At 39.7% G+C, this 203,756-nt stretch overlaps 1 protein-coding gene across 1 annotated transcript; it reads right to left on the minus strand.

The window, feature by feature from the left end:
• Positions 1-1,434: 1,434 nt before the first annotated feature.
• Positions 1,435-195,541, minus strand: TANGO6 (transport and golgi organization 6 homolog). The gene is made up of 18 exons (XM_003758529.3): positions 195,449-195,541; positions 189,385-190,031; positions 186,446-186,562; positions 184,358-184,499; positions 182,411-182,547; positions 181,545-181,707; positions 175,772-175,857; positions 150,254-150,366; positions 144,914-145,090; positions 139,348-139,474; positions 137,955-138,146; positions 134,621-134,755; positions 118,972-119,502; positions 116,958-117,015; positions 92,302-92,442; positions 44,756-44,907; positions 34,982-35,095; positions 1,435-2,444 (listed from the first exon to the last, which is right to left on the minus strand). The coding sequence occupies exons 1-18, from the start codon at positions 195,525-195,527 to the stop codon at positions 2,268-2,270; spliced, it is 3,288 nt and encodes a 1,095-aa protein (XP_003758577.1). The 5' UTR covers positions 195,528-195,541; the 3' UTR covers positions 1,435-2,267.
• Positions 195,542-203,756: the final 8,215 nt, after the last annotated feature.

Below are 203,756 nucleotides of genomic sequence, written 5' to 3' on the forward strand. Positions count from 1 at the left end.
ATAGCCTTTCCACACATTATTTATTTGATTTTTGAAATAATCTGATGCTTTTGTTCTCTCCGTTTATCAGAAGATGACGGAGTGTCTGGGAGCCTAGTAAGTGTTTAAGCTGAGATTAGACCCAGTTCTTCCTTACTCCAAGGACAGGAAGGTATCTATTGGGCCATCTGGCTAGATGACCAGGTTGGTCAATAAAAGAGGCTGAGAGCGTAGTGAATTCTGTGGCGGTCCTGGCTGGGGAAGAAAGGGGAGAAGAGAAAGTGAAAGGGAGCTAGAACTGGGGCGCCTTCTGCCTCTTTCCTTGTGGCCTTCATGGACTTTCCTACCCCATGGCATGACTGCAGGACTTCGGAAGCAAGGTTGGAAAGAGGAAGATGAGGGAAGTGGAGAAAAGAAAGAAGGAAGGGAAAATAGGGCCTGGAGGAGGCCTGAGTGACATGAGGCAGGCCAAGAAACAGAAATACACATACATTATACATGCATAGCTACACATGGGGTAGATAAAGGTCTTTCTTATTCATTGTTCCATCTCTCTAACTCTGCATTTATCTATACTTCTATATGTCTGTGAATCTGTCTATGCATCCATCCATCATGGATCTAATCCATCAATCCTTCCATAACTCATCTATTTATTTTTCTATCCATCTATCCTTCTATTTTCTGTCTCCTCTATCTTTCTATCTATCCATCCATGCTATCTATCCATTTTTCTTTCTATCTATTCCTCTATCTATCCATCCATCTTTCTATCCATCTATCCTTCTATTTTCTGTCTCCTCTATCTTTCTATCTATCCATCCATCTTTCTATCCATCTATCTTTCTATCCCTCTTTCTTTCTATCCATCCATCCATCCATCCATCTTTTTATCTTTCTATTCATCCATCTTTCTATCTATCCCTGTATCTTTCTTTCTATCTATCCATTCTATCTATCTATCCTTCCTTCCATCCATCCATCCACCTTATCCATCTGTGTATCTTCTCCTTAATACAGTTCACCAGGTAAAGTTAAGCAAGGAGTGAACAAGTGGGCGGAAATGAGGGCAGGAGTTAGTTTGAAGGGAAAACGTGTGTTGAACTTGGGAGTTAAGAAGAGCTGGGTTCAAATCCCACCTCAGACAGACATCCTTGCTGTGTGATCCTGGGAATCCTTGGCTTCTCTCAATTTCCTCATTCTAAAAATGTGGATTTTAATAGCACCAACGCGCAGGGTTATTGTGGGGATGAGAGTGCATAAAGCACCCTGCAAACTATCTAAATGCCAGCGATTCTCATTAACTTAGATATATTTCAAAATAATACCACAGTTTGGGTTAATTAGCCACAGTGAAGGCGACTGGGCTGGAGAGGGAGACCCGGCCAGATGACACTGGGGGATACATCCCCAGAAAGTGTCCAACACGGTTCTTGATAAGCTTACTATCCATTCAGTCCATGACACGGCATCTTTCTTCTAAGATTTTTATTGATTTTTTTTTATGTCACCTTCATTTCTTAACACCCCTTCTCCCATCAGAACCGGAAACCCTCCCCTCACGCAAAGGGCGGGCGCTGCCCTCACCCCATTTGCCATCTACAACACCATAACCCACCAACCGGAGGGGCGGACCAGGCAGAGCCGGCCCCATTCTGGAGCAGGTAGAGCGGGTCCCATTCTGGAGCAGCCAGCCCCGTTCTGGAGCGGGCAGAGCCAGCCCCGTTCTGGAGCAGCCGGCCCCGTTCTGGAGCAGGCAGAGCTGGCCTGCTCTGGAGAGGGCGGCAGGCCCGGTCCCCCGGTCCCCGTGTGGGGCCCCCCTGTTCCTTGGGGTGGCCGGGGGACCAGAGGCCTGGCCGGGCTCTCAGGAGGCACTAACTCACTGCTGACAGTGCGAGGCTTTGGGATGCACTCGAGGGTCCCCGAGGTCCCTTCTGGCTCTTCCCAGCTGTGGAGGACCCCAGGGAGGAGGAGCACCCTCAGCATCAATGGGCAAGTGCTGCTCATGGGATTCAGAGTAATGAGCCTCCCGCTGGGGCAGGATTTCACGGGAGGCTCTGCAGGCCACCCAAAGTCATCAATGCTTAGAAAAACGTGCTTTCTTTTCCTGAGCCCCCTGCCCAGTGGGAGCAGGGCAGGGATGGGGGGGGCATGGGGGTCTCGACCCCTTCCCCCTCATTCCTGCCCGGGGGGGCGGGCTCTCGAGGCGACACGAGCAGGCCCTTGAGCCGGCAGAAGGCAGTGGGAGCTGGGGCATCGGCTGCTTGCCCACCCTTGGGAAGGGCCTCCTAGGGAAGTACCACTATCTTCTTCTCCAGCCTCTGGGGCGGGAACAGGAAGCTCCTCATGATCCCATCAAGTTCTTCCAGGGCGAGCTGGGCGTGCAGCGTGGCCGCCTCGTCGGGCTCCAAACGGACCACGTGCTTCAGCAGGTGGTACAGCTCCTTCAGGACGTCCCTCAGCACCTGCAGGGAGAAGCACACAGGTGAACCCATGGCCAGGAGGGCCCGCTCCCAGCCAGCAAGGGGGGCCCACGGGGCCAGGAGGCTCGAGAAGCGATGGCTGCCAGCACTGAGTGCTTCTGCTCTACAAAAGCGGGGTGGCCGCCCTCGTCCTTAGCAGGAGCTCGGCTATGGGGCCTAGGAGGCCGCGTTCTAAGTCGGCCCCAGCCCAACTCTTTTGTCCCCTGGGCCCCGGTGTCTCCTAGGAGACTTTCCTCAGATTCCTTAGTAGCCCACGATGAGTACTCCGATGTCCCATCTCCGGGAGCGCCCCAAGGGCGTCCCCTCTTCTCTCCCGCTCTCCTCCCAATGCCCCGGCCTCCAGCAGCTCAGGGTCCTGAGGGAGCGTGCGGTTGCCCGGCCCCCACCTGTCACCCAGGGGCGGGAGAAGCAGCCCGTGAGAGCTGGAAATCCCAATGATTCACTCTTGGTTTCTCCGACAATATACTTTCTCCCTGAAATTGGGAAACTAATTGGATAAATGAGGTCTTTTTCACCCGATTACTTGTGGCTTTCACAATTTTTCCAAGGATCCTCATCTGAGTTTGGATATCAAGAGGGTAAGAGCCAGAAAAAAAAAAACATAGGGATAGAAAAGAAAAAGAAAAGGGAGCGACCCAGCAGGAGGGCTCCTGAGATGGCTGTGCAGCATAAACTAGAGCAGGCTTTTATTAATATATGTCGTGTGTTATATATGTAGTGACCTATGGGGTCAGCCAAGGGGGACAGTGATAACCTGCAGTTAGGAAGCCCTGAGTTCAAATGCAGCCTCACACACACACACACACACACACACACACTGTGTAATCCTGGGCCAGCCACTTACTCATTGCTTTGGTTTCCTCATCTGTAAAAGGAAGAGGAGCCCTCACCTGCTGGAAGATCAGATGAAATAATATATGTAAAGTGACTGGCACACAGTAGGGGCCATATAAGTGCCAGACATTATTAGCTATTTTCTCTGTCTCTTTCCCTCCATATCTACCTACCCACCCACCCACCCATCCATCCTTACCTACCTCCCTCCCTACCTCCCCGTATCTGTCTCCCTATCGATTTCCCTGCCGATCCATGTCTATCTATCTAATCTCCAAGTCAAGCAAATCATCAGAGAATTCCGTCCGTCTCAGAAACAGTTCCACACAGGCACAATAAGCATTTTTTACAGGTATTTTCCATTCAGTGCAAGAACGGACTGCTCTTCTTCGGAGACTTTTTCCTTCTTGCTGATCAGAGGTAGGGGCACTGGGGGGGAGGCAGGCCCACATCTTCCCCCGCTTTCCCTCTCCCTCGTCCCTCCCTGCCAGAGGTGAGCCCACGAGAAGAATCCTGCAAGAGCAAGCTTCCTTACTGCCCTCATTCTCCTGGATTCTGGGCTCTGTCTGTGGCAAGGTCACTTTGCCCCAGCCTGAGAGCACCAGTGGCTGTGCTGGGCTCCTCAGATGCACCTGACATGTGGGGGGAAGGGGAATTTAGGAAAGAACCTGGAAGCCCCTCATTTCCCTACAGAGAGCAAGACTGATGGTTCTAGATTGCCCTCGCCGTGCAGCCTGCCTCCCTGTAGGATAAAAATAATGCTAACTTGCAATAATGCTTTATCCTTGAATATGAATTACCTGTGAAAGGGCAAAGGTCACTCACGCCAGCTGCAGGATCTCTCCTTTAGGCACCAAGTGTCAAGCGCAGCTCCTTTTTAATTAAAAACTTAATCCCAATAACTCACTGGTGCTCTTCCTCCCCGAATCCCTGTAACTCTGGGAATCCCACACATCACAGCACTTCCTCTGGACTCCCCATGGATCAAAGCACCACGTCAGGGAGGGATTGTCATCAAATCCCTCAGATCATAGGCTGAGCATGAAGAGAGTTCAAAGGTAAAGTTACACACAGGAGTCTCTGTGGTGGGCAGGATACAGGCAATCCCACCTAGGAAACCTCTCATTAACAGTTCAGCACACCTGCTGCTCACCCCCCTCGCTACCGAGGGTGGGGGCAAACTCAAATAGCGTGGTTCCCAACAGTGGGTGGTGGGAAATGAACCGCTTCGCTGTCTGAGAGGCAGCGGGGTTGGGGATATCCTTAGGAAGTAGTCAGACTCTTTGAGGAATGTCAAGGAGGGATGGCGAGGGCACTTTGCCAAAAAAAAAAAATTTGATATTTTTTTCCTTTTCCCGGCACAGACTTGTTGTAGCATGTACCACGGATGCTGCAGGGATGGGGATGGTCAAGTGGGATGGACTTGGCCTAGAAAGATCATGGATGGTTTGCATACATTTAAAAGGGAAGGGGAGAGCTCCATGGGGTCTGAAGGACCCAGGTGCACTCAAAACAGGAAGGACAGAGATGAGCATTTTTACCCCTCAAAAAGCCTCTGGAATATCCTGATGCTGAATAGGACAGAGAACACCAAAAGAAAAAAGATGGTAAAAATTAAAAGTGATTTTGCAAAGTAAAATTAGATGAATGTCTCCCATTCTTCTGTTATTATCCCAGGATCAGGTTATCATAAATAATTACAATTGAGCACAATCCCTAAGGGGCAAGTAAAATGAGAGCTCTCTCTCTCTTCTCCCTCCCTCCCTCTTTATCTCACCCTTCCTCCCCTCTTTTGTCTCTCTCCCTGTCTTCCCTTCTTTCTCTTTTCTCCCCTACCCAATAAATTTTAAGTGGCAAAGAGTGTGAATAAAATATTTAAGAACTCATACTAACATATGAGATAAAAAATCTTAAGATATGGCTTCCAATGGCTAAATACTATAATTAATGAGTTCCTAGTTCATCTGTTTTACTACTCATTGTTTCTTTCCAGACCCCTGCCCTGGATCCCTTCTACCATCTCTCTGCACCATTTCTGTGTTGCTGAGCAAAGACAGAGGGAGTCACATTACAAATTAACTGGATCCATTACAGATCAATGTTATCCAATCTTATCTGGGCCCTCAATGTTATTGTCAATCCTTTAACTTTTCCCTGATTGGCTTTTTTTTTTTTTTTTTTTTTTAAAGCAATTCTATGTAGTATTTTATTTTTTCCCAGTTACATATAAAAACAATTTTTTAACATTCATGTTAAAACTCTGAGTTCCAAATTCTTTCCCTTTTTCCTTCCCCACTCCCCTCATTGAGAGGGCAAGCAATTTGATATAGGTTATACATGTGTAGTCAAGCAAAACCTTTCCATACTGTGAAAGAAAACATAGACCAAAAATACCACAAAATCTGACAAATAAAGTTTAAAAAAAGCATGCTTCAATCTGCATTCAGCCACCATCAGTTCTTTCTCTGGGGATGTATTTTTCATCATAAGTCCTTCAGAGTTGTCTTGGATCATTGTTTTGTGAAAATAGCTAAGTGGTTCAGAATAACAATATTGCTGTTACTTTATATACAGTATATTTCACTCTGTATCAGCTCATCTAAATATTTTTAAATTAAAACTTTTTATTTTCAAAATATATACATGGATAGTTTTGGACATTCACCCCTACAAAATTCTGTGTTCTAATTTTTCTCTCCCTTACCCTTACTCTTCCTCCAGTTGACAAGTGATCCAACATATGTTAAACATGTGCAATTTCTCTATACAAATTTCCACAAATATCATGCTGCACAAGAAAAATCAGATCAAAAAGAAAAAAATGAGAAAACAAAACGCAAGCAAATAACAACAACAAGAGTGAAAATACTATGTTGTGGACCACATTCAGTTCCCACTGTCCTCTCTGTGGGTGTAGAAGCTCATCTAAATCTTGACCAACTTTTCCTGAGAGGATCCTGCCTGCCATTTGTTAAGGACCATGCCTACGTGAAGGGGCAGGTCAATTCTCCGAGAGCCTCCACAGCTGTGACACTTGACGGAGTTGCAAAGCAGCCTTTAGATGCAGATGTTCCTCATGTACTGGGAATAAAATAAATTGGAGGCAAAGGGAAGAGGAGAGAGGTCAAAGAACAGTGACTGCCTCTCAGAATCCTTGTAGCATCGTCATCCTCTGATATGAAGAGATCCATTCTACAGGTCTGAGTTAGACCTCCAGCAGCCACTGGTGGGTGGCTCCCGTATTACAACAGCCATTTCTTATAGCACAAAAGTTATTCCATCATAATTATATACCACAATTTGCTCAGCTATTCCCCAATTGATGAGCATCCCCTCAATTTCCAATTCTTTGCCTCCAGAAAAGAGTTACTATAAATATTTTTAATTTGCATTTCCCTGATTTGGCTTTCTATCCCATCCCTATAGCAGCTTTTCAAAACCTCTCTTCTAAAGGCACCTAACATTATCACCCTCTCCATCTCCTTTCTGCTAGCAGAAGATCCTGTTTCATCTTTCACCAAACAAAACTGAGACACTTATCCCAAATTCCTTCTTGTTCACCTTCATATACTCTCCTTCTTTGGTCTAGTTTTGAAGAAGAAAATGGCCGGCTCCTTCAATCATTCCTCCTTTCTCCATAATTATATAAACTACTTATCCATTGAGTCTTTCCCTGCTCTTTACAAATATGCCCAGAATTTCCCCATTATTAAAAAAAAAACAACTTCACTTGATGCTTCTCTCATCTTCTCGAGCTAGTCTTCTAAAGCTTCCCTACCACTCACTTCTAAGCCTTTTACAAACTGGCTCCATTCTCTTTATTTGATAGAAACTTCTCTTTAAGATCCACGCTAAGTCCAAAGACCTTTGTTCTACAGCATGTGACTGAGCCAATTACTCCCCTCTGGAGAGTCTTTCCTCCCTGCGTTTTCATGGCACTGTTCCTTTTTGCTCTCCTCCATCCTGAACTGATTATCTTTGATATCCTGGCCCTTATGTGTGAAGGGCTATGTCCTGGATCCAGTCTAATCCTGCCTTCTGCTCTCTTTCATATCTACTTAGTTTCCATGGATCCAACAATCCTCTCTCTGCCATGTCTATATAGCCATCTCTTACCTCCCCAGAGTAACATTTTCATACTTCCACCTCCTGGCTGGGTATCACCTAGGAGTCCCACAGACATCTCAAATACAACCAAATGTCTTTCCCATAAAACATACTCCTTCTGGATATCTCAAATACAACCAATTCTTTTTCCCACAAAACACACTCCTTCTGGATATCTCAAATACAACTGTCTTTCCCATTCCCATAAAACACATGCATTCTAGATATCTCAAATACAACTGTCTTTCCCATAAAACACACCCCAAATCTAACAAACTCTCTTTCCCATAAAACACACTCCTATTTCTGGTGAGGACATCTCTACTCTTCTTGACTTAAGATTCATAATCTAGGCAATATTTATGGTTCTTATTCTACACTAGACTCCAATCCCAATCCAAATGGTTGCCAAGTCTGGTTGCTGATACTATCTCAATACCTCCCTTTTTTCTCTGCATCATCACTGCCCTGGTTCCCTCCCAACTGGACTATTACAACAGTCTCCAAAATAGTCCTCTTGCCATCCAGTCTCTTCCCTTTCCAATCCTTCTTCCACAGACATGCCAAATGTATATTTCTTCCCCATTCAATAGCATTTGATTTTTTCCAGTCTTTACATGTAAAGATAGTTTTCAACCTTCACTTTAATAAGATTTTGAGTTCCAAATTTTTCTCCTTTCCTCCCTTCCCCCCCGCCTCAGACAGTAAACTATCTGATATAGGTTATACATGTACAATCATGTTAAACATATTTCCACATTAGTCATGCTGTAAAAGGAGAATTAGAACAAAAGGGAAAAGCCACAAGAAAGAAAACAAAACAAAATAAGAAAAAGTGAAAATAACATGCTTCAATCTATATTCAGACCCCATAGTTCTTTCTCTAGATGTGATGGCATTTTATTTCAAAAGTATTTTGGAAATGTCTTGGATCACTGCACTGCTGAGAACAAAGTCTATCAAAGCTGATCACAAATTTATATTTCTAAAGTGTAATTCTTACCATGGTTATGAGTCTTTTGTATAACATTACATACATCTCCATTTGGCATTTAAAGTCCTTCACAATCTGGGTTCAGTCTGTTCGTCCTAGACGAACATTAATACATTACATTACATACAACATTAACATTAATACATACATTAATCCCCCTCAGATATTCCATATGTCCTCTCCAGGCTGCATTCTGGAATTCCTCTTCCATGCCTCTGAATGCTCTTCATCCTGGAAGCTCATTGTTCAGGTATTGTTCTGCCTAAGCGTCCATGACCCCATTTGGGGTTTTCTTGGCAAAGATACTGGAGAGATTGGCCGTTTCCTTCTCCAGCTCATTTGCTAGATGAGAAGACTGAGGCAATCAGGGTAAAAAGACTGGGGCTCTGTCTTCTTCACTACTTTGCTTCAGCTCCTGCAGCCCCTCCAACTGGCTAGATACAGAACCCCCATTTAAAGAACGTGCCCAAGGCACTGAGTTCTCACAGTTCTCCAGACTTCCTCTAACATTTCCTCTCTCCAGGACACCTCTCCTTCCCCTTTCCTTCCCTCCTCTGCTCTTCAGCTTCCTTCTATGTACTGTGTTCTCCCATTAGGGTGAGAGCGCCTTGAAGTCAGAGACTATCTTGGGCACCTGGAGCCCAGCAAAGAACCTGGCATGGAGCAAAGGCTTAATAAGTGCTTGGTGACTGGCTGACCATGCTCCAAGCAGTCGGTGTGCTCGTGCTTCACTATTCATGACATCCCATCTCTTGTCACCATACCTTTGTGCATATTGTCCCCCACACTTAGTGGGGAAGGGCTGCACAAATTCTGATGCACAAATGAAATGAGATATTATTTTGCCAAGAGAAACCTAGGAAGACTCATATGAACTGATGCAGAATGAAGTGAGCAGAGCTGGGAGAATGATTTAGTCTACAACACTGTTAAGAAAAACAACTTTGGAAGACTTACTTCTGACTGACGCGATGGCCAAACACTGCTCTAGAATTCTGATGATGAAGTATTTTCCTCCACCGCTTGGCAGAGAAGCACATAGTGCAGAATAAATAAATTAAGAGGCATCTGTTAAGTGTTTCCTACGTGCCAAACACTGTGCTACCTGGGGATACAAATATAAAAGTAAAGGCAGTGCTTTTATACTTACAGTCTTACAGTCTAATAGTGGGAGATGACAAATAGCGAAGTGATGGCAAAGGAAGGATATACTGGTTTGAAAAGTTACAAAGATGGTGGATGGGATCATAGTGGAGTAAGCTGACATACTCTTTGCAGAAGCAATCACAAAATTAATTTGATTATGCTTCTGGAACTACGTAGGAGAGAAGGAAAACAGAGGGTGAGGCAATGGCTGGAAAAGACACAAAGTATGGCTAGAGCCAGGCCAAGAAGTAGGGGAAGACTGAGGACTTTAGTGCTCCAGGATGAGACACATATTTTCAGAGAAGATCAATGTATGTTTGTTTTATTTCAATAAACTTTTTGTTTCGAGATAGATATGCAAATGCAGGAAGGCAGAAATAGTAAATGCATTTTTTTCAGATCATGATGCAATAAAAATCACATGTAATAAAAAACCAGGAGAAAATAGATCAAAAATTAAATGGAAATTAAATAATCTAATCCTAAAGAATGAATGGGAGAAACAACAAATCATAGTCAAAATCAATAACTTCATCCAAGAGAATGACAATAATGAGACAACAAACCAAAATTTATGGGATGCAGCCAAAGCGGTTATTAGGAGAAATTTTATATCTCTAGATGCTTACTTGCTTAAAATAGAGAAAGAGAAGATCAATGAAATGGGCTTACAACTGAAAAAGCTAGAAAAAGAACAAATAAAAAAATCAAGCTAGATATAGCTTTCAAAATTTTTTTAGTTCACAGCGTGGGGGGAATAGAAATATAAAGTCTAGTGATAGAAATAGAAAAAAAGAAAATAGTATTAATTAAGCATTTAAAAACACATAGAAGGGTGTAGAAAGAAGTTCAAAAGGGGTCACATACAAGCAGAACAGTACTGTTATTACCATATTAAATTCAAAATCAACTGAAGGAAAAAAAGAAACAAATGTGCATAATGGAGACTCCTAGTTTCATACACAAAACCTCTTTTCCTGTTCTTTGCATATGGAAATGTGTGTGCTTATGTTTGTTAAGTTCATGATTAAAAAAAGGAAGCTGAAAAAAAAAAAGCAGCAAATATGTTGTGAGATAATTTGGGTCCTCAGCAATCCTGGTAATCAGTAATTCAGATTTCAGGGTAGACAGTAACTGTTTATTAAGTCAAACATCCGATCAATTCAAACACCTGGACCAAGCTGAATGCCATACAGCTAGCAAGAAGAATTCCTCCTGCACAAACTGGAAAGTAGCAAACCACAATTAGGACTAAGTGTTTTACTGTTTTTGTCCGAGAGGTGAATAATCTAAGATCACGGGGAAATGAAAGGCAAAGGAGCAGAAGAGGCAGGTGTTTCTGACCTGTGGGGGAAGCTTCTGGCTTGGAAAAGAATCAATTCTTTATCAATAAAGCCCACACCTCCTCGTTGATGGGCGCAGGGCAAGAAATTGCACCAATTTGAAACAAAAAGACATTTCATCGAAAGCTCTGGGAGGGTCAGAAAAGAAAGACGGGATTACTAATGGAGTCTGGGGAATTCTTACCCTTGCTTGACAGATATAGAATATTGAGTGTGCTCTAAGTTCTGTGCATTGTTAAAAATCGAAGGTTGCTGAGCTTTAAAAAAAAAAATCATTTATTTTTCAAAGCCTTTCCCTCTGTTCGCCCCAGAGATAAATGCAGTTTTTACCCTTTCTGGATTGTGTCTGACTGTTACAAATGGGCAGAGGGCCTCAAGCGCTGATTGGAGGCTCTAGCAGGGAGGGTATTACTAACTCCGTTCATTGAAGAATAAAGAGAGGGGGATTAACTGCTGAAGCACCAAAAGGGCTACTGGGAGGCAGACTGACTGGGCAGCCAAGGAGACAGAGACCAAGATGGCAGCTAGCGATTAGCCGCTCTGAAAGGAGGCAAGGGGAGAGAAGCCGGGTGATACTTGTGTGAGATGCGTCGGTCCGGGCTGCTCCTCGCTATCAAGGGCTTCCCAAGGTCACGCATCCATCCCGAGACGAATGAACACCAACCACTGCTGCAGCAGCCAAGCAGCCCCAGCAGCAGCAGGCGCAATGTCTTTAAATAGCAACCCGGGGCGCAGCAGCTTCCCCACACCCCCACAGCCTAGAAATAGAACAAAGGAGGCTCAAAAAGGGTTGGTGTGCACAGGCAGAGGCTGCCGCTTTCTGGGTCCCGGGCCATTGTCCTAGGAAGGTGATTAAAATCTTGGCATTACAACTGAGCTCAATTTTGATGCCCGATGCAGGAAGAGCTTCATTTCTCTCTGCCCCGGTAACCATAATGCAGATATCCTGAGGAGAAGGGCCAATCCTTGTGCCCGGCTCAGAGCCTGCAGGAGGCTGGTATGGAGAGGAGGGCTCTGGTGAGAGGGGCCCGAGAAGGTCCCTGTCTTCTCAGCCCCCAGTGCTGACCGGCTGCAGCCCCAGCCCTGCTGGGTTATCCCTGGACCGTGGGGCACCAGGGCGGGGAGGCGGATGGGGAGAGTACAGCCTGGTTCTCAGGTCTGGGTACCAAGTAGCCTAAGCCACCCTCCCCAGCCCAGTCCCAATCCCAAAGACTTCCGGTCGGACACTAGGGACGGGCCCAGGGAGACACGGTTCCCCAGGGAACTTCCCCAACAGGATTCAGCCTCGCACAGTGCCGGGTATTTCACAGGATCTAGAGCCTTTGTGGAGGGAATTGGGCTTGTCTAACTGTACTGACTTCAGGAGGCAAGGCCAGAGGCCTGGACCAGAGGCTGAGGGAAAAGCAAAATGCACAGAATATGTGGGAAATATCACCAGAGACCAGAGAAAGCCCAAGGCCGGACCTTGGCCACCACCTCCCTCAACACTGACTTACGTGTTGGGTTTGGGCTTTGGAGGTCTGACCGAACGTGGAACATACAGACCCAGAGGGCCGAGGAGCCTGGAGCCCCGGGCTCACAGGCCTTCAGAACTGTCACTGGGCAGCCAGAACCGGAGGCAGATCCTCCTCTGGCACCCTGACAAGTGGCCCCTGCGGAAGGCCTCCAAGGAGGGGACCCGACGTCCTCACCGCAGCCCTTGCCACTTTGGAACGCCTCACATTGGTGCACGGAACAAGGGGAGTCCTGGGGCGCATGTGCACCGACTAACAGACAGAAGTTACCTTTGTGCATCTCCTGCCCTCGGCCCTCTGGGGACCAAGAGAAAAAGGCTCCAAGCTCTTGAAGACTGCTATGGGGTGTGTTGTTCCTCCCCAGGCTCAATACCCTCAGTTCTTTTAATTGATTCTCATAGATTATGGACTTGAAGTCTTTGGACAAAAATCGATATCTGATCTAAAACTCAATTGGCTGAACAAAACAGAAGACAGAGGGACTCTCACTTCTCTCCCTTTCATTTTTTTTTAACTTTTTCTTTTCTTTTTTTTCTATTCTTTTTTATTATAGTTTTTATTTTCAAAACATATGCATGGATAACTTTTGACCCTTGCAAAACCTTGTGTTTCAATTTTCCCCTCCTTTCTCCTCCTCTCTCCTAGATGACAAGTAATCTATGTTAAATATATTAAAATATATGTTAAATCTAATATATACATACATATTTATACAATTATCTTGCTGCACAAGAAACATTAGATAAAAAAAAGTAAGAAAATGAGTAAGAAAACAAAATGCAAGCAAACAACAAAAAGAATGAGAATGTTATGTTGTGCTCCACACTCAGTTCTCACTGTTCTCTCTTTGGGTGTAGATGGCTCTCTTCATCACAAGATCACTGGAACTTAGCTTTTTATTTTCAAAATCTATGCAAAGACAGTCTTCAGCATTAAGCCTTTTAAACCGTATGTTCCAAATCTTTTCCCCTCCCTTCCTCCACCCCCTCCTCTAGATGGCAAGTAATCCAATATAGGTTAAATGTGCAATTCTTCATATTTCCGCAATTATGATGAACAGGAAAAATCAGATGAAAAAGAAAAAAAAAGAGAAAGAAAACAAAAAGCAAGAAAAGAGCAAAAAAAGGTCTTACTTCTCTTACTGCAGCCCAAGATTGGAATCAGCTTCTCTGGCTGCCATATCACACCGTTGACTCACACTGACCCATTCATCAGGCCACTAAGGCCTGATATTATATTTTTTTTCCAGATAAATTGCTGTCCAACTGTGCTTCTCTCTGCAGCTGATATTCTCTACTCACATCTAGACTCCTGCTTGATTTCTTCTCAGATCCAGCCCAATGTTCTCACCTGTCATTACTGTTTTGGATTCTAACTCTGGGACTCAGTGGGTCAGCGACCCCTCCTAGCTTAGTGTCACTGGCCAATCTGACAAGGATGCCATCTCCATCCTTGTCCAAGTCACTGATAAAAATGTGAAACAGCCCAGAGCCAAGCACAGATCTCTGGGGCACTCCACTAGAGACTCCCTGCCAACGACCCTGGGCCATTCATGCCTACTCTTTGAGGCTAGCCATTCAACCAATTCCAAATTCATCTACTAATTGAACTGGCATCTAGTCCACATATCTCCGACTTTTCAACCATAATAACTCAAAATATTTTATCAAATGCTTTGCTAAAATCTAGAGATAATATATCTATGGCATTTCTTTGCTCTACCAATTTAATAAGTTTATTTAAAAAATGAAGGAAAACTGGTCGGACACGATCAGACTTCTTGATGAAGTCATCCTGATTCCTTGTAATCACAGCTACTTTTTCTACAACAATCAATCTGTGATCATGAAGTGTCAGGCTCTACGCTAGGTCCTTAAATAGTCTTGTCCTCCAGAAACTTAAATTTTATTGGGGGGAATAACTTATTTACAAGTAAATGCGCACAAAATATATGCAAAGTAAAGATAAGATAGCTTGGGGTTGGAATGGGGGGGAACCATGAAAGATTCATTTAGGGGTGGTGGGATCTGGCCTGACCTTTAAAGGAAGCCAGAAATTCTGAGAGGATGAAGAGAGGAAGAGAGTAATTTCAAAGCAGAAGAAGACTTGGGAAGAAAAGATGGGATGTCATAAGGGAGAGAAAAAAAAGGCAAATTTGGTTAAATAGTAAAGTGTGTGAAGGATACCAATGTGTGATGAACTGGGGAAAGTAGGCTTAAGCTGGCTTGAAAAAGACGACAAAGGCACAGACTATCCAGAGGGGAGACAAAGACAAAACCAAACTCAACAGTCTAGGACTTCTGAGAGCTTAAGTTCTAGGTCGGATGACAGATGGGGGAAGAACGCACCTGTACACAGATAAGCAGTGGCAATGAGGAGCCACAGAACATTCTTGAGTAATGTGGTCAGAGCTTTAGGAATAGCCCATTGGCATTGGAGGATGGACAGGAAAAAGCAGAGACCAGAGACAGGGAGACGATCAGGGAACTGTAACAAGCAATCCAAGTGAGAGGTGAGTCTGCAGCCACAGGCCGGTGAACCTGGCTTCCACCAGTTCACGGGTCTATGGCTGCAGACTCCATTTTCTCTTTTCTTTTTGATGAAGCGGGGGGCACTAGCCCTTCTCTGGGTACACTGAACTCCCCTTTTCTGCATTTTTTTTTTTTTTTTTGGCTGAGGCAGTTGGGGTTAAGTGACTTGCCCACGGTCACACAGCCAGGAAGTGTTAAGTGTCTGAGGCCGGATTTGAACTCAGGTCCTTCTGGCTCTATCCACTGCACCATCTAGCTGCCCCCTTTTCTGCATTTTTCAATTACCACTGACAGTATTCAGCAACTGCATCTGCCAGTTCAAAGATAATTTATCTTGCAGATAAAACAGAGGCAGGATAAAAATCAGCCCGCCCCACCTTTTCCCAGTGGCCAGTTACCAAGCGTTCCGTCCCTCCTGGAGGCGGGGACTTCCATTTTGTGTCTCCAGCTTCCATCATTCTGAGCTTTAGCATCCCAGACTCCGTCCTTACGAGACGGAGCTGCACCTCCGTTACCTTTCCCTGCCTCCAGCTGCTGGAGGTGATTGTAAAAACCTGTTTGCAGGGAGTTCGCTGTGTGTCTGCCTTGCTTTTTTTGGGATAATTCTCATTCTTCCTCCTCAGCAGAGCCGCTTCCCTTCCCAAATGCATCCTTGAGAGTTTCTTAAGCCTCCTTGGCTATTTTCTCTGTGGCATTTTGGGCCGTGGCTTACCATTCCCTCTGTGGCTTCAGAAGCCGGCCCCCCGAAACCTTTCCAGCTCCTTTATGTCCGTCACAAGCGCTGGGGGTCACCCGGCCCCGAGATTCCCATCGCTTCCACCAGAATGCCCAGCTGCTCTCTGCTGGGGAGAACCACATCTCTGACAGAACCCCCACTTTCTTTACCTTCTGGAGAATGAAAGGAAGCAGGTGGGGAAGCTGGTGAGCGTGGTTCTCTGAGCAGGCAGCAAGCTCCAGGTGAACCTCGCCCATCCCCACGACATCCTCTGAGCTGCTCTGTCTCTTCAACCCTTTTCTCCTCTTTCTGCCAGATGGCTTCTACTGTCTTCCAGTTAATGAAGGAAAAAACACCTGTGACGAGCCAGGTCAGAGAAAGAACAGAACTGAATTCTGTTCTGGAAAGAACTCAATCCAGCAAATGTCCATTCTTACTTATCACTTCCAGATACAGGGCCACCAAACAGTCCAAAACAGTTCCTGCCCTCAAGCTTGTTTTTGAAGGGAATACAGCACACATACAATTAAGTAGAAAGGGGGGATCAGCAGGGACTTCAGCCACCCCACACCTCCAGCACCCTGTCCCTCCATCATCGGCTCTCTGGGCCCCTAAGGTCTCCCTGTCTGAGATCTACTTCCCTGCTGCCTCCCATGAACCTTCCTCCCTTGACCTTCCTGTCCCTGCTCCTCCTTGGTACATGGCTTGCCTCCCTTTTGTGGCTGCCCCCCAAAAGCTACCTCCACTCCCCATTCTCTCTTCTGAGCCCCCCACTACTGCCTTCTCACTTTATTATTCACCCACAACTACTCTCTCCAAAGTTATCCAGCGGCCTCTTCTCAGTCCTCACCCAGGCCTTTGTGCACTCTCCATTGCCCTCTTCTCTCTGGGTTCTTGGGGTACCGCTCCCCCAGTTCTGCTCTGACCTGGCTGTTCCTTCTCGGTCTCCCTGGCCAGGCCTTCTGGACCGTGCCCCTAGCCATGGATGCCCCATGTAGCCATGGCCTAACCCCCCTGTAGAGCTCCCTGAGGGCTGTACGCTGACAGCTTTAAAATACAGCTTCGTTGCATTTTCATGCGGTTAAACATTTCCCAATGACGTTTTAATCTGGCTTTGGCCACACTTGGGCCCTGCACGTCTGCTACCTCTCAGTTCCCTTGTGATATTATCAGCTCCCAGGTATGCAATTATCATCCCTGTGCCGAGGACTCACAAATTTACTCAGCCATCCCTCTCTCTGCTGATCTCCGACTGCCCTTCAGACATTTCCAACTGGACACAGAGTAGACATCTTAAATTCAGTTAGGTTCAAAAATGAACTTTCTATCCTTCTTCACAAACCCTGGCCGCCCCCTGCCTTCCCATCGTGCCCAATCCCCTAGGCTCTCCCCTCCATCCAAGGCCCGTAGACTCCCCTCTGCAACGTCTCCCAGACATGCCTTTCCCTGCCTTGGTGCTTTCTAGGCTCATTCCTGGATAATTGTCAGCTGCTGATGAGTCTGTGGCCCAAGTCTCTCCTCATTCTAGTGTACCCCGCTCTTGGCTGAGAAAGTAACTTTCCTAAAGTGCACCCCCCCTTCTCCATTTACTCCAGTGATCCCCATTCTCTGCCTTTATCTGCTAGTCCTTCACCCCAACCTCTCCTTCTTTCTAGTCTTCTTAAATACCCCCCCACCCCCACTGTTTTGATTCACCGACAACCTTCCTCACTGCCTAGGAGCCTGCAATGCCCAACTATTATTCTGGGGCTGGCCGCCATGTCTGGAACGCTCTCCAATCTCATCTCTACCCCTCGGCTCCCCCAAGCCCCAGCTTCAATCCCACCTCTTACAGCAGTGGACTCCCACACAAGGCCCAGGGCTCCATGCAAATGAACAAGATTAAAATATGATTGGGGAATATTTGAAAAATCCATAAAAAGACAACATAGATAATATTACACTTTAAGATTTAGTCCCACATGCCTGGTCTGTAGAGATCCTTAGGTAGGAAGTAATGGCTCCATTTCTATGTGAGTTTAATACTGCTGTTTTACAGGAAGCTTTTCTTAATCTCTCAATTCTAGGGTCTTCACTATGTGGATGATTTCCATTTATCCTGTTTATAGATTGTTTGTTCAAATATTCTATCCCCTATTAGATTCATTTTCCCCCTCCAATAGTATTTTATTTTTCCAAATTTCTATAAAACTTTGTATTCCAAATTTTTCTCCTTCCCTTCTTTATCCCCCCCCCCCCCCCACCTCCTGAGACAGCAAGCAATCTGACATAGGTTATATATCTCCCATTAGATTGGGAATGAGAATCTGTCTTTTTATTACAGTACCTGGAATACAGTAGGGGCTTAAGTGTTTATTGACTATTTATGAAGGTAAGCTTGGCAGCTGAATGGATAATAGGAGTTATCCTCTAATATCTTTCACTTTATTTTAAAATTTTATTACTGTCCTTTACTTTTACATCGCACACATTTCTAAATAAACCTTTTCATATCCAGCAAGATTTCCATTATAACAAAAACTTTTACCTTAGCTTTTAAATATTTTACTTTTTCTCAGTTACATTTTTTATAAAGACTTTTTTTTAAACAATCATTTAAAAAAAGTTTTGAGTTCCAAATTTTCTTCCTTTCTCTCCCCCCTCCCTATCCCCAGATGGTACACAGGCTATATATGTGCAATCATGCAAAACATATTTCCATATTAGTCAGTAACAAAGCTATCAGCAAAACCTACCAACACATTGAGAGGATCAGACAACAAATACGACCTTCCACGCCCACAGTCCTTCACTTCTTGGAGGAGAGAAGGAAGGTGCATTTTCTCATTGGTCCTAATGCCTTTTCAAAAATACTGCTTTGTTTTGTGATGTGCCCTGAGATCTTTGGGTGCAAATTTCTAAAGAAGGGCAGAGCCATGTATTGAACAGGGGGATGAAAAGCTATACCAACCCAGCTGCATTCATTGCAAGATCGTCTGTAGTACCGCCGCCCAGATGGGACGAATTAAAGGACGTGCGTGTGTTGAGTTTTTGACAGTACAATACAGAAAGTGGGAAGAAGCCAAGTTTGGAACATGGACTATGTTTGCCTTTCAATCATCCTTCATTCTGTCATTCTGCCTAAGGACTTCTTTCACTCTCAGATAAGACAGAGAACTTGCAAACTAACTTTTACAAAAACTTTAGGAGTTTCCAAGGAAGGGTAATTCAATTACCTGTTAAAGAAAACCTGTCCAGACAAATTCTAAGTTCTGTTCTTAGGAAATCTAAAAACTGGGGGAGTTTTAGGTGTCCCAGAATTTCCAGTTTAAAAGTTGAAAGGCTATTAACAAAGGAATTACAGGAAAATTCTAAAGGGAATTCCCTTAGCCACTTTTCTTTGTGTTCCTGGTTTCAATTTCTTGTTCCTTCCCTTCTTTCCTAAGTGCCTGGAGCTCTATCAGTCAAATCTGGGTGACAATGAACCGGTTGCAAGCCCAAGTAAGGCTGAGTTTAAGAAATCATACTTGATAACACTGAGATATCACCTTATATCATGGAAATTGGCAAAAAAAGTCATCATTGTTAGAGAAATAGGTACATTACTGACCTTGCTCTAAATAGATGCAATTTTTTTGAAAATCAACATAGCAATATAGAATCTGAATCATAAAGGTATTCATGTGATTGTACTATAAGGACTATACTGGAAAAATATTACTGACAGAAAAAAAGGGACCTATTTTTACAAAATTATTTGTAGCAGAGTTTAGAAAGCAGAATGAGAACAATGCATTTGCTGAATACAATTATGTAAAAAGAAACTCAAACAAAAGCAATAACGAAAAAAATCTGGAAAAAAAATGAATAAAAAAGCTCAGAAGGAGACAGAGGCAAATGGGACTTTTTGTTTTCATGTCAAATTAAAGATTTTTGCATCAATATTCATTAAAGAAATTGGTCTGTTTCTCTGTTGTGACTCCACCTGGTTTGGGTATCAGCACCATATCTATATCATAAAAGGAATTTTGTAGGACTCCTTCTTTTCCCATTTTTCCAAAAAGTATTGGAATTAATTGTTCCAAATTAAAATTTAAAAACAAATTGTGGTTTGTAAAAATCTTGTGAAGGAGGATAGGTAATTATGAGCAGTGTCATGTCATAAGCAGTGGAAGTCAGATCCAAAGTCATTTTGCTGTCATTTTAGAGTGAAAATGGAAGGGGAGCAATAAGTAGAAGAAAATGAAAAAATACAGGCAGGTTGGTTTTTTAGGATGAAGAGTATTACCACACTTAGAACCTAACACGACAATTCTGGGCTGCTTATAGAAAAGTTGGAATCCATGTTTAAAAAGATGGGAAAAGCAGCTGGATTAGTCTAAATAGCCACAGAGGAAACACATATTGGAAATGATCAAAGTTGAGGGCCCTGAGGAATTGATTCACAAGGTATTTGAATGAGAAGATACTAAAATTATGGAAAAAAAACTTGAACCTTATTAATACTAAAAAATACTTAAAAAGGGCAAATTTGAGAACACCAGCAACTAATGAACACTCAACTTGCTTTCCTATCCATATAAAATCTATAAGATTCATCTATATATTGAGAGTTTCCCCAAAGAGGGCATTAGTAAGGGGCAGGCAGACTTTTGATCGTCCTTGTCTTTATCATCACATAGTTGACTAAAAGATGTAAAGAATACCAGAGACTACTAAGTTTATTGTTTATTATTAATGAAAAAGCATTTGATTCGGTAGAGCAAACACTGTTTTAAAGACATTCCAAAATGCAATCTCCCAAGCACAGGCCAAAATCATCAAAATTTCTTGAAATACTGAACAACAGAGATAACCTCATTTAATGGCCTTCTGATGATAAACATCACATAAGGCATAAAACAGGGAGGTGCTCACCAGCGTGATGAACTAAGTCCACAGCAGAGTACAAAATGAATGGGTGATGATGATAATGATGATAAAGCATTAAGTGCTTACTATGTGCCAGGTATTAAAGATAGAGAAATCCAAGAAAGTACAAGGGTCCCTACTCTCAAGCACTTTAGTTTAATGTGGGAAGATAAACATATAAGAGGGAGCTGGAAAGTGGGCAGGAGTCCTCGTATGACTACATGGTTTGGAGATGTTGGCTGGCAAGTGAATATGAAGGATTGTCTGCGGACTGATGTTCTCTAGATGTTTCTGTTTGTGGATGATGCCATAATACTAGAGGCATCAAACTATAGGACATAGTCCTGTAGAGTCTCTGGAAAGAGAGCTATATCACTTAAAAGAATTTGGGCTACTTTTTTGGAGAACAGCAGCACATATATATGCCTGAGACAGAAAATAAAAATGAACATCAAGTGAGACCCAGAATTAAACAGGAGAAGGAGTATGGGCTGGATATTTTTTTTGGAAACTGAAAAGCTCTTCCAATAATCCCAAGTTTCTCCAAGAAACAAAGATTTATCTTTTAAGATACCAACATCTTAAGTGTTGCTATAATGAATACCCCAGTTGTGGAATACCCCAGTTTCTAAAGAATTAAAAATGAATCCCACGTAAAGGTAATGGAGAAGCACGCATTTAAGTATAGATGGGATGTACAGCATGTAACCAATGAATAACTTGAAGAACAGGATAAAAAAAATGTCCCTGAGGAAATGTCTGATTGGAAGAAAGCTTAGGCTGGTTAAGAGAGTGAGAAGTGTGGCCGGTATCTCCTCAATGCTCTGAGAAAGCAAGCAAAGTCTCTGGCAATGTTGGGGACAGTCCCAGGGGACTATAAGAATTTTATTTATACATTTACATATACATACATACATACATACATACACACACACATACACACATCTATATGTAAAAAATGGGAAAAATGTCTATGAATGGTCACAAGATGGGTAAGCATGTAAAGTTTGGGATCTGTACTGCTGAAAGAGAACATTCAAATTAACAACATCAGAAACCATTTGAACATATAGTATTTCATGAAGGAGGGGTGTGTGTGTGTGTGTGTGTGTGTGTGTGTGTGTGTGTGTGTCTGGATGCTTGCTTTGGTTGATGTTTACCAAATTATAATACATTTTTTAAAATGAAGCTTTAATTGATAACCTTATTTATAGGGTACATATAGTGTTGTGAATGATGGCTCAGATGGGCAAGGTGGTATTGAGGAAAAGCCCATCTTTCCAATATATCTCTAATAGTTTTCCTCTCTAAAAAGAGAGCTGGGAAAACTGTTGAAAGGATGAATCCTTCTAGTGTTAACAAGTTTTCCCAGAACAGCCAGAGTGCTAACCCTCAGAGGAAGAAGAAATACTTTAGTGGAGGCCGGGGATAATTTGTCCATGAGCTGGACCAGCAAACAGTACAAAATGTTCATCTAGGTTGGCATCTTAAGTCAACACAGAGTGTGGAGAGAAGGCAAGTTTAGTCATATTTTATTCTCCCCATTAAGAAAGGGGCCGAGATAACTACGTTTTGCAAACTGAAGACCCCTTTAAGAATCAGCACTTATGGAAAAAACCAGGAACAAAACCTGCAGAGAATGGGGGAAGAGGAAAGTCCCTGAGCTGTTCCAGAAGGAAGTCCTAACGAATCTGTGAGCCCTCAAGAGACTTCATCTGCTCTGCTCCTGGCTTCTCCAGGGCACGGTCTTTGTGCGTTCCTCTGTTGCAATGGAGTGGGCAGAGGTCAAATTCAGGCCATGCTTTCCCCAAGACATGCTCAAACTGGAGAAAGGGGAAAGATAATAACCTGAGTTCTCAAAGAAATAATCCCTATGGTTTCTTTTTCGTGTTCTAAGGAAAATGCCAGCTTAGCAGATCCTGGGACGTATGTGGGCTCCAGGAGAGTCCCAATCATTCTACTAAAGTGCTGTTCTTTCTGTTTCCCCTAAAGTTAGAGTAGGTGACCTTTAAGAAGGTGGCTTTTCCTTGCTGGAGTCACACAACAAGTCAGTATTTGAGGCTGAATTTAAACTCAAGAATTCCCATCTCCAGGCCCAATGAACTGGGTCAGTGGTTCTCAAACTTTTGTTCTCAGTATGCCTTTATATGATTAAAATTTGTTGAGGATCTGTCCCAAGAGTTTTTGTTTATATGGGTTGCATTTGTGGATATTGTGGATAAAAAATTAATTTTGAATTCGTAGACCCTCTAAATGGGTTTCAGAGACCCCCAGGATTCTCTACACTGCACTTGAGATCCGCTGGCTTAGGTAATACCAGGCAAGCCCTCATATGACCAGAGGATTGCCCCGACACCTTCAGTTTCTTACTTTTTCAAATTCAACATAATAGCTCAGAACTTCCAGATCCCAAGACTGAGAAGAAGGGATTCACTGGATTACTTATCTACACAAGTAGTTTTTGGAAGCATATACTTTCTCAAGCCTATGTTTTCTCTGGTGTGTTTAGCTCACATTAAAGTTCCTACAACTAACATCCCCACCCCACCCCCAGCAATTGGGGTTAAGTGACTTGCCCAGGGTCACACAGGTAGAAAGTGTTAGGTGTCTGAGGTCAAATTTGAACTCAGGTCTTCCTGACTTCAGGGTTGGTACTCTATCCACTGTGCCACTTAGCTGCCCCTACAACTAACTTTTGAAAAGCAAAAAGCACCCCAAAACTCTCCAAAAATAAACTGATCTTTAAAAATTTCTTTTCAGATTTTATCGGATCATCATTTTTATCAGATTTATCAGAGTTTTATCAGATTGAGAAACCGGAAGCATCCTGAGCATTCACAACCATTCGGCCAATCGTGACAAATGGAAACTAGTGCCAAGTCTATCTGAAGCTAATTTTAAAGAAATCATTGTCATTTGGAGATGTTAATCTTCAAAAAAGGTCATGTTCTTGCCTATTTTAGATCAGCATATGAACAATACCGAGACAAAAACAACGAAGGAAGGACAATTCTATAACAAATAAAGAATTGTACATTTGCTAAACAAGAATACCAACCAAGACCTAAGTTATGCAGATCTATGCAAACAGTTATGCCGGAGCGGCAGGAATGGAGCACTTAGAATGTTCGCGTTCCCAAGCTGTCACTTCTGTCAGCTAGGTGCTTGTCAAGAAAAGGTTGAGCCTTTTTGTCTCGCAGTCAGCGCTGTTCCGAGCATCTGGTTCCAGGCTTGATTTCCCAGATCTGCCACTCACCTAGCTCACTTTGGACAAATCCCACAGATTTTCTCTGCCTGGCTTTTTCATCAGCAGAGTGGCGCTGGGAGACGGGAGTGCACGTCCTGGCCAGTGCCCAGCTCAGAGCTGGGGGCGGGGGTCCGATCTGTTCCCTCATCACTTGCGTATTGACTCTTTCCTCTTGCCAAGGCTGTTTCCTTGCTCAGCGTTCTTTCCCCTGGATTAAGGCCATCAGCCCCTTTAATGATCCTCGTCTCTTACTCACTCTTTTTGTTTCTGGCCTCAGTCAGACCTCTCACTGGTTCTCCTCTGGCGGATCCAGCTAAATCCCTCCCCTTCTTTCAGAGGTTTAAGCATGTGCGTCTTATGTGGTATTGCCCTAATCACCCCAAAATACAGCATGTGACTCTCAGGGTGGGGAGGCCCGGCAGGGAGGCAGGTGTTCAGTTTTCTCATTTGTAAAGTGCAGAGCCAGACTTGAAGATCTCGGGATCCCCCTCCACCTCTGAACTTGCCGCTCCTGTGAAATGGTCTCCATGCAATGACAAAATATGAAGATGTTTATGAGCCAATCTTTTATTTTACCATCATCCTCAGGTCCCATTTCATTCCTCCTCCTCCTCCTCCCAATGAACCATCTCTTCTTATAAGGAAGATTCAAGGCTGGGTCCCCTTTACTTCACCGGTGTCTGAGCATTTCTGACTCTTGGTGACCCCACTTGGGGTTTTCTGGGCAGAGATACTGGAGTGTTTGCCATTTCCTTCTCTGGCTTGTTTTACAGATGAGGAAACTGAGGCAGGGTGAAATGACTTGCCCAGGAAGTGACTGAGGCTGGACCCAGATCAGGAAGATGCGTTTTCCTGATGCTGGGCCAAGGCTCTACCCAACGGACCACTAGCTGCCCCTGGTCCCCTTCGGGAAGTTCAGTGAACCCACCAAAGCCAGGCACCAAACCCAGTCTCCATTCCCACAGCCCTCCTCTGCAAAGATTAGCTGGAGGGACTTTCTCACGGAGCTTCTTTGGGACCAAGTTTGAGCACTATCTGTCACTCCAATTTTGCAGCATTCAGTTTGATGGTTTTACTGTAGTTACTGGACAGATTCTTTCCTGACTCTTGAGTTCACTTTACATCAGATCATAAAAGAAGGATGAACAATTTAAAAGTACTTTGGCTTCAGTTGGAAGAACAGAGCTTTGTACATAGTGAGTACTTAATAAACATTTGTTACGTTAATTAGTTAGGAGGTGAGGAGCAAACAATCTGCTAGAGAATTAATTTAACATAACACGGAATAAGACAGGCCTGTAAACACAAACAATGGTTTCCTAACTAGGCAGCACTGCCCCTCAGAATACCTGGTAGCACGACCTACAGCCAACAATGCCCGCAGTCCCATCTGCCTACCAGGGCGAACTGTCAGTGTTCTCACCGTCTCTATTCAGGAGTGCAGTGAGCATCCTATTACTCAAGAGGAAGCAGCAGACAGACCTCTGCGTAAAGCCGTTTCTACTGACCTGAAGGTCACATTGTGAAGATTCTCAACAAGCTGCAAAAAACTCTACTTTAGAAATTAAAACCCGCACTAGCTAGAGATTATAGCATCTAACCTCCACAAAATACCAAAGTCGAGATTCAACTTCCACTGGATCCAAAAATGTTTCCTTCTCAATTCTGAAGCTTTATAATGTTTAGCTTTTTTGTAAAAGACAATAAGGAGATAAAACAAATTGTCCGTGGCCTAACTCACCCTTCACCTTTGATTTAGGAGAGACACAGCACCCTTAATTCTGCTCCCCAGTAGTCACTTTCTACTTGGCCAGTGTCTGGGAACCAGGGCAGGAAATGACACGTGCAGACATGGGAGTTTGATCCCAATAGGCAGGTTCCAGAAATAAGACAAGACCACCCCCCAAAACCCAGGATTCTCCTGAAGGCACTTTGGAATTAAAATGACCATCCTTTCATTTTTCCAGATGAGGAAACTATGGCCCAGGGAAGGGAGGTGACTTGCCCCATTTCCCCAAGGCAACAAGCCATTGTTGGGTGTGCTGGGCCAGCCCCCTCTCTACGACACCAAGGTGCTGAGCCCTCTGGGAGGTGCCTGGCACCTTTAAGCTGGGAGAGGAATGGCCCGAGATGGGCCTGAAGGCTTGGGCAGGAGGCAGCGCAGGGCGGCATGGGAGGCTTCCCGGAGGATCTGCCTGGAGCCGGTGACCCCGGGAGCAGCCTAGCACCGAGGCAGATGCAGCATCTCCAGGAGGCACCCAGGCTCCCGGCGGCCGCCTGGGCACTGCCGCTCTAGCAAGAGAGATTGTTTTTTTTCCCACTAAGGCTCCAGCAGCCTTTCCCCAAGTTTGCAGAGCACTAAATATAACTTGGATCTCAGTTTCCTCTGCATTCACTCTCCACACAGAACCTTCTGTCTCTTGCAGGGAGTTGTGACTGTAGGAATGGGTCTGGGAAGCAAACGGGCTTAGCGTGCATCACATAAAAACACACGCCAAGCAACATCAGGGCGAGACAAACCTGACAAGGCCGCCCATTCGGTCTGTCGCTGAGCCTCCAACTTCATGTTGGGGACATCCTCCTGCAGCCCTTGTGGGGCTCGCCCAGCGCTCCAGGACCAGCCTGCCTCCATCTCTGCGGCTGACGATGGGTCATCTCACCGAACAAAAGCAGCTCTTAGCCTGGGCTCTTTCTCACAAAGGAGCCTGGGGGGGGGGGGCCCTCAGTTAATGTCCTCCCAAGACAAATGTCTGGGAAGTCCCTCCTCAGAGAGCTCTGGTCCAAAGGGAGAGTCAGAAGAATGTGGCTGGTGGGAAGCCTGAGGCTGGCTCAGCACCTGATCTGCTTCTCAATCATTATTAATTAACCATTCTTCCCCGCCACCCGCTGTTGCTGCCGCCACCACCAGCCTTAGGAGCAGCTGCCTGATTCAGTGGATAAAGCAACAGATTTCAAGTCATGAAGACCCGAGTTCAAATCCCATCTCAGACACTAAGTGCATGACCTCTGCTTGCCTCAGTTTCCTCAGCTGTAAAATGGGGATAATAATAGCACCTAACCTCCCAGGGTTGTGAGAATGAAAGGAGATAATAATTGTAAAATGTTCAATGCAGGCCTCTAATATGAAATGAGATAAAGCACTCTGCAAACCTTAGAGCCTGACATAAATACCAGCTATAAATATTCTCTTATGTCACTGCGCTATAGCCCTCCTTCAATGCTTCATCTTAGTGTGTCAGTCACCCAGACATTCTAAGGGGGAGGCAGCAAACTTCAAGCCGGATTCAGGTGAAGGTAAATGAGAAATTGTGGTCTTAGAATAAACCACATTAGGTCTGAGAGGATGCATTTTCCAGCCAAACCAAGCCTTGGAGACCATCCTGTAATAGGAGTAATCAGAATGACAGAATTATGAATCACTGAGATAGCTGATATTACCTGGTCATGAATCACGGCAGTCACTATCTCATTAGCAGGAGAACCCCAGGAGACCTCACAGGGAAAGTTCAGAGGGGGCAGGACTAAAAAGGCAAGGGATATGAGCAGTGATTGGCCTGCTTGCAAAAAGTGGTTCAAAAGGCAATCTGGAGGACACACATGGGGGGAGGTCAGTGATGGAGTAAGAGATAATGGAGAGAGAAGTTGGGGGCTTTGCAATGGTTTCTGTGTAATACAACTTGTCCCCAAAGTCTTAGTGCAATTTTAAGCTTCAAATAACTTAAAAGGTTAGTTATTAAAATTTTTGAAATATTAATATATTTGTAATTAAAATGCAATGACTGTCATGGACTATACATTGCTCTAGTTAATTTTTGAAATTTGTGAAAATTTTCATCATCTGCTATTCAGTGGCAAAGGACTGCATTTGTTATCCTACCCTTAAGTCATCCAAAGAATCAGCTATGATGCATACATAACAGTTCTGATGTGACCCTTCCCTCCCCCCCAAAAAAGATCAGGTAACTGAGGTGATCAACTAATAGGGCTTCCTCTACCAATCCACCAGTCTAAGAAAATGTCACCTAGAAACTGTTGCATAGACAATGCATTATGGGACAAAGTGCCCCTTCTTATTAAAATTAAAATAGAATATTTATTATTCAAGATTCATGCTAAGTGAAAAGCAAATTTAAATAATTAAACTCTCAAGTGATTTTTTTTTGGGGGGGGGGTAAGTTTATAGCACTTGCACTTCTGAAGTTATTAGTTTGAAACTGCCCTTTTGGGACAAAACAGAAAGACTTCTAAAACACTATAGAGATCCTCTGTGGAGAATTTCTAGAAGAACACTGACAAGGATTGCACAAGAGAAGCGCTGGCTTTACTGTTCTGTGATCTGTAGTGATAAAGGAAATGATCTCCTAATGAGATCAGGCAACCATACATTAAAGTGCCTGACATTGGGGCTGTTTCTGGTTGAATGACATTTAGTTATGATGTTATTTCCCTTCATAGGACAGAAGAGATAGCAAAGCTTTTAAAAAATAAAAGTGACAACTTAAATTTCATTTCAAATTTGAGTACAGAATAAAGGCATATACTAGAAATACTCTTCAGTGTTAAAAATGACAGAAAAGGTTGCTACAGTAAAAAAAAATACTGACAGACAGCCCTCACAAATCCATGTGTCAAGGTCTTAAGATCTTCATCATTTCTAAAAGATGTCAACTTTCAATCATGCATCCTAATTCAAGGAGGATGATGGCCAAATGATAGATCCACTAAAATTTACTTATATTGTTCTCAGAGAGCTATCACTGTTCTTCTGTTTGAATATGGAGGCGTTGGGATGTTCATAACATCAAAAAAACATTTTAAGGTTCCATTTTTTTTAAGTACCTGACCCAGTTTTGACAAACTCACAGGTCAGAGTTCACAGGGATGTCAGTAACCATTTACTCCAATTCCACCATTTGATAGATGAGATGACAGTTGAAAAAGAAAAGTGGAATGGCCTGCTTAGTAAGGTCACAGAAGTAGTTGCTGAGGTGAGATTTGGACTTGAGTTGTATTGTCTCTACCACAACTCTCCAACTCTCGCTCCACGCTAAGGAAGATCTTTTCAATTTTGAGGTTACTGCAAATCACTAAACTGAGCAGAACAATCTTTTTTAAGAAAAGAATTTCTATTACTTTTTACATCTACTTCATCCTTCATCCAACGAAATGAGAGGTCTTTCTTTCCACTCCCACTGGGCTGCAGACCAAATGTGGGAATACGGGCTAATAGAAACAAAACTGCTATCACCAAAAAGCTTAAGCAAGCAGAATAGGTATTAGGAGCCATGAGATGCTGGACATAAAAATTTCCTCAAATCTCTACGTGGGAATAACTGAGAGGCGACTGTACATACAGCATGATGGGCACCTCAGTCGGGGATGCTGGCACTGTGTGATGAAGCCCAATAAAGTAGTTGGGAAGGACTTGTATCCTTTCTCTCCCCCCCTGACTCTGGATTTCTGAGGAGTGTCTCCTTCAGATTCCCTGTAATTCCTCCACTGGTCCCTCCATCTCCTTTTCAAGACATCAGAACAACAAAAGTGCTTGGCAGACGTTTGGCAAACAAGAAACCCCATATTATTGCGGGGTCTCCACGGAGGAGAGACCAGCGGTTAGGAAAAAGCTCCCATTATTAAAATGGCATTTTTGTTTCAGCTGCTCCTGAGGGCAAAATATAAGAGTCAAGAGCAAATCCCCGACTGAAAGCTTTGCGGCGATCTCCGCTTCTCATTAACACACCTGATGATAAACACACCTACGATTACCAGATTTAACACACCTGCCCTCAAGGATGCACCAGTAAGAGGGACCATAATTCACCCTTTCTCATTTCCTTTCTTGATTAAGTAAGCACAGCTTACAACCTGAGATGGCATTTCAATAGGGAACATGGGAAGTCAATTGGAAAAGAGGGCAGGGGGCTTTGGCTAAGATGACTTGGGCAAGTGACTAATGTCATACAACTAAAAAACGTCATTAAGGAAGTTGCTAAGTTCACTTTCTCTGGCTCTCTCTCCTTCTGTCCCCTCAGGTCTGGGCACTCATTGTCTTATGGCTCTGATATGTATCTAGATATGAATGGATCCAAATGTCAGCATCTTTCTTGGTTCTCACCTGCCTAGCAAATTCTCAACCAAGAGTTATGTGTCCACCATGACTCATGGGAATTGTTGACAACTTGGTAGTTAACTATTTGAATGATCAAGCTCTGATATACTTCTTTCTGTGACTTGGGTATGTACCTACAAGGTCAAGTGAAAGTTCTCTTCCTTCTGAATATTTTGTTAATAGACCTGACCCACCTGCCTTTGAGAGGGGTGCCAGTCTTCTCTTCCCCTTGTACCCAGAGAAACTCTGAAACCTACATAAGAAGAAAGGGCTACAAGAGGAATCCCACTGAATACGGGGAACCCCTGCCTTGTGGGCCACAGAGGGAGAAAAGGCAGGTGGCAGGGAAAGACCCCTAGTAAGTTCACGAGCCACCACCAAAAGACGGAGGGATCAGGAGCTCGCAGGTAAATCCTGGCTTAATGAAGCCCCCAGGCTGACTGTGTTGCGTGCTAGGCTGGTGAGGTGCATCTCTGCATTCTGTCTCCTGGGTTGGCTCTTCCCCCAGCCCATAAGAGTCTAAGAACTGACTGACATGGAATCAGCTCCCTGGGGCAGCTCGTCCTGTGTGTGACAGCTGATGTGGAGAGTGACCTGTGGGGCAGACCTGCAGGATCTCCACATAAGTTCTGGGATTCATACATGCATTTGTCCCACTTTATTCTTCACCTAACTGTGCTTCCACATGGCAAGGTGACTAAAGAAGTACTGCTGTATGAATGGCACAGTGGGTGGGGGTCCACACACGTTCCCATTCTAGATGAGACCCTGGCTTACTTACTGAACTCCATTCTGTCATTTCCTCCTTTATAAAGTGAGAGGAGGGGACCTGGTGACAGCTAAAGCCTTTTCTGGGATCCCATGAATGGATCAAGGACCACGTGGAAGTCTAATTTGTAAGGAAGAAGGTCCAAGGAGCCGGGCATCTTTCCCCACAAGGAACATGTTGTTGGCGGCTGCAGGCTGCCTGTGTCCCCCTCTTCCCAGTCACCCCTGTCCCTGAGTCTGATTTCCTGTTCCAATCACCTGGAACTTTCCCCCTCCTATGGCTGGGAAACCCACATCTCCTAGGTCCTAGATCCCTGTGGGTCAGAGGAAAAGAACAAAAACAAAACAAATCCTCTCTTTACCTCTCCTCAAATTTCCACCCTGTCTTGCTCAGCCAAGCCCCAAGGACTGCTAGCAACCTCTGCGGTATCTTTTGGCACTCAGAGAATCCTGGCTTGCTCTGGAAGAGACCGAGTGGCTGGCCATGCCCTACAGCTCTGGCTGCTTCTGGAGCACGCTGAGCCAGCAAGGGCACCCGGCCCACCCCATCCCTCCAGACTCATGGAGTATTCCTCTCCACTCAAACCTGGCCCTCATTCTGGGTGAGTCTGGCAGCCATCTCCCTAATTAACAAGCTGCAGGCAGTCACAGCTCAGACTTGGCCCTTCCCAACCGGCCCACCTCCACGGTCCGGGAATTCTTACTGGGCTCTTGTCTCTCCCTTCATAAACCCACCCTCGGTCCTCTGCACCTGTTCCTATGGAGACTCCGTCACATCCCTGCTCCGGCCTCTATTTCTTTCCTTCCCAGTCTCAATCGTCCATTCTGCTCCTAAATCTCTCCAGCCCCTTGTCCAAAGGCCACTCACTATTCTCAAGGAGCTGCAGGTACAAGTCACGATCTGTGACCGCTTGTCCCCAACCATGCAAGCTGTCTAATCTCAAGAAGCAGCCCTCTCCAACCATCCCCCATCTCTCAAAGCAGAGAATCTTATATTCACCTCTGCCATGTCCCTCCTTCACCTGCTCTTCTCTGGCCCCAGAAACCCTGGGGGCCTTTTTCCTTTCCAAGGCTAACTCTTCCTACTTGTGCCCTTGATTCCATGCCCTCCAACCTGCCTTCCAAGGACTAGGTCCATCTATCTTTCTCTTTCACTCATTTTCACTTTTCCCCCAGTCAATGACTACTTCCCTATTGCCTATAAAATGACGCAGTTTCCCCTCTTCTTAAAACAAACTTTCATTTGACCATGGAAGCCCCTGTCATATTTCTCTCTTCCCTTTTACTGCCAAACTCTTAAATAAAGGGGCAGTGGACACTTGCTGCCTCCATCTCTTCCTCTCCCCATCATTTCTCAGTTCCCTGTAATCTGGCTTCTGGCCCTATCATTATGATGAAACAGATCTCAAACATTACTAATAAACTCTGAATCGCTAAATCCTGCTGCTCTTGCTGGTCTTCTCTGCAACCAAGGACATTGTTCATTTTACCACCTCTTCCCTTTGGATTTGACCAGTGTCATGACAAAGAGAGCTGAATCTAATCAGAGGGCCTAGCTGAAGACTGGGCTCAGCCGGGGCAAATCACTTCCTCTGATACCGGGTTCCTTGTTAACAAGATAGCCGACTAAATGGGACATTTAAGATCCCCCCAGTTCTAAACTGATAGTCCCCTGATCCATGACCTTCTGACTCTCCTTAGCCCACAGCATCTTTGCCGCTTTGTCATCTGTAAATAGTGATCCCCTCCCCTTCCCACTATATTTTCCCTTGGGGGTCTCTCTTATTTCTATGATTCAATTATCGTCTCTCGGCAGCCCATTCCCACAGTGACAGAGCCAATCCTAATTGTCTTTGTCCATACTCCGATCACACACCTGGCCACTTCCACCTGGAGGCACTGCCGGCACCTCAGAGTCAACATGTCCATAGGAAAACTCCTCCCAACCACTTCCCAGTTCTGGGGTGGGCATCACCCCCTGAGTCACCAGGTTAGTAACTTCCCAGTCACCTACGACTCATCCTCCTCCTCCAGCTCCCACACGCAGGGAGAGCTGCCAAGTCCTATGGATCTCACTTGCGAGATGTGTCTCCCCAAGGTGACCATTTTCTGTGCAGGCAGCTTCCTCCATAATGTGAGCCTTGCATGGAGCCCCTTAATTGGTCTCCCTTTTCGTCTCTCCCCTTTCCAAACAATCCTCCACATAGCTGTCCAAATGATACTCCTGAGGCACAGATTTAGCCACGTGTATCACCTGGTCAAAAGCCTTCTTTGGGGGTTTTTCTTCCGAATAATACACCAACTTCTTACTGTCACATTGAAAACCTTTCACAATATGGCATCCACTCACTTTTCTTTCCAGTCTTATTTCACATTATTTCCCTTTATATATTCTACATTTCACCAAAGGGATCTATTCTCTTTTCAAAAATTATTTTAAGAAATTAATGGCATTTATTTCCTTTTACTGAGAAAAAAAGGAAAGTCCATGCAAGAAATGTACATTTGCTGCAAAAAAAAAAGCAAAATAAATTCCTATATCAAAAATGTGTGACACATTTTATACTCTGAAACTTACCACCTGTCAGAAAATGGTTAGTATTCTTTTTCATCAGTCCTCTGAAATCTTAATGGGTCTGAAATCCTGATGGGTCATTGTGTTGATCAGAATTCTTAAGTCTCTTAAAATTGTTCATTTTTACAATGTTGCTGTCATTGTATAAATTGTTCTCCTGGTTTTGCTCACTTCACTTTTCATAAGTCCACCAAAGTCTTTCCAGGTTTCTCAGAAACCATCCTTTCTGTCGTTTCTGATAGCACAACAGTATTGTATTACATTTATCTGCCACAATTTTTTAAGCCAGTCCCCAACTGATAGACACTCTTGATTTTCTAGTTTTTTCCCATGACAAAAAGTTGCTATAGACATAGACATATATATAATATATAATATGCACATATATTTTATAATATATATAAATTTCTTTGGGATATAGTGCTAACTAGTACTATTGCTGGGTCAAAGATTATGCACAGTTTAGTTGCTTTTTGGGAATTAGTTTTAAAATTATGTTCTAGACTAGATGGAGAAATCCACAAGGTCACCACGAGTACATGAATATTCTTGTTTTCCTATAGACTCTCCAACACTTGATATTTTCCTTTTTTTTTTTTTTTTTTTGTTCATTTTCTTCATTCTAATGAATATGAGGTTAGAGTTTTGAAGGGAATTAATATCTGTTTCCTAAATTCAACATCTAAGGCCTGCTTCTGTGAAGTAGCACCTACTTTTAGGACAGTTGACGGCACATGGGATTAAGCAATGGGCCTACAGGAAGTCCTAAATTCAAATTCAACCTCAGACACTTCCTAGCCATGTGATTCTGGGCTCAGCAATTTCTCTCTCCATGAAGCTTCTGGTTATCTTTCCAGATGAAAGTGTTCTTTCCCGTCTCAAAACTCCTTGTGGGGACACAGCTCATTCACTAATGGAATAGAAGGTACTCGAGGGCAGTAATTCTCACTTTTGTCACTGTATTCTCAACACCCTAGTAACAGCTTATAACAGTCTGTTGAATTTAATGGAAGTCACCTTGAGGCAGTTAGGCAGAGCAGAGGTCAGAGTGCTAGGCTTGGACCATGGGGGAGCAGAGTTTGAATCCTACCTCAGATGTCAGCTGTGTGATCCTGGATAACTTACTTAGATTTTCTTAGCTTGCATTTCTCATCCGGAAAATGAGGTTAATTGCAATCCCTGGTTCATAGATTTATTGTGAGGAACAAATGAGATAATGTGGGTAAAGTGCTTTGCAAACTTTAAGTAGTATATGAATATTAACTCTGATTCCTATGGGCTATTATTACTTAACATTTTAGGGCTTCAGTTTGAAACCCACAAAATGAGAGCCCTGAACGTGATGACTTCTGAAGTCGTTTCCAGAGGGATAGAACTTTGTAATCTTTTTCCCTACTTTGTCAGGGAAGAATCGCTGGCAGGCAAATGGTTCATTGAAAGCAGCACAATAGACTCCATCTGCCACACCCGGGTCTGAACGGATCAGCAGCATCTTAAAAGGAAATCTTCCCAGTGGGTTTTTCAGTGATTCAGCACCAACCACTGAGTCAAGGTGAGGAGTCACTAGAGTTCACGTTACAGAGGCTGAGGCTTGCTCACTTCAGCTAACTCACTTAGTGGAGGTGGAGAGCCTCCGGCACGGGCACTCCTGGCAGCGGGGAGTCTGTTCCCCACACAGGCCCTGCCACAGGCGTCCCGTACCAACCCCTGGGGCTGCGGCGGCCGATGGGGGAGCGGCCCACTTACTTCAGTCGCCTTCTGGCTGAGCCCTCGCAGCAGGAGCACCACCACGTGGACAGCAGCTCTTCGAACCTGGACCTCGGGATCTGTCTTAGCGATGGCCACCAAGCAAGATGTCACCTGGAAAGCAGGGAAGAGAAGTCAGGGAAGGTTGGTATTTGGCTTTGCAGTCCGCTTGCGCGGAACCCCACCTTCGGCTCAGCAATAGCAGTCAGTGTGACGGAACAGTCACTTGTTCTCAAAACTTAACTTGCACTCTGAATTCTCAATATCACTCTCAACTTCCGTCCCAGCTCCTGGTCTCCTGACTTTGAAGGGAAAAAATGTCGCCAGAGTTTTAGAGACAAGTAGGGAATGGGAAGGAAATAAATGGTTATACATACAGACATAATGACTTGTTAAGGGAAAAAATGAAGCAACATGGAAATATTTCCCCTAGAAATGAGAAGAGTTGTCACTTGTCAAAATAGGGCAAAAATAGAGCAAACAGACTGACAGTCATGGAAACTTGGCTCCTTGGCTTCAAAGTTTGAGGCCCGACACGAACCTGCACATGCTCTGGGACGCAGGAAGGCTCAAATGGCCCGTTAGCAAGTCTGGACGACGAGGCCCTCTCTGACCCAAGGTTAGCCCCAGCCTCGCGGTGTGACTCACTGCAGGTAGGGTCCTTAGGCTCTTCCCTGGGTTTCCCTAGCTGTAAAGGAGGGGGACAGTGCTAATCTGCTGCAATAGATGGTTCAAAAGCACGTTTCCAAATCTAGTACTTTGGACCTATAGTAATCCGGCAGCATCACCACAAGCAGCTTTGCCCCTGACCTCTCGCCCAGCGCTCCCTCACCCTGGAGAGTCCTCAGAGAATTTTAGACCCTGAAAGGACACACTACAAAATTAAAGTTTCTAGGGCCTTTAAGTGAGAAATTGTTTCAAAAGATCCACCACCGCAAAAGAGAGAATTCGGGTGTTAAAACCTGAAAGGATGAACTAATCATGTAACAACTTTCACTCAAAATGATGTTCTGTCACATGTTATTTGCTTGGAAAAAATATGTAAACATATATATGCATATACATATACGTGTGTGTGTGTATAAGATTTAGATCTCAAAGGCAACATCAAGGGTAAATGGGTCCATCCCCTCATTACAAAGATGATTAAAGGTTAAATGTCTCGTTCTAAATAACTTGAGAGATGGAACAGCATTTGAACCCAGGTATTCTAATTCCAGATCTAGCATGCCTTCTGCAGCATCATATCTATTAATACATTTCTTAGTCAACAGAGAAGACATTCTTTCTGCAATAAGGAAACAGGCAGACTGTGTCTTTGTAAATATGTTGCAAATATATACTAAGTTTTCTTAAAGAATGGCTTTTCAAAAAAAGACCCCAGGAATATATGAGAAGAGGAGCTTGTTGGAAATGTAAACTCTGCAGGTTATATTTGTCACAGCTTTCAAACAGTTGAGCATAGTTCAAAGTGCCTAATTAATCAGTGACAGCAGAGAGGATCAGCAGAAGTAGTGTGTTCTTAAAGATAATTGCATCTGGGATGCACTGGCATTTAATCAAATTCTAATTCTAATAGATAAACTTGCAACCCACAACAGAAGAGAAAATTCAAAACAGCTCAAATCCAGGGAATCCTGCTTCTCTGGGAGATCCAGCTGGGCCTTGTCCACGCTCCCCTTCCATGTTGCTGGTCATCCGGCCCACAGGGCCCTGGAGAGCTTTTATGTGGCTGGCATTCACGGGATCCTCAAGCTCATCAGCTCAAGCAAGAAACTGTTGGGTATCCTCCAAACAGGCAGCAATTCTAAGAGCCAACTCTCCTTGGAGGTGGAGGATTTACAAGGTAAGAGCTAAAATCAGAGACAAGTTTGAGCCAAGCTCGAGTCCCTCCTGACATCCAGAAGCTTGATCCAGCCAGGGGGGACCTGGGGTGAAAGTGTTTATGGAATAGAGGGAAAGGCAGAGGCTCCTCAGGCTTTGCCTGCCCCACATTAGATCTGGTTAAGGAGTCTTTCCCTTTGCAGACTTTGGCCAATCTGCTTCCTCATCTAGACATCCCTTGGAGTCTCCCCCTCCCTTTCTTTTCTGGCTTTGATTCATTATGCCTTTATGGCAATTCTCAGTGCTCAGAACCCACTTGTAACTCTGGCAGCGCCTGGAATCAGGGGTAAGAAGAGCAAAACTAGCTGCCTATCAAATGGCTCTCCTGTTAGTCAGGCATCCCTGCAGTGCTCCCTCCTCCCTCTCTCCTTCCTATCTTTATCTGTCTCTTTGTCTCTTTTCCTTTTCCTCTCTTTTTCCCTTTTTCTCTGTCTCTGTTTCTGTCTCTCTCTCTGTCACTCTGTTTCTCTCTGTCTCTGTTTCTCTCTTTGTCTCTCTCCCTTTTTCTCTGTCTCTGTTTCTGTCTCTCTCTCTGTCACTCTGTTTCTCTCTGTCTCTGTTTCTCTCTTTCTTTCTGTTTCTCTCTTTGTCTCTCTCTCTTTTTCTCTGTCTCTGTTTCTGTCTCTCTCTGTCACTCTTTCTGTCTCTATTTCTCTCTGTCTCTGTTTCTCTGTCTCTCTCTCCCTTTTTCTCTGTCTCTTTCTCTCTCTCTCTCTTTTCTCTGTCTCTGTCACTCTGTTTCTCTGTCTCCCTCTCTCCCTTTTTCTCTGTCTCTTTCTCTCTCTCTCTCTCTCCTTTTTCTCTGTCTGTCTCTGTCACTCTGTTTCTCTCTCTCTCTGTTTCTGTCTCTCCCTTTTTCTCTGTCTCTGTTTTTATCTTTCTCTCTGTCTCTCTCTGTCTCTCTCTCTCTCTGTCTCTCTCTCTCTCTCTCTCTCTCCCCCCCCTCCCTCCCTCTCCCTCCCTCCTTCCCTCCCTTTTTCTCTGTCTCTGTTTCTCTCTCTCTCTCTCTCTCTCTCTCTCTCTCTCTCTCTCTCTCTGTCACTCTGTTTCTCTGTCTCTGTCTCCGTTTCTCTGTCTCTCTCTCACACACACAGTTGGAGGCCGCACGCTGCAACAATCCCTACCTCACTGAAAGGAGCTAGAAAGCAGCCCCCTGTTTTCCACCCGGAGAAGTGATTGATATGCAAGAGTGGCCCAAACCTTGGTGCGCTCAGCCATCCAAGACAAATAGGAAGGGAACTGTGAACAGACGCAGCGCTCCCGAGGTTTCCTGGGCAATTCTGGAGGATCAGGCCTCAGTCCTGTGACACACAAGGCCCCTGACAACTTCCATGGACAGCAGAGCTGCTTTTTCCCTTCATCTTGTATACTCTGAGAACTTGCACCTCCGGAACAAAGACATCTTGTAAAACACTGGGAGGAGAGGTGCTCTCTAGACCATGAGGTCATTCTCCCCAGAACATGGGGACTTGCTCAACTCGTCTCTCCTACCTCCACTACACCAATTATCACTTATCCATGCCTTCTGCCCTAACAACCTGGACCTACATATAATGTAAAACCTATTTAGAAATGCACTGATTTAACGTTTCTTTTTTACTAACCTGATTTTCCTCCCAGAAGCTGAACAGACCTACCTGACCCGTGGGCCACTTGTTTTGAGCACTGAAAATGTCTTATTAACCACATGGAAGAGGGCTTCTTCCTTCCTGGCTTAATTATAAATCAGACCTACTCGTGGAGAAGAGAGATAAGGATGAAGGAAGCTCCTAGCTATTGAGGTTCAAAGGACGTCAGATCTAGGAGAAAACTTCAAGAGTGTCTATTTCAGGGGTCCTTAAATTTTTTTTTTCCTATCAAGGATCGTCCCCATGAGCAATCTGGTGAATCTGACGAGTCCCTTATCAGAATTATGTGTGTTGCCAAATTTCGGTGAGAGGTTAGTGAAAATGAAAATGCATTTTTCTCCCCCACTCAAGTTCTCAGATCTCCTGAAATCCACCCATGGGTCAGGGGCTCCAGATTAAGAACTGCTTATATAGTTCAACCATTTCATTTTACAGAAAAATAAAAATAGCAAAGTCAAGAGAAGTGAAGAAACTTATCCAATATCACCCACGTAATCAGGAAAAGTTGGTCTCCTAAACCCAAATCCAATGTTTTCTCCACTGTACTCTACTGTCTTTGTGTTTGCAAGGAAGACAGCTCTTGACAGGAACCAGCAGAAACAGGGAGAAACGAAACACTTCTCAAGCATGTCAAATCTTGACACCACATAGAAGAAAAACCTGAATTCCTTGTATAGGATATAGAACGGCTGAAGTCCTGGGATCCTTCTTTTAGTGAGCACATCAGACCACAGAGTCTCCGTTTGGGCCACCCAAATTGAGATCTTTCTATACACAGTCCATGGAGACGCATATTCATGGAATTAGGGCCCTGGGGATAGTTCTGAATGTTCAGGCCACAAAGCTGTAACCGATTAAATAAAATAGCATGTGTTAAGCAAACACTGTGTTCTGGGAGGGTCCATTTGACAGTCCCAGGCACACTGAAGACACTGATTAAATACTACTTGACTGGCCGACCCAGGCGAGTCATCCTGGACTCTCATTCTCTCTCACCTGGCTCGTGATATCTCGCCAACGCCAGACCACAGCCCACGGGACAGCCCACGTAGCCACCCAGTGTCCAGGAGATCTTTCCCTGCTCACTTCCCCTTGTGCGTGACCTTCCCCTGTTAGAAAGTAAGCTCCTACAGGGCAGGGACTGTCGTGCTTTTGCATCTGTATCACCGGCACTCAGCGCAGTACTTGGCAGGCAGTAGTCAGTGTGGTTCATGTCTAGGTCAGGCCTTCATCACCTTCTATCTGAAGGATTCCAACAGCCTCCTCACTGACCTCCCAGCCTCTGGCCTCTGCCCCTCTCATCTGTCCTCTGTATCGCTTTCAAATTTAACTTCCAACTGCAGATTCCACAATGCCACTTTCCTACTCCAGAGGCTTTGGAGACCTTGAGGACAAAGATCTTGTTTTGTGTTTAAAGCCCTTTAGAATTTACCTCTCTTTTCCAGCTGATTACTCCCTGTCACAGACTTGACTTTCCCACCAAACTGAATTCTTTGCCATTCCTCACAGGTGACATTCCCCGTCTCTTCCCCGTGGCACAGTGTTCTTCCTCCATGACTCCAAGGCCAGCTCTTTCAGGCCTTCCCCATTCCTCCCACCCAAAACAACTACTTTTCATGTCACCTGTAAGTAGTTGTCTGTGAACATACCGTTTTCCTCAGCAAAAAGTAAGCTCCTTGAGGCTAGCAAACATCTTACTTCACCCCATCGCATACTGGGCACAATGTCTGGCACCCAGTGGGTGCTTAATACATGCTTGCTGGAAAGAAAAAGCTGCCAATTAAACAAGTAATTTCTTTTTTTTTAAACAAATAATTTCTTTTTTTTAAACAAATAATTTCTTGTTGACTGCATAGGGCGTCTGTGCAATTGACTGAACTGAACCTGAGCATTATTGAGATTAAAAAACCCAGGCCCATCACAGTGATGTAACAGAGTAAGTGATGACGAGAGCTTGAGCTCTCCTAATATAAAAGAGCCTCGAAGGATCTTAAGGGATTATTAGGGAAACAGAAAATGCTGTCAAAGAATCCCTAAGCATCCAGAGGAAAACCTCACCTTTCTCAAAGAAGTGGGCAAGGGTCTCCCTCGATCTCCCCTTACTAAAGTTCCTCTGACAATGACAGCTGTCCAGACTTGTTGAGACCTGACATCTGGCAAAGGTAAAACATAGCCCTTGGGAGCAGCCTGGCCGTTCTCCACTGACAAGGCGAGCGTGGGATGCTACACAAGAAGGAACATCTAAGAGGAAGAGGCAGCAATTGTGTGGGATGGAAACACCTGGGTTTTCCAATCACAGGGAATATCCTGCCTTCTGATGTTTCATAGCTAAGAACAGTTCCATTAATACTAAGGAACATGACGCTTCTTGCCATTACCCTTTCCCATGCCACAGATTTATTCCCAGGAGCAACCTGGACTCTCTGCCCGGCAGGAGAGGAGACTCCGGTTTTGGAGTCTGCAGAAATTGCACTTGAAAAATCTCTATTTATAACCATATATCCTTAGGCAGAGATTTTCATGGTTTTAGAGTCATAGGAACAGCTTTATACATTAAAAAAAAACAGGTTTTGCCTCTCCAATAATCACATTTAGCCTTTTCTTCTTTCAAAATAATCAAATCAATAAACATTTATTAAGTGCCTACTATGTGCCAGGCACTGTGCTAAGCACTGGGGATATAAAAATAAGCAAAACATAGTCCCTGCCTTCAAGGAGTTCATAATCTTCTGAGGGAAACCACATATATGCATATATAACACACATATATACATATAGGTATACATGTACATGCACATATGAATACGCATGTGTGTTTATACATGCGCGCGCACACATACATATACACACACAGAACACTCGCTACATGCAGGATGAATAGGAAATAATTAACAGAGGGAGGGCCCTGGAATTAAGAGGGGTTGGGCAAGGCTGGAGAAGGTGGGATTTTAGCTGAGGAGGTCACAGCCGGAGCAGAGGCGGGAGCGTTCCAGAGGCTGGAGACAGCCACAGAAAATGCCAGGGCCGAGAGATGGGGCCTCTCGTCTGGGGAACAGCCAGAGGCCGGTGTCCTTGGTTGGGGAGTAAGGTGTACGAAGATGGAGAAGGTAGGAGGGGCTCTGGAGGTGACAAAGAGCCACTGGAGTTTGCTAATGGGAGGGGGGTCAGAGCTGCGCTTTAAGAAAATCCCTTTGGAGCACTGGAGCAGGGGGCAGAGACTGCAGGCTGCCCCCCGAGCAGCTGAGGCGACCGTCCAGTGTGAGGTGATGGGGGTCTGAACTAGAGTCGAGATGGTGCTGGAGGAAAAGGGAAGCCCAGGCTCCTGTGATAGCCTGACCCTGGGTGGGAGACGGGGGCGTGCAGGCTGACTCGGGCTTCCATTTGGACTTGTTGACTTAACAATGACTACTGGGCTCCAGTCTAAGATGTCTGAAAGGCAACAGGAGGTGTGAGATGGGAGGTTGGCAGAGAGTTTGGGGCCGGAAAGGTAAATTTGCAAACCATCAGCAAAGGGAGGGTCATTAAATTCCATGGGAGCTGATGAGATCCCCAAGTGAAGTGGTCTGGAGGGAGAAGTGAAAAAGGGGCCAGGACAGAGCCCTGAGGGTCACCCCCGGTGAGACGGAACGTTCTGGAGGAGGATCCAGCAAAGGAGCCAGAGAAGGAGCCCTCAGAGAGATGGGAGCAGAGCCAAGAGTGATGAGCAGTGTCCAAGTCTGCAGACAGGCCGAGGAGAAAAGGCCACTGGGTCTGGCAGCCAAGAGGTCTCGGACAACTTTGGAAAGAGCAGCTTCCTTGGAACGGTAATGTCAGAAGTCAGATTCCCAGGAGTTAAGAACACTTCCTGGCTGTGTGACCCTGGGCAAGTCACTTAACCCCAATTGCCTCAGCAAAACATAATTAGACAAATAAATGAAAAAGAAGAGAGGGAGAGAAGTGCAGGCCAGTTGTGGATGCCTTCTGGGGAGGTCAGCCCCAAAGGGGATCATGGGGGTGGAGGCAGGAACGTTTGTGGAAAGCAGGGGGTGAATCACGGGAGGGTGGGGGGGAAGAGGGGGACAATGGGAGGAGACAGGATGGAATGAGAGAGCTAAAAAAAAGCCACCATATCGCAGGGAGAGGGAGGAGTGGTCAAAGACAAGAAGCGAGCTCCCAGCAATGGCCTCAGCTGAGAGGAGGAGGGGAACCGAGGCGGTCTGAGGGAGGAGGGAGGTGGGGACAAGTGGGCTGAGTGGGGGGCCGGCCGCAGAGAGGGCCCTGTGTGTGGCCCAAAAGTGCAGCGGTCAGCCGTGTGATTTCCTCCAGGCTCATTCAGCCGCATGTTTGGGGAGGAGTGACCCATGCTGGGCTGGCTATGACCAGCGATGAGATGGGGGGCAGGGCTTCAGGACAGGAGGGCCATTGGATCGGTTCACCCAGGAGTCAAGAGGGGAGGAGAGCAGAGAGTGATCGGGGCGGGGGAGACTGGAGATCATGGGGACCTTAGCATGCAGGGGGCCGATGAGCGAGAAAACAGTGTCTGGGCTCTTGTCCTTCAGACCTCCATTGGCGATTAGGGGCGAGCCGGCATCTATTCCACGGGTTGACATTATGTCAGCATTCATGACAATGTAGATTGAAGCCTCCTACCCATTTCACAGGCCTGTTCCAAAGGCTGATGAGACAATATTTGGTTCTGGTTCCGAGGAGAACAATTGGTGTGACTAGGGACATAAATTTATGCCCGAGGGGAGGGCTGAGAGGAGGACGGTAGTTTTCTAGTTTCATATTTGAAAAATAATCTCTCCAGCCTTTTCTCTTTCCCTTTTGTCCCCACTCATGACAGGGTCGTCCCATTTATGTCTTAAGTTAAAGTTACCATTAAATTGAATTCAATAAAACTTTTATTAATCAGCCACTATATACACGTCAAGACATTAAACAGTGGGGATTCACAGGATGCTACAGTCCAAAGCTTACAACCTAATGGCTTGGAAATAGGGGGAGAGCAAGAATACACTCAAGATATATGAGCTTTTTAACATAGGAAGGTTTGCCGGTGCAGGCAGACCCAGATTACAGGTATGGGAGGCTATGAGCAGAGCAGAAATGGGACGGGCAGGACCAGAATGCAGGAAGGAGTTTGAGGAGAGACTGGGGGGGGAATGTGGAGGCCACACTACAGGGCCCGGAAAGCGGGAGTTACTCAGGTAACAAGGCCTGCGAGAAGTGACAAGATCGGGCCGTGTGAGGAGGAGAGTTGGGGCTAGAGGCGGAGTGGTCCCTGGGAGGTGGCGAGTGGGGAGAGCAGCCTGAGCTGGAACGGCTGCAGCGGAAGGGCAGGAGGGACCCACAGGCCCCGGTCCACATCATCACCACTATCGACACCCCCCTGACAAACACTAGGATTTAACACTCGTCAGGAGCCTTCAATGAGCCAAGTGGACTTTAAAACTGGGACTCAGAAACACCACCCATCTAGGTGCTGCGGGGATGGAAGCAAGGGCACTTAGGGGTCTAAGTACCTGAAAATTATGGCACGAAGAACGATTTCTGAGAGATTAAAGATCAAATTTAAGACCCTGGGTAAGAGAATAGGAGTTGTAGACCTCCAGGAAAAAGCCCCTGGGGAAAAAGGAAGAAGCAGCTACATGCGATAAAAGCCCTAGGTCGGCATTAAGTAACAGCAGAAGCCTTTGTAATTAGAATCCAATAACAGCCAAAGTACCTTATTACCAATAAAGCAAAGGCGTTTAATAGCAGGGAGCCGAGGAATTACAGTGACTAGAAGAAGGTGCCTATTTATCTCTCTGCATGCAGTGTCAAATGCAGATTCAGGAGACAATGATTTCTCATGAAGTAGATTCTTCTGAATACCAGATTCAAGGGATTAAATAGTCAACAGGCACACTGCCTCCCAAATCATGCGGCTCTCTCCATCTTCCCCCAAGCTTTCACTCTTGAGGCTTGCTGGGTCCAAAGTAAGCATGTGTGCAAACCAAAGAACATGTTTAAATGTGAATTTTAAATGCACAGATGCAGACAGACACACATGTGTACGCATTCGTGTAGACAAAAGCAGTGCCGGCCATGTGCTAATCTGTCTTGTCTCCCCACCAGAGACACCGTCTCCAAATACAAGCATTAATTGGGATGGTGAGGAGGGAGACTGGTCCAGAAGGGCAACAGCATGATTCCCATTTATAGCTACATCTTAAAGGTCACTGCGCCCTGAGAGAGAGAAAAGCTCGAAGGAAGCAGCACAGAAAGCATCGCACAATACCTCGTGAACCACGGGGCCCAAAAGAAACTGGAGCCGTTGGCAGAGTTCTCCGAGATTGGACAAACTGCTGGCTCTGTGGCTGCTGTCGGGGTCTCGGGCTCCCCTCAGGAAGGTGTGAATCAGAGGCTCTCGGTACTTCGAGACCATGTCCCCTGGTGGAGAAAGAGAAGAAATCCAAGCTTGTTTTACAAGATATTTTACAGCTTAAAAAAGAGTGTTTCACACTTTAAAGGCATCATTTCATTATGTTGTTGTGACAAGCCTATGAGGGAGTAGATGAGATCCTGATTGGGGATGCCCAGGCTCTGGTCTGTATCCGCCCGTTTCCTCCTGGGAGCCTCGTCAGCTCTGCATCCTGAGCTCTGGGCTCTCTCCTGACTTCCAGACCTAAATCACACTCTACTGGATACTTCAAACTGGACCCTCCATAGCCATTTCCAATACCACAGGTCTTTACATTGACTCAGGCGCTTCCTCCTCCAAACCTGCGCCGCCTAAATTCTCCTAAACAAGCACAGTAACCTCCAGCATTGATAAAGCGCCCGTCACAGGCTGGGCACAGTGCAAGTGCTGCACAAATACTGCCTCATTTACCAGGGCTCTGTTCGCTGTGCCCCTCCTTCTGCCAAAGGCGGCACGGTTCTTCCAGGCTCAGCGGCAGGCCCAGTGCCTCCCCTCCCCTCCCAAGCTGCTGCTAAAGCTTGCTCTCCATGATGTTCTTCCCCCTCCTCACCTACACTCACTGACTCTCGTCCACATGACTCCTCGCTGGGCTCCCGACGCCTGGCCTGCGCAGAGCCAGCACCCCCTTAAGGGCCTGTGTGACCCCAGCACCTGCCATTCAGGGAACCCCAACTCCCATCACCTGTAGGCAATATCAATATATAGTATTTATTTATATTAACTGCTGTGGTTGGTCCACAGAGCCCTTCACAACTGGCTCCAGTTTAACTTCCCAGCCTTTCCACCAGCACTGTCCCCATTCAACCCGCCTGCTTCACTCTTTTACACTCTCCCTCCCTTCCTCCTTCTCTGTCTGTCTGTCTGTCTCTTCCACACTTTCTCTCTCTATCCATCTTTTCATGCCTAGAACAAATGAACATATCACATCATCTTCACTGTAGATCTCTCTCCCTTCGAGCTGTACCTCCAACACCATCTTGTACAAAAGACTTGTACAAAAGACAGATGCTTTCTGTGCTGCTTCCTTGGATTCCCCCTTCCCATCTACTAGTGCTCTCTGTACCTATTTCACATACCAGATGCATGTGTGTTTATATGCACGTATGTATATGTACACATGTGTGTATATAAGCTATAGAAATAGTGTCTGCCTCTGTACACACAGGCTGTCTCATCTCAGAGAACGCTGGCTCCTGGGGAGTAGGGGATCAATGACTCCTCTCAGGGCAGCCAGATGGCTCGGTGAATAGAGCCTGGGCCTGCGTCAGAGCATTGTTCAGGTGCTTTCCGTTTAACTCTTCATGATCCATTTCTTGGCAGAGACACTGGAGGGGTCGGTCATTTCCTTTTCTAGCTCATTTTACAGATGAGGAAACTGGGGCAAACAGGATGACTCGTTCAAGGTCACTCAACCAGAAAGTGTCTAAGGCTGGATTTGACCTCAGAATAGTTCAGGAGGGGAGGACACGAGCAGAAAGGCTCTCTCAAGAAGGCAGAGCATCCCAGGCATTGGGAAGGCACGGAGAGAAGAGCGCCTTGTCTGAGTCCTGCCCTCATCCAGGAGATTCCCAGGCTTCACAAGCACTCTAACTTCCTGGTTCCTCAGTTTAGATAATCCCCACGGCCAATTTCTTCATTCTACCTCAATTACACTCAGGGACAGTCGCCTCTGATCTCGCTACCACCCCAGGGTTACACTTTCATGTCCATGAATTCCAAATTCTCTTTATCAGCTCATATACTTTTTTTCCCCCATTAAATCTCTCCTTTAACCTGACCCTTAATTCTATTCTCCATCCTCATGGAGAATCCTCATCCTTCTGTCCTTTCTTGAGCCATCACCCCTACTCTGGGACACTATTCACCATTCCCACTCTTAATCCCTTGGTGAACTGGTATGATTCTCTACTCTTGAACCCCTGTTTTCTTGTCCAATGGCTGAATCTGCCCTGCTAAATCCCAATTCTGGACTAAATCCACTACCCACTTTCATTCCAAATCACATACTGCTGAATGGAATTGGAGGAATTTGTGATTATGACTATGTGACCGTTATGACTAGATTCACTACCAATTCATATTATCTAAGCTCAGATGGGTCCTCACTATAGCAAGGCAATCCAACTATTCCTCCCTAATCAATTCTCTGTCCTACTCATCACAGAAGCTGTTTCAAACTTTCTCTTTGAACCTTAAGACTGCCATGGCACCCCCTGCCTCCACTCTCTCAAGAAGAAAGCTTGTTTCGTATTTAATGCAAAAAATGGAGCCTGTTCACTGCGAGTACTTTTTCCCTCCTTCTTCTCTTCCTTCTCCAGTCACGTCCTCTGACATCCTCTCCTGCTCTGTCCTCCTTCCCTCCTTCTTCATCTGAAGAGGGGGCCCTTTCCCTGTGAAGGCAGCTTCTCTATGTGAACATTGATCCCATTCCCTCCCACCTCCTCCTACTATTATCCCTCTTCTCACTAACCTTCAATCTTTGTGTCTCTGGTTCTTTCTCTGCTGCCCACAAGCACCTCCCACCCTTACAAAAGTCTACACTGAACTATTCTCTTCAGCTGTTCTTATCTTGTAGATTCCTCTCCTTTCTCAGACACGGAGCATACAGCCACGCTGGGTGCCCCTACTTCTGATCTCCATCTTCTAAGATGCCTCAGAATCTGCCTCTGCCCTCTCTCACAGCTCCTTGGATCCTTTGCTGGGTCTGCCTCCGGGGAGGTGTCCCCTCTGGACCTCTGCTCTGGACCTCCTCTCTGGCTTGGTGATCCCATTGGATCCAGAGGGTCACCTATCTTTAAATGGATGATTCCCAAACCTACCTATCCAGCCCCAGAGTCCCTCCTGAATGCCTGTCCTGTATGACTAAGTCCTGGACTTCTTCATTATTATCAAGGGCACTGCCACTCTTATCAGTCACCCAAGTCTGAAAATTTTTTTTATATGCCATTTTATTTTCAGATCCACATTTTCTCCTTTCACCCCTCCTTGAGAAAACACGTATGGTCAAGCAAAACCAATTCTCACATTGACTATGTCCAAACAAAGGATCTCAACTTGTAGTCTGAGGCTGTCACCTCTCTCTCTGGGGTGGGATAGCATGTTTCATCATGATTCCTCTGGAATTGTGGCTGGTAATTGTGAGTCTTTTAAAGTTTTATGTCTGTATAATGTTTTTATTGTATAAATTGTCTCCTGGTTCTTCTCATCTCACTTTGCATCACTTCATACCTGTCTTTCCAGGTTTCTCCAAAACACTCTCTTCATCATTTCTGACAATACAATAGTATTTCTTCTTAGTGTTTCTGCCCTCCCTTTTATCCTGTCCCTTCCTTTTCTTCTTTCTCCCCCCACTTCTTTATAGGATTAGATAAATTTCTATACCCAACTGAATGATTAAATTATTCCCTCTTACAACCAAAACTAATGAGATCAAGCTTCAGACAATGCTCATCCCCTTCCCTTCTTTCCCTTGATTGTAACAGATCTTTTATACCTCTTCATGTAAGCTAATTTTCCCATTATACCTCCCCTTTCCACTTTTTCCAGTACAGGTCTTTTTCCACCCCTTAATGTCTTTTCCTTTGATGTCATCCCATCAGAGTCCATTCGTAACCACACCTGATATCTATGTGCTACTTCCCCTGTCTGCACCAGTGTCAGATACAGCTCTCAAGAGTTACAGATATTATTTAGGCATGAAACAATCTAATATTTAAATATATATTTTCCCATTTACCTTTCTATAATTCTCTTGAACATTGTGTTTATAGGTTAAATTTGCTGTTTAATTCTGACTTTTTCAACAGAAATGATTGAAAGTCTATTATTTTATTGAAGCTCCATTGTCTCCCCGAAAGATGATGGATATTCTTGCTGGATAGTTAATTCTTGGCCGTAACCCCAAATCTGCTGCCTTCTGGAATATGTCATTCCAAGCCCTCTGATCCTTTACTGCCAGATACTGGGTAAGACTGACTATGGCTCCTTGATATTTGAATTGTTTTTGTCTGGCAGCTTGCAGTATTTTTTCTTTGAGGTTGTAGTCCTGGAGTTTCACAACAATGTTTCTTGAAGTTTTCCTTGTGGGATCTCTTTTTGAAGGTGATTGATGAATTCTTTCAATGAGTATTTCCCGCCTGTTTCTAGAATATGGAGACAATTTTCCTTAATGATCCTTAAGGAGTTGTTTTCTTCAGACAATTTTTTCCTTCCTTTCCAAGCTGCTGAGTCTCTCATACATCTCTCTCTCTCTTTTTTTCTCATTTTTTATTCTACCTCTCTTATTTGCCTTTTAAAGTCTTTCATGAGCACTTCCAAGAAGCCTCTTTGGGCCTGAGACCAATTATTTCACTTTTTTGAGATTTCTCCTGTGGACATTTTGTCCTCATCTGAGTCTGTGTTTTGGTCTACCTTATCAGCATAATAGTTTTCTATAATCAAGTTTCTTTTCTGTTTCTTGCTCATTTTCTTTCCTTTTCTTTTGGTATTTCCTCTTTTTTTTTTTTTTTTTTTTTTTTTTACTTTTAAGGTCAAGCTCTGCTCTTGAGGTAAAGGGGGAGCACTGTTTCAAGCTTCCTGTGCAGCTCTGAGCCTTAGCTTTGAGGTCAGAGCCCCCTGTGTTTGCAGGCGAAGCTTTGCCTGCACTTTTCAGGAAACAACCTGGTGTCCCAGAATTTGTCTTCTGAGTTGGAACCAGAGGTTGCCTCACTGATCTGCTCTTCTACTGAGCCAGGACAGAGAATTTTAGTTACTGATCTGCTCTGATTAAGACCCTCTCACTAGCTTTCCCAGAGTCTATTTGAGCTGGGCTGAACAGCCCTTTCACCCCACTGAGACTGATCTTTCTCCAAGTCCTTTGAGAACTGGAAATCTATCTTGAAATGGAAAGTGTTTCACTCCATCAGACTCTGTTCAGAGGCATGTTTCGTGTGGTTTTCAAGGGAGACTGGGAGAGCTTGAGCAGCTTCCTGGCTCTATCCCCAGAACCCCACAACAGAATTCCATTCACATTCACACAGCATAACCTGTTTAGTCATTCCCCGATTAATGGGCACCCCTTTAGTTTCCAATTCTTTGTCACTGCAAAGAGCTATTTTGCACATAAGGGTCCTTCTCTTTCTTTGATCTCTTTGTGGGTGGAGCCCTGGTTGTAGGTAGTATTACTCCATCACAGGGTATGGACAGTTTGATAACTTTTGAGGCTTAGTTCCAAAATGCTTTCCTGAATGGCTGGTCAGATTTGAAATCTTGATGTCTTCCCTGACTCTTTAATCTCAATCACCCCATTTAATCTAATCAGTTACCAACTCTCATTAAGTCTTTCTCCAAAACAGCTCCTGCCTATAATCCCTTCTCTCTACTCCCAAAGCTACCGCCCTAGGTCCTCCACATAGGTCACCATGTAGATACTAGGGTTTCCTTAAGCATAAATTTTACCATGTCACTCAGTAAACTTCAGTGATTCATTGTCTCTAGGACATTCCAGTGTGGAATAGCTAGGACGTAAGTTTTATTATCCTCTGAACTAAACATAAACTCCTCTGTTGATCATTTAAAACTTTTTACAACCTGGCCCATTTCTATATTTCATACTTATTGTTTTTCTTTACATATCGATGACTCAGTCATACTGGCTGACTTGCTGCTCTTCCTTACACACGATGCTCCAAGTAGCAAGGTGCATATATCGCTGGATTTGGAGACAGAAAGACTTGAGTTCAAATCTTGCTCCTGACATATTTTAGCAGCAGATTCAGGGCAAGTCATTAGCATCACTTAGCCTCAGTTTCCACATCTATAAAATGGGGATAATGATCTCATACCTTTCAGGTTGGCTAATATGACAGGAAAAGATAATGATAAATGTTGGGGGGACGTGGGAAAACTGGGACACTAATATATTGGTGGTGGAATTATGGAATGATCCAACCATTCTGTAAAGCAATTTGGAATTATATCCAAAGGACTATCAAACTCCAGCAATGTCACTACTGGGCTTATATCCCAAAGAGATCATGAAGGAGGGAAAGGACCCACATGTGCCAAAATGTTTGTGGCAGTCCTTTCTGTAGTGGCAAGAAACAGGAAAATGAGTGTTTGCCCATCAGTTGGAGAATGGGTGAATAAGTTGTGGCATATGAAAGTAATGGAATATTATTGTTCTATAAGAAATGATGAACAAGCTTATTTTAGAAAGGCCTAGATTGATTTTTATACAAACTCATACTGAAACAAGCAGAAACGGGAAACCATTGTAAACAGTAACAGCAAGATTGGGTGATGATCAACTATGAAAGACTTAGTTCTTCTTAGCAGTTCCGTGATTCAAGGCAATCCCAATAAACTTGGGATAGAAAATGACATCTTCATCCTGAGAGAGAACCATGGAGACTGAATGTAAATCAACACATACTATGTTTACGTTTTTTTCTTTTTCTTCTGTTTTTGTTTTCTCTTGTGGTTTTTCTCTTTTGGTCTAATTTTTCTCTTCCAATAGAATTCATCAAGAAGTGTGTATTTAAAAAATTAATGTACATTTATAACAAGAAAAAAAGACAATTAAAAAAATAAAATAAAAATAAAATGGGGATAATGATAGCATTTACCTCTGAGGATTCTCATAAGGATCAAATAAACATATATAAAGAGCTTTGAAAACCTTAACGTACTTCATAAAAGATATTTATTAGCTATGATCTTATTTCTCTTCTGCCTTTGTACTGGTAGTCCCCAATGCCTGGAATTCTCTTCCTCCCAAGCTCTGCTTCTTGCACTCTTTAGCACCTTTGAATACTCAGCTCAAACACCATCTTTTGAGAAACCTTTCCCAGTCTCCCAAGATGCCAACTAGAAGAATACCTTCCATCTCCTTTGTATTCACCTTCAATATAATGATCTATTTACATGTTTTCTTCCCAGTTAGGGAATTAGTTGATTACTTCTCACTGCTGTTGTTGTTTGGCCTTCATTCTTGAAGAGGAACAATGACAATGTCCTGATTCCCATGTGACCTGGATTTGAGTGGGACAGAGCTGTGCAAAATCTTGTTTCTCACTCTTTCCCTTTGGGTCCCCGAAGTCCAATGGCAAGAGTTAAGAATGTGGATGAGTTTTGCTTTTCTTGAATCTTCTGAACTTTGTGCATATTAAACACTTACTAAATGCTTGTTGACGGTAAAATGTGGTTGTAAAAGCAAGTCAGAGACCAGTTGTTAGAGACCTCCCTAGCGAGGAGTCCTTATTTTTATCTTAAAAGCAATCCTCTGGAAGTTATACATGAATGCTTTCTTCTAGCTAATGCCTTCTACAAAATTTGGTCTTGTGGAGTCATTTTCCATACCATCTTCCCCTTCTTCCCAGATCTATCATCTCTGCATTTCCCCGTTGGATGGAGTAAGGTGTCAGTGAATAGAGAGCTGGCTCTGAAGCCAGGAAAGAAGGATCTGTTCACATTCTGCCCTGATATATCCTGCCTGTATCTACCTGGGCGAGTCACCTCATTAGTTCCCTTTACCAATGAAATCAGAGATGCAACTCTAATTGCTTGCCTTGAAGGTAACGGGGATTGTTTCTGACTTTTTCCTCATCTTGTCTATTTCACTGATCTACTTTCCTATTTTTTTTTCTAACCAGGATCAAATGGTTTTGTGAAATTTTACTTTTCATATGTGATGACCAACTCAGAACTGGAAGAGAATGTAGAAACCAGAAGGTCCAACCTCTTCATTTCATAAATGAGGAAACTGAGACCCACTGAGATTAAGTGACTTCTGCAAAGCAGGATTTAAACTCAGGTCTTCCTAACTCCAAATCCTATGTCTAGTCCACTATGCAATGCTGGGAGAAGGGAATATTATTTATTCTTTTTCATTCCTATCTTCCCCATAAATTCTATTTCTGTACTACAGATCTGCTCCTCCAACTGAATTCTATTATTGTATCTTGCTCTATAAAGGACACTTTTGATTGATGTAGCACTAAATATCCCTCCAATTATTGATGTTTTCTTTATTTTTTAAGGAATGTTTTCTAATTGTATCTATACAGATACTGACTGTGTTTTGGTGGATTCATTCTCAGATTTTTTAGATGCTTTGTGGTTATTTGGAATGGAATGTCTCTTCCTATTATTGTTTCTTCAGTTTTGCTATGAAGAAATGCTATTGATTCGTATAGGTTTATTTTGTAACCTGTAATCTGACTGGAATGACTAATTATCTTAATTAATTTCTTTGCTTATTCCTGAGTTTTCTAAGGAAACTCATATCATTGGCAAGTGGGTTATCTTTATCTTTGCTTATATTTGTGCTTTTATTTATTTTGCGTTACTGATAAAATCTTAAGGACTAAAGTTCTTCACCTCAGTCAATAATGTTTCTAGCATTTCTAAAACTATAACAAATCACAGATGGCAAAAGGAATGTTCTTGCTTTAATCCTATAGTTTTTTTTCAAAGCTCCTAATATTTCAGTTGACTACAATTTTTCTTTTGATTTTGGATACTTTTTGTCATATTAAAAATATGTCTATACTTTGCAGGGTTTTAAAAAAGAATATGCAAATATCATACCTGGCCAAAGACTGATTCTGTATTTGTTGATATAATCATGTGGTTTAGGTTTTTTTTAAATTATTAATTATTTTCCTTTCTGGGCTAAATTTAACTTGATCAAGTGAATTTTTTTCTCTAAATTGCTGTGATTTTGGGGGGGCAGGATTTTATTTAACATTTTTGAATTAATATTCATTAATGTTATGGACTTAAATATAAGAACTACATTTGTCTGAAAAAAACAAGTTCAGAAGAATGCTTTCTTCTCAATTTTTCAGAATAATTTGTATTATATTAATTGTCCCTTAAATTTTTTTCACTTAATAGTATTTTTTTCCAATTATATGTAAAGATATTTTTAATATTATTTTTGTGAGATTTTGAGTTCCAAAATTTTTCCCCCTTCTCCCCAAGACAGCAAGCAATTCCACATAGGATATACACATGTAATCATGTGAAACATATTTCCATATTAGTCTTGTTGCAAAAGAAGAATCAAACAAAAGGGAAAAGCCACAAGAAAAAGCAAAAAATAAATTTTAAAAAGTGATAATAGTATACATCACTCTGCATTCAGACTCCATAGTTCTTTCTCTATGGTATGGACAGCATTTTCCATCTTTTGGAATTGTCTTGGATCATTGTATTGCTGAGAAGAGTTAAGTCTATCACAGTTAATCATCACACAATGTTGCTGTTATTGTGTAGAATGTTCTCCTGGTTCTACTCACTACACTCAGTGTTAGTTCATGTTGGTCTTTCCAGGCTTTTCTGAAATCTGCCTGCTCACCATTTCTTTTTTTTTTTTAATTGTTTAAATAGTTCCCCCCCCAAAAAAAATACATACAAAGTAGTTTTTAACATTCACCTTTGCAAAACCTTGTGTCACAAATTTTTCTCCACCCTCCTCTCCTAGAGAGCAAGCAAATCAATGTAGATTAAACATGAGCAATTCTTCTAAACATATTTACATATTCGACATGCTGTGAAAGAAAAATCAGATCAAAAGGGGGAAAAAACACTAGGAAGGAAAAAAGCAAACAAACAACAACAAAAAAGGTGGAAATATTTTGCTTCGATCCACATTCAGTCTCTATAGTTCTTTCTCTGGATGTGGATAGCTTTTTCCATCCCAAGTCTACTGGAACTGCCTTGAATCATCCCATTGTTGAAAAGAGCCAAGACCATCACAGTTGATCATCACATAATCTTCTTGTTGCTATGTACAATGTTCTCTTGGTTCTACTTACTTCACTTAGCATTAGTTCATATAAATTTCTCCAGCTTTTCTGAAATCAGTCTGTTTGTCATTTCTTAAAGAACAATAATATTCCATTACGTTCACATACCATAACTTTTTCAGTCCTTCCCTAACTGATGGGAATCCACTAAATTTCCAGTTTCTTGCCACTACAAAAAGGGCTGCTACAAACATTTTTATACATGTGGGTCCTTTTCTCTTTTCTATGATCTCTTGGTAACATAGAGCTAGTAGTGGTAATGCTAGATCAAGGAATATATACAGTTTTATAGTCTTTTGAGGCATAATTTCAAATTGCTCTCCAGAAGGGTTTGAAAATTCACAACTCCACCAACAATGTATGAACTTTCCAGTTTTTCCATATCTCCTCCAACATTTATCATTATCTTTTCCTGTCATCTTAGTCAATCTGATAGGCATGAGCTGGAACCTCAGAGTTGTTCTAATTTGCATTTCCCTAATCAATTTTTTTCATATCACTAAAGACAGCTTTAATTTCTTCATCTGCAATTTGTCTATTCAGATCTTTGGACCATTTATCACCTGGGAAATGATTTGTATTCTTATAAATTTGACTCAGTTCTCAATAAATTTTAGAAATGAGGTCTTTTATCAGAAACACTGGCTGTAAAAACTGTTTCCCAGCTTTCTGCTTTCCTTCTAATCTTGGTTGCATTGGATTTGTTTGTACAAACCCTTTTAAATTTAATGTAATCAAAATTGCCCATTTTATATTTCATAATATTCTCTATATCTTATTTGATCATAAAGTCTTTCCTTATCCAAAGATCTGACAGCAATATCACTATTTAGGTCTAGTCCCCAAAGAAATCATAAAACAGGAAAAGGACCCACATGTAGAAAAATATTTGTAGCAGCTCTTTTTGTGGTGGTAAAATATTGGAAACTGAAGGGATGGCCATCAATCAGGGAATGGCTGAACAAGCAGTAGTATATAAATGTAGTGGAATACTATTGTTCTATAAGAAATGATGAGAAGGCCTAAGAGCCCCCAGACATACATCCCAAGAAATTGACTCCCAGACCCTGTTCACTTCAGAAGCTGTCCATAGCCTTTCCCCACAAAAGGGAAGGGGTAGGGAAGAGGCAGATGACACATTTATTTCACGAAGGTACCACACACATTCAGGTGCCTAAATTCTTGGCACTCCAAAGGCTTTTCTCGGAATCTCCAGCCTGAGCCCCCTGAGCAGCTGCGAGGACTGGGGCTGACAGCCCCTGACATGGAAGCGGGCTCAGGGAAGCCACTCTCAGAATGTGCACCAGGTGCCAGGTGTAGAGCGGAGCTCTCTTTGCACGCCTGGGTGTGGGGAGAGCTGGCCCACAGCCAAAGAGGAGCTGAGCCCCGGGAGAGCTTGGTAATCCAAGGGAAGGTCTCCAAAGAGAGGAGTCATGCTCCGGGAGATGCTTCCATCTCCTCGTGTTGCGGCAGGAACGACCCGAGTCCGACCGACTGTCCTGCTGATGACACTGACGAGGCGCCCCTGTTGCTGATGCAGGCAGCAAATAGAGCCCCTGGCAGTCGGCATCCAGAGAGCGGGAAGAGGCGGGAGGGCAGCAAGGGGGCTTGCAAGCTGCTTTGTGCGATTCCCTCACTTTATGGAGAAGCCCCCAGAGCCCTGAAAGCAGAACTTCTAGCTCCAGAGCCCAAGCTCCTCCAACTGCGCCACCCCAGGAGATCTCCGATTTCCCAAGTTAAAATAAGATGTTCTGTTGTTTAATGTCAGCAAATATGTCATAGGTACCTAATTCCAGGTCTAGCCCATAAATGAGAAAATTAACCAATTTAACTTAACTAAAATGTATGATAGGCCACTGAACTTCAAAGGGTTCTTAAGCTGTAAAAGAAGGCTTAGCCCTGATAACCTTCTGGTCCTTCAGAATTGTATAATTATTTACTAAGCTGCTAAGGATATTTGGCTTCTTGGTAAATAAGTATCCGTGATATCAGCAATATTGGTAAATAAACATTGGCATTACATTTAAAGTTTTAAAACCTCCTATCTCTAGTAAGATATCTCCAATTTTAGGAGAAATATACTTATTCCCATATAAGTATTTATTTTTAAAAAAACTTTATTTTAGCTATATTATGGCAGACAGCCAATTAGAGCAGCAGATAGAGTGCTAAGCCTGGAATTGGGAAGACATGAGCTCCTATCTAGCCTCAGACACTAGATGTGTAGCTATGGGCAAGTCATTTCTTCCTGCCTCAGTTTCCTCAGTAGTAAAATTGGGATATCAACAACATATACCCACCATCGTTGCTGTGAAGACCAAAGGAGATGATACTTATAAAGTCCTTAGCACAGTGCCTGACCCATAGCAGGCACCACATAAATGCTCGTTTCTTCCTTCTACTTTTCCCTAACAGGGAAGTGACTTAATAATTCTAGAAATAAGATGTTTATCTCATATTCAATTAGTCATCAAGGAGAGTTGAGAAGGATGAGTAGGATATTCATCAGACATCGAGTGGGAGGTTATTTTATTCAAAGGGAAAAGACTCTCACTATTAAGGGGGAAGGAAGAAATGGAAAATGAGAAAGGCTGGGAAAAATCCTAATGCAGGGGAAAGATGTCTGAGTAGGGAAGCTAAAGGCAAACATTTCTCTGTTAGTGGTAACACCATTTCCCTTTTTACTCAGCCTCAGAAACTGGGAATCATTTTAGACTACTTCCTGACCCTCCCTCCCATCACATCTCAATAATCTTCAAGTTCTATCAGTTCTTATTTTGGACAATTTCTCATTAATGTCTCTCTTAGCACCCCATAGTTGGGCTCTAGCACCAACCCCTTCCAATTCATTCAACACAACAGCAGATTAATCTCAGAGCACCATTTTTATCATAGATAAATTTCCTGTTCAAAATCCTTCAATGATTCCACATGGTTTACCAATAAGATCCAAACTTCAGCCTAGGATTCAAGATCTTCTAAATGCAGTCCTAATCCATCCCAAACTCTATATTTTAGCCAAATCAAGCACTAATCCAGATCTCATTCTTCCATGTTTGTTCCTACTATTTCTTCTGCTGGGAAGTCTTGTCCTTTCTACCATTTTTCCTTATTATATTGCTTTCAACTAAAGGATCAGATCAAATTCCTCTTTCTCCATGAAATTTTCTCTGATCCTTCCAGCTCAAAGTGCTAGCCTCTCTCTCTAAATTTCTAATGCACTTTTTTGGGGGTCCACTCTTAAATCCAAGCCTTGAATTCATTGTTTCTTTGTGTCTCCTCTTCTATAAATGCTTTGAAGGAAACAAATTATTATTATAATTTCAATTCTACTCATCACATAGAAAGAGACAGGGATAGAGTTTGGATCTATGATTTCACTGGTATGGGGAATTCCAAGATCAGAAAATCCCTTCTGCCAATTTAAGCTTGGAACACTAAGAGATGAGGTGACTTGTCCAGGATCACAGAGTCTGTGTGTGTTAGACAAAGGAAGGACTTCAGCCTAGGCCCCGAGTCAAGGCTGGCTCCGTCCACTATGTCACACTTCTCTCTGCACACTGTTCAAGAAATATTTCCCGCATTGAATTAGATTGAAAAACAGCATCGGGAGGCAGATAAGAGATTTCAGTAGGCTGGTAGTGAAGTTGCTGCTCTTGGGGGCTGGAGGAGCAGACTGACAGAACGAGCAAGCAAGACCAAGGCGTTCATTCTGTGCCGCCTCGGACATCGAAGGGCTCATGACTGGTGTGTTTAAAGGTGCCTGGCTCTGACTGCTGACTCCAGCTCCCTTTGTCCACTTGAGTTTGCTAACCACACAGATGCTTCCAAACTGGGTCACTCAGAATCAGCCTGCCGAGTACCTGATTCATCTCTCTGAACCAAAACCAAATTCAGCATCTGGGCACACTCAGGCATGCTCCATATCCTTGGTCCATGGGGTCAGTTTTATCCTACAACCCTGTGGTTGTGAGTGGTCAGCTGTTTTTTAGTCATGTCCAACTCTGTGACCTCATTTGAGGTTTTCTTGGCAGATAGATTGGAGTGGTTGGCCATTTCCTTCTCTACCTCATTTTATTTCTTAAAAAATTTATTTAATATTTTTCTTCAGTTCAAAACAAAATTTTATCTTACATTTGTTTTTAAAAAATTTTTAAGTTCCAGCTCATTTTACAGAGGAAGAAACTGACACAAACAAGGGTAAATGACTTGCCTCTGTCTGAAGCCAGATTTGAACTCTTGAGTGGAGCTTTATCCACTGAGCCACCTGGCAGCCCAAATCCAGTACCCGGACCAACCACTTATAAGGCTCTGTGTCTGTACTTTGAAATCACAGACTGTATCAGGGGAGTGGAAAGGGACTGAGAATTCAATTCTGTCCCATGATGGACTCACTAAGTGCTCTTTGTAAGCTGTAAGAGCTGTCATGCTGGATTTCAGAAAAGCCTGGAAAGACTCCCATGAACTGATGCTGAATGAAGTGAGCAGAAGCAGGAAAACATTGTACACGGCAACAGCCACGTTGTGCAATGATCAATTATGATAGGCTTGGGTCACCAAGATAATTCCAAAAGACTTGTGATGGAAAATACCATCCTCATCTGGAGAAAGAATATGGAGTCTGAATGTAAATCGAAGCACAGCATTTTCACTCTTTAAAAACTTTTTTTTTTTCTCATGGCTTTCCCCTTTTGTTCTGATTCTTCTTTCACAACATGACTAATGTGGAAATATATTTTTTGAAAAAAGAATCCTTGAAAACCCTCTTTTAAAAGAGAGAGAGGTGCCATAGCAGAGGTGTGTGAGATCACAATATATAGAAAGGAACAAGGAATGTAAACACAGAAAGTCTGAGCTAGAGTCCCCATTCTGCTACTTGGTAGATATATATCCTTGAGCAAATCTTCTTTAACCCTTAGTTTCCTTACACATAAAAGAATGATGATAATACTTAAAACTACTTACTTTGGGGCCTACTGTGAAGATCAAAAGAGACATATATAAATATTATGTAATAATAAAATGTGATCATAAATGTATGTTACTATTAATAAGAATGTAAATTAATATTACTTATAAATCAGTCTCTTGTGTATCTGGTTATTGCAAATTGTTTTCCCAGGCCTAGTCATCCCTTGTACTTACTACCTTAAGCAAGATGTTTTACTTTAATAATTAGTCTCAGTTTTTTCATCTGAAAAATGAGGCAACTAGACCCATAAGATTTGTTCTAGAATGAAATTCTATGATTCTATAGTTGCGATGTGATAAAAATTCTGAGGATCCCATGGGTCCCAAGTGACCCCAGTAAGGTAGTCACCAATGAAGCCTTTCTTTGGGTCAACCTGCTGATGTGTCTTTAAAGATCAAAACCAGAGCTGGTAAATACAAGAAAAGAAGTACAAAAGCTTCAGTGTGTTCTTTGCTAATGACTATCCTGAGGAGCGATCCTGGCCTAAAGCACGATAACAATGCTGGCCCGTTCATTTCCACGTTCCCACCTGGTCCCCAGCTTTGGGAATTCTCTGCACCTCCCCATCCCATCCTGCAAGACCGAATCTGCCCCTCACATCTCATCTGTCCCCCCTGCCCCTGCGACTGGAGCCAAGAACTGAGGGGCCGTGAGCTCCTGGGCCCCTAGGCCCACTAGGCCCCTGCCAGATGCCTCCCTCCTCCCGAAGCCTTCTGGCACCTTTTTGTGCGTTGTGCCATCCAATGGGTGAACCACTGCTCCTAGAGAGCCGAGGCTTCTGCTTTTATTTCTATTTGCATTCTTAGTATTTCACTCAGTGTCTGGCACAGAGTAGGCACTTAAATGTTTATGGACCTACTTACTGACTGATAAGTTCCCCAAAGGTCTAAATTACCTTTCTGTATCCATCAAATTCAGAGGAAATAGGTGAGTAGTGAACCAACTTAGCGTATGTCAGAGTGTGATGCAACTATTGGCAAACGGAGCATCTTTACAAATGTGCATCCAGGGCTATGGAAAGAAGCCTATAGAGACAGGAGAGTTTCTGACTGAACAGGCTCCTACCCGCCACCCCAATGACAGGCTCATGGTTTGGGGCAAGGCCTCTCAGAACACAGAACTGCAGCTCTGTCTGAGACAGCTCACACCTGATTCATTATTTCTTAACATTATCTGGCTTCACTAGACGGCTTGTTTTGGGGCTTCCCCCCCCCATCCTCCTCAGTTCTAGAGAGGAAAGAGAGATATGATCTAGCTCTCATCATTTCCTAAAAGAGGCAAATTAGGGAACTCCCCTTCTGGCTAGAATTGCAAGATTCTGGACAAAAGGAAGCACTCCTCCACAAAAGTCCTTGTCTGAGGCATCATTGTGGCTTGAAGGTGACCCAGGGTTCTTGAACCCCTGGAATACAGGTTCTGGCTGGTCCTGCCTGGAGCACAGCCAGCCTCTGTCACAGATCAAACACGAGAATGTGGATTTTTAGCTAATGGCCCCAGAAAGAGCGCCACACAGTAGTGCCATGCCCTGGGATTGTGGCAGAGCAGAGTGCCAAGGGGAAGGGAACAGAGGGGGCAAAGATCCCACTTTCTACCTGAGTGAGCCTGGTGGTCCTCAGTAGGCAATCTTTACCAGTGACTGATGCATTAGTAAGCTACTGAAGGAAGTATGAATATTGGCTTTCGTGATACATTAGAGTAAAGGGGAGCAGATGCACAGCCTCCATGTTACACTGGTCCTCATGAATTCTTACAAAAATCAGAACAAAGTATCCAGAACAGGCCCTCCCTTGTAGGGCTATTGTGAGGACCAAGTCAGATAATATTTGTTAAGTGCTTAGTTAGCAAACAGTGGATATTCCTTTCCCCATTCTCCTGAATGCTCAACCTGATATTTAATGGTGCATTTCTCACTAACTTCAAAATGCTCAAGTCTCCCCCATCCTTAAAAAACTTTCACTAGAGCACAGACCACCATTTCATACTGTATACCAAGATAAAGTCAAAATGGGTATGAACATGACTTAGACATAAGGGTGATATCATAAGCAAATTAGGGGACATGGAAAATTTTACCTGTCAGATCTATGACAAGGAAAGAGTTTATGACCAAACAAGAGAGAAGATCATAGCAAATAGAATGGATAATTTTGATTACATGAAATTAAAATTTTTTTGCACAAACAAAACCAATGCAGCCAAAATTAGAAGGAAAATAGGAAACTGGTGAGAATATTTATAGCAAGTTTCTCTAATAAAGGTTTTATTTCTCAAATATATAGAGAATAGAGTCAAATTTATAAAAATAAGAATCATTCTCTGACAAATGGTCGAAAAATACAAACAGGCAGTTTTTGGAAGAAATCAAAGTTATCTCTAGTCATAAAAAAATGCTCTAAATCACAATGATGAGAGACATGTAAATTAAAACAACTCTGAGATATCACCTCCGAACTTTATGAGCAGAGACAAAGGGTCAGATAAAAGAGATGTTTGTGGAAATAGACACAGCAAGATTTTGAAACTGCCTGGAAATGTGAGGCAAGTGAGAGAGAGGGAGAAGGATAGCACTTTTTACAAACCTCTTTTACTGGAAGATGGTTCTGCCTTCAATAGAAATAGGGAAATTTGGGAGAGGGGGTGGGTTTGGGGGAAGAGATAAGAACACATCAACTCTGAAGTATCTCTGACAGTTTGAAATGTCAAATGGACAATTAGTGATGGACTGATGATTGGGGAGAGATTGGGGTTGGGCATATTGATGTGGGAATCATTGGCTTAAGGATGACAATTAAATTCATGGTTACTGAAAAGAACACAGGAGAATGAGTATAGAGGGAGTCTTGGAGAACACCCACAGTTAGGGGGTATGGTCTGGATTTTGCTCCAGCACAGGGACTAAGAGGGAGAGGTTAGACAAAAAAGGGAACCAGGAAAATAGTGTCACAAAAGCCATTTCGTCAGGCTCTCATCTCTTCCCACCAGGTTCCTGGAATGACCTCTTCATTCCCCCTTGCCTCACTTCAGATTGTAATCTACACAGTGATCAGAGTGATTTTTCTTGATGTAGATGTGGCCAGGTCACTCTCTCTACTCTACAAAATCTCTACAAAATCCAGGAGTTTTCTGTTACTTCTAGAGTAAAAATAAACTCTTTTGTTTCACTGTTAAGTGCATTATAACCTATCTTTGTAGACTTAATGGACATTATTCTCTCTGTTCCTTACTAGGGTCAAACCATCCTTTGTACATTTCCACTCTGGTCATCTCTCACACTTGGGATGTACCTCCTCCTTATTTCTCTACCTCACCAAAAACTTAAGGGTAGAAAAGGGAGCCACTGAACCTCCATTTCCTGAAGGAGCACTAGACTCCTCCAATGCTCCAAAAAATGGAGCAGAACAAATCCCAATCTGCTTTTCTGACATACTCAGGGAAAGCGGTTCTGACTTATCTTTCCAATTCAGCTCTAAATGGCTGACTTGTACCATGATAATGGTTAACACCTGGATGTTAGAATCTTCGGATTCCTTTCAGGAACCCAGAAATCATCAGTCTTATTGAGAAGAAAACAGCTGTGTGTTTAGCAAACAGGGGGGTTTCAGATTTACTTAAATGTGCTTTAAAAGGATGGCAAAGACTTTAAAGGTGAGAAGTACAGAAATAGTGAAAAGAAGATTTGAAGAATTTTTTAGTCTGTCACTGGATTGCTCCTAAAATATTGAGGAGAGTACCAAGAAAAAGATTCTTTAACAAGTATGAGTTTGAAGGATTTCTTGATATCTCATCTTTTCTTTTCTTTTCTTTTTTTCCCCTGAGGCAATTGGGGTTAAGTGACTTGCCCAGAGTCCCAGTTAGGAAGTGTTAAGTGTCTGAGGCCAAATTTGAACTCAGGTCCTCCTGACTTCAGGGCTGCTGCTCTATCCACTGTGCCACCTAGCTGCCCCTTATCTTTTCTTTCTATGCCATTCATATGACTGATATCTCAACTAACAGAGTTCCTCTAAAGTAGGGGCTCAATATTTTTGAAGCCAGTTGAAGGAGGGAGACTGGGAAAAAAAAAAAGAATACTGGATACTCTACTTTTATCATCTCTGACCAAAATGTCATTATTTATTTCTGGGTTCTCTTTCCTAGATCAGAAGAGGGTGAAGTTTGGAGAGAAAACTATCCCCTATTTTCCAAGTCATCCTCTCCCTTCTCTAGAAGCCAAAAGTGGGTGATAAAAGGAAAATCCTATATATTAAGAAACAGCTGGCAGTCTTATACACAATGTAAGTGAATAATAAAGATTTTATGGAGTGGAGGGCAAGACAATGAAGTCTATGGAAAGTGAATGTATGACCATCAGTTGGAGAACTGAGTAAGTTATGGTATGTGAATATTATGGAATATAACTGCTCTGTAAGAAACGACCAGCAGGATCATTTCAGAGAAGGCTGGAGAGACTCACATGAACTGATGCTGAGTGAAATGAGCAGAACCGGGAGATCGTTGTACGTGGGAACAAGAAGACTATATGAAGATCAATTCTGATGGATGTTACACTTCTCAACAATGAGGTGATTCAGATCAGTTCCAATGATCTTGTGATGAAGAGAATCATCTCCACCCAGAGAGAAGATTGTGGGAACTATGTGTGGATCACCACATAGCATTTGCACTCTTTTTGTTGTTGTTTGCTTGCATTTTGTTTTCTTTCTTATTTTTTTCCTTTTTGATCTGATTTTTCTTGTGCAGCAAGACAACTGTATAAATATGTATACATATGTTGGATTTAACATATTTTTAACACGTTTAACATATATAGGATAACATCATCTAGAGGAGAGGGGAGAGGGGGAATTTGGAACACAAAGTTTTGCAAGGCTCAATGTTGAAAAATTATCCAGGCATATGTTTTGAAAATAAAAAGCTTTAATAAAAATAATAATAAAAAAAGATGATGAAGTCTATATTGGAAAAACTGAGTCTGAGGTGACTACAGGACATTTAGTTGAAAATATTCAAAAGGAAGATACATGATTAGAATTCAGGATAAAGACTTTAGACAGATTTAGAGCTGTTTGCATCAAAATGACCACTACAGTAAATAGAAGGGAAAAAGGCCTAGGTCAGAGTCTTCAAGAAGATTCATAATTAGATTATGAGATGTCAACTACAATCCAGGAGAAGAAATTATTGGACAGATATGATGAGAACCTGGAGAGAGCAGTGTCACAAAAACCTAAACAGGAGAGAGGATCTGGGAAAGGGAGATGGTCAAGAGGTCAAATGTTGTCATATGATTAAGAAGCTGACTGAGGACATCAGATTGAACTTGGAAGATAATGTCTTCCGTGGGATTCTCTCTCAGGAGAAAAAACAAACTGGATGAATGCCCAAGGAGAAAAAGAATAACACTAGACCTTCATCAGGTAGAACTGAAAGAACACTGGCTTTGGAATCAGAAGTTCTGGGTCCAAAATGGCTCAAACACTTAAGACTCACATGCCTTTGACCAAGTCACTTCCCTTGTATTCTCCCTTCTGGTACTATGATTGGGGATTTTCTGGAAGACTCAGGAATAGGAGGAGCCCAACTGATAACCTAGCTCATTACAAAGTTCAGCCTCAAAAGTTCTGATAACCCCCCACTTCTGCCGCATCACACATACAAAACCAGTCCACTTGGAAATGATTTAAAGCAACCAACGTATCCCAACTTGCCTTGGAGTCCCTCAGCCAGCCAGGTGTCAAAGGGGTGGTAGGTGGGGAGGAATGGGGGAGCCATTTTATGATGAAACTGATGAGACTCCCATTTCCTGGGATGAACGTCACTTATTAGAAAAGGAGGGGCAAGATGGGTGGGGAAGGGTGGGAGGGTAGAACTTTGTGTCATTCCCCCATCTCTGCAGCTCATACTACGGGCTCAGGGCTGATCTCCCACACAATCTCTCATTACATCTTTTATCAAAGAATCGACAAATAACACACCTGATTGGGGGCTGCAGGGTTACTGGAAACTTGAGTGTGGGCTTTCACAACCACTGCAGAAGAGCCCGTGGACTTCCTCCCTCCCTCACTGAGTACTTTCTGGTGGATGGTTCTAGTTTATGTTCTAGCAAGGAAGAGAACCAACATAATTTTAGTTTTTAGTACCTCAAAGTTCCATGGATAACTTAAAAAGCCCTTCCAGATTAAGTTTCGGTTTTTAATGCAGTCACAATTCAAAAGCCTCTTCCCTATCACGTGAACAGGTTGGCTAAGTGGCTAGAGTTAAAACAGCACATAAATGCTGGATGTTGTTGATATTTATTGTTCCCACTCCATTTCTTTTTGATCAGGTTTCAGAGGGAATGACGAACAGCAGGCTATCTCCTTTCATATCCCTGAAGTCTGTAATGTCTCCAGGCTAAATGATCTCAATTATGGCACTTCAATCCCAAAGCGTCTACCTTTCAGCCCTTCAGGTGTTTCATCAGACCTGTATCCAGAGCCACTGACAAGTTCAGGCACTCCCTTTTTCCTCCTGTCTGGCACCTTTGGGTCTGGTAGAAGAAGAGATTCAGGGAGTAGAGCTGTCAAAAGTTGTATTTAGCACCCATGGCAATGAGTTGGGATTTCTCTCTTTACCAAATAAGATGACGTCGGCAGCTTCTTCCTCTGAGAACACGACATACTTTTCTCTTGACATGTTTGACAAATGTCCTTCATTTTTTTTTTTTTTTAACATTCTGATTTAAAGTTTTGAGTTCCAAATTCTTTTCCTTCCTCCCCTCTCCCTGAGGTGGTAAGCAATCAGATATAAGTTATACATGTGCAATTATACTGTTCATTTTATACAAGAAGATTAGAATAAAAGAAAAAAATGAAAAAGAAAATGAAAAATAGCAGGTTTCTGTCTATATTCAAACAATATCAGTTCTTTCTCTGGAGACAAATTGTATGCTTCATCGTTAGTCCTTTCAGATTATCTTGGGTCACTGTACTGTTGAAAATGTTTTCCTAGTTCTGTTAATTTCACTCTTCATCAGTTCAGGTAAGTATTTCCAGATTTTTTTTTCTGAAATCATCCTGCTCATCATTTCTTCTACAACAATAATAATCCATTGCGATCACATACACAGCTTGTTTAGTCATTCCCTAATTGACAAAAAATTCTTTGATTTCCAATTCTTAGCCACTACAAAAAGTGTTGCTAAAAATATTTTTGTACCATAGATCTTTTCCCCTTTTGTGGGGATGTCTTTGGGAAACAGACCTAGCAATGGTATTACTGAACAATTTTATAGCCCTTTGGGCATAGTTCCAAATTGCAGTTTGGATCAGTTCACAACTCCACCAACAGTGCTTTAGTGTTGCAGTTTTTCCCAAATCCATTCCAACATGTAACATTTTACTTTTTTGTCATTTTAGCCAATCTAACAGGTGTGAGGTGGTACCTCAGAGTTGTTTTAACTTGCATTTCTCTAATTAATAGAGATTTAGAGTATTTTTTCATATGATTATAGACAGCTTTGATTTCTTGGTCTAAAAACTGCCTTTGACAGTTTATCAGTTGAGGAATGATTTGTATTTTTAGAAATTTGACTCAGTTCTCTATATATTTGAGAAATGAAGTCTTTAAATTATAGATACTTGTTGAAAAAAATTTCCCCGAGCATTTTTGGTTTTCTAATAATTTGGTTATATTGCTTTTGATTGTGCAAAAGTTTTTAATTTTATATAATTAAAACGATCTATTCTACATTTTGTAATGTTCTCTATATCTTCTTTGGTCCTAAATTCTTTCTTTATACATAAATCTGGCAGACTATTCCATGATCTCTTAATTTTTTTTATATCACCCTTCATGTGTAAATCATATACCCATTTTGACCTTATTTTGGCATACAATATAAGATATTAGTCTATATATATACCTAGTTTCTGCTGTATTGCCTTCTAGTTTTCCAAGCAGTTTTTGTCAAATACTGAGTTTCTGTTCCAAAAGCTTGAGTCTTTGGGTTTATCATATATTAGATTACTATGGTCATTTACTATAATGTAGTTTGTACTTAATCTATTCCACTGTTTCACCACTCTTTCTTAGTCAGTAATCAGTTGTTTTGATAATTACTGCTTAATAATATAGCTTGAGATCTGAAAAGGCAAGAACACTTTTTTTTTTCACATTTTAAAAATTGATTCCCTTGAGCTTTAATTCTTTCATATGAATTTTGTTATTATTTTTTCTAGCTCTACAACATAATTTTTAATAGTTTTATTGGTATGGCACTGAATAAGTAGATTTAGATGGAATAATCATTTTTATCATATTGGCTCTGCTTATCTGTGAGCAATTAATATTTTTCCAATTGCTTAGATATGACTTTATTTGTGTGAAATATTTTGTAGTTATGTTCATATAACTAACCTAATCCTAACCTAAACCATTCTGGGTTTTTCTTGGTGGAAAATATTTTATACTGTCTACAATTAATTTAAATGGAATTTCTCTTTTTATCTCTTGCTGCTGGACCATGTTGCTAATTTATGGAAATGCTGAAGATGTATTTGGGTTTATTTTTTATCTTGTAACTATGTTAAAGCTGTTAATAATTTAAAGTAGTTTTTTAGTTGTTTCTCTAGGACTTTCTAAGTATAACATCATATAGTATGCAAACAGTAATAGTTTTATTTCCTCACTGTCTATGAACCTTAACTTTTTGAGAGTGACATCACAGAGCACCACTGTGTCCTCTTACCAATTGCCCTGGACTTAAGTGAGGTCACAACCGTATCTAGAGTACACTAAGCTAAATGGATTGTAAACAGGTATTTTGTTTAATTCTCTTAGGAGTTCTATCTACGACATATTCAAATGTCAAGAGATTTCCACTCCAACTGAGTATGATTAGAGGACATGATGTCATATTCCATTACTCCCTTCATTGGAGACTTACTGTCACACCTAGAACACCTATAACAAAATTGAAGCTCTTATTTCATCAGACATATTTTAGCAACTACCAAGGTCAAAAGAGAAATTGATACAGGACTGGCAGAATTTCCCTTTGTGATTAATTGAGATAAATAATTTATAGTTAAATATACAGATTAAATTTATAATTTTTAAAAATATGTTGATAAGTTTTGTTATTAACACCAAGTATATTCCAGGTTGGGACTCCCTTGACAGATCTGAGTATGCAGAATGGATTCTCTTTCTCTCTCTCTCTCTCTCTTTCTCTCTCTCTCTCTCTTTTTCTCTTTCTCTCTCTCTGTCTCTTTTTCTCTTCTCCATTCTAGAACGTGTACAGGGATCTAGGACTGTTTCCCATCTGCCTACTGTGTGATAAAGAAGGGCCTTTTAACTGACTTTGGAACTGGAATATACATCCAAAATGCTCTAACCAGCTACTTCAACCTCTCTCTTCTTGGCTGTAGTCAAGTGAGCAGGATGAAATGCTGGAAACCTTCAGGCCTTTATCTCCCCCTAGCTGGCTAGGGTCCATGAGCCGAGGGTGCTATGGTTGCCTCTGTCTTTGGGGTGTCTATTCTTTTCAGCTCATGGAGAGGACTACAATCTTGCATGTGAGCTGAAGAGTGAGTGGCCAAAGATTCAGGATCTGGGGTCCAGGGACCTGTGAAGAGTGATTGCTTGAGCCAGGAGAGTGGTAGACAGACTGGAAGCTGAGCTACGCCATGCTTGGAAGTGAATCTAGCAGGATGAAATCTCTGAGGCAAACTCTCTCCAGAGTCTGAAGGTTGGGGTAGGGGGAAGATTATGCCCCAGTTCAGGGAGATGTTCTGTACTTTGGGTCTTGCTATATATTTTCATTAAATATTCCTTTGTAAAAGCTAATTGAGATTAATTAATTAGTGGATATTGGGATTCAAATCATGGGTTGAATCAATGTCATAGTGGAAATACTAATTGTAACTGATGAATGACATTGTTGAGAACTCAATGGAATGAACAATTGAGCAAAAGCCATGAGAACAATATTCGCAATCCCTCAAACATATCCTTAGGATTCTGAGGGTAGCCCACTATCCTCCAAGGACCCAACTACAAATGGGAACTGGAATAAGGGACTATGAAGGACCACATGTATGTGTGCATGTTAGTGAATGTGGAAGAATAGTTATTATCACCATTTCTCTGAATTGTGTTCAGAAACCAGAATTGTCTCATGTTTAAGAATATGAATGTGATTAACTTTTGCTGAAACTCCCTTCCTCTCCCAATCTTCTCCCCATTCTTATAAAGAATAGGGAAGAACTGGCACTTCCTATTTCCTGAGGGGAGGAGGATGACTGACAAATGGTCTTGTTAAAAGCATTAGTACCAAACATTAGTGCACATTTTAGGGCATTACAAAGCTTTCGCACTAATGCCAGCCCTTGATCTTGATGGGGCTTGTCAGTGGAGCAGGTGGAACAGTCACTGGGCAGGAATGTTGGGGTAGTACCTGGACAGATTTCCCCCTGCTGGTTCCCACATGCCAAAGCTCATTTTTTTCCCCATAAGCCAACTGACTTTTGCTTTCAGAATTACATTCCCGCTGTTATCCCTTAAAGGCATCAATCTCCAAACTGTGGCCCTCAGCCATTAATAATCCGGTAGATTTCAACAAGTCCTTCTCCCCTTTCTCAGGGAGAATTCTATAGCTCCTTCATGTTCATTTCTAGTGAAATATAATCAAATTACAATTTTGATTTTTGTCACAGATCATAAAGGAAGAGTCATTCAGATGGCAAGTATATGCAGATATACTTAAAATAATTTTATCCACAAACCTGTGTTTGGCTGTTGAGAAGATACTTGAATCACAACTATGAATTATAAATACATCATTTTAGACTTTCAAGGGGTCTTGGAGATTATCTGATTCAATCCCCTTATTTTGCAAATAATTAAAGAGCTGACATTTATATACAACTTTTCTGTTTACAGAGTGCCGTGGATATGATCTCATCCAGCCCTCACACTAGCCTTGTGAGGTATGTCTAGTAAAATTATTATTATTCCCAACTTTACAAATGAGGGAACTAAGACTCAAAAATAGGATGTAAATTACCTTAGTGATTCAGAAGCAGAGACAAGACTAGAAATCAGGGCTCCCAACTCCCAGGTGTAAACTTCATCCCATTATATCATAGCCTTTCCATTAAGAAATGGGGGGAATCTCTTTTTTAATGTGAGTCAATGTATTAAGTAAAATTTCCCATTGTTACTTTTTCTGAAAGCCTTAGGTGATCTATGGAGTACAGGAAATTCCTCCTTGTTTCCAGATTATTTCCCAGGAGGATCTGCTAGCTCAACTTCTACCACTAGAGATTTATTCCTTTAGCTAACACTAGCCATTTCACTTAATTTTTTATAACAGTAGCCATTTTTTAAAAATGCAAATATCTTCTCTCACCATTTCCTACCAAAAGTTGTAAAATAAGCACTTCCACAAGGAATCCAAAAGAACCAAGAAATGTTCTCATCCAGAAAACACCGGATTTTCTTTTTAGATTTTGATAAAGACATAGCACTCAAGAGCAACACTGTTTTAGCACAGTTATTTGTAAAACATGACAAAGCAGCATGGTGGAAGAACATAAGTACATTGATTTAAAAAAAAAAAAAACCCATAGCATAGCAGTAGAGGAAAATGAGTTTGTGAAAACGCAGCTAAAGCAGATTATCCTAAAACTACTCATAGATGCAACTGGAAGGAGAAAGAACAGCCAAAAACCCTACCCGATCTGCTCCTTGTACTATAGTGATTTTTGTTCTCTGTGACACTGAAATTACCACATTCTCCATAATAAACCTAACTGGCATTTAAGAAGATGAGGAGAGGAAATGCAGCTGAAGCAGAGCAAATATACACCAATTTAGAAAGAAAAGAAAACTCAAATTTTAAGATATATTAAGTGAGAGGATGATATCAAAGAAGTAGAAAAAACTCCCACAAATCCAGAAAAGAATCACCTTGATTTAATTCAAGAATTAAGAATAGGAAAACTAGAATCCATACAAAGCACATACTCCATGCACGATGTTATTAGGTGCTGAAATACAAGAACAAAAATAAAGCATCTCCTGCCCTTAAGGAGTTTACACTCTGCTGCAGAAGAAGACAGGATAACCAGGCAATTTGAGAGGAAGGAGAGAACTAATAACTAAAGGAATCAGGGAAAGATTCTGAAAAGCAGAAATGAGGAGGGACTCCAGCGTTATAAACCTCTCCTGTTATAGGCAGGTTTAAAAGAAGGCAAGTTTAGGTGGAGATTACAGTGATGAGTTAGAGGTCCTGAGTTCAAATCTAGCCACAGACACTTCCTAGCTGTGTGACCCTGAGCAAGTCACATAACCCTGTTTTTCTCATCTAGAAAATGAGCTGAAGAAGGAAATGGCAAACTGCTCCAGTATCTTTGCTGAAACAAGCCCCAAATGGGGTCATGAAGAGTAGGATGTGACTGAAAAATATTAAACAAACACAACACAAAATACTAAAAATAGCAAACCAATACAACTAAACAAAACAACAACAGTGAGTTAAGCTCCTGCTCTATGTTTAGTTTTAGATGTTGAATACATAATGTCAATTTAAGCTGTCTTCTGCCTTGGGATTACTGAGCCAACCTAAGGGAGTAAATGAGCTCAGGAAGAGTATAAAATGAAAAGAGGTGCCAGAAGTGAATGTGGAGGGGGCGCGTACACTTAGGTGGCAGAAGATGGACAATGATATGGGAGAGTAAGGTCAGACAGGGAGAAGGAGAGGGGGAAAGTGCTATGGAGAGGAAGGGCTGAGAGGTGGCTGATTAGTTTTGAGAATTGTTTTCAGTTGGATTGTGGCTGAGATAGGAGTGGACAGTGGGGCACTGGAGGTGGTCAGAGAGGGGTTCTCTCTAAAGTCTGATAGTGAAATAGAGACAAGTTAAAGGACAAAGGTTTGAAGGGGAAAGTAGTACCAACGGAGGATTTTTAAAAAGATGGATGAAACCTGAGCATATTCCCAGGCAGCCGGGAAATAGAGAAAGACTGAAAATGAGAGCAAGAGAAATGACAGATAGGACATGTTTCCCAAAGAGATGAAAGGGAAGGGATTCAGGTTGACCTTGGAAAGAAGGATTCCCTCTTCAAGACTTGATCAAAAAAAGAGACAGGTGAAGATGTAATGGTGCAGAGGAGGTTCGGAGGTTACTGATCTTAGGGGAAATTATCTCACATAATTAGGGTTCAGAAGTAGATACTGACACAGAGGGGTGCTACTCTCTCATCTAAGTTGGTCAAACGAAAGAACTATACACAGTTGGGTACAGAAATATATTCCACTTAACAGTAAAATAGGAAGGAAAGGGAAGACGGGAAATTAAGAGGGAGAATAGAAGGGAGTGATGAATTCTAAACAAAACAAATTATAAGGACGTTCCAAAATATTTATAATTCTGTTGGAGGCAACAAAGAATGTAAACTTGAGGAGATACCCGTAAATTGGAGAATAGATAAATAATTTCTGGCATATAAATATGAAGGAAGACTATTGTGCTGAACTCATCAACATAATGACCTGTATTCTAGAGGACTAATGATAAAAAAAAATGTTACTCATCTCCTGAGAAAAAGGTCAAGGATTCAAAATGCAGAATGAGCACTCTCATTTCCTAGGATACGACTGATGTGGGAATTTGTTTTGACTGACCACTCATGTTTTCAATGAGTTTTGTTTTTCTTGTGTGTTTTGTGTGTGTGTGTGTGTGTGTGTGTGTGTGTGTGTGTGTGTGTTGAAGGAATTGAGAAGATTAGGACAGCAACTGTATGTAGGAACTGAGGGAACCACATTGGCTTTATCTTGTGACTCAATTCTGAAGCTAGCTCAGTTTTTCTATCCAATGAGGAGGCTGGTCCATGTGAGAAAACTTTATTCAATTATGGGAATTGAGAGAAAAACCCTATTATGCTGACCAGAAACTCAGATCCAAGGACTGAGAGGAGTTTCCTCAAAACTATACATTTCAAGTGACCCATATGTCTTATTTGAAAATTGGCTCCATAACAGTCAATGAGTTATCAGTTCCATGTTCCTTTAATTGCTTAAAGACACTTGGGGGAAATGAGATACCTTTTCTGATTTTAGGAAACTGCCCTGATTTGCTCACGTTCTCCCAACTTGGAAAGTTCCTATTCTTTCATTCAATTAGAAATCTGATTACTTAAATGTTGAATTGTTTCCTTTTAATTAACTGACTGGCCTAAGCTGAGAAGATCTGGTCCTGTTTTGCTGAGCAATTGGCATGTGTCATGTGTTGCTTAATAAATCCATAAGCTCAGAAGATTGAACCTTTGTTTCCTCAGCCATTTAATCCTTTACCCACCACAGTGTGTGTGTAAATATAAAGAAAATCTGGGAACTCTGATCAACACAAAGACCAACCAAGGATTCATGATTCAAATATACTTCTGATATTCAAATCACCTTCTGATGAGAAAAGATAAGATAGAGTCAGATTTCTTTTTAGACATAGTCAATGAGAAATTATATTTTGCTTAACTATACATCTTTGTAACAAGAATTCTGTTTTTCTCATTTTTTCAAGGTATTTGTATGAGTATATGGGAAGTAGGAGGAAAAGAAAGTTGATCTTTGCTTGAAAATAAAATAAAATTGGGGCAGCTAGGTTCTGTAGTGGATAGAACAGAAGCCCTGAAGTCAGGAAGACTTGAGCTGACTCAGACACTTATCACTTCCTAGCTATGTGACCCTGGGCAAGTCACTTGACCCCAATTGCTTTAACAAAAAATTTAAAAAAGAAAAGAAAAGAAAATTTAATTAAAAAAAAAAAGTCCAGGAGGAAATCCTTTAGTATACAAGACAGATCTTTGGTACACTGTCTCATCCCCACTCTCTATCTCCCATTAGAAGGTGGAATCATGAACTCTGAAGTCTTCCTTTAAGGAGACTCCACTCACTTTTGGGATTTCTCTGACTTCACTACCATGTCCCCCTCATGAGGGTGTGCAGTCCAGCCCTACTCCTCTTCTATTTTTGCTTTTTGTCTTCCCCCATTTGATTATAAACTTCTGGAGTAAAGGAACTGTCTTTGTTTTTTTGTATTCACAATTCAAATCTAGCCACATACTAGCTGTGTGACTCTGGATAAGTCACTTAAACCCAGTTTGCCTCAGTTTTTTCACCTGTATAAAGAACTAGAGAAGAAATTACCAAACCAAACCACTCCAGTAACTTTGACCCAAACAGGGTTCATGAAAAGGAAGGTATGGCTGAAATGAGCTAATCATAACAAATGTGCATATTTTATGAAATAATTTTCTCTTTAGGACTAGTTACAAGTAAGGCACTAAGAATGGAAATTTTGAGAAGAAAGCAGGAAAGGAAGAAGGCTTGTGTTGAAGGGAACTCTTCTCCCTCAGAATTCCTGAGCAAGTCTATTAGAGAACCCACGCTTAGGGATGAAATAAGCAAGTGAGCAGGGGTTCTTGGTTTCTTTGAGATGTGGATTCCTCTGGCAGTCTGGTGAAATCTAAGGAGCCTGAAGAGTGGGGGGCTTTGATCAGCTGATTCTTCTTTCATCCTATAATTGGCCAATTGACCTGATTAAGTCAATGTCTTTGCTCTCCATTTTCTTTTCTATAAAATGAGGGGGATGGAATAGCTCTAATGACTACCAGCTAATCAATGATCCTATAAACTCAGCATCACCATCTCCTGATACAGAAACTCTTTCCCTATGATAGCTCACAAAATTTTCTTATCTTGATTAATGTGTGCCCTATACCTCTCCATGGTCGATATCCTCCTATTTGAGCTCCTTTAGAGCTCGTTCCTTCCAACTATAAGTTGCTATCCAACTCCCCTTCACCATAAGTGTCTTTATTTTACACTATTCCATCTTCTATAGTAGAAAAATGGCTTCCATAGATAGAACAAAGAATGACTACCAAGTTTATCGATCTAGTCTGTATCGTTTTCCTGATCTCCATTCCTGCATAGCCAATTGCTTGTTGGACACTTCCATTTAAATGTCCAACTAGCATGTCAATTCAATACATTAAAGACTAATTTCAATGAAGTCTTTCTATAACCACAAATGCCCCTTCTTTAAACTTCTCTATCTCTCTTGAGAGTACCACCTCCTTCCATTTACCCAGGTTTGTAACCTGGGAGTCATCCATGACTTTTACCCTTCCCATATCCTATTATTTGCCAACTTTGTGGATTCTTCCTTGACAATATCTCTTACACCTATTCCTTTATTTTTACTCATAAGGGCTTCATTACTTCTTACCGAGGCTGATGTTTTCACCAGTGAGGTCAAGACTCACCAGTCTCTCCCATGTTCAATCCATCCTTTATACAACTATCAAAATGTTATTTCTTTAGAGAACTCTGTTCACATTTAACTATTCATTGGCTCTTCTCATATATATCTGTTAGTTTCCTACATATTGTAAGGATCAGACATCCATCAGAGACATTTGATGGTGACTTCTCAATCAATTGCTTCCCTTTTTATCCTAGTCAGACTGAATTTGGTAGTACAAAGACTTTTCGATTTCATGAAACCAAAATTACCTAAGGAAATGATATTCTTTAACCTCTGCTAATGAAGCTTCAGGGACACAACAACATAAACAGAATGAACAAAAGCCCCAAACAGAATGCTATATAATTATAATGATTAAGTCTGGTCCCTAGAAAAGGGTTGAGAAAATATACTTCTCTCTCTTTTATTTATGGGTATGGGATATTATAAATACAGTCAAATGTAGCTAATGTGTAACTGAATTGCATTTTTTCCCCTGCACTAGTGTCCATCAAGTTATATAGGAAATTCTTCAGTTTCCTCAAATTCCCATGACAATAGATTCATCCCCAAGAGTGCCACTAAAAAGGTTATCAAAGTTAGCAAGAGAAGGGGGGGGATTTTCTAACATGGTAAAGCTAACAGTATGAGGACTAGAAACAATGATCACAAGAGTGGAGATGTTCCAAGTTTATGGCAAAGTTATTTAAAAAGATTAAAGAAAAGAAATGAGATGATTTAAATGAGGGAGCCATTCTTTTCAATTTTGTAATGATTAAAGTGTTAAAGCCATTGCACTCATTTAATTAATTTAATTTGCTACATAAATGTTCCAGCTAGTTAAAGCAGGTCCTAGAGTTTGGCAGACAAAGAAATATAGCCCAGATATTGACAAACACAAGTCGTTAAGTCTATGACTTGAGAGTAAGCTTCAAGTTTAAATATAGAAAAATTCCAAGCTTAAGAACTCCTGTTTTTGCCCACTGAAGAAGTGTAAGTCACACAGTCTTCCAAAACATATAAAGTACTTTGATTATAATTACATAGCTAATATTGTCACATAGTATAGATCATTTGAAAACTTGCAAAAAAGAGAGGGGGGAAGGGAAAGAGGGAAGGAGGGAGGAGAGGAGAGAGGGAGAGAGAGACAGACAGACAGACAGACAAAGAGAGACAGAGACAGAGAAAGACAGAGAGAAAGAGAGAGAGAGAGTAAGAGAGACAGACAGAGAGAAACAGAGAGACAGAGAGAGAGAGAGAGGGAGAGAGAGAGAGAGAGAGAGAGAGAGAGAGAGAGAGAGAGAGAGAGAGAGAGAGAGCAAGAGAGAGAAGCAGAGGGGGGGGGAAGAGGGGGAAGAAGGGGGAGAAAGAGAGAGAGAGAGAGCAAGAGAGAGGGGGAGGGGAGGGGAGGAAAGAAGAGGGAGAGAGGGAGAGAGAGGGAGAGGGAGAGGGAGAGGGAAGAGGGAGAGAGGAGAGAGAGAGGGAGAGAGAGAGAGAGAGAGAGAGAGAGAGAGAGAGAGAGAGAGAGAGAGAGAGAGATTACATGATTTTCATAACCTGCTTACAAATGCTTTAATTTACCTCTGAATTGAAGGAAGGAGGGGGGAGGGGAAGAGGCAATAAGGCAGGGGATGAAGGAGCTGCTTAAAAGAAGACAACAGAATAAAAAACGTTGACACATTAAAGTGTAATTATGTTATTATCTTTAAAGAAAGGGCCCTTTGCCAGTTCCATCTTGCATCTAAGAGCCAATGATTCTTGCAGCTGGTGATTGCTGAAAAAGAGCTAGAATATCTTAGATCTATTTAAGGGGATCCAATTATAAAAGGTAAGATTTCTGCCTTTAAAAGGAAAAAAAAGGCTTTGCTTTAAAAAAAATCAACACATGGATGGTTATGAAACAGGAGAAAGTCATTTCTAAAGTGCTTTCATTGAGAAGCCAGGACTGAGTGCTTACGTAATAGTTACTCTTCAATGCTGATTGTGTCTTCTTAGTATTAAAAAAATAGATTTAAAAATGACAATTCCCACTCACAAAAGCTTAATGACATTCTAGCCGTAAGCTCTGCTTGCTCTGACCAGTATCTTTCAGGAAATCTATCATTTTACTTTTTAAAAGCCTACATTTAATAAAGATATGAAGAAAAAAATGGAATATTAAAAGTCAAATCAGCCTCATACTGCCCCTAGATTCAAATTTTGACTGGGCTATAGGACCCTCCTTGCTTATATACACAGATAGCGGGAGTTTCTATTCTTGAAATTAAAGTCCCAGGCTTGGATCAAAAATAAACAAATTAACTGTATTTTTTCTTAAAATGGGTGGGAGTTAAAATGGAGGGGAGAAAGAATGAAATGGATTGGGGGAGGGATGAGTCAAGGATACCAAGATTTCCAATAGCGGTGAATGGTGGCATCTTAAAAAATAATCTGATAAATAATAATGTGATAAAGATTAGGTGATACTGAAATAGCATTTTCTGGTTACAAGGTGGGAAAAGGAAAGGGGAATAAGCATTTATATAGAGCCTAGTATGTGCTAGGCACATGTGGTACTCTTACTATTCTTTTTTACACCTGAAGAAACTGAGGCACACAGAAAGGAAGTGGCTTATCCAGGGACATAAAGCAAATAAATGTCTCAGGCCAGCTTAGAATTCAGGTCTTATTGACTCCAGGACCAACGCCTAGCTGCCTCACAATGTACCTTATAAAGCATTTTACATATACTATATTTATCTCATTTAATCATCACAACATCCCCACAAGGTAGGCAGATAATGTATCATTTCCATTTTATACATAGATGAGAAGGGAGAGAGGTTGATGGATATTAAAATTACTCCTTCTCCTCCCCAGCCCCCAAAACAAAAAGATTTACAGACACTGGGTTACTCTTTTCCACTCAAGTTCTCTAAGTTTGAACTCACTTTTCCCTGGCCTCTCCACATATTATTCTTTATACCTAATTAATAAATATTCTAGGCTGATTAATTGATCAAAAAAATATCAGTGTGGGCTCATGACTACAGCATTGAAAAGGGCAATTATCCTCATGGTTAACACCAAGACCTAGGGAGATATGGTAGATGAGCTGTGAAGACTGAACCAGGACTTTAGAATAATGGTTTGGACCAACAGCTCTGGCAGGTCAAATCTTGTTCATCACCTCCTTTTGCTGTGCATGGTCTTTATATTTTTAAATAAATATAATAAAATAAATATTTTAAAATGAAAAGCCATTCTTAGCTGCCACCCGCAGGCCATAGATTGCTGATGTGCTACCGAGAGGAGTCAGAAAAAAGAAGAGATAGGGTAGATATGGTAGAGCATTGGCAGTTTAGTGAACCTAAATGTTGAGCATAAGGTGGCTGTGATCCACAGGGGTGAAGCTATGGGGCTATAGTTTGAGTGAATGAATGATTTTAGCTAGAGATAAAACACAATAAACCCAAAAGCCTAACCAAAGAAGGTGTTAGTTCTCAGCTATTTTCTGTCTCATCAAAGCTAGAATAATACAATGTGTTCTAACAAGTTCCCTACTTAATCATATAACTTGACATCTGCACTGCTAAGAGAACTTTTCCAAGGATGCAAAAGGTTCAGCTGATTTTGGAAAGGCCCTAAGCACTTTTCCCATGTGGGCTTAGGCCAATGTTAGCCATGGCTGCCCTGATAAACACCAAACTGGACTTGCTTATATAGAAGATAACAAGTGGGCACACTTTAATAATTTTCTATAAATATACTGGCATTCCTATTTCTCCAAAGACCCAGAAACACTGAGTTTTGTCGTTTCTAATTATTTTGCCATTTTATGGGTATAAGACAATACCTCAGTTGTCTGACCTGCTTCATTTTTATAAAGAAGTTGACCATTGAGTCAAGGGAGTTTTTAAAAACGTGTGTTTCTTTGGTAGTTCTAATGCTGCCTAGGAGTGAGTGGGTGCTCCCTCGGAGGGCAGTCTTGGGATACATATTTGTATAGAAATACACAAATCTTGACTGACAGAGAGTCTGATCCAGAGGGGCCATGGGCTTTGGACAGTAAATGTAAGCTCTCCCTGGAATCATAGGCTTGGGGAGAAAGTGAGCATGTCCCTTAACATCCAGTGCATGCATCCTCAGAGATTTTTAGAGTGGACTTCTTGGGTTAGATCAAGCTCTTCTTGGCTGAGCTGAGATTTCACCTTGAATCTTAGAGCCCCTTTCTTCTAATGTATCTTGTTAGCTAAATTAATCTCTAATTTCTGTTTTACTGCTTGCTTTGATAAGTATGGTTGCCTGATGTCTCTATTTGCGCGTGTAATAAGTATTCGGTGGTAGGAAAGCTAAATGATGAGATCAAGCTAACAGTTAACCTCTCACACTAGGGCAGAGCCACTTTCCACCCACAACAAGGGAAAATAAGTCTGATAAGGAACATATAGACATAATTATAGCCCAATATTCTTCTTGAAGATAAGACAGCAAAGTGATTCCCTAATTAAGGACTCCTAATCTCTGCAAAGGTAGAAACCACAGTGTGCCTTGGAGTGAATCCATGCCGAATGTGTCCAGGTCTTTGAAGCCCAGTTCAATCTTCTGACTATTTTCCATTATATTTTTTGATTGTTCACTCATTTGGACTTAGAACTTACTTTGGAAATCTCTTTCAGCTAATTAGTTTCATTGAAGATACTGCCTGAAACATATGTCGTAAATGTTTTCCCCAATATGTTATTTTTTTTTCTTTAAAAAAATTTTCTTTGGTGTTGTATAGGAATTTTTTATTTTTTATGTAGTCAGGCACATCTATCTAGTCCCCAGAAATTCTATTTGTTGAATAAGAAAAATCACTTTCCCTCTATAACAAGATATTTATATTATTCCATTATTTTAAAAATTCACTAATATCAGCTTCAATAGCTTCTCCCCCAGAAACTAGACACTGACAGCATAAATTGTAATCCTATGAGAAATCTATGAGGAAGAGACAGTTTAAATGTCATTCTGGAGATAGTTAATTTTGACAGCTGAGGAGAGAAGAAAAAAAAAGACTGAGGGAATTTATTTACTGAGAGAACAGAATTTAACCCTTATGTTTTGAAAAAATGTGAGGATAATTCTTAAGAGATTTTGAATGGAATTCTCTGAGAATTCAATGGTGGGACCGTCTTTCTGAAACAGAAAAGTCACATCGGGATGGTTAAAAATGATCTTTCTCACAGCTGATACACTGTAAATAATTACTTCTGTGTTAGTTAACAACAATTAATTAAGCACTAAGTATGCGCCAGGCTGGGCTGTTCAACATCATGCTCCGCCTCCACCTTCTCTCCCTAGCTGCCTAATCCCTGATGGGCCAGTTTCTGCTTTGACTTGCTGGGGCCCAGATCTCCCAACACTTCCAGGCCATCGTACACCATGTTTTCCTGTGGGTACATCCCTCCCACTCCCATCCCCACCCCATTTTCCAGCTCCTCTTCAGGCATTACCTTCCCCTCCTTGGGAAGGAATTCCTTGGGGCAGGAGTGCTTAGCCCAGAGCCCCAGACACAGCAAGGGCTGCTCTGGCCACCTTTCTGGCCACCTGTCTGTCTGGCACATGGCGGGCGCCCCAAGGAGACAGATGAGGCAAGAAGGGAAGCCAGCAGCAGCTAGCAGAGTTGAGAGGAGGAGGCTTCCTACAAGAAACTGAGAGACAGAGGGAAGGGGTCCCAGCCTTGCAGCTGCAGGGGCCGCAGAGATGGAGCACTCCGTCCGAGAAACCACAACCAGGCCTGCTATGGCGTGGGCAATCCTGAGCAAGGGGAAGGCGACTGGAAAGGAGGAAAGGCTCTAAAGGGTCTGAGATGCCCTTTTGGCTCTTTATTGGCTCCTGGAAGTATCGGGAACCACGCGACTCCCTGAGCAGAGAGGAGGGGCTGGTGGAAGATGGAGAGACTGGGAGGAGAGGAGTGACAAGATTTGGCAATTGAGGAGCCATTTCATTGTTTGATACTATTAATCAAGAATATGGCTAGTAGGAGCAGCTAGATGGCACCAGCCCTAGAGCCTCAGACACTTACTAGCTTTGTGACCCTGTGTAAGTCTCCCCCCACCCCCATCCTCTCTCTGTCTCTCTTGCTGTCTGTCTCTGTCTCACCCTCTCTCACTCTGTCTCTCATTGGCTCTTACTATCTTTCTCTCGCTCTCTCTCCCCCCATCTGTCTCTCTTGCTGTCTGTCTGCTCTCTCTGTCTTGCATGCGTGCGCACATACACACACACACACACACACACACACTAAAGCCAGCAACCTTGATGTTTAAGTAAGCCTAGGAGACTTAGGGAGAATGACTGACAAATAAAGACTATTTTCCTATGGAGAAGAAGCTTCCTGCTTCGCTGTTAGTCTCTGCAGCCGTTTCTGGGGCCCACCCCACTGGGAGCCCCAGCTCTGCTGTGGTGAGGTGCCTCCGCAAGCCGCTGGCAGGGTGGGGTGGGCAGGGTAGGGCAGGGAGGTGGGCTCTTTCCAGGGAGGCCCTCTCAGGAGGGCAGCTCTATATCCTGCCCCCCACCAATGGGTGCTGACTAGGATATGTCCTGGTCACCCTGAGCTGGTCACTGTGGTCTTGTCCCTGGCCGTTCTCAGTTCTGTGCCCAGAGCTGGCCCTGGCACTCTGGCCATTGGACATTTGTTATTTCTTGGTCACTGTTTTTAATAGCCCCGGTGGCAGAGCCCACAAAAAGAATTTCAGGTGCCTTTCCTTCTATGTTTAAAATACTCATTTCCAAATCCACAGACATCGATTACACACTTACTAAGTACCCATGCACACCATGCTTTATATTTTTTCTCCTTTAGAAGGACACAGCCATGAACAGGACTTATCTCTCCTGGTTCACATTTTCAAGCTTCTGCTCTAAAGTAACCTGGAGCCTGTCTGAGCTTGTTTAAAATGAAGTTGAATCTATGACTCAAAAAGCAATAAAAATACTCCATTCTTTATATATCAAGATGATGCTACCAGACTATTTTTTAAAATTTTATTTTCAGTTCCAAGTTTGCTTCCTCTTCCTTCTCTTCCCCCATGCGTTAAGAAGGCAAGAAAACTAAAACCTACTACAAATATGTGGGGACAGCCAGGCTGGGCAGCAGTTAGAGCACCAGAGAGGAAGATCTGAGTTCAAATGTGACCTCAGCCACTTTACATGATGAGAATTTCTGAGAAGGCTGGCCAGGTTTTAAGTGTAGCCTCCTTAGTCATTTAATCAGTTTTTCTCTGTGAAACTTACCTAGCCTGGGATCAAATGCCAGCCCAACCTTTTTTAGCACTAACCAATTAAATTAATGGATCTGGAAGACAAAGCTAGACAAGACCTGGATGGAAGCATTTCATTTGAACCACAGAATTTCTTAAATTTACAGGTCTCTGACCCAGAGAGGGAAAAAATCAAATGAGGCTCATGCACAAATGGAAAGAATTTTCATTAGAATGTTCTTTTCCTGCAGTGTAAGAAACATAAAATACTAAATTTATGTTTTAGTATGGGAGGGGAAAGGAGAAAAGAAAAAGAAGAAAAGAGAAAGAGAAAGTAAAGAAAAGAAAGAAGAAAGAACAGGGCAGAGATTGGGGAGAAGAGGGACAGAACGAACCAGAGGAGACAAAAGAGATGGGGCAGAAGGGAGGCAGAAAACCTAAAACTCAATTCTTTCTTTATATTTTCTGTTAGGATGATATAGTCGAAGATGTGTCAGCTGACTTTGGGCAAATTGCTTCCGGGCCTCTGTTTCTCATCTGAATGATGACATTAGACTAGAGGATTCATTTATAAATCTATGATCCTAAACTCTTCGTTCAATTAACACATCAAGTCAAAAGGCATTTATTACTCGCCTACTCCCAAAGAGCTTATCTTCTCATGGAGGAACCAATAAGGACAAATATAAATGTATACAAAAATAAGTACAAAGTAATTAAATTTAAGGTAATTTGGGAGGGAAGGCACTAGTTAGAAGGTGGTGCTTGAGCTCCATTTTGAAGGAAAAAAGTGATTTTATAAGAGGGAAGATAGCCCAAGCACAGGTACATCCAGTGCAAAGGCATGGCTATGAGAGCTGAATTTAAGGCCCTGGGAGGAGCCAATTTTGCTGGATCATAGAGTACAGGAGTCATGTCCAAAAAGGCTGAAAAGATGAGCTGGGCTGAGAGCTATGAAGAGCTTTAAAAGCTAAACTGTTAAGTTTGTGGTCGATTCTAGAGGCTACTGGACTTATGTCAGAAGCAGCATGCTGGGACCCCCTACCACAAACTTCTCTGGCACCCACTGGATCATCTGCACTGGATTCTTTTGAGGCTTTGGTACCCCATAACTCAAAAGAATCTCTGGATGAACACTGGCATTAAAAAATGTGGGATTTTGTAACAATTTGGGATCACTGAAATTGCTGCACATTTCCCAAATACGATCCGGCCTATCATCCCTAGAATCACATATACCTTTGTTTGGCATTTAAAGCTCTTCCCAAGCTGGCTCAGCCTACCCTGCTAGTTAGTCTTATTACTACATGTTATTCCTTCCTAAGCAGTCTAAAGCACAGCCAGCAGGAAGCTTTCCTGGACCCTTCAGGTACTGGTACCTTTGTCCCCAAGGATACTTGGTATCAGTATTATAATAATTACAATACATATGCATGTTGTCTCTCCTCTGCAGAGACTAAGCTGCCTGCCTCAGGTGCTGCCTAACAGAGTCAACAATGGTACTTAATCAATGTTTATTGACTGAATTTTGGCACTACCCTCACACAATAAGTAGGTGCTAAGGGCACAGATGTGCTAATGGGAATAGATTCCTTTAGAAACCCTAAAAAACACATTTAATTTCACTTTTGTGATACTGTTCTCCTCATTTTACCTACAAAGTAGATTACAGAGGTTAGTTACAGAGATCTTGTTAAAATGTCTTTAGGCTGATTTTCTTGAGTTGCTCTCCCCTGTGTTAAGAGGTGGGCTACTTAAGATGTCTTCTATAGCCCCCTTTTTTGTTCTTTTCAAATTAGCCTGTAACTATCTTGTTGTTGGCAAATGTTTTATACTGGCTACACTTCTCTAAGAAATCATAGCTAGATTTATGCCTTTGTTTTTGTTTATTTGGCAAGTGCCAAGTCATTTTTCAGTCACAGCTGACTCTTTGTGTTGGGGTTTTCTTGGCAAAGATACTGTAGTGATTTGGCATTTTCGATTCCAGCTCATTTTATAGATAAGAAAACTGAGGCAAACGAGGGTGAAGAGAGTTGTCCAGAGTCTCACAGGTAGGGAGCGCCTAAGGCCAGATTTGAACTCAGGAAGATGAGTTTTTCTGATTCTAGTCCTGGCACACTGGATACTGCACCACCTAGCTGCATTTTTTCAGTATAAATTTTTACTAGTAGAAGTTTGGTTGGAGTTACTGTCATCACATGCAGGATTTTCTTCCAAAAGAGCCAGAGAAGGTACATTTCTGGAACAGCTGGATCTCTTCAATAATGACATATTATCAATGAAAATAGACGACATAAAGAAGCTGCAATTCACTTGAAAGATGAGTTCTAGGCAGTACTAAAAGGAACAATTAGTAAAATTTGGAAGAGTTGGCATTACGGGGTATCCTAAACTATAAGACACTCTTTTCAAGAAACGGTTGGTCATTTCACCTTGCAGGATCCCGAATGAGCATAAACAAACAACTGTGTTAAGTGTCCTTGAAATCCCAAGATTTATTACATTGAACAGATAATTCCATGAAGAACCTGAGAAGGATCTAAGTCAACTAATATCTTGATTCCTGGTAGCTTCATTGAAAAGGTGGAAATAAGAGAAGGCAGTGAAAATACATTTGGAAAATATGGTTCAGGATCAAGATATATAGAGATCAACAACTCTAGAAGCTGACTACTCATAAGACTCATCTCTATACATTATTAATAGTGTCTTTGAAAAAAAGAGTCAAAGGGGGCAGCAGCTAGGGGGCACAGTGGATAGAGCAACAGCCGTGAAGTCAGGAGGACTTGAGTTCAAATCTTGCCTGAGACACATAATACTTCCTGGCTGTGTGAGCCTGGGCAAGTCACTTAACTCCAACCGGCTCAGGGAGGAAAAAAGTCAAAGTGTAATAATTCTTAATTTTCTCTCTTTGACCCATTTTCCAGATCAGTTGTTTTGATATCATCTAACATACGTTCTCCTATTTTCCAAACTTTTGGTTTTCTAATTATATTTCTTGCTACTTCATGGAGTTACTGATTTCTGTTTTATTTACTTGACTTTTCAAAAAATTTTTTATGTAAGTAAGGGGAAGAAAAAAAACAAAGACCTAGAATCTAAGGGGGTGCCCATTAATTGGGGAATGGTTAAATAAACTGTGTCGCATATGAATGTAACAAAACATTGTTTTGTAAGAATGATAAAAGAGATGACTGCAGAAAATTTTGGTAGTATAAGCTGATGCAGAGTAAAATGAATAGATTGACAAGAACAATTTATATAAGGACAAAAATGGTGAAGAAAAAGCCAACTTTCAAAAATTCAAGAATTTTGATCAATGAAATGAACAATGATTAGGTCTCCATGCAACATGATGCAACATTAACTCCTGAAAGAGAGAAGATGAATTCAAGATGCAGAAAAAGACAAAAGAGACTTTCATTTGGGAATGTGGCCATTATATGGATTTGTCTGTTGGACTTCAAACATGTGTTTTCATCAGTTATGGAAACTTCCTCATGAGGCAAATTCTTCTACCAAGAGAGATTCTGCAACTAATAGTCCTAGAAATTCATTGAGGGCAAAGCTTAAATTGAGGGTTGTGATCCCTTATAAGGGGAATGTAACTGACTGTGGGGGATCATGAAATTATGATTTGTTACCAGAAAATGTGTGATTTGTATATGTATTCAGTAGCCCACCAGGACAGCTCAAATATATAAAAGAGAATTTGTTAATAATGAGCAGGGTTTTGGAGAGGAATACTGGAAAAATGAGACTAAAAGGCTTGGGCATGACATAGAAATTGTGCATCACACAGACAATATACGTCAGAGCTAGACTTGAACCTAGGTCTATGTTATCCTACCTTACCTAATATATTTGACCGGCTAGGTATACAGTTTTCTGTCGTTGGGTCAATATGAACACAACATAAAGATTATATGTTTCAAGAGACAGACATTGCAGAGAACCTAAATTAAGGTTAAAAAAAGACACACAAACAAAACTCCATTCACACAAAATAATTAAAGCAACATTTTAAATTAAAGTTGGCAAAGAACTGGTAACAAATTAAATGCCAATCAACTGGAAGAAAAGTTAAATTGTAGTACATGAATGCAATGGAATATTATTGTGTTGTAAGAAATTATGAATGTGATAAAAACAGAGAAGGCTGGAAATACTCATATAAACTGATACAAAGTGAATTAAGAAGGACCAGGAAAACAATATAAACTATGACTATAATTACATTGAAAATATAAAAACAATAATAACAAACTAAAAACTATTAAGACTTGCATAAACTGATGCAGAATGATGAGCAGCAACAGAAGAAGCATTACTGTAATAACAACAGTGTTGTTCAAATGATAACTCTGAGGGTTAAAAATCCTAATTAACAAAATGACTAATCATGATGGTAGAAATAATGAGGAAGAAGGCTATTCTTGAGAGAAAGGGAATGGACTAAATATTCAGAATAAGATATACTTTTTTGGACATATTGAATGAGGGAATTCATTCTGCTTGACAATGCATATTTGTTATAAAACTTTTGTTTTTCTTTTTTCTTTTTCTTTCCCAGTAAGGAAAGGAGATAGGAAGGAGAAGAATAAGTGCTTGTCAATTTAAAACATTTTAAATAAAAAAGAACACCCTGAAAACTATGAAATTATAACCAAGGTTGTCCCCAAAGAAGAATTCTTGTTTGCAAAGGACTATGGGTGTGGAATATTATATATATATATATATATATATATATATATATATATATATATATATATAATATCTGATTTTATTGACCTGCTGATTAATTTTTCTGAATTGTTTCTTTTCCCTTTTAAAAATTCTTTCTTTCATGAGATGGTTCTCTGGAAGGGAGAAAAGGGTCTGATGTATGATAATATGTAGGTGTTTGGGACAAAAAGACCTACCCAAATTGACTACTCAGAGATCACTCACAGAAAGCAGAATTATTTATTAGAATCTCGAGAAGTGGACCCCATTCTGGTCTGTGAGCCAAATTTCACAGCAGGATAGAGCCACTCCCTTGAAAATGTTCACAGTATTTATACATTTCAGACAAAGAACCCCCAAAATCCCACACTCTATATGGTGTGATTGGTCCCATAAGCTCTATTCCCCTATTTGGTCAGTGGAATGTAGTAGATGTATAGCTTCTTTCTTTGGACAATGGAATATAGTCCAGGCCTTATCTAAAATCACATGCTTCTGGAAAAGCCAAAACCGAGGCCATTAAAGCTTCAATTAATCTAGCTAACAGTCTCTGATCAATATGTGCTTGATCTGTAAGTTCTTCACCTTTTTTTCCCCACACATAGATGACAAAAAACCAAAATATATCAGTCATCATTTTTAAAAGAAAATAAATTTTAAAAATTTCCATTTTGGAAATCTGGGCTTAGTGGTAGGATTTCAATTTTTTTTTTAATTAAAAAACCAACCCCAAACCAAAACCCATGAAATCTTATAACAGCTATTATTGATCAACATCTGCTTCAGACTACATAAGAGGAACATATGGAGAAAAAGAGAAACTGGGATTCAATACTACACTGGGATTGATTTTTTCAGTTAAACATGTCTGTGAGCAAGAATTAAACTATGTACACATAATAATAGCCTCTATATCAAAAAATCATTGACAAATTAAGTTGAAGCATAAATACAATATAACTAGGTTATAAACAGTCTCTTACTATGATGAATTATTAGTTCAAATTATATTTTTGGAAACCTTACTACAAAAATCCTAATACAACAGAATTAGACTATCGAAGGTTAAAACTAATACCTATCAACAGTTATTTTAAATGGGTCCCACTGTTTTGAAGAGAGACCAAAGAATTGCTGACTTGCGAGTTCGTATAGTGATAGTAACCTATGGGTTACAAGATGGATAGTAGCATACTTTGGTTGACTCCAATGAGTTGTTCACCATCTCTTCTTCACTTAGTGTGAAGAAAGAGTAATATGGGGTTCAAGGCAAGGATGGGGCATATGAGTAAGGATGATGCTGAAAAATCGTATTGAGGGATTATAGGGATTTCCCCTGTACCACTGGGCTGGGAATACGTTCTAAGACTGGTTATCACTGCAGGAAAAGGCTTTAATTTCACTTAAAGGATTTAAACAAGCTACCCCATCCATGCACCTGGAGTTGGCAATATGAATTAGAAACTTTGGCATAAGCCAGGCTGTGTTTATAGTTTGATATTTGGAAGAATGAGCCCAGAAAGATTAATACTTTGAGAATTGATGGAATTTGCTTTGAAACACAAGAAGACTATTTTGGAAATGTTGCTAATTACAGTATCTGTTTTAAAGGCATGTCTTAGAAGCACCTCAACAACCTCATGGAGACAAGTCAGCATGCATCTTCTAAACTGGTTAGTTATGAACCATTCCAGCAGCAGGAGGCTAATTAAGGGCACAACAGAAATGGAAAAGATTTTTTTCATTGGAAGGGTACACACCTGCCTCAGCTTGGACAGTGTTGATGATATATACAAGCCAAAGACAGAACTTAGAATCCAACTTGTTATATTCAGAGCCTCCGATTCACACTTACTATTAAATAACCCTCAACATTCAGCACCTTGTGACTACCCAAGTAGTGTGTCTAATACCCAAATTTAGTAGTAAGGAAAACAAAGCCTTTTATTTATTTAACTCTTTTTTCAAAGAGTGGTAAGTTTACTTTTCACTTCCTTCACAGATTCCCTTCAGGCTATTTCTGGACCTTGGAGGCATATAGCTCAACAATCCATCTTTTTTCTTCCTCTGCCTACCAGAGTGCTTGGCACTTAGTGGTAGGTACTTAAATGCTCACAGAATTGAAATGTCTTGTTATATAGCTCTCTGAGTTCAAGAATTGTGGTCTTCAGTCTGAGAGGCTAACTGGAAACACAGAGATCCTAAATTTGATTGAAAAGTTGCTGGAAATGGTGAAGGAAGAGGTACAGTAAAGCAGAGAGATGGGAATGTGGGTGTATAATAGATGCTTTTTGAAGGAGAGGATGAATGAGTGAAATGCGGTTAACCTGGTGGAGAGGTTGAGGAGGAGGAGGATTTGTGCTTTTCCAGAGCTTTCTCCTGGGTAAGCAGTAAAATTCACAAGTTTTACTTAAGCTTCCAGGTCAATTATTAAAATTGGTGTTGAGATCACTGCTTCTAATTTAGTCTTAGGTATTTCTGCCAGTGGATACGTGATGAAACTATAGCAAAGGGCAGATAAAGCCACACCTAAGGAGAAAATGCTGTCTGCTGGCTCTAAAACAACTGAAAGGCCAACAGCTGTACTGCCATAAAAGAGGACCAGTCAATACTTCAGCCCCAGCGTTTACTGCGGAAGCATGTGCCTCCACTGATCTGATACAGAAAAGCACAGTCAGGGGGCAGCCCCACTACATAACAAAATACTCCCAGGACATTTCTCCCATGGGCCATATACCTGAATGCTACAGCAAGCCGCCTACACTGTGGCTATGTATAATGAAGAAACTATGATAGATAAGCCTGGGGCAACTCAGGATGATAACAACTTACAGTAATGAGCGCACCAGTATAATTTCAGTAGGCAGCCGGCCTCTATTAAACCTTTTTTCTACTTGGTTGTGATGGTGATGAGATTCTTGAAGGTTATGCTGATTCAAGTCAAGTCAACAAGCCAAAAAGCAATGATCAAATACCCACCATGAGAAAGAAAAAAAAGTTCTTGTCCTCAAAGAGCCCACCGCATAATGGGGAGGCTACAATAAGAAAACAACTATGTACAAACGAGATATGTACAAAGCCCAGCAGCAAGAGGTAGAAAGAGAAATTCCATTTGAAATAACTAGACAGAATATAAAATATCTGGGAGTCTCCCTGCCAAGACAAACCAGGAACAATATGAACACAGTTACATAATCAAATAAAGTCAGATCTAAACAATTAGAAAAAATATTGATTGCTCCTGGGTAGGCCAAGCTAATATAATAAAAAAGACAATTCTTAATCTACTTAATCAGTGCCAGACCAATCAAACTGCCAAAAAATTATTTTATAGAGCTAGGAAAAAATAACAACAAAATTCATCAGGAAGATGGTGGCAAGAAACTGGAAATTGAGTAGATGTCCATCAGTTGGGGAATGGCTGATTAAGCTATGGAATATGAATGTAATGGAATATTATTATTCTATAAGAAATGACCAGCAGGATGACTTCAGAAAAGCCTGAAAAAACTTACATGAACTGATGCTAAGCAAAGTGAGCAGAACCAAGAGACCATAGTAATAGCAAAATTATATGATGATCAACTATGATAGACGTTAAAGCTATTCTCAGTGATATAGTGATCCAAGACAATTCCAACAGACTTGGGATGGAAAATATCTGCATCCAGAAAGAGAATTATGGAGACTGAATGTGGATTTAAGCTCATCCCTTTAGCTAACATTTTTTTTTTTTGATGATATCTTTAATTCAACTAGGAAAAAAATGGCCATCCATTTTCAAGGTACCAGAATCAAGGCATTGTGCTTTACAGTGTACAAGCCCGGGACTGGGTCCAGGATTTCAGTGCTATATGGTACTCCCATGTCAAGAAATTCCCTTTGCCAATAGAGATCAGGCTCAGAGCTTCCTGGTGTACTGAGAGGTTAAGTGGTCTGGATCCTAGACCAGTGTCCCTCGGAAGTGGGACTTAACCCAGCTGGCTTCCAGGCAGCTCTCTTCCTCCCACCTCATCCTGCCTCCTCTATGGTCTACAATGCCACCTATGCATTACCTCATCTGATCCTTATGGTTACTCCACAAGACCAGTAGTGTAGCCCCATTTTACATAAAAAAACTAATAATCAAAGTGGATAAATGACTTAGTGAGTGACAAACCTAGGACGTGAGATTTTGCTGCTTAACTCCAAACCAAGTTACTTTTCAAGGACTCCAAATACACTGTCACAGCTTCAAAAAAATCAGAGTCTGCCTCCAAAATGTGTTAGGGGAGCGAAGGACTGTTCATATGCTACAGACAAAGAAGGCAAGTGGCCACCGGCGACCAAGATAATTTTTTGCCACACCAAAAAATCCAATGCTCACCTAATGCTCGGACGATCCTCATCAGCGCTTCTCCAACTTTCATTCTGGTCTCTGGTGGATGCTTTCCAGGACTATCCCCATATTGTGCCAGCAGGGATGGGAGGATTTCCTCAGGATATACATCCGCCAGCAGGGCAACACCTGGGGTGGGAAATAAAAGGGCTTTATTTCTGTGGCTGGAAAAGTCATGAAAATGGAGGTGTTAACCACAAATCTATGATGATGTGAACAAAGGGAAATATAGCCTCTGTTAGTGTTCAAACATGGAGCTCTATTAAAAAAAAAGTCATGGACTGTCCCATATTGGCAGCTGAATTCTACATGTCCATGGCCAGGCAGTAGTGCTTAGTGACTGTGAATCTACTGACCTTATCTTTAAAGCTCCCAGGAGTTTGCAGGTCACCAGTCAGGATATCCTGAAATTACACAGATACAACCCCTCCATCCCAAAGCTCCTTTTCTCTTATTCTCTCCTTTCTCCCCCTTTGTCATTTTGCCTTTGGAGGGGCAGAGGAGCCCCCTTAGGATGAGGAGATAGACCATGGTCACCTCTATGGATCACTTACAACCTGACCAAGGCGAGTCAAACACTTGCTATTGAGTAAATGACTGAGTGACAAACCTAGCACGTGAGCTTTTTGCTGCTTAACTCCAAACCAAGTGTCTTTTCAAGGACTCCAAACACACTGTCAGAGCTTCAAAAAAATCAAAGCCTGCCTCCATCATGAGAGCTCTGACAATTCCGAAGTGTGTTAGGGGAGTGAGGGGCTGTCCGTGTGCACAAACAAAGAAGGCAATAATACTGCTATTGAGGTTAAAAATCTGTGTCCCCGTCCTTTTTTCACCAATAGTTTGTTTAAAAAATTGGTTTAACACTATTTTAATTACATTCTTTTTTTCTCATTTTAATTCTTCATTTTAGCTGCACACAAACTTAGATGTTGCTCTGAGAAGTTGGTGGTCTGACTGTATCCAAATGGTTGATTTAGGAATGATTCCTACATCGATAACAATGTATTTCCTGCCTGCTAAACTGGAGTAATTCCTTTCATTTTTGTGACATTATAAGAGTTCGTCCCCTTCAGAACTTCTGTTCCTGCTGTGATAGAGAGAGGATGGCAAGAGGTGGAGAAGAGACCTTTGAGCCTACTGATAGGTGTTAAATGAACTGCTGCTACTCATGGACTGGGCTCTAAGCTGGAGAGGACTGATAGCTAACTCATGTCCAGAGTCTGAAAACCATGGGACTTGTAGCAGTCTCTTCTACTTTCATTGCACATGTGGAGTGGGGCCAGATGACTAAAGGCAATATTGTAGGTTTCTTCTTTCTATGGATTGCCAAGGCTAGAGAATGCATTGTTGAGTGGCCAGCCAACTGGGGATGAGTCTCCTTGTGCTTAATAAAACTGGTCATCATCAAACAGACAAAATATGTTGCCAGGATCATATTGAAAGTTTTTCCAGCATGTCAGAATCTCCCAAGCCTCTCAAGCCACTGGCTTTTTGGTAATATCTTTTATTCTATTAAAAAAAGATGGCAATCCATTTTCAAGGTACCCAATGTCCCCTCTTAGGTCACAATGAAGGAACAAGAAGGACTTTCTGGGAGGAATTTATTAGTAAAGGTTTTAAAAAGTCACTGGAAAAATACTTTTAAACATACATCATGTTTTGGTACTTATTTCCACTAAAATATAGCATCCCCCCTCCAAAAAAACCCAAACAAACCCAATAACAACAAAACTCCAAAATGGCCTCAAAGTGAACAGATGGGTTGAGAGAGAAAAGAATGTATGTGTATAGAAAACTACAATGTTTACTGTTGAAACAAGAAAGGAAGAAAAAAGAAAACATATAGTAATTACTGAATCTCTGGAAATAGCTACCAGTCTACTCATATGAAACAAGTTATGTTACAATTTACCTTGGATGAGAAATAAAAAATGGTGACAGTTCATTTTTTAAAAATGCCTATGAAACAGTGAAAAGGCCAGGGGAAAATATTCTTTAACTTACAAAATTTCTTGAAAAAATAGGCCCTTTGATCCAGAGGTACCACTACTGGGTCTGTATTCCAAGGAAATTATAAATGAGGGGAAAAGACTAGTTTTATTATGCACAAGGAGACTCACCCCAATTGGCTGGCCATTCAACAATGCATTCTCTATCTAGCCTTGGCAATCCATGGAAAGAAGAAACATACAATATGGCCTTTAGTAATTTCTGGCCCCACTCTACATGCGTGATGCTACAAGTCCCATGGCTTTCAGACTCTGGACATGAGTTAGCTGTTGGTTATCTTCAGCTTACAGCCCAGTCCACAAAATGTTTGTAGTATCTCTTTTTGTGGTGGCAAAGAATTGGAAAATGGCTAGATGCCCATCAACTGGTGAATGGTTGAATAGGTTGTAATATATGAAGCTAAGGGAATATTATTGTTCTATTAAAAAATTATGAACAAGCTGATTTTAGAAAGGCCTGGAAAAATTTATATGAACTTATGCTGAGCAAAACAAGCAGAACCAGGAAAACATTATACACAGTAACAGCAAGATTGTTTGATGATCAACTGTGAAAGGCGTGGTTCTTCTCAGCAGTTCAGTGATCCATGGAAATCTGTACAAACTTTGGATGGAAAACAGCATTTGCATCCAGAAAGAGAACTATGGAGACTGAATGTAGCAAATCAACATATACAAGGTTCACTTTTTTTCCCTTTTTCTTCTATTTTTTTTTCCTCTGGTAGTTTTTATCTTTTGTTCTGATTTTTCTCTCTCAACATGACTTATAAGGAAATGTGTTATTAAAAAACAAAAACAAAAACAAAGAATGGGCATGTGTAACCAGAAAAAATTAAAAACGGAAAAAAGAAATTAAGAAAAATATCTAATTTTCCAAACCACAATAGGCGCTTTTCTTTTGACAACTGTACAAAGGTAGAAGAAGAAACACCTGTATGGAGTGCCTAGAGAGCTTCCTATGAGGGTGCTGGGATGGAGACTCCACACTAGACTCCGAATCATCTTCTCAAAACTCTACCTGAGGCTACTTTCAAGCTTATCCAAAAAGAGAGTGCAGAATCGGTAAGCTAGAAGAATATTCTGGTTTGGGGAGCAAAAAATCTCAAAGCTGGAACTGGCTCTCCCTTCAGGAACTCTGGAGAGATGCTAGCACAGATGGTGTAATCTGGTCATTTCCTGATATTGTACATTTTTCTTTCAGTCTAGCAGGTGCCCCAATGATGCCAAAGAACAAGACTGTGACAGGAATGCTAGACTTGGGATGTCTGAGAACAAGCGGTGATTGTGAAATCTGGCACATGCAACTTGCCAGAGCTTACTTAGCACAGTCCCTCATACAAAGAGTAAAGCGCCAGCTGCTCTCCAGATCTTGTCAGTCAGTCAATAAGCATTTATTGGGCATCTACGTACGTGCCAGGCATTCATTAATCACTGGGGCTCCAGAAAGAGGCAAAGCATAGTTCCTGCCCTTAAGGAGCTCACTATCTAATATGGACAAACAAGCTGTATGCAGGAAATAATTCAGAGAGGGCTGGCACTAGGATTAAGAGGAGGTAGGAAAGCCTTCCTATAAAAGATGGGATTTTAGCTGGGACTTGAGGGAAGACAGGAAGTGGGTGACTGCCAGGAAAAAAATGCCCAGAGCTGAGAGATGGAGTGTTTGACTCATGGCGGAGCCAGGAGGCCCAAGTGATGGGATGGACGCATTCATGATGAGTAAAGTGTAAGACTGGAAAGGTGGGAGGGCCCTGGGTTCTGAAGGACCCTGAACGCCAAACAGCGTACTGTGCATCTATCCTGGGGGCCACAGGGAGCCCCGAGAGCTTCCTGAGTAGGGGATGACATGGTTCTACTTGAATTTTAAGAAAATCTCTTTTGTGACTGACCTCAGCGGGGAGAGACCTCGCCAGCATGCTATCACAACAGTCATACTGTCCAGGCACAAGGTACCGCGCACCTGTACCTGATATAGCCAGTGTCAGGGAAGAGGAAAGGGCAATTCCAAGAGATGCTCCAGAGGGGAAACTGCCAGACCTTGGCAACAAGGTGGCTACAGAGGGTGAGACAGAGTGAGATGCCTTGGTTGGGAGGGTGGTGGTGCCCTCCAGAGCAATGGGGAAAATGGGGGGAAGAAGGGAGGGTTTAGGGGGAGAGGTCATGAGTTGTTTCAGGCATAATGTAATTGAGATGTCTGCTTCACATACAATTTGAAATCTTGAAAAGTCCTCCAAAATTGCAAAAGGCAACGGCAATGGAGCTGGGTGGATGGAAATATCACTTGGCATATCTACAGACACCCCAGTGACTGTGCTTTTCAGTTTTCAGTAATCTTTATACAGAAAAATAGGAAAAACAAGAATCAGAAAGGCAAAGCAGCAAATGTCAGAGTGTACAAACAGCAGCTACATCTGGGAACAAAATGGTAGTTTTCACCATCACCGATATATCATGTGTAAACAAACAACAACAAAAGTATTGATCCTTTCAGCCAAATTCACCAAGGCTGCCTAAGGAAGATGATGGGGAGAAGATGGAGTTCTACTCTAAAGCAATCAAAAACAGAAACTTCTCAGTCACAGAGAAGACTTGGGTCCTCAGCATGATATAGCAGAAGAAAAGCAATGAACTTGAATTCCTGGGCTGTGTAGCAAGAGGCAGGTTACTTCTAATTTCACTCCTATAAAATGGGATAATAACCCATTTACTAGCCACAATTGACAGGACTACTGTGAGGAAAACACTTTGTACTATACAAATAAGGGTAAATAATATCCTCTAAGATTTAAAAGTGCTATTGAACTTTTAGTAAGAGTACTATATTAAATTTCTCATTTGCAAAAAGCACTCTTCAGGTTCTCCTCAAATACAATTTCAAATACTAGCTTTGTGATCCTGGAGCAGTCACTTATTTCTCTTTGTCTCAGTTTCTTCAATTGTAAAATGGGAATAATACTAGCACACACTTCACAAGGATCAAATGAGATATTTATAAAAAGTGCTTAGCACAGTGCCCAGCCCCAGGCAAGCCACTGGATTGCTCTAAATTTCCTTATCTGTAAAATGAGATGATTGGCCCAATTGATTCTAAGTATTAAGATACCAGGTCTAAGTGGTAGAATACCAAGACAGAGAAAAATCTTTTGTGGTAAATAAATATATCATTCTCTGAGTTCCTCCCTAGTTTGATTATCTTTAATTACAAGCAAATCTAACATTGAACAAAGACTGTGATTTCTGTCAACTAAATAATATCTAGCAAAAATCCTTTCCAATTATTCCATTTCTATTTCCATTATTTCCAAAACCAAGTCAGAGGCAAGTCAGGGTGAATAGGTTTATAAGATTATCAGTTAACTCACGGTGCATATGTGTTCCTTGTCAGAAATGCAATCTTGTCACATGCTGTTAAAGACCCTTCAAATACTGTGAAAGCCCAAATACTTAGGATTATCTGCCAATTAGCAGCTTTAGGAAAAGGGAAATAATGGATATATTCTTTTCTAACTAAAAGGGAATTTTTCGCAATTAACAAGACAACCATCACCTTAAGGCAGGATAGTTGCCATCATGACCTAGTTTCCAAGCAACCGTTCATTAATAAAAGCTGCACTCAGGTGCTGCATCTTGTCTATCAAACAGGATCTACGCACATCCAGCTTTTCAGCAGTAGAGTCACAGCGGTCACCCAAGGATGACAATTCCTCATCATAAGGGAACCAGCTGGAGCACAGCAAATGGAATTATCAGCCATTCCCATTTGCACCTGTCTCAGTTCTGTCATCATCCAGTTGTTCCATTTCCCTATCAGTCTCTTTCTGAAAAATAAATCACATGTAATTTAGGGATAGAAAAAATGGAAGAGAGTGGAAAATCCAGCCTCCTTCTTTAATAAAGGTCAGAGGCGAGTAACAGATATTCTTAAATTCTCACAGGTAGAGCCAGAATTTGAACTGAGGGCTACTGGCTCCAAACCCCCAGAGCACTATGCTGACATGGAAACTCCCAGGCCAGTAGAGAGGAAAAGTTGTTAAATGTTCTCTGCAGATTTACTTTCTTTTTTTTTTTTTTTTAATTTAATAGCCTTTTATTTACAGGATATATACATGGGTAACTTTACAGCATTAACAATTGCCAAACCTCTTGTTCCAATTTTTCACCTCTTACCCCCCCCCCCTCCCTAAATGGCAGGATGACCAGTAGATGTTAAATATATTAAAATATTACTTAGATACATAATAAGTATACATGACAAAACATTATTTTGCTGTACAAAAGAATCAGACTCTGAATTATTGTACAATTAGCCTGTGAAGGAAATCAAAATGCAGGTGTGCATAAATATAGGACTGGGAATTCAATGTAATGGTTTTAGTCATCTCCCAGAGTTCTTTTCTGGGTATAGCTGGTTCAGTTCATCACTGCTCCATTAGAAATGATTTGGTTGATCTTGTTGCTGAGGATGGCCTGATCCATCAGAACTGGTCATCATCTAAGTATTTGTTGAAGTATATAATGATCTCCTGGTCCTGCTCATTTCACTCAGCATCAGTTCGTGTAAGTCTCTCCAGGCCTTTCTGAAATCATCCTGTTGGTCATTTCTTACAGAACAGTAATATTCCATAATTTTCATATACCACAATTTATTCAGCCATTCTCCAACTGATGGACATCCATTCAGTTTCCAGTTTTTAGCCACTACAAAGAGGGCTGTCACAAACATTCGTGCACATACAGGTCCCTTTCCCTTCTTTATAATCTCTTTGGGATATAATCCCAGTAGTAACACTGCTGGATCAAAGGGTATGCACAGTTTGATAACTTTTTGAGCATAGTTCCAAACTACTCTCCAAAATGGTTGGATTCGTTCACAACTCCACCAACAATGAATCAATGTCCCAGTTTTCCCACATCCCCTCCAACAATCATCATTATTTTTTCCTGTCATCTTAGCCACTCTGACTGGTGTGTAGTGGTATCTTAGAGCAGATTTACTTTCAACAAAACTCCTTCAAATAATACTTTCTCTTTTTGTTTTTAGAGTTTTAGCTATTTTTGTGAAGGTTTCAAAGTTGGAAACTGAGTCCTGAGGAATGAATATTATTTATACATTTAAAACACATAGTATAAATTAATTTGTATTCAATTGCTAACCATTCTATTAAAAATTCAATGGGAAAAATTGTATATATGTATAATTTATATCAAATTGCTTATCTTCTTAAAGGGAGGAGGAAGATTTGAAATTCAAAATTTTTAAAAGTCAATGTTAAAAATTGTTTTTGCATTTAACTGGAAATAAAAGTAAAATTTAAAAAATCCAATAATAGTCAACCTAGCACTTATTAAATGCTAACTGTGTGCCAGGCCCTGTATTAAGCACTAGAGATATAAAGGGAGGCAAAAGACAGTTCCTGACCTCAAAAAGTTAATAGTCCAGTGGGAAGAGCCAACATATAAATAACTGAACAAAAATAATATAGACGGGATTTTCAGAGAGAAAAGGCACTAGAATTAAGTTTTCCATTTTAAGTACATTTTTTTGGTCCTTAGAAGTGTCTCTGAAGATGTGTGTCTGCCTGATGCTTAAGTTTGTGATTTTTTAAAAAGATGACATATCTTGATTATTTCAATAATATTCCTGCTCAGCAAATTTTACACACAATAGAGCAAACTCTAGATTTTTTTTTTTTTTACTACCTCTCTGACTGACCTCCCTTTGTCCACCTGCCTTCTGTTCCCTCCTTAATTGCCCTCGATCTCGGCCTTCATCATTCTCACTCCAAGATTGTTTTCCTCTTTTAAAAAAATAAATAACAATAAAAACAAATACATTTCTTCTTTTTCCCTATTTCTCCATTTTCCCCTTCAGCCCTAATTCAGGAGTCATGCAATAAACTACCCTTCATTTTAATTCCTCTGTACTGAATGAAATGGTTACTCGTTCAGTGAGAAAAGTGGTGGTGCTGTGGGGAAAAAAAAGGGGCCGAATGAGGGAAGGAATAAGCATTTACACAGCGCCTATCATGTGCTAGGCACTGTACTAAGCACTTTACAATTATAATTTCATTTAATCCTCACAATAGTCCTGAGGAGCAGATAGATGCTGGTATTGTCCCCATTTCATAGATGAGGAAACTGAAGCAAACAGCTATTAAGCCCAGGGACACACAGTGAGTCAGTCTCTAAAGCTATATTTGAACTTGGGTCTTCCTTTCATGGATATTTATTTTTTGTTTTTGTTTTTATTTTTATTCCTTTCTCCAGGCTTGCTTTTATTCCCTAAGCAATCCAATTGTTCCCTATGGGTCACTGAACTTCCCTGAATATCATTTTTTTCTCCTATAAAATGGGCCAACTGGCTACATGACTTCTAGCTTTAAATATCTGAAACTATGAGACAGAGAAGAACCAATTAAATTATAGCAGGACGATGGTGGACTTTTCATCCCTAAAAGCAAAGTTAGCTGGAAGGTGATTTTGCTCGTCTGTTCAACTTTTACTTCCTATTACTGGTGTCCTAAGTATTAGATATTTGCTGTTTTGAGTAATACTCCAGCTAAAATGATTGAGTGTTAGTCTTAATTCCAAAAGGGCTGTGGCAGGGTTAACAGAAAATATAATTGGGTCATTCAGGTTGTGAATGCGTTGTAGAAACAAAACCATCATTTCTAGTGAAGCTGAGAATTTTAATTTGCATTTCAATTGTACCATAACTATCTATACCTTAGTTCTTGATTAATAAAGGGGAGTCAAAGCAATTGCTATAGGTATTTTGGAGTAGATACCAAATAAGAGATTAAATAACATTTTTGAAAATTATTTTTATTATTATGAACTTAAAAGATGGGGGCTAGCTTGGTAGCAATGGAGAGCGTACTGGACCTGGAATTGGAAAGGCTTGAGTTAAAAATCTAACTTCAGGCATTTAACAGCCGCATAATGCTAGGGAAATCACTTCATCTGTTTGCCTCAGTTTTCTTATCTGCAAAGTGAAGATGATAACAATAGCGTTGTTATACTTCCTGTTGTGATGATCAAATGAGATAAAGCACTTGTAAAAGTGCTTAGCACAGTGCCTAGCACATAGTGGATACCATATAAATGTCAGCAACCACTGCTATTATAGTTCTTCTACTAATATCTCCTTGCCTTCCCTCTGTCCTCATAAAGTATCGTATCCTTACCAACAAATGCTCAAAAATAAAACTTTTTCTTTTGATTGCTCTCTATTCCACATTTTTCTGCTTTCACTCAAGAGAGATTTTCTTGTTTTAGTTTTTAGGGTTTTTATTTTGGGGGGGTGACCACAAGAAGCATTAGTACTTAACAGTAAAATTAACATAAGTTTTTTTGGGGGGACTACAGATTTCTTTTACAATTTTTTAGGGAAAGTCAAATTTATGTAATGTGAATTTAAGTAAAGTGAGAACTATCTGTGTAAACAGCAAACAGCAATTCACACTTAAGTAAAAAGTCCTGAAGGAGTCATGGAATTTCATTTTTTACCATTTACTCCCAGACGGACACTTTTTCCTCTTCCATGGGGTGTCTGAGTCTTAAAAAAAAAAAAATGCATAAAGATAAATTAAGCAGCCTGTACTGTGCTAAGCATGGGGGGAGTGGGGGGAACAAAAGAAGGCCCCTATGTAGGGAGCTGGCAGGCAGACAAGGTGCAGATAGCGATAGACCAACAAGCTAGTCCCAGACACAAAGCACCAGGCTGTCTTTAAAGTTCCCAGGGAAAGTTTACGAAGCAATCTTGGTGACAAAGTATTGGAGGCTTTCTCCCCAAGCTATGCCCCACAGAGTATGTCCATGGCCCTCTCATCCCCTCTCTCTCCTCCCTTTGGCGGCGAGACTCTAAAGGAATGACAGTCCTTAATCATTCCATGGTTGCTGCTTCCCAGTGGTGCCCTAATGGCCCCCCAGACCGGTCTGCAGCCTCTGACGCTCTTTCTTTTCCTGAATTCCCTCTTCTCTCTAGGCTTCCCCAACACTGCTCCGGCCTCAGCGCAGGTGCCTTCTCGGTCCCTTCTGCTGCCTCTCCATCTGGCTCATCCCTGCCAAAGGAAGGTATCCTCTGCCATGTATTCCTGGGCCCTCTTCTCTTAGTCCTCCATAATATTTCACCTGGTGAAATTTCATCAGGTCCAGTCTGCTGAGCTAGGTTAAAGCCCTAACCTCTCTCCTAACCTCCAGACCAGCATCTCCGAGGGGATGTCCAAAACTGAACTCATTCTCTTGCCCTCTTCCAAACCTCCACATCACCTGGGGATGCCTCCATCACCATGTACCTGTGCTCCATGAGCCCCGTCACCCAGGCTCAATGACGGCTGGAAGTCATTCTCTTGACTTATTCTCTCTCACCACCTTACCCATTATGTTGCCGAGGCCTGTTGATTTTGTTTTGTAACATCTCCTATGTATACCCCCATCTCTCCTCGGACGCTCCTGCGCCACTCCCATAGCCTGGGTGGGGGGCCATGGGCCACTTGGGCCCAGCCTTCCCTCTGCTATCAGAGTGACTGTGTGGGTCCTGTCACCTCAGGACGGCCTCCACCACCTCCAGGATCAAAGACCAGGTGCTGCTTGGTGCTCAAAGGCTTTCATTACCTGCCCCCCCTTCCCAGTTTTATTTTTCACACCTGTCACTCATCAATCCCGTGGCCCCGGCCTGCTGGCTGCTCCTCAGCCAAGACAAGGGGTCACTGGACTCTGCCCCCCAGGCCTCCTCTGGACTTCCCTGGCTTTCCTACACTGACCTTCACTGACCCCAAAACCCAAGGGCCTTCCTCCCACTGATTTTCTCCAATTCAGCTTGTACTTATCTTGTCTGCATAGAGTTGTTCTCATGCTGTCTCCCCATGAGATCGAGAGTTTCTTGAGAGCAAGTGTTTATCTCTTGCCTTCCTTTGCATCCTCAACACTTAGCACTGTGCCTGGCACACAGTAGGTGCTTATAATACTGAATGACTCATTTAACTGGAGAATCTTCCTGTCTCTTTGCCAGGATATAACAAGTGGACAAGAGCCATTTAGTACATTTTGTAGCTTCATCATATTTCCATTCCTTGTTATATTTGATAAGGATACTAATAAAATTAATCTGTGCCATCAAAGAATATGCTGTCCCACTTCTCAGCAAGATCAGAAGAAAACATATTTTCTCTTTAAAAATTATTGAGGATATTTGAGAAGTGAATATGTCTGAAGAGTGAAAAGTCAATCAACACTCAGACAAATCTGTACTAACTGTTAAGTATGTGCCAGGTGAAGGCACAGTCCCTGGCCATAATTCCACTGGGGAGAAAACACACAAATCACTTTGCAAACTAGATCTACACAGGCTAAACTGAAGATAATTGTGGAGGGACAGCACTAGCATTAAGAGCTCCTGGGAAAGGCTTTTTGCTGAAAGTGGGTTTTAGCCAAGAGACACCAGGAGGAGGGATGAGAAGGAAGAGTGTTCCAAGCATGGGGGGCACAAAACTAGCTGATAGGGAGTCTTGTGCAAGGAGCAGCGACATTGTACCACATTGAGGGGAATAGAGCATGAGAAGTATGGAGAGTTAGGAGGGGAACAGCTCATGAAAGGCCTTAAAGCCAAACAGAAGATTTTATGTTTGATCCTGGAAGCCAAACACAGCCGATGAAGTTTACTGAATGGCGTAGAGTGATGTGGACAGACCAACCAAAAAGCTACTGCAATAGCCCAAGGACCAAGTGATGCTGTGAAGGCAGAACTGACAAGGCCTGGTTATAGGGTATATGGGATAAAAGAGGTAAGAGATTGTTAGGAGTAAAGGATAATGCTCTCGGGGCATAAAGCCAGCAGCCTTGGCAAAAACAGGGAAGCTCTGAATAAAGGAGGTGGGGAGAGGTACAGGTCTGTTCCGACTCCATGGCACACTGGTGGTACATCAAGTTCCAAATGTAAAAAAGGCAGCTGGCAATGGAGGACTGGAGCACCAAAGGAGACTACTGTTGGATATCTGGATAGACCTGATGACTGGACCAATGGGAAATGATGAGGGCCCCAAGATGAGACAATGAAGAACTGGAGAAATTGAGTGATTTGCCCATAGTGGTAAGTTTTACCATGAGGATCAGAGATCACAGATACTTTACTGTACTGGACAAGGAAACAAGAGATCTAGGTCACCGAGGAGTTAAGACTTGCAAACTTGCTGTGTCTGAAACTGTTTGCTTTCCCTTTGGACCTAATTTCCCCTCCCTGGGTTCTTGCAGCCCTTCTTGCCACGGGTGGATATAGCCATGCAATCTGTTCAGGCATGTCAGTAGCCTGAAGCAGCTTCAAGCCATAGATACACAGAGCACTAGGTGACTCGCTTGGCATGAATCCCTGTTTTCTAGTTTCAAAAATCAGCACTCAATTTTCAGCTAAAGCTCTGAATGATACAGCTTAGAGGGAGCCAAGAAAGTCATCTCTCTCTGGAAAGATATTCAAGTTATGTTAAATAACACGAATAGTCCCTTCTAGGGCTATTATAGTACAGCCACTATATGACATATTCCTTGACATTCATACCAGGTCTATCTTCTCATTTGCAATTAATCTGTTTTTAAATTCCTATCTGAAAAATGCTTCCTCTCTACGTTTAGGGCACATAACAAGCAGCATGCACATCCTAAGGTGAAGAGCTTCTTTGCGTCTTTCACATTTTGATCAACACAGTTGGGAAGGATTCAACATTGGTTTGTCTACCCAGCCTGCATTCAATAAACCCCAATACTTTTCATCACCATCTGTTTCAGTCATGTTCATCTTATTAGAAGTTAAAACAAAATTTATCAATTTTTAAAAGGTCAAATATTTGAAAAAGAATATAGCAAACAAAAGAATACATTTCCTTTCTCAATATAGAGGCAGTGATTTATGGCCAAAGAATATATATATATATATATATATAGACATATAGATATATGTCTATATATATCATCAGACAGTGGATATTTTTGTTTATTTTCTTTGTCATGAGGAAGGAGAAGTTATTGGAAAGCAAGAGTTGGAAAAAGGGTACAATGAAACATTTTTAGGTGATGGTCAGCCTTACCTAGAAGGTTTCTGTGAGTATTCAAGGTAGTCATGGAATTGTTTTGATAAGCAATGACCCAGCCCCAGAGATGTGCTAGAAAGGACTGGCCCAGATGAACAAATTCTATAATAGAACTGGCCTAAATGAGAAGACTAAATTATTCAATGCAATATGATGAAATTCTCCAAATCTGAGTAACTTCTAAAGAAAGCACATACCTCCTCAGGGGATCCCTGAACATAGTGTAACAGGAATTTTGTGGAATTGCTTAGTCAGCCATGGAGGCAGGCAAAGGACGGCACCTTTTCTCACACGCACACACACTCTCAACAGTAAAAAGGACACACTGGGAACACTTATTAACATAAAAGTTTCTAAAGCATCATTTTATGGTTTTCAGGTCAAGAGTGTAGAGTTCACAGAGACTGCTGCTTGAGGGATAAATTTCTCTTCTCAGTCCATTCCATGATAATGAGTTTTCCACAAAATAGCTAACAATGGAATGGGAAGGGGGTGAAAGAGAAACATGGAGTCCAAGAACAGGCATTTGGGGCGAAGCTTCACTATCTCTTGAAGTAAAAGAGAAGAAAATCCATTGAACATTGCTGTCAGCACATGGAGATTGCATACATCAAGCTGGGTCAACTGAGGCTTCATGGATCTGGGGAAGGCAAGGAGAGGATCCTATCCTTCTCTTTCATTAGGCTTATCCACAGCTCTTCTGGACTCCTTCATCTTTGCCATAATTTCCTTTTTTAAACTCCTCACTAAGGTGGATTTTAATCGCCCTAGCTATCTTTTCCCACTCTCTGTGCTTACCCTATCTCAGCAAACACTTGCAAGTCCTGAGGAGAGAAATACCAGAGCAACAAACATTCCACATCTCTACAGAAAAATGCTTAGAATTTAGCAGGAAGGGGAACAAAGGCAAGAGGAGAGATTGAGCATGTGAGTCAATATATAAACTAATGAACACCAAAGCCAGGAAACACTCATTTGAGAGCAACTATATCTGAAGTACTCATGTGAGGAGAATTCCTGAAGAACTGTGATCTTACACAGGTCATTTTTTCCTCTTTTAAAAGGGGAACAGATGAAAAGATCCGCCAGAAGCCCTTTTTGAAGTGACAAGGAACTGAAAACTGAGTGGATGCTCATCAGTTGGGAAATGGCTGAACAAGTTATGGTATATGAATATTATGCAATATTACTGTTCTGTAAGAAATGACCAGCAGGATGATTTCAGAAAGGTCTGGAGAGACTTACATGAACTGATGCTGAGTGAAATGAGCAGAACCAGGAGATCATTGTACACAGCAACAAGATTATATGATGATCAATTCTGATGAATATGATTCTTTTCACCAATAAGGTGGCCCAGGGCAATTCCAATAGAGAGCAATATGGGAACTGAGTGCAGATCATAACATAGAATTTTCACCATTTTTGTTATTGTTTGCATGCTTTTTTTTCCTTTTTTGATCTGATTTTCCTTGTGTAGCATGATAAATGTAAAAATATGTATAGAAGAACTGCATGTGTTTAACATATATTAGATTATTTGCTGTCTAGGGGAAGGGGTGAGAGGAAGGGAGGAAAAAATTTGGAACACAAAGTTTTGCAAGGATGAATGCTGAAAACTATCGTTACATGTATTTTGAAAATAAAAAGCTATTAAAAATAAATTAAATTTTAAAAAAAGATCCACAAGAATTCTTCCAGTTCCAATTTTTTATGATTCTGTAAACTGAAAATTACCTTTATATGAGGATCAGCCCTCAGGGAAGTTAAAGATCAAATCCATTATTTATTTTTTAGAATCAATAGCCCAAAAGAAATGAGTCAAAATAAAAAAGAATTAAGAGGGGAAAACATTTACAAATCCAACTACTAGAAACAAGGTTTGGGTCACACTGTAACCATGGCTGTCACTTAGCCAACAGTTGGGGAATTTAGGGCTGAATTTTCTTGTCCTTCACCCCAATTTCTTCACTGACTGTACACATTAAAGAACTATAGAAATATGAGCTATTTGTAATCACATTGCAACCAAAAGAAAATACAACTAGCTCTCAACTGTCCATGGTAAAAAGCAATTAGAACAGGGATAATGAAAATTCATAGAAAATATTTTTAAAAACTTCATTTCTTCTATATCACATATATGTTTATATATGTATATATACACACACATATACATGTATGTGTGTGTGTTTGTATCTCACATATAATTCTTATAAATCCACATATATATCGACATATAAGTTCTATCACAATAGGCTTCCCAGGTTCCAAGATGTAATACAGACGCATAATATATACATTAATTCAATAGAGACAATTAGAATTGAGCTATCAATAAAGAAAATAGCTCATTTGTTCTTAGAAAGCTAGATGGAATAGTGGAATTGAAGTTAGGAAGGTCTGAGTTGAGATTCTGCCACAGATACTTCCTACCTGTGTGTGGTCCTATCTACACAATGGTCACTTAACCTCTTTCTACCTCAGTTTCCTCCTCTGTACAATGGAGATAATAACAGCTCCTACTTCCCAGGATTATTATGAATATCAAATGGTATTATTTGTGCAGTACCTTCCAAACCTTAAAGTACTATATAATGCCGGTTATTGTCCCTACGTTCAGTGAGTTGAATTCAACAGCAAAATCATCTTAGCAAATATTAGTCTGGAATCTGCATGCAAGGCACTCAAGAAAGATAGCAACAGTCCTTTAAGGAGCTGACAATGGGGTGAGGAGGTGGCAAGTGGAACAGCACAGACATAAGTAATTGTGAGACATGGCAGAATGTAATGTGGGAAAAAGAGAGACCTTGGCAAAGAGTTTTAGGAAAATTTGAGGAGGGAATGATTAATTTCAACCAGTAGGATCAATACAAGCTTAAGGACTGAGGTGACAACTGAGTGGCCTTAAAGGAAGAAAAGGATTTCAGGAGCCAGGGATAAAACAAAAGTGGGCCTCCAGTCTGGGAAAAAATGCAGTAGAGTTGGGTGCCATCTTGGTTTGCGTTTTTCCAAATGGTAACCAAGAAAAGTGAAACAGATGGGTAGGGTGAAAGTCATGCTGTTTGTTCTCCTGCCATCTGCAATCTGAAAAACTACAACCCAATTTCAAAATATTAAGTCAATTAAAAAAGGGATACAGTCTGTGTTTCACATAGAGCCACTATTTAGGCTACTTTGAGAAGAAAAAAATAAAATAAAACAAAACATTAAACAAAGTGCCATTCCTAAAATAAATGCTCCACAAACCACAACATGGTAAACCTAGTTGTATGGGATCATTTACAAGGGGCTGGTCTTTTCAACTTGTGAGACCAAATTATCAGTTCTGCCTCTGGAAGGCCGTAGGCATTTTTAAGTGGGTGGTAGGGATGGAAGGCCTAACAGTAACAGTGCCAGGTACGAGGTAGCAAACTCTTGCTCTTCCTTTTTATTAAAAATTTACCCAAGGTATTAGTCCCTGTGTGTGTTTTAAGTATATAAAACATCAATTAGCTCAAACTGTCCATCTTGGAGAATGGAAAGCCAAAACTCCAGGCCTTCCATTACCCAAATTAACTAGTAAATTATTGGTACACTAATTAAAATGACTGAAAACAAACATAAAGCCAATAGACACATGCTTTGTATTTCTAAATTTTAAAAACTTAGATCCTCAAGCAATGGACTAATCATCAAAGAAATAAGTGCTGATGGGCAACAAACATAACCTCCTTTTTGTAGTGATCTGCCACTATGTCAGAAGCCTCCAGTCTCAGATATCAATAGGACGCATCTCATTAGCCTTGGAGTTTCTTAGAAAGGAACAAAATGGGTTGTTTTCAAAGGTCAATCAAGTTTAGGCATTTTAGATTTTTATTTCCTCTACGAGGTTGGGTTTCTTATCATCAACCTCCCTGAGAACAGGATCTCTTTTCCAGGTCATCTCTATACTATTGCTCTCCTCCCTCTTCCCTTGGCTCTCTATCCTTACATCTCTTATTACTTATACTGATTATTCATCTTTAATGGTTCCTCCTTCTTCTCCCATACCTAAATTATGGTAACCCCTTAATCGAGTCCTGGGTCTCTGCCCTTTCCCTTTTACTTACTACCAATCACTCAATTTTTCAACTACCATCTTGATGAAAATTATCCTCAAATCACATTAAGACACAATTTCTCAAAGCAATTCTGAACACGAATTTGTACTCAGAGCAAATTTTAGAAAGAACACAGGGCACTGGAGATTGTTCACCCTTTCCTCCTCGCTCTTTAGGTTTTTGGGACACCTCCTATCCCAGTTCTCCTCTGACCTACCTGATGTCTCCTCCATCTCCTTTGCTGGTTCCTCCCCCAGATGACATCTCACAGAGCTCTGTCCTGCCCCCATCTCTCTGCTGACTCCAATCCTGTATCTCCAGCTGCCTTTCAGACACCTCAAACTGGATGTCCAGTGGACAGCTCAATCTCAATATGCCTAAAACTGAACTCATGCATCCTCCCTCACTCACTTTCTCTGTGACTGGGGGACAACTCCATCCTCCCATCCCTCAGACTCACCACCCAAGAGTCATCCTGGATTCCTCCTTGCCCCTTCTCAAATATGATGCCAAGGCCCACTCATCTGTGCCATGCCTCTTGGATTTGTCCCTTTATTCCCTCTGACACTGCCCCCAACTACTGTAGGTCCTCACAGCAGGACTACCACAAGCACAGCTGCTGGCCCTTGCCACCATGTCTCTTCTTACTCCAGTCTATCCACTACTCAGCCTCCAAAGTGATTTTCCTAAAGCCCGGGTCTAACTATGTACCCCCTACTCCATAGTATCCAGAGGCTTCCTATTGCCTCTGGGAACAAACACAAAAGCTTTCACTTGGCACCTAGCCCCTCTGCCACTTCCATCCAGTGACATGGTCTCCTGGTTATTCTCCTCCGTCTCTTGGCCCTAGGCATTCTCTCTGGCTGTTCTGCCATGCTTCAAACTCTCTTCCTACTCTGTTCTGAGTACTGATTTCCCAGACTACCTTTAGTTGGAAAAAAATTCCAACTAAAATCCTACCTTCTACAGGAAGTCTTACAACTCCTCCTAATCCTATTTATTTATTCTATTTCCTATTTATCTAGTATATAATTTGCTTTCTATATATTTGTTTGCATATTGTTTCCCCTCTTTTTGTATCCCCAACCCTTAGCAAAGTGACTGGCACATACTTAATAAATACTGACAGACTGAATCTTCTTAGTGGACTACTACCTAGGCCTAAAGGTATGACATAAGGTCTACCAAATAAAATGTGGTCAAATAATTTGTTACTCTGTGATAAATCTGAAAAGGCAGCACAAATCAATACTATTATCCTGCAACTCCAAAATAGTGAGAGCAAGGAGAAATTAATATAAATCCAAGCTTTCCCCTAAAAATAAGTTTCAACCACCCAACTCATTCTAGCTTCTGATCAGCATTTAATTAGTACATTGTTTATCCTTTGTAAAAGTTAACAAATAATACTAGCAACAAAGAAAGATAAATAACCAGGGTGGTTAAAAAAAAAAAATCCGAGAAACTTAAAATATAGCTGACCTTAAGAATGATGTTTTTTTTTTTTTAAAAAGATCATGATGAATTGTGAATACATCCAGCCATTCTGGAGAACAATCTGGAATTATGCCCAAAAAGTTATCAAACTGTGCATACCCTTTGATCCAGCAGTGTCTCTACTGGGCTTATACCCCAAAGAGATACTAAAAAAGGGAAAGGGGCCAGTATGCGCCAAAATGTTTGTGGCAGCCTTGTTTGTAGTGGCCAGAAGCTGGAAAATGAATAGATGCCCATCAATTGGAGAATGGTTGAGTAAATTGTGGTATATGAATGTTATGGAATATTATTGTTCTGTAAGAAATGACCAGCAGGACGAATTCAGAGAGGATTGGCGAGACTTACATGAACTGATGCTGAGCGAAATGAGCAGAACCAGGAAATCATTATATACCTCAACAGCGATACTGTATGAGGATGTATTCTGATGGAACTGGATTTCTTTAACAAAGACAAGATCTAACTTAGTTTCAATTGATCAAGGATGGACAGAAGCAGCTACACCCAAAGAAAGAACACTAGGAAATGAATGTAAACTGCTTGCATTTTTGTTCTTCTTCCCAGGTTATTTATACCTTCTAAATCCAATTCTCCCTGAGCAACAAGAAAACTGTTCGGTTCTGCACACATATATTGTATCCAAGATCTACTGTAATCTATTTAACATGTATAGGACTGCTTGCTATCTTGGGGAGAGGGTGGAGGGAGGGGAAAAATCGAAACAGAAGTGAGTGCAAGGGATAATGTTGTAAAAAATTACCCTGGTGAAAACTGGGACATTGATGCATTGTTGGTGGAGTTGTGAACGAATCCAACCATTTTGGAGAGTAGTTTGGAACTATGCTCAAAAAGTTATCAAACTGTGCATACCCTTTGATCCAGCAGTGTTACTACTGGGATTATATCCCAAAGAGATGATAAAGAAGGGAAAGGGACCTGTATGTGCACGAATGTTTGTGGCAGCCCTTTTTGTAGTGGCTAAAAACTGGAAACTGAATGGATGTCCATCAGTTGGAGAATGGCTGAATAAATTGTGGTATATGAATGGAATATTACTGTTCTGTAAGAAATGACCAACAGGATGATTTCAGAAAGGCCTGGAGAGACTTACACGAACTGATGCTGAGTGAAATGAGCAGGACCAGGAGATCATTATATACTTCAACAACAATACTAGATGATGACCAGTTCTGATGGATCAGGCCATCCTCAGCAACGAGATCAACCAAATCATTTCTAATGGAGCAGTAATGAACTGAACTAGCTATGCCCAGAAAAATAACTCTGGGAGATGACTAAAAACCATCACATTAAATTCCCAATCCCTATATTTATGCACACATGCATTTTTGATTTCCTTCACAAGCTAATTGTACAATAATTCAGAGTCTGATTCTTTTTGTACAGCAAAATAATGTTTTGGTCATGTATACTTATTGTGTATCTAAGTTATATTTTAATATATTTAACATCTACTGGTCATCCTGCCATCTAGGGAGGGGTGTGGGGTAAGAGGTGAAAAATTGGAACAAGAGGTTTGGCAATTGTTAATGCTGTAAAATTACCCATGCATATAACCTGTAAATAAAAGGCTATTAAATAAAAAAAAAAAAAAAAAAAAAAAAAAAAAGAAATGAGCAGGACCAGGAGATCATTATATACTTCAACAACAATACTATATGATGACCAGTTCTGATGGACCAGGCCATCCTCAGCAACGAGATCAACCAAATCATTTCCAATGGAGCAGTAATGAACTGAACCAGCTATGCCCAGAAAAAGAACTCTGGGAGATGACTAAAAACCATTACATTGAATTCCTCAATCCCTATATTTATGCCCACCTGCATTTTTGATTTCCTTCACAAGCTAATTGTACAATATTTCAGAGTCTGATTCTTTTGTACAGCAAAATAACGTTTTGGTCATGTATACTTATTGTGTATCTAATTTATATTTTAATATATTTAATATCTACTGGTCATCCTGCCATCTAGGGAGGGGTGGGGAGTAAGAGGTGAAAAATTGGAACAAGAGGTTTGGCAATTGTTAATGCTGTAAAGTTACCCATGCATATATCCTGTAAATAAAAGGCTATTAAATAAAAATAAAAAAAAAATTACCCTGGCATAGGTTCTGTCAATAAAAAGTTATTTAATTAAAAAAAAATAAAAAAATAAAAAAGATCATGATACTGGGAGAAAAAAATTCAAAGATATTTTGTAGCACTTTTTAGATGAAACCTTCATTATACTGTATCCTTTCATAAGGCCTCTAATGGAAGATTAAAGTTTACACAGCATAGGAATCCACAGATTAATAGAAAGGTGTAGAATTACAAAGGATTTATAAGTCTAAATGATTAAATAGGCAAAACATCAAACCAATGGAAAAAAAAGATTATAAGATTTGGATGTATTTGGAATAAAAGAAATCTAAAAAATGCATTAATAATACTCAGGTATCTGCAAGGACACTGTATAAAAATATCATATATAGGCAAGCCTCCAAATTATGAACAGTGTGTTCCAATATGGAACTCGTTTTTCCATAGAAATAATGTTATACATAATGATTAGGTTTCCAAGTTGGCCCATTAAAGCTACTTTAATCTATAAGCTACTTGAAATATAATACCATGTATATAGTCCAAAACAATCCCAATAGACTTTGGACAGAAAATGCCATCTGCATGCAGAAAAAGAACTAAGGAGACTGAATGTAAATCAACACATGTTATGTTCACTTCTTTTTTCTGTGTTTTTATCTCTCCCATGTTTTTTCCCTTTTGCTCTGATTTTTCTCCCCTAACATGATTCATGTTAGGGGTATGTATATTAAAAATAAATAAATTTAATAGAAAAAAATATTATGTCCATAGTACTACAGAATTTAACTAACACCACCACAAAATTTCTATGACAAAATAGATCTCAATCCCAGTTTGAGATGTCAGCCAGGCAGTCTTTCCCACTTTCACAGATGGAGGGGGTCTCCTAACTCCAAATCACAGGGTGGGGACTCCCATGAATAGAACCAAGGAAGCTGCTGGAGGCACCAGAATTTGGAGAGTAAATCTTCCTGCCTGTAAAAACCCCTGGAGTGTTCTCCAAGTTAGATTTCTATCGGCTCTTTTCTTTTCTTTTTTTCCCCAAGAGCACCAGGTGTCTGCTTTCCTTTCCCCGGCCACCACCCATTGCTTGCAATCAAGATTTCTCTTTCCTCCCTAGCTGTATGAGGTACAAAACAGATCATAATTTCACAGCTTCTTCTCAACCCTGCTGTCTCTGAGAATGAGTCAATTCTTATAAGGATTGTAAGAATTCTTGTAAGAATATACATGTAAGAAACATGTGTATATGAGTTGGGATTGTGTATTCAGAGGTATAAATTGTTTGATATTGTTACTGAACTATGGTTATGGGCTTAATCCAGTGACTCATTAAAAAATTAAATACAAAAAAAGCTTTACGACTGTAAGACACTGGAATGGATTATGGAAGGAGAAAGTAGAATTTACTCCTTTATAGTCTTTCTGAAATTATTATTGATATAATTTAAGAAGAGTGTCATACTAAAAACCATTTCATTGAATTCCCAATCCCTATATTTATGCCCACCTTCATTTTTGATTTCCTTCACAAGCTAATTGTACAATATTTCAAAGTCTGATTCTTTTTGTACAGCAAAATAACGGTTTGGTCATGTATACTTATTGTGTATCTAATTTATATTTTAATGTATTTAACATCTACTAGTCATCCTGCCATCTAGGGGAGGGGGTGAGGGGGTAAGAGGTGAAAAATTGGAACAAGAGGTTTAGCAATTGTTAATGCTGTAAAGTTACCCATGCATATAACCTGTAAATAAAAGGCTATTAAAAAAAAAAAAAAAAGAAGAGTGTCATATACACTAATATGGTCACTAACTTCACACTATATGTTCTTCTCATGTAGTTAGTAACGGCACCAAAGGGAACAAAAATGGGAAAAACAGCCAGGCTGGACCAAATACACACAAAGTTCATGCTGGAGGAGATTGTAAGACAACTGTGCTAAGAGATCAATATGTAAAATAGACATCTGTTTCAAAAAACTGCTGAAAATCTTTCCTTATTTTTGAGCAGCAAGGTGAAAAAGGACTTCCCCCTGGTTTAGCCAGTAGCACAACTAGATTCACACCTAATTACTTGTATATATTTAGCATGTTATATAAAGCATGTTATGAATTTTGGACTTCATTAATACAAAAAAAAATGGAGACTTGGAAAATATCAACAAAACTGTCATGCAATTCCCTGTATATACAAATCAAGAACCTTCTTGAGAAGGGCATCAGTAGGGAAGGAGTAGGCTTTTGTAATCGATATTCACCAAAGGACCATGACTTTGCCATTTCATATCTGACTGCCTGAAATATAATCTCCCGTTAACTTTGGTGATAGTGAAATTCTATTAGGTAGAGCTAAATATTGCCTTAAAGACTTTTGGGAAACAAGAAGTTTTATACCTTCTATTTATCAAAATAATTCAAGATTCTTTGAAAGAGATAAAACGGAAATAATCTCATCCATTATTCTTTTGATATAAAAATGGTTAGCTTGCAAAGTGTGTTTGATAACCTATGATGGAGAAAATTCAGAACAGAGTACAAGTTGAAAAGGGATTATCTGTGGATGGTGGAGTTCCCTATGTGCTCCTGTTTGTAGATGACATTGTACTATCATATGAAACAATTACCCAGATAATATGTCTCTATCATAAACTCAGAAATCCTTTTTGTAGGAACATTTAATGATTCTATTCTTGGTTAGCTTTCTAAATTGAACCAGGGTATTAAGAATTAGTTCGTAGGTCATACTTAGTGAAGACCAAGTTTTGTATTTTTATTCTTTCACATGTGTGCATGTATATACACAATGTGTTCACATCTGTACACAGTACATGCATGTATACACAACTATACAGCATATAGATAGGCAGATCTTTAAAAATATATACAGATAATTAGTTGAGAATCTAGTTATAAAAGTGGCTAAACTAGAGGAAATTCCTTTCTCACCCAAATGCTCAAAAACAAGAAAATATTTTCAGCAATTTTTGAAACAAATGTCTACTTATATATTATTTTAAAAGAAACAAAATTATGCTGAAAAAAAATTAAATCCTGGAACAATGAAATCTCCACTGAGAATCTGAGTTTGGATTAACTGTCCATCTATACAGGAAAGACCAATTGGATAAAGAATACCCTCTGTCCAGATTTTTACATGAAATTAGAAGGGCATCCTGTAGATTTTTCATCATGATGTATTTGGGACAAAAAGGGCAGAGGGAATGCAAGTTGGGCATGGAACTGAATAGAAGAAGAGAGGGCTGGATTGCTTTTGGGAAATTAAGCATCTCCATCAGTGACCCCAAACTTCACAAGGAAATAGAAGTTCATCTTTTAAATACCAATATTCTACCCATATGACATTTTGCTATATGATTAAAACATGGAACACTATCTCTGAAAGAATTAAAAAATGAATATCACATAGAAAGGAAGGGAGATTCACAGAGTGGGTAGGAGAAGGCTGTAAAATAGAAGCACTGAAGGAGGATAAGGAAAAAAAGTTGTCAGCAAAGAAATGTTTGACCGGAAGGGAGGATGAGCAAGGAACGACAGGTGTATGGCTAAAGTACTCCACTGGTACTCTCTTAATGTCAAGAAAAATGCAGGAAAGCTTCAAGCACATTGGGCAGACTATTGTAATGAACCTCTGATAGGACATGACAGAGGCATTGCTATCTGCATTCCTGGAAAGAACATATCCATTGGAGTAATAGGGAGTGTCAGAGAACTGTGGATAAACTATGACACTATGGACTTATGAGTACAAAATTCTTGGCTAACACAAATTTCTGAAAATCTGAAAAAAACAAAACACTAGAGGAAACATCCTGTTGATAAAGCCTTTTATTAGGACTACTTACCCTGAATAGCAGACAAATACACAAAGGTGTCTTCATGTTCCATGTTCTCTAAGAATACCTGAAATCATAAAACACAGCAGTCTCAATGCACAAGGAATAGCCAATACTTGGGAGACTTATACCAGCCTTTTCAACATAAAAGCTAATTTTCTTTTTTTTTTTTTCTCTTTTCTAGACAATGGGCCCAAAAAGTCTGTAAAAAACTTTGTAGAATAAGCAAAGTGAATTTGGAGACCAACTTTTAAATTTAATAAACAAAAGCTTTCCCATACCCTTTGTTAGGAAGATAACCCATCCCTGGTGCTGGAGCAGGACATACATAATTATCTGGAGGAAGGTAAGCCCCTTGAGGCTAGACTCATGATTATCTCTGCATTCTGCGTGTCTAGCACAGGTGAACATTTAATAATTTGTTGAAATGAATGGAATCACTGGTGATGTTATTACATAATGATAGGAAAGGGAAAGAAAAACAGAGAAGGGAACAAAGTCATCAGTCCTGTAAAAAACGCTCTTCAGTGACAGCTGAGGTGACTACAGGTGATGTTTTGTTTCATGCTTTTCCCAAAGGAGCCAACAAGAATGTTATCCGTGTTGAGTGACAGAATGCTGCCTGCACGTTCTGGGTCAGAATGCTTAAAAAGGTGACCAGTTTCTGACTAGTTAGCACTAATGTGATTCCTATCCCCAAGGGAAAGTAAATGGAAGAGGGTTATCTGTTGTCAGGGAAACACTCAATCGAGAAGACAATGGAGCTGTGTCCCTACACCAACAAATACACAATTAAAAGTCATTTTTTTTTCTCCCCAAGTTGGTGAGGAAGTGGTGACGAGGGAGCTGGGGACAATGCAGGAGCTCTCTCAGTTCTGTCCCATACTTCTCCAAGGGTAGGTATGAAAGGGAGCAGGAGAGCCATAGAAAGGGTGATTTTTTTTCACAGCAATTAGTTTTTATTAAAATTAGAATCATCTATCACAAAAGGGTCTGTCTTTGCCTTTGTTCTTTTGCTCCTCCTGTCTGTCTGATATTCTAAATCCTAACTCCTCCTTACAAGTCCACTTCTAATGCCCAAAGTCAACATCAAGCTCCTGATAGTCAAAAAGATTCTCTCTGTAGTGGACACATTTGGACACTGTGATTGAGTTTAAATGAACTGCCTTATTTTCTAATAAGGCAATGTGGCAAAATAACTAGTGATCTAGTCTGAGTTAGGAAGAGCTGGGTTCCAGTCTAGCCTGTGGCAAGTCAGTTAAACTCTCACTGGCCCAGTTCAGAGTTGAAGAACAACAGCCAATCTGCCTTGGTGAAGAGGGTGTCCTCACCAGGAGTTCCCCACCAATGCAGTTTAAAAAAAAAAAAAAAAAGAATTATTAGTTTGTGTGTATAGTTCTTATTTCTACCACAAAATTATAAGCCTGTCAAAAGCATGTCATCTGTTTCTTTATGTCCCCCATGAGACCCTGGCACAAATAAAGAATTTATTCAACCCAAAAGAGAGGTGGGCTTGTCTTAGAGCAAGAAGAAGTAACAGATGGGACAATCCAACTGAAACACTTGTGTTCCCAAGTATTAAGGGAACCAAAGGAAGATCTCCACTACATGACTGGAAGCTGTGTGGAGGATTTATGGGATAACATAATCAAGACCAATCCAAGATAAAAAGGATTTCCATGAGCACCCTATGAGGAAGTGCTCAGACTGTTGAAATAACAAGCCCACCCAAGTGTCAAGTGTGGCCCCGGGAAGAGCGTCAATCAATCCTTGTTAAAATGAAGCCTTTTCTAATTCCTCCAGTTTCTCATTGCTTTCTCCTTCTTCAAGTTACTGCACTGCCCTTCCCGAGGACTGGTGACTCCCCCATCCTCACCCCTGAATGTAGGGTACGTAAGGGGAAAGGGCTGTTCTTTTTCACTGGCCCACAGAAAGTGCTTAGTAAATGTTTGTGGAATCCACTGAAGTGCTCTTAAAGCCACCCTTCTCCCCTCGGATGGTTTTCAGAGTGTGCTCCCCTCACCTTCAGAAGCTTCTCCTGGGCCTGAAGTGCCTGCGGAGCTCTCTGCTCGATCCAGCAGGACAGAGTCCTCAGAGCAGCAGCCCGTGTGGGAACTTCAGGGTCATAGGCCGACAAGAGGACCTCCTGAAAGCGTTCTGGGCCCAGGCTCCTGGGGCCCTGGTTGGCAGCGGCACTCTCTGCCAAGGGGCGCTGCTGCCTGGGGCTTGTTCCCTGGACTGTGGGGGGTGTGGGGAGAGCAGTGGAGGGGCTCTCTGTGGGGCTGGCCATGTCACCATGGGGCTGCAGACCATCAGAGCTTCTCTGAGCCCTGGTATAAGGCCGACCCTCCAGCTTGCCCCCTCCTGGCTCTTTTTTCTTCACCGTAGCCTCGGCCGCAGCATTGACCGCCTCAGTGGAGAAGGCACCGTGGGTACAGATGGTGATACGGAGATCAGCAGCGAGCTCCTGAATGACAGGCTCTGGGTAGGTAGAGGAGACCTCTTCTAACAGGGGGACCAGCTTCTGCAGGACTTCAAAATCACTGGATTTCAACTGTGAAAAAACCAACAAACCCAGATCAACACAACCAAAATGGATAGATAGCCTGGTAACAATGAGCCATGAATGTCAAAACACTGGCTAATTACAACACAAGAAAAATAGGCTTGGAAGGGGCAGAGAGATCCCTGAAGTTTAGTTTGCTGATTCCAGCTTGGTTCTCCATCCAAACCATCCTGTACAGAGGGATAGTAATTTCATTTATGACTGAAAGTAAGGGTGAGAATTACAAAATAGTTTGCATTTTCTGAAGAAACACTGTTCTGTTAATCTCATATTCTCTGGCAATAAAACTTCGAGTACTAAATGGAAAAGAAAATAATAAATATAAGAGATGTTAGGAGAGCCCAAAACTTAAACCTTTGTAGGTTTGGGACCTTTTAAATCACCTCACACATTAAAACTTGCTGTGCCCTAAGCAAAGGTACCATTTTGAGGACAGAATACCACTGCAGACCCTTCTCAGATTACTTCTGCCAACACCATGAGGTATTAAATCAGTATATTATCTGATAAGAGGAAATGACTTATCCCTCCCCCTCTGCTGCTAAAGAATTCACACTAAAAGCTTTTTTGATTTGGGGGAGGAGCTTCATGTATGAAACAATTGACAAAACTAATGTTATAAAAATCCAGAAAAATAAAAGGAATATAGATGTGTATTGTGAGATGATATAGGTCTTCTGCAAGGATAGAAGGATTTTTCTATAATGTAAAACTGAGGAAAAAATCCTTTATAAATAATTTTGTTAGTTTCGCCATCCCAGATTTTCATTTGTGTCTAAGCATTTGTTCATATTTTGGTTTTTCCTAATCAATTGAAGTGGAAATGTTACACCTATCTAGACCTTACACAGTTTCATGTCACTTCTTTTCCTTTATTTAAAAATTTTAAACACTGCCCCCCCCCAAAAAAAGAGGGGCCATTTTGCGTATATACAGCAGAACACAAAAAACCTGACTGTATGAGAAACTGTGAATTTCCATTTTGTATCACTTAAAAAAAAAAAAGTAAGTTTTTTTTAAGGCTATGATAAATTCGGTGATACTTTCAAAATTGTGTAGCTTGCCTGTACTTCCTTCTCAACTTCCTTCTATTTGCTTTTGTGAATTTCTGAAATATTTCAATGGACCTCTTTTTTTGGTATCACTGTTTCTAACTTACCCTTACTCCCCCTCCAATTAAAAACAGAAAAAGGGGGAGGGGGAGAAGCAAAAAGAATCTACCCAGTGGCCATATCCAAAAATGTATGTCTCTTTCTGCAACTAAGTCCATTCATCACCTCTGACAGAAGATGTGTGATAGACTTTATCTTAGTCACTGAAGACATATCTGGTGACTGAATTATCATAGATCTTAGTCTTCCAAAGCTGTTTTTTCTTTATAAAGTTGTTGTCCTATTATAAAATGAGTTTATGGTTCTGCCCACTTCACTGTGCTTATCAGGATTTTCTGAAAGTAACTCTTGCCATTCCTTACAGCACAAAAATATTCCATGACATTTATAAACCACAATTTGTTCAGTCATTCCCCAAATGATAGGTACTCCCTTAAGTTTCCAGTTTAATTTCTTTTTTCCTTTTAATTCTCCCTTTCAGGATCATCATGTTAATTCTGTTTGAGACTATTCCTTCTAGGGAATGTTTATTTTAGGTTTTCTTTTAGGAAATGATTGCTAGGTTCTTTCTACTTTTACTCTGACCTCTGGTTCTAATTGATCTGGAAAATTTTTCATTTGTGATTTCTTAGAATATAGTGTCCTTGCCTTTTCTTTGTTCACAGATTTCAGGAAGTCCAAAGGATTCTTAAATTATCTCTCCTTGACCTATTTTCCAGGTCATTTTCTTTTTTCCTTAATAGGAAATAACTTCACATTTTCTTCTAGTTTTTTTTTCAATCTTTTGATTTTGTTCTAATATTCCTTGCTGTCTCTTTTCTAGTTTTCAGAGAGTCTGTTACTTGTATAAGGCTTCTCTCTTGATCTTTCTGATGCCTTAGGATAGACTGCTTGGTACCTGTGGGCATCATGGCTTTCCTGGTATAAGCTACCATGCTCAATGGGTCATTTCTGCTACTGTCCCTCTCTCACTGGTTTTTCAACTAGTCTGGTGCTTTCTTGAACAAGCTTTCCTTGACTCCAGAAACAGAATCTTGCAGGCTATATGAATTCCCAGTCCTTCTGAGGTTTCCCCAGTAGGTTGCTGTACTGGTCCTGGTTTTGCTGACAATCTCTCTTTTACTGTCCAAAAGCATCAGCTGCCCATTTGTGCAGTTCTCAGGAGGAAGAAATCACCCACTGCTAGTTATAAATAATTTACCCTTTCAGTATCGTACAACTAGATTTTTCACAATGTGAAATGATCAGGGGCAGTAAATGGAACAAGCCCAGAGCCTTGGGAAAGAATTTACATGCTGATTACTTATCATAAACCATGCTCTAATTTTGGATAAGAATTTGCAATAGAAATAAACCCTAACCAACTAATGAGAATGGTCAGGCATGAAGTAGTGTAAGTAAGAGAGAGAATCAGTGGGGGCTTCATTTCCAGCATCTCTGCTCTCACTGTTTCTCCGGCACAGATCTCACAACCAAATCTTGGAATTTTTCTAACACCCATTGCAGATGGAAGGGGCCTTATGCCAATGGGTGACAGGTCCCCTTTTTATCTGGCTGCTACTGTTCTTGCATTTTTAAGTGGGAGAGAGGAGCACAGCCACTGCAACCAGATCGAATACCCATATGCCCTATCTCCTGTTAGGAAGCCTGGTGAGAAAGTTATGTGTTGAGTTTTTTTTTTAATCTTTTCATTTTTTAATCAATTCAAAAATTTTAAGTTCGAAAAAAAGATCTCTAAAGTTGCTTTCAGCAACAAAACAACTTATGCTTCATTAGTATTTGTCTTTATTTTCTATAGTCTGTTTTTTCTACAACTAATTATTTTTCTTTAAAAACTTAGTTGAAACTTGTTCACCATCTTATTTATATTGGGACAAAGAATTGATTTCAGTGCTTCGCACAATACCAGACCCATAACAAGTACGTAACTTAATGCTAGTTGATTGACTGATTCGATAATGAGACTTGTACTAATTCAAAGGATCAGGAAAAAAAAGAGTAGTATCTTATGATGAGTGACACACAGAAAACAATATAGCAGGAAGACTGACAGATTTTGTTTTTTTTTTTTAAGTAATTATACTTTATTTAAATTTTGAGCTCCTAATTATCTCCCTCTTGCCCCTTCCCCAACCATTGAGAAGGCAAGCAATATGACATCAAGTATACATGTGAAGTTATACAAAATATATTTCCATGTTAGTCATAGTGCACCCTCCCGCCCTAACCCCCCCCCAAAAAAAAAAAAGGACAAAGCAAATAAAAGTTAAAAAGTGTGCTTTGATCTGCACTTGGAATTCATCAGCTCTCTCTCTGGAGAGAGCTGGGTTTTCAGAACTATTTTAGCTCACTGATCAGAATAGCTAAGTCTTTCACAGCTGATTATCGTGACAATGTTGCTGTTAATTGTACAACATTTATCTGGTCCTAGATCATTGTACACAGCAACAACAAGATTATACGATGATCAATTTTGATGGACATGGCTCTCTTCATCAATGAGATGATTCAAACCAGTTCCAATGATCTTGTGATGAAGAGAGCCATCTGCACCCAGAGGGAAGACTGTGGGGACCGAGTGTGGATCACACCATAGCATACTCACTCTTTTTGTTGTTTGCTTGTTCATTTGTTTTTCTTTTTTGATTTGATTTTTCTTGTGCAGCAAGATAATTGTATAAATATGCATGCATATGTTGGAGTTAACATATATTTCTACCATGTTTAACTATACTGAATTACTTGCTATCTAGGGGAGGGGTGGGGGAAAACTGGAAGCATTTATATAGAAATAGAAAAAGCCACGGAGGAAAAGAATGCCTTATAAAGCAAAATTGGCCAAATGGGAAAGGAAGTACAAAAAGTCACTAAGGAAAATAATTCCTCAAAAATTAAAATTGAGCAAATGGAACCTAATGACTTTACAAGAAAAGGGGGGAACTCAGACATCATCTTTCAAGAAATTGTCTTTTTTTCTTTTAATTTATTTTTAATACACATAGCCTTAGGAATCATGTTAGGAAAGAAAAATCAGAGCAAAAGGGAAAAACCATGGGAGATATTAAAAAAAAAACCAGAAAAAAAGAAGTGAACATAGCATGTATTAATTTACATTCAGTCTCCTCAGTTCTTTTTTTGGATGTGGATCTCATTTGCTATCCAAAGTCTACGGGGAAGAGGCAGTTAGGTGGCACAGTGGACAGAGCACCAGAGCTCAAATCTGGTCTTAACACTTCCTATCTGTGTGATCCTGGGCAAGTCACTTAACCTCTATTGCCTCAGGAAAAAAAAAGAAGAGAGAGAGAGAGAGAGAGAATGAGAAGGGAGAGAGGAAGGAAAGAAGGAAGGAAGGAAGGAAGGAGGGAGAGAGGGAAGGAAGGAAGGAGGGGGAAGGAGAGAAGGAAGGAGGGAGGGAAGGAAGGAGGGAAGGGAGGAGGGAGGGAAGGAAGGAAGGAGGGAAGGAGGGAAGGAGGGAAGGAAGGAAGGAGGGAGGGAAGGAAGGAGGGAGAGAAGGAAGGAAGGAAGGAGGGAAGGAAGAAGGAAGGAAGGAGGGAAGGGAAGGAGGGAGGAGAAGGAGGGAAGGAAGGAGGGAGGGAAGGAAGGAGGGAGGGAAGGAAGGAGGGAGGGAAGGAAGGAAGGAAGGAAGGAGGGAAGGGAAGAAGGAGGGAAAGAAGGAAGGAAGGAAGGAGGGAAGGAAAGAAGGAAGGAGGAAGGGAAGGAGGGAAAGAAGGAAGGAAGGAGGGAAGGAAAGAAGGAAGGAAGGAAGGAGGAAGGAAAGAGGGAAGGAAGGAGGGAAGGAAGGAGGGAGAAGGAAGGAAGGAGGGAAGGAGGAAGGGAAGGGAGGAGGGAAGGAGGGAGGGAAGGAAGGAGGGAGGAAGGGAAGGAGGGAGGGAAGGAAGGAGGGAAGGAAGGGAGGGAGGAAGGAAGAAGGGAGGGAAGGAAGGAGGGAAGGAAGGGAGGGAGGAGGAAGAGGGAGGGAAGGAGGGAGGGAAGGAGGGAGGAGGAAGGAAGGAGGGAAAGAAGGAGGGAGGAAGGAAGGAAGGAGGGAAGGAAGGAGGGAGGAAGGAAGGAAGGGAAGGAAGGAGGGAAGGAAGGAAGGAAGGAGGGAGGGAAGGAAGGAAGGAAGGAAGGAGGAAGGAAGGAAGGAAGGAGGAAGGAAGGAAGGAAGGAGGAAGGAAGGAAGGAAGGAGGGAAGGAAGGAAGGAAGGAAGGAAGGAGGGAAGGAAGGAAGGAAGGAGGGAAGGAAGAGGAAGGAGGAAGGAAGGAAGGAGGGAGGAAGGAAGGAAGGAGGAAGGAAGAAGGAGGGAAGGAAGGAAGGAGGGAAGGAAGAAAGGAAGGAAGGAGGAAGGAAGGAAGGAAGGAGGGAAGGAAGGAAGGAGGGAGGGAGGGAAGGAAGGAGGGAGGCAGGGAAGGAAGGAGGAGGGAGGGAAGGAAGGAAGGAGGGAGAGAGGGAAGGAGGGAAACAGTCTATGGAGACTGCTTTGGCTCACTGAACCAGTGAGAAGAATCAAGTCTTTCATAGTTGATCATTGCATATTCCTGCTGCTTTTGTGTACAATGTATTTCTGGTTCTGCTTGTTTTACTCTGCATCAGGTCACATAAATTTTTCCAGGCCTTTCTAAAAATCAGCTTATTCATCATTTTTTATAGACCAATAATATTCCATTACTTTCATATACCACAACTAGTCTGGCCATTCTCCAATTGATGGCAATTTATTCATTTTCCAATTTTCTGCTACCCTTTCAAGAAATTATCAAGGAAAACTGTCCTGATATTCTAGAATGAGGTAGTAAGATAGAAAATTTAAAAATCCATTCATCATCTCCTTGAAGAAGTCCTAAGATGAAAACTGCCAGGAATATTATAGCCAAATTCCAGAACTCCCAGAAAATATTGCAAACATCCCAAAAGAAACAATTCAAGTATAATGGAGTCACAGTCAGGATAACACAAGATTTAGCAGCTTCTACATTAAAGGACCAGAGAGTTAGAATATGATATTCTGGAGAGCAATGGAGCTAAGATTATAACCAAGAATCACTACTCTAGCAAAACTGAGTATAATCCTTCAGGGGAAAAGGTGGACATTCAATGAAATAGAAGAATTACAAACATTTGTGATAAAAAGACCAGAGATGAATAGAAAATCTGATTTTCAAATACAGGACTCGGAAGAAGAATAAGGAAGTAATCAGGAAAGTGATATCATAAGGGATTTGATAAGGTTTAACTGTTTATATTCCTACATGGAAGGATGATATTTATAACTCTAAGAACTTTCTCATTATTATGGTAGTTAGAAAGAGTATATAGACAGAGAGCATAAGCATGAGTTGAATATAAAGGGATAATATCTAAAAAAAAAAATAAAGTAAGAGTAAGAAAGGAATGTATTGAGAGAAAGAAAAAGGGAGAAGTAAAATGGTATGAATTATTTGCCATAAAAGAGGCAAAAAAGAGTGGAGGGGAAGAAAGGGAGGGAGGCAAGTGAGTAAAAGTAAACCTTACTCTTATTGGAAATGGCTTATCGGAAATAACATACACACTCAATATGTATACAGAGATCTATCTCACCCTGAGAGAAAATAAGAGAGGAAGGGAATATGAGAAGGAGGGAGGATTATAGAAGGGAGGGTATATCAGATGAGGGGATGGTCAGAAGCAAAACACTTGAAGAAGGACAGAGTAAAAGGAAAGAGAGAATAGAATAAATGGAGGAGGGGAAATGCAGTTAGCAATAGTAATTGTGAAAAGAATTTTGATAAAAGTTGATGAAGGCCTCTTTTCTCAAATGTAAAGGGACCTAAATCGAATTTATAAAAAAAATAAGAACCATTCCCCAACTGATAAATGATCAAAATATATAAAAAATGCCCAAAGGGCTATAAAATCATACATATCCTTTGACTTAATAATACTACTACTAGGCATGAATCCCAAGAGTAAAAAAAAAAAAAAAAAAAAAAAAAGGAAAAGGAAAAGGAACTATATATACGGAAATATTGATGGGAGATCTTTTCTCAAGGCAAAGAATTGGACACTGAGGGGCTACCTATCAATTGTAGAATTACTAGCTAAATTGTGCTATGTGATTATGATGGAATACCATTGTTCTATAAGAAATGATGTGCAGAATGCTTTCAGAAAAATCTAGAAAATGCTTCATGAGCTCATGAAAAATGAAAAGTACTATGTGCAAACTAATAACAATGTGCAAACAATAACAATAACAGCTATAAATGACTTTACTATTTTCAGCAATACAATGATTCAAGACTACTCTCAAACAATAAACTTATGACGAAAAATCTATCCATACTCAGAGAAAGAACTGATTGTCTGAATACAGATTGAAGCATTTTAAAAACTATTTTTCTTGAGGTTTTTTTGGGGGAAGGGAGGTAATGTTTTCTTTTACATGAGTTTTATGGAAATTTTTTGTATTAGAAAAAAACAAAACCTTGGAAAACTTACTTTAGATCTATGGACCACAGTGAGGTCCTTGCCGCTAAAGGGAAAGGTGAGCAACCTATATGACCTCTAAAGTTCCTTCCAGCTTTGGATATATATGCCTTAAGATACATCACTAATCAACAAGCGTGTAATAAGGTCTTATTATGTGCCAACCACAGTGTTATTAAAGGCTGGGAATATAAGGAAAAGTAAAACCAGTCCCTGTCCTCAAGGAGTTCCCAGTCCAATGGGGGAAAGCATATGCAGGAATCAGGATGTGGGGAAGAAACACAGAGTACACTAAAGGTAGCCTTATCGGGGAGGGTAGAACAAGAAAAGCTTGCTTGGGGGCGGGGGGAGGCAAGGGGTACCATTCCTTAAAGGAAGCTGGGGATTTTAAGAATTGGAGATCAGGAAGAAAATCATTGTAGGCAGAGGTGACATCCCAAACAAAGGCACAGAGTATCACATGTGACACAGCAAGTGAGACCCAGGATAAAAATGCAATTGAGCTCCAGAGAGAGCTGATGAATTCTGAACAACAGGAAAGAGAGTGGATTGGTGAGTTCACTGGTAGAGGGCTCCCAGGTGAGGAAATTCCCTCTACAAGGCCAGTTACCAAGAGCAGTGTGAGATTGAGTTAATTGAGCAGGGTCATTTGGCTTGATTAGGTCAGAGTCAGGAAGTGAGCCCAGATTCTTTTGGCTTCAAGGCCAGTTCTCTGTCCACTAAGCCTTTCTTTCAGTGTAGACAATTAACAGTCTTGATCTATTGGGTTTTTACTGGGTAGAATAGTAGGTTAATCTTTTTTCAGGCTTACAGTTAGTTAATAATTATTTATGGAATAGCTACTATATTCAAAGCTCTATAAAATAAATAAAATCTTATGCCTAAATCTGACTTTAGGAAAGGGAAGAGAATAAGCATTTAATAAGCACTTACTATGTGCCAAGCATGGTAATAAATGCTTTTTTACAAATATTATGCCATTTGATCTTTGGTAGTGACCTAATTTAGCTGCACATTCTTTTTTCTTCTATTTCCCAGTTTTAAATTCTGAACTCCACACTAGAAAAAATTGAAGCTAGATTATTCCTACAGGGCATATTCTCAGGACCAGGAGAGAAAAGAACAGAATAGAAAGAAAATGGGTTTTTATAATGAATGTCATTTTGGGAAATAATCTTTAAACCTGTGCCAAATAAGAAAAGACTTGAGGACTAGTGCCTATTTGGGAGTTGTCTATTCGTCATCCTGGAAGATATTAAAACAATTGTGCCAAGTACTTAAGAGTGATTTGAAACAGATAAAAATCTTCCTCAGTGACCCCTGGAGTCAACATAAGAGTAAACAGAATGTAGCCTTCTCCAAGAGTTTAGAAAGACAATGGACTAGTGTGTGCTTGGTCCAGTAAAGGAGAAGCTCCCCAAAGCCTAAGTGCTCAGACTGCTGCTCCCGGGTCTCCCTGAGAGTCCTCATCAGATCACTGACTGACATGGGTGCCCAGCATTGCTCCCCTTGCCATATAACCCATCATCAGCATCAGGTCTAATACCCAGAGACACCTGGCATCTGCCCATGTAATAGCTGAAATTTTCCAAGGCTGTGGTAGGAAATAACAATGGTCTGCTACACTTGTAAACTTCACCCGGTAGTTGGTACCCTGAGGATATTCCCAACCTGTCCTATGGTGCAATTCTGATCTGGCAGTGAATGGACATGGTACAGACCTCCTGCAGAGAAGAATCAATCAGCTCCCAAGGCTCTGTTGAGCATAACAGCTTCTAGATTAAGTCAACACAAGGGCCCTTGGGAAAAACCAGTAAAGTCCTGATCTCATCTATGAACGCAGGAGCCAGGACAAATGCTTTGCTCCCCTAAATTGACACACTATTTTATTACTCTTACATGAGGGCCAAACAGATGTCCATTTAATAGCTAACATTTATATATCCGTTACCATGTACCCAGGTACTGTGCCAATTACTCCACAAATACTATTTTAGTCTTCACAACTCAGGTCATCCTGGGAGCCAGTGCCCCACACAGACCTGTATAAAACATATATATAACATAAAACATCCGTACATATATTATGCACATACATACAATATAAAAGATATGGGATCCCCACTGTTTGGCACAGTGCCTGACACATAGTAGGCCCTTTATAAATGATGACAGACTTACATGATTGCATATATATAACCTATTTTAAATTATTATATTTTTAAGGAGAAAAGAAGAAAAATTGAAACTTAAAAACTTTTTTTAAATGAATGTTAAAAATTGCTTTTACATGTAATTGGAAAAAATAAAATGCTAATAAAAAAATTAGTGTTGACTGATTGATCTTAGAGGGAAGATACTACTAGCTGCAGGGTGGATAAGATCTCATAAAAGTTGAAATTTGAGCAGAATCCAGAAGGAAGCCAGGGAAGCTGAAAGGGAGAGGTGAGGTGGGAGGCATTCCTGCCAGGCAGGGAGCTCAGCCAATGAAAATGCAGAGTCAGGAGATGGAAGATTCCGTCCCAGGAGCAGCAAAGAAGGTCAGTGTTGCCAGGTTCTTTAGTACATGGAAGAGCATAAAATGTAAAAAGATTAGGACAATAGAAAGGGGCCAGATTGTGAAGAGAAGGGTGCTAAAAATATTGTCCTTTGACCTTACTCCCTATTAACTTGTCAAATTATATGCATATAATTAATCATTCTTTTAAAGTCAAGCATTAATAATCCCTATTACAAATGCAAAGGCTACCGAAACCATTAATCTATTATTCCATTAACATATTAGTTCATCAAATTAGCCTTAGTCATCTGGATCCCAGCTACAAGGAACAGAGCACAGTTTTTTCTATTTATGGGACACAGGGAACTCAATGGATGTTGTCCTATAGGAGAACAAGCCAGGCACCCAAGGCCACAGTAGCTCGGAGCAGCAGGTTATCTTCTGGACTCCTTAGCAGTTGTGGAGACACAGCCTGGAGAAGAGGGTTAAGCAGCACATGGAACCAACCAGGCTCTTGGTATAGCGAGGGAGGAGCACCGAGAAACCATTTATGTGCTGTCTGATGGTGGACACCCGCGGGAAGGATCCCAGTGTGTGTCACAAGGAAGGGCCCACTGCAGTGATGGCTGAGCAGAGGATCTGGTGAGTTGGATGGGAGAGAGAGTACGGTTCAGCCAGGCTGGCAGGGAGCAGGCAAGCCCAGAGCAGGGCAGGAGCGGTAAGCTAGGATGAGCTGCTACTAACAAGCTCTGGGCTTGGACTACTGCTTTGAATCAATGAGTTTCCATATCCCAGGGATAGCAAACAAAGCCAGGTTTGAGTGCAGGTGGGTCTTGACATGGGAGTGGGAAAGCTCTGAAGAATCCTGCTGAGGGACACAGGTGTCCATAAATAGGAGTGGCCGGCAGATCAAGTAGACAAGGGAGATCCTGTGAGATCTTGGGGGCAGAGACAAGGAAGACTTCACTCATGGATTTTTTGCCAAGGGAAGGTTCTCTGCCCTTTAGAAGATTAACTGGGAGTGAAAGAGTTGTCTACTTAGTAATATTTTCTCCAAATTCTGATATTCACCTTAACTGAATACATTTAGGAAGGAAAAGGAAAAGTCTCAAAGTCTGAAAAGAGCAAAAATAGAATATATAATAAATAACTTAAAAATAAATGTTCAAATTGGCCAACACAAAAATCAATCCCTCCTCAACCTAATGGTAAACACATACTCACACACATTCCAAAAATACAAAAACAAGGCAAAATACCCTATAATTTTGTCATTATCTAAATTATGTATGTGTATTCCATGTACGACTGGCAATTCTGAAATGGGAGCCCCTAAAGAGAGAGATTAAAAAGGTCCATCCTCCAAGAAAAACATAAAGTAAAGAATGCTGAATAATTGAGAGGAAGGCCTCGCCTCTGTAATCAGTCAACAAGCATTTATCAGCAGCTTACTCTGTGCACTGACGACATAAAGGCAAAATCACAGTCCCTGCCCTGAAAAAGCTCAGGTTCTAATGGGAGAGAGAACATTCAGTGGTCACACTCTAGAGATAGACATGCATATTTATTTTTCTCTAGATCTCAATGAGAAGTCCCCAACAGCAGGGCTTCTACAGAAGGTAAGATGGGAGCAGAGGCCAAGAGGGAGAGAGGAAGAAAAGGACCTTCCAAGTGTCAATTGGCTGGCGTGGGAGATGAGGAACAGAAAAGGGGCCAATGGAGTGAGGCAAGCTGAGGGGCTGGGGCTGGAAAGGCAGTAGGAGGTCAGGCTGTGAAGGGCTGTCAGTGTCCAACAGAGGAGTTCTTACTTGATCCTACAGGTAACTGGAAGCCACTGGAATTTCTTAATTAGGGAATAAAATGGTCAAATTGGCATTTCAGGAAAATCACTGACAACTGAGTGGAGGATGGACAAGAGAATAATATTGATGCAATCCCTTTCCCAACAGGACAAAATGCAGGGAAATACCTGAACAGGTTCTCACCAATAAAATGGATTGTCTTCCATATTTCCACCTGCTTAGGTGGAAATTCTTGATTCTTGAAGAGAATCTCCCGTCCTCTCCCTGGATCTCATTTTTCTTCTTCCATCTAAAAGCGGTCTTTTCCTACCCAATGTCATCCATCCTTATTTGAGCTTGGCTATATCATTTATCATTATTCCACTTGAATTGCAATTATTTATGTGTATGTTTTATTCTCTTTTCAGCTGCCTTGCTACTATATCCTAAGGACCCCCAGGATTTATCATCTGTCCTGCTAATATGCCCTCCACACACACAGGCTTTGTTATCTGACTGGCTAACACACCTAAAAAATCCTTAGGCATTTCAATCTGCCCCCTAAGAACCACCTAGCCTTTCCACCTGCCTTGAAGCTGATCTTGATGAGTACTTGCTGAACTAAATTGAAACAAAAACTAATATTCCAAGAATCAGAATCTTTAAAAATGAATATTAATTCACTGACAGAAAGCTCCACATTAATTACTCAATTTATTCTAGTATAGACTAAGATAGAGTCAGATTTAAGATCACTTGAATGAAAATGCCTCCTCATGGCACTTGCCTAACCTAATACAACTGATTGCTGATATCCCTAGGCATCTTAAAGGCACTCATTTTTGAAAGTGGCTGGAAACAAAGCATCTACATTATACTGAAATGTGATAATAGTACCAGTTTTTAGCTGAGAATCTTCAAAGTAGCTACAATCCTAAAAAGCCAGAAGACCAGGAGGGTCAGTATCTTTGGTTAAAGCTATCTCTGGACAACAATGAAAGGAAAAAGAATAGATTCTAGATGACCTTCAGAACAATTGCTATTAAGATGCATAACTACCAATACAGAACGAGACTTCTAAGTAGTCTGTGTCTAAGTCTGAAAGGCCAAAGGAACAGCAAAATAACTCCCATCTATAGACCTGTTTAAGTTTACATTGGGCTTTTCTCAAAAATTACATGTCAGATCTATGGGTAAAGAGAGACCTTCATGACCAAACAAGAAATAGAGAGGAATATAGGAGTTAACATAAATAATTCTGATTAGATTAAATTTTAAAACTTTTTACACAAACAAAACTAATACAGCCAAAATTAAAAAGAAAGCAGGAAACTTAGTAGAGGGAGTGAATTTATAGTGATCTTCTTTGATCAAAACCTCATTTCTCAAATATATAGGGAACTGAGCCAAATTTATAAAAATAAGAACTATTTCTCAATTGATAAATGGGTCAAGGGATATAAACAGGCAGAAGTCAGAAGAAGAAATCACTTATCAATGATTATGTAAAAAAATGCTCTAAATCACCAGTAATTAGTGAAATTAAAAAAAATTAATATTTTATTTTTTCCTAATTACATGTATAAACAATTTTAACATTCTTTTTTCCTCTAAATTTTGAGTTTCAAATTTTATCCCTCTTTTTCTTCACCCCCTGTCACTGAGAAGGCAAGCAATTTGACATAGGTTATTCATGTGTACCTATCCTAAAGAGATCAAATCAAAAATGAAAGGCTCTATTTGCACAAAAATATTCATAGTAGCTCTTTTTGTGAGGCCAGTGAATAGGAAATTTCCCATCAACTGGGGAATGACTGAACAAGTATATGATTGCAATGGAATATTATTGTCCTATAAGATGATAATGAGGGGATAGTTTCAAAAAAACCTGGGAAGACTTACCTGAGCTGATGAAAATTGAAGTGAGCAGAATCAGGAGAACACCATATACAATTATACGAATATTATAATAATGATCAGTTGTGAATGACTTAGCTACTTTGATCAAAATAATGATCCAAGACAATTCCAAAGAATTCATGATGAAGAATGCTATCTATCTCCAGAGGAAGAATTGATAAAGTTTAAATGAAATAGAACTACATATTTTTTCATTTATTTTTCTTTCTTTTTTTCTCCTACAACATGACTAATGTGGAAGTATGTTTTGCAAAACTTCAAATGTTTTGCATGAATTCATATGTATAATAGGTATCATATTGCTTTTCTTCTCAAACGGTGGGGGGAGGAAGAAAAAAAATTTGGAACTGAAAATAAACTTAAAAAAAAATCCAAAACAAGAAAACCAAATGCTTTCCTTATCACAATTCCAGGAAACATAGGTATTATTATTCCTATTTCAGGGAAAAGGTAGAACCTGGCTCTAAGATTTCACTGTTGTTATGGGCTGAGGTTTGAGTTGATGCACTGAGGTCCCAAGCACGTGAGGCTAAATAGTAATTGGACTATACTCTATTAATATATATGCTTGGAGAAAGAATGGCCCCTGCCCACTCTCTGTGCAAGTCCTGATGTGTTGTATAGGAAATGACGATTTTGGTGGGTGGAGGCACAGGGGCAGGAAGAGAGGCTGGGAGAGATTGCTGGCTGGATTCGGTTCTGGTGGCTGCTGGTCTTGTGGCTTCTGGTCTGACTAGCTTCTTGACTCAGTTCCCTTTAACCTCTGATCCCCTTCTACCTCTGATTCTTCCTCATCTCTACTGAGAATAAAAGGTTCCCCTAACCTGAATTCCTGACTCGGCTGATTTTAAAACACACGGTCTTCACACACTGTTATCACCAAAATAAGGAAACTATCTCTAATGAGATAGTCAAGTAATGCCAGGATGTGAGATTGGCAGGAACCTAGCCCAAATTTTCCCGATGTAATCTACAATTTCAACTTATCTCTTAACAACTTAGAAAACTGAGGCTGAAAAGTAAAATGATTTTACATAAGTCAAGAATGTCTTACCCCAGATCCAACCCTCCAATCTTTGTACTTCCAGTTGTTTTGTTCCCTTTAGGTAGAAGTTTGAGATCAAATGAAGTATCCAAAAAACAGGAGGAATTTCCTACTCTCTTAATCTGTGGGAAATTCTTCTGAGGCAAGATTGTTTACCCTAGTCATAAAGAATGCCCCTTAAAATGTCCATTCCCATTTCAAATGAGGGTAGGGAAGTAAGTCATATCTTTATTTTCTCACATTTTGCCTCCTAATAAAGCTATCCTAATTTATACAACTTACCTGAATAGCTCCTCCCAAAATGGCAGCCACCAGTCCCATTGACATACTCAAAGTCTGTGCTTCCACAGTACTCTCTAACTCTTGGGTTAAACTGAGACATGCTCTCTTCAATGTTGCTGCTACAAATTCCACCACCTGCCATAGAAAAGAAATTTAAAATCACTGGCAGGTTACGAAAACATTCCTGAAACTCTGGTTTAAAAAAAAAAAAAAGAAGATAGCTGTAAATCTACTAAATACCTTTAAGCAAAAGATATTTTGCAGAAGCAGTTAAGAACAATCAAGACAATGAACCATTGAGCAGAAGGATGTAAGTAGTCAAGTCAACAAGTGTTTATTAAGCAATTATTCCATACCAGGAACTGTGTTACTAGAGTATAGAACAACAGTTATTATAAAATGCCCCTGGGTGCAAAATATCAGAAGACATAACAGCAATATCTTATTTTTATGTAACACTTTATACCAGCAGTATCTTATTTTTATGTAACACTTTGAATTTAATATACAGAACAGTTATCACCTTTGTTGCCTAGTCAATTTTAGCAAGAAATTTCAAGTAAAAGATCAAAAAAGCTCCCTGTCTCCAGGGATGTCAAACATTACAAAATCTTATTAGCAAAACCCCTTTCAAGTTTGTTTGGAGGGTTTCAAGACAAAGAATCAACATGAAATCCCTTTCACAAGTTTGTGTGTACCCTACAGTCTTCAAGGTACAAAAGATTAATAACTTTTTTAAAAATAAGCAATCAAAAATAGTAGACCAGTATTAGATAAACTCAAGAACATAAATCATTGGAGGAAAGACCCAACTGGTTAGTTTTGTTATTTCCTTTACCTCCAAACAGATAAAGGAACTCACAGTTTGTTAATATGGAAGTGGGATGTTGGTGAGAATAGGAATGAGGAAACTAAGTAATTGAAAAGTAGGAATATGGAAGAAGTCCCCTACAAAGAAAGCAGGAATTGGGGAGGAGAAAAATACTGAGCCAGGCACTAAACTCACTGACTAGAGAAGAGAGAATATTCTAGAGGTGGCTGAATAATGGCCATCTGGATATGAACTGGGTAATAAATTTGAATAATAGGAACCTCAAGAAGGAGAGATGATGTTGAGTAGGTGGTAGAGGGAGAACTGGAAGCATCATGGGAGCAAGGAGCATGTTCATTCCCCCATGATGACCACTGACAGGGGACTCATAAGAATATGGATAGTACAGAAAAGAATGTTAAAGGAAGTAGTGTTATCAGGAGGGAGTCAGACTTCTGTGAATAACAGAAGACAGAAGAAGTGAGAAAGGAAGAGGTTTAACATAAAAGAAAACTTAATAATTATGGAGCAGGCAAGAAAGCAGACAGATCTGAAGTGGGCCACTAGGGAATGGGTGAGGAACGAGCCGAATAGAAGGAAGGAAATGTTGGAGGAGGGGAGTAGGATTTGTGCTTCCACATCCTGGGGTTCAGAGATTCTGTGACAAGCAGAGTCTAAAGTCATGGGGATGCTAAACCTTGAGGAGGGAGTCCAACAGAGTATCAGTTGCTGGTCAGAGGACCACTGAGGGTGGGGGAGGTGGGCATGTGATAAGACTGCTTGCAATCTTCCCTTGAAGTCCAACCCAGAGGCAGGTGGTGATAGTTTTATCCTCTGAAGCCCTGGGAGTCCCACCTCGCAACAGGCAGGGGCAGGAGGAGGCATGGGGGTCCCATTAGGAGGAGCCAGGACAGGATGGTGTCTTGCATGTATTACAAGATGCTGGTATGAGGAAAAAGGAAGGTGTCTTGCCCTTCACTGTTATCCTATTGTCACTATTCTTTTATAAAGTATTATGGATGAAGGTATAAGATCAGGTTATAGCAGCACTATATTGTTTCCATTTCCAGAAATACTCTGAGACAAAGATCTTTGGTTTGGGTAATAAAGCCTCTAGAGAGTTCATGTCAGTACAGTAGGGAAAAATCACCTGGAGGGGATGAGTTAAGGATGAGTTAATTCAGAGAACGAGTGTCGGAGAAGAAGCCATCAATATTATTATTTTTAGAGAGGTAGAAGGTATAAGAGTTAATGGGTGAATACAAATTTTCCTATCAGGAAACATAATAGAATGCTGCCTAGTAGATAAAACTGGGATTTATAAAATTTTCAAGTTACATGCAGGGCCATACAGTTCATTCTGGTCCTTAATTTATCCCAGACCCATCAGTTTTAAAGAACCTCCAAGGTCACTGCTGAAGATGATGCTTCCCTGAACAAGAAGGGCCTCTGTAACAAACAGGCCCAGAGGGATCACCCTTCCGCTGCTGGACACCTTAGCCACAACAATGTTCCATGGCTCAGGCCAAAAGATGCCTCTTTGCAACTTCCATTCATCATTCTTGGTTCTCAATCCAGAATGGAAAAGAAAAACCAAGCTCTCTTGAGAGCCCTTCAAATACCTGGCAAGAGAGCTTATGTCCCTTCCCTCCCCAACTCCTTCAACTCCCTCCTATGGCCAGGCTCTGAGGCCTGTCATCATACCACAGGCCTTTAGACTTTCTCTGGATGATCCATGTCCTCCCTCAAATGTGATCCCCAGGATTGGACACAGGACCAAAATTTGTCCCTTCCCTCACCCTGTATACTTTGCCTCTCATGATGTAGCCCAAGACTACGCAAGCTTTCTAGTCTACATTCCTGCATGTTAGCTAGTATTTTGTATTTGTTACATTATTAATTGTGCCTTATTTTTCAGTCTATTATTGTCTTACTGTGATAGTGGTATTACATATTTACATTAGAGATATAATGACAGTTTCTAGACCTTTCAACTATTGGATAAAGTATGGAATAGCATTTTTTTCCCTTACCCACTCAAGATCTCATCTCCTCAAAGAACTAACTAACTATGCTCCCAAAACTTCCTATATGCCTACAAATATAGACTTGAATTGGTAAACTTCTTATATTATTGATTTGCAAATATTTCCTTAGAACACTTTCAAATATCCTAGGAGTAAGTGGAGATAAAAATTAAATGAATACAATGTGAGGAGGAAAAGTTATTTAAAAATCTAAAGAACTATTATTGTCATTAGTGATAAAGAGAAATCAGATTTTCTAGAATATGCTTAGGAGCAATAATTTCACACATTTAAGTGTCGATTGGTGGCTTTACAAAACACTCTCCTAACAGCAAGCCTGTTATGTGGTTAGCTGCCAGTATCATTCACTCCTCTGAGAGAAGAGGAAAGGCCATCAGTGACAAGCATTTCTGCTACTTCCTTGTCCCCCTCCAGGACTCTTTTCCCAACAAGCCAGCCTAGGGGCAGCTGAGGGTCCTCCTCTGGCCTGACTGACCTGGGTGATGCTGGTAAAGACCGTCTCAGACATCCTCTCACACAGAACGGCCACCACTTGCAAGGTCAGCAGCTTCTTCTCCTGCTCTTCGACCAGAGCCTGCTGGTATTCTTCCAAGGCCAAGAGGCTTCTGTGGGAGAAGGGCTCGGAGGGAGGTTTAGCTTCCTTCTCCACCGCTACATGTGTCAGCTCCTGGAAGAGCAGAGCAAGACAAAAGGTGGCCCCAAAAGCCGGCGGAAACAGGAATGTCAGGGACTCAGACCCTGTAATCCGAGTGAGCACGCTCTCATCGTTATGCCCGCGGCTCCATTACTGCTCAGCAGGTCAGCACTGTGGTACTAGCACTTACTGCCCAGGACTCTCTCAAGGATCCTGCTATCACGCTCCCCCCACCCCGAGCCAGCTGCCGGAAGATGCCACAGCTGCCCGGGCACTGAGACAAAACCAACACAGAAGGTCTCGGGGCCTTCACGTCTGGCACTAGGCATTCATTCCTTCGGGTGCTTCCTGAGATGCCCATTAAAATGCAAACACTGATGGAAGGGGCAAAACCTTAACCTCCGGGTCCAAGATTAAAGGGCTCAGAACAAAGTCCCGGGAATGAAATAAAATCGACGGCTGAGAAGATGCAGGAGCTGAGGTGCCTCCCATACTTGTGAGGGGAACGGTGCTGAGGCAATGTCACCTCAGAGGGGCTCCCACCTCCTGTCGCCCCAACCTTCTCCTCCCCACGGATGCTCCAGGAGCACCATGTCCTCCTCCCACAGGACAGGGAAAGGGAGAGCAGGAAGACAGCTATGGAAGCATCCCCCAGCTATGGAAGACCTCAGGGCACAAGAATGCAGGGAAGATGAAGAAAGGGGCAGCAGCCTTGATTCCCTCTGAGGAGCAGGCATGGTAAAGCTTCTAAGTGGACACAAGAGAGCCAGGTTCTAGGGTTCCTCCCTGACAAAACAACAGTCAGACTCAATAATCGCAAAAGCACACAAGGTTTTTCAAGGGTAAAAAAAAATTATCCTTGCATATGTTTGAAAATAAAAAACTTCAATTAAAAAAAAGTTAAAAATGTAAAAATAAAATAACTGTAAAACTCTTACTGCCTTTGGAAAGGTCTTTCTTATGCACCCAGAGTGAATATTAACCCTGTGCCAGACAGGATCGGGTTCAGATATAAAATGAGCACTGAGCCCATTGTGGAAAGAAGCCAAGTTACAGATGACCTCTGTGGGCTGAAGAAGGGTCCTCCTCCTTCCCATCTAACTACAGGGTTGCCACGGGCCTGCTTCCTACTCCAGCCACTCTGGTAGTGGGCAGGGAGCCCGTAAGGAAGGCCCTTGTGGGATGTCTCAGGACTCCACTCAGCGACTGCGCTCCAGGTGCGTCTGACTCTTACCTCCAAGCAGCAGATGAAGAAGTCCCCGGCCAGGCCGCTCTCTTGACACTGTGACAGCAGCTCCACCAGAAACTCCACCTGGTCCTGCTCAGACACCACTTTCTGATACAGAACCTCATCCTCATCACTGCAAGGCAGGACGACATTTACTACATCAGTACTACCTACAGGCAGAACTTTAAAAAAGAATCCCACGTTTGTTTAAAGCAATACTTTACTTCTATACAGAATTAGCATCCAGAATGATTTCAAATTGGGGGAAATTTTCAATAACCTTATGAACTTGCAAAAAAAATCTATGTATAATTTATATCCCAAAGAGATCATAAAAGAGAGAAAAGGATCCACATGTGCAAAAATGCTTATAGCAGCTCTTTTGGGAGTGGCAAGAAATTGGAAACTGAGTACATGCCCACCAATGGGGGAATAACTGAGTAAGCTGTGGTATATGAATGTAATGGGATATTATTGTTCCATAAGAAATGATGAGCAGGCTGATTTCAGAAAAGCCTGGAAAGAGTTATATGAATTGCTGTTGAGTGAAGTGAGCCGAACCAAGAGAACATAGTACAAAGAAACAGCAAGTCTATGTAATGATTGATTGTGAATGACTTGGGTGTTCTCAGCAATACAGTGAGACTGTGATCCATAGACTTGGGATGAAAAATACCACCTGCATTCAGAGAAAGAACTATGGAGATTAAATGTGGATTGAAGTAAATATTTCACTATTTTCTTTCTCATGGTTTTTCCCTTTTGTTCTGAGTTTTCTTTTACAACATGACAAATGAAAATATGTTTAAAATGACTGTAATGTACAACCTATATTACATTGCTTGCCATCTTGGAGAAAGAGAAGAGAAGGAAGGAGGAAAAATTTGGAACACAAACTTACAAAAATGAATGTTGAAAAATATCTTTACATGTGATTGGGGGGAAAAGTACTGTTACATAAGAATAAACAAACAAAAAACCCACCTTTGTTTATTGTCCTGAACACTGTGGGATTATTATTAGAAGTAGAGAGAAGTCAAAATTTACAGTGATATTTTGCCTTGACAGTGGTTGATTGAGATCTTTTTCACCATTAAAATATCATAAATAATTATCAATTATTTCATTGTTAGCCAAGTATATATTTGGTAGCTTTCATATTTACCTAATCCTATTCGAGAGTTATAATAGAGAGATATGAGTAACTAGTTATGTGAAAGATTCTTTCTCCAAGTTTATTAAGTAAATAATAGCAACAGTTAATTTTACATATGGCTTTAAGGTATGAAAAAAGTTTCACAAATATTATCTTATTTGATCCCCACAATAGCCTTATGAAATAAGTGCTATTATTAGCTCCATTTTGCTGATGAAAAAACTGAGTCAGAGAAGGCTGCCAGAGTCACACAATTAAGGCAGGATTTAACTTGGGATTTTCATCTATTTTATCCTGTTACATGTGAGAGAAACTCTGTTTTACAAACTCGATATAGAAGATAAGATTTTAAGCTATTTTTCTTCATTCAGCAATATCATACTCCCCAGTGAGTATCTTTAATCCTCTTAGAAGTGAGTAATCTGGATATCTAGCTTTTTAATTAGTTTATCAACTACAGTTCTTTAGATTACTCACATTTCTTCTAATTTATTAAAAAAAAAAAAAGAAACAAAGAAAAATATTGAAACGTATTTAAAACTTCCAGATGTCTCTCTAGTGGCCTCATTATTTATATCTAAGTATAATATATAATTTTATTGACCCAGTTAACACATCATTGGACATATATTCCAAGGTATTTGTGCAAAAATGTTTGTAGCAGGATGTTTCTAGTAGCAAAAAACTAGAGGCAAAGTGAGTATCTATTTTTTGAAGGAATAGCTGAACAAATTACAGTACATGAATATAATGGGATATTCCTAAATTAAACAGCAATGACTATGAGAAATATAAACAAAATGACAAATAACAAAGTAAGTGAAACCAAGAAAAAGACCTACAAAATGACTGCAAAAATGTAAAAGAAAACAACATTTAAAGACATGGGCATTGTGACATATGCAATGTCCAAGCCTAACATCACAGAATGGGAATGGAATAAGCCTCCTTCTCCAGAGGAAAAAGATTATGACTGGAAATGCAGAACAGGTTTCTATGAAAGAGTGGGCATCATTAGGAAGAGACAGAAATATAAAAAATTAATTTAATAAATATTTATTTAAAATAAAAGGGCATGATAGTAGCCAGTTGAGTAACAATGTTTTATTGTGTTAATATTTGGCTGCTAAATAGTCTATTAATTAGCATATGTGTTGTTCCAAAAATAAAACAGCCAAAAAAAAAAAACCAAACAGTACTGTTCTTTTCTTTGGTTTATTTAAAGTTTTTATTTATAAATTCTTTATTATCAAACTGATACTATAACATTAACTATACCTTACATTTGTCTTTTGCTTTCTTATTAAAATACCTGGTGAAACTACAAAACACTTTCCACACAAATAAAATCAGATCTAAACAACTGGAAAAATATTAAATGCTCTTGGATAAGTCAGGCAAATGTCATAAAGTGACAATACTACTTAAACTAATCCATTTATTTAGTGCTATACCAATCAAACTCCCAAGAAACTATTTTAATGGCCTAAAAACAATAACAACAAAATTCATCTGGAAGAACAAAAGGTCAAGAATTTCAATGAACTAATGAAAAAAAAAATCAAATAAAGTTAGCATAGTTGTACCTGATCTAAAACTATATTATAAAGCAGCGGTCATCAAAACCATTTGAAATTGGCTAAGAAATAGACTAGTTGATCAGTGGAATAGGTTAGGTTCATAGGATAAAATAGTCAATAACTATAGCAATCTAGTATTTGACAAACCCAAAGGCCCCAGCTTTTGGGATAAAAATTCACTATTTGACAAAAACTGCTGGGAAAATTGGAAACTAATATGGTAGAAATTAGGCATTGATTCACACTTAACACCATACATCAAGATAAGGCTAAAATGGGTTCATGATCTAGGCATAAAGAATGAGATTATAAATAAATTAGAAGAACATAGGATAGTTTACCTCTCAAACCTGTGGAGGAGAAGGAATTTGTGACTAAAGAACAAGATCATTATTGATCACAAAATAGATAAATTTGATTATGTTAAATTAAAAAGGGTTTGTACAAATAAAACTAAGGCAAACAAGATTAGAAGGGAAGCAATAAACTGGGAAAACATTTTTACATTCAAAGGTTCTGATAAAGGCCTCATTTCCAACATATATAGAGAACTGACTCAAATTTATAAGAAATTAAGCCATTTTCCAATTGATAAATGGGCCAAGGATATGAACAGACAATTTTCAGATGAAGAAATGGAAACTATTTCTAGTAATATGAAAAAGTGCTCCAAATCACTATTGATCAGAGAAATGCAAATTAAGACAACTCAAATACCACTACACAGCTCTCAGATTAGCTAAGATGACAGGAAAAGACAATGACAAATGTATGTGGGAAAACCAGAACATTGATACATTGTTGGTGGAGTTGTGAACGAATCCAATCAAACTTTTTGAGCATAGTTATCCAACTGTGCATACCCTTTGACCTAGCAGTGTTTGTACTGGGCTTATATCACAAAAAGAGATCTTAAAGGAGAGAAAGGGACTCACATGTGCAGAAATTTTTGTGGCAGGTCTCTTTGTAGTGGCCAGAAACTGGAAACTGAGTGAATGCCCATCATTAGGGGAATGGCTGAATAACTTGTGGTATATGAATATTATGGAATATTACTGTTCTGTAAGAAATGGCCAACAAGATGATTTCAGCGAGGCCTGGAGGGACTTACAGGAATTGATGCTGAGTGAAATGAGCAGGATCAGGAGATGATTATATACTCAGCAACAATACTATATGATGATCAATTCTGATGGACGTGGCCATCTTCAACAATGAGATGAACCAAATCAGTTCCAACTGTCCAGTAATGAAGAGAGCCAACTACATCCAGAGAGAGGTCTGTGGGAACTGAGTGTGGGCCACAACATAGCATTTTCACTCTTTCTGTTATTGTTTATTTGCATTTTTGTTTTCCTTCTCAGGTCTTTTTTTTTTTTTTTTTTTAGATCTGATTTTTCTTGTGCGGCAAGAGAACTGTATAAATATGTACACATATATTAGATTTAACATATACTTTAACATATTTAACATGTTTTGGACTAGCTGACACCTAGGGGAGGGGATGGGGGGAAGAAGGGGAAAATTTGGAACAGAAGGTTTTGCAAGGGTCAATGTTGAAAAAATTACCCATGCATATGTTTTGAAAATAAAAAGATGTAATAATAATAAAATATATATATATTAAAACACCTGCATTATGCCCTAGAGGGCTTATCCTTAGTGTCAGAGATGCAGCATTCTTAAACATAAATGACAGAATAATAACAAAACAAAACAAAACCTCACATATCCCTCTAGTGGTAAAAGAGGAATCTATTTCTTAAATAGCTGCCCATTCAATTCTTTCCCTTTGGCAAGGAAACCTAGTTATTCCAATCAGTACCAATGGAATTCTATCACCATTTGGTGTTTTGGATATCTTTTTCTTAAGGCACAGTATTTAGAGCTCATAAGTTTAAATCAAGTCACTATTTGACAAAAACTGCTGGGAAAATTGAAAACTTTTCAAGTAAATACCCAGTTTAAAATGGTTCAAATAATTGTTGAAACAAATATCTGAAGTAGTTAACTAAATATTTCAATATATGTGCACATTTAAATGACAAAACCTGAAAATGTTCAACAAAAATTAGCCAATTTGAGGATTAGGTCTCAGTTCATTGATTTATTTACTAAAAAAAATCCTTCACACTAAAATGGTATTTTAAAATGTCATTAAATGAATAAGAGCACAAGCATAATGTTTCATTCAACAAATGCCAACATGTTGGTTGTGATGAAGGCCTCTGATAGCAAACACAATACAGTCATTAAACATATTTACATGATTTCTGAACTAGAAATGTCTATTTTACAGGAACATGCATTTAACATGTTACGCAGATGTTATAAGACCCAACACACACACACACACACACACACACACACACACACAGTTGGGTGATCACCACAAACTAGGTCAGGCACAACACCATGGCTCCAAGTTCACTAGGTAAATTCCAGGCAAAAGAGACCTGTAATTTTCTCCTCTAAACTCAAAAATATAACAAATGAATATGAGTCATTTTCAGGGAGAATTATCTGGTTTCCTGCAGTGCTGAGGTCAGCACTGTGATTCATGGGTGTGAAAACTCTATGGAAGAGGTGAGTTTGTCTCTCAGCAGAACTACAAGGTTCTAGTCCCCTGGGCCTCCAATCCCTTGGCTCCTAGAAAAAAGCCCCCTCACCCAGGCTTTCTAAATGCTAACATTTCAGACATCTTTGTGTGGATAACAATAACTTCAGAGAACAGAACATTCAAGCCTTTCTTTCCATGGGCTCCCCTTGGTGGCTAAGCCAAAGAATGGGTTAAATCAAGCTTTCAGAAGAGAGGAAGGGAGAAGAGGGAACTCACCTGCTTGTCTCTTTGATAGTCACCATTGTGCCGCCCTGACTGGCAGCCCTGAATTCACACAGAGGATGGAGAGAGGGCACTGACTTATCCAGACCTGCCAGTCCCTTCAGAGTTGCAAGAGCAGCCTTTCTCTCCAGCTTCTCCAGCATCCACAACAAGCTCTCTTGGCAGAAAGACCTGGTGGGAACAATAGAGATGCATGAGCCTGTTTGCTCACACTGTACTGCAAACAAGCTGATATAGCTGAAGAATATTGGCCACACACTGAGCTGGGCTGCTCTGCTCATCAATCTCAGGTTGTGGGTCCTGTAGCATTCAATGAAGAACTGACTATTCTGGAGGAAAACCAGTCAACCAACATTTATCAAGTATCTACTAAGTGTTAGGTCCTGGGCTCAGAGCTGAGAATGCAAAGAGAGGTGAAAAAATATATATAACCTAATGCAGAACCTCCTCTCCAGCAATATACATCAAATGGGGAAAGTAACATGAAATGGTAAGATATATGAAAGTTATCTGCGAGAAGCAAGCATTATCAGTGTGGAGGCCAGACCACTAGTATTGAAGACCCTAATAGAGCAGTAGCCACTAGTTAAACATATTGGTCATGTGATTTATGATGTGGAATTATCTTTTTTTTATTAAAGCTTTTTATTTTCAAAACATATGCAGGGATAATTTTTCAACATTGATTCTTGCAAAACCTTGTATTCCAAATTTTTCTCCCCTTTCCCCCACCCTCTCTCCTAGATGGCAAGTAATCCAATATATGTTAAAAATATATGTTAAATCCAGACTTACACGAACTGATGCTGAGTGAAATGAGCAGGACCAGGAGATCATTATATACTTCAACAACAATACTAGATGATGACCAGTTCTGATGGATCAGGCCATCCTCAGCAACGAGATCAACCAAATCATTTCTAATGGAGCAGTAATGAACTGAACTAGCTATACCCAGAAAAAGAACTCTGGGAGATGACTAAAAACCATTACATTGAATTCCCAATCCCTATATTTATGCACACCTGCATCTTTGATTTCCTTCACAAGCTAATTGTACAATAATTCAGAGTCTAATTCTTTTTGTACAGCAAAATAATGTTTTGGTCATGTATACTTATTGTGTATCTAAGTTATATTTTAATATATTTAACATCTACTGGTCATCCTGCCATTTAGGGAGGGGGTAAGAGGTGAAAATTGGAACAAGAGGTTTGGCAATTGTTAATGCTGTAAAGTTACCATATATATATCCTGTAAATAAAAGGCTATTAAATAAAAAAAAAAAAATATATATATATATATATATATATATATATATATATATATATATATATGTTAAATCCAATTACCTTGCTGCACAAAAAAAAAAAAAAAAATTAGATCAAAAGGAAAAAATGAGAAAGGAAATAAAATACAAGCAAAAAGAGTGAAAATGCTATATTGTGATATACTCAGGTCCTACAGACTTCTCTCTCGGTGTAGATGTCTCTCACAAGATCACTGGAAATGGCCTCAGTTATCTCACTATTGAAATGAGCCACATCCATCAGAATTGATTATTGTATAATTTGGTTGTTACTGTGCACAATGGTTCTGCTCAATTCACTCAGCATCAGTTCATATAAGTCTCTCCAGGCCTTTCTGAAATCACCCTGCTGATCGTTTCTGTAAGAAACGATTATTGTTCTGTAAGAAAAATAACAACAACATTCATATACCAAAACTTATTCAGCCATTCCCAACTGATGGGCATCCACTCAGTTTCCAGTTCCTTGCCACTACAGAAAGGGCTGCCACAAGCATTTTTGCACATGGGGGTCCCTTTCCCTCCTGTAAGATCTCTTTAAGATACAAGCCCAGTAAAAACACGCTGGATCAAAGGGTATGCACAGTTGGATAAACCTCTGGGCACAGTGGAATCATCTTTCATAAAGTTGCATGCACTCACATGTCCCATAGATGATACATAATCCACCACACACACACACACTCTCTCTCTGAGTTGGGTGATCACCACAAAGTAGGCTGGGCACAGTACCATGACTCCAGACCATTAGGTAAGGCCTCCTACAAGGTGGAGTTTGAGCTGAGTCTTTTAGGAAAGCAAGGATTCTAATGGTGGAGAGAAATAAGAAAAGAGAATACTTCAAGTATATATCACTGCCACTACAAGCAATGCAAGTGATTCTTTTCCACTTGACTGATCTCCCATATTCTAACACAAATCCCACATGTACTACATCTTGGATAATTAGGAAACTCCAAAAGAAAGAAATATTTGTAATAAAGTTACATAACTTCTATGGGATAATTCTTGTAATTAGGAAATATTATGATTATGCTGCAAAATTCCCTACTAGAATATATATGTAATGAAATATTGTGCCATAAGAAATGATGAAATGGTTTCATGGAAGACTGGGAAAACCTTTATAAATTGATGCAGAGAAAAGTCAGCGGAACTAGAACAATTTATATAATTATATAACATTATAGAGAAAAATCAACTCTGAAGACTTTAGAATTCTGATAAGTGCAATGATAAATGATGAGTTCCAAAGTCTGAAGATGAAATCTATCATTCCCCTCCTGCCAGAAAAGTGGTAAACTTAAATTGAGGAAGGAAACAGTCATTTCCCCAATGTGGGAATTTGTTTTGCAGCTTATGCATGTATGAATTGAGGGACTAATTGACTGATTGATTGATTGATTGATTTGCTCAATGCAGGGAAAGGAGGAAGTGGAAGGAGTAGAATAATTTTGTTTTTTAAAAAAGAAATTTAAAAAATTTTTCAGTTAGGGAGAAAAAAATTTAACTGATATTTAAAATAAAAACAGATTAACTGCAACATCAAAAAAATTAATTGAAAAGCAATAAAAAAGGGAAGGAGGAAATAATGGCAGAAACCAAATTCACTCAATCATTCAATAAATATTTTATCAACTACCTATTATGTGCTAGAGTTTGTGCTAGCATTGGAGAAGATTCAAAGTTTATATGTGAACTGGTTCCCTATTCTCATGGATGCTTAAAGTCTAGTATATAATTTAATATTTAAATATAATACTATGAGATTAATAAAGCCCTTTCCTCTCAACAAAGATCAATTATGATTATGTTTGACAGGCCCAAGATCTCATAGCTGGTAAATGTCAAACCCGGGTTCTTGGCTGTAAACAAAGGTTGAGGAATAATGTTCTGAGCACTAACAGTTTATTAGAAGAGTATGAATCTACCACCAAAATGGATCAGTGGCTACCTCAATAACACCAGAGAGCCTAAGTAAGAGATGTTAAGTATTTTATAGCAATAAACAAGAAAACAGAGCAAAATTTTGAGCCACATGAATGTGTCTTTTTTTCTGAATGGACAGAGAGTAAAAACACTCTGATCTTGTTTTGATATTACCAGCCCTTGACTCTCCCCCTTCTAAGAACCCTTGAACCACAAATGAGACATGTGATTCGGATCACCAGGCAAAAGTAAGACCACAACACTTTGGGAGATGGGATGAGTCTACAACAATTTAGGTTAAGCTTGGCTTTTTCCCACAATGTAGGTAGTGGGTGAAGTTGAAAGGGTGGAGATACAAATCCCAAGGGAAGAACTGTGAAACAAGAGACCTGGGGGTTACCTGAATAAAACTTACAGCAAAGAGGAATATTAAATCTAGCTTACCTAGACTTTAAAAGTAGAATTAAAATCAATTTTCAATTTTACACCAGGTCTATTCAGGCCAGTCTGGTTCTCTTTCTTGCAACATCCCTAGCAATCAGTCAAAGTGATAAAGATAGGAAGGTACATACTAGAGCATCTCCTCTCAAAACAAGTTTAAACCAAAGTTACCAGACAAAAATGCTAACTTTCTGCGGCCAATTTGATGTTATTCTTTGATGTTATTCTTGAAAAGCAGGAGCATACCAGGATGTTGGCTAAGATGCTCTAGCATCCCTGACTTCCTATGCTTTTATCTTCTAACTTGCCAGAATTTATAAAGCAAAAGTTCTGAGTGGTGATGGTGAGGAGCCGGGCGAGGAGGGATGAATACTGGACTAGTGACCACTCTATGGTATCCCAAGCCTTGGCCTCTAAGCCCAGCTCTGCCTATGTGACTTTCACCAAGTCAAGTCCCCTATCTGGCACTTCTATATAACCTTGCACACACCATTTAACAACTTTGGTTAGCTTAAAATGATGACAATATCCACCCCATCTCACTACTGTGAGGATAGGCTTTGATAATGTGAGGTGTCTTATACACCCTAAAGCATGAAAGAAGCATAAGCTGTTAATTGTTAATAGACTTGAATATCAGAAAATGGAAGGAGAAGAAAGGAAACCTAAGTACATATTGCTGTACAGTCTAGTTTCTAAAGTGTGTGATAAGACTTTGGCCAGGCTTTACAATCAAGTATTGCTAAATAAGCTGACGGTAAATAAGTTGATGTCATTTCTCTGCAGCAAAAAGGGCATGAGTAAGAAACTCCTTCAATGAACAGCTCTTTAAACTCCATTATAAAAGATTACTTTGTAGACATTTAAGTATTTCCTTCATTACAAATAAGACACTGTCACTTCTATGACCAAATTCTATCATCAGGTTTTTTCTCCCTATCAGCCAACCTCTATTTCCTCCTTCCCAAACCCTTAATTCCTATATTTCTCAATGGTCAAGCAGTGACAAGTTTACCTGAGAAAATGTCAAGTCCCTTTCCTAAAAGGAGTATTATCTCAAAACCTCACTGCTAGCAAGGCAAAGAATAAACAAGTGCAATTTCCAATCACCTGGGAGCCTCCAACACTCCCTCCTTCTTCAAATGGGTAGGAAATCGTGTTATTCAGTCTACCCTCCATGCAGTGGCCAGAATGGCATGTATGGGTATGACTATGTCACCCCCGCTCAGGGACTCATCATGCCCACACCACCAGGCTCAAATACAAATTCCTTTCCAGAATTCTGACTCTTCCACCATTCAGGGACGCCAGCCTCCTGGCCCCACGAGCCCCACTTACTAATTGTCCCCCATCTTCCTCATTTTGGCTTCCTCTGAGGCTTGGACAGCAGGCCGTCCTCCGGCTCACTCGACTGTCCTTCCAAGCTGACCTTCCAGTTACATTGCCTCCATCTTATGCGTACACGGTTGTTGCCCCTCGTTCTTCCCCATCAGGCTGGGGGCTGTTTTGTGCTTGGCCCAGACAAGATGCCTGCTACAGGCTGACTTCTCCAGAACGTACCCCTAATATCAACAGAGACAGTGCCAGCTATAACTAGAGAGGGGAACCACCCAGAGTAAGAGTGAGACGTTTTCCAGGTCGAAAAAGACTCTTACCTTAAGGGAGAGGCATTCTTCCGAGTAAAGCAATAGAGAGCAAAAACAACCCCCAGATCTGGAAGCAAGGACTGCAGCAAGGCCGTGTCGGGCTCATTGCCAACCACAAACACCTATGGAGAGAAGAGAGTGCATGTGAGATGGAACACCGGCTGGGAAAGGAGGAGGCCATCTCTGCAGAGTGGAACAGCACCTTCCCTAACACTGGACTCCAGAGCCCAAGACTTCGGCCCCAGCAGCCTGATGTGGGTCCCTAGCAGAAAGCCTGACTTGTACGTGATGCTGAATATGTAGAAACTGAACAGGGTACTCTCACATACATGCTTTGAAAAAACCTTGAAATGTTGGGAAAATCAGTCATTTTAAATGATAAATTCCCTAACTTTTCTCTACCATAAACTTTTCCTCCAAGGAGACTGATGTGATCTGGCCAAGATGGCTGCCTCGGTAGATCTAGATCACTCTACTCCTTGTATACTTAATCCAGAAAAAAAACTGAAACACAGTAAATTAAATGGATTCACCAAGAAATTCAATTACTAACTACCAAGTAAGAACTACTTCCAGCCCAGAACTACACAAAAAAGTTAATCAGAAGGCCACAGGCAATATGAAAAAGGGCTAGCAGTGCCAGCAAGAGCACAGGCAAACAAGTTAGCATCCTCCCAGGATGATCAGAGAAGGTCCAGAGACATGTACGGCCTGCACGGCTCAAGAGTGGAGACTTACTTCTCCACCCCAAAAAAACCCAAGATTGATCATGGGGACCATGGAAGCACTGGGGAAGTGACCGGGACCAGTAGCAGCCTTGGAAAACAATGGCACCAAAGTATCTGTTCCGAGAATCCATACAGGACTATGATGATCCAGCGTCCTCTCCCTACAAGGTGGAATTAGCACAGGAATCCAGATGATAGAGGGGGAGACAAAGCAGGGCCAACCAACCCAACCAAAAAGTCTATAGGGGACGGAGCTGGCACAAAGACCTTATTTAGGAACTCAGGTGAGAGAGTTGAGCAAACAGAAAAAGATAGCAACTACTAGAAAAAATTATAAAAGATCCAAACATACCTCAAAAACCCAAATTAGGAGATCATATCTCCAAAATAATGATAAGCAGAGATTTAAAGGAAAAAAACCAAAAACAGATTTTCTACAAGCACTACACAAATACCTTAGGGAAAAAATGAAGCAAAAGATAAAAAATGAGATAAAAGTTGAGGAGAAAAGCATTAGAAAGGGAATAAAAAGCTTACAAGATAATAGTAAAGCTAACCCAAGTAATAGTTTTTCTAAAAGTTAAAAAAAAAAAAAAGACCAAATTTAAACAATGATTCATGGAGATAAAAAGGATTATTAAAACAAAATCAAAAGTTTTTTTTAACTTAAAAAAAAAGTAAGGTATCTGATATATCAATAACCTACCTAGAAAACAGTTCAAAGAGAGATACTTAATCACTACACTATCAGAAAACTAAGGTTTCTTTTTATTTTTTTTATTTTAAAAATATATGAAAGGATAATTTTTCAACATTGACCCTTGAAAAACCTTATGTTCCAGTTTCCCCCTCACTTCAACCCTTCCCCTCCCCTAGATGGCATGTGATTCAATATATGTTAAACATGGTAAAAATATGTTAAATTCAATATAGGCATACATGTTTATATAATTATCTCGCTACACAAGAAAAATCAGATCAAAAAGTTTAAAAAAAAAAAAGAAAGAAAATAAAATTCAAGCAAACCACAACAAAAAGAGTGAAAATGCTATGTTGTAATCCACACTCAATTCCTACAGTCTTCTCTATGGGTGTAGATGGCTCTCTTCATCACAAGATCATCATGACTAGTCTGACTCACCTCCTCATTGAAGAGAACCATGTCCATCAGAATTGATCATCATTAATCTTGTTGTTTCCATGTACAATGATCTCCTGGTTCTGCTCATTTCACTCAGCATCAGTTCATGTCAGTCTCTCCAGGCCTTTCTGAAATCTTCCTGCTGGTATTTCTTATCGAACAATAATATTCCATAATATTCATATCCAACATTACCATTCTCAATTGTGGGCACCCTCGTTTCAGTTTCTGGCCACTACAAAGGCCCCCAAACTTCTTACAAAGGTCCCCTTTCCCTTCTTAAGATCCGGGGTATAAGCCCAGCTTAACACTCTGGATCAAAGGACACAGTTTGATAACTTTTTGGGCATAGTTCCAAATTCCCTCAGAATGGCTGGATTATTCCCAAATTTCACCAACAATGTATCAGTGTCACACACCCTGTCAGATTGGCTAAGATGACAGGAAAAAAATAAGTATTGTTGGGGGGATTGGAAAACAGGACACGATTCATTGTTGGTGGGTTGTGACAAATCAACCATTTTGGAGAGTATTTGGAACTATGCTCAAAAAGTTATCAAACTGTGCATACCCTTTGATCCAACAGTGTTACTACGGGATTATATCCCAAAGTTATAAAAGGGAAAGGGACCTGATGTGCCGGAATTTTGGCAGCCCTTTTTATAAAAACTGGAAACTGAATGGATTAAGTTGGAGAATTGAATAAATTTGGTATATGAAAATTTGGAATTTCTGTTTGGAAATGACCAACAGGATGATTTCGAAAGGCCTGGAGGCTCCCGAACTGATGCTAATGAAATGGCAGGACCGGGATCTTATATCTTCAACAACAATACTAGATGATGCCAGTCCATGGTCAGGCCATCCTCAAACGGTCAACAAATCATTTCTAATGGAACGTAATGAACTGAACTAGCTATCCCAGAAAAAAGAACTCTGGGAGATGACTAAAACCATTAATTAATTCCCAGTCCATATTTTATGCACACCCATCTTTGATTTCCCACAACTAATTTCAATAATTCAAGTCATTCTTTTGTACAGCAAAATAATTTTTTCATTATACTTGTGTATCTAATTATATTTTAATATTTTAAATCTACTGGTTCCTGCCATTTTAAGGGGAGGGGTGGGGGGAAGGGTGAAAATGGAACAAGAGGGTTTGGAATTTTAATGTGTAAATTACCCATTTTTCCTTAAATTAAAGAAATAAAAAAAAAAAAAAAAAAATTATCATTCCCTTTTATCCCCTCAACATTGTTCTTGTCTTTTCTTTCATTTGAAATCTAAAATTTGTATACTCTTTTAATAAAATATAAAACATTCTCAAGGCGTGTGGGATGAAACATTCCTCCTTTTGAGAATGACACTCTCAAGATGAAGGGACATAGAATTTTGGAAAGAGCCCCCTATAGATTCATTCTGCTTGCTTGTGCTCACTGGTTAGAAGGGATTTTTTTTCCCCTTTCGGGTTTAAATCGGGAAAATAAAGAGAGAAAGGTATTAAAATACTGAAAAACAACAACAACAAAAAGAGGGGCATTGAAATATTATTTAAATTCTAAACCGGGAATAGTTTCAAAATCCAGGAGGCTAAGCGGCGGTCATTAAACTGGCCTGATCAGGTTTCAGGTGCCTGGGGTTATACCCCACTTCTAACCTGGATGAATGGAACCCATCTTTAAATAATATATAAACAAAACAAAAATGTTTATTATGGAAGAAAAAGGAGTTCAAAAACCAAACAAAATATTTTAAAGTAAAAATAAATTGTTACATATATACATGTATGTACATATATACATATATTTATAAATATATACTTATTTAAAAGCAAGCAGTATGAAAGAGATTCACAGTTTCACATACAATTCTTTGTATGTTTTGTTATATAATCTATAGAAAAATTCTTTTTTGGAGTTTTAAGTTTAATAAAAAATTTTTTGAAAATAATTTTAAAAAACCAAACTGATATGAATACAGGGAAAACAAGTGACAAATTTTAATTTTAAAAATGTATGTAAAGATGATGAAATCAAAGACAGATTATGGAAGATGAATATAAAAACATGGATAAAGGAAAAAAACCAAAAACAGATTTTCTACAAGCACTGCACAAATACCTTAGGGAAAAAATGAAGCAAAAGATAAAAAATGAGATAAAAGTTGTGTTTCACTCTTTTTGTTGTGGTTTGCTTGAATTTTATTTTCTTCTTATTTTCTTTTCTTTTTTTTTTAACTTTTCGATCTGATTTTTCTTGTGTAGCGAGATAATTGTATAAACATGTATGCCTATATTGAATTTAACATATTTTTATCATGTTTAACATATATTGGATCATATGCCATCTAGGGGAGGGGAAGGGGTGAAGCAGGGGAGGGGGGGAGGAAACAAGGCACACATGGATAAAGCTAAAAACTCTACAAAGTAAGCTCTTTTATGAATGCTTTTTCATTCATTCATTCATAAACCAGGATGAGGAAAATCTCAGGAACATTAAGGTACAGAATGAACTGAGGCTAGTAAGGAAAACCAAGGATTAGTACCTACAAAAATTACAGGCCAGAAAGTTTTTAACTTTGAATCCTGGCAAAATTCTAGAATGAATTATTAATGTAAGCGTTAGTGAGAAAACAGTGATCACAAAGAACCTATATGAACTGTTTATCCTAGATTAATCTCATTTCCTTTTTTGGCAGATTTAGGAAACTGGTAGATGAAGGAAATGTAGGTAGATTTTATATAGATTTTAGTCTAGTATTCAACAAAGTATTTCACATTATTCTTGTGGAAGAGATAAGGAGATATGGACTAGCAATATTAAACTGGCTGGATTCGAGGCTGACTGATGAGACCTCAAGAGTGGTCATGAAATGTTTCAGCTTATTGGGGAGTCTCTAAAGGAATGGACCAGAGATCTATTCCTTCCCTTGAGGCAACGTTTAAAATTCAAAGACTTGAATAAAGGTAGAAATGGCAGGCTTATAAAAGTTTCAAATCACATAAACCTTGGAAGAAAAGTTAACAGATTGGATGGTAATCAGGATCCCCAAAGGTCTCAACTGTCCAGAACTTTAAGCCAAATCCAACATGGTGAGACTTAATCAAGACAGGATGACATAATGGAAAAAAGCTTTCAGGTCTAGGGACCTAAGTCAAAATCCCAGCTCTATCATGTGTTAGCAAAGAGATCTTGGACAAATTACATAATCTCACCAGGTCTCAGGTTCCTCATCTGTGCAGTGAGATGGATGGATTCAATGACCTCAAAAACTGTTACTAATCAGAATTAATGTAAAGCCTTAGACTAAAAGGCCTTAAAAAATCAACTGTACAATGGGGGGGAGGGGGGGGAGGAATATAGATAGCAATTAGTTCAAAAAAATTTCTAGAGGTTTTAATCAACTATTTTTGAAGAAGTGACTGAGTACTCTACTTTGGAGCCTTCATCAAGGCAATGTTCATTTGTTACTTATAGCTGAATGCATTTATAAATGTGATACAGGGTCTGACAGCACCTCATGGAGTTATACAAGATGAACCTTGAAGAAGACAGTAAGATCAAATATTACAAAGCATAGCAGAAATTAATGGTGAAGCTCTGAAACAGTCTAGCCATTCTAGAAAGCAATCTGGAAATAAGCCCTGGAAGTCACTGTGTTAACTTACACAATGATACCATTACCAGGTCAAAGATCCAAAGGGATCCAAGAAAGAATAAATACAGAAATATTTATAGCAGTTCTTTTTGTAGAACCAAAGAACTGGAAACTAAGGGGCTGCCTGCCCATCAAACCAGGGATGGAATACAATGGCACATATGAAATAACTAAGGGACAGCTTCAGAGAAATTTGGGAAGATCTGTATGAACTGATGAAGCATGGAGCTCAGTGGACAGAAGCAGGAGAACAATTTATATAAGGAAAATAACATTGCAAAGAAACATCTTTGAAAAACTTAAAAAGGGACAGTTAAGTGATGCAGTGAATTGAGCCAGTGGGCCCTGAAATAGAAGGAACTGATTTCAAATGTGGCCTCAGACAGTTACTAGTTATGTGATCCTGAGCAAGTCACCTAACCCAGTTTGCCTCAAAAAAGAAAAAAAAGGCTTAATTGTTCTGACCAGTACAATGCCTTTAACTGCCCAAGAACTCTGCAGAGAGCCTCTGACCAAACATGCTCCCCACTGCCTCCTTACAGAGAGATACAGACTGATGGCACAAAATGCCATACATTTCTGAGCATAGACAATATGGGATTTGTAACAAAAGTTTTTGGTTTTGTTTTTCTTCTTTTTTTTTTTTTTTTTGAGGGTAGGGGGAGAGGAGGTGGAAGAAGACAGATCACTGAAGCCTTTTGGAAGAATGCAGTTGGAGCCAGAGGAGTAGATTTACATACCCCTTCTAGAAAGAATGGCAGAACTGATTAGACCATGATTCCAGAACTGAAAAAGGGCAGGGGGAGAGAAAGAAATTATACACATGGCAGGGAAGCTGTTGAAAAGATGGCCTGGACAAGGACTAGGGAGCAGAGTAGAGTCAAGCTCGTCTGGGGTCAGTCTGAAATCACAAGCCTACTCGGGCAGTCACCAATCAAGTCAGCAGCTCCCCAGACTGAAGGGGAGTCTGGAAACGAAAGAATTAAACCCTCCAGGACATGATTTCTAGTGTGGGCTGTCAAGCTGTTAGGAAGGTAGATGGCAGGGAGAAGGGAGCGAGCTTGGGCCCTATCACGGAGCTTCGGTGTTCAGGATTAGGGAGCTGAGAGTGTCTCTGCAATCTGCCTTAGATCACATTTCAAGTCCCCCGGTCAGTGCCAGACACACGGTTTTAGAAAGACAATGACAAACAAATGAACGTCCAGAGGAAGGAAGCAGGACGGTGAAGGTTTGTGACACTGCCATTTGGAAGAAGGAACTGAGGATGATTAGTCTAACAAAGAGAAGACTTCCAACTATCTGAAGGAGTACTGAATGAAAAAGGATAAAATGTGTTCTGTCTGGACTCAGAGGGCAGAATTCAGAGTAATAGGTATAAGGTGAAAAAAGGAAAAGTTATCATTCCTAGAAGGAAAAACTTCACCAAAGGTCTAGCTAGCAAAGGCTGAAGAATGATTTGCCAGGTATTTTGTATATGGGATTCTCCCTGTTCTCAGTTACCTTTTAAATCTGTGTTGCAGTAATCTATTTGTAATAATTATCATAGCGGCTGCTTACAAAATGCTTTACACATATTATTTCATTCAATCCTCATAATAACCCTTTGTAGGTGTTACAAACATTTTAATCTTCATTTTATAAATGGGGAAATGGAGGCTTTGAAAAGTTAAATGGTACACAAAATCATAGAGTCAGGAGAGTGGCAAAGCCAGACTTTAACCTGGGACTTCATACACCCATATTCAGCACTCCTTCCAATATATCTTTATTTCCCTAAGATTAATTATGTCAAAGTAGTATTTTAACGCAAGCCTTCCTACAGCCACCAAGCTATTCGACTCAAGAAAAACAATACCTTACCCTCAATTTATACAGCAACAAAAATGTCCTCCCTCCAAAAACAGGACAATTAGAAACAAAGAAAACAGCTCCCACAAAAACCTTAGAATTCTATGTTTTAAAATTTTGCTATCTTTGGCATTTGACAACAATGTTTTACACTAAATATTTCAGACTTTTCTTTTTACCATATTTCTAACATCTTGCAAGAGCCTAACACATAGAAAGATTTTAATAAATGTTTGTTGCCAGCTTGCTTGATTCTATGAGGACAGTCCTTGGATCTATCAATGTGCTTTGTATAAGGCCACGTACATTTGAATACAATACTACCTATCTAAGAATTCTATACTCATTCCACCTATTGGAAAGGCTTGCATGAGTCAATATTTCAATCAATCATATTAGTATTTCATAAATCATTATTATTATTATAAACATAAGTTAGTGACTGTGATAACTAAGACTCAAATTTAAGGAAAATGTACAGGAAGAAAGATAAAAGTAATTAAAGGTAGTTGGGGGAAAAAAATCATTCCAAGTTTGCAAAATCAGGATTAAATACAGTTATGAATGTAAAACATATAAAACCTAAAAGCACTATATAAAATGTCAATGATTTTTATTGTGATGAAGATAAGAATCAGTCCCATTAATGGAAAAATCACAGTTCATAGAATCACTACTGATAAGCTGGAAATTCTAAGATTTTGCAGAGAACACTGTCCCTATAAGCCAACCCCAATCTTTCTGTATATACTTTAAGCCTCCAGACTCCACTCTGAAGCTTGATGACGGAAAAGTTGTTTTCTTGTGCTTGAACTAATCTCAGTAAGCCCAGCTAAGTGAAGTGTATTGTATGACAAAGTTCAGAAAGAATATTCAGGCCTAATTATGAGATCACCAATTACATGAGGAAAAGACGAGATCTTCCTGATAACGTTTGGGTTCATTGTTTGACTGTAGATGGTATTTTTCCCATGTTAATCCCTGTGGAGCCATCCTTCCTTACCATCATTTTTTGTACCAAAAAAACTCCCTGGTGGAGTCATGAGAAAACATTTTCCACTGTGGCATTATTTGACCTATGAAGGGGCAAAAGCCTACAGACAAGAGATAAGTTCTCATTGTTTATTCGCAATTATCCAGGTCACACTAAACCTCTCTAATAAAAATTTAATCCAGTACATTTTAAATGAATGATCATTTTTATGACTCTACACAAGCCCTGGCACAATGTCCTTAGCAGGGCATAGAGATTACCCTGGCAGAATGAAAACTATGTCAGCTAACTATAAGCTCTGGGTGTCACCTGAGAAGCATGCATACATGAGCTGAGAGAAGCCACATAAAGTGAGATTTTTTTCAGCTATCATTCCTTGCAAAGACCTTCAGCTAAGGGACAGAAAGCTTGCTGTTTCAATAAGTAGAAGTATCCCTACAAATGAAATCATTGATTCTAGACCTATTGAAATAAGCAGAAATGATCTATAGGCTCCAGATATATTCTAGTTTCCTCTACTTTGAAATCCTGGTTTAAAACGACTATAATCCTCAAAAAAGGCAATGTCTTATGTTTACTGTCTAGGTCTTACTATTAAGTTTTTACAAGTTTAATATCAATGTTTCCAGAAACATCCTTAAAGTATAGCAATAAGATTCATATGTTTCTCAAAAAAAAAAAGATGAATAGAACTGAGAATTCATTAAAGAGTAAGAGTTCTATATACCTTTTTAAAAAATCATCAAAATATGAAAGAACCTTTCTTCTAAATTAAAGTTAGTGGTCTGGTCAAAATATGGGATGAGAGAAGAAAAAAATAAAAAAAGCAATTTCTATTTACATTCATCCAGTGAACATTACCAGGTGACTGGATACACAGAAAAACAGGACACAAATAGAAACAGAAAAATTGGAAGGATAAGTTTAGGAAGGAAGCCAAATTCCATTTGGGATTAGAGATATACGACAGGCATTTGTTCCTATAAGGTTTAACAGAACTCTACATACAGACAATAACTGAACCATTGAGTTCATCAAGAAAGCAGATAAAAAGAGACCAATGAGTCAATGAACATTTAGCCTACTATGTGCCAGTGCTACGCTAAGGACTGGGGATATAAGATGAGAGCAAAACACAGTCTCCAACACAAAGAGCTTACAGTCTAATGTTGGAAACAACAAATAAATATGTACAAACAAACTACTTAAAGGATAAATAGGAAGTAAAAGATAGAAAGCAAAAGAATTAAGAGGGATTGGGAAAGACTTTTGTGTAGGAGAAGAGATTTTAGTTTAAGCCATGAAGGAAGTCAGGGAGCCAGTGGGTAGCAGTAAAGAGATGGAGCATTCCAGACATGGGAAAGAATCAACAAAAATGCCTGGACCTAAGAGCCAGGGTGCCAAGGTTCATGGAAGAGCCAGAAAGTCAGCAATACTAGATCGAAGAGTATATGGTGGGGAATAAGGTGAGACAGGAAGGGGCTAGGTTACGAAGGGCTTTAAATGCCAAAGAGAACATTCTATATTTCATTCTGAAGCTATTAGGCAACCAGTGGAGAGATGGTGCAAAAGTGAAATCAAGAGGCTGTGGCAACAGCTTGGATATGGGGGGCAGAGAGGAGGAGGAGATAGTGAGGAATCTGGGATGACTCTGAGGCTGTGAGTCTGAGGGATTTGGAGGATGCCCTCAACAGTGACAGCAAAGTCAGGAGGAGGTGAAAGGTCTAGAGGAAATATAATGAGTTTATTGTTGGACAGATTGATGCCTACTGGATAATGAGATGGCTGAAAAGCAGTTGGAAATACAAGACCCGAATGAGAGCAGAAAGACTAGAGGCAGAATTATAAGCTGGAAAGACCAGAAAGCACCTTGGATGTACAGGACATACTGATCTAACAAAGGAAATGGATAAGGGCTGGCTAGAGAGATGAGAGACCTGGTAATATCACAAAAACATAGGGAAGTAAAATTATCCATAAGAAAAAGTTAAACAATACTTAAAATGTTACAAAGAAGTCAAGAAAGATGAGGTTTGAGAAGATACGCTGGTTACCTTGGAGATGGCAATTTCAATTAAGGGGTAAGATCACAAGCTGGACTGAAAGGGATTGAGAAGGAAATAAACCTCAAATCTATACACAACCTAAAAATAAAAAGCCACATCATTTAAGAATTAGAAGAAAACAGGAGCTATCTTATACAATTGTGGTTTTAGAGGAGAAATTTCAACTACTTAAAGGATAGAGATGATCATAGATACTGAAATGAACAATTATGACTTTAAAATTGAAAAGTTTTTTCATAGATTAAAATCAATGTAGCTAGAACAAAGAGAATTAAGTCAGAGAGAGAAAAAAATCTCTGAAGCAAATCTGATATGTCTGATAGCCAAATTATAAAAGGAAATGATATCATACCTGGATCATGAAATAGTCCAATAATATGAAGATTGAATTTTCAAAAGAAGAAATGCAAACCAACAATAACCACATGAAAGGATGCACCAAATCACTAATAATACAAGAAATGCAAATCAAAACAAGCTGCGATTTTCCTGTGGAGCTATAGGATTAGCAAAAATGACCAGAAGACACAGATGATATCTGGAAAGGATGTGGGAAAACAGGCACACTAATGCAGTTTGTAGATCTATGCACTGATCAAACCATACACCATTTTGGAATTATATCCCCCCCAAATCACTAAATTATATATAACCATTGTCCTAGTAATACCATTAGTATGTATACGTCCAAGTCAAAGACCATCAAAGATCACAGAAAAATACACACACAGACACACACAGACATGCAAGATGCCAATATTTATATCACTATTTTGTCTATTTAAATACTTGTGTGCTACTCTTTGTAGTAACCAAAAACTGCGAACAAAATGAGTACCTATTGTTTGAGGGATGCTTAAACAAACTGTCATATAAATATAATGGGAAATAGAAGAATTGACAAATATGAAGAATTCAAAGAAATGTAAGGAGACTCATAATGAACTGATGCAGAACAAGTAAGCAGAACCAAGACATTAAGGAACAGGATCACAGCAATAATACAAAAGAAAAGAGCAATGAAGGATTTCACCATTCTGATCAATGCAGTGGACTGCTGACAGTAAAGTATGACTCGCTTCCCTTGGAATAAACGCGTTTTTATGTATTTGACTTGTTTTGTTTGAATATATTTATTAGTTCCATGGGAGAGTTCTATTAAGGTGGCTAAGGGAAGAGGGTCATTGGGGAATAGCTATGACATAAAAAGAAAAGTGTTGGTGAAGCATTTTTAAAAGGAATGAGGAGGAGGAGAAGAAGAAGAGACATCAAAGGCAACCAGCCATTTCTTAGAGTTTTTTCTGAGAAAGAACTAGGAAATATAAGGTTAAGGGAACAGGATCAAGTGAAGATTTTTTTAACCCCAGGAGCAGGGAGACCTGGGCATGTTTGTTGGAAGCCTAGAAGAAGCCAGTAGCTAGGGAGAGTGGAGAGTTAGCATTAAATCTCAGAGAATACACTAGATTAACATGCAGAATCAAAGTAGTGTTGATGACCCCTATGTCAGGGCTGCGTCATCTGTAGTTCTCCTCATTCCTTTCAGTTTGTGATCTCCCCTTTTAGCTGTCATTCACAAGTACTCCATCACTATTGACTGACACACAAAGGCATCCAAACATTAAAAGAAGTCAGAGATGTATGCAACTGCTTAAAGAAAAGAGTTGGCTTTTTCAGAGATGAACCTTATAGAAAGATGTATCCTTCAACAATCTAGTAACTGAACTCATCTCTAAGGAGAATGATTAAACAAAAAGAAAAGAAAAGGAAAATAATAAAAGAGGATACACAATAACCTGTAGTTTTATTTCAAATCAATGAAAAAAAGTACTAATATCCAGAAAGAAACATAGATCCATTCCACAGCCTTTCACTCTGTTGTTAATAGCTTATTACTATTTCTTATTGTAATGCTGAATCACAATCTATTGCATCTCCTGCAAAATCTTGTATTCTAATGTCACTTCCTTAAAAAAAAAAAAAAATCCTACCTGAACTCACAGGGTGAAACTAGAATCGGTGTTTGGTTTTTTAAAAAACCTTGTTTATTTCAGGTCCCCTTTGACAGATTGATGAAGCCTACAGAGTCCTTTCTCATAACAATGTGTTTAACTGCATAAAAAACATAGGAGTATAAAGGAAAAAAATTTTGAAATATGGTTATCATTTATTTTCCAGCAAAACCAACTTATTAAATAAAATTGGAGATGATCTAAAAGCGCCTGACAATTCATTCACGTACTCCTTCTCCAAAGACATACAACTTGTTGAGATCCCAACTTCTGAGGTTTCATTTTCATCTAAGCCACTTTCTTGATTCAAACACTGAAATTAAGTACATGCTAGGACCTGAATGAACCACTGCGAGATTAAATGAGTCATGTGTTATCTTCAAACACCTAACAATTTGACATCTGAATCCTTGGTTAGCAGAATTCTGGTCCTTCTAATAAAGTGCTTACTGAAGCAATTTTAAAACTGGGATGAACAGCAGCGTATTAGGAAGCAAAGCACGATGCCTCCAACAGCCCAGGCTCACCTTCAGGATCTTTCCTTAGCTTTCAATATCCCCCTTCATAGATGAGGAAGTTGGACAGCCTTTTGTAGTTCTAATGTTTTAATTCATTCAGCAGAAATTTACTCAGATTCAGAAAAATGAAATCATGAATCTCATGAAACAATCTTAATTACAAATTCATTGTGATTAAATAAAAAAAAAAAAAAAGACCCAGTTTACTTAAGCCACAATTTCTAGAATTAAAAGCATAACACACACAGGAGACGAGAAGGAAGCAGGGTACTTAACATTCTCTCTTCTTTTACAACCATTTAATTTCTAATATCTAATAGTTTTAAGGGAAACTTGGGCTCCCAGTCCATGGACTACTAAAATAAGATAATTTTTCTCAATTCAGAATGTAGCTAATTCTCTCCTGGTAGAAAACTATGTCTATGAAGTGGTCATGCAAAATGGGAGCTCCAGACACCCTTCTAATGCTGCATTTGAGCATTGTGGGAAGTTGGTGCCAAATATAGATACCATTTGAAGATAATGCTTCCTCCTTTCCTGTCTTTTTGACTATATTAATTTTGCTTTAGTGAAAAATGTAGATGTTATTAGCTTAAAATGTTCTCTATTTCCAAATAAAACACTGGTAGAATTTCCAGTGTTCCAGTGTTTCAGTAAGATTTGAATGTCCAGGAGCACTAGGTACCTTTTATCCTGTCCTATTACATGACACTGTACTAACTGTACTATCCTGACCCAGTTGCATATATTTTAAATCCTAAATAAAATTTATGGAAAAAGCTTCACCTATAACCTATCACATCTCCCACCACAAATCTGTCTTCCATCATAGTAAGCTTTAAATATCCTTGAAGATATGAAACAGGCTGCAAAAGACACAAAGACTGAATGGTTGAAAGAAATCAAAGCTTTCATTAATTATTGCTGAAAATATGCTTACTGTTTCTGATTGTAAGTATGGAAGGGACCACCTCACACACAGCTCACTACTGCAAAAACTTAATAAATCAAACAATCAAATCCATATTTGACACTATGGACGTTTCCCCATGCCACTTATCCATGTTTCCATGCATGGTCTGTCCAATGATTTCCTATCATACAGGCATAGGAAAAATGCTTCCCTATTGGTTCATTTACAGCTGCATTCTGAACAGCTGTCCTTCTTACACTTCTCCTGACCAGCCTGCTAATCTCTAGGGATCAGCTGAGACTCACCAAAAGAAGAATGAAGTACAGATAACAACAACAAATTCTCCTATCTTTACACTATAGATTATTTTGGTCAGAAATCTGACAGAAACTGACTTTTTAGCCCAATGCAGTCTATACAATTAAGCTATCATTTTCCCCTCAAGAGATCTCAGAGGGATTATCTCAGACATAAGAAGGACATCAGCGACTTTGCAATTATATTCAGCAAAACTGAACAGCATATTATTAATAATAGATCGTGATGAAATCAGATGTCCAGACCAAAAATAATATCACTCCTACTAATATTTAACACTTATATAGCACTTTATGATTTGCAAAGTGTCTTCCACACATCTCAATTGATAATTTATTTTTAACAATAAGGCAAGCATTTTAATTTCTTCTTTAAATATGAAGAATGAAATTAGTAGCCCCAAAATAACATAAGTACAACAACAATGTAGATTAAAAGATCATTAAAAGATCAGGAATAAACAATAACAGCCCCAGAAAATGGATGATGAAATACTTCTCTACTCAAGGTAGAGAACTGGGGGAGGAAGCGGTCTGATTGGGGCAAAAGAGGAAAAATCACTGTAACAGCTATTTTTTTTGTTTGTTTTAATTATTTTTGTTATAAGAGAAAATTCAACATTTCTCTTAGGAAAGAAAAGGGAAAAGGCAGGCGTATTCTCAGAAATAACTGTAAAACACTTCCCAAAAAAGGGGTATAGCAGAAAACACATTTTAAAAAAATTACATTTCAATGATAAAGATTTATTGCATGCCTGAAATGAGATTTATCAGGTTAGTAGAGGGTGGGGACAGTAAAGTGAGGATAGGGGTGAAGCTAGATGGCACAATAGATAGAGCACTGGCCCTGGAATCCGGGGGTCATGAGTTCAAATCTCAGACACTTAATGGATGACAGATTTTGCCGTTATAAGTGTACTGACCACAAAGGAATACCAGTCCCAATTTTGCAGCTAAGTCAAGAGAAAGCATCTCAAAATACATTCGGTGTACACATTATTTTTCACAGATTATACAAAGTAAGCTTCAATTATGATTTAAAGGCTATACTCAGCCCTTACTTATTGATCCACCCCACTGAGAGAGAACTCTCAAGACCAGAAACTTCTTGAAGATCTCTGAGTAATATTCTCTGTCTCAACCACTCCCTACTTACTGGACTGGTTAGGAAAGAATTTGCACATATTCCCTAATCCTGCACTGGGAAATACTTATAAATTTAATATCTCTTAGTTCAGTCAGGAAGGACCACTATATAAAACTTTTTTTTTCTTTCCTATTTCCCAAGTACCCTCTGACCTTATCATTTATAATCAGAATGAGAATAATTTGTGTACACAGGAAAAGTTCTTGTCCCCTGAGATTCTATCCCATCTGTATAGTGAATCATCTCCCATCTATATAAACACTGATGCTTTCAGAATCAGCAGATTTTGGAGGTCTTAAATTTAAAATGTGCTTGTTTCTAATTTGCTGCAAGCTTAGAAAACAGAATTCAAATTTGTTAGAACTATATATAAAGTATGTGTAAGTAAGCTCAGAGTGAGCATCAAAAGCACAGCAGCTGACCTTCCTGTGTTTTCATGCTCATTGAAGGCAGACTACACTGTTGAAAACATCATGCTAAAAGGCATGGGAGCAAGCACACAACCCTGCTTTCTAAAAGCAACATGGCCCTTTCTTCTCTTCTCCCTGTTCAACTCTAGATCCAGCTTACTGCCCATCTAACTGCACACTGAAATCTAGGCAACAGGCATTCTTTACCCACTTTATCTTTCTTGTGGTGGACTGCCCAGACTCCTTGGAATGATTACAGATTTGTTCCAGGAGACTTTAATATAATCACAACAATCCCTTAACATCCACAAACAGGGTGGCAGCCCTTTTTGTAGTGGCTAGAAACTGGAAACTGAATGGATGTCCATCAGTTGGAGAATGGCTGAATAAATTGTGGTATATGAATATTATGGAATATTACTGATTCTGTAAGAAATGACCAACAGGATGATTTCAGAAAGGCTTGGAGAGACTTACATGAACTGATGCTGAGTGAAATGAGCAGGACCAGGAGATCATTATATACTTCAACAACAATATTATATGATGACCAGTTCTGATGGACCTGGCCATCCTCAGCAATGAGATCAACAAAATCATTTCCAATGGAGCAGTAATGAACTGAACCAGCTACGCCCAGAGAAAGAACTCTGGGAGATGACTAAAAACCATTACATTGAATTCCCAATTCCTATATTTATGCCCACCTGCATTTTTGATTTCCTTCACAAGCTAATTGTACAATATCTCAGAGTCTGATTCTTTTTGTACAGCAAAATAACAGTTTGGTCATGTATACTTATTGTGTATCTAATTTATATTTTAATGTATTTAACATCTACTGGTCATCCTGCCATCTGGGGGAGGGGGGGGGGGGGGTAAGAGGTGAAAAATTGGAACAAGAGGTTTGGCAATTGTTAATGCTGTAAAGTTACCCATGCATATAACCTGTAAATAAAAGGCTATTAAATAAAAAAAAAAAATTAAATAATCAGAAAAAAAAAAACCAAAAAACATCCACAAACAGGAGCCCTGGGAGGGCTCATCACTCCCAGGGAAACCCCTGTCACTCAGATAATGCTGGCTCACTTCCATCACAGTAGCTGTGGCTAGCGCCCACCTCCCTCTTGGTTTTAGGCTTCTTTTGATGTTTACTCTCAGAGGAGCACTGAATAGAGTTTCTTCTTTTATTAAATCTTCCAGAGAATCTTAAATGATAGTCAAGGATGGATGGCAGGAAATACCTGGTTATAAAGAAGTCTGTAAAACAGAGTTTTAGTCTGCAGAAAATTCAAAGGCACTCTCCTCAGCAACAAAGCAACACAATGGAATGTTACATTATCTCTACTTTCACTTAATTGTGAAATGGTAAAGACGTGGTTCATTAATGAATGTTCTCTGGGAAAGCGTTTTTGTAGCCCCTTTAAGGATATCTTCAATTCCTGTAGATAACAACTCTCAAAGATTTGGGGTGAATAGGACAGTAAGCATGGAGGTCAGCAGCTACTTATGTCTTCTTGAGCATCATTCTCTAGTATTGAAAATGTCTGGGATTTCTTGATATATTCTGTTTATTGAGATACTTTGTATACTGGTCCCTCAATATCCTCCCAATTTTATCTTCACCACAGACAGATTTTTCACCAATAAACGTATACAAGTGTACTGTTCTGTCATTAATAATAACAGGGCTCCTTTTCCATTTTTTCTTTGGTTATTTTCAGTCATGATTGACTCTTTGTGAGCCCATTTGGGGTTTTCTTGGCAAAAACACTTAAGGGCTTCGCCATTTCCTTCTCCAGCTCATTTGATAGACGAATAATTGAGGCAAACAGCTAATAAATGACTGGTCTTTTTCTTTTTTATTTTAGCCAAATGAAATAAATATATACTGATCCTTGGTGGCTTCAATACACAGAAGGGAAAAGCTGAGCATGGAGTAAAATAAAATAGGTCCAGTCCAGGGTTTTTGCAAGTCTTTTCTATTTTTCTTCTGTTTGCAGACCTTTTCATATTCATTGTAGAATGGTTTGGGGATGATTTGCTCAGTTGGATCTCTTGGCAAACTTTCTTTAAATTGTTTTTGTCCTCCACTGCTTTGCTCCACTTTATGAAACAAAATTAACCATAATCATCCATCAACCCTCCATGTTAAGTTTTTATAAACAAGTTTATATTTGAATCAACTGTTGCCTTTGGCAGTGATCTCCATTTGGCAAACAGCTCAGATGTTTGACTAAGTCGCTTTCTAGGTTCTTTTGGTCTCCTGGCTGTGGCAATTAATTTATGTTGGCTAAACTTCTGGATGAAATTATTGTAGTCAATGCTGATGTCATTTCCGTTGTCCCTTTCTCATTTTTTTTATTTCTAATTACTTGTTTAAATAATTCAGAGTTAAATGGTTTAAAGGACCATTACCTTGTTTCTCACACTTATTTTTACTTTATTATTAATTCTGATCTTAGTTCTGACAAGTTAGTTGATTGATCTGACTGCATACAGACAACTGATTCTGGGATAATTCCCACATCAATAACAAGTCTTTTTGTCTTTGTTAAAAACAGAATCCATTAAATATGTTTAAAATGATTATACATTTATAACATATCAATTTTCATGCTGTCTTGGGGGAAGGAGGAAGGAAGGAAAGGAGGGAGAAAAAAGTTTGGAACTCAAAATCTTACAAAAGTGAATGATGAAAACTATATTTACATGTAATTAGAAAAAAATACTGTTAAGTAAAAAATATAGAATCCATTTTATTATTTTCTGAAGTTTATTTGTGCTTGTCACACACAACTAGCTTCTATGTCATCTCCAGTTTTTTAATTTCTCTTCCTTTTTATTTAACTCTGTTTTGTCATATTTACTCCACCTGCACTTTTTTCTACCTTTGCATTGAATTCACCTGATATAACAATGTATATTGATTTGATATTATTAAAATTAAGAGAAATCAGTATTATTATTATTGAGGGAGGAACTATAGTTTCACCAATGACAACCTGAAAATGTGTGATAACATCTTTGTGATAAGAATCATAGTTGATTGTTTCACCAAGCAAAATGATTGCTTAGGACTTTATTCTAAATATAACATTAAATAAAAGGAAAAAAGGATCCTAACTATACAAAAATAATTTTAGCCTTATTTCAAAAATGAAAACTCTGAAACAACCCATACATCCAAAAATGAGAGTTAGATAAATTATGGTATATTAATGAAACAGATTATGATGCTGAAAAAAAAGTGATCCACATTCATATACACAATGCAACTGCACGTATATATACATAAATACTATGTATATGTGTATATATATATGTGTGTGTATTTATACATATATTGTAAGTAGTAGAAAAGAGGAATAGTTTCTTACATTTACTTTTGGCTCAAAAAATATTGGTCTCCCTGCCCCTCCCCCCCATGTGATATCAGCAACAAACATGGAAATACAAGAATTACATCTGTAAAATAACACTGACCAGCAAAATAAGAATAATCTACATTGATTACACACACACACACACACACACACACACACACACTCACACAAGCAATGGAGTTTTTTTAGATACATAGATTCAGGAAGAACCATAGAAAAATGGGCTTTTTTTTTTTAATTTGGAAAGTGTATGCAATAATCTTATTTTATATGATACTTGTTTTATTGGTGTTTGTTATGAATCCTGAGTTAAAATAACAATAACACGATAAAAAAGGCCCAATTCTTATGTCCTAAGAGGTACACAGAAAGCAACAGAAAACCACAGCTGGAAATGATAGCATTACATCCTCACAATCATCTCTGTCAAATCAAATGCCTCTCCTTGTTCCATAGTTGCTGGATCAATTCTACCCTCCGAGATGCTTTCCTAATTTCCTGTCTCTGAAGCCACAGTCTATAATTTGGTATTAGCAAACGATGAGCAAAGACAATGTGTCCTTTGTTGCAGAATTTTGTACGATATTTACCTTTTTCCCCAACATAAACTCTCCCTCTGTTTTCTCATGGCAGCTGAGCTGCCAAAACCCTGTGGAAGGAATAATTACTCGTCTCCACTTCCTTCCTGGTTTTGTTACATTCCAGACCCTTTGTGGTACCAAGTGCTTTTACAGCCAGCTAAGAGCTGGGCAGGTTTAAAATGCAATTGCTGGAGGAGGGAGTGGCCCTTTCTTCACAGGCGCCAAAGGGCACCAGGAAGCCCTCTGTGCTCACCTGAAGAGTGGCAGCTCCTTTATTCTGCCTTCTTCCAAGGGGGCAGCTACCTTGAAATCCCATGAATCATAATTATATTATTTTGCTGATGGAAATTTTAATCTATTTTTTTTATTCAGACCTCTATATTCAAAATTAATCATCTTAGGCCTGTATGCATAGGAGACACTTGTATGTGACCTATCTGGAAGGCCCTGGGCTTCAGGATCTTGAAAATACTAATTTTCTAGACTTGTAATTACAATTCTCTAAATTTCCACATTCCAAAAGAACCCAAACCTCTAGATCCTGATGACAAGCCCTATCATTTTAAGGTGATTTGTTTTTTCCTTTTAAGCATACGTGTATGGCTTATTCAGTTCCTTGCTCTGAAATTAAGTTATTTAAATTCTCGATTTCTTGTTGTTAATCTGAGTTATTTATATTTTTGTAAATATTCATCCATCTCATTAAATGATAGTTCTGTTGGCATGTAATTGGGCAAAGTTATTTCTAATAACTTCTCTGTTCTTTTTGTTAACTATTTTTGCTTTCTTTTTTAAAACAATCAAATTTGGTGATGGTTTATTTTATTATTTTTCAAAATAATTCTTATTTTTATCAGTTCAATGGCTTTTTTGTTTCTGGCTTCGTTTATATCTCTGATCTTCAGAACTTCTGTTTTTTGTATTTGGTTGTGGTTTTAAATGATAGTTATCCCTTCTACAATGTAAGGGTTAAGGCCCAGCATCCCTGTGATCTGGAAAATCCAGGTAAAATGTTTTGGCCCTCCCTTCATATCAAAGAAGAAATCTGAATTATCATGATATGAAAAGATACTGATATTATACTATGGATATATATTATGTACTTCTGAGTTTCTATAATTTTTTCTGTGCTGTCTACTGGTCTTTGTGTATTGTCTGCATCTTCTGAAAAACTCTCCCAAAATTCCCATTTAACTCCTTATGCTGACATATTGAAACTGGGAATGAGTAGTTATTGGAAGGGATAACTATAGTTATTCTTTTAGTTTCATGCTCAATTCAAAGATCTTTTTTTCTCTCTTTTGTTGATGAAACAGTTTGACACAAATTTTTCCCAATGACTTTTGCCTACTTCCTTCAGATTTTCATGTACTGTCTTGGTCTTATCATTTTCCTTGGTAAAATTATTATTTCTGTAATTTGTTTTTTGATCTATATGTTTTTCAGGATATTTTTTGGCCTCCATTCAAGTATGAAAATCAATGCTCTTACTGATTACTTTTATTGCACTGTGATAGATAAAAAAGGTATTTAATATTTTTTATGACACTTGAGGTTTCCTTTAACGGTCAATTTTTGTAAAGGTACCATGCACAGATGAGGAATATCTATATTCTTTTCAATTCCCAGTCAGTAATTATCAGTGATCTAAAATATTTAATTTTATAAAATTCTATTTAAGTCCTGATTTCTTTCTTTTTATCTTTTTGTTAAATTTCTGTAGATCTGAAGGGGGTGCAATGAAGTTTCCATTTATAATACTTTTGTAATCTACTTTCCCGTGAAACATGATTAGCTTTTTCTTTAAGTACTTAGATAGATGCTTTGCTATTCAGTGCATGTACTATATTAAGTAATGCTATTATTTCATTATCTGTGGCACTTTTAAGCATAATGCAATATCCTTGCTTATCTTTTTTAAACATGAATATTTATGCCATTCCTGCTTTTTTAATTTGTCTGAGACATAAGAAATTCTGTTACAACGCATTTGAATTCTGCATAAATCTTTATGTTCCAAATGTATTTCTTGTAAATAACACTGTAATATTCTGCTTTCCTCACCATTCTTCCACTCTCTATTTAATCGATGAATTCAATTCATTCACAATTATTACTATTAATAATCTTTTTACGGTTAGCAAGTTCCCTTATAATTTTTCCTCTTTTTTCCCTTACCTCTCTCTTTGAAAAAAAAAAAAGGGGGAGGGAAAGAAAAGCAATAGAATCCATATTAGTAATCTAAAAACAAGGTGTTCTGATCTCTCTCCCCTGCCTTCTTCTCTTCAACTAGCCAAGATAACAATTATTGGTTCTTATACTTTCAATCTCCCTTTTTTTGGTATTCATTTCAAAGCTGATGTTTATTTTACTTGCAATTACTTCATTCTCAACTGTACCCTTCCTCTGAGGCAGTGTGGTCCCCTTTCTCTGTCCCTGATGAGTATCCTGTTGAATTCAATGTTTTTCTTAAAAAGTGTGTGTGTGTGTGTGTGTGTGTGTGTGTGTGTGTTTTCAACCTTCCTTTATCCAGTGCAGATAAGATTGAGGTTCATGAGATACCAAATCTCCCACTCTTCTGTCTTGATACATACATTCATACACACACACACACATACATACACGTTATGTATAGAATAGTGTGTGTGTGTGTGTATATATATATATATATATATATATATATATATATATATAAATTATATAATTATTATTCTGTACTCCAATCATGAGAAACAATAAGTTCCTCCCCTTCTTCATTTCTTCTCTAGTGTATTCTCTTTTCTCTTCCTTTTCTATCTTCATAACCACCCTCAGACTCTGTGTTTGCCTTTCTTTATTTCTTCAATGACTTGAAGACAATGGAATTCTGAACCCAAGTTATCTTCTTCCCCCTATTAGAATGTAAACACTTACTAATATGTAATCATATCTGAATATTCAAATGAATTTACCAGGTTTCTCTTGTCTCCTGTGTTTCATTTCAAAGATTCTCTCTAATTCTGGCTTGACGCATCTTCCCCTGTAGGATTATACTAAGTTTAACAGGGCTAATTATTCTTGATTGTACCAAGAACTGTTATAATTGTTTATTATGATGTTATAAGGTCTTGTTATTAATTTAGCATTCACAGTAAACCCTTCATCTTTTTCTTTTGCCTTCTGGAGTATAATACTGAAAAATCTTTCCTCTATTAGAGGTGGAAGCTGCCAGGTGCTGCATGATCCTGGCCATATGAACCTGACTATATGTAGCATTTTTACTTTGATCTAGAAGCTCTGGAGTTTTGCTGCCATTCCTGAATATTCTCAATTTGAGTGTGTGTGTGTGTTTTAAGGAGATAGCAGGTACAGTCTTTTTACTTTTACTTTGACCTCTGATTCCAAGAAATCTGGGCAGTTTTCTTTTATGATTTCTTAAAATACTATATCCATGTTTTCTCTTTGGAGATGATTTTCAGGCAATCAAGTAATTCTCAAATTCTCTCTCTTTGATTATAATCTATATCAATTGTTTTTTATAACAAATATTTTATATGTCTTAATTTTGATTTTGTTCAAACAGGCTTAGTTGATACATTGGCTAATTTACTGAACTGCCTTTTCCTCCTGTAATATTTGTCTCTAAAATATAAAGTTCTCTGGGAGCAGGTTTCTTGGGGGGACTTCTGGAGGCAGCCTTCGTTTCAGTTCAGTAGATTACCCCAAATGCAGCCAGGAGTTAAAGTCCAAATCCTTTATTGTTTCCTTTTAAGTCTTGTCTCCTTCCTGGGGCCCAGTTAGCTTTCTTAGAGGCCTATCTCTCTTCTTGGTTCCTGCCACTAGTCCTTTGCCTCTGTCAGCTTCTGCCTCTAGCTTCCTCCAAATGAGCTTCTAGTGGGCTTCTGTCCTTTGGCCCTGAGAGCTTGTTCTTATGTATGTTCTCTTAAAGGTGTGAATCTTGTGGAATTATAGTAAGTACTAAGTACATGTAAATTAGAGAATCATTATCTCATCAATTCCACTGCCTTGGCACCTGATAAGAATCCTAACATCCTCCCTCTCTTGCTTTTTTCTTCTTTGTTGCAAAGGGTCCCTTTCCAAGAAGGGGGAGAAGAGTCTTATTCAGAAATTAAGGCAATGTAACAAACAGAACATTTTTTTTCTCTACTGGATTTATGATTCTATTCCTATGCCAATTCAAACTGGCACCTGCCTACTACTTTTATTCTAAAGTGTTACCTGGGGCATAGGGTGATTAGGAGAGTGACTCCCTAGCTCCAAGATCAGCTTTCCATCCACTTCAAAACACTATCTCCCCAACAACAACAACAACAAAAATCAATAAAAATTAAAAAGAAAATAATTTGAATTCTCATTAACTAATCCAATCCCACCAATTCCCTTTCTTCTAGCACTGGGCCACCAAACTAGTTCAGACCCTCATCATATCTCACCTGGGCTCTAGTCATAACCTTCTAATTGGCCCGAAGTTTCTGCCTTCTCCAATCCACAGCTATCAAAGTGATCTTAAATCACAGTATAAATTCAGTTACTACCTGGCTCCATAAGCTCCAGTAGCTCTTTATGACCTCTAGAAACAAATATAAATGCCTTCTTTGGGCATTTAAAGTCCTTTACAAATATGGCTCCAACTTTCCTTTCCAGGCTTCAACAAAAACTCCTATGATGTGGACTCTCAAAATTCACCAGCTTATTCTCAAACTTCATTCACAATAAACTCTTACCAGAATAAAAAGGAGACTTCAACAATAAAGAAAATCCCTCTGGCAAGTCCCATAAGATACTCATATAAGAGAAATTCACATTCTAAAAATCAGACTGCAAGACAGAGTTCAAGTTTGCATTTCATTGAAAGTGCTTTAATCAATGTTGTGAGCCTCCTCAGAAGAGAAACAGGAAAAAATATTATTAAAATAGGCATTTCTATAGAAAAATTAAACATGAGCTATTAGTTATATAAATCCATACCTTAAGCATTCCAGTGAATCAAGGTAATATTTTTATACTGTTTATAGAGCAAAATATGTTTGCATGTATATTGCAAAAAAGAAAATGGCACAATGAAATTATTTATATTATTAGATTTTAATTTGTTAATATTTGTGTATTAAGCTCTCTCATTAAAGATAAATTACACACACACACAAACCATGTATATCTCAATGATGTCACTAAAAAGGAGAGTTTCACAGAGTTCATATCTCAGGGGCAGTGTGAGATTTAGAGGTAGCAACCCTGATTCTCATTGTCCCAAGAAAAAAGACAAAAGTATTTTCTTGAAATTTGGACTTCTAAATCAGATGAAGAAATTAGGTTGGATTGTAGTTTGATATAATGAAAAGGACACAGACCAAGGTACAGAGCTGAAATTCTGACTCTGACCCTAGTTATATGATTTTGAGAGTTTGAGGGCAGAGGAAAGGGAAGAGAAGGGAATAATCATATATATGATGCCCACTACCTGCCAGACACTGTGAGAAGTCCTTGTTACAAATATCTCATTGGATCCCCACAACAACTCTATGAAACTCCATTTTGCAGCTGAGGAAACTGAGGCAAACAGAGAATAAGTGACTCGGCCAGGTCACAGTGCTGGTCAAAGACTGAGGCAGAACCTGAATTCCCAATTTCCTAACTCTAAGGCTGTGCTTTACCTCCTGTGCCATGTCACTGTCTTGGGCAATCAGCAATCCCTCTGAATCTACAGGCACAAAAATACTCAGAATACTTACTTCACCTGATTATTAGGAGAGAACTTCATAAATCTTGGTATTATCCAAAAATGAATTCTTATTATGGAATTACTTACCTTAAATGCATCTTCCAAACAGCGGCTAAGTTCTTCCTCCTTTACCACGATGGTTCCTGGACGTAATTCCAGCTCTGGTAACAACTCTGGAGAACATAAACAGGGAGATAAAACCTCTATAACTCATTAATTAAGAAGTTTCAACAAAAGCAATTCCAAATAGTAGTCCAGTATTTGATAGAACACCAGAGTGCAGGGAAAGCCCCTCTGGCTGATAAGTAACTGTTAATAAAACTGGAAAATCATTTAATAGAAATAGGTTAAGACTAATACCTCCAGAGTTCCACATGGATAAGTAACCTGAATATAAAAGATCATATTATATATTATTTTTTTTTTAAATTAAAGCGCAAGATTAGGCATTCTCACAACTATAGACCGAATTATTATTTTTTTTTTTTTGCAAGACAATCGGCAAAGTGACTTATTAGCTATCACATAGCTAGTAAATATCAAGTATCTAAGGCCAGATTTAAACTCAGGTTATTCTGACTTCCACTGAGCAAATCTAGCTGTCCCCATACACAAAATACTTAAAGTATAAGGAAGATTATTTTCATGTTCTTTCCCCCAAAATCCAATCCTCTTCCCATCATTTCTCCCAAGAGAACACAAGGTCCTTCACTGGGGGTCTAAGAACCAATTCTGATTTTTGTTCTCCCCAGCCCCAGACTGACCCAGAGAAGGAACCTGAATGCTGACTGATTGACTGAACTGAGATTACAAACACAGAGATCACAAAACATTTAGGTTACCTGGAATTAAAAAGGTCTAACTTTAATGTCTCTGATCAAAGTCTGACATCTAAGATATAGAGGGAGTTGACACAACCATAATAAAACCAAGAGCCATTTCCCAATAAACAGATGATCAAAAGATATGAACAGTTTTGAAAAGAACCACAAATGGATTGTATAAAAACACGGTTCAAATCACTAAGTGTGTATCTAATTTATATTTTAATGTATTTAACATCTACTGGTCATCCTGCCATCTGGGGGAGGGGGTGGGGGGTAAGAGGTGAAAAATTGGAACAAGAGGTTTGGCAATTGTTAATGCTGTAGTTATCCATGCATATAACCTGTAAATAAAAGACTATTTTTTAAAAAATCACTAATAAGAGAAATATAAATTAAAATACTGTATTTCACCTCACAATCTTCAAATTGGCAAGGATGTCTCCAAAAACCTATCAACAGTCATGGAAAAGAAGCTGTAGGAAGACTGGCACCTTAACACAATATAAGGAGAGGAACTCCAATGTTGTGGAGTTTAATTTGGAATTATGCAAGAAAAGTGACTAAACTATTTTAAACATTTTGACGCAGAGAGCCCATTTATAGACATAAACCCCAAAGAAGCAAAAAGCATAAAGAAAGGTCCAGTATAGTCCAATATAATCAGAGAAGCACTTTTTAGTAGAAGCAAAGAACTATAAATAAACTGGAATTTCACTGATGATTTCATTGCACAAAATATGGCCTACAATTGTAACAGAATATTACAGTGTTGCAAGAGATGGAGGATATGAGAATTCAGAGAAAGACGAGGATGAATATGAAGTGAGACAGAGTGAAATGAGCTGAATTAGAACAATATTCACATTGGTTACAGCAATATAAAGAACACTAAAAGGAAACTGGACTAGGAAGAACTGAAAAACTATTATGATCAAATATCTTTTGCCCCAAAGACCCAAATATTTATAGCAATTCTTTTACTAAAGAACTAGAAATGAAGGGGAAGTACAATGCAGCAAAATTGTGCTGTAGAAGTATAATGGAATAATACTCACACCATAAGAAATGACAAAAGAGATGATTTCAGAGAAGCCTGGGAAGGTAAAAAAAAGAAACTGATGAAGAGTAAAGTGAGCTAGGACAACAATTTATCTAATAATAAGGATGTTTAAAAAAAAAATTTAGGAATGCTAATCAATGCAATGACTAACTAAAACTTTAAAGGGGGGAAGGGAAGAAAAAGGCATTATTTATTTAATGTGTATTATACAGACAAGCACTGTTCTAAATACTTTACAAATCTCCCATCTCATTATTATCTTCATAAAGACTGATCATAAAGCATGCTACTTATATCCTGTTAATTCAAGGTACAAAATGATACATATATTTTGGATGGCAATCATATGGATATGTTCTGCTCTGACAATGCTCATTTTTGATAAAGATCAAATTTTTCTTTCTTTTTTAATTTGAGGAAGAGTAAGAAGTTTAAAAATAAGTATATATATTATTTAAATATGTGTGTGTATATACACACACACACACAAATAAAATAAAATACCCCCATGGGACTATGAAAAGAAAATGTTGTACATACTGTCAAATATAATCACTGTATCAATTATTTTTGCTTAATATTATTCTTTGTCATAAGGGAGGTTTCAATTCCTAGGGCAGAATTTGGAGGTGGAGAGAAATATGGCTAGAAATGAGTGAAGTTAAAACAAAAGATATCAATAAGACATATACTGTCAAATATAATCACTGTATCAATTATTTTTGCTTAATATTATTCTTTGTCATAAGGGAGGTTTCAATTTCTAGGGGCAGAGTTTGGAGCTGGAAAGAAGTATATCTAGAAATGACTGAAAAAAAACAAAAGATATCAATAAAACCAATTTTTAAAAATAACAAAAAGGATCTGCTTTTATCCAAAAAAGCTTTACTACAACAATGAGATGATAAGTAGCAGACAAAATCAGCCAGTCTACATAATTGCCATTCCCCAAAATGACAGCATTCAAAAAAATCTGACCTGACAGCCTCATGTTCCTGAAAAAAGAAAGCATACATTACATAAAATCCTGTTTATAAGTGTATTTTACTTTTCTAGAAGTGATAATCACTCAAGTTACACTTTTTCTTAGTCACCCATGTAATCAAAAGCATTGACCATGAAACAAGGCCTGTGACTATAGAAAAGAATGAAATTAAATGAGCCACAGAGAAATCAGACCGACAGTTCTGGCCTCATTAGCTCAATGTTCAAACCAATTGAACTAATTAGTTATTTCACAAGCTGTGGTAGTCATAGTAATAATAACCATAGCCACCATTTATATCATGCTTTAAGGTTTGCAAAGTGCTTCCTCACAACAAGCCTGTAATGTAGACACTGTTATTCTTTTTCTTCTTCCCATTTTTCAGATCAAGAAACTGAGGCCTCCCCAAACTAGTAAGAATCTGAGGCAAGATTTGAACTCAATTCTTCCTTATGTCAAGTCCTGTCCTTTGGTCATTGGGTCACTAAGCTTACTCTATTCTAACAAATGTTTAGTCATTAAAAACACCCTATAGGCCTGTTGAACTATTCACTTATGTGAACACAAAAACTAAGAGTCTAGGACTCTGGTTCTGAAAAGAACATTTCTATTGTTATTCAGTTGTGTCTGACTGACTGTGCCTCCATTTTTCTTGTTTTTTTTGGCAAAGATACTTAGATGGCTCTCTTCTCCGGCTCATTTTACAGATGAAGAAACTAAGACAGGTGGATTTAAGTGACTTGCCTATGATCACACAGCTAGCATGTGTCAGAGGCCGCGCTGAACCTAGAACAATGAGTATTCCTAATTTTAGATCCAGCACTCAATCAACTGTGCCACTTAGTTGATTTTAGGAATTTCACTGTCCTTTAAGATAATTCACATTTTTCACTCAAAAACTATCTCCCATGTCTGTGAATTATTATATTTCTTTAATCAATAATAAGAAATGACTGGTTTACTGATCATTATTATTAAGCTAAAATGATATGACTGGTTTACTGATCATTATTATTAGGCTAAAATGACTTTGTAAAACAAACTCTTTCATTCAACCAAAATGTCAAATTGTTCCTTTTTTAAAGCTAAGCAGAGCAATCTCTCCTTAGATAAGCTCTCCCTGAAAGGGGTATTCAATAGCAAATAAACAAACTTCCGCAGAAAGAACAGAAGAGGAAAGAGAGACCAAAGAAGTTGTTTAGCTATCCAAGTTTAGTTTGGCCTTACGTGGCTTCTGTGAGATGAGTAAAATGTGGAGCAAAGATCCCCATCCAGAACAGAGAGAAAGTAAGAGGAAGGAGGTTAAACTGCAATCACCTGAGCTCTCTCCCATCCTAATAAGAATGACTCTGGAAGGAGCAGGACAGACGCCGGACAGACAGGGGTCTGCCCACCAAGAGTCAGCCAGGCTTAAAGATAGACCAAAAACTGACTATTTTTCATTAAAATTTTGTTTTTTTTATATTATATATCGCTTCCAGAACAAGGAGAAATAGCTTAAAAAAAAAAAAAAGACAGAGAGAGGTTAATTGTATGTTAATATAAATTTTGTTGTTCTCTGCAAGCTTATTCTATGCCTTGCGTCAGACTTGGGGAAGACATGCAAGATCAGAGACAGGACTTGGGCTGGACCTGTAATGCCACAGAAGGAGGAGCTTCCTCTATCAGTGCAGCTTAGCTCCTTCTCTACAACCTCCAGTCTTAAGGAGATGCCCGAAGCATTCCTGTAGGGTTATGGGAGAGTTTTGAATCTAAGTCTTCTTGGTTTCCAAATCTGTTCTCTATCCATAAGGACACTGCCTTTCACAGAAATCAAACATGTAAAATGGACATTAAAACTCCTGGGGAGTTTAAAAATTAATTTCATTCATTCCTGAACCACACCATGATAACTAATATAAGTGGTGCTTTAAAGTTTACAAAGCTTTTTCTGCACAGGAGTCCTGTGGGGTAGGACAAGCCTAATTAGCTCCATTTTACATGTTTGACTGACTTCCAGACCACTATCGAACATTCCCACCAAAGCTCCCTCAAGATCTTTTAAATTCTATTCATGTGACCTCTTACTGTGTTCAGCCATTGGCTAAACTTAACTATCATGGAAAGTTCTGGCAATACACATATTTTTACCTTGTATTATATCAATACTTAACACTTATCCCAAAGAAGCCAAATACAGAGGAAAGATCCTGTAATATTGATAAGTATTCAGAGCAGCACTTTATGTAGTAACCAAGTGGGAAAAAATTAAGAAAGTGACCCCCCCCAAAAAAAAAGTAAGAGGCAAAATTGATGGAGTCTTCTTTTTCTTTAAGGAATGATAAATATGAAGAATTTAGATAAACTTAGGAAGCAGTGTAAACAGAAAGATGTAAGAAAAAGCATAATAATTTACACAATGAACAAAGTAATGCAAGGAACAAAAATGATTGGAGCTCTAATCAATGTAGTGACCAGCTGTGATCATAGAGGACTGATGATTAAATGTGCTTTCCAATGTTTAACATGACTGTACACCTATGTCAGACAGGCTTACTGTCATGAGGATGAGGGAAAAAAGGAAAGAAAAGAGAAAAATTTGTGTCAAAATCTTACAAAAATGAATTTTGAAAACTATCTTTACATTTTTAATTGGAAAAAAATAAAATACTATTAAGAATGCTTAAAGTATATGTATATTTATATAAATTATGATAAGTAATAAATAAACAAATAAATGTGCCTTCCTTCCTCTTCACAGAAAGACAGACAAGGTCAATGTGTTTCATTACTCTGCTTCACTCTACTTTCTCATAACAAATAATAATTCTATTTGGAAGAAGGCAGTGGGAACTGACAGCATTTTTTTTTAAAGTATCCAAAAAAGTATTTTATCCAAAAAAAAAGCAAGTGGTGAAGGATAACTCCCAAGGTTCTACGCTATAGTTGAAATAGAAATAACAGGTAATTTTCTTCTGGCTGGTAATTCCAACTTCATCGGTCCTTTACCTGCCATGCTTGAACAGCGATGAATTGGCTCTAACATTGGCTGAATCAAGTGTTTTTTAGCCAATTGAGGGTGTTCTCTTGTCATGGTCAAGAAGGTTGTGGTGGCAACTCTCTGAAACTGCCGGGCTACCAATTTATCCTGAATGTGCAATAAATCTAGAATCTGAAAAGGAAAAAAGAGAGACATCAGAAAAATCACTGAAAAATTCCAGATCTTCAAGCTACTAAAGCCTTTGAGTAACCAATGGCTGTCTGACTGCCAGAGATGCCCCAAAGAGACTATTAATAAATTTTTAAGCACCCAAGCTACTTTAGTTGTTAGTCATTGTTTAGAAAATGCTAGCTTTATCTTCATTGTCAAACATATGTATATATAATTCATGCATTTAACAACTTTGCATCAGGTTTTTCAATTTTGTCTGTAAGCATACTCTTCAGTACAAGGTAACCCTGGAGAACAGAGCACCCCAAAAGCACAGCTTTGAATTCCAACTAACAGTTCACTGTAGTGCTTTATGACTCTTCAGACTCCTGCAGATGCAAAATGATCATTCAATCTAGTGAAAGGAAATTTTCATCTCTACATTCAAAAGATCAGGAATAAGATAACAACTTCCATTTCATCTTCTAACCCCAAAGAAAAATTAATCAGTCCTTCAATATGTCACACTGTGGGTTCTCAACTAGTGGCCAACCTTCCAAAGGAATCCATTTAAATCCAAAGAGAGAGTGCCTCTTCATAACAGACTAAAGTATTATCCCACTTTTTCCTCTAGCCCCATCAAAAGATACATAGGGATGCTAAAAGCTCCTTTCAAGAAAAGAATAGAGGGCCTTCTGGAGGTAAAAATGTAATCATGACTTACCTGAGGGGAGATTTGCTGATAGTAAGCTTCTAAGGAAAGGGACTGTTGGGGGCAGGAGGCCAGAATCTTAGCCACCATGTCACACTTCCTCCAGTCAGCAGCAACTGCCTCAGCACCAGCTCCACCAGCTGCTCCAGCTGTACTCAATAGATGAAAACATCAAATAAACTCAAGGAACTTACTTAAGACCAAAGACTCTGAGGCTCAAAGGGAAGTTCATTTATCAAAGTGTAGAATCTGTTTGCCTAATGCAATGCATGCCAAGACTGACTTTTTCTTATTTCATCGGCCACTCACCCTTCCTCAGTGCACGACAGGGTAAGCAACAGCCCATTTACAGCTACCCACTTTGGTCAAGTGCAGCTTGCTACTCCCAAGACCTCCCTCTTATTTAATTACTGGAGAGTTTTTAAAAAGCATCAAAAGCTACTTGCTCAACAAAGTATTTCATTTCTATCCATCAAAAATAAGGAGATTAGTAGAATATAAATATTCACCCCATTCTCATAGGAATCTTCAGGATTCTGAACTGAAAAAGAACTGCTTCTTTAGTCATAAAGTAATGTCATATTTAGCACCCTTGTACAAATAAAGTGCTTTTTCATAAAGAATTTCACAGCTCCTTTGGCAATATGCCCTGGAATGTCTGTGAAATGAATTGCTTTGGCATTGTATATTAATATCTGCTCACCTATTGTTCGGTGAGTATAAGGGGCAGATGCTGCCCCTTTCTTAGGTGGACATTTGCATGAAACACAGAGAAAAACAAACAATTCTGAGGGTCTGCAGTTGATACAGGGAACTGACAAGACTGGAAGAAAGAAGGGATGCTGAGAGCTGATTAGAGACTGTCTTCTGCAGGAGCTGAAGAGCTGGCTCTCTAGCACCATCTAGAGCTTGGAGGAGGAGAGACCTCTCAGGCTTGCCTGCATTTCTCCTCTCAGCCTTTCTCCTCTGTTCTCCCCTATTTGCAACACCAGCTCTCCACCTTATGAGCAGCGGTAGTAAGCATGGGCAGTTAGATGGCGCCACAGTACATGGAGTGCTGAGTGAATGTCACTCTGGGCCAGTCACTGCATCCTGTCTGCCTCAGTTTCCTCATCTGCAAAATGAGCTGGAAAGGGAAAAGCCCAACCCCTGCAGGATCTTTGCCAAGAAGTCCCCAAAATGATCCATGGAGACTTGGACATAAATGAACCACAAGAGTGGTAAACCTCATTATTTAAAGAATATTCTATATTTACACCCTACTGTTTATTAGATACTAATTTCACATAAATGATCTCACAACAATTTTGGGAAATAGGCAGGGCAAGTTTTATTATGTGGCACAACAGGTTCAGAGAAGTTAGGTGACTTTATCTGGAGCAACACACCTTAGAGGTAGCACAGATGAGAATGAAATCCAGATTTATTACTACTACAAAAGTGTGCCCAAATAGATTACATATGATTGCTTTAGATTAATAACAGAAAAATGAAATACCATAAAATAGGAACTCTTTTTTATTTTTGGTCTTTACCTCAAACCATGATTTTCTAAGCGTGGAGAACTCCTAAAGTAAAAAAAAAAAAAATACCTTTACCAATGGACATCAGCAATATATTATCAAGCCCTTTGCCTATTTCTTGGACTCCTAAACTAAGAAGAGTTGTTAAAATAAAGTTTTATTGTCTTTACAATAACAGACAGGATGTACTTACTTACAGACTTGGGAAACTGCCTGGGACACAGGGAGATTAAGTGATTTGCTCCTTGTCCCACAGATGGTAAATATGTGTTAGGGACACAATAAATCCGGGTGAAATCCCAACCTGCCTCCTCCAAGTACAAAAACTAATTATTTCAGTTAGTTTTCTTGCACTTACTCTTGGACAAATGCTGATCTATCCCACAGATGAACTCAAAAGAAAAGGAATATAAAGTGGAAATATCTGATTTCTTACCACCAGCTCCTTCCAGAATGCCCCGGACTACAGCCTGAACGCCATGGGGTTTCATCAACCTTTCTGAAAGCAGCTGTCCACAAAGACGTCGGAGCCAGGCTGGAGCCCGACCACTAGTTGACATTTTCGTATCTGAGGACGTCTGAAGGAATGGGGAAAATATATCTTTAGAATGTCATAAAAATAATAGTGAGATTTAGAAAATATTTCATTGTATCCTAATACAGAAAGAGGAGATGTACAAGGTGTCCCAAAAGTCTCTGTGCAAATGTCAGCCTCAATAGTTTAAAGGCTTAAAAAGCCACATGGAGACTTTTGAGATACTTTGTATACATCAAATAAAGTGACATTCTCTTCAAAAATCCAAAAAGCAATAACAATAACAACAAAAACACTTTATAGAAATTAGTGAAAGCTTCTCTTATTCTCAAACGATATGAACGGGCAATTTTCTATGGAATAAATCCAAATTATTGATAACCATATAAAAATATTCTAAACCACTAATGATTAGAAAACGAAAATCAAAGCGACTCCGAGATTCAAACTCATACTTATCAGATTGGCAAAGTTGATGAAAAAAGAAAATTATAAACGTTGTTAGTGCTGTGGGAAAACAATTACCTTCATGAACTATTCAGGGAATTGTGAACTGGTCTAGCCATTCTGGAAAGCAATTTGGAACTATGCCCAAAAAGTTACCAAGCTTTATCAATTTTCTGGCTTATTGATGGCCTTACTCGGCCAACACCCCAAAGAGAGCAGAGAGGAAAGGGGTTCAATTATGCAAAAATATTGTAGCAGCTCTTTTTGAAGTAGCAAAGAATTGGAAACTCAGGTGGTGTTTATCAACTGAGGAATGAATGAAAAAGTTATAGTGAGTAAGTGTGATGGAAAATAATGATTCTGTAAAAAGTGATGAAAAGGAGCATTTCAGAGAAACCTGCTAAGTATGAACTGACATAAGGTGAAGGGAGAAGAAAGAGGAGAACAATTTATACCATGGTTATTGGTAGCTGTCCTTCCATAACAATAACACTATAAAGACAAATCTAAATGGCTTAAAAGCACTGATCCACGAGAAAACTCCACAATTCCAGTGGCTTAATGATGAAGCATGCTATCCACCACCTGGCAGAGAGGTACAAAATGGGATATATTTTAATTTGGGACATGGTAAATGCAAGAATTTGTTTTGTTAGACTATGCATTTTTTGTTACAAAAGTTTTTATTTTAAAATTTTTTCCCACTTGGAGGTGGAAACAAGAAAAATGGATTTTAAATCATTTAAAATTTTGTATTTTTTTAAGGTACTCTCTCAGTATCCGTAATCTCATTTTTCATCCTCAATAAAACAAAGAACCTTCGTTTCACTGAGCAATAGCATTATCAAATGCAGAAGTAAACCATTCTCTGGGCAAAATGCCTACCACTCCAATTTGTATTCATCTAAACATATCAACATATTTAAGAACTAAAAATAAAGAGACCTAATCAACTACAAATTCCTTCCATTAAATAATATAACAAAAGAATATTTTGGGGAGCTCAGAAATCAATAAGGAAAAATATCTCAGGCTTAGCAGGATCTTCTTTAAACTCAGTGTTTGGCTCATAATGAGAAGCACATTTTTAATCATTCATTTTTAATGCAGCCAAACACCCCATTAGACTGTTATCCTCAAATGCTTCCAGAAAATAATTATTGTTTGAAAATAACTCTTTGTAAAAACAGAGGATTTCATTTTGGTGATAATTCAATTTAAATAAAAAATCTTGATAATGTCTTTTTTTTTTTTAATGGTCCTGATATTCCCCTGGGGAAAAGTTCTCCTATCTACAACCTTTCTAAGTCATCTAAAAGAAGATTCCATTTTAATTAGTTTCAAGTTTCCTGTCCTTTGCTCTTTGTTGGAACAAGTTAAATAAATACCATCAAGTGACCTTGAAGGGTAAGGCATCTTCACTAAATTATAAATTGTTAAACGTAGCACTGCAATTATGCAATCTCCTATTAATTCCCCATTGGATAAAAATCTCAGCACACATGCCCATGAGCCCGTTCTCCCAGGCTACAGTCTAAGCACCTGGTGAGCTCCTCCCTGGAGAAGAATCAGCTCCCGAACAACCAGGGGCTGGTAGACTTGATCCAAAATGCTCTGCAAGGCTTCTCTTGCTCGGGCCCTCTCTTCTTCCTTCAGACCCTAAAAAACAAAAGTCAAGGTTTTTTCAACAAAGTAGCCAGCCATTCTGCTCCAGCCACTGGGTGCTGCAATAAGGTGCTGTCTCCCTCTAGTGGTCTACTGACCTCATAACATGGCCAAGCAGTAAGTTTCAGTTCCCTGTCCCCATGGCCATAATGACCTGCTGGCCACAGAGGAGTCCCCTGAGCAACCCTGCTGGTCTGTCCTCAGTCTTTCCTCCTCCTCATGGGCACAAGTTGCTCCTCCCTTCCTACCCTCTCTCCTGCTCCTGCTCCTGCTCTTCCTCCACCCTGCCCCTTCCTCTCCAATACGTGCCAGGCCGACCAGTGGCCCTTATGGGCCTGACACTGGACGTCCTTCAGGCTCTGGGAAGAACAGGCAGGATTTTCAGAATTAGCTGCCAAGGAACTAAACACAGACTTTAATTAGACAGAGTCAGTAATGGTCATTGTCAGAAGTAATAACTAATAATAATGGAATGACTTACTAAAAGGCAATTTTATGATGGAAATGTTTCTTAGCTAAATGCCTAAGAAGAAGAAGAATGCTGCCTGAGTCTCTACTCCTGCTTTTAAATTTTTCAGACTTCACACAGCCATGAGGTGCTGGACTTTGAGTCAAAATCAAGTTCAAATTCAGCCTTAATATTTGACTAGTTGTATGACCTTTGGCAAGTAATTTAACCTAATTTTGTTTCCCCAGATATAAAATGAAGATTATTTATAAGGATCAAATGAGATAAACTTTGTAAAGCACTCTATAAGCCTTAAAACATACTATAAATTGAGTTAATGTTATATACATTTAAACTTTAAATAAGTTTAAAGTCCTGTACAGGAATAATAGAATCTTTAAGAACACATTAAAAACAGGTTTAAAAATTTCAATAATAAAAAAAAAAGATGGCAATGTATGTGTGCATGTATGTATGTATTTGTGTATATAGCCTATTGTATATGTAATATAATATTGTAAGCTATTTGAGAATAAACTATGCTATTTCTTTATTCCTCATGACACCTGAAGCAGTATTAAGTATGTGGAACATTAAGGATGAATGAGCATTTGCTGATCGGTTAATAGAAACTAGAAGATTCCAAAGAATATCCTGCACTAGTCACTCCACCACTGTGTCATCAAAATGATAAAAGACAACTTTCCCATCACTAACTAGGGCCTAATAGAAAGATGTGATCTTTCAGTTCATAAAGAGTCAACAAATAATATCTGAAAACTTCTGTAAGAGGATCCATTTCTCTTAAGTGTCTTATTTTGTTTTCAATTTTCAGAGCAGTATGCCTGAGCCACAGCTCTAAGATTTTATAAGACATTAATGGTCCTTACTCCAGAAGATGTACTTTAAAATGATTCTAGTTCTTTAATTTATTATCCATGTGAGATACTTCTTTCTCTTGTGGACATTTTATTTATTGAAATAGTTTAAAAAAAAAAAAGAAAGAAAGAAAGAAAAAAAAAGGACAGGTCATTTGGGTGAGAAACTGAGAAAGGAGCTTGAGAAGAATAAGAGAATTCTCAAAAAAGACCTGAAAGGAAAATTGCTCTTCAGATTGTTTTTAAGGAAAGATAAAGAGGTTTCTGGATCCAGGTGTAAGCACATTCCTCATAGCCAAAGTACTAAGTGGCTGTAAGATGGTGGTCCCAGTAGTTAATTCACATAGGGCTGTTTTTAGGACTTGGAAATGATTCAAAAGGCTATTTTAGGATTATGGAACTACTGTATATTCACTGTTTGTGTCCTGACTGACAGAACTATGGATCTTGTGTTTCCAACCTAATCTAGAGAGATGAGAAACCTGAGAAGCCACAAGAGAAGTTGATCATAGAAGCAAGACAATAGAAGCTGGAAGATAGAAGATGACATTGTCCAGTGGATCTGTGAAGCTGACAGAAGCCGAACACAGATGAGAACAGTTGATGAGAGACAGACTTTTGAGGCTGGGAGCTGATGAGAGAAAGCAGCGTCCTGATGCAAATTGAAGAGTTGGATAAAGAAAGGTGGAACTTGTTCCTTAGCTCCATTCTGAACTGGGGAGAAGAGAAAGTACCACAAAGTCCAGAGACAACAGGTCCCTGGAGAGTCCAGGTTTGAAAGGAACTACTTTTTGCTTAAAGAACTTCCTACCGCCTCCATACTACGCCAGGGTAGCAAACTGGGAACCTCTGCAGAAGCCAGGCTTAATGCTCCTGAGAGCTAAAAAAGCTTGGTGCTGTTTCAGCTGCCCAGGGGTTACAGAGAGGTGGCTGTCCCCAGCAGAAGGACTAAGATAACAGATAGCCAATCCAGTCATAAGCTACCCAAAGCCACACGGACTTCTCTACTCATGTATCTCAGTGCTACATTTCTTTAAGTTTGTATCCACTCTTTAGCCTAGAAACAAAATGTGACTCAAGTCCATCATGTTATGTTTTGATTATTGATTTTCTTCAATAATTTCTTCTTATTTGATTATTGATCAATTGATATTCAATTAATATTTATATTTATTCTATTTAGTAAATGTTACATTAAGATTTTCCTTGATGTTGCCTTCTCATTTAATGTTTTATAATTAAGAGTTTAATGCCATCATTGTGACTAATTTGTAAAAACTGGAAGCACATTGTGGGGCTCAATCAGTATTATAAGCACATGTCCCCCTCCATAGGGTTTACTTGTACAAGTCTGAGAATGCTAGCCATGGCTAGTCTACCTCTCAGAAACATTCCCAGACCTGCTGGTAAGGACGTAGTTGGGCTGAGTACCATGGTGGTACTATTCATAACCTCCCTCACCTTGCCCCCCACGTTCTTTATATACTCACTTCTCTCCCAGGTTTTGCTGGTTCATCTTTTCTTTTCATGGGGCAGAACCCTAGCTGGCAGAGCCCCGCTGCAATGTCTCCAAAGTGGCGACTTAGAATCAGACTCCCCAGAGACACGTGTTTTGCAATATCCAGCAGTACCATGCAGGTTGTGTAGAGTCTATGAATCGTGGTGGGGGTAGCAGCAAAGGAGACGACATCTTGAATAACAGCACCGAACTCTGTCCGACATCGCAAGGGTATTCCAACACCAGTCAAAAGGAAGGGGCAGATGCCCAAGGTTACCACAAACTGCAAAGCCGACTGAACGGTTTTCTGCTGACAGACACTAAGTGTATCAGGACTTAAGGCAGGAGCGGCTTCTGCAGTTCTGGGATTTGGCTGGGATGGCTGGAAATTAGCGGCCAGCAGGACCATGCTTTGTTTTAGACACAAGAGTAAAACCAAGAGCTGAGAAGTAAAACTCCAGGTGACATCCACAGAGTTCTGCAACCATTCTGCCCTCCCGGCAATTTCATCTCGCAAGCTCTTCAGTTCCTTCCACTGAGGATCTTCCTCAAACTTTTTATCCAAAGCTGACAAGTTAGATTTTAAAGTATCCAACAGAACATCATGTTTTGTGATCTGAAGGGAACTGGAACCAGATCCTTTAAAAGACGAAGGAGAGAGAGGAAAATTAGACATGAAGCAGTAAAAAAATGAAAAAAAATTATTAACCATAGAGCAGAAGGTTGCTTTTTAAGCATAAGAAACTTTGGAAACTTAAATTGTAGACCTGTAAAAGAAATATACAAACATTACTATTTATAAGGCCTAAGATTAGGAAGATGTTGGGTACAAGGGGCCTAATTTAACTGCACTAAAATTTAAAAAAAAATTTTAAACTAAAAGTTTTTCATGGTTTGTCAGAAAACTCAGCATTAAAATGGGTTCTTCTGCCCTCTGCTGGTTAAGGGAAGTGAAAAATCTGGTTGAGGATAAGCACAGGTATTACTTTAATGAGTAGCAATTTTACCTTTTACCTTTATCTTGAAGACTAAAGATCTGGAAAGAACCTTAGAAGCTATATTGTTCAGGTATGTCATTCTACAAAGAAGGCAACTGAAGCCCAGAAATATAAAATGATTTGCTCTAGCCCACAATAAAATAGAGCTGGAGGAGATGATAAGTGCAAAGTAAAAAAATATATATGTGTATATATATATATATATATATATATATATATATATATATATATTTCCTGGTGGGGTTGGGTGAAGAACAAAAACTCACAAAGTTAGGAACGGTTATGGAATATTATTATTTGTAGATAAAGTAGGATACCATTATAAGACAATTAAAAATGAGAGCTAATATAAAAAATAATGCAGGGAATACCTTCAGAAAAAACTGGTAAGATCGACATGAACATGATGCAAAGCAAGCAGAACCAGGAAAACATTGTATACAAGAACAGTAACATTGTCACCATGATCAACACTGAAAGACTTAGCTGTTCTGATCATTACAATGGTTAAAGACAATTCAAAAGGACCCCTGGTGAAAAATGCTATTTACTTCCAAAGAGAACTAATGAACTCTGAATACAGATTAAAGCATGCTTTTTTCACTTTATTTTTCTTGTCTTTTTTTAACATGACTAAAATGGAAATGTTTTACAAGACTTCACATGTATAATTTATAATCATATTTGCCTCCTGAATGGGAGAGGGAGGAACTGAAGGCAAAGAATTTAGATATCAAAATTTTCAAAAATAAATGTTAATATATTGGATTACTTGCTGTTAGGGGAAGAGGTAGAGGGAAGGGAGGAAGAAAAATTTGGAACATAAGGTTATGCAAGGGTGAATGTTGAACACTATATGTTTTTAAAATAAAAAGCTATTATTTTAAAAAAATAACAAAATAAAGGTTTTATTGACTGAAAAATGAATGTTAAAAAATTTTTGCACAAATAAAATCAAGGAAGCTAAGATTAGAGGGGAAAGAGGAAACTGGGGAAGGGGGAGGTTACAAAAAAGCCTCATTTCTCACATATATAGAAAACTGAATGAAATTTATAAAAATATGAATCATTTCTCAATTGGCAAATGGTCAAAAGACATGAACAGGAAATTTTAAGGAGAAAAAATTAAAGTCAGCTATAGTTATATGAAAAAATATTTAAAATCACTATTGATTAGAGAAATGCAAATTAAAATAACTGAGGTGCTACTTCATATCTATCAGATTGGTTAATATGACAGAAAAAGAAAATGACAAATGATGGATGAGAAAGGGGAGGGGGAAGTACTGTTAGTAGAGTTGCAAATCGATCCAACCATTTTGTAAAGCAATTTGGAACTTTGCCAAAGGGCTATAAAACCGTGCATACCCTAGACTCAGCAATACCACTATTAGGTTTGTTTCAGAGAAAAGAAAGAAAGAAAGAAAGAAAGAGAAAGAAAGAAAGAAAGAGAAAGAAAGAAAGAAAGAAAGAAAGAAAGAAAGAAAGAAAGAAAGAAAGAAAGAAAGAAAGAAAGAAAGAAAGAAAGAAAGAAAGAGGCCCAATATATGTACAAAAATATTTAGAGCCATTCTTTTTGTAGTTAAAGAACTGGAAATTGGAAATGTCTATTCACTGGGGAAAGGCTAAACTAGTTGTGTTATATGACTGTTATCATGATACAAGAAAGGCAAGGAGGGCACATAAAAATCTGGGAAGACTTACACAAACTGATGCAAAGTGAAATGAGCATGTCCACCAGACTCTAGCCATTCGGCCCAATCAAACAGAGCGGGACAGAGGCAGGAGAGTCAGGACACAACAGAAGTTTAATTCATTCCAGAATGAGGAAAATGATGGTTACAAACAGAAACCCCCCTCCCTTCTAACAAGGAGGGATTAACATGTTAGACCAAAGGCAGGTCTATATAAGACCATAAGTGGGCAGGATTATGACATAATCATTTTTAGGTCTCGTGTTACTGTTCCCACAGGCCCTGTGAGAACAATATAATCTCAAGTCTTGGGGATCATGCCCACCCTGAGGGGCACAGAATCAGAGAGTTGTGACAGAAACAGGAGGGTAATACCTCTCAGTGACTAGGAATAGGAATAGTGAATATGCAATGGGCAGAGCTGGAAAATAGAGGGAGCTAAATTCCTCAGGGAACACCTGGCGCTGGCCCAAGCAACACACTTTGCCAGAGGGTGATGTCATTCTGAGTGCAAAGGATTACTGTTATGTCAAGCTCAGGACACGGTCTACTCCCTAGGGCTTAGCTCTGGGAAACAGGGTATCTCTTAAATATTTTGACAAAATCAAACAGGAGAACATCATACACAGAAACAGCAATATTGTACAATGACCAACTGTAAAAGACCTGGCTACTCTGATCAATATAATGATGCAAGATAATTCCATAGAGTTTTTCTACCTCCAGAGAAAGAAGTGACAGAGTTTGAATGCATATTGAAGCATATTCTTTTAAAACTTTATTATTCATGGGGGTTTTTTAGGTATGCATTTTCTTTTACAACATGGACAATTTGGAAATGTTTTGCATGACTACACATGTATCATCTATATCAAATTGCTTGCCTATTCAGGGAAAGGGGGAGGAGTGAGGAAGGAAGAGGATTTGGAACTCAAAAATTTTAAAAACAAATGTTAAAAAATTTTGTTTACATGTAATCGAGACAAAAATAAATGAATGTTAAAAATAAATAAAATATAATTATAAAAAAGAATGATATCCAAATTGGGGGTAAATTGCTATTTACTTTGGAGCTTCTTGGGAAGATCATTACACAAACATCTCAGATTTTCACAAAATGCCACATTTGAAATGCTTGAACATCTTTAGATTCCACTTAACACAATCTAGAGAAACCAATTCTTTTAGCATAACAGCTTTTTATATTTGCTTTTATATATGAGAGTCATGTAAAGCGGAAAAGAAAGAGAACCCTAAGATGAAGCTGAATCTCTACTAGAATGTTAAGCTGCTTGAGAACAGGAATGGTTTAGGCTTTGTCTTTATATTCAAAGCCCCTAGCCAACTTTGCAGAAGGGCCTTTCTCCCACCCCCAACTGAGGTAGCTAGGTGGTAGAAAGGATAGAGTGCTAGGCTCAGAGTTAGGAACGTTCATCTTGAATTCAAATCTGGCTTAGACACTAGTCGTGTGACACTGGGCAGGTCACTTAAACCCCCTTGCCTCAGTTTCCTCATCTGTAGAAAGAGCTGGGGAAGAAAATGATAAACCTTTCCAGTAACCTCTGCCAAGAAAACCCAAAATGGTCACAGGGCGTGGAACAAGATTGAAACAGTGAATAAAACGAAAACTCCACTCCCCTACTCCTCTGACTATTCCTTTTGTCTTTTACAACACCACCACCATTCCTAGTCCCATTCTCCGGAAGTGGGCAAAGCCCAAGGTTCTGTACCGACCAATTCGCTTTGGTCTATATAAACTCTTTCCTTTGGAGATCTCGTGGCTGCAACTATATTTCTAAAGTCCCTTCCAACCCTAAAAACCTGTAACTATCAACTCAAGAGGAAATTAATAGCATCATTCCTTCTCAATCATTTTCCTGACTGTCCCTTTTCTTTCTATTCCCACTCTCCCTACTCTATTAAGGCTTCAAACATGGAAAACTGAAATCATTTCCCATCTGATCTCAACGGAGTCAAGATGAAGAGCTAGAAAGAACCTCAGAGATCATCTCATCCAACATCTGTTTTAAAGATGAGGAGACTAAAGCCAAAGCAGTTTGAGAAACTTACCCAAAGTCACAAAATTAGCCAAGTTTCAGGGATGGCACTTGCCCAATGCCCTAAGTCTCTGTTATTTCCAAAATACCATAAAATCCTTTTTGGGGGTAGGACCCATGATTTTGGTGACACAGGGAAAATTCTCTTCACTATCTGGGATCAGCAAGAGTAGCCTAGAGAATCGCCGCCTGGAGGTCCCTTATAACACTCCCAGACCCAGATGGAAATGTAATTAGGAAATATTTAAGAAATCCAATAGACGTGAATGTAATACACGTGGTCTGCAGGGATGTGCCTCCTTCCACACTGCGCCTGACGTCATTAGCTTAAAGCGCCGAGAAGCTGAATGACTGTTCTGTGTGCGGGTAGAACGCACAGTATCGGATGCTTAGTTACTACACGCCAAACTACTGGTCAGAGCTTCCCAGAACACTGCTTTTCTCTTCAAACACCCTCAATGGCTCCCCACCGCCTACGGGCGTCATTATTATTATTACTAATTAATTATGATAATTAATAATTTTGTTAATAATTAATTATGATAATTAATAATTTTGTTAATAATTAATTATAATAATTAACAAGTCTGTTGATAAATAATTATAATAATTAATAATTTTGTTGATAATTAATCATGATAATTAATAATTTTGTTGATAATTAATCATGATAATTAATAATTTTGTTGATAATTAATTATGATAATTAATAATTTTGTTGATAATTAATTATGGTAATTAATAATTTTGTTGATGATTAATTATAATAATTAATAATTTGATGATAATTAATTATGGTAATTAATAATTTTGTTAATAAATAATTATAATAATAATTAATAATTTTGTTGATAATTAATGATAATAACTTGACATTTACGCGGGCATGTTTCTATCCGATCTAACCGTCCACACTCATCTCCAGCAACTGCCCCTCGCTAACCCTCCCCCCGTACTACAGACTGGTCTTAATTCAACAAAGATGTATTAAGCGGTCATTATTAAGCTCCTACTGGGGGCAGGCACTGGAGATAAAAGCAAACCGAAGCGCGCCGCGGGGAAACACTTATACGTGATGATTGACAGGCGGGATTTGAACTCGGCTCCTGCCTGGCTCTCTCGGACTACGGGCGATCCTCGGTCCGCGAGGGGGCGACTCTGAACAGAGGCCCTCGGGGATGCCGGCCCGCAGCTACCGTCCAGCCAGGCGGGAGGGGAGGACGGCGGGGCTCGGGGAAGGGAGGAGCGGGCAGAGGGGATAAACGGCCTGGCTTGGGAGCCAGAGAGGCTCCGCGTGGCCCTCGTACCTCCGGGGCTTAGCAGCAGCTTCAGAGCTCCCACGATGCGCTCAAGCGCCACAGGCTCACGAGCCCCGGCGGCCGCCATCACTGCCGCGGCGCGCGGACTCCCAGCATGCTCCGCGCTAGTCTACGTAAAGGCTGCACGCCGGCGCCATGTTGAGTGAGGCAGCGAGGGTGGTTTGGGGGCGGGGCCAAGAAAGGGTTGGAATTTGACAATCTCAGGCGCCTATTTTAACCTACAGGGGAAGAGGAGGAAAGAGGGGGAGTCGCTCGGCCACGCCCCTGGAAGGAGGAAGCTGTCAATCACTGCTCTGTGCCTTTGCAGGAGGAGGGGCAGGCAGCAGAGGAGGAGGGAAGGAGGAGGGGAGGAGGAAGGGAGAAGAGGAGGGGGAGGAGGAAAGGGGAAGAGAAGTGAGGGCTTCAGCCAGCCCACTGTTTCCTGGCTTCTTCCTCCTATGTGCAGCATTCTCTGGAAGTTTAATTCAATTAAAAGAAGATTTCTACTTGCTGAAAGCTTTTGTGTTAGATGGGGAGCATGTAGTCCGGATAAGATAGCCCTCTTACCCCACGTGGTTTGCATCTAGCAGCAAGACATAGCGAGATGGATAGAGCGAGGAACCCCGAGCCAGGAAGAGCTGAGTGCAAATCTAGCCCCCGACTCCACTAATTATACCCGTCTAGAAAATGAGAATAATAATAAAAATGCCTGCAAGTCCAAAGGAGATCATTGCAAAACACAAATGCGCCTGCCGCGTAGTTACATAAATGTTAGATGTTATTATGCTGTTGGCTATGACATAAATGATTTTTAAAATGAAAAATTCAAGAGAGATGCAATAGAGTGCAACAGAGATGCACAGAGATGCTGGGGAAAAAATTCATAGCTTAGTCCATGATGAAATTGTGTAAATGAGTTTACAAAAAAAAAAAAAAAAAAGGCTTATTTTCCTTTGTTAAACTTGTTACTGTGAGGGATGAAAAAGACCCTTACCCAAAATGACTCGGAACAGAAGTGAGTGCAAGGGATAATGTTGTAAAAAAAAATTACCCAGGCATGGATTCTGTCAATAAAAAGTTACTATAATAAAAAAGAAAAGAAAAGAAATAGAAAAAAAAAATTACGACTCAGAGATCACTCAGTAGAAGGCAGAAAAGTTGTTTATTGAAAACCTCCCCAGAATGAGCCCTCCCATCATGAGAGAAGAAAGAGAAAGCTTGCGGTAGGAGGTCTAAAGAAGTAGTAAAGATACATAGCTTTTATACAAGAGATTACATCACAAGTAAGAGAGCATTGAGAAGGGGAAGGGGAAGCATCTAATTGGTTGTTGCTATTTGGGGAGATTGGAATGGAAGGTTTCTGTTTCCCCAAATCTCCTAATTTCTAGGAAACAGAAAATCAGGCCTTCAGGCTTAATCAAGCAGATAGAGGTCAAGCTAATAGACTAAATATAGATAAATGTCAAATACCAATAAATGTCATCAGCTCAGGTTAAGTAAATATGTTTCTAGCTGGCCACAACTCAAGTAAAGATGAGCCTACACATGTTATACAGGTCATAAGGGAAACACAGAAATAATGAAAATAAAATACAGAAAAAGAATTAAAACATTCCTCTAAGTTCTTCACTTTATCTCTCCATTCCACACATTACTAGTTCTGTGAAAATTAATTCCAGTAGCTCTACCTCCAGCTTCTTTGGGAAATTTTATTTTAAATCCAAGCACTACAGCTCTTTCTCACTCAAATCCAACTCACTGGTAAATCAAGACATGTTCAGGATGTTACTGGTTCTCTTCAAGAACAAAGGGCAACACAATAACAACAATTGGAGATCTTTCAAATGAAATTCCATTAAGGAGCTTTTTTAATAGTCCATACCTATCAATTGAAATTGAAAGAGGACCAAGATCAGCTCTATCTAAGAACCAAAATCATAAATGGCTATTCAATACTGTTTTGAATAAGATTATATCAAATTGGAATCCCATGTGGTGAGAAAGCAGAGCCCCAAAAACCCATTTGGAAGTTTTGAGAACTTATAATAAATTCAAGTTTCCATTGATTTGGATTTATGGATGCTTAGACACTTAATTTTTATTAAGGTCTCAAAACTTCCTTTCCAAATGGATCTTTGGAGCTCTAATGTCTGCTTTAGAATGGCCCCAAGTGGTTTTCCTTACTTGAGGAAATTCCCACCTAAGAGCCATAGAAACTTCAAATACAAGAAAGACAAGACAGAATATCACACACTATTTATGACTCCCACCCTAAGCTAGAGTGTTGATGCCTCCTTGAGACTCACAAATTTCACAATAATTTGTGTGCCTCAATACAACAACATGGGGGGAGTCTAAAGTAAGGTTTCTTAAACTGAATTGTGACTCCATATGGGATCATGACATTATGATTTATTGTCAGTAAATGTTTGACTTATCTATTTCATATCTTTTTCATATACCTAGGATCATACCAAAATTTCTTGGCTGAAAAGGGATTGTGAGGGGGGAAAAATTTTTTAAGAAGCCCTAGTCTACAGAACCAATAAAGAGGCATGGACCTGATTTCCAGAGATGGGAAAAAGAAAGGAAAATTCATCCATCATAGTCTTATGTGATGATGCATTAGCACCCTGGATACCTTGGAATCACCCGGAGTCAGGAATAAGCAAAAGTCCTTAGTCTTTATTCTTGGTCTTTAGAGGTAGTATTGAATTAGATGGAAGCAGAATCTCTGCAACCACCTTCTTCCTCATCTACCGCCAAAGTGACTCTGGCTAGTCTTACTCCACCTGCTAGTCCCTCTTACAATCCTTTGTATACACCAATCATTGAGCCAGCACAGGATAGTGGGAAGGGCCATTTTCCAAGCATATGTCCATAGAGTATTGTCCAATTGGTATTTAGCCTTAAGTGCTCGGCTGTCCTGACCTCAGGGCATCCACTCAAGAGTTCCAAGCCCATTACAGTCTTAGAGCTGGAAGGGAATTCACACAAGTATTTTCCAGAGAGAAATAGGCTCAGTGACTTGCTTGAGGTTTGCATAACTATTAAGTATCTGAGGTAGGATTTGAACTCAGGTTTATCCCCTCTTCAATCTCAGTTGTACCATCTCATTGTCTAAGAGATAAAAGATTTGAAGATTCTCTGCAGAGAATAAAGCAGTATCTCACAATAACTGTCTGAGGGAAACTTTTGATGTCACCCAAGGGATACTGAGGCAGGGGAATAAAGGCCTGAAGAAACATGTTGTATGGGTCTGTTCTGGGAGCTCTGACTCCCAAGAACACAAGAACCTGTGTCATGGGCTATTTCACTGCAGTAGAACTGTCCTTCAAGCACATAGCTGGGAAGGTGAGAACTAGAACGTTTATCAGAACTAATAGAATGATGTGTCCAGAATATGCAGGACAAAGTGATTGCAAACATTTCAGCAGAGAGGAAGCTTTGAGACCGAGTGTGGAGGTAGAACCAGCTTGATTTGCAAAGGGTAGAGGTGGAGTGCCATGAAGTAACAGCTGAGGAAGCGCCCAATCAGCACCCAGTCAAGGTGGTGGACTCTCCAGTCCCCTGCCAAGGTGCCGGTTAGGAGGGAAGGAGCTGCCCATGGAGCTGTGATTCTCAGAAGCTATGAATGACTCATAGCAACTCCTCCTCTACCTCCATCTTCAGTGTCTGGAGCATAAGACTCCTCACCCACCCCTACTTCTCAAGGTACTTATTTCTTCCCTTTTTCCTTACTAGTAATGGAGTTCTTGAGGGAGATTATTCTTTATCAGTTAATGAAGAAATTAAAGCAATTTTCTTCCATAAAAGTCCTATCCCAGTCATTCACGAGGGCAGAGAGCTCATCAGATTCTTAAAGGTTCTATCACCAGACTATTCTGCCATCCATGACCCCAGTTACAGACTAAATGTTTTGTGAGAACCAACCTTGCTAATCACAGACACATGGTCACTAAATTTTTTGGAGTGCTCTTCTAGCTGGATTCTGACTTTCTAGGCCACCAGACCCTGGCTGCAGTCTGCCCTTGGGAGATCCCTCAACACTTGGAAATATCCATCTGCTCTTGTGGCCTTCTTCTTAGAAACCATCCCTCTGCTAAGTTGCAGAGTCGTAATCTCCCATTGATGAATTCTCCCCAGGGTCTCCATTTTGGGGAGAGACCCAGTTTAGCCATTCACCTTCTGACTTTTCAGTCTTTGACATCATGAACCCTCCCCCCTCCCACCTACACAGGTGTCGTCACCAGCTTATCAATGTCTATTAGAGCATAGGCTCTTTGAATGCAGAGACAGTCTCTTTTTGCTAATATTCTCCAGTACTTAGCATATTGCTTAGCACATGGAAAGCACTTAATACATATATGTTGCTGATAAAAAAAAGAAACTGAGAAGCCTTTTTGAGCAAAAAAAAAAAAAAAAAACCTTTATTAAGAGAAACAAAAGTGAGGTCCACAGTATGCGTGAGACCCTGAGATACAAAATTCACAGTTATTTATAGGTCTCAAATCATTTATGGTATAAATGGGCTTGTTATGGTGCACATCAATGCCCTTTTGCATCACTCATCCTGTCACAGTCACAAATAATCTTTTACATAATAGGTCAGGGCATCCAATTCCATCATGATCAATGATCAATATATTTTAGGGCAGATCAGCATATTTTAATATGAAGATGATCATCATGATTCCATGTTTAATACACATTCAAGATTAACACAATTATTTACTTGGGACTACAGCATATTGGTTATGTAGACTTTTTACCCAGGACTATATTCTTACTATAAATCACAAAGCTATTTCTTATTCTAAAAACTATCATAGCTGATAAAAGATTAGCAAGGCAAAGTACTCGAGGTATTATTTGACAAGGCAATTGGAATTCAGTGACTGTCCAGGATCACACAACTAGCCTGAGATCAAGATTTGAACTCAAATCCTCTTTACTACAAACTTGGTGCTCTATCACTATGCCACCTAGCTGTCCCTCAAATCAGTGATTATTGCTCTTTTTCCTTTGTGTCTTATGGCAATCCATGAGAACCTTTTCCCTCTTCCCCCCAAAGGCCTTCAATCTGACTCCAGATCTCTTCTGCTTCTGTAGTGATAGTAGCAAAGTGATGGGAAAGGAGAGAGAGATAGCTAAGAACTAAGTTTTAGAGCATCAATAAATGTTAATGTCATTTGGTAATCTAAACATGTTTGTTGTCCAATGATCAAGAAAGAAGCATGTTCCTGGAGGAGTTGAATCCTAGCAAAAAGAGGAAAGAATAGCTGCTAAATGGCTCATATTTCTTGGAAAGGCAAAATAAGGACCTGGCAAATGTTTTATCCTACAAGAAACATTTTTCCTCCTATGGTCATCATGTATTATTATATTAGTATTAGGAATTTGCAAGAATGCCATGGACATAATTGAACCCTATAAACCAACATTTAATACTGAGAATGAAGTAGTAGAGAAATTGATTCTACAAATCCAATCACTGTATACTTTCAAATTTGGTGAATGTACTGTGAAGGTAAGAACGGGGAGAAATACGGGAAAACATGGCTCAGGAAGAAAAAATGAGAGTCCAGGAGATAGATAAGCTTCATGTTTTTATATCATGATTTCTTGGAAAAAATTGTTAGTAGATACATCAACAAGTAAATAACACCATAATGAATGAAATAAATCTCATTTTAACAGGAAAAGACTCGACACAAATGGAAGAAAGGTTATTTTAATAAACTTTTTTCCTTCAAGGATTAAAGGTAGAATCACCAACATAATCCAAAATATGCTTCTAGAGAAAGTAGAAATGGTACTAAAGAGAATAAAGACATGTATGAGTTTAATTTGGGACCATTGTGAACTTTGAGCCAGGAAGACTAACAAAGTTAAAACCCACCATGAATTTCTTTAAGAGAGAAATACATGTCATAAAGAAACAGACTAAAAGGAATGGGGGTGGGGGGGAATAACAAGATAAGAGCTAGAAAGAATCAACAGCAGCAGCAAAAGGAAAAAGATAGGGTAGAATGGGAGGGGAGAGAGGCTGTTTCAGCAGAGAAGGGAGAGAGGTCGAGTCCCAGAGGCTCTTTTACAGGAAATTATCTTCCATCTATATATGAAAATCATTTGAGATTCCTTGAAATTTATAAGGATGCAAGTAACTCTGTGCAAAGGCATGCTGGTAATAAACAATAGATGAAGCATAAAATAGAACTGTGCTTGCCAACATGATGGAGCTGGTCCAGAGCAGAGTTCAGATCAAGGAGGTATTTGGTATGGATGATGAAGTCTTCCAAACGTTTTGTTGATGGATGACATTACTCTAATTACATTAAATGCCAAAGCATTGAAAAGTCTCCAGGAAGGGAGCTGTAATCTTTCAGAAAGTTGTTGATCTTTGTCAAAGACCAAATGTGGATTGCCCAGATTTCATGCATTTGGATGGACATCCTGCTGAAATAGAAGACTAGGCTGGACTACACAGATGGACATTGAGCTGGATCAAGAATGTGAAAAGAGAGTAGAGTGGATTGCTTTCAGAAAACTGCAAATTTTATTGACTGCAAGCTTGCCATGAAAACAAAAGTTAAACTTTTTGATACTAATCTTTTATTTGTTGTGATATAGCAGTAACTCATAGGCCACTGTTTCAGAAACATTAAAAAATGAATATGGAAAGTGCTCTAAATTATTGATAATTAGCAAATAGTGAAACATTTATTAAGCACTTACTATGTGCAGGCACTGTGCTAATTAGAGAATTGCAAATATATGCAAATCTAAGGTACCACTTCACACCCATCACTACAACTAAATTGACAAAAAAGGAAAATGAACATTGCTGGAGGGATTGAGAGAGGAATAGCATGTTAATCTACTGTTGGTAGAGTTGTGAACTAGTGTAGACATAATGGAAAGCAATTTTGAATTATGCCAAAAAGTTATTTTAAATTGTATATACTGGTCATTGATTACTGCTACTTTAAGCTAATAAGCTCAAGCTCAATACTTGATTATTGACACTTCGATCCAGTGATACAACTATTAGGTCTATCCTCCAAAGAGATCAATGAAAAAAAAAGATCCATATGTACAAAAATACTTATACCATCTATTTTTGTGGTGGACAAAATTGGAAACTGAGGCTGTGTAGATCAACGGAGGAAAGGTTGAACAAGTTATAGTATATCAAAGTAATGGAATACTGTAAGAAATGGTGAAGCTCATTTCAGAAAAACCTGGAAAATTTGTTTGAACTAATGCAAAGTGAATGAGCGGAATCTGAAGAAAAATGTACATAATGGTAACATTGTAAAGACAAATAACTTTAATGGATCAACATAACAAACCAACCATATTTCCAGAGAACTCATGAAGTGTGCTATACACTTCCACATAGAACTGATTAACTCGAGTGTAGATTGGAGCTTTTTTTTTTTTTTTTTGGATGTGGCCAGTGCAGGAATTGTTTTGCTGGTTTCTGTTTATAATAGATTTTTATACTTCTTACTCTCTCAAGGAAGAATGAGGGAAGTGGACTTGAAAACAAAACTAAATTTTTTAAAATAGCCACTATTTCTTAGGGAAAAAGATCAATTTCTCTCAAAGAGTAATGAAGAAGTGCATTGTGTGTGAGTAGGCTGCAAAACACAATTAAGAAGCTCCAAAAGACAGAAGAATGTTGTCAAAGAATTGTATTGATAGGAAGAGATGAGCTGGTAATGTGACTTGTAACAAGAGATCACAGGTGGATGGCCAGAGCATTCCACTGGTCCCTTAGCAATATCAGGTGAAATGGAGGAACTAATTATTGATGATGACGGTATTGCCCCAGCACCGGATCCAAACTCAGTCATTACAGCAGCCTGGAGGATAAATAGCAAAAAATCAACTGAGGAAAGGCACTAAAATTAGGAGGGGGTGAGAAAGGTAGGATTTTGATGAGGAATTGAAGGAAGCCTGGGAAGCCAGGAGGCAGAAATTAGGAAGAAAATTCCAGGCTTGGCAAATAGCAGAGACAAAGCCCAGCTCAAGAGGAGAGTGCCTTGTTCACAGAACAGCAATTCAGAATTCAGAACAGAACAGTGTTACAACTGGAAAGGGAGGAGTTGGACATAGATCTGAAGACTGAATGCTAAACAGATCATCTCATGATTCAGAAATTTGGATTTACTGTCTGCTTTCCCACTATTGATTCTCATACTATCATCTCTATCTATATTCCCTTTATCACTATAACCCAGTGTTTCACTCCTCAAATAAAGGATCTGGGTAGAACTTTCTGTTCACACTGTATCCTCTCCCAATTAGA

This window comes from Sarcophilus harrisii, chromosome 2, assembly GCF_902635505.1.
Source record: "Sarcophilus harrisii chromosome 2, mSarHar1.11, whole genome shotgun sequence".
Lineage (NCBI taxonomy): Eukaryota > Metazoa > Chordata > Mammalia > Dasyuromorphia > Dasyuridae > Sarcophilus > Sarcophilus harrisii.

Bases quoted from the DNA above. Each gene is read 5' to 3' on its own strand.
- TANGO6 (XM_003758529.3), bottom strand. From the start codon at position 195,527: ATGGCGGCCGCCGGGGCTCGTGAGCCTGTGGCGCTTGAGCGCATCGTG. The intron at 175,858-181,544 runs GTAAAGGACCGA...TATGTTCTCCAG, and splicing joins TCGCTGTTCAAGCATGGCAG to AGTTGTTACCAGAGCTGGAA. The intron at 145,091-150,253 runs GTAAGAGTCTTT...TGTTCCCACCAG, and splicing joins AAGAATGCCTCTCCCTTAAG to GTCTTTCTGCCAAGAGAGCT.